The sequence below is a fragment of the Ischnura elegans genome, chromosome 3 (genome assembly GCF_921293095.1).
Source record: "Ischnura elegans chromosome 3, ioIscEleg1.1, whole genome shotgun sequence".
Taxonomy (NCBI): domain Eukaryota; kingdom Metazoa; phylum Arthropoda; class Insecta; order Odonata; family Coenagrionidae; genus Ischnura; species Ischnura elegans.
Window position 1 is genome coordinate 5,555,228 of NC_060248.1, and position 263,018 is coordinate 5,818,245.

At 39.4% G+C, this 263,018-nt stretch overlaps 2 protein-coding genes across 5 annotated transcripts; one reads left to right on the forward strand and one right to left on the reverse strand.

Annotated features, from left to right (window-relative positions):
- Positions 1–19,483: 19,483 nt before the first annotated feature.
- Positions 19,484–158,252, reverse strand: LOC124155369. Its single transcript, XM_046529126.1, has 23 exons — positions 158,029–158,252; positions 147,059–147,196; positions 141,864–142,018; positions 136,281–136,418; positions 119,878–120,065; positions 118,626–118,781; positions 110,757–110,865; positions 104,436–104,654; positions 97,745–98,011; positions 92,380–92,674; positions 91,571–91,719; positions 89,804–90,010; positions 80,518–80,668; positions 65,417–65,571; positions 63,448–63,755; positions 59,264–59,450; positions 55,645–55,918; positions 45,954–46,003; positions 45,140–45,310; positions 36,300–36,443; positions 32,797–33,097; positions 25,761–25,870; positions 19,484–19,848 (listed from the first exon to the last, which is right to left on the reverse strand). Exons 1-23 carry the CDS (start codon positions 158,078–158,080, stop codon positions 19,552–19,554), a joined length of 4,221 nt encoding a protein of 1,406 aa, XP_046385082.1. The 5' UTR covers positions 158,081–158,252; the 3' UTR covers positions 19,484–19,551.
- Positions 158,253–159,226: 974 nt separating this feature from the next.
- LOC124155370 (serendipity locus protein alpha-like) lies at positions 159,227–236,098 on the forward strand. Of its 4 annotated transcripts, XM_046529128.1 has the most exons (13): positions 159,227–159,303; positions 159,407–159,527; positions 161,016–161,225; positions 179,793–179,981; positions 182,621–182,794; positions 188,359–188,622; positions 193,723–193,863; positions 194,969–195,118; positions 200,201–200,381; positions 205,812–206,014; positions 208,008–208,197; positions 216,719–216,937; positions 234,690–236,098. In XM_046529128.1, exons 2-13 carry the CDS (start codon positions 159,462–159,464, stop codon positions 234,806–234,808), a joined length of 2,106 nt encoding a protein of 701 aa, XP_046385084.1. In that variant the 5' UTR covers positions 159,227–159,303; positions 159,407–159,461; the 3' UTR covers positions 234,809–236,098. The 4 variants fall into 4 exon arrangements, with proteins under 4 accessions (XP_046385084.1, XP_046385083.1, XP_046385086.1 ...); XM_046529127.1 differs by lacking the exon at positions 159,227–159,303 and having other exon boundaries at positions 159,310–159,527; XM_046529130.1 differs by lacking the exons at positions 159,227–159,303; positions 216,719–216,937 and having other exon boundaries at positions 159,310–159,527.
- Positions 236,099–263,018: the final 26,920 nt, after the last annotated feature.

The window sequence follows — 263,018 nt, forward strand, 5'->3', positions numbered from 1 at the left end:
CATGATTGACAGATCAAAAGAATAATCGATTTGTCGATCATGTATCAAGGTCAGACATGGGCAGACACTGTCCTCACATCTATCTGCACACTTATATTCGAATCGCAACCATTGGTCCGTGTCTCATTATGACACATTGATCTTAAACCTGCGATTGGAAGATCGGTAACCAAAGTGTTCATTAGGGTGCCTCGTTTTGCAACTTTTTTGTAGGAGTAAATTGTAATACCCTACAAAAGTTGCGTACCGGGGCGGGTATTACAGATATGATTCTTTTTTAAATCAGTCAATATCTTCTGTTAACCATTTTGTCTTGAAAATTTTTAATGAATAACGTTAAAAATGTTAATAATTTAAATTTGATTTCATCAAGCACTCATTTTTTCCAATGGAGTATAACATTGGTCTTTCCTTGATATTTAGGACCAAACACTTCAGCTCTATTGCTTTTAACTATCAAGAAAATGGCCTTTTATCATGCCCCCGAAAGCAGTTTAGTGTCTTTCATTTGCCAGGTCAGTGAGTACGTATATACATTTTAAAATAGTCTTTTTGGGTTGCTTTTACATACTTCATAATATTCATCATAAAATGGAAAAAATTTGTCCTGCCCAAAAAAGTAATGTACCTGGAGACAGGTAGAAAATGAAGAAATGGGGAGACAGGGAGAAAATTCATAGGAGATGGTGGCAGCCCTGAACAACCAGTGTGTAGAGGAGATTATCAGCTATATTGGTTTTCTTAGTGTATGCTTGGTTTTGTGAATGTTTTAATGCTGGTAGAAAAAGTTTAGTTTAATTTGTCAAAAGAGCCAAGATCATGAGTCATTTCCGTGGACAAGTAATATAAGGTACATAACTCTGCACCTTTTATAAATTACATCTGAGATTTCTTTTACGAATACGTTCAACAGATTCAGGCTTGAATAGGTGGAAGTTAGACATATTTAAATACATAAATAAAAGATCGTAGCACTTATCCTCAAGAATTTTTAATACGTACAACGCATTTCAGCTCAATGAGACACTTCAAAACATTTGAAAATCTCTTTTATAACCTTGAGAAGGGAATGGGGGGGGGTAGGGAAGGATGTGACACCTTTGAGGAAGGGGGTGGGAATGGGCGTAGATAGTAGAGACAGCGGGAAAAGATACAACTACGGGATGTGGAGAACCCACGTTGGAATGGAGGACTTTAGTCATAGCTGTAAAATGATGACACGTGGGGAAGAATGTTGAATGGGGGGTTGAGAAGAGCGAAAGAGGGGGGGGGTTAGGGTAAAAAGAGAGACAATGTTTTCCTTCTCTCCTTTATTGAACAGAGCTTTAATTTTTGCACCTTTAAATTTGGAGGGAAAGATTACATTTTTCAGTCAGTGGTTTAGCAATGAAGGTCGTCTATAATGTGGTAATATTAATAATAAGATGTGAATTTGGAAAACTTCTTTCTCCTTCATTGGTTTCTTTATTTTTTTCTCAATTGCAAGACATTTTTAAAAAGTTGATTGGGAAGCGTAGTATAAATTTCATAATTGTTTGAAAATCCCAAAAATGTGTCAATTTTTACTAGTTTTTTTTGTAACAATCATAAGTGCTGCAAGTTTAATTGATGGGTAGTTGTTGAATATTCTAATGGCAACGTTACTTTTTTAACTCCTATATGGTTGGCTTTGAATGTAGGTTTTCGCAGTGAGAGGCATCGTTACTAACGGCTTCCGGGTGCAGCTGCGTGTTGCGCTTTGTCGTGCAAGCTTTCGCGACCGTTGCAGGACGCATCATCAGGTGATGAATGAAATCACGGAAATTGGTGGTCAATTAATATACTCGTCCAACCTCCCCCATCCACCGGAGTAGTGGGGGAGGAGGGCGGAGCTTACGTCAGCAGAACTGTCACCCCTGTCCTTGAGCGACGAGCGGACTCTTCTTATATGGTTGGTTTTGATTAAAAATTATTTAGTGTGAAAATTTAGCATATTTAAGAGAGGAAACATCTCATTAAAGCCATTTTCAAAAACCAACAATATCAGCTGAAATATATGTAAGGTCTTAGCTTGTGGAGTCCTAAGTGGTTGTTGGCAATATTCTGGGCACCATTGTGGGTAAATTCCGCCCACACTCGAAAGGGGAGGGGTGCTAGGTTGTGGGTAGGAATAATTTAATTCTAGTTAACTGATTCTCTCAGCGTAGGAGGCGATGGACAGCTGCTCGCTGGCTTATACACCTGTTCATGACTGAGTTTCAGGGGAGGATACGGAAAAGGACAGCATGATGAAAGAAAAAAAATGTAGGAAGTAGAAAAAACTGAAAATACTCACAAGGAACATTCACGAAGTGTCCTCCGCCGATTTCGTTCAAATTTGGTAGGATGGTAGTGCTCCATAATTAATGGGAATTTGCAAAATTTCCCGTGCCCTCAAGCCCTGTGAGCCGAGATATCCGGATCCAAAGTTGCGCGCCGGCCACCCTTTTTGAGGCGAGGGGCCCCTCACTCACGGGCCGGCAGCGAGGCGTCCCTGCCGGCAAGCGCTAGGGGGAAGGCCTCGGGGCAGTCCGGGCGTCAGCAGTCTACCATCCTCTCGCTGACAAGAAGCGGAGGAAAGATAGAAATTATAGATTTTAAGGCATCCAAGAATGACAATTACCATAGCTCAGTTTCCCTAGAATTCATAAATGATAAATGCAGATAATTTTCCCGTGACCGATTGACAAATTTCCATAAAAAATAATAAAGTAGTTCCAAAGATACGTACTCTGTATACGCCAGCGGGGAATTTACCCCTGCCAGCAAATTACTATGTTTAACTACTCGTAATGTCATAAAGGGCAAAATTAATGTTACCCATAGCGAATATAACGCTATAGCATTTTAGCTGCATGCAGATTTGCGTATTAAGTAAATGATAAACTTAATCAATTAGTGCTGTAGGAAAAAAGAAACATTCCTCATGAATTTTGGGGGAAGGTGCCTCCAAGAATTTTCGGAGTAACAAATAATTAGATTACCGCATCCTATATTCCTTCACGTATTTAACATCAGGCAAGGAGTACCTTCATCGCTTGAAGACCAGAAAAACCAGGGTAAATTGAAGTCTTTGAGAGGGTAAGGTCTCCTTCTGCTATGAACCGACACCACAGGTCGTCTACGACATATTAATTTCCTCAAACCCTGCAGTGAATTCCGGTGCATTAAGAAATGTCTCAACTTTTTTCTCATTCTCTTTCGAGTCCATTGAACTTATTTACGCACAATGGCGAGGAACTACATACTCATGCGCCAGATTTTACACTCTAGGTGGATTGAAATCCGATTTCGTGACTGTGACAATGCCGATCAGTCGAAGACCATCGACACTCATTAGCTTGGGTCCGACCAGTAGCGACTGACCCAACGCCGCGGGGGCTCTCCCTTCGGTCTTTTTTGCAGTTTGGGACGGGAAACATAAAAACGCACAATGAGCAGGCGCCCGCTTCCTTTCAAATGTTTCCCTCACGTTCACAGTTTACCCCACCCTCAATAACTCCCACAAACAATATCTTGACCTTCGAATATCCCCAGGCCTATAGATAATATTCCTTTTAGCTTGAGGAAAAACCCAATCGTTTACCCTCACCCCGTGAAGGAATAGACACAAAACCCGACGTTTAGTGCAGGCCACTCTTTTTTTTCTCTTTCTGGAAAAATTTACCAACATTCCGTTATTGTAACGGTGCCATTAACCAAATAAAGTGAAGATACCCGAATTTCCCATGAGTGATTTGATTCAAAGACTTCCGATCACTTTCAAATAATGTATTCCGTCCCCCTCCGTCTTCATCTCTATCTGTTTATCGAGTCCTGAACTATGAACCTCGTGGAAGTCTCTCCGTTGCGCAACTCTTAAATGAACCCCAGCCATCAAAAATCCTCAAGTTTTCCGCTCTAATTTTAAATGCATACTATGCAAGGAAAAAAATTCACCCAAAAACTGTCCGCAATAAAAATAATTTAAACAATGAAATCCCATTCAGAAGTGGAATAGGGCACTAATTTTTCTAATTTTTTTCAGCGAAAAATGGTGAAAACATGATACTCAAAATAATTATGAATCAATCATCTATTCCATAGATAAAATAATAACAAAAAATGGTGCTCTATAGTATTTTATTTTTCACAGTTGTGATTTTCATTGAAAAAATGGTGAAAACAGCATTTGTTTGCACAGATAGCGCATCTGATGAATGTCAAAAAGTTGCACCCCTGTTCTTGAACTATAATATCACATCTATCCTTCATAATATTACTATCGAAACAGTAATCAACCGGTGTAATATGCACTTCTGGTCTTTCATTCGTGTATCCCGCTCGAAACCAGGAATAGCGAATGAAATTTTTGAACAAAGGAGCGGAGAATTGTGAGTGAGTCAGAGATTGAAGTTTCAAAATATTATTTCTTTGAAATAAATTTAAGTCTATTTGGTCCAGCAACACATGGTCAGAGAATTTTCTCACAAAATTCTTCCACATACGGAAAAAATACACATCCAACGGCTGTATGATGCCTGTAGTTTTGGGCGGTATTTGTTGTATTTCAAATTGCAATGATCCTGTCTTCATGGAAAGAATTCCTTCTCTATCATTAAACGCACTCCATGAGTCCACCAAGAGAATTGTGTCCTTTTTTAAATTTGGAAACAGCACTTTACCAAAATACTCTTCAAGCAAAATGGTTTTCATCAACAAACCGGAATTAGAAGCCACGACGTGAAGATTTGAAGCTTCTAACACAGAAACATTTTTTGGAAAAATTCCACCTTTCTCCTGCAGGCAAATAAATAAAGGAGAGAGAAGTTCACCATCCATCGAGATCGTCGACTGTATCGTATACGAATGGGTCGTCGCTCCGAGGGACTCTACCGTTGACTCCACCGTTTTCACTCCTCGGAAATGCAGGGTTCGTCCCGAGTGTAATTCTTTTTTAAACCCACTCTGGTCAGTATTTAAGAGAAAATAATTTGGCTTCTGGGCCAATAATAGCCGGACATTGTTTACAAAAGAATGTCCTTTTTCGGATGTCTTTTGCCAGTCAAAGTTCTGTTTCCGAGAAACAACTTTGGTAACTTTCCTAGACACTATATTATGTGATTTTTTAAACTTCCACAACCATCCTGTTGAAGCAGAAAAATTTCTAAGGGATTTGTCATTTTGCCATTATCTTCATACGCCCACCTTCGTAAGTCACTATCGTGCACTATCAGGAAATCTTCTTTCGCTCTTCTAAATCTCTCTATTAAACATGAAGAAATTGCGTTCAATTCCTCCCTCCGAGAGCCAGCCTGATTAATTTTCTCCTCAAACCGGACAAGCTGTGTTCTTGAGGTCACGAACCTAAAACGGTTACCTGACAGTATCTATCTTCAGTGGCCCAGTTTTTCTGGAACGGCAGTATTCCACTGCCATCTTCTTCTGTGAAATACTAATATCACCTTCTTTCTTCCTTTTCAATGGAGACGGCTCGTACGATGTTGAAGAAGAAGGAGAAACATCGTCTCCATTTCCATCTGCACTGTCGCATTCATCTTCGCTTACTACTTCCTCCTCTTCCGTCCTCCCGTCGAAGTCAAAAATTAGATCCTCCTTTACCACACAGGATGATTCTTCGCTTTCCACACAGGACTTCAAGGAATCTGATAATGGGAAAATATTATTTCAACAGGGAAAAATAAAGAATGGATGGGATGCGATTAGCTTCACCGTAGTTACAAAAAAAATGAAAAATAAATGAAACTTACCTGCTAAAATTTCCACCAACTCGATTTCGTAATCAGTTGGTTCTTCTGTGGAAATCCATGCAGTAAACCTGCTGTCCAATATTTTTATTACATTCCTAGGATTGATCACCATTTCGATGAAAATAAAAGGAACGGCTTTGCAGCTCACTCGTCAACAAAATCTCTTGCTTGTTCGTCCTTGTTCGGAGGTCACTTCGCAAATGGTGTAGAAAAAGCATTTTTGCTGATTTAAACAGAGGAACCGAAGACCCTAGCGTCATTCGCCAGACGGAGAAACCCTTTTGGTTTTCCTATTCAGCCAACAATTAGTTGAGGGTGGAAGGAGTGGGTTTTATGACTCCTCTAAAACCTTTCTGAAAATCTTGACTAGAAGCAGGAGCCGGCTATGTGTAGCAGGAGAAGGGTATGTGTACAAATTTAAGCTATTCAAAAATTCCTCGAAAACATTGGCCATCGTTTAGTCCTCGGATCACCCACCGCTTCTTTCGTCTGTAGGAAGATAGACCGCTGACGCCCGGACCGCCCGCAGGCCTTCCACCTAGCGCTTGCCGCTGCTGCTGGCCCGTGAGTGAGGGGCCCCTCGCCTTAAAAAGGGTGGCCGGGCTCGTATTGAAAATACAGTGCCGTCCTTGAATGCCACAATCCCAAACGACGGAGTCCTGACTCCCAAAAATTCTGACTCTGAGTGACTACCTGTGGTCTTGCATTGGCCTACCTACTTCAGGGGATGCAGAATTTCCATGAAAATGTCAACTTTTTCTCTCAAATTAAAATTCAGGCTGTAAATATTTTATCTTGATAAATCAAAATCTAAATGATTGAATGTAATGAAATCAGTATTTGAAACATCATTCAGAGCCTTATTATAACTCTTCAAAATATACTTCCATTCGCAGAGTTTTGAAGATGTATGAAGTCATTACACTTAGGAGGCTGAGGTGACAATATGTAATTCCTTCATCTGTTAATTTTGAGCATATTTAGAAGGTATTTCGATAATTTTGTTTCTGTACATGAGCCTCATCTTCACCAATGTTTTTTGATCATGCACTATCAGAAGTTTTGCAATATTTTTGTATTTTACAATTTTAACCATACGTATATCCTCTTGCATAGTTTTCTATGATGGTAATTCCATCACAAATGGGATCGCCCAGCTTCCTCCCCTCCCTTCCACCTGCAGCATCCTCCCTCCACGGCAATCTCCTAAAGTAATTAAAACTTGAAGAAACGGTGATCCCTCTCTAGTGTCAGCATAAGAACGTCGAAATAACAGAAAAGTGAACATTGAAGGCAAGTGGCGAGGGGCAACAATATCTTTTGCTTCCTGTATTTCTTGATTTTTTAAAGTTTCGTTGCCAGTTTCTCAACTGATAGATTGCAGTTACATTCCACCAATAAATTCTCATCCACCCCTAATTGAAACATTTGCCTTTAATGAAGTTGTCTGTTTTGGTGCCCAGGGGTGGTCTGCCCAGATCAGCTGGTTGGCAATCATTGAGGGCCGTTCGCTTAGTTGGGCCCCCCCAATGCTCACGTCTTTCGTATACGAGAGACGTTCAATGAAAAGGAATCAGATTTTTTGGATCAGTCTCTTTGCACTCATAAAATTTGCAATCATTTGTCGCTTTATTTATTTTGTTTAGTTGTATGCTTTTTATACATTGACGGCTGATGTCCTAACACTCCCTGGCACACACCTTTTTATGGTTGGCTTGCAGGGTTGTTTGTGGATGTGGTCTCGAGACCTCACTCAACTACAGGGTGCAACAGCATAACTGCCTTTTTTTAAATGTGCACCATTCAGTCGAGTGTTGTTGCTGAGGATCCCTGTAGTGGTCTTGCTTGAGAGGCGTAACTGTTAAGTTTTTTTTCCATCCAAGATTAGTTGCTGTCATACGTTTGAACAGTGAGGAGCATTGGTTTGCTGATGAGGCTTATTTTTTGAGTGGATTTTTTTTCAACAATAAATTTCGTTGGTATGAGAAAAATTTGTTCGGTTTGACCCCTTGTGATTGTTTTCAATGAGATTTCTTGAAATCGTGTTTTTTTCACCATCCAAAGACCCCACAAGCTTTGAAGTCCAACGTTTTTTAAATTATTTATTGTCAAATTTTAAGCAAAGTTCTAAGGTCAATATTAACAAATTTAATGCAGCAACAATTTCCATGTTGATATTTATAAAGAACTTGAGATATAAGTTAATATTTATCGTAGAATTTCGTTTAAAAATTGCAAACGCAGCTCAAAAGACAAAGAATTCAATTCTTAGTTTATATTTCTTGAGAATAGAACAAATATTTATTTCGAAAACTGACTGGATAAACAATTGCATGACCACTAAGAGGGGTAATAAAAGACGAGGGGTCAGTGTACCTGCTCCCGGATTCCTAGGGTAAAGCCTAAACCCCGCAGTGTTGAGTCCCGAAACAGAAACGTCGTACACCCGCAACCGTCGTAAAAGGGGGAGAGCTAGAAAACGTACATATTGTTCTATTGCAGGAAAACACAAGAGTCCATTAGGAAATAAACTTTTAATTCTGGGCTATGCACGATACAACGCATGGCGTAGTCCCGCCAACAACTGCCGGGCGTGCCCCGTCCTCACATGTCTTATCCTTGGGACAGGGCTACCACCCTGGATACAACAACTCCCCTCCACTAAAATAACCCTTTACAAACATGAAAATTAAATACATGAAAACATAAGATACATTACATAAGAAAATCATTCAAATATTTTGGTGGCTGCCTTTTTCGTGATGGGCGACTCAAGGGAGTAGAACAAGGCTTAGCCAATACAGGGCTTCTAGGCAAGGGTTCATGAGTATTCTCATGGGTAGCAGATCCTGGACTGTCTGACTCGGAAATATCATTTTGGGGAAGTGGGATTTTAGCAACCTCCTCGGTATTGACATTAGCAGGTGGGGTAAACTCATTTCTCTTATCTTCACAGGACACAATTCTTGGACGAAGGAATTGAAGGGAGACATTTTTTTTTAGTTTCCCATCACACAAGACATCAAAGGACTTGGCACTCACTTGCTTTACTATTGTCGCAGGTTTCCATTGTTTTACATTGTGTTTAACACCCTGTGTCCACACCGTATCACCCTCTTTCAATTCCGGTAATTTAGTGCTATGTTTGGAGGCCACCTTCTCATTACAGGAAGTCACCCGGTCTTCCACAATGCTCATTGGATTTAATAGGGACAACTTTGTTCTAAGCTTCCTCCCCAGGAATAACTCTGCAGGTTCTATCTTAGTTACAGTGTGTGGCGTCGTACGATAAGCCATTAGGAATTTGTTAATCCTACGCTGCAAGGACAATACTTCACATGATTTATCAAGCACCGATTTCTTTAGAGCCTGTTTTACATGCTGCACAGTTTTCTCTGCCTGACCATTTGCTCTTGGTAAGTATGGGGGAGAAAACAGATGTTTGGCACCCATACTAGTAAGAAACTCACTAATTTCTTGGGACTGAAAAGGTGGGCCATTATCGGAGACAAACACTTTAAACAACCCATATGCAGCTGTCATGGACTCAAGTTTTTCAATTACTGCAGAAGAACTTGTTTCCTTCATAATTGCAACAATCGGCCACTTAGAATAAGCATCTACCACAATAAGCAATGTCTTATTTTCTACATAACAAAAGTCGGCATGAACTCTCTCCCACTTAGATTTTGGCCATGCCCAAGGAGAAAATGGTATTTGAGGAAGTGAGTTTTGGACCTGTTGACATGGCTCACAAGAAGCTACCATAATTTCAATGTCCTGGTCAAGAGTGGGCCAATAGACATAACCACGAGCAAGTGCTTTCATTTTACTCATTCCTGGGTGTTGATCATGCAACAAATTTAAGACATCACGTTGTAGAGCTTTTGGGATACAAACTTTCGAACCATAGGTGACACACTGGTTATTAATAGAGAGTTCTAACTGTCTCTTAAAGTAAGGTTGTAACCGCAGATCATCACATTTAGAGGGCCAGCCATGCTGGATGTACATCCGTACTTTTAATAAATCAGGATCTTTTTCTGTGGCTAGCACAATCGACTGGGCATTCAAAGGTACACCTAATGTCTTAACTAAACATATTACATTTTCAGGAGACTCCACTGGTGTATCATCTGCCAATGGAAGTCTGCTTAAAACATCAGCATGAGGGATATTTATCCCTTTTTTATACACAATCTTAAATCTGTAGCCATGCAGTAATACTGCCCAACGCTGAAGACGTGCAGCAGCGAGGGGCTTGACACCAGTCTTTGACCCAAAAATTATTGTGAGAGAACTGTGGTCAGTGACCAGTTCAAATTCTCTCCCCCAAAGAAATTTGTTAAAATGGGTGACACCAAAAATTACTGCTGCAGCCTCTCTCTCCACTTGAGCATAATTGCGTTCGGTGGAGGTAAAAGTTTTTGAGGCAAAGCCCACTGGGCGCTCTTCCCCTGAAGGGAGAATGTGAGATAGAACTGCCCCAGCCCCAACTTGAGAGGCATCACAAGTTAGTCTAATAGGTAACTTAAGGGAATAAGGAATAAGTACCTGGCTACTACTAAGGGCTGTCTTACATTTTGCAAAGGCTTCCTTTTGTTCTTTACCCCAAGACCAAGGGAAATCTTTCTTCAATAGTTTATTTAAGGGTTCCATAAAAGTAGATGCATCTGGGAGGAATTTATAATAGAATTTGACAGCTCCTAGGAAACTACTCAACTCAGACACATTTGAAGGCGCACCCATATTCACAATAGCCTTAACCTTAGATTCTTCAACATGTAACCCATGAGAATCTAGCACATGACCTAAAAATATGACTCTGTTAACAAAAAATTCACACTTAGGTACGTTAATGACAATGTTATGTTGGGCCAATCGCCCTAATACCTGTTTTAAAACAGAGGAACAGTCACACCAATTTTCAGCATAAATAAGAATATCATCAAGATACACAAATAAGTTAGGAATACCCTGTAAGATTTTTTCAACGGTTTGCTGGAAAATAGCGGGCGCAGAAGCTATCCCATACAGCATTCTCTTTACTTTAAAACAACCTACATGGGTGCTCAAAGTTAATATAGATTGTGATTCTTTACCAACGGCTAACTGTAGATATGCCTGAGAAAGATCAATTTTACAGAAACACTCACCTTTTAGTAAAGACAAATCGTCTATCAGTGGTAGTGGGTAATGATCCATACTCAGACAACGGTTTACTGAACAACTGTAATCCCCACAGATTCTCACCTCGCCATTGGATTTCGGGACCACTACAATTGGAGTACCCCACTGTGTGTTGGTCGTGGGCTCCAAAATCCCTTGTTCAACCATTTTTTCCAACTCTTTTCTTACCTTGTCTCGCAATGGAATAGGCACTTGTCTATGAGATACAAAAACTGGTACAGAATCTGGTTTCAATACAATCTGGGCGACATAACCCTTGATTAGCCCAGGCTTTCCAGAGAATACAGAAGGGAACTCTTTCTTAAGATCCTCTAACACAGTTTTACCATTGGCAACCACATTTACAGCTTTCTTTGGGAAAAGACTGTACCAATTTATAGGAAGCACTTCTAGCCACGGAAGACCCATCAAGCAATGAAACTTCCCTTTGTGCACAACCAGAGGTAACACATATTCAATTCCTTCAAACATAACATTAACCTGACATTCGCCGAGTAATGATAAGGGGGCACTGGAACAATTGTATAACATAGAGGTGGGCGTCAACTTCAAGTGGCTTAAATGTTTCTTATAAATATCTTCTCCTACACAGGATGCATCTGCGGCCGAATCTATTTGCATAGTTACAGGTGCACCATTAATCTGAACAGTCAACGTGCGCCGATTTCGTTGGGTTCCCTGCACTTGATGCAACTGCAACAACCCCACATGCCTGTGGCAGTCTTCGTCACTAGATTCCTCTGGTGTCTGTTCTAGCACGGATTTTACCATCTTTTTCATTTTGAACTTATCTTTACTCTTTTGACGGCAGAATTTCACTGAATGCCCGTCCTTGCCACAATGGGTACACTTCAAAGGCTTGTCACATGAGTTAGCATAGTGAGGCCCTCCACAATTAAAACATTTCACAATGTTCTTTGGTGACAATGGCTTACAGTGAGGTTGAGATCTCTTATTAATTACCGAAACTGAGGCAGGACTATCCCCAGTGCTTTTGGCGTATTCCGCAGATCCTTCCATATAGCACGCTTTGGCCACGAATCTCTTAAAAGGAACATTTTCGCCAGCCAATTTAGTGGTTATTTCTTCACTATTAAGACCATACAGAAATTGGTCAATTAATCTATCTTCCATACTGTTCCCAAAATCACAGGTGGCAGCCAACTTCTTTAACGCCAGGGCATACTCCGAAAAACTTTCATTGGGTTCACGAACACGACGTTGAAAGATCAGCCTCTCAGCACGAAAGAAGCGCACCGGTGTAAATATGGTCTTAAGCTCCTCCACTAATTGTTCGTAAGTCAGCTGGTCCGGTGTGAGAGGGTGAAGATTCACAGCTAGCTTCTCCAATGCTGCCCCTCCTATGTGACCAATTAAGAAATCCTTCTTGCCGAGATCCTCAACAGGAGGACGTAATGTCCTCATATAGCTGTTTAGGCGCAGAAGGTAGGTCGAGATGCTCTCAACACTTTGATCAAAAACTCCTATACTCATATTTAGGCAATAGGTCCGTGAAGATACAGAATGGCACGTACCACAGGCGCGGTCGACCGATCAGTTTTTTTTTTCCCGAAACTCACGTAAAGCCTCAACCACACGACACATAACCCACGACAGTATCGGACTCCAAATATCCCGTCCTCGTCGCCAAATTGTTCTATTGCAGGAAAACACAAGAGTCCATTAGGAAATAAACTTTTAATTCTGGGCTATGCACGATACAACGCATGGCGTAGTCCCGCCAACAACTGCCGGGCGTGCCCCGTCCTCACATGTCTTATCCTTGGGACAGGGCTACCACCCTGGATACAACACATATAAGGCTTTCGTTCTCTTGGCTAGGAAAATCTCAGAGGGAAATATATGGCTTTCGTCTCCCAGGTCAGGAAACGTCCACATGTATCTTTACGTCTTTAGAATGGGAAAAGGTTAAAAATATCCATTCTCAATTGTTCAAGCAATCTAAGCCTAGCGCGAGGCCTCCGAGTCTCCAGCGGTTCCCAGCCTAATTCACTTATCATCTGAGTAACGCTGTCTGTATGCCCGTAGCAGTTTTTGACGAAATGCGCAGCCTTCCTTTGTATTTTATTCAGTTCGCGGATTAAGTCTTTCTGCACCGAATCCCATACGCTCGCTGCATATTTAAGGATGGGCCGGACGAGTGCAAAATAGAATGCGTGCGAATAGTATGCGTCTCATCCTAAAATCTTCCCACAATAGGCTTGACAAATCCTAATTTCTTCACGGCCATGCCAAAGATATTCCTCATATGTGTTCCCCACGGTAGGTTCGAGGTTATCCTAACTCCCAGGTACTTCACTTCGTCTGTTGCCTTTTTGTTAATACCATCCACAGAATAAACATGGTTATAGTTGGACGAATTGCTAAAGAAATGTACCGATATGCATTTGCTCACTAGCTAATTCTCACGTTTTTGCAGCTAACCCAAAGGGACTCCTCTTTTCCTGTGTTGCTACTCACTCCTCTCCCTTTCTAAAGACACATGGCCTCTCTTTTTACGCTAACCACCCCTCCCATTTTTCCATGGTTCTTCCCCACGTGTCGTCATTTTACAGTTATGACTAGAGTCCTCCATTCCAACGTGGGTTCTCCACATCCCGTAGTTGTATCTTTTCCCACTGTCTCTACTATCTACGCCCATTCCCACCCCCTTCCTCAAAGGCGTCAAATCCTTCCCTACCCCCCCCCCCCATTCCATTCTCAAGGTTATAAAATTTTATAAAAAAAAAAAAAAGATTTTCAAATGTTTTGAAGTGTCTAGTACCACATGATGGCTCAGTGGGCCGAAACGCGTTGTACGCATTAAAAATTCTTGTAGAAAAGTGCTATGATCTTTTATTGATTTAAATATTTCTTTTGAGGCTATAACATGCAAGTTTAATGTAGTAAGGATAGTGTCCTAATCCATTGTCAGTCCCAACTATAATTTAATTTACAGGAAATCATCATGTCCATGAACTCTGCAGTCCACAGACATGATACATCTAGACTGGTTACAGAATGTCCAATGACAAACTAATTTTTTCTCGTGAGTAAACACATAATAATCCCCTTTAGTCATGTCCGCGGACATTTACATCATGTACGTTGACAACACAAAAGTAACAATTAAAAAAATAGTATATACATATTAATAACGATCTCTGCCACTTGCATCATTTAATAGGGTGGTTTCCTATTATTTTTTTATTGCCTATATCGGAAGATTATTACTCCTGGAGTACGTATATCGCGCTTTTAGATTTTTAAATGACGATATCTATTTTTCGCGATTAAATGAAAAGTGAAAAATTTCAAGCGCGCAAAAACGCGACGCGTAAGTAGGAAAGTCCGTGCGACGCATTTATGGTTCCCCCTCTCTCCTTGTGAAGTGACCTTGATCGAGGCTCTGAGCGCTGATAGGACGCAGGATGCTAGCGGAAAGCTGAGTACCTTGCTGAATGGTAGCGCTTGGCTTAAAAAAGGTTTATTAATACCTTATCAAACGAAGAAAACTTTCCGACCTTAGCCAGTTTTAATAGGTGATTATTAAGACATGTTTCCCTGAGCTCTGTGCCTCATGCATGCATTGGTAACCTCAGACGATGTATAACTCCTATCTACTCGTATAGAAACTAGGTCCATGTGACGTCACGTGGAATGGCATCGCGTGGGCGCCAATCTGGCCTTTTTCAAATGAGGATAAAATTTGACCCTTGCCATTCGTCAAAACCGGTATTTCAAAAACCAAATAATTAGTGTATTATGAATACACTAATGGTGGGTAACGAATCGCAATCAATGCCTATCGTTTTCTTTGATGAAGGAAGCCTATTACCCTATTGTCTAAATGACACACTGTAATTACACAATTTTAGTTTGTAAATTTGCAAAAATTAATTAGTTTCAATTCTGCCAGAGGAAAATTTATTTTTTTGCCTGACGAAACTTGTGAGCTTTGGACAAACTCTAAGTGGCAAATTCTTATGACCAAAATAGTAAATACGTTTGCTGTAGGTCTATAATAAAAGGAGTTGCCTGCACTTCTTATTTGAATAAAGCACTCTTGCAGAAGCCAACCAATCAACCTTTTTGAGCATATGTGAATTTTTTCCTGTCTGCTGATTGCATCCGATGCTGGCAAGCAGCATTTGAGTGAGGTATTATTAACCAGTTTATTTCAAATACTGCCAGAAACTGGGAAACAGCCCGGTGGAAACCAAGTGAATTTTTTTTTGTAAAATTTCAAAGATGTTGGACCAAATGTGTTACTATTTACTCAAGCTAACATTACTGAATTATAATTTTTATACCAAGAGGCATTAAATGAAGTTTGTTGACTCAATTTGAGATAATTTAATATTACTGGATGTAATTACATTAACTGGAGATCTATCACAAGATATTTTTCATTAAATTTCCCTTGATCAGGTTAAAACGGAAGTAACTTATGAGTGCCATTCAAAGCTAAAAAAGCGAGTTCTTCAACCCATACTAATAGCCAACTACACTTTGATGATGCCTTCATCAGAACCCAATCAGCAGGTGATATCCATTTGATATCTAAATGAAGTTGATGTGTCCAAAACACGTCATTCCACAATGGATATTTTGGCAACCTTGCAAAAATATCCTAATTATAGCATCCACAAAAAGTTGTAAAGAAAACTCTTCATAAAAATCGAAGTTGAAATATCCGTATGTTCTGTATAGAATCGAAGACAGATGTTTTGTTTGTATGTCAGGGGATTACCAAAAACTACATACATAATATGTAATAATAATAAGCACACCCATTATCTTTATCTTTATTCATCCACGGCGAGGATTGGCCCTCGCGGATGCTGTATACAACACATTTATGAAAACATTCAATACAACGAAACATACAAAACATGTACATTGGATTAAAACATTAGTACATTACAAAGATTACATTTAAATTTACATTTAAAATAAAAGAGAAGAAAAGTCCAGCTCAAAATACTCATGAATTGAGTACAGTGGATAATTGCACAGCCACTTTTCCAGCACATTTTTCAGTCTAGTGATGCTCACTGATCTGGCTTTGCTGGGTAATTTATTAAATAATTTTACTCCCAAATTGTCAGACTGGTTGTTGGTCTTAAACAGCCTACAGTAATTAGTATTTAGGCTATTTTTAGCCCTAGTGTCATGAGAGTGGATGGTGGATCGAATGGGGTAGGTATCTAAGTTATCTTTAATGTGCATAATGCTGCGAAACACAAAGAGGCTGTAGATGGTGAGGATATGAAAGTTTTTAAAAATTGGCCTGCAGTGGTCACGGGGCCCAGCACCACTCAGAATCCTCACTGCTTTTTTTTGCAGTTTTAGAATTTCTTTGGTTTCTTTTGCATGTCCCCAGAGTCGAACACCATAGGCAAGAATACTATGAAAAAAAGCAAAATAGGCTAATCTCATGTACTTTACATTGATACAGGTTTTAAGTTTCCTCAATAAGTACAAAACCCTAGAGAGTTTTTTGCTGACTAGGAAAACATGTGAATTCCATGTCAATTTAGCGTCAATATTGAAGCCTAGAAGCCTGACAGGATCATTGTTTAGCTCAGTACTTTTAAGACAGCATGTAAGATGTTGTGTCTTACCATTGTTCAGAAAGAGATTATTGGCTGTAAACCAGAGTTGAGATTCTTCTATTGCCTTTTTTGTAAGAAGTCTGACTTGGCTAGGAGTATTGCATTTCTGCACCAGAGTGGTGTCATCTGCATATATCGTGCAGTCCATAGAAAGATTGTAAGGTAGGTCATTGATTAGAATAAGGAACAAGAGAGGACCAAGGACGGACCCCTGAGGAACTCCATGTTTCACTGGAAGAAAATCGGATTGGTTACAATTTACTTGTACCATCTGCTTTCGATCAGTGAGGTAAGAGGTCATGAATTTCAGCTCACTGTTATGAAAGCCGTAGTATTGGAGTTTTTGCAGGAGGGTAGCATGATTGACGCAGTCAAAGGCAGAGGTTAAATCACAAAGTGTGAGTGAGACACATTGCTTGTCTTCAAATGCCCTTGATAAATTTTTTACCACTGACTCAACTGCCAATTCAGTGGATTTCCCCGGGCGAAATCCAAACTGGGAAGGGGTGAAGAGATTGTGTTTCTCAAAGTGTACTAGAATTTGTGTATAGGCAATAGTTTCTATTATTTTAGCGATCACTGATATAATGGTGATGGGCCTATAGCTGTTGGGAAGAGTAGTGTCTCCTTTTTTGAAGACAGGTATGACCTTAGAATATTTTAAGGAGTCTGGGAAGTATCCAGTGGAAAAACAGGCATTAATAATAATAGATAGAGGATGAGCTATAATATGTATTATGGACTTAATCAGATCATTGGAAAGCCCATTGATGTCACGACTGGTGGAGTTTTTAAATTTTTTTACTACATTGAAAATATCCCTCGTACTAATCCATTGCCACTGAAATTTAGGAGGGGATATCAGGTGTTTATTGAGTAGTGCTAAGGCATCACACCTGTTATTTGTGATTTTTGATAATGTGGTGTCCACGGAATTGACAAAGTGATTGTTGAAGGTATCGGGATCAATTGTAATAGGAGATCTGTTTATAGAAGTGCCTTTTTCCCTATTGATCACATTCCAGGCAGCTTTGAATTTATTAGAGGCACCATTAATGAAATCCATGTTCGCATTTTGTTTCGCTTTTATTGCTGCGAAATGATACTCCTTATTCAATCTTTTATACACTTGTTTCAAATCCTCAGTGGGTAGTCGCTTGTACTCATGATAGGCATGTAGTACACTTTCCCTGCGTATTTGGACCTCGGGATTGTTTGAGTGGCCACGTGATTTAAAGAATTTTCGGACTGGGACAGCTTTTCTGGGAAAGGATTCATTAAAAAGGGAGATTAAGGTTTCAAAGAACAAAGAGAAATTTGAATGACTGTCGTTGAGTGAGAGTAAGCTAGTCCAATCCACACCACCAAGCAGGCCTTTATCTACTCATTAGATGTTGTAAAGACATCTAAGAGATGTAATATGGACTTCCCAGTATGTACACTGTTGGACATAGTAGAAAGACTTTTAAACAAGACTTACTTTAAGAATAGAGGTAGGTAAAAATGATTTTATTTTCATTTTTTATGATGGTGATAACTTTTTATTTTTGTTTACGTTCTTTTTTCCGTCAATGTCCTTTTTAATGTACAATGTTACCTGTGAGCTGCAGCAGTGAATAATACAATATGGAGGATAAATGCAATTAAAGGTATTTCTTATCAAATTATTTGTCTTGCGAAAATCAAGTTTCCTTGAGTGTCTAAGTTATTCAACTGAAAACATTATCGAAATCTTGATATTCACAATTTCTTATTCACCAAAGGCTGTCATCAGCTACTCACCAGATTTATTGCGCATTGCGTTTGATATTAAAGCTGTATATTTGTGAGCCGAGATATTTGTGTATCCCAATTCATTAAAACCTTAAATAGAGGTATTTCTGAAGTGAAATCATTCGCGATCATGATAAACAATATTTCGATAAAATTCATCATACTAGCCCCAATTCATGCTAAGGAACTCCATCTGGTGCATTTGCGCTAGATATATTGATATTCAGTTCCTACGTAATTCTATTGTGTGTACCATCTCTCTCTAAAGCTTACGAAGGGAAACATCTGTCACATCTTATTCATATACATATCAGGAATTTGGTTGAGTTATGTGAAAAATAATTAATAAAAGTGTTTTTCATTGTAATACATAAAGTCTTTATGTTATGATATTACGATGGGTGTTACAGTGGAACATGGTCTCAACGTTTTTTGTATTTGAATTGAATAAATTAGTGAGACTTTCAGGCTTGTAGAAATTTATTTTTTTTTAGCCCCTCAGAAAATGTTTCTCTTCTATAATTATTTTCGTATAGTAGCCAAAGTACCATGCGCTCGTTTTACGTGAAAGTGGAAATATTGCTTTACCTAAGCTAGCCAACTTAAAAGTAAACTATCCTTAAGTAACAAGTGGTAAACAAAAAGTGTATAACCTCCCATAGTGACCATAAAAGGCCGCAGACCTTTTCCGGGGTTTTGGGGGGGCTGAGCCCCCCCAGGTACCTAGAGTACATAGAGGTAATACCTTGAAGCATAGAGTAGAAGACAACTCAGAATATACTTCTCATGGTCAAAATTTCATGAGCCATTTCAATTTTTTCCATTTTATATTTGTATTATTTTTTTATATGCTGCACATGCAAAAAAATCCATCCACAATAATAATAAATTCCACTGATTGATCCTCCAATAAAAATAGATGATTATCCATCCTTGCAAACTCTCTGTTTCCCTCCATGCCACCTCCAACCCAAGGCATTAAATGGATTAAATCCGTCTGCATCCTGGTTACGTCAATTTAACTATTGATTTCTTAAAAATCCTTTTATTACATAAATAGTATACAGAAAAACCTGAAAATAATATATAAAAATTATGTAATACTATAACGATAGAGCATTTTTTGGATCACAGCCATTCCATCACGACACAAAAAAAAAACAGTTTTGGCACCAGTTAAATAAGAATTCATAACAACTGCTCTAGGAGTGAAAGAGCCTTAGCAACACCATGTGAACAACAGCTACCAGCACAGCACCACTCCTGCTCCTGCATCCGGTCGCAGGAGCATCTACGCTCTCTGTTTTCATCTCATTGTCCCCAGCCACCATCGCTGGCCCCTCCTCCCCCCGTGGATGCAACTCCATCTCGTCAAAGGGCGTCGTCTCCACGTTCCTCAGGGCCAGCCTCACATCCTCCGACAGCACTGCCGACCACTCCTCTGATAGGCGCATTGCAGCCAGTTGAGACAGTCGTGACACAAATGCACCACTCAAGTTCTGCGCACGGAAAAGTCGAAAAGGGATTCATTTTAATTCATTCAAGGAGATTTTCACAGGGATCATACAAGCACAGCAGAATATTTACAGTCCTGGGAATCTAAACCACGAAAGGATCTATTAAATGAAATGTATATATTAAGTGAGAATTTTTGGGTGGAGAGAGTGCATTGTCAAATGCACCCATTAAATGATTTTTGGAGCATGCCTCGCCATGAAGAGATTGAAAGCTGCCTGTGAGTTTGCAAATATAATGGAAGAAATTGTTGCAATGCCTTAATTATGACGACACCATCCTTTTGATGGCTAGTGGAGACATAGTATGGAAATCCAGACTACAGTAGTATGTAATAAATGGAAGGCTTCCTGTTATGGAAGCAGAACAGAAAGAGTCGTTTTATGGCACGATTAAACAATATGTACTCCCGAGTTGATAATGACAGTATTGATAATTTGTCTCAAGGCGTAATTTCATTTAAAATATGCAATCTCAGTGTTTGCAAAAATTACACATAAATTTGGATGATAGTGGTGTGGTAAAAAATAGCTAAATACAAAATGAATACTGGCGCAGATACTTGTGTGATTTCTGTTACTAAAGTTAAGATAGTAGGAAAAAACGTGAATCCAAAACATAAAAATAATTTAAGAGTGCATTCAATTAAATTTCTGGACATACAGCTAAACAAAGGGCAAAAAATATTTGGGCATCGATTTTAGCAAAAAGAATATATTTAGGAATGACCACTGGCATGACCTTTAACATATCAGTATCTAAAAATGACAATGCAGTGGAAGTTGAACAAACAACACCAAAATTATAAGGCTGAAGCAGCAGGTGTTGCTCAATATCCAATAGCAAAAGAGTTTCCTCAGCTCGTATAAATTAATGGTGTAGAATGTTTCTGAGAAGTATTCCATTTTTGTTGACCCTAATACAGTGATACCTCGAACTATTGTTCCCACATTTACCATCCAGTGTTCTTGGTCCAAAATAAAGTTCCATACAAACAATGTAATTTTTTCCTGTATCCATCGTTCTCCTAAGTACAGTAGAATCCTGATTTAAGGTTTTTCAGGGGGGACAAAATTTAAAACACTAAATGTGGAAAAACACTAAATGAGGACCTGCCATTTTTTTCAGGTTTTAGGGTCTGTAATGATTGGAATGGCTTTTTATGAATAAAAAATATTATTTTAAGTAACTAAAAGGTGCTGAATGCAGCAAAAAATTCTTTAATGAAATGTTCTCTGCCCTATGAAGGTTGGATAATACTTTTCAGGAATCAGCTAAAAAAATGGGTAGTAAAAATAAGTAATGAGAAGATGACAATTGTTTTAATGAAATATTGTAAGAAAATTCTAATAAACATCAACTTAAAAGCATTCCCACACAGATTATTATTATGGACATTAGTGATTCCATTTTTATGCATATTTCAGTGGTCTCGATGAAATTTAGAATTTTTTCTGTAAAAGTGACATGTAGGTGACAATAGCATTTCTAATATAATAAGAAAAGGTGTAAGTAGGTACTCGTAAAATCATGAGGAATGTGTGAAATAAAGGGACAGCAGAAGATCGCTAACCCCGAATTCTCAACTACTGAATATTTAGTAAAAGGGAGGTTTTCTGGAATTTTGCCAACTCAATGTTTTCTGTTGCCTCGGCGAAACAAGGGATTTATGAGCCTTTAAAAAGCCTCCTATGCGAACATTTTGGATTTCGAGGTCATCCAAGAAAGTAGAATCTTATTTTAGTATGCGTACCAGTCGATGGTGATTCAACTTGATGATAACACCAGATTCGTTGTCATATATCCACGGCCTTATGCAGGTCGAATGGAGCCGGGAGAAGTTGCTTACGCAGCGCGCTGATCACCTTGACTCCGACTCCCCTTGTTTCTCGGCAGCTTTTAATAAAATTTGGTTGGACCTTGAATAACGATTAGCTAAACTCTGTTAAGTGAAAAGGTTTAATCTTCAACAGAACTGGATTTCATCCGAAAAATTGTCAGTGCCTCTGGAGTTTGGCAATTTCGTCAGGGTTATGATGTCGAAGTCAACCACCAAGGGATACCTGCCAGATTTTCGTATTTTTCCGCGCTCATCTATTCTACCGTGAGTACGTGGTGATTTTTTTTCCAGCATGAGCGATTTATTTTGAGTCATGGACCGTGATAGTTCGTCAAAACTCCGATTGTCATTCTCTTTTGACATTAATTAGCACCGGATAAATATTTTCGAATTGACAGCGATATCAACCAGCCGCATGTCGATAAATTGGCTCCGGGATATCTAAATTACGATGTAAATTAATGTTGTTCTGTAGGGAAAGAATGCTCTCACTCACGGTCATGACAGGGGAAACACGTCCTCTGTTTCTTGATTGAAGCTTTCGCGGCTCATGATGATTGCAAATTAGTCACATACGGGTGTATGCTGCGTGTCGTGATGGAGATAGCCCCGACGTTTCGCGAACGACTGCTGGTCACTTTTTCAAGGGAATAATGTAAATAATTTCACATTATTCCCGTGAAAAAGTGACCAGCAGTCGGTCGCGAAACTTCGGGGCTATCTCCATCACGACACGCGGCATACACCAGTATGTGACTTATTTTTAAACGTGCTCTGTTCTTTCGCTGTTCCTCCGTGGAAACTGACCTTGGAATGGATTACAGAAAGAATCTTCTAGTGAACTGCGCAAATGATATTGGGCCTATTTTGAAAAGAGAAAGTTGCCGACTGGAAAAATATTGGGCTAATAATCGACTGCCCGTAGGTAGTAGAGTTGAAAGGGGCATGAGCCATCAATTGAAAACTAAACGAGAAAACCATTATTGTCGCGGCCCTCGGAGGATAACTCGTGTCATCAGTCGTCACGTAACATCGAAGTCAAGTTCAAGAAGTGAAGGATAAGGTAGTTCGAGCTTATTAAGGGATGACTTTGCTCCATTAGATCCGATCTGATACAAAAAGTGCCTGGTGTTTGGATCAGAAGGGGAGCGAAACGTTACGAGAAGACAAATCACCCAACTTGCGAGTTGAAGGTCGCAGCACTGCGCTCGCGGAAGAAAGCAGTTGAAGAAGCATTCCCCGGTAGATTCTATCGACTCTTGGTAAACTTTCATGAGACTGTTCTTGTTGATGAGCATAAATTCGAAGATTTGGATGAACCGTCATGAAAAAACGTTAAATCGGGCAAAAAAATCTTGAGCGGGACAAATTTTTACGACCATAAATGTGGAAAAACGCAAAATGCGGATAATTTTTACATTGTCCCAATGGGGAATGAATCGGGACCCATAAAAATAAACGCTAAATGCAGAAAAACGTTAAATGCGAAGACGTTAAATCCGGATCCGACTGTATCATTTTCCAACACTGTTTGTAGATCACGGTCCCAATACATTATTTACCAAAAATGACACCAAGTACATACTTACAAAGGGTCATTTAAGGCAAAATATGATGGAGACCTAACTTTTTGCAGAAACTATTTCCTCACAGTTGAGCTTCTCAGCAGTTGATTGGGCATATCTCACTTATCAGAGTCATTCACAAACGGATAACTCCTCAGGATATTTTTTACTGCCTACTATGCATAAGAAATGAGTGGGTCGTTTTCCTTCACTTTGCGACAAAACATTTTGCAGCCTAGTCATAAATGAAACGGTTAGAAGCCAAGGGATACAAGTGATTTCTTTCATTACACAGTGAGTTATGTGCAGAAATTAGGTATGGAAAGCAAACGAGATCAATTAGATACTTAGCAATGTATTTGATTTTCTACTCAATGTCAGCATAGAACAGAGACTCACTCATTTCCCTTGGCAACCAATTTTTGTGTATTTCCTCTAACAATTAACTTTACCTAACTCGGTTGAGAAAAAAATCACTTGTACCCCTTGTCTTCCAACCCATTCATATGTAGTCATGCCTCACCTTCGGAAGTCAACTCAGCATACACGATAGTGTCAGTTCCAAAATTCGCCTCGCACAAGTGGTCCGCTACTATCAAGTGTGGCTTGACTTCAAAACCGTGAGTGTTTTCCATCAGACATGATATGGTCATCGACTATGATCCAAAGAGAGGAAATTACTGTACCGATGACTTTAGCAATGGTAAGCTGCTTTGAACGACGTGCTGATTTTTTGTCTCTCTTGGGATAAAAAACAGAAGCACTGCTAGTGGTGACAATGTGAATTATTTAGTTAAATATAGACTTTGTAGATATTACCAGAAAAGAAAGGTGTCATAGTGTAACAAGATTGGTAGCAAAATTCTACCAGCGAACTATTCCCATATTTGTATTCTTGTGCCATAGCTTCTATACAAGTGTATGTTGTTTATATCTCTGTAATGTTCTGCCCTCTTGCATGTGCCTTAAAAAAGAATGAACGAACGTGCTCGAAAAAAATTTCAACAGACAGTGTTTGTTTTATCCCACCATTCCACTATAAATACTAAACGTAATTGTTTAGAGACTTAAAGAAAAATAAATTAAGTCATAAGGCATCTTTTTTTCACTCTAAATTATAACTATATGCACATCATAACTATCAAGGAAAGATATTTTTTTAAATTCGTCTGCCAATGATTCTTTTAAAGGATGTGCTACCTCATTTTCATCTTTTCGGCAAGAAAGACATTTTCAAAAACTTGTTCACCTGTTGTCTTTTATGTGTTCACGCTGAATGTCTCCAAGATATATACTCCATATGGAATTATTTATTTGGCAAAATTAAGTTTACAATGATAAACACGATGTATGTATATCCTCGAATTGGCCAACATCTGCACGTTAACCATATCTCCATGTTTATGCATATTATCTCTTCAGTGACGCATCTACTCTACATTGATGTTTTCAAGTCCTATTCTTCTTCATTAAATTGAACCATTAAAGTACTCATCCTTGTCAGAACATCTTACGTTGTAGTTCCCAGCCATTCCACACATGCTACTGTCTCATTCAGGCTCTTTATCTCTAAAATTTATTATGATAGTGAATGGATTTATTATCATTAAGGTCTTCGTGTTTGTTGTAATTTTCAAGTAAACTGTTGTCACTTCCAACATCCACAGGGCTGATGAATTGCAAGAGATTGCTAAACCTTTGAAGCAGTAAAGCGGCAGAACTGAATGTCGAAATCAACACTCTCATTACATTCGCGAAGGCCAAATGCAGCATTATAATCGCTGTTTACAGCCATGCGCTTCCTGATTGGCTGTAAGGCCACGTGAGCAATGTCAGTGATAGAGAAAGGGATGTGCTGAGCGATAGAATAATCAAGTCTTTAGCTGGAGCCATCCCTCAGTGCAATCGTGTCACATGACCATGCTGAAGGATGGATCGAGCAGGACGGAGAAAATGATTGAGTGATTCAGGTTTAAAGTAGGCCTTTCCCCAACAGAATGCAATAGAAAAGGGCAAAGGAAAGCAATAATCTGAAGTATAAATAAAAATGTTATCATTGCACAAGTACTTCTGAGAGCTTTGCATTGAGATTTCTTTGAGACAGGCCATTTTTAGAAATTTCCCAGAAGTTATGCAGTTCTCGTATACTTCCCCTATTTAACAGGGCCACTTTCATTTCCCATATTAATTGACACCCTGATTAGAGAAATGATAGAAATAAGGAAGCATACCCAAAATTTTGTTGGAGAGTACGGGCGTAACAACTAGAAGAGAGTAAATATTTCATCTCAACTCCCACGCACAATCCAATGCAACCAGAGAGTAGACACCACACCATGAGGCTGCCAATGTAATTGCATTCGAAACACATGGAGTACTTTGACCTGAGGACGTCGACTGCAATGCAGCAGAAACTGATGTTTTTTGCACAACTATGATGCAATGAAACCCTACAAATCCAGCCTGTGAGAGTAAAATATGTTTCTCACACCTTGAGAATCTCCTGAGGCATGCATGCCACGGCAGACAAGTCGAGGTCCTCCAAGGCATTTTCTGCACCATCGCTCTGTGCCAAAGATTCCAGAGTCCCACCATCCAGCCCTATGGTAAATGAGATAGAGAGGTAGAAAGTTATTGGTATGGAGTCCATTGAAAAATTAAAAACAAGGCTTCCATAAAACACAGCGTCATTTGTCCAACATACCCTGTAAGCGCATGTAAGAGGCACACCTTTTTTCCCAGAAATTGGAGCCGAAAATGGGGGTGTGTCTCTTACACAAACTTCTTATCATCCCCTCTCTCCTTCATGGGTCCAAGTCCAAGGGGAACTGAGTGTCCTTGGTTTTCAGCGTGAGTCAATCATCTGAAACCCTAGGTCAAAAACAAGCTACAGGCAGGGGAGTTTCTCCCTTAGTGACGTATTTTTAAAATGCTCCGGTTGGCTTTTCTTACTTGTAAGCATCGTGCCGTCACACCGGTACCTTAGAAGTGAATATGGAAAAGAATGTGTGGGGTTTTTTTGCTCTATAGGCCTCTCTAAATTTACTGCCGTGACGTCATTGCCTTCAAAGCGAAGGGGCGAAGGCACAGCAATGTGATATAAGCCGCTTGCATTGCCTGAAGTTTCCAGTCCGTCTCGTCTTGATTGAATGCACTAATGCTACACTTGTTTCTTTGGAAATGGTCCTGTTTGGACTATGTTGAATATTAGTGGCATTGTTGTGGCTATAAATCTTTTGATCAGTATATTAGAGCTAAAAAAACTTAAATGCTGTCAGATATGCATCGCATTAGGTCTCATTCTTTATTGAACCTCGTGGGTGTCATACAATCATACAATTGCTGAAAGCTATTGAGATATATTCGAGCTCATTTAGCATTTGGTCTCCAGAAACTGGGAGAACTGAAGCTGGTATACCGAAAGAGGTCAGTTGGTGAGATGGGGTAGGGATGAAACACATTTCCATTGTTCCCTTGTAACTAGATATTTTCCTCTGGGGTCTCGGAAAGGAAAAAAAATGGCTGAGGCATTGGCTGATGGAGGGCCGAGTGTGGTTCGGTTAAATCTACGACGTGGTTATTATCCTACGGCGCTGAGACTCCCCTGATCTCTTGGGAAGGTTCATGCTACATATGTGCCAGTCGTGTTTTGACTTAAAATTTTCCATGGCTGCAATTCTATTGCAATACCCCTACGAGAGCTTTTAAATAAAATTGTTCGTGAGTAGGACAAGCACTGTAGAGCAACAGCGTATGCAAAGAGAGGATGGGAACGCTTTCTACTCCATCTTATGGGACGTTGCATTCACTAAAGCATTGATTTGACATATCAGATTCAGATTCAATTTCATTGATTAATTTGGATCCGAAGTATATTAAGGTGAAGGGTATTATCTGTGGATATTTGGATCAGAGGTATCCGATCTGACCATTCCTTACATATCTGTGAATACTTACATATCTGCGAGCACCATGCATATCATGTAAATTTAGCTGAAAAAGTGCCGCGAAAATTTTTGTATTGAAAGAGGAAATTTTGATTACTGTAAAAAGTCCAGGCATACGTCAGCAACACCGCACGATAGGATAAAAAAATGCAACAAACTTTTTTCCTTAAGTTTAGATGCTCAAAATAGGTGTGTGGCTCTTACATGCGCTTACACAGTACATTTTCATCAACAAGGGGGTGGAAAAGTGGCTCATTTCCCTCAATATGACCATTGACCACCAGCTGTGTTTTCATACCATTTGCATACTACTGGTTCATGAAAAGCAGAAACAACATTGCAAAATATATCTACTATGAATATTCCGCTTTCAAAATTCTGAGGTCATGGAGACCACTTTGTTTATGATCCATGTGTAAACAATCTGTCCCGGGTCACAGTCAGTGGCACGCTTCAAGCACCTCAAGCCATTTGACACTTTGGAGTGCTCTGAAGCTCAGAAGTTGGGGCCTGGGAGCGAGAATGCATTACCATGGTTGATTGCTCCAAACGCCCCAGCATTTACAAAAAGTATTATGAGCGGATGCAATTATCGTTTGCTATCTTCCAAGAAACTGTGCCAATTACCTATGGTATTATCAAAGTACTATGTACAGGTGGGGTAAATAAAAAAATCTGGGGAATAGAAGACATTACCCTCGTAGCTGAGAAAGGTTTTTATTAATAATTGAAAGTAATGGAGAGAAAAATAGAATTAAATGTGCATGCCCATTGGTTAAAGGAAGACTTTCATTATTCCTTACAGAAGAGGAGTACAATCAAGCCTTGAAAAGTTAAATTTTCTAAATGAAATACAAAAAGGAAAAGCAGAAAGAATCTATTGTGAATAAGCATGGTGTTTAAATACCTTAACATTTTATTTTGCAAATCTAAACCAGTTCGTTCGTTGTAAAATGAATAAAGATTATCAATTGGCTTAATTTTTGTCAGACTCTGATTACCTACTAGACCTTGCCAATCAGGTGGTCCAAGCAAGGGAGAGACAAGCAGATTTAAATTCCTCAAAGAGAAGAGGAAGAAGGTAATTCAATGGAAAACATCTTTAGTAACTCTTAACGTGAGTTTTGAATCTAATGACACAACACTTACATAGCGTTTAATTCTACTCATACATTTCCTCCTGCAGAGATAAATGGCTATAAAGATTTTATTTGGCTGCACAATAGGGTGCTGCTATTTTCAGAGACATACAAGTCAGTGGGCTCAATAAACATATTTGGCTATAAAGGGAAAAGATGATAAAAGAAAAACAGGCAACAACACAATAGCATGGCCCTATTACGTGGTATTTATTCATTTTATGGTTGATATAAAAAAATGTAGTAATTGAGTCCCCAGATGATAGAAATATAAAAATTTTATTTCTAAATTTGTATATTATGGATGATATTTTTGGAAAAAAATTGTGGGTAAATTCACCGGCCATAGCCATGAACAATGACCCGCCATAGCCATGGCCCTGAGCTGCCATACCATGCCAGCGCAAGGCCATCACAATCTGCAGAAAGCAAGAGAATACAAATGATGAATTATATCAAGCAATGACAATGGTTTTAGCATTACAGTGATTCATGATTTTTCCTTTTAATAGTGCCTTTACTGTGGCGATACTTTGGATTATTTAGCGGCGTTTGTTGGATTAATTAGCTTAGACGTCCCTAAAGTTATATTATTTCCTGTGGTTATCTCTATTCATTCATTCTTCCCCAGCGATTCCAAATAAGAGGCGAGTCAAGGTAATAATCACTGAGGAGTTCATTTGAAGTATCAACCAGGAGAGGGAAAACAACAAGTGGGTGTGCGAAAAAGAGAGGGAAGGAAGTGAAAAGGTGAAGGAGGAGAGAGAAAACAATTAGATGATGAGATGCGGCATTGGCTCGAGGGGAAATGTAAATGCAAAAAACAGCCATAGATTTGAGCCGCCATTTCGAAATGCTGGTCCGTATCACAGAAGTGGTTCAAGTGCTTCAAAGCGAAAGAATGAAACGGACTGGCCTTCAGAGCGGTGACACTTCAAATCACTTGAAGCGTGGTAACTGGAGCACTAACAACATGGTATGCTGATGACACCAATGATTCAGCATCAGCCTCCTCTATAGGTAACCTGGTTACAAGAGCAAGCTGGGTTACAATAGGCTGGCACTTATTTTTTCAAAATGATCTTTAAAAAATTTGTTCTCAAAATGTGCAAAATGGTGAAAAAAAAATTATAAAAAAGTTTCAGGTTAATGCGACATTGGATAGCCATGCCTGAGGCGCATATTGGGCCTTCATAACGTTATTTGGAATGCTGAGTTTTTCGACCCGGATAAAACGTTTTCTTAGGTAAACGTGATATTTCAGAGGCCTTAGTGCAAAAATTTCAACTGTTCAATCGCATCTAGATTCCTTCGAGCCGAAACGCTGCCTCAAAGGTGCTCACCACACCCCCGCCTCCAGGCACGCCGTGTGTTTCTTGATTTGTGGACACAACCAAGTGCCGTGGATCTCATTCATCTCATTGCATGCTGGCAGAGTGGATCTAGAGAGAGTGATAATGACAAGTCGGGGGCCATATGATTCATTTGTCAATGCATTTTTATAAAAAGTAGACAATTTACGCGAAAAGAGGGAGGAAAACTAGGATTTTCACCAGGCAACCAGTGCCTTTGGAGAGTGACAAAAATACTGTGAATCATTCTGTTGATCGTAAAAAGATGAAACCGTGTTGAACATTTTTATGTCGTAAGCTAAGATTAAGATCTCACCTGTCTTTAGCTGCTAATGAACATCAATAATGGATAGAATGAAAATCAAGGGACCCAAATTAGACCCTTGGGGTACACCATCAATGTGCTGACAAACTGGGACGAAACATTGCCCTTGATTCTAAAGGCCTGCTTACACGGTGCATTAACCCATAACATGGGTTAATGTAAGAATGTGTGTCTGTTTGCATGTCTGAATTCATGGACGTTTGCGTGAATGAGAAGCATGAATGAGAGGTTACACAGTACATGCGCTCGCACAAGTTTTCACACATTTTCTTGTAACGCTAGGAGTTTAGTTTTTGTTTATTCCCTTTACAATGCACAAAATTTAAATGTGTAAACAGTATCATTAGGTAGGAAGCAGACGATACCTACCAGAAAATAATTCCCTTTTTGTTATTTTCTGTAGGACCACCTGGTGGTTTATTATGGAATCTACCTATCCACTTGTTTGGCTCGTGTGATTCGGTTTGTTTACTGTGTTCCTGTTTTTATTTTTCACCTCGCTTTCTTTGGACTCGTATTTATACTCTAGTGACACCGACCCTGGCACCTCTTGGATTACCTGCACTGATCGATAATCAACCTTGCACCTTCATTTGGCCCCACTCTCCCGTTATTGACCTTGGCATCACCTGGACTACGCACATGGAAACTGAAGTTTGGGGGTCAATTTGAACAAAATTCACTAATTCTTGATATACTTTGTGGTATTCCATTATAAGTTTTCCTGGATATCAGACATTTACTTATACCACTTATTTTTTATCAGAGCGCAACCCGGGTTTCAATGAATTATCATCATCTTAATTAGCGCCTGAAGATGATAATTCATTTAAGTCAATATGAATCCAATTCTGCGAAAAATATGGATTCAAACAAGGCAGCGACTGCAGACATAGCAGTCATATCAGTTATGCTTGCTGCTGCAGCAATTATGAGATGGCAAGGGAGGAGGAGAAGGAGATCACTTTGGCTATGGATTCGGAGGAGAGAAGGAGGTCGTGGGGTATTGGACATGAAGCATCGTGAGCTCGCAACGCTACACATTGTCTGTAGCAATTGCCCAGAACTCTCTTAACTTCCCACAAAAAAACAGCCCAATGGACGAGTGGAAGTACCATTCCTGTTTGTGGCCAATGATGCCTTCCTGCTCACTACTGCTATTTTAAAGTGCGTAGACACCTCAATGAAGAGAAGAGGATGTTTAATCACAGACTTTCAAGGGCCAGGAGGGTAGTGGAGAATGCATTTGGTATTCTGAGCAATAGGTTCAGAATTTTCCTGACCACAATCAATCTCAGCCCCGAAAAAGTCGATAAAATTGTACTTGCATCAGTTGCCCTACATAATTACCTCTGCGACAAAAATGGTGCAACATATAATGGAAATTCAGAGGATTGTCCATTGCTGGAATTATCACACAGGTTGGGAATAGACCAATGAATTCTGCAATGACCGTACGGGATGAATTCAAAATTATTTCAGTGCTAATTAACCGTATTGGTTTAATTAAAAGACCTGAATATAAATATGTAGATAAACAAATAAGGATTTAATTGTCATGGTCATAAAAGACCCTTTTTATTGCAAACATAATTTTCCTTTCCTTGGCCTCATTCACTATGATAGTGGAATTGCTCTAACGCACTGATTTTTCAGGTTCCATGGCCATGCCAAGAGTGAGAAGGTATTGCTGTAAAATTTGAAATGAAATGGAAATTGCCAATGTGCCTGGGTGCCATGGGTAAGGAACATGTAGAATTCAGTCCACCTTTAGTGCAGGATCACATTTTTTTTAACTACAATAGGACAAATTTCATAGTGCTGCTGGCCTTGGCTGATGTTGATTGAAAATTCATCTATGTTGGTGCAGGAGTGAATGGTACAGTCTGTTTTTTCCCACTCAATCGAAGACTTCCGAGGGAGCAAATTGAAACACAATGTGTTGATGGCTGATGATGCCTTTCAATTAACCCCCGCAGATTTAAAAATCCCTATCCAAGCAGAGATAAAAGGAATGTGGTGATCAAAGAAGTTTTTACTAGAGGCTCTTAAGGCAAAAATTTTTGGAGGAGAATGCCATTGGGATATTAAGCTACAGGTTTAGAGTATTCCTCACCACAATGAACCTGAGCCCTGAAAAAGAACACTTTCCAAATTTCAAACATTACTTTGTTTTTTTCCTTATTCTTTATTGTCCTCAGTTTGGAGGCAACTGTCACCCCAAAGCTTCCCTCCAGGTCATCAGTAATTTATGGAAGTTAGGTTTCCAAGTGTCTGCGTGAAGTACGTTAGGGCCAAACGAAGCAGAGGTCAAAATTACAAATTTAATCGAACGTAAACAAACACCACAACACAAGCTAGGTGACAACTAAACGTGTCGTTTCCTTCGTTTCCCACCAGGTGGCTCTGCTTTGAGTTCAACTTGTGCGAAATTAGAAAAGGTTCTATTTTCCGTTAACGTGTTCATGCATTTGTACATTTTGGGGTGGTTTCATTGTGAATTTTTCCATTCATTCTCGCATTCATACATTTAGGCATTAACCCATACAGGCTAATGCACCGTATAACCAGGCCTTAATACTTAACTTATGATTTGACGAGTATGATCAGCCAATGGTGAGTTCCACAATCACAACAAATGTGATTTTACACAATCCTCGTCACATATTTAGATGACTGAATACCTTCAAGGGGTGATTGCCCAAAATACCAACTTCGGGCTGCTTCAAACAAGACAAGAGCCACGGCAGCACACGTCTCTCACCTGCAGCCAGCACTCCTAAGAACGACACCTCCGTGGGCGTCCACGCCTCCTTGCCTTGTGGCTTGCCCAGCCAAGACGACGCCACCCTCGCCAGAGCACGCAGGCAGTGCAGAGGGGGGCAGCCCTTGCCAACGCCCATCAACAGTGACTGCGAGACCAGGGGTGCCACCCTAAACAGAACCTGTGGCTTGGGCAACTGGTCAGGCCTGAGGCCACACAGCAGAGCCCCCATCGCCCCTGCCGCCTCCACGCCCAACGCCTCCCCTCCCGACGGCAGCAGCTGCATCGCCAACTCATCCACCTGTGGGACAGCTCAGAGTATGTATGTGATTGCTTTTCATAATATGTAATAAGGGATGGGCAACTCACCAAGGATAATGGAGTACTTTCAACATTTGATGATCCAAAAAGGAAATTTATTTACTTCACCACAAAGGCCTTTACCGAATTTCTACGAATATAGTCCCCCCCCCCCCCCCCCCCCGTAAATTTGAGGCTTCAGTCTCGGGAAAAGTTAAAAAAATGCGTTTGAATATAGTCCCCCCCTTTACTTTTACCACAGGCATTTTTGGAAAAAAAGGGGGGACTATATTCAGACATATACGGTGATGACACCTTAAGGCTAAACACGACAGGCATATGGTGTGAATCTTCGCCAACCTCAGCAGAAGAGAACCTCAGCACCATAGAATAGTAACTACATCCCACATTTCCCAAAATCCACTATCCTCCACCCATTGGTAGAGGTCCGTGAAAATGGTTTTATTTTTTGCTAAAATTTGTTTTAAAAACATGTGATTTAGGTGTTATAGAAAATCTTGGCGGTATAACTATAATGCTACAATTTTCCCACGTTTATAGGCATTTTATTATTTAATGGTACACGTTTCATGAATACTTATACTTTTATTAAGCATTTTACGTAACATTAAACACAATTTCAACTGTACAAAATTTCTGATAAAACTAAATGAAAGAAATTGTTCAACTTATATTGGTTCAAGGTATATGAATGGTCCAAGTATGTAGTCTTGGTGAAAACGATCGGCAAACAGCAAATTCCCGCTACCATGTGTATACTTTGAGAGCTATTCCAGATTTTTGGATCGTCAAGTTTCTCTGCACTAAATAAAGCCTTTAAAAACGCTTCTGTAGTAGCAACAACAAGCTCCTCCTTTGCTTTCTTTGACTGAGTGACTGTGTGTTCAAATGATAGCTGTCGTTTTATGGGTCCCCTTTCTTTTACACGTTTATGTGTATAGCTACTGATGTGCTTTAACAAAGTGTCACATCTTTCAAATTAAAATCTTTTATCGCGTACTTTGCACAGTAACACTCTGTCTTTCACATAAAATCCTTCTCAGCTAAATTCACTTGCCCTGGTATGAACAGTATCAATAGCTTTTGGCATTTTAAAATTCCTATCCTTCATTCGATATTTACAGCTGGAATTACGATTAAAAAAATGGTCTAACCGCAAAACACAACCACTCATGATGGTGTTTTCAAACTGAGTGCTGGGTAGCTACGGCATAACCATAGTACTGTATAACTTACAACTTGGCCAAAATGTTTCATGTCGTGGGTTCCCTTTCGATGCCCCTCACCAAGGAGTTGAGGGAAGGTAGGGCAGCAGCCAGATACAAAAAAATCGCTTTTTGATTACAGCTGTTGCCAATCAGTCAGGAAAGGCAGTGAAAGAAGCACACACAACTAATAATCGGATTCAAAGACACTTGAAAAATTATTTCCCATTTATCGATCCTGAAACATCTAGAATGAGATGCTTTCTCTCCTACAGGATTTGATGTTAGATTTGACCAATGTCAAAATGATTTTTTTTGGATTGTAGCTCAGTGGAGAGCCGAACATCCGACGTCCGCTAATAGGGAGAACCCCCTCTCCTCCTATCCTTTCTGTTCCTTCCTTCTGTTCCCCAACTACTAGCGCTTCATGCTTTCAAATAATCATGTGTGTATATGGATGTCTTTAAACGAATCGAATCGTGCAGTTGACGGCTGCCGTGGTCACCACGGCACCCATTTCAATCCGGCCCGGCAGTGCGCCGTCTACGGTGTGAAATAGAGGCAGCGCTACATTGAGGCCACTTTCTGACGAATCGACTTTTCTCTGGCCACCGTTCACGTCACGATGCCATGAAATTCAGGCCACTTAAAGACGAGACGACTCTCTGCCACGCTGTGTGCCGTGCCGTGAACGGCGGCCGTGTTTAAGTCAACGAAATTGTTACATTATGCCCACACTCAAGGTTTTACTGCAACAAGTCATCCAATAACGCTGTCTAATGCGTCGCGGTGAGTCACCGGAGTTACTGCACAGCATTGACACGTACCGGGCGAGTAAGCTTGTATTTCCGCACTTCCGCGGCCGGGTTAAATTTCTTCCCGCACATTTTTAATTCATAATATCTAATTTTTCAGGTGAGAAAGCGCCTCATTCTAATATTTCAGGATTGATACGTGGGAATCGAAGAAAGACGCTGTGATAAATTTAACGGCAAATTCTGGCAGAGAAATCACTAGAGTGCGATATTACACGGATGCTTTATGCACGAGAGTAAACAAGCCAATTGACCTTGGAATCGTAATGAGATAGAGCAAATGAACGTCGGCAGCGTTAAACAATGAAGGCTTTGGCTTTAATAGATTATGACTCATTGGATGTGATTTTTTCAATAATCCACCTAAAATTGCAAAAAAATGCTATATTTTGTTTTTATCGAGAGTAAAAAATATTTACAAAAAGTTGAAATCTTGAGGCAACAAAAGTAATTGAATTTGGGCTAGCAAAGAGAACACCCAACTGCGCAACAAAATTTAATGTGCCCACTGAAGGGTTTAACTTTTAAGGGGTAAATTTCAACAAATTTGCTCAATCTATTATTTTTTCCTGGCATATATGCTCTTAGCACATACTGATAAACCTTTACTATCAAATAATATACTAATTTCACTTAAAGGTATTTTTTATAAGAGAAAATTTGGATACTGGGGTTGTTCATCACTGGCGATGATGATTACCATAGCATTGTCACTGGAACCCAACTAGCTAGTTTATGCACAATGTATGAAATGAATGCAAGTTGAAAATTTGGTGTTCACACAGCTCCTGCATAATTCCCATGATTGTTTAGCATTTACAAAGCAAGACCCTGTCACTAAATCAATTTTTTAGCCAAAAAAATCTGTTTCAAAACCCACACATTAATGACGGAATTCGGTTGGAAACAAAATCAGACCCACGAATGTATTTTTCACTAAAAGTGTAAAATACAACATAGCAACTTAAATTCCACTCTCAACTCCCAACACAACCCTAAATCCAATCAAGTATAAAATTTGGTGTTATCACAACAATAATTTATCTCTCTCTTTAACTCGAGAATTTTCACCCAACTGGACTTGAAAATGAGTTAAGTTGATAATTGCACAACTATTTTAATTAACTATGCTGTATTTGACCAACCAAAAATGATGGCTTACCATTTCCCAATTAGAGATTTCTTGGCCCAACACTGAGACCGAGTCCAGGTTAGAGACAATGGAGACATTGAATGCAAGCAGATCCTCCAGGATCATGACAGAAACCAATTTTCCAAGATCTGCCAACTCCACAGGTACATCACTCTGAAAACATTCCAAGACACCTCAGCATCCCAAGCATAAGAAACATAGTAAAGCTGCAAGATTTCACCCACACACAAAGACAAATTATGCTCTCTGAACAAGAGGGATGGACTTCCTCGCGGAAAGTTTGAATTACAAGGGTCTTCAATATTAACGTTATTAACTTTGCTGACACACAGTATGTTTTTGGTATTAAATTCAAATTGATATGTAGTGTTGATTCTCTTTATGATGAACCTCTATCAAACATGTCCTCCCATCAGCGAAAAAAATTAAGTTTCGATATTCCTCCCATTAGAACAGTGCATTTTCATCCTCCACGGAACAAACCCCTTCACAAAAAAAAAATTCTGTTGAACAAAATGATTTTTTATTCCAGAGTTGATTTTCTAGCTCTTAACAACAAAATGATGAAATATACAAATGGATTTCACTCCTCTCTCATTGGAGATGTTATTTGCAAAAGAACTACGTAGTAAAGCTAGCAGAATTAGTCTATAGAATCTTGAGGAGTTTAACGGCGTTTTTCATTTTACTGTCAACGCAAAGCCCAGATTTTTTCTTAAAATGGGATTGGCTCAAACAAATAATTATCCAAACCTTTCAATTTCATCTCACCCACAAGAAATATGAGAAAGAGTCAATTGAATCTATCACATAGCGCTCCTTCATCGGCATTCTTCCGTGAGAGCAGTGCCTAGACCTTCGACTAGCAAGCCAGGTGCTTTGTCTTCACATAATGTTTCTCTCCCTCATCCCCACATGGGATGCATTTCGATATAAATTCAATCCAATGGTTCTAAGCCACCCCTGAATCGCTAGGGACTTTCACTTCTTCAATTTGACTTCAAAGATAATGCGATAACTAACAACACAAGCTGTTCTCCAAGGGTAGTTAGAACTACCGTTTCTTAAAAATACTTTTCAACGATGGTTTACATCTCTTGACCGGAAAAGAACAGAAAAGGCATTTTCCCTGACATTTATTCAAATGGTAAGCTAGAACATTCTCTCCCTGAAGAACAACATCATGTGACAATGAAATGCAGATGTCACTGATTCCATGTAATGACATGAGGATGGCTATTAGAATCAATGTTCATCAAAGGTCGTTTATCTGCTACATACTATTTCATGTCAAAAGAGAATGACAACCACAGTTTTGATGACCAAACCTCCATCCATGACTTGAAGTTAACCTCTCATTATGGAAAAAATGCTGCATATTTACAGCAAATAGATAAGCACATAACAACATGAAAATCCAACACGAATTTTTTTACTCTGACAGCATTGCTAACTCCAAAGGCAATGACATATTTTCACATGAGCTCCATTTCTGATGAAAATAATACTTTTCATAGCCACCCGGAGAATAAAATTGAAAAAAAAAAAGAAGATACAGACCAATGAGACATGGAGACGTAAAAATGGAATTACTATTAACATTGACAACCATACACAATCATACAATGGCGCGGCCGGACGGGGAGGCTCGGGCCCTTTGCGATCTCCACCAGAGGTGCCAGATTCCTCGGAGTGGATTTTAAAAATGACACCAACAGCGAGAGAGAAGGACTAGAGAAAGACCTAGAGGAAAAAATTCAAAACGGACTGAGGAAGTGGGATGCAGTATCGGGGGCCCTGTCCCTGCGGGGCAGGACGAGGGTCCCAACCAGTTCGTGGCACTGACCATCTGGTACCGCCTACAGACCCAGCCCATCGGCCCTCGGTGCGCCCGGCGGGTGCAAGCCGCCCTCACGGATTTTGTGTGGGGAAGGGGACGAAAACACTGGGTCGCCGGAGCTGTGTTGACGGCCCCGCTCGGGTGCAGAGGACTGCACCTGACTGACGTGCAGGCAAAAATAACCGCCATGAGAATTAACTTCTTTCAACGATACGTCACGGGTGAAGACCAACCTTGGAAAATTCTCGTCTCCCACTTCCTCGAGACGAGACCTAGGAGGAACGGATTCTACTCCTCATTGAGAAACGCCCTCGACACCATGGACGTGAGGTCCGGGAAGAACGGAGGACCTCTCCCGACAGCGTGGCCCCCGACGGCGGAGTCCCTCCCCTTCGGTTTCCGGAGCGAGCTGTCGAGGCAATTGCGAACGTTTCCCGTACATAAAAGGGATATTTACAAAGAAATTGTTGCCCAAAAAAACAAAGGGAAGTGGCCTCACAAGGACGGCATATGGGGGGAGCCTACGCGCTGGAAAGCCTTCTGGACGGCGCCGACCCTGGGGAGGGAAGGCGAAGTGTCTTGGAGGCTGGCACACGATCGCCTGGCGGATGGCGTCTTCCTGTCGCGGTCAGGATTGCGGCGGGGCTCGGGGTGCAGAACGTGCCCCGGAAGAGAGACCGGAGAGAGAGGCGTGGAGGACAGCTAGAGAATGGATAACGAGAGTCACGGGGTGCAAAGCAATACGTGCCTTGGAGCTGCACAGAGGCATCCCCCCTCTGAGGGGTGGCTTTGCAAAACGGGACTTACTGGCAAACTTTATTATATCCGAAGCAAAGGCCAGTATCTACCATTGTTTTACGGCAACAGAAAAAGGAGAAAGAACGGCTCCAATATACGCCGAATACTTTAAAAAAAGAATTGAAAGAAGAATTAGGAGAGAATATCTATACCGTAACTTCAAGTGCGACATGAAATCCTTCATTGATATGTGGTGTCAGGGCGGCGTGCTTTGCGAAGTGGAAGAAGCGGAATCAGGGGACATGATATTAAAAATGAAGATAGAGCCATAGAAGAAAAAATGTAATAATAAAGGCTGAAACATACTGAGGCACAACCACTCGGAGGGGGGGCCACATACGCGGAGGGATGGGGTCCAAGGTTGCGGTAGCCAGCCCCTTCGGCGGACCTCCCCTGTGCGCGGCCCTCCCCCTCGGAGAATGAAAGGGCGATGGAAGAATCGTTCAACGAAAAAATTAATAAATGAAAATGGAAAAATGAAAGGAAAAAAATGATGAATAAAACTAGGTGGTGATGAAATTTTTTTAAACCTTTTAAAAAAACCGCCCATATAATAATAATAATAATAATAATAAATATAAAAATAATAATAATAATTTAAAAAAACACAATCATTCCGAGGGGAAAATTTTTAAGTTATTTGATATTAACTAGGGATGAGTCGATTCCACTTTTTTTCGATTCCGATTCCAATTTCGATTCCTTCAAATCGATTCCCGATTCCATCGATTCTTGTTCCTTCAAACAGGTGGGATTTTGATTTATCTGTAGTGTTGCTGTAATTAAAATTTAAGAATTGAATAGAATAAAATTACTAGGGATGGACGGATCCAGGATTTTTGGAGCCTGATCTTTCAAATCGGATATTTTCGATTCCAAATGCATTTTCAAATTCCTGCCATTAAACAAAGTCATTATTCAAGTTTATTCTGGGTACATACAATAAATGGAATGCTTTTTAGATTTTCATACACATTTTAATATTTTTATAAATTAAAAATCTTTTTTATAGGCTTTCAAGTTGTTTTTTTTAAACATCTTTACATGCTCAGGACCTAAACTGTTATGCTTGGGTTTGGAAATGAAAATAGGAAAAATCTTAGGATGAACCACTGACCAGTGGCATAGCAAGAGGAACCCCCCAAAATATAAAAACACAATAACTTTCCTTCATAAAAGGAAACAAAATATTTAAAAATCATGAATTTACAAAAATGAAAAAAATCGCTGAAAAATGAAGTTTTTTCTATTATGAAGGACGTTAAAATTAGTTTGAAACCCTCTCCTTTGTACCATGTTGTTTAAAAATTTTCCCCCCTGGTTTTGGACCCCTCCTTAACAAAATTCCTGGCTACCCCCCTGCTATCGACTGAATTCAAATTTTCCTCACACACGTTTCCCCCGAATTTTACTTTCTCATCGCATACGGGCTTGTGTTTCATCCGAAAATGCTTCAGTATGATGAGGTGGCACATCCTCGCAATAATTTACGCCACAGTGCACGCACACTGCATTCATTGGTTCTCCTTATCTCAATGGAAATATTTATACACAATGAAAGACATTTTTATCGGTGTATCATTAAATTAAATTGCAACTGTCCAATCAGCAACACAATTAACAGTACTTAAAACGGCATTAACGTCACGTGCTACAAGGTGCTCCACCGCTCAGCATGAGGAAGGGGTGGGCAGCAGAAGCGCGTAAAGGAGAGGTGGAGGGGAAGGAGCAGTGGCGTAGCCAGGTATTTTGTTCGGGGGGAGTGAGAGGGGGCCCAAAACCAGGGGGGAAAATTTTAGAAAAAACCGGGCACTTAATAATGGGTTTTAAACCAATTTTAACACTTTTTATCGCCGAAAAAAACTTACTTTGTTAAAGAAAAATTTTTGCAAATTCCTGATTTTTTAACATTTTGTTTTCTTTTGTGAAGGACAATAATTGTGTTTCTATATTTCGGGGAGAGGGGGTCCGGACCCTCCCCCTGGATACGCCACTGGGAAGGAGCGCGTAAAGGAGAGGTGGAGAGGAAGGAGCGCCCTCCCTCCGTATTTCAAACAACGAGGCTACAAATGAGGGACTCAAGGATGAAGAAGTCAGATCTTGCTTCAGTGACGTCGTTGCCTTCAAAGCGAAGTCGGGCTCGCTATGTGATGCATGTAGTTGGCGTTTCCAATCCGTCTCCAATTGTTTGAGGGGTTAATGCAGCGCTTGTTTCTTTGAAAATTGTGCTGTTTGGACAATGTTGCATATCAGTAAAGTCTAATTGTAGAATTGTAGATAGAATACTGAGTGGCAATCAATTAGAGCTGAAAAATAAACTGTAATATCGTCAGGAATGCGTCTCGTTTGGTCTAATTCTTTTTTAAATCTCGTGCTTTTCATTTAATTGTTGAAGCTATCGAGATATCTTCGGGCCCAGAAAGTCACTCTCCTATCATTTGTCGTCTAGAAACGGAGAACTGAAGCAGGTAGGCCAAAAAAGGTCAGTTGGTGAGACGAGGTAGAGATTAAACACGCTTCAGTTGTTTTCTTGTGACTTGATAACTTCCTTAGAAGACAATGATTTATGGTCCGTGTGATTTCGGAAACAAAAAAAAAACAAAAGAGGTACGAGCTGATGGACGGCCGAGGGTGATTTTCTGAAATCTGCGACGTAGTTACTTTTGACGTGGTTATTATCCAACGGCGCTGAGATTCCCCCGATGATTGTTCAATCTCTTGGGAAGAGTTACACTAAGTGCCAGTCTTATTTTTCCTTTTTTATTTTCTGGCTGAAAATCCTGGCCACGGCTGAAATTCTACTCGTAACCTCTGCGAGAGCTTTCAAATAAAACGGTTCATGAATAAGACAAGAATCGCATGCAACGGCGCATTCCAAGAGAGAATCGGAACTCTTTCCTCCATTTTGGGGCGTTTCATTCACTGAAGCTATTATTTAAAATTTCGGATCCAGATCCGATGTCTTCCGCGACTTTGGATCCGATGTATCCGATGAAGGACAATATTTGTGGATATTTGGATCCGAGGTATCCGATCCGACCATCCCTAAAAATAACAATAGCCGCGGTGGCTACATTCTCGTTTGGCCGCGGTGGCTAAACAATAATGTAGCGTTCATGGCATCGATACATACCAGAGCAGCCTGGCGGGTGCGCGGTGGCGGCCGAACGCAACCTGTCGAGTCCGCCCAGAGGCCGCAGCGGCTTATGCGAAGTAAGTATTAACTTCCTCAAGGGTTGCATTGATGAAACTGGGCTATACAAACGTGAATGTGTCTAATTTTTTTATTATTGACGCAGACGCGTGTTGGTCTAAAAAAGTTACTTATATAAAAAAACCGCTCTCAGCGCGTATTTATAAGAAACTTTTTTTCACAGGAAAATTCGCTCTCTGCACGTTTTTATTTTCATCAGACTTCAAATAACATTCTAAAATAAAAACATTACTATCGATATATTATACTTTAAAATTGGTGGTCCAGATGAATTCTCCGAATGTGATTCATAATCGCAATAATTTGATTTGCCATGACCAGCGGTTAATAAAAGAACGAAAAACACATGCAATGCTTTCCGAACCCGTGGTTTCCAATTTTTTTTCTCTGAGAGTTGCTCATAAACACGAAGCATTTCAGGGATCGTCGGTTTGAGGCTCTTGCTGACATTTTCATGCTTCCGAGGCCTCTTAGGCATGTTCGTAGCACACCCGCGTGCCAGGCGTATTCTCCGCGCCGGCAAGGCTGACACCGCGGCCGCTTAGGTGTGTGGCAGCCTTTATGCCCCAAACTTATAGTCTATGCTCATAACATATATCTTCCTGGAATCGATGGAATCGGAATCGACTTTAGGCGACCGATTCTCGATTCCGATTCCGTGCCCGAGAATCGGTGGAATCGAGAATCGACATTTAGAATCGACTCATGCATAATATTAACATCCTCTTAAAAATTACTTAATCACAAATCAATTATAATAATTCATTTTACCTCTCATTCCTCGGCTGTTTTCTCCTCCTTTGGGAGAGCTTATTATATCATTTTTGTATTCCTGCATTAGACACCTTTTAATGACTTAAAATTAATTTTTCATTGATTGTAAGCTGCTCTAATCATTACAGACCAAAAATTCAATGAAAATGAAATAAAAAAGATAAAAACAAGCTTTTTTCAAAAACAGCATTAGAAACACTAAAAAGTAAAAATCTTTTCATCATTTGTTAAATGAGTATGGGTACTGATAACGCTTTTCTAAGAAATTACCTAGTTAGGAAAGAGCCTCTTGACAGGTGAGTACACCATTACCATTTTGAGGTAATTCAACTACAGTACTAATGATGAAGTGGAGAGAGAGAGAGAGAGAGAGAGCACAAATAATCGGGAAACACGGACAACCCAAACTTTCACTTAAATGTCTTGTAATTTTCATAATTTACCTAAAACAAACAATACATTATTATTTATGCAGTTATTATGTTATTTAAGAGTGTTTTGCAGAGCTCTCTTCACCAGTACGCAATCTTTTTAGCAGCGATAGCATGGTTGTACTCGTATTATTAATGCTCCATGTAAGGCCTGGTTTCGAAAACCACACATTCGTGGTCGTGTGATCACGGATACAGATAAGTGATTTGCAGCTCCCGTGAATGCGGCTAGCATGCAATTGCTTCCGTTTTACGAAGGGGATTCTAACGGAAATAATAACCCCAGTGTATCCTGGCATTAATGCAGTAATTCCGATGATTTTGCGTCCGAATTTACTTTTTCATAAAGATTGCGGAAAAAATTGAGCGAGAGTGAAAATCATGCACGGATAAACCGCAACACGAATATACAGCAGCCGGATAATCGGGAGTCTGCTGTACATACATATTGGCAAATAGTTCTAAGAACTTCGGAGATGGTGCACAATATAGAGGTTTGTCTATAGTAAGATGGGTTTGAGGGATTTATAACCTTCTTTATCGGTGTTACCAATGAGGACTACCGTAGAGCACAAAACTTGCAGGATTGCAGTGAACGATTTAAAGAATCAAGAATAATTGGCATAGTGCTAGTAAAGGCTGCATGTAGAATAGTGAGAAACAAATTCCAGGAATCACAGGTAAGATGTAAATCCCTAAGGGACAAAAATGGAGAACTAATTCAATTGAAAATGAAGACAAAGTGAAGAGATGAAAAGAATACCTGGTGGAAGAAGTTGTTTATAATCTTTGAATGTGTTATTCATTCAGCATATGAGGAATTCTTGCGGTGGCCTTGCATGCAGTCAAAGAGTGGGAGCAGAGACAAAAGAAGTGGAGATTGCATGATTCGCAACCAGGCACTCACCCACATAGAAAGTTTTCTGGCGTATGTGGAGCACTAAGAATACAAGTACAAATACGAGATCGCCTCTGAAAAGATCACGGTCGGGTGAAGAAAGATCTCAATGAGCCAGGGAAGCAATCTAAAATAACAGATTATGAGCATAAATAAAATATTTTATTAAAGAGAAGGTTTAGATTACATATATGCACGTGTCTTCCGATTAATCTTGCACTCACCACTCACCATTATTATCCGAGACTTAGCTGTAGGTGCAAAATTAAAATTTTATCACTTGTTATTAAGTTTAAAAATTGTTTTCTAAGCAATACAATCCTACCCGAGGGAACTCCTGCAAATCATTACATATCAGTCAATAAATCAGTTCACCTAAATATCCCACAAATACTTGTACCACTTCTTTGGAAAAATATCACATAATTACTTACACCACTTCTTCAAAGAAGTGGTATCAGTAATTGTGTGATATTTAGGAATACTTATAATGGAATACCACAAGGTTAATCAAGAGTTAGTGATTTCTTTTGTCAACAAATCGCTTTGATAGCTTTTCCTACATTGGGAATGGTCACCCTCTAATTAGCAAATACCACTGTGCAACAAAATGTTTTCATTGTCCCAAGAAGTTGGTTATAAATAGAATAAACTGCATTTGAAACAACAGAAGAGAGCAAAATAATTTGGTTCTCAACTACAGAATTTAGCAAGTAAAGTTATTATGTCTCAAGGATTGTGATAAAAACTTAGCATGAAGCAGTACGATCCCTCCTATTCTAGACAGTGATAACAGCCGACAAGAATCAGTGGTACTGATAATTTTCACTGAGAATAGATGCAACCCCAGTTACCATAATTTCAAAGCAATACATAGGACTGTTGAATACTCACCAAATTAGCTTTTTGCCACACCATTCTCAAGGCGTTTCTTTTCAACGGAGCAGAGCCCAATGCATGGACACAAACTCCTATTTCTTGTGGGGACATCAGCTCAATGTCCTCAGGGTTCAGAGCCATGGCCACTATTTCAGGGTCTAAAGCTCTTATTGCATTGCAAGATACCTGGAATTAAGTTTTCAGGATAGAAAGTATGTGATTTTCAACACAAAAGGTCATAATTTGGCAGAAGGATAGCAATGTACTCATTCCATCAAACATGTAGATAAAGGATATTGAAGTAGATAAATACATTTATCAAAACTGCATTAAGTTTAATGTATGTATTCAAAATTTATACCCAAGAAGATATCAAACCAAACTTAGGGGATTGGACCAGTGATGGTGAAGTATAACTACGAGGTAAAGAAATACACCTCTGAGCAATTGGCTGTTCTTTTCTTAGACTCAATGCACAACATGGGAACTTAAAAGATACCGTCTTCCTTTGGTCATAAAAAAAATTTGGAATTTGAATAATGTCTACTTGACTGCCCAGAGCACAATTTGCACTGGTATACCCAAGGAAGGCAAAAAGTGCTTAGGTATTGAGGGCAAGGAAGGAGATGATAAGGGGGGGTGAGAATGGAGGTTGGGAGATGGAGAAAGAGAACGTGAGAGCGAAGCAGTCTGTGTCTACCCTTGTGGGCGGTGAAATGTGCACGCATAGCACAATACAGTGGCATGCAAAGCAAATCAGTGTGTCCTTCGTAGAAATTTTCACAGGGATTGAAAAAACTTAAAATACTGTCCAGTGAAATATTCTTACCTTAATTGTTGTTCCACTGACACTTAAGGGCTGCTCCTCAGTTTCCCTTCCTACAATGTATGTTTCAATTATTTTAAAGAATAAAATATCTCAAGCAGCTACACACAAGAAGTTACAAGGGCTATTATTAAGTTTGAAATAATATAATTGCATTAACATCACAATGAATAAAAACATACTTAACCTACTTGGATAATTAGGACCATATCTTCAACCTCAAAAAATTGTATCATTAGGAATACGTATGCATGGACAAGATAATTTTAATACACTCACTTGCATAAAACTACAGTTGAACCACAAATTTATATAGTTAAAGAGAAGCAAATTTCCTAACAACTACAGTAATACTAAGTAATCAGGATCAAAAAAATCAACACTTCATAACATCAAGTAACAAAATTTCAAGATTTTTTAATGAATACCACAAAACGTCAATTTATTTGCCAACCTCTTCATTACATAATTTGATCCGTTTGACTTGTACATAATTGACTCACTGCAAAAATATAGAGATAACTCTTCATGATATGAAGTCATGGGGACCAAGACATCTTACTCTGTTATACTATGAAGACGTGAATGAAAATAATTTCACTAAAGACTTAAATTAGCAGAAAAGCTCTGTAGAAAAAAAACTTAAAATTGTCTCCATAATTTTATTTGCCAAGCCAAAAAGTTTAAATAACATGTTGTTAAAGACTGCAGGATCAACCACTGAGTCGCATTACATCAGGAAGCCACTGGTTCTTTCTCCAGGTTTTGATTTTAAAAATTCAACATTTTTACCCTCTCTGGGTCTCATTTATTCTTTCATTGGCAGAAATATTGCTTGCAGTTCTGAAGAGGCAGTCCCCGAAAACTGTAGGGGTCGATGTTGATTTTGAAGGGCCCCACTAAATATGCTTGGAGCACAGTCTACATACTGCTTAGATAGATAGTATAGCATCAGGATAAAATAGTGAAACTTCTGGCGACATCACCTGCTGTAACTTGTGAGTCAGCTCAAAATATATTCTGTATTCTTCGATGTGACTTAAATTTTTATTTTAATTGACAATTTATTCACTTACTTCACTGTCATAGTTCTTAAACCTCAACAATAAACTGCTCACACACCAGTTCAGCAACACCATGGATAAACTGAGTGGCCGCAAGCTAACGAAAAATTGTTGTTCAGTGTTGCATTCTGCACAATAGCCACACTTTTCGATGCCTCTTGGAATGAATCTTGGTCGTTTGTCGAAGAATTACTGTACATGTACAGTGGCGGAAAAATTAACCCTAAGCTCATTTGCATCTGAAAGCGGCCAGTTCAGGAACTACTGGTCTTCCAAAGTATTTCCCTCGTAATGTTCTCATACAGCCGGGAATTATAATAGCTATAAGCCCCTTATACTGGGGAAATGATCATATCCATGGTATTATGACAACGAGCAAAAGATCTCGTCGGGACAACTGTGACACAGCCAACATATTGGGCATTGAGACTGCCTCAGAGCAAAACCGTTTCGGTGGTGTAGTGAGTAATGTACCATGCAACAAATCATAAGTTCCACCGATCATGTCTAAGTGACGAATGATTTGATGCTGCACACACAAATTGAAGACATTTTTCTGATCTTAAAACTTCGAAAAACCTATCACAAGGTCCAGAGGATGTTGGATGACTATTGAATTCTTACGTGCTTATTTATTTGTTGAAAATTGAACTCTTATATTCCGTAACCATTTGTTCAGTTGACCGTGCAGTGAATTTTGACTGCCTTTCCCACATCATCCAGCTCTGCTTTGAGGCTCCTATCATCAGCTGCATATGCAATCAGAGCTGAGCAAAGGCAGAATATTGAGTTACCCAAACTCACAAGGAACATTAACGGAGTGTAACGCCCACTTTTGCTTCTAACTTTGCACATTTGTAGATTAATGCAAAAAAATGAAATGTGTGAAATTTCCCGTGCCCTCGTGACCTGTGAGTCGAGATATCAGCGATCAAAGATGCCCGATTCGTCAATTCGCCGCCCGTCAGGGGGAAGGCATGCCGGCAATTGGCCCACTCCTCGCCGGGCTCGACCCAGCCGCCCGGTGAGCGGCCAGCGATGCGATGCGAGCTATATTTCGTCTACGGCGGAGTCTCACGCCCCGGCGAATCGCTCTTTTGTTTTCTGTTAGTCTTTCTGTATTTCCGATTTTACCTGATCCTTATGGAGCATCGGATTGATGGGAAAATTGCTCTGCATTTAGTTATAATATATAGCAACACTTTGAAACGCGGAAACTTCGGAATGATACTATAACCCGGAGTAATTCGCGATAAGAATTTATGCTTCATCTTTCTGCCCGTAAATGCGCAAAGGAAACGAGATAGGGGGCATGTTTCTTTCAAACTTTTAAGAGGAAACCCAAAATAAGCAACAAATGGAATACGTCAACAGCCTAGGCCTCTCGGAGACGAGACGGGAAAAACCCCATCCGTATGAATGGACGGGGTCCCTTGCCCTTTGGTGGGAGGTCGGCAAATCTATTGTATGGGGAATGGACAACCAAAACTCACCTAATTGACTGATAGGTTCAGACTAATGACTCTGCATTCCGGTGCACCGAGCTCCCCATGGAATATCCTCGGGACGGTCAAGGCCCAAGAGAGTTCCAATGGCCGTAACGTGAGAGGATTATAGATTTACGAATTTTTTTGATTGTTCAGTTCAGTTCAAACATGTTTATTTCCATACTGTTAATTTTCACAAAGATATATACATAGTAATAATTCATTCATAAATACATATAATTACATATTCATACATAAATTCATTACGTATTGCTGGGGAAAGAACCTGCCCGAAATACTCTTCCATCAAAATGTTTTTGGTTAACAATCCTGAAGTTGATGCAACGCAATAAACATTGGCGGCTTGAAAAATGTCCGCGCGTGCGGGGGATTTGCCATCCTTCTCTTGCAAGCAGATAAGTAGAGGGGAGAGGAGCTCACCATCCATTGAAATAGTCGGTTGAATAGTGTAAGAATGAGTGGTTGCATGTAAACTCTGGGCCACTGATTCCACCACTTTCACCCCTCGAAATTCCGGAGTGCGCCCGGAATGCATTTCCTTTTTAAAACCACTCTGGTCAGTATTTAAAACTTGCACACTACCATTTGCAATATTACTAATTAAATCCTTAACCTCCGTCACGAACTCTCTGGCCTTTTCTGAAACACACTGTTGTTCCAAGGAATGCTTCTTGGAAACAACTCGCGTAACCTTGCGAGAAACAATGTTGTTATGCTTCTTCCACTTCCAAAGCCACGGAGGAGTGCATTTAAAGTTTGTGATTGGGGTATCCAGTTGACTATTTTCCTCAATTGCCCACCTCCGCGATTCGCCGCGAACAAAAGAGCGATTCGCCGGGGCGTGAGACTCCGCCGTAGACGAAATATAGCTCGCATCGCATCGCTGGCCGCTCACCGGGCGGCTGGGTCGAGCCCGGCGAGGAGTGGGCCAATTGCCGGCATGCCTTCCCCCTGACGGGCGGCGAATTGACGAATCGGGCATCTTTGATCGCTGATATCTCGACTCACAGGTCACGAGGGCACGGGAAATTTCACACATTTCATTTTTTTGCATTAATCTACAAATGTGCAAAGATTGAAGCAAAAGTGGGCGTTACACTCCGTTAATGTTCCTTGTCAGTAGTTTTCAATCGGGAAATTTTGAGGGACTGTATGTATTTCGTCAAAAACATTTAGCAATTAATCGGTGTCAGAAAATGTTATGCTTGCCCTTAAAATTTCGGACAAAATGTGCACTACACATACATTAAAAAAATACTTCATCATCATCTTGGAACTAATTTTATTTCGAAGTCATAAAATCTTTTACTGTTTGCGTTTTCTGCTGTTTATTTAGCCCCTGCTTTCAGCTTGTGATCACTTTTGACACACAACATTTGTTTAGGAATAGCATAGTGCTTATTTATACATGGATATTTTGCTTCAGAAATGTGGCTGTAAGAGAGTTATTTTAATTTTCACACTAATTTATAATTCCCCTCATCTGGTATAGATTTTTGTAATAACATTTTCAAAAGACTTATTTTCGAAAAATATAGCAAATACAAACTGAGTTGCTAATCATCTTTACCTATCAATGAAGAAATTTTATTCATGCGGTAACATTTATGACAATTTATTGCGATATCTTAATTTTCTGGCCAAATTTCCAATATTCTCTTCTCAAAGAAGCGGTGCGATAGTTTCTTTTTGGCCCATCCTGTGAATTATAGTGTCGGATTGTCCTTAGAGGTCATCGCAGTCCAGAGCGTTTGTCTCAAGACCTCATTGATATCAGCTTGAGGGAGGGAAATGAGTGCATGGTTGAGTCGGCACTAGAATTGTCACAGTAATGGGTGGCTAGATGTGCTTGTAGGGTGAATGGGGAAAGAGGTGCTAAGATCCAAGTAAGTAACTTTGGAATGATAATGTAACTTTGAGTAAGGGTACAGTGATCGCAACAGAGTGTGATGTGGAGGATACAGTGAATAATGGGTGGGGCAAAAGTGCAGTGCGAGAGAATGGGAGTGATAGGGACTTATATATCACCATGTGTAAGGCTGGTGAGGATGATTTTAAGGATGAGATAGCAAGGAAGTTGCCCATCTACACATAGAGGAACAATGGATATTGTAGCCTTTAAAAATACTCAATCTGAATTTTTAAATCCTTCTTTAATGCATAGTAAATCTGATTAGCAAATCTAGATTTGATTTACAAACCATACTATAATGCAAATTGAATCTCTATTTCCAATTATACTTGTGAGCATTTCAAATCTAAACATCCTAATCCCTTCTTTTTTTTTATCAACTATAAAAATTTGAGGATATACTAGTTATAACAGTTATTCATCCATTAGCTTTTAATTATTATACTGTTGGCCCCCTAATTGCATTGGCCTGACCCTACCTCAATGCTTATGCAGGAAACATCAGAAGCCTTCATTAGTGCAAACATTCCACTTATGGTGGACAATCTGTAAATTAGAAGACGGTTAAGTATGATTAAAGTTTGTTTTAAATTAAAAAATTCAGTGGCCACATTAGACCAATACTAAGCAGAATTTTGAATAAATTTTATCATGTTTTTGAAAGCAAAACTATGCTAAGAGAGTTGATGCCTATGATGCAGCTGAAGTGGTAGAACATCCAGTGTGATTGATATTGAGTGATACGGCTCAACCCTCATCAGGGCAAATGATTCATCATTCTTCTGTAGAATTTTTGCACTAAATGTGCACTTGTGGATGACTCTGTGAAGGAATGCCATTGGCTAATCTCCAGTTATTTCTTTTCATTAAATTTTTATATTTTTCATAATAATAGCTATTTCATAACGGTTCCATTAATATTGATCAAAGAATACTACAGTAAAACCTCACCTTAACGAACTCCCGCTAAACGAAGAACTCCGTTCAACGAACAAATGCTATTGGTCCGGCCAATTGCCTATGTAAACACATTAGTGAAAAACCCCAATGAACGAACTCCTCTTTTACGAAAACTCCCGATCAATAAAATGAAATTTTGGCACGATCGAGTAAAATTCACCTCTCAAATAACCAATTTTTCCGGTTAAATTTTTATTTTCATATTTAATATTCGTAGCGTTAGAGGGCCAATCAGAGACTTCCACTGAATAAGCCAATCAGAATCGTAGTTATTAACCATAACCATAGCCTTCCGTGGTGTGTTTCCCCAGACCCCAACTCGTGGCGAATTGCGAAAAATGTTAATGCTGACTTTCGTAAATAATTCAATGTCCCAATATTTACACGCTCAAAGATATGATATCTAGAGCTATGTACTTCGGTCGCATTCTTTTGACGGTCGTTTAAAATGCTTTACAGAATTACAACGCATAAATTTTGAGAAGCATTTTTTTTCACTTGCCGCCATCTTGGATAACTTCTTTAAAATTTAACTAAATTACGGAAGATACAATGTGCGCGCTAGAAGATGAAAGCCAAAATTTGCATCTCTTAATTATCTTTAATATATGACTCAGTAGTTACTCTTGTTTCATTCACATTGTTTATTTCAACATCATCTAAAAAATAGGAGAAACTTTTGCATTTGCCGCAATCTTGGATAAAAAATATTCGCACTTAAGACACGAAAGCCAACATTTCCCATTGATCTAGATGTTACTTGAATTGAGTGCTTTATACTAACGGTCAGTTTTTGTCTGTCGGCGATTGTAGCGATGTCCTAACGTGATGTGAAGCGGTGTTGATTTTCTCCTGAGAAAAAGGTTTGCGACGGCCGTCAATTGTTGCATGAAGAAGACGACAGTCTAAACATGCCATGTTTAGACTGGGCCAATGGTGATGCCTCACCCCTGTGGTAGCAGCAAAAATTCATGAATGACAGCGGGATTAATTCAGCGGTGGTTGGCGGGAGTTGATGCACTCATGGGGAATGTAGATTTCTTCCTCGATCGCTGCACGGGCCCAAACATAGGACTAATAATAAAAAATGTGCGTGTTATTTTCTTCCCCCCAACTGCAATAGCTAAGTTGCGACCTCTCGACCGAGGGGTCATTTCTGCGGCAAAGCTGCATTACCGTACGATTTTAGTGGAGTTTTTGGTTTGTCGAATGGATGTAAGGGATCGGCGAAATTGAAGAGGACCATTTTGCAGGTAATGCAAGGGCTTTGCAAAGCTTGGAAGCGTGTCGCACCTGTCACCATACTTAGTTATTTTGCAAAAACCGGGTTTGCAGTCAACAGCATCATTATCGTGACTTATTTTACTTCAAGAACTCCTGCATGAGGCCTTCCAAGCTGTTTTCTTATCGGGAGTTGTCAATCCGGTTTGCAGTCAATCTGCGACCACACGATGGAGAGTGATGACGAAAGCCGTGAATCCTGGCAGGGTCTCTCAAAAGTCATGAATATTGAAGGGTCGTTTGATGAGTTCACTAGAATAGACTCAAATTTCATAATCGGCGAAGTCAGCGAACTGAGGGTTGCAGAATATAATTTCTCGAAAACTCATTTTTCAAAATCGTGACGTATTTTACTTCGAGAACTCCTGCATAGGGCCTTTCAAGATGTTTTCTTATCGGCAGTTGTCTATCCGGAATGCGATGGAAATGATGCGAGTACAATGAATTATTTATGAAGCCCGCGACCGCAAATATTGCTATGGAGTATTCTGGATTCGACTACTATATAGAAATGATGCCACCCACTGCGCTTTAATGGGTCGACGAAATTAAAAATTATTTTATAGGCTTTCAAGTTATTTTTTAAAAACATCTTTACATGCTCAGGACCTAAACTGTTATGCTTGGGTTTGGAAATGAAAATAGGAAAAATCTTAGGATGAACCACTGACCAGTGGCATAGCAAGAGGAACCCCCCAAAATATAAAAACACAATAACTTTCCTTCATAAAAGGAAACAAAATATTTAAAAATCATGAATTTACAAAAATGAAAAAAATCGCTGAAAAATGAAGTTTTTTCTATTATGAAGGACGTTAAAATTAGTTTGAAACCCTCTCCTTTGTACCCTGTTGTTTAAAAATTTTCCCCCCTGGTTTTGGACCCCTCCTTAACAAAATTCCTGGCTACCCCCCTGCTATCGACTGAATTCAAATTTTACTCACGCACGTTTCCCCCGAATTTTACTTTCTCATCGCATACGGGCTTGTGTTTCATCCGAAAATGCTTCAGTATGATGAGGTGGATTTAGCACATCCTCGCAATAATTTACGCCATAGTGCACGCACACTGCATTCATTGGTTCTCCTTATCTCAATGGAAATATTTATACACAATGAAAGACATTTTTATCGGTGTATCATTAAATTAAATTGCAACTGCCCAATCAGCAACACAATTAAAAGTATTTAAAACAGTATTAACGTCACGTGCGACGAGGTGCTCAACCGCTCAGCATGAGGAAGGAGTGGGCAGCAAAAGCGTGTAAAGGAGAGGTGGAGGGGAAGGAGCAGTGGCGTAGCCAGGAACTTCAATTGGGGGGGGGGATCCAAAACCAGGGGGGAAAATTGTTGAAAAAACCGGGCACTAAATAATGGGTTTTAAACTAATTTTAACACTTTCCCAGAAAGTCACTCTCCTAGCATTTGTCGTCTAGAAATGGAGAATTGAAGCAGGTAGGCCAAAAAAGGTCAGTTGGTGAGACGAGGTAGGGATGAAACACGCTTCAATTGTTTTCGGGTGATTTGATATTTTCCTTAGAAGACAATGATTTTTGGTCTGTGTGATTTCGGATGCGAAATTAAACAACAGAGGCACGGATGGACGGCCGAGGGTGGTTTTCTGAAATCTGCGACATATTTACTTTTGACGTGGTTATTATCCTACGGCGCTGAGATTCCTCCGATGATTGTTCAATCTCTTGGGAAGAGTTACACTAAGTGCCAGTCTTATTTTTCCTTTTTTATTTTCTGGCTGAAAATCCTGGCCACGGCTGAAATTCTACTCGTAACCTCTGCGAGAGCTTTCAAATAAAACGGTTCATGAATAGGACAAGAATCGCATGCAACGGCGCATTCCAAGAACTCTTTCCTCCATTTTGGGGCGTTTCATTCACTGAAGCTATTATTTAAAATTTCGGATCCAGATCCGATGTCTTCCGCGACTTTGGATCCGATGTATCCGATGAAGGACAATATTTGTGGATATTTGGATCCGAGGTATCCGATCCGACCATCCCTAAAAATAACAATACCCGCGGTGGCTACATTCTCGTTTGGCCGCGGTGGCTAAACAATAATGTAGCGTTCATGGCGTCGATACATACCAGAGCAGCCTGGCGGGTGCGCGGTGGCGGCCGAACACAACCTGTCGAGTCCGCCCGGAGGCCGCGGCGGCTTATGCCAAGCAAGTATTAACTTCATCAAGGGTTGCATTGATGAAACTGGGCTATACAAACGTGAATGTGTCTAATTTTTTTATTATTGACGCAGGCGCGTGTTAGTCTAAAAAAGTTTCATATATAAAAAAAAACCGCTCTCAGCGCGTATTTATAAGAAACTTTTTTCACAGGAAAATTCGCTCTCTGCACGTTTTTATTATCATCAGACTTCAAATATCATTCGAAAGTAAAAAAATATATTTCGATATATTATACGTTAAAATTGGTGGTCCAGATGAATTCTCCGAATGTGATTCATAATCGTAACAATTTGATTTGCCGTGACCAGCGGTTAATAAAAGAACGGAAAACGCATGCGTTGCTTCCCGATTCCGTGGTTTCCAATTTTTTTTCTCTGAGAGTTGCTCATGAACACGCTCCATTTCAGGGTTCGTCGGTTTGTCGCTCTTGACGACATTTTCATGTTTCCGAGGCCGCTTAGGTATGTTCGTCGTAGCACCAGCGCATTCTCCGCGCGGGCAAGGCTGACACCGCGGCCGCTTAAGTGTGTGGCAGCATTTATGCCCCAAACTTATAGTCTATGCTCAAAACATTTATCTTCCTGGAATCGATGGAATCGGAATCGACTTTAGGCGATCGATTCTCGATTCCGTGCCCGAGAATCGGTGGAATCGAGAATCGACGTTTGGAATCGACTCATCCCTAGTTATGAGCATGGTAGGCCTCATGAAATAAGGCCTAACCTTCTGAGTAGGCCTGAAGACTTATCACAAATAAACAAATTTCTCACCACTTGTGTGTGCTAGTTGAGTAGCTCTTTGAGACCTGATGAGAGATGAGTTAGGAGGAGCAACCGTTGTGATCAATGGTGGCCTCTGCAACCCAGGAACAGGAACCACCACCGCCTCGTGAACCCTGCCACTGCTCACCCTTGCAAGGATCTCCTCGTACGGCGTCACGCTCTCCACGTGCCTCTGCATGGCATCCAGCATGAGACGTGCCAGCCCCTTCACAGCGCGCACATACGCCCCCTCCTCTGCCTTGGCCAACATTTTGGCACACACCTGTCCAATGAGAAGTATTCCCAGAGAGTGAGGCCTGCAAGAAATGACAACTGCCTCCCTCTGCTACGATGATAAATACCCAATCAAATAACATGATGCTGAAATACATATTTGAGGAATCCAATATTGAGTAGAGAACAATGGGAATAAATGAATAGCTGATATATCTTGGGCCCAACATCTTTATCAGCCCTCGTTAAAATCTCCTCCCAATAAAATATTGCAAAGTATCGTAAGTCAAAAATATCGAGTCCGATTAAATATTATATTTTCTGATAAAAACCAGGTCCCATTTATTTAAGTTTTAATAGTTGCCACTTTTCACCAAGCAATTTTATTTATCCTATCTATATACAGCCCTCGTGGTGACTGACTCACTGATGGATACAAATTCCCGACCACTTCTAGAAGTGCTGGAGAGCTGAAATTTGGCACGCGTGCGGGGAACCCGAAATGATCCGGAGGAAAAATCCGAAAACCGGAAGTTTCCGCCACGTGTCGTCGCTAGGACGACAAAATGGCCGAAATCGCACTTTTTCCGGGGACCGTCTTTCGGTTTTTATTTTACTGCGCGCGAACTGTGCGTGCCACAGGGATTTTAAATGCTTTTTTTGAAAGCTGATGAACGTGGGCACGTAATAATATAATGTTATTAGTATCTTTTAAAGAATTTGACTGCCAAAATGGCGTCCAAAAATTGGTTTTTCGAAAATATTTTCATTCCTTCCGCTCCCGTCGACTTATTTTAAGGTGAATGATAACAAAAATGATTATTATATATGCTTACATAATTATCCATGTACCTTGGCAACAATTTGTCTTTGTCACCTTTGGTTGTCGAGAAAAAAATTAAAATATGCCAAAAATCACCAATAAGTACAATTTCCAAAGGATTAACACAAGATTTCGTCCAGTTTTGCACGACCGATTTCGTTTAGACTTACTATATACATGAAGCTATGCATTTTCTTTCAGAAAAAGTAAACATTTTTACAATATTGCCATCAATAAACCAGCAAAAAATTAAAAATGGCGGACACTTCCCATTTCTCCCGGGAGTTTGTTTACTATTTATCGTTACACAGGCGAAACATTTCCGTCACACGGAACGTTGTCATATATATTGAAAGCTTATAAATGTCGCCACCTACTTATGTAATTTTTGAAGTTAATTTCTAAGTAAAACGCTTTCAAAATGGCGTCCAAAAATAGATTTCTCGGAAAATATTTCATATTTTCCACTGCCGTTGGCCTTATTTTGTGAGTAGGACAACCAAAATGATTATTATATCTGATCTTAACATTGTCTACGAAATGTAGGTAATATTTTTCTTTCGTCGTCCTTGGTTACTCGGAAAAAAATTAAAATATTCCGAAAACCACCGAAAATTACGATTTCCAAAAGATTAACACAAGGTTTTGTCAATTTTAACCCGACCGATTTCTTTCAAACATCGTAGTTACATAGAACTATGCATTTTCTTTCAGAAAACATAAATATTTAATACATAATTTAATCGATATAACCGCGAAAAAATAAAAATGGCGGGAAGTACTAATTTTTCCGGGGAGAGATTTACTTTTTATTGTATTACTCTCGAAATTTCATGGATGTCTTAGGACTATGGATGTCATAGGGCCTACTTCTTTTAGATATGACAGTAAATGAATGTGACCATATAGTATCGTCATCTTTAAACCCCCCGAAACCCAAAAAAAATTAAAATTTGCATATAAGTAGCCTTTTCGGGTACTTTTCGTCACAATTCCGCCGCTTTTCCAATCCTTACCACTCATCGCTACGGAATTGATGCGGACGATTGATGACCGCTGGCAGTAAAAATCTATAAACCCCCGGTAAACCCACATACACCCCCCAAAAATAAAATTTTGCATATAAGTCTACTTTTTGGGTACTTTTCGTGCCTATTCCACCGCCCCCAACGACGCATCTCCACGGAATTTATGTGAATGGATGGTGACCGCCAGGAGTACACACATTTAAACCCCCGGTATCCCCTTGAAATCCCCCCAAACGTAAAATGTGTCATTTAGTCTCCTATTTGGGAACTTCTCGCAAACATTACGCCGCACTACCCGTCCCCTCTGAGCTCAAGATCCGGAATATTTTGTGAGGGCGAGCCACCATAAACCATACGGGAAAAATACCAGAAAACCCCCGATCACCTCCTGGAACATCGCCGAAAAAAAATAAAAAATTTTAAAGTCGCCTTTCCGAATAGTTTTCGTCACACTTAAACCGGTACCCCTACCACTCATTAAAAACCCCGATAACCCCGGGAAACCTCCCAAAAAATTCTAATAAATCGCCTCTCCAGGTAAAAGAATGGTTAGACCACTGTTCCGGACCCCTAGGACTTATCGGCACGGAATTTATGAGAACGATTGGTGACCACTGGTTTAACACAAGTACAAAACCCCCAGTATTCCGTTGGAACCCCCCGCAAAAAAATGAATAACTTGCCATTAAGTCTTCTTTCATGGGTACTTGTCGCCACTATTACTCCGCATTGCACTACCCTTTACAATCATCGCTACGTGATCACTGTGGACGATTGGTGACCGCATGCATAACATATTAAAACCCCCAAATCTCCCTGAGCACCCCTCTCGGTGGAGAAGAGCATTAATGAGGACTAGGTGGAGCAGCCGCGGGGGGCTCCTCGGCGAAGCCGTTCCGAGGAGTAACTGGCGTAGGCGAGGGGGAGCTTCACTACCCTCCGGCGGCGAAGCCGCCCCGAAGTTCAAGCGGCGCAGCCGCTGTAGACTCCCCCATCTCAACTCACCCTCAACCCCTGGGCGGCGAAGCCGCCCATTAGCGAGGTACGGCGAAGCCGTTTCGAGGAATGAGTGGGGCGCCTCCATACCCCCTGGCCGGCGAAGCCAGGCCCTAGCTGAGGTGAGATTATTCAAACTTTAAAAGTGTTCGAGCGACCACAAATGTAGACGGCGAAGCCAGAACCGGGGTTTTTAAGGGGCGGAGCCCCTTAACGAGCGCGCGGATCGTGCGAGTTATAACTTATATACACAGTACAAGATCGATGATTCTATATAATGGTAGATGCAAAGAATTTAAGATTTTCCAGAATTTATTTTGATAATCTGCACAGTTGCACATTGGAATTGTGGCAATGTAAGTGGAGGAAGAGTTACTTTGGATCCTAATAGACTATTTGTGTGACTGGGAAACATTTTCAGCACGTGAAGCTGAATGCTATTATTCAGCTAAAGTTATGTTTCCTGCAAAGCACGCCTCAGAAAACTAGTGTACCTACTATTGGAGGCTCGCACAATCCTTAGATGATCTCACTTATTCTCACTCACCTCATGGTAGCTTAGAAACCCTGAGGAAGTTTGTATATTTCTGGCAAAGTATCTCGTATTTTCAACCAATGCATCTACTGCTTCAGTCCACGAATCCTTGGCAATGAGATCAAGAGACTCAGCGGGCACCACCACTAAAAAGTCTCCAATGGTACTCAGGGTAGAGCCCGTCCACTGCTCCGGACGCCTGCAAGACAACACCAACCAATGAAGGTCTCAGACATGTTTCAACATCATACCAAACACATCAAACTTCTCATTGACCTCTCTGAGAAGATTCCTGATATAAAATTAATGCCTACATAGATAAAGTAGACTCTAGCTTGTATTACCAACTTTTCAATAGAGATGGGTCAGTTCCGGTTCTCGGCACTGCCGGTTCTTGACCTGTGGAACCAGTATCGAGAACCGGTCGCATGAAGTCGGTAATTTTGAACTGGCTCAGAATGATGGCAAGGATTTGAATTTGGCTCCCAAAGCCGACATGGTCTGCAGCATACTCAAAGCCAACGAGTGAAAAATAAAAGAAAAAGATTTTAAAACTCATTCATTACTTTCCGATCGCATGGTGTCCACGTAGTTTTCCTTTTGAGAATTGCTGGCTGACGCACATTTAAGGGTTTGTCAGTTTGTCGCTCTTGCCAAAATTGTAACATTTCCATAGCCACGGCTGCTGAGGCCACTTTCAAACGAGCTGACTTTTTGCCTGCCACCGTCCACAGCACGGTGCCATTCTTTCAACTTTCCATTGGCCTCCATGGATATCTTCAAATGAGTCGAATCACACCATTGACGGCATAGCGCCCAATTCAATCGGGCCGTCGGTGATGGGCCGTCTACATGTTGTTAAAGAATGCATGATCGACCAATACGTCACATTACATCAGGCAGCCACTGGTTCTTTCCCCAGGTGTCCATTTAAAACATTCAACATTTTTACCATATCTGGGTCTCATCTATTCTTTATTTGGCAGAAATATTTCCTGCAGTACTACTACAGGCATTCACTGAAAACAGCAGAGGTCGATGTCGATTTTGAAGGCCCCCATGAAATGTGCTTGGAGTACAGTTTACACACTGCATAGCATCACAATCAATAGTGAAACTACACCAACTTCTGATGACATCATCTGTTAATTTGTTGTAGCTTCTAAGTCAGATCAAAATACATTCTGTGATGCAGCTTAAAGTGTTACTTTAATTGACAACTTATTCGCATGCTTCACTGTCACAGTTCTTATAACCGCAACAATAAACTGTTCAACACGCCAGTACAGCGACACCACGGATAAATTGGGCGGCCATGAGTTAACACAGAATTGTAATGCAGTGTTGCATTCTGTAGGATAACCACACCTTTTGATGCCTTGCATAGTTTTATCAACTTACGAACAAGCTCTTGGTATGCATCTTGCTTGTACACCCATGTCTCGTATAGCGCAATTTCGCGCAATTTCGATATAGCGCAAATTCGTTCCTCGGGGAAACATTGCAACGCAGTGTAGCCTAATCAAAAATCTTAAACACTCTCGTGATAAAACGTGAAATTGCGCTAAGTACACACGAAATTTCTATCATTTTACGCATATTCATATTATTGCTTGCCTCAAATCTTCTTTTTTGTTTATATATTATTCGAAATCCATTGCTGTGCAATGGCCAAAAGTATTACTCGTCATTGGGTCAAGATAGCCGGCCTACTGAAGTAATTTATCTCGTCTCCATAACAGAATAATAATGAATAATTTAGATCGTTAATTAAGCTTGGGGCTAGTAGAAATGAGTTTTTTTCAGCAATACGGTTTGAGACGTATTTTTGCCGTCATAGGTAATCGGGCGATTGACTTCCAAGTAGAGAGTCTACGCTAAAGCCTTCAAGGTCATCGGTATTCACGGGTGAGAATGGAGTGGTGGCCGAGTGGCGCATGAATAGCATCAACACATAAAAGGTTCCGCTATAGAGTCTCAAACACAATGGCTTCGTTCCCTCCCCGCAGTCGTATGCCTTCTACGTCTCAGGAATATAGTTCAGCAGTGGAAGGTGATATAGAAAGAGCCATACAGAGTAAAAACCAAGAGAATATGACAAAAAAATAGGAATGCGTGTAGAAAATCAAGAATTTATCAAGAAAAACTATAAACCTAGAAGAGGAATTGAAAGAGGTCAATTGCTTTGAAAATGGAGAACGTCAAAGCGATATTGCTCGGAAGTTTAAACGCACGATGCCTTATTCTGAATAAAGACGAAGTTAAAACATCAGTGACCTCAGCCGCACCAACTTCAGCCAAGCGGTCTACACATACGGAAAGTTCATAGTGAATCAGTACAAAAAGACGAGAGTGGTAATCGCTCCGAGACATTTAGTGAAAGCTCCGGTTGGTTCCAGAATTTAAACGGCAAGCAGGTATTTTCAGTGCGGCGATATCAGGTGAATCTGCAAGTGTTGATAGCGCAGTCACCGCAACATTTTCTGATGAACTCCAAGCTGTGATTGAAAGTGGCTCCTTTCCCCCTCAACCAGTTTTTAGTGTTGACGAGACGATATTGTTTTGGAAAAGAATGCAATCTCGTTCATTCATTTTCAGGGAAGGAAAACCTGGGTCAGGTTTCAAGGCATTTAAAGACTGTTTCACGTAGCTGCTATAATGACTCGGAGGACTTCAAATTAAAATGATTTATCATTCTTTAACTCCGCTAGCTATGAAATGGCATTCAAAGTAGCATTTTCCTGTCATTTCGATGAGCGACAAAAGGGCCTGGACGACACAATAGTTGTTTTTAGATAAGTTTGAAAAATCGTCAACTGCCGGCAACGCATTACGATCCCCTGAGATAGCAGATGTTAGCCCACCCGCACGACAGGAGGGAATTTAAAAAGCACGTAAGAATTTTTTTTAACGTGAATAAAAGTCTTCAAATGCGTGCATACCATCTTTAAAGATGTTTTAAACTATAAATATTTATATAAATATTGTTTTCTAAGGCTATTTATGGGAATATATATGTTTTAGAGGAAATTCAATACCCAATACCTATGCTACCAGGAACGCATCCCTATCTTCCCAATGTTAAAACGCTCTCGTATAACGCAAATTCGTATAGCGCAAAGACCCCAAGGAACGCATCCCTTGCGCTATACGAGACATGGGTGTATATCGAAAAATTACTGTATACGTACACGATTCAATCCTAAGACCACTTTCAGATGAAACAATTGTCCGCCAACTGCCGTTCATGGCACGGCACACGGCGTTGCAGAGAGTCATCTCGTCTGAAAGCCGCTTGAATTTCACATGAATGGCTGCCGATGAAAAGATGTTTTGTCTGCAATCGGACTGACTGTAGCATTGTCTGTATTTCATGGCACATAGCCGAGCCTAGCGGGCGCTGTGCTGTCAACGGCTGAGTTCGAATCGTATGAAGATGTCCATAGAGACCAAAGGTAATTTAAAAGAACAGCTCCGTGACGTGGACGGCGGCAGGCAAAAAGTCAGCTCGTGTGAGAGCAGCCAAGGCTATGGAAATGTTACAATCTTGGTGAGCAAACTGACAAACCCTTAAATGTGCTAGTTAGCGAGCAACTCTCAAAAGAAAAAACGCGTGGAAGCCATGCAATAGGAAAATAATGTATGTATTTTTTAATCTCTTTTCACTTTTTGGCTTTGAATATGCTGCTGACCATTTCGACTTCGGGCGCCTAATTCAAATCCTCGCCACCATTCCAATCCAGTTCCAAAGTATCGACTTAATGCGGCCGGTTCTCGATACCGGTTCCACAGCCAAGAACCAGCAGTACCAAGAACCAGGTTCCGGAACCAACCCATCTGTAATTGCAATGAATATGTCAGAGGTCTGAGATTGGCAAATTATTCAATAGAAATGAAGATGGGAGAAATAAGAATGTGAAGCTGGGAAAAGGCTTATTTAACCACCCCACCACAGTCCACTCTTACATGCAATTTTTCTCTCTCTCACCTGTGTCGGAGTCTGTGTTTGTTAAATCAATACTGAATGCTGATCGAACTTTAATAGAAAGATTGTTTCCTCAATTCAGCCATTTTTTTAACCAATTATTGACTGGGCTACTGAAAACAATTGATGTTCAGGCAAACACAGCAGAGGTGTAACTGCAGGGCTAACTATGATGCAGGCACCATTTAAATAAGAAAAAATGAATACCAACCCAAATGCTTGCACCAGAGTTGAGTACCACCTCTGTCGCTCCGCCATGCCCAAGCAGACGAGCGCTCCTCCATGGCTAGCCGTCTCCAGGGTCCACTTCAAGGATGCAGCATCCACAAGGTCAGGAGGCAAGAACTGGAGCAGGGAGCCAAAGAGGAGTGGCATGAGGGAGGCAGCACCGCCCCCCTTCCTCCCATCGCGCCACTCGGACCACTTGGAGCCCAGACGACCCAACGAGTACTTGGGCACGCCCCTCACCTGCTGATGCGACACAGGCCTCGCCACCATCTCCATGTCTGATGCCATCCCCTGCCAATACAATTCACACGTTTGTTGCTCTCACTTTTCACAAAAGTTGATGGAAAAAGTAGACGAAGACAATAAGACAATGGTAAATGAAGAGCAAACTTAGTGCATGTCCACAGTAATTTTATTTGGTACGACGCGTTTCAGCGACCTTACTTCGCTATCATCAGGTACAAAAGGTGTGGGACCAGCTATAATACATGTTTTTATTTTCTTAAACGCTGACGTAAGACATATTTAGCTCATGAGATTATGCGATTATACTTTCGCAGCTAATTATTCCAGTTAATTAGTATTAGACTACAAGCGAGGCATATTTTAAAATGAGTGACATTGTGCAAAGGACTGAAAAGGGGCAAACCTGGCTTAAAATTTTCTTTGAGTTTGAGGAGGTAATTACTGAATGATCGGCAACAAGGCATGGATTAAAACATAACCTGTGTTATTTTAGTATATTCATATGTTGATCATATGGTGCTAATAATTGTATCCAAGGTAATACAGTAGACTCTCGAGTTCATGGGACCGAAAAACCAGACGTTCGTAATGACAAAGTTCGTATGAACGTTTTTTTTTTTAGAAATCGCAATAAAAAAACATAGTTTGTCAAAATGTCTTGTCTCTTCTATCACCACGTGCTGCGAAATAGCTTGTATAATATACACAATAAAATTACGTGCAAATATAAAGGCAAGCACATACATTTAATTTTTTCAATAGATGAATGTGGCATGATGCAATCGAGGGTTGATAACTTCTCGAATACAGTAAGTGCTCGATATACGAACATGTGCTCCTTGAGACCTGGCTCGTAAGTTGATAAACCTATGCAAGGCATCGAGGAGTGCTGTTATCCTGCAGAATGCAACGCTGCATCACAATTTTGCGTTAACTCGCGATTGTAACGAATTGATCGAGCTGGGTGTGCGACGCAGCCGGAACCAATAAAAAATCGCTGTCCGCAGGAAGGAAGAGCGGGCAGAATGCTGAACAGTTCCCCACTTCACATCGGAATCAATGATACTCTGTTCAGATTAAGTGCTAGTTCCTCCATGCGTGCTCACTGCGTCGCATCGACCAACTCGAAAAGCACATTCGTATTAACAAGAGTCTGCTGTCATTTTATTTATGCTTTGGCTATTGTTTCCCTCTCTTGTTGATCTCATGTTATGTATCTAGAGGTCTAGTCACCAATGAAGTTATACAGTAAAACATCGTTACGTTGTTCTTGTACCTATGAAATTACAACCTAGCATACTCAAGGATTATGCTGTGTTTTGGTGCAGAAGAATGGGTATTCGTGCAGAATACTGATCGTCTTCAGCTTCTATGAAGTCACCATCACCTGCAATAGCCATTGTGACCTCAGTGCATTGTCAAATACCCAAGGAAAAACTAATACTTCAGGAAGATACACCTTAAATAGACAAAGGATAATTCTTTCCCAGTCAAATATTTTACCAAGGTGGAGAGTAATGCAGCAGAGCAGCTGGGAAAGAAGGCAGTCACCATTATTGCCATCAAATCTCCACTGACGCTTTGACAAATGCCGAGCACATATCCCATTTTTCCCATAGAATTCAGTTGCCATGGTTAGCATCGTGTGCCTCATCATGACTTCACTGTGATTCTATCTGCACTGCCAGACACTCGAGACAACTCACCAGCTGTTTGAGCAGGATCAGGGCTACGTCTGCAGGATGATGCATTGGGTGGAGGGCCACGAGGAGTTCTGGTGGGCTCAACTGCCCCACCAAGCGCAGCGCATCTGCCCCCAAGTACACCAGCACGTGCTCTGGTAGACCACCAAGCACAAACCCTGCAATAGCAAACCAATCAATTTGAATCATGCCAAAATTTGGCACAGATGGACATATGTTTCTTACAGACCTAGTCAAAAAGCAACTATTGAGAGCTTCCAAAGTAACAAAAACTAAAAAACTAAATAGAAAAAATATGGCAATGTGAATACTCTTCAATTTGAGCACAGCCTTTCACTATGTAGACTATGAAATTTACTTCGAAAATTTATATAAAAAGGTATTATGAGTATGTAATTTAATTGCCTAAGTCATATCTCGACAATACAGACTGTCCCAAGGGTTGTGTGTCATTTTTGACCTGTAATATTAGTAACTTTCCACAGAGCAGTGTTCATGAAAATTGGCACACTTATGGGGAAAGGTCCTAAGTTTTGTTGAGTGTAAGCAAAAGTTTACAATTTTGACCTTTTGACCTCACAATGTGGGTCCAAACCAAAAATTTGAATTTGCCTTATGGGGTTTCAATGTTAAAAAAAATCGAGATAGAAAAATGTCTGAATTTCATTGACCAAGATGTCAATTCTTATGGTTTCGGACCCGAGAAACCCGAAAATAACACTTTTATTTACGAAAATTCAACAGTTGACCTAGTAAGGTCACCGTCAAGGTCATAAGGGTGGCAAAAAGAATAGCATAATCATAATCATAATTTATTCAACATTAAACATAATACAATGTAATAGTCTTCGTCAAAGAAAAACTAAATCTAGAATATACAATTTAGAGTATTGCTCTCCAGAAATTCATTGAGTGAATAAAAAGCTTGAGTCACCATCCACGAGTGAAGAACACCTTTAAACTTTCTTAAAGTACAATTTCTTGCCTCTTGAGGTAAGTGGTTGAACATGCAAAGTTTAACATGGTCAAAAGAATTTTTTGTAGTTGACAGCCTACAGTGGGGCTGTAACAGATTATTTTTGAGCCTTGTGTTGTAATGGTGGACATCAGCACCAGTTTTATGGCTGTCAATATTCACTTTTACATTTATTAAACATTTAAAAATATATAGACCGTACAATGTCATAATCCCTTGCTGCCTGAATAGTGGTTTGCTGTGTTCCCTTACGTTAGAATTGGTAATAATTCTAATGGCTCTTTTCTGAACTGCCTAACCAACTTTGGCACCCTTCAAAACCTATGGTTGGACACGTTGGTTGCCATGATAGCCCGACGTTTAACTCTATGACCTTTGACCCCCATTGTGACCCTCGGAGGTCAAAAAACCAACAATAAGGATCTATGAACTGCCTAACCGACTTTGGCACCCTTCAAAACCTATGGTTTGACACGTTGGTTGCCATGATGGCCCGACGTTTAACGCTATGACCTTTGACCCCCATTGTGACTCTCGGAGATCAATTAGTGAATAATACGGGTATTTGGACAATACCAATGACTTGGGCACCCTATAAAACCCATAGATTGACACCTTTGTCGGTATGCTATTCTTTTTGCCACCCTTATGACCTTAACGGTGACCTTACTAGGTCAACTGTTGAATTTTCGTAAATAAAAGTGTTATTTTCGGGTTTCTCGGGTCCGAAACCATAAGAATTGACATCTTGGTCAATGAAATTCAGAAATTTTTCTATCTCGATTTTTTTAACATTGAAACTCCATAAGGCTAATTCAAATTTTTGGTTTGGACCCACATTGTGAGGTCAAAAGGTCAAAATTGTAAACTTTTGCTTACACTCAACAAAACTTAGGACCTTTCCCCATAAGTGTGCCAATTTTCATGAACACTGCTCTATGGAAAGTTACTAAAATTACAGGTCAAAAATGACACACGACCCTTGGGACAGTCTGTAGAATAGAGAGGATAGCCTACAAGAAAATGGCAACATTCACTTCAAAAGATGTTAGAAAAGGAGTCCCTCAGGGATCAGTGTTGGGCCTTCCGCTCTTCTTAATATGAATTAATGATGTTCCAAAGAGCATTGTAACAGGTGGCATGAAATGTGATCTGCATTCAGATGATGTAAATATTTTAACAAAAAATAAGACATTACTTGTCACTGGCCTATCTCAAATACAAGTCATGGAGACACACCGTCCCAGTCTATCCATTGTATGACATACCGCAACTGCATTCTATTTCATAAAATCCTTAGTAGGTGTGAGGTGAGATACGGTCCTTAGGAGTCGAAAGAAGTTCTCCAGTCTTCTTAACACAGTTGAAGTGTGTTGTAACGTCGAATTTTCTGAGGAGTCTCCCGATTTTTTCCTGGTGCCTGCCACAAAGGGGATTGTAGCATAACCCGCTGCCTTGGGTTTCTCCATTTTCGGACTTGGTGTCTCATTTTTCAGTTCTCTTTTCTATCCTTTTAAGGACCATGTCACTGTGGTACCCATTGCTGGCCAGGGCTGTCACCAAATGTCATTTTTCTGAGGGAAGTGAGACTCAGTCAGAGATGGAGTATGCTCTGTGCACAAATGTCGAGATTAGAGCTGCCTTCTGAGTAGGGTGTTAGTGCGAGGAGGCGTGCAAGTATCGGTCCGTATGTGTCGCCTTTCGGTAAGACTCCGTGGCCGAGTTTTCCATTAGGTTTCTTCATCACTAGTACGTCTAGAAAGGGTAGGCAGGCGTCCTTTTCGACTTCCTTGTTGAACTTGATTGAATCATGTTGGTTGTTGAAGTGTCGTAGAAAATTCTCCAGTTCTTGCTCTCCATGTGGCCAGATGAAAAATGTATCGTCCACGTATCGGATCCAGAGGGTAGGTTTCTTTCTGTAAGAAGTCATCACCGAATTCTCAAATTCCTCCATACCTAGATTGGCGATCACAGGAGACAGTGGAGATCTCATAGCAGCGCCATCACTCTGTTCATGTTCGAGAAATGGTTAACGTGAAAATTACAACATATTAAAGGTGTAAATGAAAAAAAATAAGGGTGAAACATTTATTGCTGACAAGGTCATTCCATGTACGTAATCACGGCTGCATTAATGGTCTCCAGTTGTCTCAGTATGATCTACGGAGGTAGTTAGGCCATCTTGGATGTGTCTCCTTGGTATGATAAGTACAGGTTTAACGAGATAAAGAGGTTCACTACAGAGGTTCATAAAGAGGTTTGCCAATAAATTTACATGTAAATCTGACCGGACCGTAGGGGTGGTATGAAGTATGGAGGTTTATGATGTAAAGAGGTTCACTACATAGAGGTTTTACTGTCATAGTATTTCTTGCCTCAAATCTTATTCTTTGTTTATATATTCGTCGAAAACCATTTCCGTGCAATGGCCAAAAACATTACTCCTCATTCAGTCCAAGTAGCCAACCTAAAGAAGTAATTTATCTCATCTCCTTTACTAAATGATATTAGTTAATTTAGATTGTTAATTAAGTTTGGAGCTAGTGGAAATGAGTTTATTCTTAAAAAATACAGTTTGAGATGTATTTTTTGCCGCCATAGGTTATCGGACAGATTGACTTCTAAATTAAGGCTGCCGGGTACATCGGGCACTTTCGAGATTTGGATCCTTCCCCCCACCCCTCAAAAACTCGGCCTAGTGGCTAGCGAGCCTAGCCAACTAGCGAGTGGCCTTGGACTCGAGGGAGGGTACATAGGGGGCAGTGTTTAGGGAAGGGAGGGGAGGCGATGTGGAGGGGATGGGGTTTAGATGACTGAAATTTTGGGAACCCTCTCGCCAACCTGGGACTTGGGTTTGTGACTGTTGAACATGTAGGTAGCCTAGTGTCACCGCGCTTAGATTCTCCGCCGCATGGAAGTAGACGTATCTCAAGGCAACACGGCGGTCTTCAAGATTGGGAAATGGATATTATTTACGGAAGTGTAGAGCACAGAGATTAGTGAGATTTCGCCTCCAAAAACCCGGAAGTATTCAAATATTAAAAAAAAAATTGATTTGGTTACTAACTAAAGCAATCTCCTGTAGTAGCGATATAATCCAGCAAGTAAGAATTGAAAGGTACAATTTCATTATTCCTTGACATTTTTGAGAATATCGTTTGTTCTTCATGGTGTTTCAACCCACCAAAATATCTTAGAGATTTCATTTTCAATGAATTTCCCACTTTTTCCAATTTAAATATTTCTGGAAGAAGGTAAAATGTTTTTAACCTATCCGCCATGAGGTTTTCCCATAAAGCCTTGTCCCTCTAATTTTTTTCTTAAATAAATCCACGTGGAGAACAAAAGAAAAATATACGATGCCCCTTTCGTGAAATATTCTGTTTCCCCTGGATTTCTTAAAAAAAACTTGTGATCTTCGCTTCAGATAAATATTTCCTTCCCGGATTTCACAGTAATCATCAAGAGGAGAATCTCGGGAGGAAACTTCTTCTACGTGGAGGCTGCAACTGGACGATAGGGATGAGGAAGACGCGTGTTATGGTATTTTAGACACTTTTACAATTTTTATAAAAATAATTCGTACAAAAATACGTGTCAAAATTTATATATTATCACTAAAGTAACCTACCGATTAAGGTAGGTTTGTAATGAGTATTTATGAAACATTCTGGCTGGACTTCCTCCTTTCATGGATTTCCTCTTCAATTCACTATGAAATTCCTTTCCATCAAATCTCTTATTTCCTTCCTATCTCTCGTTTACCAAAAATTCCCTCCTGAAACACAAATTTCTCTCCTCTCGTACTATGTCCTACACTTCGTCGTTCCTCCTCGTCTCAGTCCGCTTCACTTTCTCCGTTCTTGTCCACCTACTTTTATCTTGTGTCTCAATCGTAGCTCGTGAATCTTTACGAACCGCATAAATAATTAACCAATTTATTTTTATTTATCCGTGGAATCATCATTAAAAGCACATTTTACATTTCAAATAAATTAGGATAAAGTAGGAATCCCATTTAGGCCTTGCCTGTAGGATATCTCAACACAAATGACTATACGAATTGAAAAAATTAGTAAGAGACCAGATACGAAACAATAAATGCTTGAAAAAATAGCAATTTTTTATTAAGTTTCAACCTGTCGTGCAAAAAAATACATTGAGCATTAAACGCACTATTAACAAATGATTTTATTTGGATTTTCTTCATTAAGTTACCATTTATTTAATCTTAAAAAAAGATGTTAAACTATTTGATTTTCATATACTTTCTGACCATCAAGAAATAATTTTGTCTTACATAGACAAATGAGCGTTTGAACGGTAAAATTTGGCGTCGGCAAAATATAAATTTTTGTTGGTCTTAAGTTTAATACATTGGTTTCAGCTTCTTCTTAAGGTTTATATCCACTTATGGGGTAGGAAATTTTTGATACTTTGAAAAGTTAATGGTGACGTAAAGGGAGAACTGCAAATCTACAAATTTAAAGGGAAGAACGGTTCAAATTTTATTTTGTAGCAATCAATCTATTGCTTTTTGGAGAATCAGCATCCAACTGCTCGAATTTTAATACCCCTCACCAGCAGGTTATCAAGTAGTTTAATTATGATTGCACTAACACATTATTAATAGTTTTAATAAATTGTGGGTAACATTTATTGCGAAGGGAGTAAAACGTCGCGTGGATACATTTAAATTTCCTATAAATTTTGTTAACTTAATTATGACTTTAGTCTTCTTGTGAGTAATCCTCATGCCATATTCATCGCATCTCTTGTCTAATGCATCCACTATAGCCTTCAGCCCTCTCGCTGACTGACTTATCAACGCCTGATCGTCCGTGAACCTTACTGATTTTACATCATTCCTCCCACTTTTACTCCAGTTCCCAACTCATCCCACGCTTCTCTTGCCATCACCTCAGCATATACTCTAGAAAGAAATGGAGATAGTGAACAGTCTTGCCTTACTACTCGGCCAAAGCTTGCCCTTCCAGTTTCTCCGTCCGCCACCTTCACTTGCGCAGTCTGGGCCATATGAAGATTACAAATGAGTCGCCTATCCCTCCAATTGATGCCTATTTTCTTGAGAATATCCATAATTTTGTCCAGTCCACTCTATGAAATACTTTTTCAAAATCCACGAAGAAGACAGACACAACCTGATTATAGTCTAGGTTCCTCTTCAACAGCGACCTCATTACCGCAATAGCATATTCACTACCTTTTCTGGATCAAAACTGATCTTCACCCAAGTAATTGATAGTCCCTTTCTCTATTCTTCTCTCAAATATCCTCATTACCACTTTATCCTTATTGTCCACTGTCGCGAAATCCTCCCGCCAAGACCTTTCCTCATATATCTTGCGTACTAGTTCGAATAACCTTCTCTTACCATTCTAACCTAGATTATTCTGCAGCTTACATGGGATATTATCCACCCACACCTTTCCTAGGTTTCATATCAGGGAGAGCTCCCTCCATTTCCATGTCTTAGGAGCGGCCTCTTCCTTGGCTCAAGATTATGCTACACCACTGCCCCTTCTACATGTTAAATATTTCCTGCCTGTTTACGCTGTCATGCAGATCCTCCTCTTTCCCCATCCATTTACTCTGAACCTCGATTTGCTCAGCTAGCATCCTTCCATTTTTTATCATTAATTTTTGACATGGCTTGTCCTCTTTTGCCGCCAGATAGCAACTTCACCTTGACGTACAACTCGTCTACCTCTCGTTACTTCTGAATCTTTTCCATTTCCTCGCAGTGTATCTCCTTGTTTTCCACCAATTCTTTCTCTCTTCTTGGTTTCTCACCGTAATACATGATTAATTTTACTTAGAATTTTCCCTGCACTGTGTCTACATTCTTCCACTCCCTTATCACCGCAATTTCGTTTTAGTTTCCTTCGTTATCCAAGTTTTCTTTGCTATACGAATCTCCAGAAGTTTCTAGTAATCTCTCCTGATATTCCCATTAAAGTTTCAACGTTCTATTTCCTCACCTCTATTTTTTCACAAGTCTTTTGAATATTACGTTTCGTTTCGTTCACCTTAGGGAGAATGCGCTAGATTTGTCGCCATTCCTAAACTTCTGTTTTACTATTATGTGGTCTTTCTGGTGTATCTCCGTATCCCTTGAACTCTTCCTGGTGGACTTTCGCACTTTAGGATAATTGGACCAGGCCTTTGTGATGAATAACTTGTTTCTCCTGCAATATTTTATTGATTTCTCTCCCCGATCGTTTCGAGTTCCCTAATCCAAAATCTCCTATTTCGTAGCCCTTCCTCCCTCCCCAACTGAGGCGTTATAGTTCCCCATAATTACTTGATTTTTTTTAAACCAGGGATTTCACTTATTATTACTATTACCTCGTCTACTTTTTTCTCCATATGAATGTTAGCGGACTTGTAGACTTCAGCTGCTACTAGGTTGGTAGGTCGTGCCGCACGCTCTATAACCAGAATCCACATCGCTTACCGGATTTATTAATACAGTAAACTCTTGATTTTACGAAGCAGGATTTTACGAAGTTTTCGATTATACGAAGTGATATTGCGGTCCCGGTGAAAAGCCTATGCTAAATACATGGCGCTATTCGATTATACGAAATTTTTTGAATTTACGAACCTCGGCTCGGTCCCTAGGAGCAAATGGCATTCGTTTATACGAACTACAGCGAAAAATTTGTCAACAAAACTAGTTACGCCGGCGTAAGTAGCTAAAAAAATCAGCGCTTCCAACTGTGGTCCATCAAAAGTGCGAAATCGTAAATGATAATGCAACTTTGGAGAGAAATGGGTCGCCAAAAACCTCACTGTGGGAATTTAGGGGGAGTAAGAGTTAAGTTAAAATATCGCGGCTGGCATGATGCCCCTATTTACGTGCCTATTCGTAAACATAGCATCGACAATAATTCGTGGTTTAAAATGTCAGGAAGGTCGCGCGGAGTATTTCGTACACCCCTAATTAACCCTTTGCACTGCTGTGAACGTACTTCGAAGACTACTTGACTACTTTTCGCCGAAGCACTTCGAAGGGTCCCTAATCCGGGACCCTTTCCTCGACGAGCTCACCCTCGCTGGCCCCTGAAACTGGGCTATTTTTTAATGCATTACCTGACGCAACCCTGGGTTTCAAAGGGCAAAGGTGCCATGGGGGGAAAAAGAGTAAAGTGCGTGTTACTGTGGGGCTGTGCGTCAACCAAACGGGCTTGGACCAAATAAGCCCGTTGTCATTGGGAAATTTGAAAGGCCACGGTGCTTAAAACATGTAAAATTGGAAGCCCTCCCCGTTTTTTACCATGCAAATAAAAACAGCTGGATGACCCGAGAAATTTTCCAGCAAACGGTTATACGTCTACGGAGAAAAATTGCTGGAGAGAACAGCAAAATTGTTTTAATAATGGATAATGCCACCGTCCATAAATACGTGGAAGATCTCAAACTGGCTAATGTTCGAGTCCTCTTTTTACCCCCGAACTCGACTAGAAAGTCCCAGCCCTTGGACCAAGGCATTATCCAGAATTTTAAAGTCCTATACCGGAAGAAGCTTGAGCGGTATTACTTGCGATGGATCGGTATGTATACATTCATCTATTTTGCTCATGTGCGTTTGGATATCGATTTAGATATTTTTATTCATGCTTATCATTCTTTCAAATCTATTTGCTACTTTTATAAATGGGAACAGAAATTAATAACATCCCGAAATGGACGTTGATACATGCAATCCGCGCCATAATATCTTTTCGTGTATATTTTGGCCTTTGTGAATGAACAACTTAAATATCTTAAGTACTGGGCTCTATTTACCGCCAATTTATATTTCAGGCTTCTCGTAATGAAGACGCACTTCCAAGTCTAACCATGAACTTTCTTCTCACGCGCTTCCCCGTTCTCCCATGCTGGGGTTCTGTCTTTCCAAAGCCGTCCCTTCCCTCCTGCCGCCTTTGGCTGATCTTGCTGACACCTACCTTACGCATCCCAAACCCCTCCTTCCCCAGCATTTCCCATTCACTCCCTCCCTAAGGAGACTGAGCTTGTGTGCGTCGCAAAAAAATACGGCCCCCAAAAGTAGACTGAGGCAGAGCTGAAGGCCATTTCCCCACCCTTCTTTGTCCTGCCCCCTTCACCAGTCCTTGTGCTGACCATACTTCTTCCCTCAGGCAATCCCCATCCCAATCTTATTCACCCCACCCACTGGGAACGTTCCCCGATTGTGGAGAAGGGCATGGTTCATCTTTACCTGCAACGGGGGGAAGTTATTAACCGGAGAGAGGCGGAAGAAGTATCTTCCACTATCGGGAAAATGGTGCCGCGCTTATAATTGTCTCTCTTCTTCTCAGCTGACTTTTCAATTGAAATTAATTTCTTTTCTCTTTCCACACTATATTTATTTACGATTATGGCGCGACTATTTTTTAGTGCTAAAACTAAGAAAATCTTTTCTCTATGTCAATGATCCTTTGCCTAACTTTCAATACGGCGGAGAAAGGAACACGAAAACTAAATGAGGTGACGGTACTGGTTTTTGCGTGTCATTTTTTGGGAATTCAAGCTAGCGAACCAATACTTAACCACGATGAGAAATGATAAAACGTCTCTTGTAGGAAAACAATCAATGTGGATAATAACGTTTCTATCTATATTTCTCCCGATACTGTAAGATGTTTCTCCTGTCGTTTTCCGGTTGGAACCTTGCTCCTATCGGCATAAAAGGAGAGAAACATACTATATGAACAGGTCACCTCACACCCGGTATGAAGAATACAGTCCTGATGAAGAATTGAGTCTTTTATGGCAACGTCTGCGAAGATGATGGAACACAGTAGTCGGACGGAGAACTCAAACAGAATTTACTTCAAATACTCGCCAGAAGATAATCACATCCTACGTTATTTATGATCGTAATTGAATCTCAGTGAAAATAGAGCACATTCTGCTGAAAATACGAAGTAACTCGAAATATTAACTTACGAAGGTTATTTTGGAAACGGGCTAAGACCCTTGTTTTTCTTTTTTTTCTCGTCACTGAGCGATAGAGGGTGACGTAAATGGCGGTTAGGCCGGCTGCTGCTGAAATTCCGTGGGTGTCAGAAACAAATATCTATCTTTTGCATACTTAATAGTAGCTATTGGCTCATAACCACAAATTTATTACTGTTAATTCTTATAATAAACATTGCAATTCATTATTTGATTACGTTTTCTAAACTGGTCGGGAATTTCTTTAGCGATCGTTGATGTTGAAGTATGAACAAGAAATGGGAATTTTATGGTGGTATAATTATTTAACGATTTTTCACATCATAAATCGATAGCAAAAAGCCTTTTCTATGAATTATACCGAGAATAACCACCGAAAACATCTAAATAAGACCACTAAAGACAAAAAACGGCGGAATAAACAAAAGCGAACATTTTTTTCGTGACTTATGAAAAAGGTTTGAATTTACGAAACTCGATTTTACGAAGTGCCAATTTTCCGGTCCCACTGACTTCGTAAAACCAAGAGTTTACTGTACCGTTGTCTTACTCAGCTTCCCAATTAATACTGAAGCTACTTTTGAAGTTAACTTTCCTCTCTACCATAACATATAGCCACCATATACATGTGAGATGGGAGAGGTGGAATAAATTCTACCAGCATTATATGTGCTGTTTCTGCGTCAGATTTTGTTTTGTTGGTCTGCGGAGTATCTTCTAGATCTGTATTTGTAGCATCTCCGGAGTCACCATAAATATTATCAATTTGTTCATTACCATGTATTACAATAATACTGCGTTAAAAGTAATGTAGAAAGTATCCAAATCATGTCGATTAATTACCATTAATATTTGATCAGCAATATGAGGCATTATATACTCCGGTCAGGGTAGCCTTTTTTTAGTCGAAATTAAAATGACGTTGATGCACTTAGCGGCATGAAACTATCACATTTGTATGGAGCGAAATATTTAAGTATGAGATGTTGCGGATATTGCGTGAACGCGAGCATCCTGTTGGCTTTATCAAAAGTATGCAGCCGTGAATCCTTGACAAATGTATGTGTTAATGATGTGATGTTATAATTAAAAAAATAATTAGAGATACAAGCTGAGTCCTGAAATCGTTCAGTAATTTTGAAGTCTCCTAAGAAACAACACTGGTTCCATTTAAAATAAGGCATCCGCATCACCATGAATTTGAGTAAATTTGGTGCAAAGACACTTCCCTCTAAATTATGTAACAGCGAATTTCGTCTTGTATTTACAAAGGGAAAAGGAAAAAAAGTCCGTGGAACGATGCACATCAGTGTTCGGATTTATGGTTTTCCGTATGCTTCATTCCAATATATGCAGGAGTTACGAATAATGCTGTCATATCTTTTGAACTATAACTTTGTTATTGTTTTCGTCGTCAATATTTTGCATAGACAAAAAAGGACGTAAGGTTCATGAAAATGCTATTGTCGGGCTCGAAGTGTGGAAGTGAGTTTTTAAAAAAGCCGGATTCCTAGATATTTTGCTTAGAATTGAAACATGCAAGTTTATTCTAATTCGCATTAAATTTTTAACAAACATATTGCAAAACATCATGCGTAGTACACATTGTCCATGGGTTCTTGATATACCTCACCACAAAATTTAAATCACTTAGAGAAACTATATACGGTTCTATAACAAAGATGTAAATCCGCACGCTGGTCCGTGAAGCGTAATCGATGACGTGCAATGAACTTTCAAGAATTACTATGATTTTCGCAGAACTTTAGGCACGGTAATTTCCCGAGCTAACCTTCTCCATAAAACATGGTCGGAGTTTGATATTGAACTGTATATCACTGATAACTTTTTAGGAAGAGAGAATACACCGATATAAGGAAAATATTATCTTACCACATTGGCAGTAATAACGCGATACAATTTTATACTGAAGTTTATATAAACCAAACGGTATAATACGTAGGATTTTTTCCCCGTTAGCGGCGTTTCCGATACTATATGTACAAAATTCATTACCACGAATATACTGTGCGTGCGCAAATGCGTCTTGCTTGCATTGAAAAATATCACTTTTTTATAACACGGGAACGAAATACTCATAGAAAAAGATCATCATATTGAGGAAGTAATCTAGCCATGAAGTCATGTAATGTTAAAAAGTGCGCCACGTTCTGCTCGTCTAACGTGAATCAGTTCCTATTTCTCAGCGTGTTATTGACCCAGAATAAAATTCGGCTCAGAAGAATGGAGTACACATCACACACGAAACGCCCCTCACAAAGTGAACATCCTCCACAAGATGAAGACTACACGGCCGCTGCCGGCGTACTGATGGCGACAGACCCTATGCTAGCGCTCTGTCATTCCTCTGCCCATCCTCCAGCGCGCTGAGACTCGCTCAGAGGCTGAAGGCGATGTGAACGGGAGAATGTCGCCGAGGTGGAGAGCGCAAAAGTAGCGTGCAAAGGTTCGCATAGATTGACTTAGTGCCGCTACTATGAGGACTACATTAAAATGGTATGGCTTAATATGAAGATAAAGGATTATCGTTTAAAAAGACTGTAAAAAATTTTGGGTTCCGTCATTATACACGCCGTAGCCGGCAGCCAATTTGACCGAATTTCGCGTTTTTCCGTGGTCAATATTGCAGCGTGAAAAACGAGAAATGAAAAATTACGATGATCTTTTTAAATATCGATCTTTCTTCTTCGTAAATATGCATTCAAATTTTATGTGCATAGAATAACAGAGGCGTCAGACGAATCTGCCCAGACGTCTGCAGTGTAGTTTTTGGTCGAAGTATCCGGGAACCTTAAGGATCCACCTTAAAGCCTTCATGGTTATAGGTATTCATAGGGGAGAAATAGAGAGGTGGCCAAGTTGCGTATGAATATCATCAACAGGTAAAAGGGTCCGAGAGAGATTCTCAAACAATTTGGCTTCTATCCCTTCCAGCAGTCGTAAGCCCTCTACATCTCAGAAACATGGTGCGGCAGTTTTTCAGCAGTGATTTTGATAGAGCCATACGGAGTAAAAACCAAGTGAACAATGGCAAAAAATAGAAATGCAGATAGAAAAATAAAGCATAAACCTCTAAGAGAAATTGAAGGTGATCTATTGCTTTGAAAACTGAGAGCGTCAAAGCAATATTGCGTGTACGTGCTCATGATGTTGACAGTCCGCACTATTTTTCTGAATCGAGACAAAGTATAAACGTAGTGACATCAGCCACACCTACTGCAGCCACGCAGTCGACACATACGTCAAGTTCTTTGCTGGATAAAAAACCAAAGACTTCTCATTACCTGAATTTATCATGAACAGTCAAATAATGTTCCTCTATCACAAGCAGTTATTTGCGCGAAATCTGTGGCTTTATTTGAATCTATAATAGAAGATGAGGCTGGTGATTGCTCCGAGACATCAAGTGGAAGCTTCAAGACAAAAGGGCCTGGATAACATAAGAATATTTAAGACTGGTTTGAAAATACGTCACCTGCCAACAATGCATTGTAAACCCCTGAGCTAGCATGTTTTTTCCTAGATGTTAGCCCACCCACACATAAGGAGGGAATTTCAAAAGCTTGTATGAATATTTTCTTAGTGAAAAAAAAAATCTTTTAATGCATACCTACTATCTTAAGAGATATTTTACACTATAAATGCTTATATAAATAAGATTTTCTAATGCTATTAGAAGGAATAAATATATATGGTTTATAGGAAACTCAATATCCTACACTTACGCTACCAGGCTACGTATCCCTATCTTCCCCATGTTAAAATGGTCTCTAATAACACAAATTCGATTAGCCCTAAAGATCCCAAAGGAGAGGAATCCTATACGATAAGCGAGGCATGGGAGTACTTTAAAAATACGTAATACTCATGCATCAATTTTGGCTTTCCTTTAATTTCAGGCTGCAACTAAAGTAAGCGATGAGGCGTTAAGCAGAATGGATGAGAAAAACAATCATTTCAACAATAAATACACAGATTGAACAAAATCACGCGTCTTCCACATACACACCCAGTTTTTGATGGCAAATAATAAAAATTGTCTATTTCCGCTATAGGTTTTAAAGGTGAATAAAGAAAGATTGAAAAATTTACTCAACTTGTAACTCAAAGCACACAGAACACTTTGGTGTCCCTGTGAAGATGCAACCCGCACACATCCAACCAACGAAACCCCATACTATGGCAAAGTCATGCATTTTATGGTCCCAACAAATTTGTCCTACAAAGGTTTTTCTATACAGTGAGTCCTCGTTCAACGTCATCCCGTTTAACGTCATTTCGCGATAACGTCACGAAAATTTTGAGATCGTCGTTCGTTTATTGCACCTTCGCTTCGCGATAACGTCAAGCCTTTTAAATTTCGCGCAAGAAAAAACGCGAAGCGACGGGCGTTGCAGGTTGTTCGTTTTGTGGGTGGTAGTACAGTCCGTCTAAACGATGTGTTTATTGTTAATTGCAATTACTGTTTAAGCAAATTTTCAGCTAAATTAATTCTTAGGTAGGTGCGCAAGGTTTTACTTGACAATAGTTTTCAGGACCGTAAAAAGTGATTTCAAGGAATTTTTCCATGTAGAACTTGGAGTTTTTGTCATCACTTTTTTCGCCGTGTTCACAATAATTTTGGTTCCTGTAACTGCGACGATGTTTCAGTGATGATGATGCCCAGGCGACGCTCGCCCGGGCGACCACCATAGCGAGGCCGAAAAGTAAATACGGGAAGATACAGAAATGGAGAAGGATTTACGTCGCTGCTGCTATTGTCGTCGATGAAGACAGGAACTTGTATTTATGCCATAGTTTGCATTCCCATCGTAAAAAATGCCCCAGATACGATACGCTAAAATTTTTTCGCGTAGGAATTGTGAGTTCTAGGAGCCGATATTCAATTTTTACATAGTTTCTTATGGGATATTATGTTTCGATTAACGTCATTTCGTTTATCGTCACATTTTTCAGGAACGGTAAGTGACGTTAAACGAGGACTCACTCTGCATACATACCTTCTTGCACGGGCTTCTTAAAGATTTTATCACAGGTATTTGCAAGACTGAATGAAACTAAACTCTCACAAGTGTTGGTCAAAGCCAACAAATGGAGAAGGGGAAGAGACACTCATACTCACCTCCGACAGATTCCAGGTCAGAGGCCTCCAGGGCTTGGATGACATTCAACGACGTCATGTTCTCCCCTCTCCACAGGCCAGCCTTCAACTCCAAGTGAGATGCTAAAGCTCTAACTGCACACCTCTGAAGGTTCTTGGGAAATGGTAGGTACTGGAAATAAATAGGGTGGTTTCCTATTATTTTTTTATTGCCTAAATCGAAAGATTATTACTCATGGAGTACGTATTTCACCCTTTCAAATTTTTAAATGACGTTATCTATTTTTTGCGATTAAATGAAAAGTGGAAATTTTCAAGCATGCGAAAACACGACGGCTAAGTATGAATGCTGGGAAAACTCAGTGTGATGTCATTCTGCTTTCCGCTGCCACCGTGTGACCTTGGGGCGAGGATATGTGTGCCACTGCAATGCAGGCTGTTAGCTGGTAGCGGAGTACCTTGTCAGCAGGTAGCGCTTGGCTTAAATAAGAATTATTAATACCTTATCAATCAAAGGAAACTTTCCGACCATCAGCAGTTTTAATAGGTGATTATAAAGAAATGTTTCCCTGAGCTCTGTGCCTCATGCATGCATTGGTAAACATGCAATGCATCTAAGACGATGTAAAACTTTTATCTTCTCGTACAGAAACTAGATCCCTGTGACGTCACGTGGAGTGGCATCGCATGGGCGCCAATCTGGCCCTTTTCAAATGAGGATAAAAATGGACCATTGCCATTCGTCTAAACCGGTATTTCTAAAACCAAATAATTTGTATATTATGAATACACTAATGGTGGGTAATGAATCACAATCAATACCTTTCATTTTCTTTGATGAAGGAAACTACCCAATTGACATTCATCAAATATCACGAACACTCAAATCTCAAATGACTTTTGAAACCTTTAAGAGTGAAATCTGGAGACATTAAGTTCTGGATTTTGAAAACCACAAATCAGTGAGCAATATGACAGTCACGAAATAATGATCATAAATCCAAGAAATGGGTTTGAAAGGGCGCAATACTGCTTGCTGTCTGTCTATATATGTCCCTCCACATGTCCCAATGCGGCATGCAGTCTTCTCCAAGGAAAATGCTGATTTCAAGTGACTCGTGCAATCACTATTCCCTTCTCTTCCACCACTTCCACGACAATATCTCCGGTTCTCTTGGGCTGTATTCCACGGCATGCAAGGTGTTCTGTAATATCCACACGCTTCTATCCCGAATTCCTAACTACTTCTTCAATAATTTTCAGTCAAAGTCTTTCAAAGTTCTCACTTGCTTTTTCAGAAGGGCTACGGTCTGGAGACAAATTAAATAAAAATAAAACTAATAAAAATGAAGCCAGACTTCACTAAGCCACACTGAAAACTCTCACTGGTTTGAAGTCAACCTGCAATGGTAAGTACAGAACCACATATGAGGTTCATTTCGGAACTGATGCCATCATGTACGCTGAACCAACTCTTGACAGTGAAGCACTAATATAAGACTCCACTACAAATTTTTTAGTCCTATCGCAAAGACAACTAACCCACGGATTTTTAACTAGTGCAATACCAAATAAGGAGATGAATTTGAATGGCTAGTAGGGATTAAAATATTATCCTGAGAAGATATCCTCTTGTCTGTGATCAGATGAGAAAGAAATCATCAGCAGAGTAGCCCAAGTATATAGGGGATTCTACCAAATGAAATAACTACAGCGGTAAATTTAAACGTAGAAGTAAAGAAACAATTTATCAGAACTTATACTTGGAGTATGCTTCTCTGTGGGAGAGAGGCATGAAAAATGATAGCCATAGAAAAATCAAGGATAGAGGCCTTCGAAATGTGGTGCTACAGAAGAATGATGAAAATCAAATGGATGAACCGTGTTAGTAACGAAGAAGTCCTAAGAAGAGTAGGAGAAGCCTCATGAAAACTTTAACTAGGAGGAGGAACAACCTAATAGGCAACATCCTGAGACACGATGGCCTGACGAAGACAATCGTCGAGGGACAAATAGACGACAAGAACGGAAAAGGAAGGGATCGCATCAAATATATGGGACGGGCAAAGAAGAAATACGTAGGAGTGAAAAGATTAACTGAAGGGAGAATTGAGTGGAGAGCCGAGTAAAACCAATCCTACGATTGTTGACCAGAGGTGATGATGATGATGATGATGATGTCCATGATGTAAAATCTCTCTAAAGATACTGTAACGGAGGACTTTATTTTATGTACACCAAACCACCTGGTCTCCTCCGATTTGTCTGTGGTGGCTCAGGCTGAACTGAAGGGGTACCGACTTGCTACCCATTCTCACGGTTACTGACAGAAAATGAACATCTGAACGTATTAGAAATAAGCACCTAATGAGTTGATTGATTAATACTAATATTCAAGAAATTATCAGTTGATGTTAAAGTATTCAGCAATTATGCTTGAATGTGTTATTACCTGACACGCAATAATCTCTACAGTCTCAAGATCAACTTACCCGAAACGAGTTGGTACCCGAAACATCGGTGCTCTTACATAATCTTACCCGCACGGTATCTCGAGAAGAGTTTATACACGTTGTTCACCGGGAAAGTGTAAAATCTTACATAAGTTATTTCACTTTATTGATATTTTTATTTTAAGTTTTACAAAATTTTTCTGAAAAATTTGCTTAACACTAGAAGGACGGCAGGGGTCATTTGACCCATTTTCAGAATTCAAATTTATTTTTCTCTTATTAAAATATTTTTTTAAATTTTGAAACTTTTTGACTTTGTTCATTTTGGTCTATATTTTGATAAATTAGTGAAAATTAAACAATAGTGTTTTGTTTTAAATTTTTATGACGTGTTATACCTAGAAGGACGGCTAGGGGTCATTTGACCCACAACTGGTTTTCGTGCAATTTTCTTGCCCGTGGGCACTTTAGTGCCATGTATATCATATAATCAGCAAGAGGCTAGTGTGGTAGATGATTTGCTTCATTTTGAATCTGGAAGTACCCGGTTCAATGCCAGTTTCGTCCCAAGGGCTCCTATCTGTATTCGAAAACCTAGGCATAGAGACTTGTTGTGCACAATCTTTCGATATTTTATGGGCAGCAAAGGGAAATAAAACCTTTTCAATCCTTGATTTGCGTAAATTCATGTATTTATGATATTTTAATTTTGTTTTATTTATTGTTCAATGATTATTGTATTACCCACACCGGAAAATCGTCACGTATCCCAAGAATTGTTTTCCGTCGTCCAAGATTGATTCCGTCTCTTAGAGACATTATTTTCAATATCGACTCATCAGGTTTACGAATAACTTTCATTTTTCTGGCCTCACGGCACTGTCACTTGACCTAGCCCCTTTGCCGTGTGTCCAGCACTAGTGTCGCCTGACCCCGTCGGGGTTTGGGGCAGGTTGACTGCACGCTGCGTCCTGGGGAAAAATCCTGTCTCTTTTTGAGAGAGCGGAGGAATTGGGTGGACTGTAAAATTCTACTGTAAATCCTACCCTTGGAATCCGCACGTAGGTCGAAGAAGAAGCATTACTGCAAGTTCCTGAAAGATACGAATCAGGATATGGTTGGCGGTTGAGTCCCTGCCTTTCGAACGGTAATTAGCATTACTTCTAAAAATTTTGTCCTTTTGTATGAATTTCTAATGCTCTCCAGCTCTCTATACCTCCAATGCAACTAGAGAAGATTCTACCATAATGCGCTTTGGTTTGTAGATTTTTTTGTATGCATATCAGTAGCGAGTTGAGGAAGAAAGTAAGAAGTCGAGAAATATATCAAGAGAAGAGAATTGTCGCGAATCAAATAGCTGTAGGGAATATTGAAGATCAGTCTGGAAGTGAATCGTAAAAACATCAGTTCAAGGACATTCTGAACAATCCATCAACATCTGCGTGTGATGGAAGCGACGAAGTCCAAGATAGTGAATCCGATGGCGACTTTGGCGTGATAGCAAATGCACAGCTCTATCCAACAAAATGCAGCTGTTCTTTTATGAGGTAAATTCCAAATAAACCAGACAAATTTGGAATCAAGTACTGGGCTTTCTGTAACGTGAATGCAGATGTGAAATGAAAATACAGCCTAAATGAATTTCCATATTGTGGTTAAGATGATGATTGGCCATCAAATAAAGCGTTGGGGAAATAAATAGTTACTAAAGTGACCGTAACATACAAGAATTCAGGAATAAATGTGACTTGTAACAATTATTTTCCATCCATCAAGATAGCAGTAAATTAGAAAAAAATGGAAAACCTCTCTTGCATGGACGATCTGAAAAAAACAGGCGTGACGCACAAATATCCATGACCCCTAAAATAGCCATGTAATCCGTTCAACGCGAGTGTTCAAAAGTACCTTAGGCCATACTCTTACGTAAAATCAGGGAAACTAGAACAATAATGTACTTTCACTCAGCAGCATGATCTCAGACGACACTATTTCCGAAACGAATAAAAGAATACCAGAGACCATCCTATTTCATAATAAAAACAAAGCGGGAGTAGATATGATGGATAGCATCGTATAGCAAAGGACCATCGTACGTTTCACGGATTCAAGTTTTATTACCATTTACCTGCTGATATTGGGTTCAAGGCAATACAGTAGAACCTCACTTATGAAACTTTCAGCGGAAAACCAAAAAAAGTTTCAAAAGTGAGGAAGTTTCATAAGTGAGGTTTTTCGGTATTTAGCATGAAATCCTTTCCTATAGGGGCTGGTTTGTTTCCAGGATGCAATTACTCACTTCGAGGCAAGAAATTGAAGCCTAATAATCTTATTTACTCACAAGCAACACCACAGATGATGTGTTACTTAAAGAGAAACATAATTTTACATTCCTGAACAACATTACCCATGGTTGAACGTTTAGCATTCCTGGTACTATGCTGCAAGGCTATCATACTGGAGAGATTTCGGAATGATGACACTAAATTTTCACAGAGAAGCAAATTTTTGAAAAAGGTTGACTCATTAAAAGCAGTTTTCAGAAAATTCATTTCACCGCCTATAGGCAAACCCAATAGATGGAGATTGAAGAATTTATATACCTGAGGAAAATCATCCAAATTAACCCCGTAATTAGGGAGCAAAATTTCACTAATGCATAACGAAAGCTTCACACCCTGTGGACCCGAGTTCATGTCCTTACTACTTGAACATATTTACAGGCATGCCTTTTTTTTAACTTTCCGGAAATTCCCATTGCCTCAGGGGGGGTGTGTGTCAAAGGGGGGATAGTCGCCCCCCAGGTACAACCATCCCCCAAAGCATATTCCTAGTCGCTTATTTTTTTTCTTCTTATCTTAATACCTCGTTTAATACATGTTAAAATATTTCATGGAGTTTAAGTCAACGTATGTTATGCAAACAAGTTATAGCCAACGTTTCTGTTTATATAAAACCAAAAAACTTATGATTCCTAGTTACGCCACTGCTTCCCGGGATATTCCGTGACAAAGATTTTTCCGGCGCTTAGATCACGGTGAGCATTTGAAATAACCGCGTAACTGCCGTCAGTGATAAACACGAACAAAAATAGATAAAGAGCCCGGAAAAATCTCTTCTCTCAAAAATGTTTACGCACTAAAAAAGAATTTTCCCATCAAACTTCAGCATTAGTAAATTGAATCTACCGGGTATAGTTTCTCCGTCGGCATTCTTCCTCGAATTCAGCGCCGGGAACTTCGACTCGCAAGCCGTGTGACTCATCTTCACGAAATATTTTGCTTCCCCATATCTGATAACAACACCGGACACTTTTTGTACTTCGTTATAAGTAGAGGTCCGTGAATTTCGCGAGACGCGATATCGCGAAATAACGCTAAATCGGTAGATAAAAACGAAATTTTGCGTATTTTTGCGATTTTAGGTGTATTTGCGAAATAATCGCATCTAATGAGTCATAATCTATTAAAGCCTAAGCCTTCGTTGTTTAACGCTGCCGACGTTCATTTGCTCTATCTCATTACGATTCCAAGGTCAATTGGCTCGTTTAGTCTCGCGCATAACGCATCTGCGTAATATAGCGCACTGAAGTGATTTCTCCCCCAGAATTTGCCGTTAAATTTATCACAGCCTTTCTCTTCGATTCCCATGTATCAATCCTGAAATATTTAGAATGAGGCCCTTCATCACCTGAAGAATTAGATATTATGAATTAAAAATGTGCGGAGAGAGACTTAACGCGGCCGCGGAAGAGCGGAAATAAAAGCTCACGCGTCCGTTACGCGTCAATGCCGAGCAGTAATTCCGGTGACTCACCGCGACGCATAAGACAGCGTTATTGGCTAACTTTTTGCTGGAAAACCCTGAGTGTGGGTCTAATGCAACAATTTCGTTGACTTAAACACGGCCGCTGGCTGGGACCGGGCCGCCGTTCACGGCACGGCCCACAGCGTGACAGAGAGTCGTCTCGTCTGAAAGCGGCCTGAATTTCGCGGCATCGTGACGTGAACGATTGCCGGCGAAAAGTCGTTTCGTCAGCAAGCAATGTAGCACTGCCTGTATTTCACGCCATAGATGGCGCACCGCCAGACCGAATTGAAATGGGCGCTGTGGTGATCACGGCGGCCGTCAACGACGCCGTGTCGTCAAATGCGCGATTTGATTCGCTTAAAGACATCCATAGACACGTATGGTTATTTGAAAGAACGAAGCGCTATCAGTTGGGGGAAGGGAAGGAAGGAACAGAAAGGATAGGAGGAGAGGGGGTTCCCCTCATTAGCGGACGGATCGTCGGGTATTCGGCTATCCACTAAGCTACAATGCAAAAAAATCATTTCAACACTGGCCAAATCTAATATCTAATTCTTCAGGTGAGAAAGCGTCTCATTCTAGATGTTTCAGGATCGATAAATGGGAAATAATTTTTCAAGTTTCTTTGAATCTGATTATGTTTTGTTAAGTGTGCTTCTTTCACTGCCTTTCCTGACCAATTGGCAACAGCTGTAATCAAAACTAAGCGATTTTGTTGTATCTAGCTGCTGCCCTACCTTAACTGGGTTAGGGGTATCGAAAGGGAACCCATGACATGAAATATTTCGGCCAATTTGTAAGTTATACAGTACTATGGTTATAATGTAGCTAACCAGCACTGAGTTTGAAAACACCATTGTGGCAGGTTGTGTTTTGCGGTTGGACTGTTTTTTTTTAATCGTAGTTCCAGCTTTAATTATCAAACGAAGGATAGGAATTTTAAAATGCCAAAAGCTAGTGACATTGTTCATACCAGGGCAAGTGAATTCAGCTGAGAAGGATTTTATGTGAAAGACAGAGTAATACTGTGCAATTTTTTCAATAAAAGATTTTAATTTGAAAGATGTGACACTTTGTTAAAGCTCATCAGTAGCGATACACATAAACGTGCGAAAGAAAAGGGACCTGCAAAGCGACAGCTATCATTTGAACTCACAACCACTCAGTCAAAGAAAGCGAAGGAGGAGCTTGTTGTTGCTACTACAGAAGCATTTTTAAAGGCTTTCTTTAGAGTAGAGAAACTTGACAATCCAAAAATTCTGGAATGGCTCTCAAAATGCACGTATGAGGTAGTGGGAATTTGCTTTCTGCCGATCGTATTCACCAGGACTACATACTTGAACCATTCATATACCTTGAACCAATAAGTTGAACCATTTCTTTCATTTGTTTTTATCAGAAATTTTGTACAATCGAAATTGTGTTAAACGCTATGTAAAATGCTTATTAAAGTATAAGTATTCATGAAACGTGTACCATAAAATAATATAACGTCTGTAAACGTGGGAAAATTGTAGCATTATAATAACACCGCCAAGACTTTATATAACACCGAAATCACATGGTTTTAAAACGAATTTTAGCAAAAATAAAACCACTTTCACGGACCCCTAGTTATAAGTCATTCTTGAGTCGAAAGGTTCTGCCTTATCTTTCGCGTTTTGAATTTGACTTTAATGATTACATTACTACTGACGATGCGAGTTATTCTCCGAGGGCATTCGTACTAACTCTGGTTCAGTTAAAAAAAAAAAAAACGCTTGCCACCAGGCAGACTCAAGCTAATAGCTACTCAAGGTCCAACTATGTTTCATTTAAACCCACTGAGATACAAGTTGGGTCAGTTTTGATCTACGCGCCGCGTAAGCAACTTTCCCCCAGCTCAATTCGACCCGCGGATGAGGGATTAGCCCGCGGAATGAGACCACGCATGCTGTTTTTACTATCCTGTTGAATCACCATCGACTTACGTCCATACTGCAAATACGATAATCTTTTTTGGATGACCTTGGAAGCCAAAATTTTGGTCCGCGAGGATTTTTAACGGCTCATTCAGGAGTTATTTTGTTGGGGCGACGGAAAACATAACCTTGGAAAATTCTAGACAATCTTCCGTTAGGGATAGATATTCCGGATTAACGATTATCTATTGCAGTTAAAATTAATATCTAATAAACAGCATCGCTCATTATTAAAACTTATTATTCTTCATTGACATATCTATGTAATGAGGACATACTACCCCCGCTCCTGTGACTAAAATCTGTGCATACCGCAATCTTCTCGTAAAGCAGCTCCTCTGACAAGTCATATAAGTGAGGTATTTTATCTCATTGGACTGGAAAAATGCGTTTCGAAACCGAGGTCGTCGTATAAGCGAAGAGTTTCAAAACTGAGGTTGGAAATACATGGGTTCATATGGGGTTATTCACCGGACAAAAAAAAAAAAAAAAAAAAAAAAAATCGGCGTATAAGTGAGGTCATCGTATAACTGAGAGTCGTATAACCGAGGTACTACTGTATTTAAAAAAAAATATGAATGCCTAATGCCTTTCACTCTGCTAATGAGTTTTTACTATCTTAATGTAATGTATAATGTACTTTTTAGATATTTTGCACATCATTATTACCATCAGTGAAGCTTGAAAACCTGTAGCACACATCTTCTGTAAAGGCAATTATCATCTAATCATGTCATCGTGCATCAAGGAGTCAGAGATGCATAGTTCTCCTAATGCAAGGGTATTAGGCAGTTTGTTAGCACTCAAAGGGCTTATAAATAAATTCAGAATGCTTGAGCCTCAACATGAAATGCATTGTCACATGACAAATTACTTGTAGCTCCAAGACAAATAAAAATTTCAGTTTTCATGAAAAGTCTCTCTCAAAATAAAAATTATGGACACCTAGCTTTTCAGATTGTCAACCACTGAGCCAAGAGCCATTGCTGACCTAAACATGACTCTTGTAGAAGAAATCTCTCATCACGATTTCAGAGTTCATTTGTCCTTGGGCTCACTGAGTACACTTCTACTACTTCCTACCTCTACTCTGCCCTTCTCCTGTCTCTGCTTGTTGTATTCTGCGAGCACCACCACAACGTCAAGAGGGTCGAGGAGGGCAAGGTGCCTGCAGGCCAGACCCCTGAGCAGAGGCATGGCCCTCGGAGTGAGCGCTTCCAGGGACCATCTCCCACCACCAGGCCCACGCATCAACAGCTCGGGCATCACCACATCCAGAAGAGTAGTCAGCTGCAAAAGTACACAAACTCAGCACAATTAAATCCATAGAATGCATCACCAATTTCATTCTCTTCTCCAGATACAGAAATTCTTCTTTTCCAGCAAAAATATTGACTTTTTTTAATCATTTACTATGAGGAAATGATCTTAATGTTTATTGAATGATTTAAGGTAATTAAGATTAGATGATATAAGTTAAGATTACTTTTGCACAAGCATATTTGGTGGAAAATAACAAACTGGATGAGACAAAACCTTGAGAGAAATATCATACAACCACCCTTCCATTCACAGTGCATTTGCCAAGTTGTGAATACAATGAAAGTGGCTCGCCAAGATTTACATATTATGGTCTTGGCAAATAGAGGGGGGGGGGTCCAAGAAGCAGATTAAATCATTCGTATTAGAGTTTTTACACAAAAACGTTCACTGGAAGGAGGTGAGAAATAAAAGATATTTGTTCGTGGCCTTCATTCGAAAAGTGTTTTTTCATCAATATTTTCGAAATTGGGATGAGTGCTCTTCAGTGAATATTTATTAAGTTAAATAAAATTTGGTTAAAGCAGCCAATAACATGGCTTTATGGCCAAGCCATGAAGCTTCCTGACTCAGTGTTAAAATATCTTTGAGTTGGTAAATAATTATTAATCGACAATCCTAATAGAGTTAAAAATCATTTTCTAGGAATTCCAGATGACCTAATAACCCGGCTCTCAGTAATTCTGAGAGCTGTATCCCCTGAACTTAAAGTAATTGGTACGGTTTTCTCAGCTTAGTGCCTAAAAACAGCAAAACTCTACGTAAAAATGTATCCATGGTATCAAATTTACTGTATTTATGCCATAAATTTTTCAGATACAAGAAAATGAGGAAGTGGAGATGGACTTTCAGTGAATTTTAGAATAAGTGCCAGAGTAGGTGGTGCGAAGGAGGAAAGGAAAGGGAGGTCAGTGGGAGATAACAGAAGAAGGAAGGCACAACAGCTACGATATTCAATGTGCCAACATTCTGGTGAGCAGTATGAAATACATTCCAGCCTCGGTGCAAGACAGGCAAGTTTACCGTTACAACCTTGGTGGCTGAAAAAAAGACTGTTTTTGAATTTCTCTTGTCTCGTTCCAAGGATTATATACCGTTAGAAAGGGAATTCATTCTCCAGCAAAGCGATGGTGGCGACACTGACTCTGTTGAGATATTTTTTCCCCCATAGTACCAACATTGATAACTTTCCTTAACTCCCATTGAAAAACACACAGAACACTTGGATCAAATGCGCAACCCACATATCACCTCAATACAACGAAAAACACTATAGTGAAGTCATGATTTTTACTGTCCCATCATACTTGGAGTGCAGAGGTTTTACTGTTTAAAGATTTGGTGATTTTTCTACAGATTTTTATACTACTTAGATTGGTCTTGTCTTCTGATCACGTTTCCTTGTCATAAAACAGGTTGACATGGAATAAAAATCAGAGGAAAAGAGTGCCCAATCTTTTGAATTCCCAAGAAAGGCTTTCCACAAAACACAGTCAAAAACCATCGAGCTATTCAAAAGACATAACTCACGGTCGAGTGGTGCAAGCCAGAGAGGGTGATGAGGTTCGAGTTGGCCACTATGTCTTTGGAGAGTTCCGTGAGCTGGTGGGGGGAGAGGTGGCGGAAGATGTGCACAGGAGGCTCTCGGCCAAGAATGTGCTTCAGCACCCATGGCTGGCCTGCGCACAGAGAACACAATAGTGCATCAAGAGAATATCTGAACGTGGCACAATCTGGAAAAGAAGGCCAAACAAACTGCAGCAAAAATTACGACATGATCATAGATATGCCGCCAGCCATGAATACATATTAGATACATTAAAGTTATTATATCGATAGCAGGAGAAATTGTCTCAACTCAGCTAACTCTCCACAAAATGCCTTACCAAATGCAAAAATACTCCATTGTATACCTGTTCCATGAATTTTATGAAAGGAAACGCCAAGAATGATGAACAAAGAGATAAATTTGGAGAAACAAAGACTGGAACAGAACCAGAACCAGGACCAACAAGAGGAGGAATATTATGTAACATCAGCATAAAAAATACAGCTAACTCAAGGAAAAATTAACAGTTGTTTTTAAATGACTTAATTCATAAAAATAATGACTATCTATATTAAAAAATTTATTTTGGAATAATAATGTGGTGGTTTCCCCTCCAATCAATAATGTGGGTCATTCCTAGTAATCATAAATGATGAGCTTAACTTATTTTCCTCTCATAATTTCCACAATGGTAAGGTTTCAAAGAGTAAAGCCTAAATTGATTATCAAAAACAAACAGACGTATCTTAAAAAAAAATACCAAATTCCACGTGCAATGAGACTCACTCACTCAGTTCATTTTCCAACTTGTGCACAATGGCCAGAGATCTCAAAGACAGGAGTTTCAATTCGCCACGAGCCGATGGTCGATCAACATCCAACAGGTGTTGGATTACTTTCTGGGGCACCTGGCTGACATTCAAGGAAACAATGGACGAAGTTGGAAGGAGCCCACGAACGAGGCCCGCTCCATAGGCCAGGAAATCATCAGCTCCCAAGAGAAAGGAGCCATTAACGCTCTGATTCAGAGGTTGGTCTTGGTCATCACCAAAATGAAACGTCAGATGCTTTGCTAGCAGGCGGCCCTTAATGAAGGAAAAGAGGAAGAAACAAATTAGTAAAAAAAATTCTTATCTCCTACAAAATATTAGGCCCATCGTAATTATAAACATCAATCATCTCTTTACATGGATCAAACACAACAGATTTAATATTTTTCCAACACACAAATTATACAACAAGGGATAACTTCTTAAGCATCTCTATTATATACAGTGCTTGGGGTAACTGACTCACTCATGGATACAAATTCCCGACCACTTCCATAAGTGCTGGAGAGCTGAGATTTGGCACGCGTGCGGGGAACCCGAAATGATCCGGAGGAAAAATCCGAAAACCAGAAGTTTCCGCCATGTGTCGTCGCTAGGACGACAAAATGGCCGAAATCGCACTTTTTCCGGGGATCCTCTTTCAGTTTTAATTTTACTGCGCACGAACTGTGCGTGCCACACGGATCGTTAATGCTTTTTTTGAAAGCTGATAAACGTGTGCACGTAATTAAGTAAATTTACTAGTTTCCATTTGAGAAAATTGCAGCCAAAATGGCGTCCAAAAATTTATTTTTCGAAAACAATTTCATAACTTCCCCTCCCCTCGACTTAATTTAAGGTGTTAGATAACGAAAAGATTATTATATATGCTCATAACATCGTCTACGAAATATAGGTAACATTTTTCTTTCATCCTGCTTGGTTACTCAGAAAAAAATTAAAATATTCCGAAAATCACCGAAAATGACGATTTCCAAAAGATTAACACAGGATTTTGTCAATTTTAACCTGACCGATTTCTTTCAAACTTTGTAGTTATACACAGCTATACATTATCTTTTAGAAAACATAAACATGTAATAAATGATTTCATGTATTTAACCGCGAAAAAATAAAAATGGCTGGCACTACCAACTTTTTTCGGGTATTGGTTTGCTTTTTATTGTACTACTTTCGAAATATGGATGTCATAGGGCACACTTCTGTTAGATATGACAGTAAATGAATATGACCATATAATCTCGTCATTTTGAAACCTCCCGAAACCCCCTAAAAATTTGCATATAAGTAGCCTTTTCGGGTATTTTTCGTCACAATTTCGCCGCTTTCCCAAGCTTTACCACTCATCGCTACAGAATTGATGTGGTCGATTGATGACCCCTGGCAGTACAAACCTATAAACCCGCGGTAAACCCACATACACCCCCCAAAAAATAAATTTTTTCACATAAGTCTACCTTTATGGATCTTTTCCTGACTATTCCACCGCCCCTACGGAATATATGTCAATGGATGGTGACCGCAGGGAGTACACACATATAAACCCCCGGTATCCCCCTGAAATTCCCCCCAAATGTAAAATCTGCCATTAAGTCTCCTATTTGGGAACTTCTCGCAAACATTACGCCGCACTACCCGTCCCCTCTGAGCTCTAGATCCAGAATATTTTGTGAGGGCGAGCCACCGTAAACCATACGGGAAAAAATACCAGAAAACCCCCGATCACCTCCTGGAACATCGCCGAAAAAAAATAAAAAAATTTGAAAGTCGCCTTTCCGAATAGTTTTCGTCACAATTTAACCGGGGTACCCTACCACTTATTAAAACCCTCGATAACCCCGTGAAACCTCCCAAAAAATTTGTAATAAATAGCCTCTCCAGGTAAAAGAATCGACATACCACGGACCCCTAGGACTTATCGGCACGGAATTTATGAGAACGATTTATGTCCACTGGTTTAACAAAAGTATAAAACCCCCGGTATTCCATTGGAACCCCCAGAAAAATAATGAAAAACTTGCCATTAAGACTTCTTTTATGGGTACTTGTCGCCACTATTACTCCATATTGCACTACCCTTTACAATCATCGCTACATGATCACTCTGGACGATTGGTGACCGCATGTATAACACATTAAAACCCCCTAATCCCCCTGGGCACCCCTCTCGGCGGAGGAGAGCATTAATGAGGACTAAGCGGAGCAGCCGCGGGGTGCTCATCAACTCCAAGGCGGCGAAGCCGCCCCAAAACGAGGAACGGCGAAGCCGTTCCGAGGAATGAGTGGGGCGCCTCCCTACCCCCTGGCCGGCGAAGCCGGCCAATAGCTGAGGTGAGATTATTCGAACTACAAAAGCCTCCGAACGACCACAAATGTTGATGGCGTAGCCGGAACCGGGGTTTTTAAGGGGCGGAGCCCCTTAACGAGCACGCGGAGCGCAGCGAGTTAATACATATAAGATGCACTTTACATGTTCCTCTCAGTCACTCAGAGTTAGCCAACGCTTTTTAACTTTTTATTATACATAATATGTACCTATTTTGACTCACTCGCCTTCTGATCATTTCTAGGCTGCTTTCTCACAAAATAATCCACTCACTAATCCATACCGATCTTTCAACTTCAATGAACCTCAATGTCCATGACAGATATAATTGTCAGGCTATGATACTTCTCAATTCTATGCTTCTTGGTGGGAGAAAAACTGACATCACCTCCATCTTGCCTAAAGCATTATGTAATACAGCCAGTGCTGCACAGAAAATGTTAATTAACAAACTAAATAATTACAATATAAATATTAAATTCAACAAAAAATATTTAACGGCCCTATTAACTTCTACTAATTAAAGTCAGTTACTTTTGTAAATTGCCATTTGGAAATTCACATAATCACTTGAAGGAGAATTATTGTTGAGAACTAGTACTTCATATTTATCAAAACAAGTTCACACATATCTAGTGTCAAACTTGGAGTGTTTCATTCAATGTGTATCTCAAGTGGGGATTTCGTTTGCAAATTGACTCGTGAGCCACAGAATGGAGAGCACTCAATGCACTTAAAGAGGAGCCAGCATTTCCAATGCGATTGACTCAGAGTGTCTACACAGAGGCCCACAGTCTCATACAGTGGAACCACATTAAAGCGAGTACAGGCTATTGCGAGACCCCCCCCCACTTAGACAGAGAGCAGATGCACTATCAATTGACCCTATGATTAGCATGAAAAAAAAAATTTGTTTTTACAAGGCCCTTTTTTGTTAGCACTAACCATAGCGAGAGTTTCCAGTTCCAGAAAACCTTCACCTAGAGTCCCTAATCTCGGTAATTGCTGGTGATCTGTTAGAAATGAAGGTAACATGGAGTGCTCAGTCTCAAATTCAAGTGATAATCCATAATTCGATAAATAAGTACAGTGGAACCCCAATCTATCGTTGCCGCATTGATCATTTTCCCACATTCATCGCTCGCTATTCCTGGTCCCACATAAAGTTCCATGAAGACAATGTCATTTTTTCCTGCATCTATCATTCCCTTAAGTATAGTTTTCCCGCATTGATCGCTTGAAGATTGTAGTCGCAGCATATAATTTTGCATAAGCACCCATTTGCATAATAAGCATCCATTGTTTGATGAAAATGAGATGATGTGTTATATGTGGCTAATGACAACAGATAAATAGTTTGAATCTTCCCCAGGAGATAGAACCATAGGGAGAAGCCCATTGCCGTGGGATAGTTACATTAGCGTATTTTCCAAGAACCATCGTCCCCCTCCATTGCTCTCGCCTCCCCCCTCTGACGCTTTCCTCATCTCCAAAATCAAACAAAAGATTCCAGCTCATGCATGGATGGTATTACGAAGACCTTAGCTTCGAAAGAAAATATCAAGTTACACGAGAACAAAAGAAACCTTTTTTTCACGCCTTCCCCTTTCTCACCCACTTACCTTTTTCAGCTTACCCACTTCAAAGTTCCCAGTTTCTGGAGATCAACTGCTGCACATAAATCACCTATTAGCCCATAAGGTGTCTAGCAATAAATTTCGGCAATTGGTATCAACTTTTATTAGATTGATATAATATTAATGTGCATGTAATTCAATAAAGAACGAGACCAAGTACGACATTTTTCTAATGTTATTTAAACATTTTAAGCAAGGAAATTGTTGGAAAAATACGATGGTGATTTCTGGCAAAACTCGATAGCCTCATAGCTGAGCCTATCGGCAGTTGATCCAACATTTTTTCCGAAAACAGGATATCAGGTTATTATCAGTTATCAATTAACGAGTTATACTATAAGTCTCACTTGTCAGAGCTACTAACGATGGATTCCTAATGATTTCCTGTTTTAGATGTTGAAGTAACGAAGTTGATGGGCCACGATCTGATAAATTCAACAGGGGAGTAAGATCATAGAACCACAACAACTATGGAATCTCCCACTGAATACATACGCCCCTGCATAGTAGCTCAGTCATTTCTAAATACTCTTTTAAGCTGCTAGTTGGTAGAGCACTCCTCACTGATTGGCAGAAACTCAAATTTCAGTTCTCAGTGGACAATGGTGAGTTGTTAAGAGGATTCAAAAGCTTCACCATTGGATTAAAATGACTTTTACCATTCAAGGACACTAAGGCACATTGAGCAACAAGGTATGTATCCATGATAAAAAGAAGAACACAATGGTAATTTCCACACTTTTAATATCACAACTCAGCAACCGACCATGGTTTCAACAAGTGTCATTTTCAAGGTATGTATGTTATAATACTGTGGAAAGGAAGTCCTTTGTCACATGCATATGACAGGCTTTTTGATGGTACATAGCCAATCACTCACTACATACAATAAAACTCCTGCAACATTCTGTAATCTCTATCACAGGCTTCCAATGAATATGAGAGGGACTTGCGACCAGGATATGTAATAGCCTATGATCACGTGTTCATAATATTTATTTTGCTACATTGAGGTTCATTGTGCAGAGGTTTTATTCCATAAAGCTGTCAGTGGTGATGTCATTGATTAGCTAAAAAAGTCATATCATTTCTCCTCAATACCTATAATGGCAACAAACTTTTTTCACCCCAAAAGCTCTAATCAACATTAAATCAAAATAAATGGGAAATTTTTAACACCCCAGGCACTGAAAACACTAACTTGGGAAAAAATTCACTTAATTGTTCAAAATTTGAGCACCATACTTAGCACATTATTTTTTCCATAATTTCATTGTTTACATTAAATTTCTTATGAAAGTGAATCTTGATATAATGGAGGAGGGGGACGTAGTAATGGAACCAGTAAAAAGCGACACTTACCTGGATTATGGACAATTGATCTGAATCAATATCCTTCAATAATTCAGGATGTACTCTGGAAATGTTTCTGCTCCTGAAGAATGGTAATGGAAGGGAATAGGCAAATCGACCGGCATTAAGGAAACACTCCAATGACAGAGTGGGGCCCTCGTCAGAGAAAAACCCTATCGAGAGACCTGCGGCCATTTCACGTGATCTTCCACTCTGCTTGTCACTCGAGTTGGAGGTCTTGGTAGACAAGCACTGCGACATCAGACAGTGAGACAGCTGAAACAAGAGAGCACCTCAGCATCACAAATGATTTCAAAGCATGTGGTTAGCATGAAATAAAATCCATGATAAGAACCGTCAAATGTCCATTTCTGTTTTTTGACATAAAAGGAGTGGTGCTGTGCCCTTCACTTCTGTCATTTGTTGGTTTATTTTAGAGATGTGCGAATAGTATCCGCGAATACTCAAATACCTCGAATACTAGAACGTATTCGATATTTGAGGTCTCGAATAGTTATGCGAAAAGTACCGCCTCGAATACTTTGAATTTCGCGCCGTACACTGTCGCACGCACATCATTGGTAGTTGTCTCGGAAAAAAGTAGGTAACTCTAGTCCTTTAGTGCATGCAGCGCAGTTTTAGGCAAGTTAACGAACTACATCAAATTCGCGGGTTAGAGCAGTGAAAAGAGTTCAAGGTTGCCAGGTAAGAAAGGGATATGCCCATGTTACATGTAAACAAAATGCTTCTGTGAAGAAAGGATCCAGAAAGGATGACGACCTTGACGAGCCCAAGGAACAATCCCTTATTTTTTGTGATTCGAAGAAACGGCATGTTTTGGTGTTTCAGGCTTGTTTCTTGGCTCCACATGCATGTGACAACGTTGAATGACTAGGTGGCGGTGTGAGATGCATTTTGGGGGCAGTGGTTGGCTGCAAACCGTATTGGTGCACGATTCTCCACTCCTCGTTTTGAGCTAATATCAGACCACTATCTGTGCATCGAACAACTCTCGCCAGCCCAACTGTAGTCTAAGGGTTTTTTGGATAGCGATTGCGATGATGTAAATATGTTACATGATGTACAAAATCTTCAGTTCCTCTGAAAAAATAACCCTGGGCGGTTTGCATACCTACGATAAAAGCCTGGCATGGGAACGGTTTAGCAAAGAAGCGTACACTGCATCGTAAAATTAGGAGCGGAATATATTTTTGACATAGGAGTCTGTCTATAAGAGCTTTGAATCACCGCCAAGAGATTCAAAGGATCTGGTGTAGTAAATAGCATTTTATAATTCTGATCACAGAGTACATTTCCCTTGAGGGTAACCTGCATCTAAGTTAAGCCATTCGTTTAAACAAATTTTAGGGATTGCGCAGAAATGCGTCACAGTTCTGCTGATATGATGTGAAACTTTGAATTATAATGAATTCTGGAGAGTACTGTAACACAACGCATGCCACAATTTTCCTCCTCTCCTTGTGGCCAGCAGTAAACAATAGGACCTCCACCATATAGGGTTCTGAAAGCGAACGACAATAGGAGTATAGGTGGGGAGGTGACAGTCGACAATAGGAGAGAGAGGGAGAGAAGGCGGAGGGAAGCGAAACCGAGGGGACTCCGACAATAGTAACGCTACAAGATAGATGTGTCCCGGAGATGCTCTGAGATTGCCTGGAGGGGTATTGCAATTTAGCCCGGAAAAGGAAGCAGCCTCATTTAGGATTGGCCTGCGTTGACCTGGAGAAAAGGGGAATGCTGCCCAGGAATAAGGAAACCCAGATACCCAAGGAGTGCGAGTGCAGTGATTGGAGAAACCGGAGTGCCCATAGAACCAACCAACCTGCATGGTCATCTGTCCGTAATTATAAACCACCTATTTATTTCATGTATATGCCACACATGGGTGTAATCTGATAAAATGGACCCAAGGACAACCTTTGTACAGAGATTCCCCATTGGAGGAATTAAGATCAAAAGAAAACGAGGTGTGATTAAATTTTGTGAAGGTTTTTCATAATTAAATTTTATAAATTCAGAGTTGTCGTACATATATTTTAAAAATGTCCAAAATTGGTTTATTGATGGGTCATGACCATTAAGAAAAGATAAAGAGCTCATTTATTGCATTGTATATCTGAAGAATTTGGTAAATTTTTTCTATTTAATGAATTAAATAGTGTTCTGTTCCGTATCCATTGAAATTTCTGTGCAATGAGTTTTCTTTTGCCGCTGAGCAGCTGGTGCAAATTACAACGGGCAAGTAACAAGTAATAATTCACGTTTCATTTTGAAGCGTACAAGAGTGCATAGGTATAAATTTAATTAGGTGAATAATACTCGTACGTTTATCTTATTTGTTACATTTTTTGGCTCACATTGTTGGTGCTAGTTGAGAATAAATACCTAGGTCTATGCACTTCACCTAGGTTATTAAATAACACTTTACGGTATGAAGAAGAGGTAATGAAGATTCACTATGATTGGTCGCTAAGAAGAGGATTTCTATCAGCAGAGTAATTCTGCTTTCACAAATTTTTTACAATTAATTACTCAACGGTGCTGAGTCCTCGCTTGCTAACCTACGGTTGATTGTTATTTTACCATCTTGGTAATAATTAGAGATGGGTCGAATAGCAGATTTCTCGAATTCGAATATCGAATTCGAATATTAAATCATTGCTCGAATATTCGAATACCTCGAATTTCGAATACCTCGAATTTCGAATACCTCGAATACTAAATGATGAAATCTGGTATGTTTGACTCGGTTGCCTATGCAGCAGGCAACACAAGATTTTGGGGAGTAATTTTGATTTCCTTTAAATGATTCAAACAGGAATTTAGCTGATTAATGGAATATTTTAATTTTATGGAAACAATTGGGCATATAATTAATTCAACTAACATCGCTTTACCCCCACTCCTGCTGCCAAGTGCTAGCTGACAATCTGAGGCATTTTGCAAAATACAAGCTCTTTTCCACCGGATTTTCTTCAATTATTTTCAGTCCATCTTTGGGAGTTCTCACGAGATAAGAAGATGAATTGGAATTGCTATCAGGGAGAAACCAAATATTCTGAGAAAATATCCCTTTGTCTAGGACTGTAACAATAAACATTTATAGCACCACTCATTAATTGTAACTTGATATATATTTTCGGAAAAAAATACCGCATCAACTTCCGAGAAGCTCTGCTGCTCATATCGAGTTTCGCCAGAATGCTAAGTCTCAGTCGTATTTTGACATTTATTTCTTTGCGTAAAATGCTTAAATAAACTCAGAAATACGTCGTGTTTGGTCTTATTCTTTTCGAAATTACGCTAACATTACTAATATTTCAATTCAATAAAGGTGTAACATCAATTGACGAAAGTCATTCTTAGACACCTTTTGTGCTAATAGATGACTCATGCAGCGGTTGACCTCTACAGAAATGGGGAACTTCGAAGCTGGTAGGAAAAAAATGTCAGTGGGGGAGAAAAGGGAGGGCCCGAAACACGTTTCTATTGTTCTCGTGTAACCCAGTATTTTTTCGAAGCTAAGGTCTTCGTAATATGATCCCTGCGCGAGCTGTGACCTTTTTTTTTATTTCGAAGAAGAGGAAAGCCTCAGAAGGGGGGCTAGTGCTGAATGGAGAGCGATACCGGATCTTGGGAAATGCGCTAATGTAAGTATCCCACGCTACTCACACAGCTGTTGACCTCCAGAAATGGGGAACTTCGAAGCAGGTAGCCAGAAAAAGGTCAGTGGGTGAAAAAAGGGGGGAGGGCGTGAAACACGTTTTTATTGTTCTCGTAACTCGATATTTTTTTCGAAGCAGGGGTCTTCGTAATGCGATCCGTGCGAGAGCTGGGACCTTTTGTTTGATTTCGGAGAAGAGGAAAGCCTCAGAGTGGGTGAGGCAAGTGCTGAATGGAGGGGGATAGCGGATCGTGGGAAATGCCCTAAGGTTGCTATCCCACGGCACTGAGGTTCGGATTTTTTCACCTGACCATTTTCGGTTCCCCTCGTCGAACTCTTTTCACCGCTAAAATCCACGAATTTGATGTAATTCGTCAACTTGCGTAAAACGGCGCTGCGAGCACTAAATGACTACAGTTCTCTACATTTTTCCGAGTCAACTACCAACGATGTGCGTGCGACAGTGTATGACGCGAAATTCAAAGTATTCGAGGTATTCGAGGCGGTACTTTTCGCATAACTATTCGAAACCTCGAATATCGAATACTTTCTAATATTCGAGGTATTCGAGTATTCGCGGATACAATTCGCACATCTCTAGTAATAATAGTGATTTTCCTACGTGGCAATAGCTGACGATTGATCGAACTGCATTCTTATCTGTGAATGAAACATCGAAATATTCATTGCCGGATAGCATGCAGCTACAAGTAACGTTGCTGTAGCTTTCCATAAGTCGAAAGTCAATGTAAGGGCGCTGATCTAACTACACCAATGCACTGTTAGGTGGTTTGCACGAGTGCATCATATCGGGGAAGCGTAAATATTTGGAGATTAAAATCATAGACGAGTGCAAAAGTAGTTGGACTCTAAAGACTGATTTCCGGAGGCAGTTTGGTATCTTGCCATTTACGTAGTTTACAATATAATGAAAGATACAATTCATGCAGTAGTGAACGAACTAGAAACACCTAGCAGCCAAAAATATTTGTGGCAAGAGGAACATCCACAAATGGAATCTGCACTATTCAAGTGGTTTGGTCAACAAAGGTCTGCCATAAATGGCGTGATGTTTAAGAAGAAAGCTGACTACATTTCCAATGGGGAAAAATGTCTTTGCAAGAAATATCTTCAATCACCAAATCACGCCATATTTCAGTGAATCTTTCAGCTGATTTTCTCAACTGACTGATGTACTGGTTAAACATTCAAAAACTCGGCAGAACTGATATTGTCGGCATGATGTATTCGCAAAATTATCCAAAAACTTCCACCACATACCAAACGTATTGATTCAGTCTAGTTACGCTGTTTTTACAGCTTTATTCAGCGATCAAAAAATGCAAGAACTGGAATAAAATCACCGAAACTGGGGGAATTATTATTTTATAAAAATTAAAATGCCCCGTTTCCTTCTTTAAATAAGTAGATAATTATATTGTGCCTGATAATGATTTTCTACCAGTTTAACTGCGTTAATTACTGAGGAAACAAAAGAAAAACTGTAAATACGAACGATTATGAGACATGGGTGGGTTTATTCAACTCCTTTGGATACAACGAGCACTCGGTTTTGCTAGTAATTTCAGAGGGATTATGAGCACTCGTAAAACCGGGCTTCTACTGTAACTCCTTCATAAGGTTCACCTTGAATGCTACAACGTGAGATATTCACATGGGTGCACTTATTTGTGATTCACTGCTTACAATGTAGATAATGGTATCCTGAATATTCACAGAGAGAACTGAGAAGTTTATTTGTTGTGCTATTACGAAATACTTTAAAGACAGACCTCAATACTAACAAGAGATATTACCATGGTAACAGGCCTATCAGTCACACTAACATGAGTTACTTTATCTGAAATTCAACCTAAATATCACTATGGCAGCACCATATGAATAAGGAATTTATTAACTTCACTTAGACTGAAATTGGAGAAAACTTTCTGATGGCTCTCCTCTGGCATTAAAATTTATATCATACTATTCAGTTAACCATTACCCATGGAAGAGGTAGCTTAGTAGGAATAGTAGGTGAAGTACGTTAGTTAACAGTATGTGAGGGCATACACTCAGATGACTGCCTATGTGTTTCCTACTCTACTGGTAAATGCTTATTTCTCCTCAACATCATGCAATTTCCATGTGCCTTGAAAAAGATGCCATTTTTTTCCCTGTGACCAAGAATAAGTATTTTTTTACTAAAAGGAATGCCAGACTCATGGTTTTTTTCTTAGGATCTTTGCTCATTCATTAATGATAACTTAAAAATGAACCATGAGTCTGTATTCCCATGGCTTTTCCCTGTGGATGCTGACAATGAAAAATGGTACAAGCGAGATTTTTTTGTAAACTATTTTTTTGCAGCTGAAGTACTTCATGCAGTGAATATTAAATGATAAACGTGGTATCATTATGGACTACTTAGCTCTAGAAAAAAAATCATGCCTTCTCATCTCACAGGAATGAAGTTATGGAAGAAAATAAAAATCGCCATGTGTTGCACGTTGCGGCACTTCAGGGGCCGCGACCAAATTTCAATTGCTCATATTTCATCAACAATTGAAAATTGGAGGCTAAATTTGCACACAATCCCTGATCATACCAGAATGTACGACCATGGCAAGTTTCATGAAAATCCGAGTCGGTGGGTTTCATTTGGTCAAAATATTGGTTGATTTGACATGGAATGAATGACCCATTTGATTAATAAGCACGACCTCTGTCTCCCGCTCCACAATGTGGTTTCAGCATCTTTGTTGGGTAAACCATTTTAAAATTTTTCTCGCAAGAAGATGGCTAGGTGGTGCAAAGGCTAGCACACCTGACCGAGAATACGGAGATCCAGATTGAAATAACGGACAATCCAAATGATCTCTTCATGACAAAATTAGTCTTGGTGAAAATACTCAAATACTGACCACTACTGTCGCAGGCTTTAAAGAATTTCAGTTCAAAGATTGGAGCACATTAGAACTGCTGCAACGGAGGACGTTGTCATCCAGTGCATACCTGCAAGGCAGTGGCAAAAGAGGGTTCCTGATTGAATCTCCCCCTCGGAAGATGATTGAGGGCTCCAAAGTCGGCGGCCGAGTGGTTGAAGCTGTTGGCCAGCTGGCGGGGGGAGAGCAGGGGCAAGAGGGGCATCGAGTACAGCGGGATCCCATTCTTCAGGTCTCCCTCCTTCAGAGCCGACCCATTCCCCACTATCGCCCCAAACACTGCTCTCGCCTGCATGAGGGAGAGAGAGAGAGAAAAAACAATGCACAAATAAACCATCACCCATTTGGAGGCAGCACAGGCCATCTGCAAACCTTCATTCCTTGACTTAATGCGCATCAACAGTATGTCCCACTTAAGTATCTCTGTTGGCAAATTTCTGATCCCACCACCTGACTCCCATGATGACATGATGATAAGGTGCTAAATGCAAACCTTAGAAAAGCATTGGGTAACAATAGTTCAGAAGCAAAGGACAACTAAACCCAATGTTCTTGGAATGAAAAATGCTTCAAGAAAAGAGGAAAGAAACTTGTTATAACCTGTTTAGATCCTCTGCCTAAGGGCACATGTTCTACAGTGTCATAGAAGAGAGAAATTCTAGATTTTTAGGTAATGAAAAAATACATGTTTAAAATAAAAATAAGTTGAAAAATTATAAATCCAAATTCCCTCAGTCATAAACAGTTATTTAAGAGCCAAATGAATGCATGGTCCCCAACAAAAGGGTGGCAGTGAAATAGGGATGTGCGAGCAGTGCTTGATCTCAAGTAAAATCAAGTTTAACTACTCGCGAGTACCAAGTCTAGTTGAGTTGAGTATAGTAATTTCTGGACCGGCAATATGACAATGCATGCACCAAAATATTCTCATAATTTCAATCCAAGGAGGTAGGCCAATCAAAAAGAAGCTGGTATCTTTGGTGTGCGTAGAGAAGGTCTAGGATCTAGACTTACAATTCCCTCAGAGTTTGAAGCTCTTGGCATGTGACTAGGTCCAGCAGCACATTGTTCATCTCTAGATATAATAGACATAGGCTCGCAATCACATTCACCATCTAATTTATAGTCCGCATTTTTGTTCACTTTGTTCCAACTCCCTAAAAAACTGACACATACTTTATGCAAATTTAAGCATGGTCTCGACAAAAGAAATGCAACTATTTATGAATATAAAGAAGTCACTATAGTGGAACCACATTAAAGCGAGTATGTACTGGCTAATCGAGACCCCCGCCATTACGAGAGACCTTGCAGGTTTACCTTCAATTGACCCCTTGGTTAGCATGTGAAAAAATTTCGTCTACGCGAGGCTCTTTTGGAGTTGGCACTCGCCATAGCAAGAGTTTCCATCACCGGAAAACAGTCAAACAAAAGTTCCCAATCTCTGCAATAGCTAGCAAGCTGTTAGAAATGAATTTAGCATGGACTGCTCAGTCTCAAATCCAAGTGGTAAAAAATTGTTCGGTAAGCATGTAGTTCATTATGGTAAAAATACTGTGGGATTAAAATGTCCAAAAACTCTATCTTCTTTTGTTCCTCGGGCAACAGAAAGCAGTCGACATCATACCCACACGTCCGTGAGTTGAGTGAATAGAGAGCATTTGAAGGTAGACATCATGGCCAAAAATTGCAAAACAAGTCTAAGCGATATAATGAAGCAATAGAATAATGAATAAGAATGAAGGAATAGAGCAGTATGAGAGTGGGGTAAATAATTTTTCTTCCCATTTGCTCTTCATAGATTGAGCGTGCTTTTGACAGTTTTGTCGAATTCCCTCTCTCCAAACTATACAATGCACATAGAGATCTGAAGAAAAACTCTGCTGAGGGCACACAAAAACATTGGGTCTGCTAAACGACGTGATTTACCAGCAAGAATGCTGGGCAAACTGCACGACAAAATATTTCATTGCCCAACCGCTTATCAGCAACTTAGTTGTATCCCACACTTAACATTGTCCCGCGTGATTCTCAGCAGTGCTACAAAATGATGTCCTGGGCTCATAGGCGGATCCAGGGGGGGGGGGGGGGGGGCACGGGGGCACGTGCCCCCCCCCAGACCCTCAAAAATATGCAAGATTTTTAATACGCTCCCATTATCATTGCATTCCTTTTGTATTACGAGGTATCCTTGTGCCCCACCCAGAACAAAATCCTTGATACGGCCTTGCTTGTGCCCCTCCCAGAAAAAAATCCTGGATCCGCCCCTGCCTGGGCTCCTGATGGAAGAGTCGAAATTCACGGTATGAATAAGCAGGCCAGACATATGGCTGTCAATAAGCTCAATAAATTGTATACAAAAATCGTTCTCACAAACACCAAAAAAATTACGAAGGCGGTATTTAGAATGTGATTCACAGGGAAATATGGGAATAAATGATTGCAAAACTGGATGTTTTATTTTGAATCCCAGGAAATTCATGAAATATTTTCCTTTTAGATGCGAAGGTAACAATGGGGTCGAGTCATTCTGTCTCCATGGATAGGAGTGACGTTATTCAAAATATTTCCGCTGGCAAGGGATTATAGGCTGCATTAGTCATCTCTTTTATTTATTGAACATACTATGTGAGCACTTACAGGAAAATAAGAGCCATAAATAACAGAAAGCGAGTGCTATCGAGTGATATCTACCATAGTTAGAGAGCAAACTGAACTCTTTTACAACCTAATCCCCAACAAAGCCCTTTCAGTATGGATGATTTCTTGTAATGATGCTTCTAGAGGCAGGTAGTGCATTGTTAGCTATGACATCTGTGAAAAGCTGATGCTGAGCTATTAGTTCATTTAATTTTTTTTTTAATTCAATTAAGATAAAAAATTGAATATTTATCGGTCATTATTGAGTATGTTAAATCAACAAATTCATACTTGTAAGTTTTGATGGCCTTAGTGTGCGCAAGATACATGTGCTTATTCATTTCTTTGTTGCATATTACCCATATTACCCAAGCATGTTATATAACGAACAGTTTCTTGCAGCTTTCTTTTGTTTTACTCCTGCAGAAACAAATGCGACTCGTTATTTCACATAACTACCCCGAAACAAAGAAATATTACATATACACCGATTGAAGGATGGAGGCATTAAATAACCATGATACATTTTATCACTAATTGTTAGAATGTTTTCAGCAGAAAATACCTTAACAATGGATTGATCACGTAAATGCTCTTAGTACTTAGAAAAAAGGCTTGGCTGGTTGGGCATTGGGATAATGATTGACAAAGCAATGCTTATAAATTGAATATATTGGTTATTAATTGCTCCACCTGCGGTAAAGTGACAATTTGCTATAGCAAGAGTTTATGTGGACACCGTGGGGTTCTCGTTTTATCGAGGTTGCACTGTAATTCTGGACAGACACTTAAAGCAAAGCAAGTCCTGCTCTCCTTGCCAATTACAGGAGCTGCCTCTCAGCAAACTAGATTTAGGTACCAAAGCACCATGCTAATGTTCAAGAATTTTGCACAATTGCGATCATTGTAGTCAAATGGGTTACAAATATTAGCGGATGAGGAGACGGAGCTAAGACAAGTGAGAGAAGGTGCAATTCGGTCGAGCCCAGATAATGTCCGTGGGTTTCACTGATAGGGGAGGGATAGTAGGAGGAGTGAGAGACGTCACCCAACGCATACATAGGCACTGCTTTTAATTTAATTATGGGAAAAAAATGCACCACAAGCATTTCAGCCCCGGCACCAATATAAATTTCGAGGTTATTTAAAGATTCATTTAGAGAGGATAATCCTGAATGTCTTTCATTGTTTTCATAGACTCTGCTTTTGAGTGAAGAATATAAGGTAGGTTATACAATAGGGTAGTATCCTTCATCAAAGAAAACGAAAGACATTGATTGCGATTCGTTGCCCACCATTATTGTATTCATAATATACAAACTATTTGGTTTCAAGTCACAACTGGGACCTAGTTTCTATACGAGTAGATATAGGAGTTTTACACCGTCTGAGATTACCAATGCATGCATGAGGCACAGAGCTCAGGGAAACACCTCTTAACAATCACCTATTAAAACTGCCCATGGTTGGAAAGTTTCCTTCGTTTGATAGGGAAATAATAATCCTTATTTAAGCCAAGCGCTACCTGCTAGCAGGGTACTCAGCTACCTGCTAGCAGCCTGCATCGCAGTGGCGCACATATCCTCACCCCAAGGTCACCTCACTTTGTGGCAGCGGGAACCAGAATGATGTCACACAGGCTTTTCCCATCATTTCTACTTAGCCGTCGAATTTTCGCGCACTTGAAAATTTTCACTTTTCATTTAATCGCGAAAAATAGATGTCGTCATTTAAAAATCTAAAAGTATGAAATGCATCTCCAGGAGTTATAATCTTTCGATTTAGGCAATAAAAAAATAATAGGAAACCACCCTATTATGATATACATGAGAAAGTCATGTAGCGGTCCACTCTGATTACTCAGAATACGCCTACAGGTCGCCTGCCACCAGTGATGAGAATGTATTTGCTGCCCAAATCAACTGTTAAAGTAGTTGACTACTACATGTAAAGCTAGCTGCAACTCCCACGCCAGAGCAATTAAATGATTTATCAACTTTAAAAATTATATTCTTACTTGAGTTTGATGATAGCACTTCTTGTCAGCAGATTTCTGAACTTACTGGCCTCGACACCTCTGCAACTGAAATGACTGGATACAGTACTCTCGTTAATATGAAGCTGACGGGACCGAAAAACTGGAAGTTAGTAATAACGAAGTTCGTATGAACGTTTCTATTAGGAATCGTCAAAAAAAAACCGTATGTGATAAACACGATTAAATTACGCGGAAATATATATAATCAAGAAAATTCGTTTCAGTTTCAGCATGCGGCATGACGTAATTGAGGGTTGAAATCCTCCTGAGTACAGTAAGTCCGATTTACGAACTAGACGCGTTCCAAGACCTTGTTCCTAAGTTGATAAACCTATGGTTTGGCCGCCGAGAGTTGTCCGATGACAGGCAGAATAGTCTAGGTCGGGGCAGCGTTGCCAGGTAAGAAAGTGAAACGCCTCTAAAGGGCTCCGTGAAGAAAGGAGACTGAAAGGACGACTAGCGTGAAGGACCCAGTGGAAGAATTACTTGTTTTGGGGATTCGAAGAAAGGGCATGTTTTAGTGGATCAGGTTTATTTCGCTGCTCTTTATTCAATTGACAACGTTGTATGACTAGGCGATGGTGTTTGGTGCGTTTGGGGAACAGCAATTGGCTGCAAACCGTGCTGGCGAATGGCGTGCTGGCTGACTGGTGCATCTCCTATTGTGTCGTCATCGGACAACTCTCGCTGGCCGGAATGTATGCAAGCCATCAAGGAGTACGGTTATCCTGCAGAATGCAACACATCATATTAACAATTGTGCGCTAACTCACGATTGTGAGGAACTAATCTAGCTGGACGTGCAACGCAGCCGGAGCTGAAAAAAATCAATCTCCGCGGCAAGGAACAACGGGCGAAACGCTGAACAGTTCCTAACTTCACACCAGATTCAATGATACTTTGTTCAGATTATGCCCAGAGTACGATTTCCTCTACGCCACACCGCGTAGCAACGGCCAAATCAAAAGGCGCCAAATTCGAAATTTGAAATATTTGAATGCTGGCATCTCTGAAAATTCGTAAATCGAATGTGTGTAGGAAGAGAAGTAACTGTACATCAAATTCACGAGCTGTAATGAGTCTGTCACCATGGTTCCCCAGGATTGAAGATTATTATATGACGTTGCGTTTATGGTGAAGAAAGAACCATAAATGATGCTCTTGGCCACAGTACACGAGGAGAACTTAAATGTGGCGTGATTATTAAAACTTAACGTAGTGAATATCCATTTAAATGCCATAGCTTATGCTTGGAACTTCGTAATAAAGTTCATATTGTAACCGTCGGGACCAGGACTGAGGTTCGTAATTTCATAAAAACGAAAATTTCGTAATAACGTTTCTTTTCCTATAGCTTGGATGGGCCTTTTCGTCGGGACCAACGATTTGCTTCGTAAAAACAAGAACTTCGTAATAATGTTGTTCGTATTAACGAGAGTCTACTGTATTCATAATGGCACTCAAAGCACTCGAGTAGCAACTATTCAACTCAACTCAAATTTTCGAGTACTTGCACATACTCAAGAGTGACATATCCAATCATCAGCATGTTTAAGTGACCAAGACCAAAATATGAAGGCATCAGGAGTGATTGACAATCTCTGTTAAGCCTTTGATACAATGGGTTACAATACTAGCTTCCAACCAAGATGAGCTCCCATTGATCTCTCATCAAAAGCTTATTTGAATACTAAAAAACCTAAATAAACTCACCTGGAGCCGGTCAAACTTCAGCTGGAATATATTGGACCAAACGTCATGGCCTGGATTTGACATTGTCAGCAACTCATCAGGTGTGAAGCCAAGCAATAGGAAACTGTACCTGACAAGAGAAGACAGAGAATATACAGCCAAATCCCATAGTAATTACTTAGTGCAGTATACAGCAAAAATCTAGATATTAAGAGTGATTGGCAATAGACGTATAAAAATATTGGACGTTTTATTGGTGAACTAATGCAATGAAACTTTCTTGGGCAGCTCAACCTCTCCCTTTCTGACAGTGGAATATTTTCCCATCTTCCTTAGCCTTACCCCAATCATCCAATGGAAGATTCATTGCCAATCATAAGCCTATAATTCAAATGGAAAATTATATGCAGACAGCAATTTAAGTCTCACAAGGGGAGACCACGAAACTTGCTCCACCTTTTTCAATGCCATATTTTTTATGGCCTTCGGAATGGTGAACACATCCCTAAACTAGTAGTGGTTCCGTTGAATGGGCCTTAGTTTGGCTGTAATTAATTAATTTTCATGCGGTACTTTTCACAAGCCGCTTATAGTTCCATGATATCGCACCACACAGCAGACAGGTCAGGTGGGGTAGTGGTAACATTTAGGACTACCATGCGGGGGACCAGGGTTCGGGGCTTCGTGATGGCTGTATATTTTGTTGTCTTCATTGTGATCATACGGCATCAACTTTTTCATTAATTTTAATTGAGACAAGCATAGACATGAGACTTTTTTTTAATCATCATAATGGCGTTTAGGTATTTAAGCAGTGTCATTTCCAACGCGGAGAAGTGAAGGCTCCACTCCCTACTCTCCTCAAAAACATACCGAAAGATTAACAGGGGGCTAAAACAGTGGCTATTTTTTTCAAAGAAATGACATTTTTTGGTGGACCTCTTGTTATTATGCTGGAAGGGCTACGGAAGATTTTGGGAAGCCGCAAGCACAAGACACATTTGGTGTAATTGTTGCTTTTAACCCTCTAGTGGGCACGACTGTTATTTCTACACAACCGGGCGAATGGCATACTTTCCCCATGTTATGTGCATACATAATAACACTGGATTTAAAAAAAAATTAATCTTTATTTGTAGAAATTAGTAAATTCTTGTACATTTATAGGTGATATAGATATAAAGGTACACAGGTGGCACACGACCAGTCGCGCGGTGTAATTTATACGCCACGTGTAACAGGTTCCTCTTGCTGATCTAAAAAAATTAGCTACCATACCTCGAGCTTTGAAAACTCGCAATATAGACAGCCAAAGTACATTGTAGGAATACACGTGACCATTCTAGCCCAGAATGTACGTACTATGTTGAAATCCTTGGTTTTCGAAGATTGACGTACTTTATACGCTAGCATGCCCGGTCCAGGGTCATCAACTTTTATTTCATCCTATTTATTGATGGAAATTATATTTCGGAATGGTTATTTTAGCACATAGGTAATGTGTAAGTAAACTCCATTTGGAGTAAAGTGAATGAGTGTTCACTTTACTCCAAATAAAGTGTGTAAAGTGTTCGAGAAATATAGCATTTTATAATTGTTTTGTGTTCCTATTAATTATGTCTGTACGCATGTTGTTGATTGCCGCGATCCTTTAATGGCGTGTGCCCTTGCAAGAGTGGTTTTCATTTTTAATGTGGAAGTTGATCATTATAAGCAATGAAAAAATTAACATTTTGGTGCACACCAACCCTTGCTAGTGAAGTCGTCGTATCTCTGTGTTTGAAATGACACTGCTTAAATACCTAAACGCCATTATGATGATTTGACTATTTTGCTTTGACAAGCATGTCCCGGATTTTTTTTGGTGGTTTTTGGATGGCCTTTATGTTGAATCTCTTCAGAATTCTCGCCACTTTCCCCAACACTTAAGAGATATATGGTAGACATGCCTTTGCAGCTGGTTTGTCCCCTTCTCCATCTTCTCTCCTTGAGTTGGTCTTGGATAAGGACCTTTAAGGGCCTTGGAAATTTGTATCTCGTCATATGCATTCTGCTGGAAGGTTTTTCTAAGGCGCTTTAGTTCTGGTGCCAGGCTATCTTTGCCCCAGATGGATACTGTAGTGGTACGGTCCGCAGCCGGCCCGACGCGTAAGATTAAAACATCGCCGCTGGGGTTACGTCTGCTCGCACGCTCACATTTTTTGGCATTTTTGGAACAGAGTTCGGCACAAAATACCGTATAAGCGTGTGTAAGAGGCGCACCCCTATTTTGAGCATCGAAGCTATGAAGAAAAAAATTTTGCGGCATTTTTTTACACTATCGCGCGGTGCTGCAGACGCACGCCTGGAATTTCGACAGTTATCGAACTTTCCTCTTTCAATACTGACTGAAGGAGGAAATTTTGATAACTGCGGCGGTAATAGAGGCATAAGAGGGAGTAGAAAGAGTTCCAATCCTCTCTTCGCATACGCCGTTGCTCTACGATGCTTGTCCTATTCACGAACAATATTGTTAAAATGCTCTCGCAGGAGTATTGCAATAGAATTGCAGCCGTGGAAAATTTTAAGGCAAAACACGACAGGCACATAGCATGAACCTTCCCAAGAGCTTGGACAACAATCGAGGTAATCTCAGCGCCGTAGGATAATAACCACGTCGTATATTTAATGGTGCCACACTCGGCCCTCCATCAGCAAATGCCTTTGCCGTTTTTTTCCTTTCCGAGACCCCACAGGAAAATAGGAAAACATCAAGTTACAGGGGAACAATCGAAACGTGTTTCATCCCTACCCCGTCTCACCAACTGACCTTGATCGATCTCCCAGTTTCTGGAGGCCAAATGCTAGGTGAGTCATCTACTGAGCCCGAAGATATCTTGATAGCTTTCGATAATTGCACGACTCGCACGAGGTTCAAAAAAAGAAAGAGATCTAACGCGACGCATATCTGACAGAATTTAAGTTTTTTAAGCTCTAATTGTTTGACACAAAGATTTATAGTTACAACAAGGCTACTAATATTCAAAATAGTCCAAACAGCACAATTTTGGAAGAAACAAGCGTAGCAGAAGCGCATTCAAACAAGGCGAGACGGACTGGAAACTTCAGGCAAAGCAAACTGCGTATATAATATTGCTGCACCTTCGCCCCTTCGCTTTCAAGGCAACGACATCACATGCAAGATCGGACGTGTTCTTCCCTTGCTCCTTCGCTCATAGCCTCGTAGCTTGAAATACGGAGGGGAGGGAGCGCGCTCCTTCCCCTAGACCTACCCTTCAGCGCTCTTCACTTATAAGCATTTCCGATTTCTTCTGTCCACCATTTAGTCCAGCAATGAACACACTCGTTCGAATTTTTTAAAGCGCAGGTTTTAAAACCAATATAATTTTCAGTTGCAATAATCCTCATATTAGCGTCTGAAGATGATTTTTGGAAAATCAGGTCCTCAGCGTAATGGAAATTACTCGGCAAGACAGATATTGACTTAACCAGGTATGTCCTTCAAAACTACGCGTTTCTCTACGTTTGATAGGAGATTACTATATGCAGTACACCCATGTCTCGTATAGCACAATTTCGATTAGAGCAATTTCGATATAGCGCAAATACGTTCCTCGGGGAAACATTGCAATGCAGTGTAGCCTAATCAAAACTCTTAAACGCTCTCGTGATAAAACGTGAACTTGCGCGAAGTACAAACGAAATTTCTATCATTTTACGCATATTAATGTTATTGCTTGCCTCAAAGCTTCTTTTTTGTTTATGTATTAATCGAAATCTATTGCTGAGCAATGGCCAAAAGTATTACTCGTCATTGGGTCCAGATAGCCGGCTTACCGAAGTAATTTATCTTGTCTCCTTAACAGAATGATAATAAATAATTAAGATCGTTAATTAAGCGTGGGGCTAGTGGGAATGATTTTTTTTTCAGCAATACGGTTTGAGACGTATTTTTGCCGTCATAGGTTATCGGGCGATCGACTTCCAGGTAGAGCGGCTACGCTAAAGCCTTCAAGGTCATCGGTATTCACAGGGGAGAAATGGAGCGGTGGCCGAGTTGCGCATGAATAGCATCAACACATAAAAGGGATCCGCTATAGAGTCTCAAACACAATGGCTTCGTTCCCTCACTGCAGTCTTAGGCCTTCTGCGTCTCAGGAATACAGTTCAGCAGTGGAAGGTGATTTAGATAGAGCCATACAGAGTAAAAACCAAGAGAATAGCAAAAAATAGGAATGCGTGTAGAAAAATCAAGAATTTATCAATAAAAACTATAAACCTAGAAGAGGAATTGAAAGAGGTCAATTGCTTTGAAAATGGAGAGCGTCAAAGCGATATTGCGCGGAAGTTTAAACTTACGATGCCTTATTCTGAATAAAGACGAAGTTAAAACATCAGTGACCTGAGCCGCACCAACTTCAACCAAGCGATCTACACATACGGAAAGTTCATAGAGAATCAGTACAAAAATACGAGAGTGGTAATCACTCTGAGACATTTAGTGAAAGCTCCGGTTGGTTCCAGCATTTAAACGGCAAGCAGGTATTTTCAGTGCGGCGATATCAGGTGAATGTAAGTGAAATGCAAGTGTTGATAGCGCAGTCACCGCAACATTTTCTGATGAACTACAAGCTGTGATTGAAAGTGGCTCCTTTCCCCCTCAACCAGTTTTTAGTGTTGACGAGACGATATTGTTTTGGAAAAGAATGCAATCTCGTTCATTCATTTTCAGGGAAGGAAAACCTGGGTCAGGTTTCAAGGCATTTAAAGACTGTTTCACGTAGCTGCTAATGACTCGGGGGACTTCAAATTAAAATGATTTATCATTCATAAACTCCGCTAGCTATGAAATGGCATTCGAAGTAGCATTTTCCTGTCATTTCGATGAGCGAGAAAAGGGCCTGGGTGACACAATACATAGTTGTTTTTAGACTAGTTTGAAAAATCGTCAACTGCCGGCAACGCATTACGATCCCCTGAGATAGCAGATGTTAGCCCACCCGCACGACAGGAGGGAATATCAAAAGCACGTAAGAATTTTTATTAACGTGAATAAAAGTCTTTGAATGCGTGCATACTATCTTTAAAGATGTTTTAAACTATAAATATTTATATAAATAATGTTTTCTAAGGCTTTTTATGGGAATATAGATGTTTTAGAGGAAATTCAATACCCAAGACCTATCCTACCAGGAACGCATCCCTATCTTCCCAATGATAAAATGCTCTCGTATAACGCAAATTCGTATAGCGCAAAGACCCCGAGGAACGCATCCCTTGCGCTATACGAGACATGGGTGTATAAATGCCGCAGAATGCCCACTCGCGGCAGTAAAATTAGCGCGCCCTCTGGAGCGAAAAACCCCGCACGATCTTCCATGTTCACCTCTTGGGAACCGACATGACGACGCTATGCTTACAAGAAAAGCAAACAGGAGCATTTTAAAAATACAACACTAAGGGAGAAACTCCCCTGCCTGCCGCTTGTTTTTGACCCAGGGTTTCAGATGACTGACTCACGCTGAAAACCAAGGCCACTCAGTTCCCCTTGGACTTGCGGCCGGTGAAGGGGAGGGGGGGAAGATAAGAAGTTTGTGTAAGAGGCGCAACCCCATTTTTGGCTGCAATTTCTGGGAAAAAAGGTGCGCCTCTTACACGCGCTTATATGGTATGTGTGAAGGGTTTATTTTATGTTTTAAATGTAGAATATGTTTTGTATGTGTATGTGAATTGCAGTGAAATAGTGTGGAATTGGATTTCCGGGAGAGGCGACGTTGTGGTTCTCTCCCGGAAGGTATTTGAAAACCCGCCTCTAGATTGGGAAAAAGAGGGCGTTAGTGTGCATCGGAGAAGGTTATGGGAAAGAAAGAGGTGATATAAGGGAGAGACGCGAGGTCTCGCTCTCTCTCTCCTACGCTCTGTCACGAAAGAAGTCTAATTGTGAGTGTGCAGTGATAAGCGGTGGCAGCACGGGTACGGCAAGTGGAGGTTGCATGCATGTGGACAGCTGGCGAGGGGTGGCGTGGACATCTAAGAAGGACGTAAGCTTGGAATTTCCCAAAGCCCTAAAAGGTCCTTTGAATCCAGATTGTTCCCCCCTCCGAAAGTCCCTAGTGAACTCTCCATTAAAGGCCCTAGTGAATTTGCTGTTGACTGGTCTTAGTCACGGCCCTGCAAGACTTAAGTGCTAGCGTTGAGGAGATTGAGCAATACTTCTGAATGTTAGTAGTTACTTGGCGTATCATTGAGCCCTAATTCAAGACTGGTGGCCATTTGAACTGACTAACGCATAATTTCATAATTGCCTTGCACGTATTTTTTGTGAGTCTTACTTCACACTATTCACGTTGGTCATGAACCAAGGCGCATTGATGTATTTTGTTATTGGGAAAGATCAACATCTTTGAATAATATTCATTGATAAAGTGAGATTGTGATTTTGAAGGAGATGACGGATGTTCAAATTTCATGTTGGAGGTGACGCCGTTGTATTATGGAAAGGGATTTATCATTTGTGTTTGGGGTATATTTTGGTTTCTGTGTAAACTTTTGAATCAATGTCATTTAATTTATTAAAATCAGTTGTGAAAAGGATTTCATTGAATTTACTATTCTTTGCTATTGCCACAAGTGCCTTCAATCCTTTTGTAAGTGAGTGTGCGCGTGGGCGCGTTCAATTGGGGGACTTGATTTGGAGCCCTGAAAAGGTAAGTCTAAGTAGGGGCATTCTTATATTTTGGGGAAGTGGAGAATTAATTATCACATATTCGGGGAGAGATCGAACGGGAGACGAGCGGGCGGCTCTCTCGGTTCGAACCGTTACAATACGGCTCGATGAATCAGGCTTTTCATTACTGCCGTTCTCTGCGAAGGGTGGTGGTGACTACGTCAATGTAAGTAAAGGTCCGTGTGGGTGAGTTTTCAGTAAACGCTGTGACCGAGAGTTCCGTCCGTCCTCCTGAAAACGAAAATGTCGAGATACGGAAGTCTATTTTCTTTTTCTATTTCCATGGTGAACTTGATGCTGCTGTGTTGACAGTTCATGTGATGGAGGAAGTGATCCAGGCTGCTTCTCCCATGGGGCCATACCACAAAAGTATCGTCCACGTATCGAAGAAAAAGCAAAGGTTTCAATGGAGCCAAACTCAGAGCCTTTCCCTCAAGGTCCTCCATAAAAAAGCCTACCAAAAATTCACAAGGACGGAATTCCTCAACAACCAATCTTAAGCGCCATCGGCTCACCAACTTACAACCTGGCAAAATACCTCACATGTGTTTTAGCACCGTATGTTGGCCACTATGAGCACCAGATTAAAAACTCAGCTGAGTTTGTGAAAATACTCGCTGACATCCATCTTAAAGAGACAGATTTGCTGGTGAGCCTAGACGTGGTGTCTCTTTTTACACGCGTACCTCTAGATGACACCCTGCGACTGCTAGCTGAGGTTTCGACAATGTTTTGCGGTTTACCAGTAAAGTTGGTATGAATTTCTGGAAAAAGAACTATTTTCACTTTTGACACAATTCTTGATGTATAAATCAGTTTGCTTTGGAGATGACAAGTCTGTCTAAACAAAGTCACCCAAGAAAAAAGACACCTTAGGAAAAGTGCAACCGAGAATAGCTGATGTATAGCAACATCAATCAATGTGATGAATTTATTCAAAATAAAAAAGTTTATTTTTAAAATGCATTTGATGTATACCTTTTTCTTTATACATTCATCAAGTGAAATAGAAGAAAAAACATACTTGTAATAAGCTTTGTGCAGATCTAGTATTTGAGGTATTCGAAATTCAAGGTATTCGAATATTCGAGCAATGATTTAATATTCGAATTCTCTCTAATTCTAACACATAAAATTATCAAAAGGACATAGGTTACACATACCTGTGGTAGCTGAGACTTTTCCAGTGTGACGGTTGATGGGGGTGTTGTGACTTCATTATCATGAGGGACCATGTCCTGGTCACAGCCTTCCCCTTGCTGAGCCACTGATCAGCCCTTGAACTGCCCACTGCCTCCCACTGCGACACAAGATACAGGCTGCAATCACAAGAGAGAGAGAGGAAATCACCGCTTTGTGCTGTGAAGGCGCCCTGTGAATGAATGAAGAAGTGTATTGGCCATAGTGGCTTGTTTGGCTTGGGCTCTGCGTGCCCCGAAACACATGTTCCCGTCTCTTTCCTGCTATCGTGTGAGTGAGTATCTTTCCTTTCATCCTTGTGTCCTTGTCCATTTCTTCTATTGGTGAGTGGGGAGCTGCCCCAGTGCCATCTATTGGTTACTCTTACAGGCCAAAGCAAAGGGAGTTTTCTGTGCATAAACCCACGCCGAAATCATGGTAAATCTAAGTGTCCTGGTAGCAAAACTTGAAGAGCACCCGGCTGGCAACCGGGAGGTTCTGGGTTTGTGTCCTAGTCAGGCCCCATTTTACCCTCTCATTTCTGGCTTTTTCCATCTACTGAAGTCTGTTCAAGCAATTACAAATTATTCCCCTATCTTGTGAGTACATGTACAAGGCAATTATGCTCATAAAAAATTCTGAAAGAAAATTAAACCTTAAAACAAATCAAGATATAGATAATTATCATACACCAAATGAATTTCAATATGCTATCAATCAACATCATCTTGCTATGTAAAACAAACGGCCAATCTATATGGGTTTTCAATTTTTAATACGTTGCAATTAGAAATAAAATGTGAACCAAGACCTGTTTGTTTTAAATCAAAATTGAAAAAATGTTTGATGGATAACTGTTTCTACACCCACAGTGTGCAAGTACAGTGACCTGAATGCCACTAAAAAGATCTGCAATAGAGTGAACATAGATCACATCGAGTCCTTGAAGCAATCTAAATTAACAGATTATGCACATAAATAGGTAAAAATATTTTATTTTATAAATGTAAACTATGAGCATTGAAAGAAATAAAAAGAGTTTCAAGTTTCAAAGCTTTCCGTGTTTTCCAATTATCAATGCCGCCTTTCCTCGTAATTGGCCAAGACAATTGGGAGTTTACTGTATAATAAAAACTAAGCACAGAAGAAAAGCAAATAAATAAGAAAACAGATTTATAAGTATAAACCTTTAAGAAGAAAACTAATTTCCATGCATGTAATTGCATGATTACTCACAATCTCTCGATGGCAATCGCTGGCAGGGAGGTGAGGAAGGGGGGAGGGAGGGAAGCCACCAGAGGATTTCCAGCCTTGAGCGCCTTTGCAAATCGCTCAAATTTCCAGTCGTCTGTCCCAGGGAACCACTCTGCCAGGTGCTCACCCAGCAACGACTGTGACCGCTCGGGCAAATTGACTCCTGCCAACTAACAAGTACAATGCAGGGATAAAAATACAAGCTTGCAAGTCAAGACTGACATTGGAACATTAAGCACTAACATTTCAGAGCATGAGCATGGCAAAAATTAGAGCCTTGAGGAGTAATATTCATTCATTCTGCAGCACAATCTACAGCTGCTTTTTATGCATCTTACATTTCTACAACATGTCTGTGCTGAATTACAGCATCACTGTGGACATTTTCTCCACTTTCATAAGCCTTAAAAACCTATTCTTCAGTTTATCCATGGTGTTGCTGTACCGGCATGTCGAGCATTTTATAGTTGAGGCTATATTAAGAACTGTGACAGTGAAGCATGGGAATAAGTTGTCAATTTCAGTAACAATTAAAGCTTTAACGCAGTATACAGAATATATATTGAACTCACTCATAAGTTACAACAAATTAACGGATGATGTCGACAGAAGTTGGGGAAGTTTCCCCTATTGATCCTGATGATATGCCGTATGTATACTGTGCTCCAAGAATATTCTGTGTGACCCTTCAAAATCAACATCAACCACTACTGTTTTCAGTGAACGTCTGTTCATGGCAATATTTCTGCCAGTGAAAAAATAGATAATACCCAGATAGGGTAAAAATGTTGTATCGAAACCTGGAAAATGAACCCGTGGCTGCTCGATGTAATGTAACATATTGGTCAATCATGCATTCTTCGAAGGCCGTTTTACACGGGGCACGGAATTGTGCAGGTTAGAGCTGCATTAATTTCTAAAATGGCGTGGAATTGCGCGAATGCATGAACGAAATTACAACAGGGGCTATTTATCCGTCTCGCATCCACGCATTCTCGCATGTGTTCTAGCAATTCACCGCTTTCCACAACGCAATTTTGATTGCGCCTTTGCACGTACGTCAGATTGCGCAATTCCGTGTACCGTGTAAAACAGCCTTCACAACGTGTTATTTAAACTTTTTTGCTTAGTAAATAAAATTATGGAGACGATCTAAGTTTTTTTTTTACAGAGCTTCCTTGTTACTTTACATCTTTAGAGAAATTATTTTCTTTCATTTATTGCAGTTGTTCATTTAAATTTGCCCATAATTCAGATAATAAGAGTTCATCCTTGGATCCGAGTATCAAGAACCGAGAACTGGACCAGTACCGAGAACCGATAAAATTTAAGAACCGACTCATCCTTCGTAATTTTATACGTTTGTTAGAGCCTACAAATAACCTTAGAAGGTGACAAGAGAGGTACTTTTTATATGTTTTAGTTAAAAACATGTTCTCAATTGCTGGCACCACTTTCATATGATGAGGTCTCTTTAAGGCAAGTGGTAAATTATGCACAACGCTTAAGCTAATTAGAGACTATCATCTATAGATGACACGCCAGACTCTATCCAGGTCCGAAGGTCATCACATTGTATACATGCACATCGGCCGTCATTCACAGATGATTGACCAACCTTGAAAGTTCCGTTCTTCCCTTTCTCTTTGCTTTGCAGTCTCGGATCTTCAAGAGCATCAGCAGTAGCTTCTCAGACAATGACACACATGCTTAGGTTCTCGTTTCAAGCTTTTCTGTGACACTGGCTCCTTCAGAAAGTTTGCACACTATTCGTTTTTGATATCTGAAATATTCTTCTAAAACGTATTTTACTATAGCATCAGTCAGATTTGAAATGTTCAATAATTTAAGGGGCCGTTGACAATTATTTTCTTCTTTTTAACAAAATGTTGTTTTTAGAAAAATGTTATTTTAATACTTTAATATTATTTTAGACTTTTTAGTTTTATCAGAGAAGAATTCTGAAATCGATTAAGAGTTTTAGTACAACCACCAGATGTATGTCTCCAATATTGTCTTTTATATCTAACAGTAATATTGATTGCTTTAATTTCAAGCAGCAAGAAAAGTTTTCTAATCTACTTAAAACAAAATGCGAGCCTATTTGGCAAGAAAGGATGATGTTCAAATGGTACAAGCATGTTAAATTAAGTAGGATAATTATTATTGCCATAATTGCTCTATTTACTTTCGTTAACATCATTTTTTTAATCACAGAAGAAATTTTGTTTCCATTTACCTTCAAAAATTAATAATTTCATTCATCATCTATCCAACTGTAAAATTAGATGTAAATCGACAACAGAAATAAATTCTAAATAAAAGAGCTTATGTAACAGTTTCATCAAGAGCGATCGTCTCATCAAGAGCTATAGAGTATCGTAATAGATATTCCATTTTAAAAAATCATCAAATAAAATCAAAATATCATGCACTGTATCTGTTATGTTGAAATCAGTTGAAGCATATTGGCCACAGAGCGCTAATCTGATAAAATATACTAACTAATACTAATACGACCATGAAAGGAAGGCTACAGGGTTCTCTGCTGGGGCACCGAGAAGGTGCTTCCAAATGAAGATAATCCATGCTGAACCTAGTTTTCGGAAACCAGTCCGCTTTGGGAGTCATTGTTTTGGTCAGTTCTTACGAAACTTTTTAATGAGCTTTCTGGGCCTTCAAAAGACTAGCTATGGCTAAACCATTGCAGGAGTCAGTCCATTGAAACCTTCGGAGCAAATCTTGTCTTCAGAGGTGTTATTCTCTAATGTTAACTAGCCTAGGGAATATTCTGCATAGCTAAGGGAATGCATCATTAGCATTTACCAATACATCTGCAAGGAAATAGTGAAGGCAAATCATCCTGATACTCCTGTGAGTGACAATCCTGTCCTAGAGCGTGAAACATTAAGAGGAAGTGTAGAGTATCTGGCATTAGAAAATTCTTTAAATCAATTTATATCCCCTTGCCGAGGCTGCTATTCCCCTACGTGATTAATCAAGTGATACATTAAGTGACAACGACTGAAAACTAGTGAAATGAGTGTCAGAAAATATCTGCGAAAACCTGCCTTCCACAAACAATAATGCTGACTAAATTAAGATCTGAGCCACCAAAAATTGAGAGGTATGTAGTGGGATTTACGCGATAAAAAATTAAGCTTCAATATAATTTTTCTGCAACTAACCATATTACTTTCACCAAGAAGTTCAGAAGAATTTTTGGGTCAAGAGAGGTTTTGAGTTTTGTTTTCCTGTGTTTGCCTAATCATGGAGGTGTGACATTGGGGATAACCTTCTCAACCCCCCAACAATGAATCACTAAGTTTTTACTCGATATACACTGTAGTTACTTGTCCACAGAATTTCTGTTTCAAAGGCCTGCACATCAGTGAGGCATTGCATTCGCTTTCGACAATTCTTCCCACACAGCACACTCAAAATTTATACCGTATAAAAGTTGCATAAATGGATAGGTATAATATGCAACTAATATTCCGTCGATTATGCACATAATATGCGAATAATATGCACATAATATTTAAATATTATGCCGCCGTAAACTATTACTATAATATTGACATAATATGTATATTATTACATTGTTAGTAACATTTCATCGTTAATTATGATTCATATAAGAATCATAAATCAGCAGCCACCCAGCAAACTCAAAAATCCTATTCAGTATAAAAGTTGCATAAATGGATAGGCATAATACGCAAATAATATTCCGTCGATTATGCACATAGTATGCGAATAATATTGGGGGCGAGGGATAAGTGATCCTAGGGTAGGCTAGCAGGCCTTTGGACTTGCTGCCTGCCAAGACCGTCATGCGTGGTGTAGAGCCACATCCTCCACGAGGTGCCCCTGGTTTTCGCAGAACATGACGGATCTAGACCTGGCTGGTCGATAAACTGCTCCCTTCACTACGGTGGGCCCCTGCGCCAAGGTGACCACGTGAGGTGGGGCGGAGGGTGAGAAGTCTCTAGCAGGGGTGACTCCGGAAACCAGGCGACCTCCGGTTTTATTTAGCCTTACTCATACATGCGGGGCTCTGTATGGGCAGGACCTTTATTTCCCTAGCTACTCGTGGGATTTTCATGGACATCAAACAAAAATCTAAAACCTCATCGGAGGCTGCCGCAAGGCGGTCTCTGTCTCTATCTGGGCAGGAGGAGGAGGCCCTGTTGATGAGCCCCTGTGGGGATCGAGACGGGAGCAACTCAACCGCCCTGACAAAAGGGGGCCCTTCGGGGATCCCCACCAAAGTTGGCCCTACTTCCAACCCCTCGGGGGAGGAGGAGGGCTTATTATCAGACTCCTCGGAGTCAACACTGAAAGAGATGCCTCATACTCCCATGACAGTGGAGTCCGACTCCGGTGCTTCCACCTTAGGGAGTGTGGCCTCTGACATGAGAAGGCTCTTCACAGAGAGCAAGATTTCCGCCAAGAGGAATAAGAGGTTGCGGAAGAGGGAGAGGCAAAGGGCTGCTAAGGCTGCCGGAGGATCTGCGCCCCCCCCTGCGAAAGGGTGTACTGCTGGGGACAATGTACCCAGCAGGGGCCCCGAGCGGGGTGTGGTTGGTGCGGAGACCCCGAAGGCCGCGGCAAAACGGAGCCGAACCCCTGGCGACACTCCTTCCGGTGAGGCGAGAGACAATAAGAGGGTTAAACCCTCATATGCTGAGGTCACCAAGGACCTTAAGAGGATGGCCATCGTTCCTCATAACTACCCGACAGGGGTGGTGACGGAGGAATGGATTGCGGAGATCGAGGGGCGACTGGAAAAACTCTGGGACGCTGTCCCAGAGGGCCAGGAGCTCCCGATTTTTATGGGCACCAGGCTCATCAATGGTGCCATGGAGGTTGCCTGCTGCAACGATCTATCAGCGTCGTGGCTGGTGACCGCCACGGAACAGATGGGACCTGTAGAAGGCATCGTCTGTAAATGTGTTGAGGCGGACACCCTCATAAAGAGGAGGAGACTGATGGTCTGGGTCCCAGGACACAGCAGGCCAGAGGTCAAGCCTCTTCAAGAGCGACTTAAACGCGTCAATCCTGGGCTTAACATCAGCCTTTGGAGGACGTATGACAGGCAGGTGCTTGCAAAGGGCACCCGTTTCATTTTGGGTGTCGATGAGCCATCTGCCGACATCATATCGGGCCCCAACTTTCAAAGGCATATCGGCCTTAGCAAAGTTGAGGTTGCTTTCCTGGGGACTGCAGGGGGGACGGATAAACCGAAACCCCCTGATGAAGAAGCTGCCACAACCAGCAAGGAGGGAGTGGAGAAATAGTCATGGCAGGCATCACTATGCTCCAGGCCAATCTCCAACACTCCAAGGCCGCCTCAGGGGTCCTGCAAAGGATCCTTTATGAAGGTAAGGTCAATGTTGCTCTGATCCAAGAACCATGGGCTTTCCAAGGTAGGGTCAGAGGCTTGAGTACAACATCTGGTAAAATGTTTCATTGTACCAATGCTGATAGACCAAGGACATGTGTCTTTGTTAATGGGTTAAGAGCCATGCTCTTACCACAATTTACCTCCAGGGACCAGACGGCAGTCCTGCTGACTCTGGGGACTGGTGCCAACATGAGGAGGATTGTTACCTGTTCCTCCTACCTACCATATGACTCTCCGGAGCTGCCGCCGACTGCGGAGTTGGAGAGGTTGGTAAGTTATTGCATTTCTAATGGTCTAGAATTACTAGTGGGGTGTGATGCTAACTCACATCATTTTGTGTGGGGGAGCAGTGACTCCAACGATAGAGGCAGAGCCCTAGTGGAATACCTCATGACAACTAACCTCCAGGTGCTCAACAGGGGCTCCTTACCCACATTCTCAAACAGTTTGAGGGAGGAGGTGCTAGACATTACTTTTTGCACCAATACACTGGTAAGCTCAGTGGGTGAATGGAGAGTATCCAACGAGGTCTCACTGTCAGACCACAGGCATATTCTCTTCACACTTATGCTCGCCGCTGAAAAGCGAACCACATACCGGAATCCTAGGAGCACGAACTGGGTAATGTACCGAGACTATTTAAGGGATAGCCTGTCACAGACTATTCCTAACAAATTCAACAAAGTGGAGGAGATTGATGCTGCTGCGGAACATCTGCAGAAGTGCATCATCACCTCTTACGAGGTCAGCTGCCCGTTAAGAACCAGGAAAGAGAGTGGTAATCCACCCTGGTGGGGAGCAGAGTTAGAAAGTCTCCGAAAGGAGACAAGAAAACTCTTTAATAAAGCAAAGAGAGCCAGGTTGCCGCAAGATTGGGAAACCTTTAAGGACACCCAACGTAGGTACAAATCAGCGATCAAAAGCTCAAAAAAGAAGTCTTGGAGGCGCTTTTGCGAAAATGTGGAGTCAGTTCCACAACTCTCAAGATTTCATAAAATCATTGCAAAAGACCCGGAAGCCGGAGTAGGGTCTCTTTTGCTTCCCTCGGGAGAATATACGTCTTCTGACAAGGAAGCATTAAAACTTCTGTTGGAGACTCACTTTCCAGGCTCCAAAGAGTCGGAGGAGATGCAACAATGGAAGCCTCCCACCCGTCCGGCTGTGACGGACTGGAGACTGGCCTCCAGCATCATTAAATATGAAGTAACTAGATGGGCTATAATGAGTTTTAGCCCTTACAAATCGGCCGGCGAAGATGGAATTTTCCCGGCACTTTTACAAGAGGGACAGGAGCTGGTATTACTCCCCATGGTAAGGATATTCCGCTCCTGTCTTGCATATGGGTATATCCCAAAGAAGTGGAGAGCTACCAAAGTTGTCTTTATCCCAAAACCAGGGAAGACGGACTACACTTTGGCCAGCTCATTTAGGGGCATTAGCCTAATGTCTTTCCTGCTGAAAACGCTGGAGAAGATAGTTGACAGATATATCAGAGATGGCCCCCTTAGGGACCATCCTCTGCATCCACATCAGCACGCCTACCAGAAGGGCAGGTCTGTGGAAACTGCACTCCACAACCTAGTCTGTAGGATAGAGAACGTACTGGAACATGGTTTGTATGGGTTTGGAGCGTTTCTAGATATAGAAGGAGCCTTCAACAATACATCCTTTGAACAAATCTGCCTGGCAGCGGACAGGCATGGAATCCATACACACATTGTGAGATGGATCAGATACATGCTTGAGCAAAGAACTGTTACCGCCCGTCTTGGAGGGAGCTCGCTGACGGTGACTGTGACAAGAGGGTGTCCACAGGGTGGGGTGTTGTCCCCATTACTATGGAATATGGTAGTCGACAGTCTGCTGTCAAACCTCCACAATACCGGTGTTTTCACACAAGGATACGCTGATGATATCGTGATCTTGGTTTCAGGCAGATTCCTAGACACAGTATGTGAGCTTTTGCAGAAAGCCCTGGACAAAACAGCCCAGTGGTGTTCCGAAACAGGACTCTCTGTTAATCCAGAGAAGACCAATCTTGTTCTCTTCACTAAGAAAAGGAAGAGAGAGGGATTCACTTCCCCCTACCTCTTGGGAAAGAGACTAACACCGTCCTCATCGGTCAAATATCTTGGAGTCACTCTAGATTCCAAGCTCAACTGGAGAGAGCACATGGATAGCAAACTCAAAAAAGCATGTGCCTCATTATGGACATGTAGAAGAGCCCTTGGTAAATCATGGGGCCTTCAACCCAGAGCCATTAGCTGGCTATACAATGTAGTGGTGAAACCTAGTTTCCTCCACTGCTCAATTGTATGGTGGAAAAAGACCAAACAAATTACTGTTAGGAACAAGCTTAACCACCTACAAAGAATGGCCTGTATGGGCATTACAGGAGCAATGAGGACGACTCCAACCTTGGCGATGGAAACTCTGCTGAACCTTCCCCCACTTTATGTGGAAGTAGAGGTTCATGCAAGAGCCACGTTATACAGATTGAGAAATCTAGGTATGTGGTACGACAGAGGAAATTTCTCTGGACACAGACAACTGTGGACGGGACTGAGGGAGTCTAGCACCATTTTTGAGATGGGGTCGGATTCCATGATGGCGACGTTCAATTCTTCACCGCCTCTTTTTAAAACCCATTTCCCAAACATGGAATGCTGGGCAAAAGAAGAGGGGAAAACCCTTCATAATGGAGCCCAAGTGTGGTTCACCGATGGCTCCATGAAAGAAGGGAAAGCAGGGGCAGGCGTTTACAGCCAGTCCCCCCCTAGGAGCATACATGTTCCCCTAGGAAGATATGCCACAGTGTTTCAGGCAGAAATTTTTGCTATCCTAACCTGTGTGCACGCTATTGAGGAGACAGGTCTCTACAAGAGACCAATCCATATATGCACTGACAGTCAGGCTGCTCTAAAAGCCCTGAACTCACCTAGGTGCAGATCTAAACTATTGGCTGAATGCTACAAGGCTCTCAATATTCTGGGCAGCCGCTGCAAAATAGAACTTTTCTGGGTACCGGGACATTCAGGTATCACCGGAAACGAGAAGGCAGATGAACTGGCAAATGCCGGCGCTGAACAGAATCCAATTGGCCCAGAAACAATTGTGCCAGTTGCCCCATCAATTGGGATGGCTGCAATTAAAGTGTGGGGAGCAACCCAACACCTAAAGATCTGGCGGGAAACACCGGGTTTACGTCAGGCAAAAACCCTTATAGGAGAGATCTCTCCTAGACTCGAGAGAAGACTTCTTCTTATGAACAGAAGTCAAGTGCGGACGGTAGTAGGCCTGCTTACGGGTCACTATCACGTAATGAGACATATGCACCTGCTGGGGATAACAGACTCAGATAGGTGTAGATGGTGTGAGATGGAAGAAGAAACAACAACTCATCTAATATGCGAGTGTCCCGCAATCATGAGGACTCGATATAGACACCTGGGCTCACCTTTTATAGAGCCCAAGGAAGTAAGAGATCTTCCCATTGGGGACCTTTTGTCCTTCGTTAAGGACATTGGCCTCTATGGATGATCCATTATCGGTGGTTAGCACAATGGACCTATAGGTCTAAGTGCCCTGGGAGCTGATCCCCCACCGCATAAACTAATCTAAAAAAAATCTAAATGCGAATAATATGCACATTATATTTAAATATTATGCCGCCGTAAACTATTAATAATATTGACATTGTATGCATATTATTTCGTTGTTAGTAACATTTTATCATTAATTATGATTCTTATAAGAATCATTAATTAACGGCCACCCAGCAAACTCAAAATCTATTCAGTATAAAAGTTGCATAAATGGATACGCATAAAATGCAAATAATATTCCGTCGATTATGCACATAATATGCGAATAATATGCACATCATATTTAAATATTATACCGCCGTAAACTATTAATAATATTGACATAATATGTATATTATTTCGTTGTTAGTAACATTTCATCGTTAATTATGATTCTTATAAGAATCATTAATTAACGGCCACCCAGCAAACTCAAAATTCTTTTCAGTATAAAAGTTGCATAAATGGATACGCATAAAATGCAAATAATATTCCGTCGATCTTGTTCATAAAATTCGAATAATATGCACATAATATTTAAATATTATGCCGTCGTAAACTGTGATTGTATCCGTAAAAATCGATGATCATACATCCTCTGTACAAAAAAATGTGAAAAATTATGTTTTAATATATCACTAACAATTTCGTATCGTTCGCAAAATACTCCGCAATTATTATTATTGTTTTATTTTCCACACCGGCATACTCCGGTCTGGCGAGGTAGGCAGCTTGGTAGCCATATTGCCGTTGCGTCACGTTGCGTCGTTGTTAGCATTGTTAGCAGTTGTTAGTCATTGTTAGTTGTTGCCGTAGCCATATTGCCGTAGTTGGGTGAATTGAACGTATATTGAAAAATCTAAGATTAATGAGGAAAAGATGGGTTTACGGAGCTATTTTATATCACAGTACTATTCTGGTAACGCATATACGATAAGGAATAATAAACTTCATGGTATGAAGAACAGGACTTTATTTAAAATCAAAGTAAGTACACGTGAGTCGGGTTCGTTTGTCGTAGGGTTTGCAAGCAAATCTGAAATTATTACGCTCCTAATTTTGAGAGTTATTCCCAGTTTTTAATTACCTAAATGTATATATTATGACGGTACTTTTTCAATCAGACTCCCAGCTTGAAAAGTGAAGGAAGGATATTCCAAGGAAAGACGAAGTTTTGGCACTTAGGTACTGATCCAGGTTGTGAGCTGCACTTTCGCCCTGAAGATATGACATACTTGATGATATATGCATATAATTATTTTAATTTGTGATTATTAGTGACAATATGATCTTTATTGTTTCTGAGTGTATTTTCAAGAACGGCTTGCTTACATCGTTTGCGTGATTGCTCGCCACAACTCTATGACTTACAGAGACAATTATGCGATTAGAAGACCTTTTTGTGGTTTGGAATCACATTTTGGACCATTTATAATACATTCGTTAAGAAAAGACCGTAGATGTTCAACCATGCGGATGTCATGGAAGGAATCATCGCGAGTGTTGTGATTGTGAATTCGTGTGACATACTTTGTGCTTTTTAATCTCAATTTCATGAGTAACGATTATGGAAGGGTGAATGTTTGCCTTTAGATGTCATTTACATGTTATTTCAACCAAATTTGCGATGATATAGGACTCCTAACTGAATGTTTGAAAATTTGTGATACAACGCTGAAGGTAGGAGGATTGTGCCCTGTTTTAGTGCAATGTACCTATGGTGTCTCTAGATGAATGATTTATTAAATTTCTCTCGTTTCCAGAAATCACTTTTTATTTATGTAATTTTCGAATATAATGTAACTGCATATTATCACACATCAACGGTATAAATCATGCATAAAATGTACATAAAAGGAGCATAGAAATGGTATATATGGGCATAATATGCGCATATATTTTAGGCCACATCCATGGTATAAATTTTGCATAATATGTACATAAAAGGTGCATATAAATGGTATATATGGGTATAATATGCGCATATATATAGCCACATCAATGGTATAAATTAGTGATGGGTCGGTTCGATTCCTCGATTCTTCGATTCCTCGATTCTCGACCAAGAACCGGAATTGAAAACGAGTACTTGCCAAAGTGAAAAATCGATTCCGATTCCAGTAGTACTTCAAACCACAAATTTATATACGACCGCGCTTCCAACAGTCATTCGAATTTTCGCGCCACGTAATCGTAATAACAAAACACTTATCTTGGGATGCGCAGTACTCGAAAAATCGAGTCGTCGAGTTTTTGGTACTCGACTCGAGCGTTTCGAGTAGCATTACGAATGTCGAGTCGAGTAGTTAAGGTTACAGAGCTTTCGAGGCTAGTAGGTCCAGCAATCTGCCGACAGGAAGCGCTATCATGAAACTCATGTAATAATGCAGTTTTTAAAGCCGATAAGTCATTCTAATGCCTTGGCCTGGTAGTTTCAGCTTGCCGAATACACGCTGTCGACGTGGGTGCCGAATACCTTTACGCCAGCCGCGGCGGCCGATCGTCCTCCTACCCGGCGCACACTGGTCCGATATCGGAAAAAAACTGGAATAAAGTCCAAAATGACCTTTTTGGGGATAGAGACTTGAAACTTAGCGTTAATACTCATAAATCATTACCAGATATAGATATATATGCCATTTTACATAAATACGACCCTTTAGTGAGATACAGTGGCCCAAACATAACCAATTTTTCAATATTTCCACGCGAGATATCGTCTTTCCTCAAAAAATCTTTTAATTTATCCAGGTGGTTTTGAGTTGGTTTGAGTTTTAAGGAATGAAAAACGCTATATTCCTTTGACCTGGTGCTTTGCCTATACTTTCAATGACTTTTGGAGATTTTGGCTCTCATCTGTCTGCCTGTGCTACGCAAAATGGCCGACCCGTTTTTCACGTGAAATTTGACATTAAGTAGACATTATCTTTCGTTTACGAAAAATATAACTCGGAAAATTTGAATCGCAATGTAAAGTAAAGATTGTTAAAGAGTACTTATTAGAAATCTTGGGAAAAAAAAAGGTTTGGCCACGAAGGAAATAAGAGCGATTTTTCAATCGCGCGTCAAGGCTGAGCTGCACGCCGCGGAACGCTGAGGCTCGGTAACTGACGCCGATTTTTCAAGTTTTTAAAAACATCAGTCTTGAAAATCGTCATTAAAAGCATGGATAATCGTCTTCATTGACTTAAAACACTAAACTGAGGATGTTATAAGGATTATGTAGAGATCGACTAGACCATTTAGCGCATTACTCGAGTGAAAATACTAAGGATTGGATATTTTTCGGAACCATCCCACGCACAAGAAATATGGCTCGGGTATTGAAGTAAAGTGAAGATATTAAGTCAGCATTCGTAAGAGAGAGGAAAATGAACTGTTTTCGTGAAAGGCAACAACCGATACCCTTTTTCCCTTTCCACCTTTGCCGAGGTGAGTCGCGCGGGCCGAGGGGAGTCGGGGGAGTTTTCACACCACAAGGCTCTTTTAGCCTTTTTTATTACTGCGAGGTGATATTCATTTGTACCGCTTAGTTTCTTTCTTGAACTTAAAAAAGCAAGAGATTTTAAGGTTGATTAAATGACGTGAGAAGTACAAAATTTTTTTGGCTCTACAAAACTAAAGTTTAGATCTATAGTTTGTTCGCTTCGTACACTTGAATTCCATGAAGATCCAAAAAAAATCGTTGATATAATTTTTAATAAAAATTCCAAAGTCTCCGAAATCTTGCAATTTTGGTAGCAAAGTACTTGCCCAGTCACACACGTGTGTAGCAAAAGGCAATTTACTGCAGGCAGCAGTACTGTAACATGGAGACGTCAAAACCTGCTGGCTGAGCATGTAGAATAATTGGTTTTTCAGCTTGAGAACTTGAAAGGGCCAAATATTACATGATTCATATACGTAGTATGTAATCTTTATTGTAGCTGTGAAAATTACTATACTCAGGGCTCTTCCTTTGTAGTTTGGATACATATATATGGTTGACAAATTACTTGGGGTTAATTAATTTCAATTGTCCCTATGGAACTGTTGAAGACACATTAATTTTCATTCATCTCCTACTTCTGACAATAACCATCAACGATCCTCATTATATTTTCCTCCTTACATTAGGCTAGACATTCATCATAGAAAATTGGAGTATAATATATTGTAGTATGCAATGCTGTATTGCCTGGCTCAGGAATTATCATTCTCGACTCGACTTGATTCTCGCGAGTCATTTTCAACTCGACTCGAGATCAAAATTTTGTGATCAAATCAAAAGATCAAATTTAAAGTGCTACTTGTAAATCTGTATTATATTCCAAAGGAGCAAATGCAGACTAGGGAGCCTGTGACAGGCATATTGTCAAGATACAGGGATGCATTTGGAAAAGTACCCAAAGTCACTATAGCAAACACTGTTGAAGCTGAAGTGGAAGCTTATTTATCAGAGAATAATGCACCACCAAATTCCTTCCCTGGGAAATACTGGAAGACTTGTATCTCCTACCCAAGGCTGAAAGTATTAGCAAAGAGGTTTCTTGCCATACCGCCATCCACTGTATTCAGTGAGAGACATTTAGTTCTGCAAGAAAAATATGTGAAGGAAAATGCAACAGGCTTTATCATGACAGAGTGAAGATGCTTTGCTTTCTGAGCAAATATTTAGTCTGTAAAAGGAAACTAAATTTGTGAGACATTATTGATAATGATAAGATATTATCAATAAAAGATAGATATTAAAGGAGATACTTTTATTTTAACTTCAAACATGATTGCTAATATTCTAAAGTAATACCTATCGTGTAACAACACTTCAGGTATGTTCTGTTTTGAAATTTAGCTATTATATTTTAATTACATAGTGATGATACGAAAGATGCTTTTGTCAACTGACTCTTTCACAGAGTAATATTTTTTTAAGTGGTTTTCTTGTTGCCTGGAATTAAGTGTTGTTTTTCTTGGAGCCTATGGCATCAGAATCGATGGAATCGGTATCGGTAGAATCGGAATCGAAATGTCAGAATCGGAATCGGGATCGGAATCGATAAAATTTTGGAATCAACCCATCACTAGTATAAATCGTGCATAATATGTACATAAAAGGAGCATATAAATGGTATAATGTCCTCATAAATTGCGATATATGCGCATAAGGTATGGTATTTGGAGGAGGCGACCGACAGCTGATGTCATTTGCGCCATGAGGGAAGGGTGTGGAAGGAAAGGTGGAGAGAAACCCAGCGTCGACGTTAGCCTGCTCTTAACGAAAGGCGCAAAGGGGACCGCGGCTTAACGTCCCATCCGACGGACGGAGTGCTGCGCTTGAAATGTCCTCCAAACAATATTCAAGCAGGGATCGGGCAGTCTCTGAAAATTCTCTGCCACTGCCGGGATTTGAACCCGAGCCCGCCGGGTGGGAAGCCAACACTCTAGCCACCACACCAACCCGATCCCCCTATATGCGCATAATATGCGGAATATATGCACTGATGGAATGGCATTATGTTTGCATATATACGGAATATATGCACCTTTTATGTACATAAAAGGTGCATATAAATGGTATAATGTCTTCATATATTCCGTATATATGCAAACATTATGCCATTCCATCAGTGCATATATTCCGCATATTATGCGCATAATATCGCAATTTATGAGGACATTATGCCATTTATATGCACATATTATGTACATAATATGCGCGTTTTATACCATTGTGGTGGTATAATATTCGCATAATATTTGAATATTATGTGCATATTATTCACTTTGTGCTGTGTGGGTTGTACATCACCACTATCGAAGGTTCGTCCCCGGCATGTACCGAGTCAAGAATCGGTCAATGGGATTGGTCGTCATTTGCCAATCGAAATGTCTCCACGATTGGCAGTTGGACTCTGGGAAACTGTCTAGTGCACAGAAACTCTGCAAGCACTATGGTGGGACATTAAAACACTCTGGCCTTTATGATCATTGGCGATCATGGGGGAGGCATGGGGTAGTGGCGGAGTTGCCAACAAGAAAATGGCGATCTTCCCTCAGAATCAAGTCCAGCATTAAGACAAGGAGACATTCTCTCTATGTGGGATACTTTCTGGTGCAGACTTTGTTCTACTAATTATGGCAAAAGTTTTTCTTTCTAATAACTATTCAAGAGTTTTAAGGTCTATGCATTCAGTACATTCATACAATGTAATGTCTATAGCTTGAATCTACACCAAAATGCAGTGTTAACCACCCAAATTGTACAAATACATGAATCAAATTAGAACAGGTTCTATTGTCTATTCATGCATTCGTATAAGTTGAGTGGTTAAACAGTGCATTTTGGCATTCATTCTTGCATTCATGCGATCAGACATTAACTGGAACGAGTTGGATACACCACTTAAACAGACCTTTAGAACTGATGTAAGGTTAAGTAAAGTGTCATTAAAAATTTTATAGGAATCCTCTAAATGAGATTTCAACACTAAATGCTAACATAAATTATTTATTTACCAGTTGCAATTCATGAAATTGAGATTTAAAAAATATATATTACCTTAGGAATTTGCAAAATACATGAGTATGCATGCATATTTTTAATTGAAAGACTGAAAATTCAATTGAAAAACTATTTTTAGCAAAGGTATTCCAACAATTGCACTGCCCGATAGCCACTATTTCAGCATCCCCTACCAAATTGAAATGATGCTTTTCATGCAACGAAAATTTTTCCCGAAAGAAAATGCTCCAATGAAAAGAGGGGAAGTGAAAACCAGCTATAATAACCACAGGGGACTCCACCGAAGCATTTCATCCCGATTACCACTATCACATCCCAAGTTTCCTCACATTTAACAATAAGAATGCACACATCCAGATAATGTCAGCTACAGGTTGTACACAAAAATTAAAATTGCAATTGCTACAAAAATGTCAAACAGAACGTTCTCCACAGTTTCATTTTAATCAAGTTTCACTACTTATGTGTACTTCAACCTTTCATTGTTTCAGTATGAAGATGATCTTTAAAAGGTATGACAACCAATGGGTAACAAATACACATGAAAATATTTGGGATTCCCCAAAAAAATAGCATGGATGAATTCTTCCATCACTTTCACATGGGGTTGGTCATTGGTGGTCAATATCTTTTTCTAGGATTCCAACAAAGCATCGGCCACTACATAGTACTGATGACATTGTATTTTGATGTAACCTATATATTTGATTGTATGCCATTTCTCCTGTATATTTTTGTACTACTTTTTCCTGATGAGGTCTCTGTATTTCTGAGTACTATTGACCAATATAATTATTATTATTATTATAATAATAGATTGCACACTAACCCAGTGTGAAATGAGCAGTCCAAGACTTGAACACTCGAAGTTATCCAGGCTTTGCCTTACCTTGGAAATGAAAAGATCACGATCATCAACGTCAGCTAGCAGGGCAGCCGCTGCTGTAATGGCCGCAGTCTCTCCGCCTCGCACTCTTACATATCTTGCCAGCGCCTCACCTCCAGCCCTGAGCCGTGCATCCCCAGGCTGAAATCATCATAATAGACACACATAAGCAGCAGATATTTATGCTGTGAGCTCAGCACAAGAGTTTACATTTAGCAGAGGAGGGGTTTGCTTGATTAAATATTTATATACCGACACACATGATACACATTCAAAATACTGCAGCACAAGGTAGTCTTCATAATCTTCATGGTATGTCACATAGAAATATATTTTTTCATTTATTTGACATGAAAAATCATGAAGAATGCCACTACTACCTACTTCGTAAAATGCTCTCGGGATAGCCGTGTCAGGAACTGCACATATGTGGTAATCATATCATACGTAGTAACAGTTATCGAGGGAAAAGTTAGAACCTGGAGTAACAATTGCTTTCAGAAATCTAACACACTTGGACGACCTCATTTCTAAAAAGAGAGATAGCCAAAATGTAACAGGGTAGAATGTTGTCTGAGCCACTCTGCTGGCACGTAGCCATAGTTTGCAAACAAAATATTGAGTGCATAAAGTCAGAAATTGCAACAAAATGTACTACGATGCACACCATAACCATAGTAAATGATGAGGTAGAGTAATATTATTGCAAAACTGTGACAAAATGTTGAATCACGGAAGGAGCAACAATTTTGCTTTAACAAGTCTTCAGGGCCGCAGTGGAAATACATACTTCAAATCAGAAATGGAAGAATTCACTTTGGAATTGCGCATGGTACAAGATTTATTGATAAGACTGGTTTCATCACTGAATAGCATCCATACGTGCACTTGCAATATTTATAAATACCATATGTGTCTGAATATAGTTTCCCCTGTTTTTCCAAAAATCTAGGGAAGGAAGGTAAGAAAAGGTTTTTCGAACTAGTACACAGGATCTATGAGGAGGGATGTTGGCCGGAGGGTTTCGTGAAGACTGTTTTAATTCTGATACCGAAAAAGAAGAAAGCTGTGGAATGCGGAGATTACAGGACTATTAGCCTAATATCGCACGCGGCGAAAGTGGTACTAAGGATATTGAACAGGCGAATGGAGGCGAGGGCAAACGAGTATTTGGGCGAAGATCAGTTTGGTTTAAGAAAAGGGAAGTTAACTCCTGAAGCAATAGCAGTAATGAGGTCCCTCGTCGAGAGGAACCTAGAATATGAGCAGGACGTGTATGCCTGCTTTGTGGATTTTGAAAAAGCTTTTGATAGAGTGAACTGGGTAAAGTTATTGGATATTCTCAAGAAAAAAGGCGTAGATTGGAGGGATAGGTGACTGATTCGTAATCTGTATATAGCCCAGACTGAGAAAGTGAGGGTAGCAGACGGAGAATCTGGGTGGGCAAGAATGGGACGAGGAGTGGGCTGTCCTCTATCGCCGATGCTCTTTGACATGTACGCTGAGGAGATGGTTAGGGAAGCGTGGGATGAGTTAGAAGCTGGAATAAAAGTGGGAGGAATGATGTTCAAATCGGTGAGATTTGCGGATGATCAGGTGTTGATTAGCCATTCAGCGAGGGAGCTGCAGGCTCTAGTGGATGCACTATGCGAGCAGTATGGGATGAGGATTATTCACAAGAAAACTAAGGTTACGCGGTTTTGTAAAGCATCACGAGCGAGGAACGTGAGACTTAAGATAAAAGTGGGTGGTAAAAAACTTGAGCAGTTCAACTTTTTAGGCAGTACGTTAGAGGAAAACGGATACAGTAGTAAGGACATTAGGAAGAGAATTGCATTAGCAAAGGAGGCGTTCATGAACAGGAAGGAGCTTTTGAGAGGATCGTTATGTAAGAGTTTAAAGAAAAGGTTAGTGAAGAGTTTGATATGGAATGTAGCGCTCTACGGTGCGGAAACGTGGACATTGAGGAGAGAAGATTGGAGGCATTCGAGATGTGGGTATGGAGAAGAATGGAGAGGGTGAAATGGACCGAGAGGAAAAGGAACGACGAAGTGCTGGATATGGTTGGCGAGGGGAGGCAGCTTTTAGATAAGGTACAGAGGAGACAATGTATGGATGGATCGAGTTCTTAGCAGGGAGGGGATGTTGAAAATGGTGTTATAGGGTAGAATTTTAGGGAAACGAGGGAGGGGAAGGGAAAGAATAGGATTTTTAGATAGATTGAAAGGGAGTAGACCTTACAGTGAATTGAAGAAGGTAGCACTGGAAGGAAAGGGAGGCTCCCAGATCACTTCTTGTACTCCATGGAAACCTACCTAAAACGGTAGAATACTGTAATAATGATGGTAGCCCATGATAAAAGTTAAGGGGGGACTATATTAAAACCCATTTTTTAAATTTTTTCCCGAAACTCAAGCCTTAAAATTAGGGGGGGGGAATATATTCAGAGGGGGAATATATTCAGAGGGGGAATATATTCAGAGGGGGACTATATTCGGAGGAATACGGTACTCCAAATACGCATAGTTTTGTGAGTTGAGATGAAAGATTGAAGCAATTGGTTTAGGTTGACTCAGAAAGGAAAATAGAAGGGATTACACTACCAAATATTATGCTTGATTTATAATGAAATGGGTGTAAGAAAGACTCTCACCAAATTTTACCACTGAGCGCTGAATAATTTTGCCCCTAGAACAGTTTGAAGTTTCAACTTGAATTCCGCACCAAAAATGTATTCCTCGGGCGACACCATGTTGATGGCCTGTTGACCTCATGATATCTGCATTGCTTGCACAAGGAGTGCATTGCCGTAGGTGTTATTTTGAGTAAAAATAAATAGTAGATAAAACAGAGAATTTTAAATGAGTGGGAGGAAACTTTACGTATATTGTGTGCCTAGATGTGAATTTACCTCTTGGTAAACACCAGAAAAGTTATTTTTTGTTGTGTCAAACGCCCCAGACCGAATAAATCAGAGGTACGACGCAAACGGAGACTGCATATTCCTTCAGATATAGGCTGTTATAGAATTTGTGGGAGTCACTTTAATGTAAATCACTTCTGCTTCTCAAAGGAATTTAATTTAATTTAATCCATTATTCCTTTTGTTGTCTTTAGCCACACATCACAAAAATTTGTATGTGCTTAAATATATAAGCACACAACGGGAAAATTTCCTTTATAATTGCAAATATATCAATAGAAGCACAAATAGTAAAAAATAAATGCTGATAACTTTTCAAGTCTTACAACAAAACACCAAAACTGGAGGAAAGGGTGCACTGAATAAATACTTGCAAATAGTTTTAACTATCATTAATCGAAACAGAATAAGTGTCAAAAAATTAAATGTAATGTGTGACTCCTTTTGCCAGACTTCAAACTGCACGTTAATGACAATGCCAGGATTTTATCCACCATAATTTTCCTAATTGCAAAAAGCTGCATTACCATTAATAAAAGTATAATAGTAATAACAGCAAAATTACGATTATAAAAAAAACTATAAATAAGTAATACAACGAGCTGATAAAAAGTTATGAGAAACAGCCCAGAACCCTATCAACCTTCACTAGTACCTCAACTCAAAGCGTTGGCCACTACAAGCCACCGTTCACATATAAGGAACTACATAATATTATATATTATAACAACTAAGGGTGAAAACCGGAGCGAGTATGCAGTAAATTCACACGAAATAACAATTACATCCTACATAAATAGGAGTGGAATGATAAATTTACCGTTATAGAATAATTTATCCCTTAGTGTGCATATTTATTCACTCACATGCGGAATATTTGCAGAGTGCAGCAAAAACTACGATTGGGGTAAAGGATACTGAATTTCCATGATATGCAGAAATGGTGCCACAAACTTTCTCCTAAAACTTTAGATAGTGACTTCACGTGTAACTCTGATGTAAATATAAGTGAGCTTATGGATATTTTCATGTATATGTCTCTGAGTTACTCTTTCATTTTGATGACACTTGTTTACCATTTTTTACTGTACGAAACTGACTTGAAGAATTACCAGGAAAATTGGTTGACCAAAGCGAGATATCTGCTTAAAAAATGCTATTCCAAAGAAATTTGAATGCTAATCATTAAAGAAACTGAGAGAGCCCCGAATTTCCCCCCTTCAGACGGCAAGAAAACAGCTAGTGGGGGAAAGATATTGATTGTAATGATTTGTTTTTTATTTTATAATTTACATCTGGAAGATAAAAAGCAGTGATAAGTAAAGGTACGATGGTTTGTCCACGAATTAAAGCATCTATGAGGATTCCCGTGATTACTGTCTCACTCAAAACTGTTAACATTTCATCTTAAATAAATTTCATGTCAATGAAATGATTCGTTTTGTGATTTAAAAACATTGTTCAGAGTCTCTGTTGATAACGTCAGTACATTTCGGGAATCAGCCAGAACAAAATTAATGTTTTGCTTCACCATGATGATAAGCTTTTGGCCACTATTTCCACGAACCAATGTGTTTACAGCTTCTTCAGGTGTTACTCCGGCGACATTCATGAGGTTCACAGTGCCAGCCGATAGAAATGAATTTGGTGTCGTGGGAGTAGCCGGAGCTCCTAGCAGACTTTTAAAGCTACTTGTCCCGGTTAAAAATCAAATTTGAGCTCTGAAAATTGGCCTGGGTGTTTTACATTCATATCTTTTTGCTTTAAAATAACGAAATCCATTTATAATTTCCAGTGTTCCCTCCTATTGCTGCTGTTGAGTCTCTTAATTCAAGAATGAAAGCTGTTGACTCAACAGTATATGGGGGAGATCACAATACTTCATGATAAGCTTGAATTACAATTTTTGACAGTTGATATGTAACATCACTCACTACATTTTACTTCCAAAAACAAAATATTTTCACTCCTACAGCAGTTACAAATTTTTATTTGAACTCCACATAGATCATTTTGTACCACCACTGCAGGAATTATGAGTGGCAGGATCCTGCTCTTGAAAACCCAAGAAAAATTGTTTGCCTTCAGCAGGATTTGAGCCTGGATCTTCTGAATACGTGCAAACTGTCCTCGCACTTAAACTACCAAGGCCTTCTTACTTCCTGTCGAGTTTTGTAATGAATGCTCGGCAGCATAAACCATCTTGCCTCCTAGAGCAAACATATCTGATACGTAAGAGAAGATGCCTAGGTATTTTAATTGATAGAATACCGGTCACTTATTTGGGAGATGCAGGCTGATACAAGTATTTTCATAGTTTATATAGCCCTTGTTCCTTGCAACTTTGTTATGATTGGCCAGATTCTCTCGCTTCTATGAAATGTAGTTATGATGCCGGCTGTTTCCCTAAACCTACAGACTCAACAATTGACCTCCCAAGTGTAACATTTGTCAGCCCGTTTATCTCAATTAGCATTCATGGTGACCACTTTGTTGCCCTGTCTATCTAAATGGACACCCATTTCTGCTGCCCTTCACGTTGTATAATATAATTTTTTGAAATGTCGACCTTGAATATAAGATTTAAATACAAGACAAAATTGAGAGATAGCCTACACAGAGCACTGTCTCAAGAGAGAATACGAAAGAGGAAGTACACCCACCGGCATTAGGTAGAAGATCACAGGGTGCAGCTCGGAGAACAACTGAGGAGCAGCAGTGGCCAATGAGCCTTGACCAATCAACTCCCTTAGACTTGAACTCATTTTAGAGTAGAGACCGTATATGCGACGATGGATGCCCGAGGAATTGGTTGCCACTGAAATTGAAGAGAGGGTCACATTTCATGACAAAAAAAGATAACAACAGGAAAATGGCATTTCATCCTGGACCACCTTAAAATTTGATAAACCCTGGTTTACACAATGCTTAGTTGCTACTCAGTCCATCCATTTTATTATCATCATTCTTCGGTAGCACCACATTTCAAATGCTTCCACTCTTAACTTCTCTGCTGCTGTCAATGTCCAAGCCTTGCTTCCATAGAGACACATACAGTATTGAAGTATATTTACTAGAGATGTGCAAATAGTATCCACGAATACTCGAATACCTCGAATATTAGAAAGTATTCGATATTCGAGGTTTCGAATAGTTATGCGAAAAGTACCGCCTCGAATACCTCGAATACTTTGAATTTCGCGTCATACACTGTCGCACGCACGTCGTTGGTAGTTGACTCGGAAAAATGTAGAGAACTGTAGTCATTTAGTGCTCGCAGCCCCGTTTTACGCAAGTTGACGAATTACATCAAATTCGTGGATATTAGCGGTGAAAAGAGTTCGACGAGGGGAACCGAAAATGGTCAGGTGAAAAAATCCGAAAATCCCCGATTCCCCCCACCAGGAGAACCTCAGTGCCGTGGGATAGCAACCTTAGGGCATTTCCCACGATCCACTATCCCCCTCCATTCAGCACTCGCCTCACCCACTCTGACGCTTTCCTCTTCTCCGAAATCAAACAAAAGGTCCCAGCTCGCGCAGGGATGGCATTACGAAGACCCCTGCTTCGAAAAAAATATCGAGTTACGAGAACAATAAAAACGTGTTTCACGCCCTCCACCCTTTTCTCACCCACTGACCTTTTTCTGGCTACCTGCTTCGAAGTTTCCCATTTCTGGGGGTCAACTGCTGTGTGAGTACCGTGGGATACTTACATTAGCGCATTTCCCAAGATCCGGTATCCCTCTCCATTCAGCACTAGCCCCCCCCCCCCTCTGAGGCTTTCCTCTCCTTCGAAATAAAAAAAAGGTCACAGCTCGCGCAGGGATCATATTACGAAGACCTTAGCTTCGAAAAAATACCAAGTTACACGAGAACAATAGAAACGTGTTTCCGGCCCTCCCTTTCCTCCCCCACTGACCTTTTTTTTTCCTACCAGCTTCGAAGTTCCCCATTTCTGTGGAGGTCAACCGCTGCATGAGTCATCTATGTATTAGCACAAAAGGTGTCTAAGAATGACTTTCGTCAATTGATGTTACACCTTTATTGAATTGAAATATTAGTAATGTGCGCGTAATTTCAAAAAGAATAAGACCAAACACGACGTATTTCTGAGTTTATATAAGCATTTTAAGCAAAGAAATAAATGTCAAAATACGACGGAGACTTAGCATTCTGGCGCAACTCGATATGAGCAGCAGAGCTTCTCGGAAGTTGATGCGGTATTTTTTTCCGAAAGCATATATCAAGTTACAATTAATGAGTGGTGCTATAAATCTTTATTGTTACAGTCCCAGACAAAGGGATATTTTCTCAGAATATTTGGTTTCTCCCTGATAGCAATTCCAATTCATCTTCTTATCTCGTGAGAACTCCCAAAGATGGACTGAAAATAATTGAAGAAAATACGGTGGAATAGAGCTTGTATTTTGCAAAATGCCTCAGATTGTCAGCTAGCACTTGGCAGCAGAAGTGGGGGTAAAGCGATGTTAGTTGAATTAATGATATGCCCAATTGTTTCCATAAAATTAAAATATTCATTAATCAGCTAAATTCCTGTTCGAATCATTTAAAGGAAATCAAAATTACTCCCCAAAATCTTGTGTTGCCTGCTGCATAGGCAACCGAGTCAAACATTCCAGCATTCATCATTTAGTATTCGAGGTATTTGAAATTCGAGGTATTCGAATATTCGAGCAATGATTTAATATTCGAATTCGAGAAATCTGCTATTCGACCCATCTCTAATATTTACCATTGCAAGTTGAACGTAAGGTGGTGCCTGCAATCGATATCAGGATTATCCCTCGGCCCCGTTCTGCTAGCATTTTCACTCGATAGTCTTATCATATTACCTTTCTGTATTGGGTTACATTTGCAGAGGTGCAGTTGGCTAGGATGGAGTTCAATTGTCCCTTATTAAATCTTATCAGATTACTTTCTGCATTGGTTAACATTAGAAGAGGCATTGATGGATTGAATGCAACTAAATTTTCTCTTTGAAATGCGTATCATAACTTTCCATACCAGGTTACATTCCCCTAGGCCCTGGGAATGGTGAAGCCCCATGTTTTCCTCTAAAATGGTTTCAAATTACCAATTCCTGTTGGATTTTTTTTTAGGATAGGCAGGTGGACTGTTATCGAAAGCTTGGCAGGGCTAAGTGTGAGCACTAGGTAAGATTTCTTGCAGAGTCTACATTCCAAATTGTTAGCATGAAATATTACTGGTGCACCTAGAGTTTTCAGAACAGCGATCAATGCTCGTCTACTTGGTTTAGACACAAGTCCTTCTAGAGTCATAAAAAATGCAAAAAGGTGTGGGACCAGCTCTTAAACATATTTTTACTATCTTAAATGCTGACATAAGACATATTTAGCTCATGTGATTATGCAATTATACTTTCGCAGCTAATTATTCCAGTTAATTAGTATTAGACTGCAAGCGAGGCATATTTTAAAATGAGTGACATTGTGCAAAGGACTGAAAAGGGGCAAACCTGGCTTAAAATTTTCTTTGAGTTTGAGGAGGTAATTACTGAATGATCGGCAACAAGGCATGGATTCAAATATAAAATCAACTGAGATGCCTTCCCTTGCCTTCCTTATCCATGCATTTCCTTGGAACTTGGGATTTCCTTGAGATCAGGGTTCAAATCCCACATCACGCATTCAAGGCAAATTTCATCCTTGGTGTAAATAACTTTGGATCAGAGTGGGTGGCTGCATACAAAGCCACTTGTTACATGAAACACTTTAAATTTTAGGTCATAAATGTTACACAGTAAAAAAGGCACATATGGATGTATGCATGGGCATCATCAAATGCGTCACTCAACATTGTACTTCAAGCCATTTTCATACACTGATCAACTTATTCATAACTTAAATTTATGATTTCATTTACCGTATATCTCCGAATATAGTCCCCCCCCCGAATATAGTCCCCCCCCCCAATTTTGAGACCTCAGTTATGGGAAAAAATTTAAAATGTAAAGGAAGGCAATTTTTCTGTGGTTAGCAAGTTAAGATTCTAGATTCGATAAAAACTATTATTTTCTGTGAAGATTAAGAACAAATCTGCTCACATATTTTCCATCACAACAAAATAACTATACCTGACACATGTTGTGATCCATTGCATGTATCAGTAATTTATAGTTCCTTAACCAGATGTAATGAAGAAATGAGAAATTTTTTTAAGTATCCAAGGCTATTGTATTTTTTAAACCTTCACAAATGATTAATATTTTTGATTTCCAAATGACTACAGACAATGTCAATATATAAGCTTTAACTTAAAGCCCATAAACAGTATTGCATTTGGCCCTGAAACTTCCTTAGATCCAGTGTAACACACCCATCAAGTCATCACAAATCCAAGTGACCTGAAGAATTTAGGAAATCTAAATAAAATTGTGTTAAATAAATTATAAATATTATAAAAATATTGCTATCAAATGCCTGCTAAGCAAAACAATTAAACTACAGGACTTACAAATATCAAAGTAATAAAATTAAGAAATAAACTTTTTCCAACAAACATTAAAACTGAAAAAAAATTATATCAATTTTCAATGCCTCGTCGCGAATCATTGCATAAGTTACACAAAGAGCTTCTGCTCTGCATTTGCGCACAAATTCGACGATATTTTCCTCTAATTCTTTGAATCTGCCGCATCGAGACCCCCGAAATGACTTCCGCGATGTATTAGCGCTTTGCTAGCGCTGTAAATACTATGATTTACGGCGTATTCTGCAACGGCTATTTTTAAATTGGCATCGAAACTCCGTCTTTGAAGGCCTCTAATCAGCGGCAGGATTGATCCTCATCTTTTTACTTGATCCATCACCTCACTGTTGAACGTAAAATTATTTTTAATAAAGAAAATATCGCGGAAATAATTGCGAAACATTATGCGAAGTAATTTATCGATCCTATTTACCCTGACGAATTGAAGATATTCCTCAATAAATTGATTACACTTTCGATGCTGAGTCGCTGTATTTCGATCAAATGCAGTAATGCCGGCGCTTCTGGTTTAAAGTCGTCGATTATTGCGCCTTTTCAGAAACAAATGCATCACCTATTGCGCATTCTTGTTCTGTGAAGGCGGTGAAGGCAGTGGTTGTAAACACGATCCGCACGGACGTATACAAGAACCCTATATATGTAGGGTTCTTGGACGTATAGTAGCTACGGACGCAATGGAATGCTAAATCGTCACGAAAGGTTCACTTTATCTGTTTATTTTTCGCAATTATTTAAATCGTGTAGTTATTAAATGAGCGATGGGTACATATACTATTGATTCAATTCTAGTGTTCGATTAATGTAATGATAGTGTGTGTTTAGTTTTCATTTTAATTATTTACTGTTTTGCGTCATTAAGTGATCAGTGTCGATTGAATTATTCTAACAATACTTTTCCAAGAAAAATTAGCGGCTACCCGATGGATTCCGTGAAAACGCATATTCGATATGCTATTTGAATCGGAATAATCGTATCTGTACAACATTTGTGGTAAAAATTGTCTTAATTTCCGGTAAAACGTGGCAGTATTTACTAATATCTCCGATTATAATCCTCATAAATATACTCAAATAGAAAGACTACGAGAACATTAGCCATTATGCCGTTATTTATTACTTTATGGTCACCTTTAGTATGCTAAATTGGATTACACTCGATTATAGTCCCCCCCCCCTTACTTTTCCGCGGCCATTTTTGGAAAAAAAGGGGGGACTATATTCGGAGATATACGGTACTCCTAATTACACACGCCCCCTTCCCAATGTGTCCCACCTCGACAAATAATAGCTGACGATGCCCATGCATGCATACACGTACTACACACCAGCATGTTCGTTGCCGATACAAGCATCTGTTGTTGGTCTCCTGATGAAGCAGATGAGGTCTCCAGGGCCGTGTACCATCACTCCGTCTGTAGGAGGTGGTAATGTCACCTCATCACCTTCAACCACCAACTGGGAGCCTGAGAAACAATTTCAATGGTCATTTAGCCACGGCTCAAAGCTCTCCCCAATTATAAACATGATGCATAGCAATCCAGGCCAATGGCCTTCTCTCAAAATTCATGAAAATCCATCAAAAATTACACTTTTTAGAGGCATTCTGCGATGCATAAATTTCTGAGGGAGAAAAAACCCCAACAGAAGAAGGCTTTCCCTACCTATGGGCATTCACACCCATCAAAAATACACACTTAAAACTGTTCGAATGCATCTACCAGGTAGTATATCTTCCCCATTCAGCATGGGATATTCCAGGAATACCAATTTTGATCCCAAATATGTATACCTATTTTGTCCCAGGGACATTGTGAACCATTATGGGATATACCTGGAATATTCTCTGGTAACGGGCTTGTGCGTATGTTATACCAGAGTCACAGGCATGAAAGATGGTATTAAAAATAATAAGAATACCAACTTTAAATACATAGATATTTTAAATTTAGTAATTCCCATGATTGATATATTTCGTGCAAATTCAAAGTAAAGTTTTTTGCATGGAGGGCAAGTGAAATGAAACAAAAATGTTTTTTTTCTACCAGGAGGGAAACAAGTATACGAGGCCTACGTTTAGTTTTGTTCCTGCACAGTTTGGAATATTGAATTATGTGCAATTACCATGCAGAGGAAACGTACGATGTTGCAAGAGTTACCTTCATAAGACAGTTGAGGAGAATTGCAAGCGCTGCTTCCAAAAGGAAATTTAAGAATTTTAACAAGTCAACTGAACTATCACTACAGAATAGTATTTTACATGAAAATCAATACATACTATTTTGTTAGAGTAGGTTATTAACAAAATAAGCAGCGCCTGGGTGGAATTCAGAAAGGCGTTGCCAAGGTTATCTTTATGTTTAGATGTAACTGTTTCTCTTGTTCGCAGTGGATGTGTACGTTATAACCTCTTATAAATAAAAGGCTTTTCCTGCGTGTGCTCACAGGTTATGGGCCCAGGGTGTATTAAGAGCCTATAAAAGAGGTTACGGAGTTTATAAAACATACGTAGGTGCTGTCGGGTGAAATGGCATCGTTATACAATCAAGACGAAACAACTACGAAAGTTCCAGTGCTGAACTCAAACAATCATTTCGCATGGTCATTACGAGTAAAGGCGGAGTTACTTTTACGTGATGCATGGGAGGCTATCGTCGGTTACGAAGACGCATTGGACGCATCACTCACTCAAGGCGAAGTTCGGAGGCGAGCCAAAAGCAATACCATCGCACTATCCATTCTTTATAAAACGGTAGGTGATGAATTTTTGGGAGATATTGCTGACTGTACGACCGCAAGAGAAGCAAGGAGGATTTTAGATGATTTGTGCAATAGTGAAGGGCTGGTTAATGGCGCAATGGTACTGAAGGAGCTTACACACTGCACCAAAACACCGGAGATGCCCATTCAGGAATACTTTGCAAAAATGCACAATTTGCAGAAGAGAGCAGCAAAAGGTGGATTTGAATTGTCCGATAAACAAGTCGTGGGAATTATTCTCGGAAATTTACTGGAAGAATACCAAGTCTTTTTTCAGTCCTGGGAGATAGATTCAAGTAAGTTGTCCACAACTTTACTGAAATCAAAGCTTATTACGGCAGAGAAGAAATTGCAGTTGATGGGAGAAATCGGGGAAAATAATCATCACGCATTCCGAACTGTTCAGAAGCCTGCAATGAAAGTTAAATCGAGAATACAATCAATAGGCGAGGGAAGTAAGGTGAAGAATGGAAAGGGAGATGAAACAAACATATTCAGAAGTTACTCGAACGATAAAAGGTTTTGGTGCTTTGCCTGTGGGAAGAAGGGACATATTTCAAAGAATTGCCCCAGGAAGAAGAAACATGAAGGGGAAAGAATCATAGTTGAACAGAAGAAGGCGTCAACAGCCATCGTGTCCAGGGAATATGTGTCGCTCTGCGCGAAGAGGAAAGTACCTGATGGCCAGGGAGTGTGGTTATTGGACTGTGGTGCTTCAGATCACATGTGCCCCCGAAGAAAACTATTTCACCACCTTGAACCAATGGAAGGAGAAGTAGAGGTAGGTGACGGCACCCCTTTAAGAATTGAAGGCAAGGGAAGTGTGATGCTGAACATATCAGACGAATGCGGAGGTAAAGATGTGGAACTTAAGAAAGTTCTCTACATACCAGCACTACAAGATAGCCTAATTTCGCTAGGGCAAATCGAGGAGAAAGGTTGCAAGATAGAGACCTTCAACGGCGTAGCAAATATCTATCTTAGGGAGATACTAATTCTCAGAGCAGTAAGAGTCGCTCGACTTTACTATGTGTCGACTGTGGGAGGCATCAGTATACAGGAGATTAGTGAAGAATTTACCAATATGGGGAAGAAGGCTTCCAGAGTTACCTTTGCACAGAGGCACACACACCTTGAACCAATGGACTGGGAGAAGAGGTTGGCTGAAGTAGAAAAGCTGGAGACATCGCTTCAGGAGGCAGAGAAACAGGCCAGCGATTGGAAAAGGAAAGCAGAAGTTAGTAGGGCAATAAAAGCGGCTAAGCAGGCTGAAATGGATGCCTTTAAAAGTCGTTTGTCCACAGTAATGGCCAAGGGAGAGCATAGTGACCAGCTAATACTATTCCTCAATGAGTGTTTGAAGAGCAAAGATAGTACTATTAAGGAGAAAGAATTAGAAATGAAGGCAATGGCAGAAGAACATAGGAAAGAAAAGAAAAATTTAACGATGCAGCTGATGAAAGAGCAGGCAAAAGTCAATAATTTGGAAGATGCACTGGAGAAGAAAAATATGATGGTAGAAAAGTTACAAGAAGCCCTCCATAGCATGAATGTTTCTCCAAGCTCAAATGATAACTCACTGGTAATTCCCGCAATGAGATCCGGAAATTTCAAGTCCTCGGAGTATGCTTTAAGAGCCATGATGCAGGCTGCTGAGGTTGAAAAGCTCAGATTAATGGAATTGGTGGCTGTATTGAATAAACACCTGAAGGAAGAGCAATCACAGACAGACCACGCCTTGAAACAACTGGAGATGGAAAAACGAAAGCAGGAGAAGACGATGACTAGGGAGGAGCTCGAAGCGAGAGGTGGAGAGCCAGAGGAGGTAACACCCATCCAGGGGCCATGGGAGGTAATCATCGCCTGTGAAAATGAGCCTGCCTGTGAAGGAGTAGCGGAAGGTGGTCTACCACATAGGTCTCAGAGACAGAGGAATCCCAAGACCTGTCCTTGCTGCAGAAGGTCCAGATAGCAACATCCCGGAGGATGCAGAGGCACTGAGTGGACCAGATGCGGAGAAGTGTCATTATATCATGTATCAAGAAGTATCATTATATATGATTATATGTCATACACCAAGAAGTATCATTATATCAGGGAGATGGTAAAAACAGGGGAGGTTTCATTCCAGTTTGTCAGATAAAAAGATAATGTCGCTGATATGTTGACAAAGCCACTGTCAGGAACTAAGACGAAAGAATTTTGTAAGATGTTAAATCTTAAGGTGTGCTAAGAGATTTATATTTCAAATTATTATTTTGTCAATCCCGAGGGGAGGTGTTAGAGTACGTTATTAACAAAATAAGCAGCGCCTGGGTGGAATTCAGAAAGGCGTTGCCAAGGTTATGTTTATATTTAGATGTAACTGTTTCTCTTGTTCGCAGTGGATGTGTACGTTATAACCTCTTATAAATAAAAGGCTTTTCCTGCGTGTGCTAACATATTTAATACTGAATACTTTGCATCTACATTAATTATTATTTCTACATTTCCCTTAGGAAGGTCAACAGTCTAAAAACACAGTTGCTAAAAATGAAGAAATGGATTAATGCCTCCTATTTGCAAGAATTTGGTTATGATAAATGGTAAATTAAAATGTAACTTAATGAAGAAATTTTATTTAATTTGGAAATATCTCTACATTTTCTTTACATATTACTCAGCAATACTTTTGACCCAGGCAACTACCGTCCGATTTCATTAACATCGATTATAGGCAAGATACTTGAGCATATCGTCATTAGCAATATCATGACTTTCTTGGACAGACATAACTTCCTCCATAACAGCCAACACGGATTCCGAAAAGGTAGATCATGTGAAACACAGATCGTGCTCTTTCTTCATGATGTTATAAAATCTGGTGAATCGAAAAGACAAGTTGACACACTATTTCTAGATTTTAAGAAAGCTTTCAACCCTGTACCGCACAACAAACTTTTATGTAATACAGTCATGTGGATTAAACGAAACAGTTGTAAACTGGGTACGCGATTTTCTCAGTGATCGTAAACGAAAAGTAGTTCTTGAAGTAATTAGCTCTGATGTTATAAAAGTTACATCAGGTGTTCCACAAGGCGTAATCGGCCCCCTGTTATTCATTATATACATTAATGATCTCTGCTCCTGCATTAGCAGTAAAATAAGTTTATTTGCTGACGATGCTGTCATCTATCACAAAATTATAGTGACCACTGACTATAGAATGCTATTATCGGACTTAACAACGTTCATTTGTGGAGCCAAGAATGGGGACTCGAACTTAATCTGAGCAAATGCATTATGGTACATTTCTTGCGGAATTCGTCCAACTCTAACCATGTTTATGCAGTGGTTGGTGTTAACATAAAGAGAACAGACGAAGTGAAATACCTGGGAGTTAGGATAACCTCGAACCTCACATGAGGGACACACAAAGAATATTTGCGGCATAGCACTGAAGAAATTAGGATTCGGCAAGCATATTATGGGAAGATTTTCGGATGAGAAAGTAAAAGAAAGGTGCTATTTAGCACTCATCCCACCGCACTTTGAATATGCAGCAAGCATATGTGACCCAGTGCAGAAAGACTTAATCCGCAAACTGAATTAAACACAAAGGAAGGCTGCGCGTTTCGTCAAAATCTGCTACGGGCATAAAGACAGTGTTAGGCAAATTAGGCTAGGAGCCGCTGGAGACTCGGAGGCTGCGTGCTAGGTTTAGATTGCTTGAACAATTGAGAATGGATATCTTTATGAGACAGAGAACATAATATTAGTCACACTATATATCCAGGTCCGATAGAAGCGATAAATTAAGAGATGTTTTGCCGAACGCATAGATATGGGAATTCGTTTTTGCCCTGAACCAAATAGGACTTTAATAAACGCGAGTCCCAACTTTGTTAAAGCACTTCATTTTTTTTTAGCTGTGAACAGCTGGTGTCCAAACATCCCCTGCCACATGCCTTTTAGGTGGCTTGCGGGGTATTATGTAGATGTAGATGAATACTAAAATATCGAATGCAGAAGGCGGTTGTAATTAAGGGATTTTTGTATCCCCCTTGAATAAGCTCAATGCCTGCAAAATATCCTTGCTATACACCAATGAATATTCCAAGTGCAATATTCCAGGAATATTCTTCTTGAAATATATTTCTAGAATAAATTTCTAAAGCACATCCCAGTAATATTTCTAGAAGAATATTCCTGGCATATGCTTTAAGGTGGACGTATGTACCAGAAATATCCCTAAGATATTCAGAGAACATTGAGAATATTCTAGGAATATTTCTGAGAGGATCATTATGTAAGAGTTTAAAGAAAAAGTAGGTGAAGAGTTTGATCTGGAGTAAAACTATTTACGGTGCGGAAACGTGGACACTGAGGAAAGAAGATGAGAGAAGATTGGAGGCATTCAAGATGTGGGTATGGAGAAGAATGGAGAGTGTGAAATGGGCGGAGAGGAAAAGGGACGACAAAGTGCTGGACATGGTGGGTGAGGAGAGGAGCTTTTAGATGATACACGGAGGAGACAATGTATGGATGGAGCGAATCCTTAGCGGGTAGGGGATGTTGAAAATGGTGTTGGAGGGTAGAAAGTTAGGGAAAGGGAGGGGAAGGAAAAGAATAGTATTTTTAGATAGATTGAAAGGGAGTAGACCTTACAGTGAATTGAAGAAGGCAGCGCTAGAAGGAAAGGGAGGCTCCCAGACCACTTCTTTAGTACTCCATGTAAACCTACCTTAACCCATTTATGCCCAGTGGGTCGTTTTCGACCCACTTCGTAGAAAAATTCTTTCATGGTGTTGTGAAAGAATATACTGCTACAATGTTTTCGTCCGAGTTTTGTGAGCTCAGAGCAACATTGTAGAGGAGCCGTGGTGTTCAACACTCCCGTCTTCACATTGAAATCGGCAGTTACATCCAAGATGGCTGAGAAGCACGCGGACGCTCCTGGCCGAAGGCGAGTATTTTACACGTTCTATTATTTACTTATTATTGGTTCGCTTAGTGTAGCGTGCGAAGTATGCCTGCACATTTTTCTTAACTTTTCTCTACAATAATAGCATTATCGTTTGAGTGGCATGCGACTAAGTGTAAGGTGGGTCGAAAACGACCCACTGGGCACGGAGCCGCAAATGAGCATATCCCTGGCACACTTTTTTGCATTTTTTATTTTTTTATTTTATTTAATTTAACATCCATAATATTAATAATCTTGATTATAAATAATAATTATTATACATATATGCCATCAATTTTAACAAATTTATACCTATATAGGCACACAAATTAAGCATTAGACGGTGATTTTCCTATGTTTTTCTCAATCGCAGACGATTGACACTGACTGTGGCCGAAATCTTAGATGCTCTTGAGTGTTATGACGGCCAGTATCTCGACGGCGTTCACGGTGGGACAATTTATATCACCCCACCAAGTGACGAAGGTGATGTAACCGATGGGGATTCCGGAAATGAAGAGTGTGCGGATCCTGACCGGCTCTCGAGGCGCCAGCTCCAAGCTGAAGCAGAGCTGGTCATTCCAAATAGTAAAGACGAAGATGATAAAAGAGAGACTACATCATCTATAGTAGCTAATCGTATTGCGGAGCAAGTCGACGAATCAAATGTAGCAAATAATATGAGAGAATCACGCAGTATTCGTGTGAGAAGAGCAGCAGCATGTCATGCGGTAAGTAGTAAATCCCTCCGCACTTATTGGCACAAACTTGTGACATCATTCATATTAATGTTGAGTATTTTTATTTACCCACAGAGTGTACCGCATGAACCTCATTCGCAAGACACATCATTCGCGAATCCTACCATGACTGCTGTCATGGAAGAGAGAAATGCGTTAGAAAACAGGTTTACTTGGGTCGAACAAGGAGACATAGCTCCTCCCCCGGAGAGCCAGTGTTATCTGAAGCATTCATCCGCAGCATCTGTAAGTGAAGACGCGCATCCTCTAGAATTTTTAAACATATTTCTATCGGAAGATATTGTAAGATTGATAACTGAGCACACTAATAGATATGCTATTCGTGCAAACAAGCCAAACATCCAAGTCAGTATTGACGAAATGTATACATTTATTGGCATTTTGTTTTTGAGTGGGTATGTTCCCTTGCCTAGGCGACGGATGTTTTGGGAATTAAGTGATGATGTTCACAATAGCTTAGTTAGTAACTCGATGCGTCGCAACAGATTTGAAGAAATTCTATCGGTGCTTCATGTTTGTGATAACGATACGATAAACCCAGCCGACAGGATGGCAAAGGTTAGGCCTTTGATCGATTCCTTAAATTCCATATGCATTGCAAATATTATTCCCAACGAGAACAAAATTTCAATCGATGAGGCAATGGTGCGGTACTTCGGGAAGCACGGTTGCAAGCAGTTTTTAAAAGGAAAGCCGATTAGATTTGGGTACAAGGCTTGGGTGATGGCTCAAAGAAATGGGTATTGCATCTGTTTCGATCTGTATCAAGGTAAAAATGGTCTTAAATCCAGAGCACAAGATTTAGGTCTAGGTGAATCAGTAGTTATTGACTTTTGCGATACATTACTCACTGAATTCCCCAATGATAAATTTGATGTATTTTTTGATAATTTCTTTACCTCAGCTAAGCTAATAGCACATCTCACCAACAAAGGAATAGGTGCGACAGGAACAACCCGTACAGACCGTACTGGGCGATGTCCTCTTCCAAATAAGAAAACTATGCAGAAACGAAAAAGGGGAGATTACGAATCAAAATTTGACTCAAACAATAAAACTATTGCCATAATGTGGAAGGATAACAGTGTTGTTACCATGTTATCAAACACGTATGGAGTAGAACCTTTACAGGAGGCTAAACGTTACTCGGCTGCAGAGAAAAAAAAGATTATGGTCCCACAGCCGTATGTAGTAGCACAGTATAACAAAAGCATGGGTGGTGTAGACTTAATGGATAATAATAACTACTCCATCAATATCCGCGGGAAAAAGTGGTACACACCAATTATATTTTGGATTTTAGATATTGCAATGAATAATGCGTGGATATTATGTAGGTACCACGGTCTTGCATTGGACAACCTCACCTTCCGTAGGCAGGTAGTCCAAGCCATGCTTCAGAAATATGGGACAGCAGCAAAGCGAGCGGGATACACCAAGGATACTGCAAGTAAACCTCTAAGACAAGATCACGGTGGACACCTGCTAATGTCAACAGGTGCACGACGTAGATGTGCTGTGTGCCACAGTAAGACGGTAAAAGCCTGCCAAAGGTGCCATGTGAACTTGCACGATAAATGCTTTGAACGATTTCACCGAGTTTAGGAGCCATCTCATATGATATTTTATTTGTTTAAGTTAAAATAGTTCATTTTATTGTTCCAAGGTTCCTTTAGCTAATTCCTTTCAACTTTTGTTTTGACTTGAAGAGCTCTTATCCTTCTATCTTAGATCTTCCAATAATCCGGTATAGTTCAATAAAAAAACTTTTTTTGGTTTTGTTGCATTTGCTATTGTAAAAACCATAGCTAATGCTTTATACTAAACTATAATTGACAAAGTGTATTTATTTATATTTTAATGTGTTAGTTTTTAATTTTTTTAACATTTTAATGTGTTATTGAGTTGTAGCATGATATTAAAAGAACGTTTATTGCTGAATGAACAAAAATGTACTTGCGAAAAAAAATGTATTTTTTAATTGTTTAAACATTTACAATACAGTATGTAGCCAAAGAAACGTAAAAAAAGTTGTAAATATTGTTTTTTTAACGATTTAAATAAAATTATAAATAATCAAAATATCTCTCTCAAATTTCACCTTATTTGCCACTTCGTGCCCAGTGGGTCGTTTTCGACCCAGGGTATTACTACGATCTGGAGTACTAAGGAATTTTTTAAGCATTTTTCTAGTGTTCCTGAAACCATTTGCAACAACTTTTGTGAAAAATTCAATACCTTATGCGAAAAAAAAATTCTGGGCATAAATGGGTTAATCGGTAGAATACTATAATAATAATTCCAATCCCCCTTTGAGAATATTCCAAGCATATTCATGGGATATTCCTCTGCTGTATGGGTCATAGCATAAAATTCTTCACTACATCCTCTAATGAAGGACCAACAGAAGACTTGTGATCACGTCCACTACATACCTAAAAGTAGAAATCTCCCAAACCCCTCTTCATGCACACCCACCATACTAGGATGATCAAATTACAAAATCACTTATCAAAATGATATAGAGCATTTCATGATTTGTTTCTATTCCAATCCAACATAATGCACAAAAAATTTTGTGCAAAGACAGAACTTTTAGAATGCTGCTTCCGCTAGCTACATTAGAGACATGTAAAAACAAATACCTATTTTTTGTTAACATGGGTGCTATAAAATTGAAAAAAAAAAAATTGAATGACTTTGAGAAAAGCAAAACCAAGTGAAGCAACCTGGATCATCTGTGACATGTGGTCTCAAAACACTTGCAAAATTTCCAAATCAAAAAAGAATAGGATTATTGCATGTAAATTGTAAGAGGGAACAGGGTAATGGGGAACAAAGAAAATGATAATGAACGGTGCATGGGTATCAGTTAAAATATTTCATATCTCTGGAAAAATCTCTAATATAAATTGATCATTTTCAAAAGAAGTACCACCGGTGAGAGAACTGATTTTCATAAAAGACTAATATAATATATATCTCCCCTCGTAAATGACATTTTATGAATTATAATGTGAAATCAAGAGTATTTTGAGCTTTTACATATAATTTCTATTTACTATTCTTCTCAGTGAAAATATTTATTTTCATAATTGTAACAACAAATACATGAGGATTTACATTGTAAAGTCAACCTCCATAAATCCGTTGTTTGAATCTCTATAAATATATCATTATAGTATCGGGAAAATCTGGATGTTTTAATAAAATCAGGTAAGTACTTGAAATAATTTAAAAAATGAATCTTGATAATGCCGGAAAATAGCCTAGGCAGTCTTCGCAAATCCCACCCGAAATGGGCTGGCAGTAAATGGGATAATCAATTCTACTCTTTCTTTTTCTACTTTATTACATGAACGTGGCGCTACGTTGCGAAGACACTCACCAAATGAGTCACTTGCGCCATTTGACTTCACAGAACAAACGGCGTTAGCTTCAGCATGCGAAAACTAATAAGTCTCAAAAACATATTAGTACTTCCGAATCGAATAGAATACAAAGTGAAATCCTAAATATCTACAACTTTACTCGCCAACGTAAACGATGAAAATTTAGACTCTTGTCATTTAGACTAAAAGGAATATACAGAACATGGGCAAAACGTATTAATGTTATATGCTGAAACAAACGAGGATTAGTTATCAAAACCTGTGAATCAGGAACACGACAGAGCTAATTATGAATCGGAACTTCCATCAACCAAGCATTGACTATTGTCATTCATATTTCCAATAAAGTTGCACCCAATATCTGAACAACACAGTAAACTGCAGTGATATCAGTTAAATAATAAATTTGACAATAAAGAAATAAAAACACAGGAACTAACCGGTGTTGAGAATAGTGACCATAACCCAAATCATGAGCAGCCAAGGAGCCATTTCACCGCAGCAACAGCGAAAAAATCACTTGTCTTCCTCGAAAACACCTCTAACCCAGCGAACATGGAGTAAAATGAAGGGCAGTTTGAAGAGTCTGCATAAGCTGACTAAACGCAAAAATTGCAGCATCAGTCATTTTCCGGAGAGATCACCGAATCGAGCGCTCGCTGCGTTCGCCCAATCCGTGATAACACATGATAAACTCAGGCAGTATCACTACGCGATAATATTAGTATCGGAAAACGAAGTTTAAAATGGTTGAAAATATAAATCAAGTACTTAATAATGGCTTTTATATATGAAATAACTATTTTAAAATTTTAATTGACTCAAATATTTCTATGCACAGTAGAACTATTTTATGTTGCCCGCCATAGTTTTCTGAAAACCGGCGGAAACTTTCGAATGGTATGAAAAAAACTATCGTTTCTCGAAAATTTAATTGCGTGTTTTCATTATTTTAAATCATTCAATTTTGAAACGTAAATATAAGTGATTAAAAATATATCTTATTATTATCATTATCCCCGATGCAAGTCTCTCTCCTGACATGCAAGATTGTCATTTAAATAGAAAAAATATTACCACACTTATTAATAGCCACCTGTTGCTCACATATTTATCAATTTTCCTTTTGATACTCATGGAAAGTGAGGAATTGTTCGTTCATGTAATAAAGGAATCGATAAGGCGACGTATCTCCGATTTACTACTCGTCTTATTTGGACGAAAATGTCGTTTCGTGTGTGTTCCTCAAAAGTATGAATTTAAATTCGAATGCTGTTTTCAGTTTATCAGTTCAATTGAGAACCGTCGTAAACTAATATTTCCCCGCTGGTATTCAATATAATGCGGTTCTTCCTTTCCATAATTACAGAAGAATTAAATATTTTCCACTTTAAAAAAAGGTAAGAACTGTAATGAATGAAACATGAAAATATTTTTCTCTCTTCACCATGGTATTAATATTTACAACCTCCTTGATGTATTTAGTATGTGTCGGTATATGTAGGGATGTAGGTAAAGGTTCTTGGAGGAGGTTGTAAATATTTACAACCACCTACTTAGTTTTTGGCTATTAGCAATCCTTCCTCTGAGATTTTTGACAGTGAGGCAGTGAGCAAGAAGTAGTGTTGAGAGTGCTCTCCAGAGGGCCAGAGGACGTAAATCGCTCAAATACGTTCTTCCATTTTTATTTCAAATGGCGGCGGGTTCGGCGGGAAGTGCGTTGGGATTTTATGTCGTTTGCATTAACGGAAAATATCGGTTCTCTAAGATTAATTTTTGATGCGAAATATTTAGCTTACGCTCTTTTTATGTTCATAGGTTTTAGCTGAAAGAACTTCAACTTTATACGGAAATAATTATTGTCCTTGAGAATATGGATAACGGCGAGAACTGCAAAATTAAAACATTAATGGAAATTGCCAGACCCTTAACTGAACAGGTGAGAACTACATACTGCATTGAAGCAAATATCAATCTAAAATACTTATAATATAAATTCGACTTATTCCTCCTATTCAATGGTAATTATGGTCACGGTGAATATTATCAGTGGCCAACTTTGTCATAAGTACGGTAATAAATCTATTTCCATTATAATATTCTATTCATAACTTATCACGGGCTGAAACTGTCTATTTTAATAATGTAACAATTTGCTGCTTACATTACTTGGTCTATTTGATTTGTTAATGAGTGGCCATTCATGAAAACTAAATTCCATTTGTACGCCCTTGGTGACATTAATTTACGCCTCTACTCATATTTTGTATTGTAGGTAAAGTGCTTAAGATTTAATCGTGAGATAGCGACAGCATATTTGCGTATGAGCTAGTTGCTAGACCAACTTTTCTTGTTAAGTTCAACTGTTGAAACCCCTGCTGAAGAATATTGAATAATAATAATATATTTATTTGCCTGGAGATCTTAGTACATACATGTTCCATGATATACGGCACGTCAATGTTAAGTTACAAAAAAAAGACATTTAAGGAAATAATAATAAACATTACCTATACAGAACATATTTACATAGTTAAATATTCGTCAATAGAATAAAATAAATGCATAAAAAAGAACTCCTTCACCTTATATAGTGTATAGAATATAGTGTAGTTAAGTTATTATCAAGGGAATAGTAGATTACAATACTGAACTATAAGAATTTTTTAATTGGAAGCACAAAGTATTTTACACTCATATTTGTCATGATACTCTGCATATCAATTATGAAGTGAATAGTGCTTTCCACCATCATCACACAAGGACAAAAAACTGTATTCATCGCAACTATTTACACACCAGAGCTGCCAAAATTGAACCCAAAGAAATGAACATTAAATTGTGCAATAATTTGCCATCATGTATAAAAGAATTAATAAAACCCATCAATGCTAAGTCTGGTCTGAGATAATACTAACAAAAATAAGCTGTTCTCTTGGATCGATGAGTACCTCATTGACTCTTCATGTTAAACATTCTTCTCTCTTCACGTTTATAATACGTGAATATATGTGTTTGAATATGAATTGCCTTATATCCTTGCATAGGTATACATTTATGAGATATCCGGACAAATGAAGATTTATTGTTCTTATGTGTTGGCCTTTGAAAATATAGATAACATGAGAGATCATGAGGAAATGTCATCTTTTATTTATGGTTTATATTCTGATTCAAGGCATGCTTGAATATATATGATTTCTTTACACGGTTAGATTGAAATCTTAAATGATACCTATGCAAAAAGTATTTTTATCTATATATTATTTTATATTTTTAGATCTTTTTGAGTGTATAATTCATTTTCCTGTGCCATATTTTAGCTTATTTTTTTTTTTTTTCCTGTTCACATTAATTTATAAATTTTCTTATCCACTTTGTATTCTTAATATTATTTTCCTAAGTGTTGAATTTTTTATGTTCCCAGGTGGCCCTTATCAATGGATTTAATCTTTGCACTGAAGATAAACAAGTCATAGAGAAACTTGTTGACCTACCACTGGCTGAGGTATGTTCCAACTTATTTCAAGAGGAAATTTTAGACCATTCCTCAGATTCCAAAACTGCAGCATTTGAAGCTTTGGAGACAATCACAACTGCCATGGATAATTTAGCTGAAGTTTTAAACCAGAAGCAGGCAAGTTTTGTTTTACGAATGGGTATGACATATGTCCAATACTTTTTACCTCAATATTGAGGTAAAAAGTATTGGACCTGTGTCGATGCTTAAGGAAGAATCCAAGTGGGTATTTTATCCCATAGCCCTCTTAAAATTGAACCTTTATAGAGAATCGAACTTGATATTCATGTGCATAGTGGCCTGCAAGCCGCCTCCATAGGCCTGTGGGATAGGAGGGACGAGGTATCAGGAAACCTATTAATAATAATATATAATAATAATAATATATTTATTAACTCCGTCGGGATACAATTATCCATGGGTTTCGTCAAGATACAGAGAGACATAAAAGAATCACAAAACACAGCTTACAAAATATCAAAAAAATTCTTGAACACTAATAACATTTATAAAATATCATTAAAAAATTCTTGGACACTATAATAACCTTTGTTACATAGCAAGTTTCTCAATCTATTCTTAAAAACCTTTTTTGAGGAAAGGATTTCATATCAGAGGGAAGCCTATTGTAGATTGCAGCAATAGAGTGATATGGTCCCTTCTGGCATTGTCTAAATGAATACAGATAACTGTGAATGTCACTTTTTGATCTAGTGTTGTGACTGTGAAAATCAGAGTTAACACGGAAGTAATACGGATAGCACTTCACAAACATGGCACATGAGAGAATGTAAACACATGGAAGTGTGAGGATCTTGAGGGACACAAACAGTGGCCGACCACTTGTTCGTATTGGAACTTTACAGATGGCCTTAATGGCTTGTTTCTGTAAAGAGAAGGCTTTAGCTGCAGTAGGGGAGTTACCCCAAAACATGATACCATATGACAATAGTGAGTGTACTTTGGCAAAGTACACAGCTTTTAGAACATATATAGAAACAAGAGGAGAGAGTTTCCTTATCATATAAATACCTACTGAAAGTTTCTTATTAATTTCAAAAACATGAGTTGACCAGTCAAGAGTGTCATCAAGCTGTAGACCTAATAATTTCACGGTGGACGAGGTGGAGAAATCCGAATGAGGAGGCAGAGTAGGAATCTCATGAGAGAACTTGTTGCGAAAGAGAATACAAGTGGTTTTAGCCTCATTCAGAACCATTCTGTTAAGGTGGCACCACTGCAACATCTCATCTTTTGTAGTCGAGGCCAAATGATCCAAGAGAGGTAAAGTACTAGCGGATAAGAGATTAGAAGTATCGTCAGCATACATAACAGTGGAGCAATATGAGAAGTGTTTAGGAAGATCATTAATGAAGAGGAGAAACAGTAGAGGACCAAGGATAGAACCTTGAGGTACTCCAACCGGTACTTTCAAGGGACTGGATTTAATTTCCACAACTCCTGCAAGTGATTGATGAGTGTAACTCACAAACTGCGATCTGTCACTAAGGAATGATGATATCCAATTATAAGAGTTATTAGTGATTCCCAAGCACTGAAGTTTGGACTTGAGAACTTCATGATCCACACTGTTAAAAGCGTTTTTGAAGTCAAAAGAGATGCCTAAAATGTGATGTTTATTGTTCAGTCCAAGAATAACATTATTTAGGAACTCGAAAATAGCAGAATTAGTGGACCGGCCAGCTCTAAAACCATGCTGAGAGTCAGAAATTAAATTAAATCTCTGGAGGTACTTAATTAATAATATGATGGAAGAGTTTTTCAAAGATCTTTGAAAATGTTGATAGAATGGAAATAGGTCTGTAATTAATAGACTCTGAAGGGCAGCCTTTCTTGGGAATTGGAATTACCCTGGCCAGCTTTAGGGCAGAGGGAAAGACACCAGAGCTGAATGAGAGATTGATGATATCAATCAATGGAGGAGCAATTAAGTTTGATGAAGCTATTATAATACTAGGAGGAATGCCATCAGGCCCGGGTGAGGAATTACCCAGGGAGATGATGGTTCTTTGAACCTCATGAGGGTCAGTGGGATTTAGAAAAAAAGAGTGAGGAGAAGTCCTCCACTGCAAAATAGGTCGAGTAGACCGATTGGAAAGAGGCAAATAACAAAATTGCTGGTTAAATTTATCAGCAATATTTTCAGGGATATCTTCCAATATACCTCCAAAATCAATGCTAGTGCTGCCAGGGCAGTTAGGGGAGTTAGTATTCTCCTTAATTACTTTCCAAGTATCTCTGATAATGTTAGTTGATTTACTTAGAAAGTTATTAATGGCAGCCTTCTTCTCGCCAATAACACGGGACTTGAGTTGCTTTAGAGCATCAAGATATGCACTGCGAAATGCGTTGTCAACAAATTTACTCCTGTAATGAAGTTCACGTACATGAGCAGATAGGGCTTTCAGCTCAGGGGAATTGAGCTTGAATCCACCGTGAGGGTGTTTTTTTCTAACTTTTCTAATGGGAAAACAAGCTTCAAAATATGACATGAATATATTTAAAAAGGCCTTAAATTTAGCATCAACATCTGAAGTCTGTAATACATCCTCCCAAGACTCACTTGATAACTCACAAACAAACTCCTGGATGGCATCAGCAGAGAAAAATCGTCTGGGGAAGAATTGAGCAGGCTTATTACAGGTTGAGGTATACCTCAGCAAAACATTAATACCTAGGTGATCTGAGAAACCTGGACATATGGTATCACAGGAGATACATGAAGAGGCATTCGTAATAAAATAGTCAATCAAAGTACTTGATTTGGTAGTTACTCTGGTTGGCTGTGAATTAGCTACATATAAACCAAAAGAGGATAACAAATTCACAAAATCAGTTTTGATGGAGGATTCTCCCAAAAAATCAATATTCATATCACCAAACAAGAGTATTCCATCTGCATTTACACCACATGCATGCAGCAAAGCATCAATTAAAGCATTAAAAAAATCCTGAATATTACTGCACGGAGAACGATAAACAGCAATCAGAGCAAAAACAGAGAGGTTAACTTTAACCAATGAGGCAACACATTCAAAAGTCTTTTCACTACAATTATTAATTTTCAGTTTTTTAATATTAATATCAGCTTTAGCATAGATAGCTACCCCTCCACATTTATAAACATGGCGACAAAAGGAGGTTATGAGATTAAAGCCATCAATACAAAACACACTAATGTTGTTTTCAGACAGCCAGTGTTCACTGAGGATGAGTACATCCACACCGCGGTCATGAGCAAATTGCTCAAGCAACAGCACTTTATTTTGAACACCTTGAGCATTAATATAAAAAATGCTCAAAGAAGAAGCGATTTTGACCGCAGAAAATTGTTGATTCGGTTCCATCAACGAAACAAGATATGAGCCTGTTAGTCAGGACAATTTAGCCTTACTCATGCTGTTGTCACCGAAAAACTGTTGTTTCACTGAGTTATCATCCGAATGTTCACATGAATCTTCGGTGACGACGCCGAGAGAAGGATGGCCTACGGCTGAATGTATCACATTATTCGCATCTGCAGCTGAAGCACGACTTTTTGGGGGGAAATATCTACCCACATACACGTCCGAGGGCCAAATGCTCGCCTTTTAAGAGTTCGTCGCGCAGATTCCAAGGCACGTCAACCTTAAACGAGCGGTGTTGCTCACCGACATAAATATCCTCGCACAGAAAGTTACACTGAGGAAATTTTTTGCTTAGGTAACCAGTGATTACCGAAGGCAAAGCCTCACGTTGAACTCGCCCCACATACAGCAATGCGCGGCAAGGGAAACCGGAGAACTTATTGCAGAGGTTGTCTGCCTGAGTAATAGAGCCAAACACGCCATTTCTTCTGTTTTTTTGTTTCTTAATACTTTTCTTAGAACGCACTGTCCGGAAACCATCACGATCAACTTCAGAATGACTTACATCGCTCTCAGAACATGTTTCCTGTTTTCGGTCATTAACAGGAGATGAGATAACACCACTTAATTTCACACTAGAACTTATTTCTCGAATTACATTTGAGATAACGGGATGGTGCGACAATATTAACGGTTTCGCTTGAGGATGACGCAACACCATTCGTGTTCACATGAGAAATTACTACAGGCTTACCGGTGTCATTGCAAGCGTTATCGGAAGTAACTTTCGCAAATGTAACACTTTTCTTTGGCTTAATGGTGTTCACAGCGAGATTCTCCCTAAATTTCACAATCTCGGCTTTGAGATATTCAATATCGTCAGCCATATTGGCGATAGAGAAGTTGTTCACTCGGCAGCGAAAACACTTCCAAAACAGAAAATTGGTCTCATTTAAGGCCTTCAAATGAATTTCACCCATTCCAGAGCACTTTGAGTGAACAATAGTGGAGCAAAAACCACAGTAAATCAACTTTTCACTTGATAGAAAAGGATTTTGGCAGGAGCCACAATTCGGCAGCATGGTTGATGACGCCATTTTGGGAAAAAAAAAAAAAGGAAATTGCAAGGAAAAGAAGGTGCCCCAAGAAAATACTGACTGAAGGGAATATTTCCAAAATATCCCCCTCTGATTTTGATCAAATTTCATCGAATGGTTGGGTTTCATGAAAGTTGAGAAGAACAGCGTAAACAAGAAATGTTACTTAGCCTATAATTGAATATACAGATGCGTGGCATTCGTGGTACTTGATCATAGTATGCATGCTGGGTTTTGGAGTATTACTACGAGTTATTTCTTGTTCCTAGCCACTTCACATCTTTCTCAGTTGACACGATTCTAATTATTTCCCCAACCCTAACTTTCCTGGCTTATTGGATGGCTGAAAATTCCTTGATAGTTATTACAAATTTGATCGACCTTCCTTCTGTCTGCATCCCCTCCTCTGGCACTCCCATACTCACGCCAACATCTTTTTAGTATCTAGGCATTAAATAATACATTGACATTGTCATGCCCTTCATATATTTCTGTATGACACATTCTAATTTTTTCTTAAGTAAGATAGCTAACTCTCGCCCATTCTCAAGACGTGCTCCCCCTTCTTTCTCAAATTAGGGGTTTTAGGGAATATATGTAGAGACTTAGCTTTTGTCTCACACTGGTTGGACTTCTCCATTCTCTTCTCTGTGAGCAGCCTAAGAGCCAAAATTGCTTTTATTGTGGCCTTGCTTTTCCTGAAATCAAATCGGTCCTCATTCATCTTCTGCTCTTCGCTCCTCTGCTCCCTTCTTTTTGAATATGAGAATGATGATGTTCTTCTCAAAGTCACTAGGTAAATCTCCTGTTGAGTACATGTTGCGAATAGTTTTATCCAGTTGAGTCAAGACCTTTTCTCCTGCATTTTTGATTAGCTCTGCTGCAATGTCATCTATTCCTGCAGGGCTATTCTGCCAAACACAAAAAAAAGGGCCATGTGTATGGCCGGCCGTAAGTTTCTTATGGCCCGACCCTAAATTACGGCCTATACCAATTCTACTCTCGAGGGACCATATCGTATGGCCCGGCCAAAAGTCTTGACGCCCTTTCTGCAGGCGAGTATGAGAATTATAATTGGTACTATAAGTTGGGTTCACTTTTTTTTAACACTAGTCATTTTTTGATAAGGAAATTTGTTCCAACATGGCTAAAAAATTAATTCTGTGTTCCTTAACTGAAATGGACTCTTATTAAAGGATAAATTTGGATTTTCTTTTAACTCTGATCTGGTGGCAGACGCTGGAGATCTTAAAAAAAAAGTGAAGAACGCAAATCACGGACGAGAAGAAGCAGAAGAAATTTGTACACGATTTGTACCCTACAGTATTATAATATTCGTGAATTGTACATGTAATGGATACAGTTAGAACATGACATCCTATTGTAGTTCTGACACCCTTTCTCTCCTTCCAATGGTGTTACTATTGTCTCATGAAGAATCTGAGCTTTTCCCGGTGAATAGCGTGGATGAAAGCTTCTAAAAACGTCGGCCTACACCATGCAGACCCTGACCCGGTTGGAAACCCGAGAAGCTTTCATCCACACTATTGTCTCATGGCTGCAATAATTTGCCCTCAAAAGCTGTAAAAATCCAGCCAATGTACGAAATCTAAAGATGAAATTGAAACTTTAAGTTTCATTAATTTTATTATCAGAAGCTTATGTTTAGGTAGCTGTATAAAATTAAAACATCAGTATGAGACTATCATTCTTTCCTTGATTTGTGGACGACATTTGTCCTTAACGCATTGACTTACTGAAGATTGCCTTACTGCCAAAAAATGTTGCCCTATGTTTCTTAGATATCCTCCCTCATGAACCGTAATTTTAGGAGAATCTTAAAATATAAAACATTTAATAGTGGATATTTCAAGCTACCTACAGCTTTTCGAAACAAATAAGTAAGAAATCCGCTAGCAAATGTAGCACAGAAAGCAAATAAAAGCCCTTTCCTCCGTTCACTTTAACAGAGCATCCATTAAAAAAGTATATTTAACTTTTTAACTACAAGCGAACTTTTAGTTCATCCACTATATCTACTTACGAATTAAGTAACAACTTCTTTTGACGACTGGAAAGATTTAATGAAAATATCCATCGTATGCTAACGGATTACACATATCCCGTATACTCCTTTCCAGATGAAAAGGCTTCTTTATTTTGTATATCTAGCCAATACCCGTTGAATTCGTGTATGTGCTCCTCCGCAATATTAATATATTTCTTGAAATAATAGCTATATAATCGACGACACTCCGTAAATTTCTTCTATAACTCCGTAGGCGAGCAATGTTATTTTGTATGGCCCGAGTTATGACCGCCTCCTTGGCAGGCCATAGTATTACGGCCTTTAGGCCGTAGCTACCGCCCGACTTATATGGCCTTTCGCTCAGAGTAGAATCGCTTGAAGCCATACGTATGTCTCGAGGCCGTAGATATGGTCGATTTCAACTTATGGCCCGGCCATACGATTAGTGGAATAACCCTGCTGGGGCCTTATCCCTTCGTAGGTCTCTTACTGCAGCATCAAATTCCAATCTTAAGTTGTATTCAACGGTGTTCGGCGATATGTTGTGGAACATAATGATACAATGGTAAATGAAGAGCAAACTTAGTGCATGTCCACAGTAATTTTATTTGGTACGACGCGTTTCAGCGACCTTACTTCGCTATCATCAGGTACAAAATGCCATATTTTCGTCAAGAAGTCATATATATATATACAATCATGCAAATGGGAGGGGTATATTTATGAGTCGGCGGAAGTGGGAGAGGGTTTGGGGGGGGTAAAGGATGGGGGAAGGGGGTGGGCAGGTGGTTGGGATACGTAAGGATTTGGAGTTCGGTTGAAGGTTTTGAGAGGGGGGAGGGCTAACAACGGGGAATGACTCAGGAACTCAATGTCATTCAAAAGATTTTCCTTGCGTTTTCTCCTCCTGGTAATTTCCCATTGCTCGAGTGCGTCGAGCCGACGTCCTTTTCCTTCGAAGGCCAGTATTTTAGGCTGGAAACTGCATGAATGGTTCTCGTTGATAAGGTGAGTGGCTAGCTGGGATTTGGTGTCTTTCTTATCAAAACATATTTTGTGCTCTGCTGTCCTTACTTTGAAATTCCGACCAGTTTGTCCTACATATGTTGAATCACATGAGTCGCAGCTGATTTTATGTTGTTGGACCGGAAGCTTACGGCAAGCCAATAATTTCTTAAACCTTTTAAACTCATGCCATAAAAACATTAATTTCACGATGGAGAAAGATACAGATGGAAGTTTAAGTTTTTTAGATTTGCAAATATCTATATTCGGGGATAAACATACATTTGACATCTTTAGAAAGCCGACATCTACAGATATGGTCATTCCATCTGATTCGTGCCATGCCTTCAGTCACAAAATGGCAGCATTCCACTCTATGATTAATAGACTCATGAATATTCCACTTTCACGGGAGTCCTTTGCCAAAGAACTAAACCACATTCATCACATTGCTACTGTTAACGGCTACGATGGGTATCTAATTGAAAGGATATTGCAGAATTCACGAAAGAAAAAAGCCATTAAAGAAATCACAGACCTTAAGCAGACCTCAAACACAAAGAAGTGGGTGAAGCTACCATACGTAGGTAAAGAGTCATACAAAGTTTCCAAGTGCTTCCCGAGAGACCGTTTTAAATTCTGTTTTTATTCCCTAGTGACGCTTAAAAAATTATTTGACAAATCATTAGATAAATTGGACCCTCTTTTAAGATCCGGCATTTATGCAATCAGCTGCGACTCATGTGATTCAACATATGTAGGACAAACTGGTCGGAATTTCAAAGTAAGGACAGCAGAGCACAAAATATGTTTTGATAAGAAAGACACCAAATCCCAGCTAGCCACTCACCTTATCAACGAGAACCATTCATGCAGTTTCCAGCCTAAAATACTGGCCTTCGAAGGAAAAGGACGTCGGCTCGACGCACTCGAGCAATGGGAAATTACCAGGAGGAGAAAACGCAAGGAAAATCTTTTGAATGACATTGAGTTCCTGAGTCATTCCCCGTTGTTAGCCCTCCCCCCTCTCAAAACCTTCAACCGAACTCCAAATCCTTACGTATCCCAACCACCTGCCCACCCCCTTCCCCCATCCTTTACCCCCCCCAAACCCTCTCCCACTTCCGCCGACTCATAAATATACCCCTCCCATTTGCATGATTGTATATATATATATGACTTCTTGACGAAAATATGGCATTTTGTACCTGATGATAGCGAAGTAAGGTCGCTGAAACGCGTCGTACCAAATAAAATTACTGTGGACATGCACTAAGTTTGCTCTTCATTTACCATTCCAATCTTAAGATGATCGCTCTCATTTCCTGTTCTGAGTCTCGTTGTGAGCTGACGTGTCTTTGTAGAGCTCCTCTCCTCGTGTGAGTTTGTTTCGCGAGTTTATGTGAGTGCGAGTGACGCAATGTCCAACTGCCCGAAGTGTCTTTTGGCCGTAAAACAGGATAAAAGATCCCTAAATTGTGCCACTTGTAGTGGATTGTACCATCTAGATTGCGTTTCAATGTCTGCTGAAGACGTGCAAGTGCTTGAGGAGCTACAGCAGTCCTGGATTTGTGGGTCGTGTCTCGCCAGCCAACGTTCTGTGCGAGGAGAGAATACCCCGTTGAAACCTCCAGCTGTCCCAAGTGATCCTTCCGCAGCGATGCTGTCCGAGATACTGGAACTAGTGATGAGCGGAACTGTGATTTTCGGATCACTTCGTTACCTGTGACTGCTACTCATCAGTAACGGTGATTCTTAACTGTGATTGCGATCACCGAGGTGAATCACTCTTTAAAGTCATCGGTGATTTGTGGCGCTGCTATTCCTGCTACTTTGTCCAATTCCAAGGAATGAGCTCTTCTCAATAGGAACAAATAAACTTATAGAAAGTTTTAAAATTAGACAAAATATTTTTTTGAGGGAATAGTTCTGATTCCGAGTTTATATTACAACAATAAAGTAAATTTGATGTGGTAGAAGAATTGATAAGGGGCAATCATTTTTTGTACGTATTTATAATCAAACCATCATAATTCAAAGCTTCAGCTGTATATTTCGCACAGAATGTCTTATTTATCATTAAATATGAATAAGACGTCGTTATTTTACTGTTGGTAGCATCATGGTAGCTGCCGAAGCTAACTTCACCGTATTCACAGTCACAGTGATTTCGAGTATTTGGTGATTTAGTCACCGGCAGTGATTTCGAGCATTCGGTGATTCAATCACCGGCAGTGACGGGCAGTGATTTCGAGCATTCGGTGATTTTGTCACCGGCAGTGATCGGCTACTTCTATTCAATCACAGGTGGCGATATATCGCATATCACTTGTTAGTAGCCAGCGCTATCATCACCGAATCCAGTGATTGAATCACCGATCACGGTGATTTCGAATATTGAATCACCGACAGTGACTGCTACTTTTCAGTAACGGTGATTCAATCACAGTTAGCGATATATCGCTCATCACTAACTGGAACGCATGAAAACTATGCAAAGTGAGCAAGGTGAACTTAAGAAATTGGTTTCTCAAACGCAGGTTACTCTAGGTGAACATGTTTCAATTCTTACCAACATGAGTGAATCTGTGTCTCAGCTTAGCATAGAATTGAAATCTGCAGTTAGCGAAACCGGCACCCACAAGAAACTCGTGTGTGACCTTGAGGCCCGGGTTAACCGTGTCGAACAAGATTCCCTCAAAAACTCTGTGGAAATTCTTGGGGTTCCGGTAGAAGATGGTGCTAATGTTGAAACATTAGTATGTAAAATTGGCCAGGCTATGGGTTTGGAATTAACTGTAGAAGATATTGACCACGCCTACCCAATTAATACTCGTAGAGGGTCTCAGAATACTGGTGAGGCCCGACCTATTATCTTTGTCCGTTTTCTCTGTTCACGCACTGCTGAGGCCTTTATTTGTGCTCAACGTGCTAAAGGTAAAATGTGCCTATCCCATATCGGGATGTTGGGATATTCAGCCAGTTCACCAATATACATTAATGAATCTCTCACCCCTGCCCATCGAAAACTTTACGCTGCTGCCAGAAGTCTTAAAAGGGAATGAAAGTTCAAATTCCTCTGGGTGCGTGGCGGCCGAATTTTCGCCCGTATAGCTGAAGGTGGTGAAAGACTTACCATAAGCAACAATGGTGATCTTGATTCCCTAGCATAGCATCAGGATCTGAGTTCATGTGTTGCAACTTCTGTAAATCTTAAGTCAAAAATCTAAGCAGCATGAACTCCCTTTTGTAAAAATTTGCCACGTAAACTGTCAATCCCTCCTATGTCACATTGATGAATTTCGGGATTATTTTCTTACTGAATCTTTTGATATAATATTGTAACCCCACCGTGCGGGGCACATTCGGGGAAGGGGAGATTGGAGGGCAAAAGGGGAGGGCAGAGGTGTAGCGAGGATATTCCGTGCACCTGGGGCGAGGGAATGGGATTTTGGGAAAGGGTAAGAGAGGGAAGTTTAGGGGTGATGAGACCTGAGACAGTAGCGTTCGGATAAAGAAAGCCGTTCGACTGCGTAGTTCGCTCAACATAAATTTAATGAGTTTCAATATGATCATTTACAAATACAAGCAAATCAATGGCAAAAGTAACAATTAACTTCTTCTCCTTGGATTCAATGAAATACAACGCATAATTCACTATGCTGCACAACAGAAAAATTTCAGTCCTTAATCTAAACCCAAAAAAAGTCACGCTACACGTTTTCACATTCATAACCCATACAAAAACCACAAGAAAAGGGGACCAATAAAAAAAAGAAACAAAAAGAAACGGGGGGAATGGAAATATGAAACAACGAAATAGATATTGCACTGAAATTCACACGGTAATAGGGGAAGTACTGTCCTCTTCTCTATTTGTGCGGGGGGAAATTTTATAAACGTTTTTAATGAATTCTCTTCTTGACTTGGTGAAAAGGGAATTTTCTTCTGTTCCTTGAGGGGGGGGGGGGGGGGGGAATGGGATTTCAAGGCTTTTTCTCTTACAGTTTGTTGAATCTTCGTGGCTCTCGATCTGCTGATCGTGGCGATTCCGTTCCGCGGCGTATGCTGCTCTGCGTCAACTCCGGCAGGTTCACGAGTGGGAGATGGCCTCTCTGCGACAGTTGGGAGATCCTTTCATCTGCACCACGAGTCTACCTTCCAACTCCTACTCGTATTGGGCACCCTGTCTCTCTCTCTCTCGGGATCTCTCCACCAACTTTTTTCTCTGCCTCCTCAAACTCCGCCTACTCTTGGGAGCGTTTTTTGTTGCTTGGAATCGCCAAAAAAGAAAATCATCTAAGCCCCTTTTCCTCCGGTGCACCATGTTATATAGCCATTGAGGGGAGGAAACACCGGGGAGGGGGGGGGGGGTCAGGGGAAAGAAAGGGATGATGCACTTGGGGCTGGACGGTCACTTCACCAAGGACACGGGGGGGGGGAACCACGTTCTTCTTCGTCTTACGAATTCGACTTGCACACATTAGGAGGGGGGGGGGGAAGGGAGAGCATTACACATTGTGGGGAGGAAAATAGGGAAACATCAAATGGGGACTCAATGATTCATGACACTCACGCACACATTCACACGAACACATATCAAAAGAAAAAAAAACTGCCTTCCTTTACCTTGCACTCCCGTCTCATGCGCCACTATGTAAGCGGGCAGAATGCACCGGTTACATATGTATGTGTGAAACTTGGCTTCACCCTGATGTTTCGGATGATATGGTAAATCTATCTGGTTTTCACTTAATCAGGCATGATAGAATTGGGAAAAAAGGTGGTGGCGTTGGAATATATGTTCGTTCAAATCTGTCCGTGACTCTCCTTTCCCACTCCCCTCCTGCCTACTGCTCAAGGCCTGAATACCTCATCGCTAGTGTTTCTGACGTCAACTCTGCCAATTTACTATTATGTGTTGTTTACCGACCACCCAAGATCGGGTTCATTTCTGATTTTGAAAACGATCTCCTAAGATTTCTCCCTACTTTTAAAAATGTTGTTATTATGGGAGACTTTAATTCTGACATGTGTGTTGACAGCTATGATAGTCGCTACCTTATGAATCTAGCCTACTGTAATAATCTCTACATGGTTCCTTACGATCCCACCCATCACACTGCAAGTAGTCATACTTTATTGGATCTTTGCTTCGTAGATAACTCCGAAAAAATTATCTTTAGCTCTCAGTTCCCTGTTCCTTTTCTTTCCTCTCATGACCTCATTCTTATACATTATAAAATCAAAACCCTTCGTCCTTCCCCTGAACCGTACACTTTCGTGACTTTAAAAACTTCGACGCCGAAAAATTTCTTGTTGATCTTCAGACTCGTAATTGGAGTGATCCTTTTAAGTTTGATTCTATTGAACAAAAAATGCAGCTATTTAACGCAAACCTCCTGGCAAGCATAAATTCACAAACCACTGTAAAGACTGTCTACCCCAAATCCCGTCCAACACCATGGTTTACTAACGATATTCGGAATAATATCAAGGAAAGAAATCGTCTTAGGATAGCCTTTCTTCGCACCTGGAATGTTGACTATCAAAATAAATTTAAAACTATGAGGAACAAAGTTAAAACTTTGATAGTAAAGGCAAAGCGTTGCTATTATTCTTCTCGTTTATCCCATGTTAATGAGCCAAATCAAGTATGGAAGCAGCTACGCCAGCTTGGACTTATCTCCAATAAGCAGCATTCATTGCCATTAAACCTCTCACTAGACCAACTAAACGATTATTTTACCTCTGCTTCTTCATTATTGTCGGGTAATGCCTCAGTAACTGACCCACATGTTCCATTCAGTGACTCCAACTTTTTCTTTGAACACGTTACCCAAGAAGTTCTGCAGAAATTCCTTGCTTTTTCTAAATCCAATGCTACAGGTACTGATGGTATTCCCATTGATGTTATTAAAAAATCATTACCATTAACCATACCTGTCATTCTTGATATTTTTTATTACTCACTCTCTTCCTCTATATATCCCTCATGCTGGAAAACTGCTTTAGTTCGACCGATCAACAAAGTTAAGAAACCAACTTCTCCTTTGGATTTCCGTCCAATATCCATTTTATGTGCAATATCTAAGGTTCTCGAGCGAATTGTGCATCAACAAACTACAAATTACCTGACTGCGAATAAAAGATTTGACCCATTTCAATCTGGTTTTCGTCAAGGTTTCAGTACTCAATCCGCTCTTTTAAAAGTCACTGATGATGTACGAGGTGCAATCGATAATAAAATGGTCACTGTTTTAGTGCTATTTGATCTTAGCAAAGCTTTTTACCGGGTCAACCACTCTAAGCTTCTACAAAAAATGAAGTGCCTGAATTTTTCCTGCTCAGTACTAAATTGGTTCCACAATTACCTCATTGGGCGCCGCCAAGCAGTCAAAGACTCTAGTGGGAATATATCCAAATGGAATGATGTAACTTGCGGTGTTCCTCAAGGCTCTGTATTGGGACCTTTGCTTTTTTCCATTTATCTTCTTGATCTTCCTCACAACCTAAAGTATTGTAAATATATGCTTTATGCTGATGATTTGCAAATTTATCGACATTGTCTTCCTCATGACCTTGAAAATACTATTGAAAAAGTGAATGAGGATATTACCTCAATATCAAACTGGGTTTTAAATAATTATCTAGTTTTAAACTGTTCTAAAACCAAAGCCATTATCTTAGGCTCCACAAAACTTATAAATAAAATAGACCTTGATTTAATCCCAAATGTCAAAGTGAGTAATGTTAAAGTTCCCTTCTCTAACGCTGTCAAAAATCTCGGAGTAGCCATGTCGAATAATCTCTCTTGGTTGAATCATGTTCAAGATATCTCTAAGAAAGTAAACCAAATTTTTTATCTATTAAAATTAAATAAAGAGGTCTTACCTATCGAAACGAGGAAACTATTAATATCCTCCATTGTTTTCCCGCATTTCGATAACTGCTGTTTGGTTTACAACAATATCCCAGATGATCTAGATTTAAAACTCCAACGCCTTCTTAACTCCTGCGTAAGGTTTGTGTTCAACATCCGAAGAGATACCCATATTTCACCCTACCTTAAAAATATTGGTTGGCTTCATACTAAAAAACGCCGGAAATATTTCCTAGCAGCTTTTCTCTACTCACTGTTTCGTCACGAACAGCCCGATTACTTATATACGCTATTTAAAATTAAGCAACAAACTACTTCGATTACCACGAGATCAGATATAAATTTTATATATTATCCCGCCCATCGCACAACTTCTTTCCAGAAATCTTTCCAGGTTGTTGGGTCAAATTTCTGGAACGAGTTGCCTAAAAATGTGAAAGAAATTCGGTCTCTGAAATTATTTAAGTCAAAGGTCTATAGCTTATTGCTTACCGCCACGCTGTAATTTTGATTGTACATTGTATGTCTTACCGTTGTATACATTGTTTAAAACTTGTATCATTGATTGGATATTGTATAATATTTTTTTTTTCTTTTTCTCTATTACTGCTCACAATGAGTAATTGAGCAAATACATTGAAGTATGTATATATGCTTTGTAAATTGTTTTGTTCTTAGAGGACATCAGTCCTAGAATAATAAATAATCTTTCTAATGTCACCCTTTTCTCCTTCACTTTTCTCTTCGGTAAGTTTTGAGCTAAGTTTGCATCCATTGTATAATTCCTCCAGGTATTCCTTCCATTTCTCTACTTTGTCTTCGTTTACAATTGGAATATTTCTATATTTTTCCTTATGGTATTGCATCTTGTGCTTCTTTCCTTGAAATGGTTCCTCCCTATTCTATAGGCCGCTTCCACTTTCCCTTGTACAAGGTTATTTTTCATGTCCTTGCATATGTTCCTCATCCACGCTTCTCTGGCTTTCCTCGCTTTGTGCCAAATCTCGTTCTTTATTCTCTTTTAGCAAGCCTGTCGTTCTTCAGTATTCATATTCTTATACTTAATCCGTTCTTCCATGAGGTATAGGACTAGCATTCATAAATATCCATCTAATAGCTTTTCACACGCATTCCGGCTCCCTTTCTGAGCATTATCTCAACCCCAGCATTACTGTTTAGAGATCCCATGTGTATAATCCTATAGCTTCCGTTCCAAAAGTCTGCTTCCTCAGGCCTTGCTGCACAGAAAGAAATCTGCTCATATAATTGAAGGTACGCCACGTGTCCACCTGAAGAATAGTGTCTTTCTTGAAGCTAGGAAAAAACACTTCCAACACAATGTTTTCAGTCTGTTGGAGACCGCAGTGAGTAGATTTGGTGCATCAAAAACGCTTGCAGATTTCGGAAACACTACAACTTTCTCCTGCAGACAGGTGAGCAAAGGATAAAAAAGCTCACCATCCATAGAAATGGTTGGCTGTATTGCATAAAAATGGGCATTTGCACTTATAGATTGAACAGCCGACTCTACAGTTTTGACATTTTGAAAATTAAAAGTTTTTTCCAAGTAAAGCTTTTTTTTAACTCACTCTAATCGGTTTTCAACAAGAATAAAGTCATAAAGACTAAAAGAATAAAGACTTTTTGACCAGCAATTTCCTAGCATAATCAGCATATGTAAATTTGCCAATCAATTCTGTTTTCTGTAAAGTGCTTTAGTCAATTTTCTCAAAACTGTACAATTTTGTTATTGATAAATGTCCACTGCCATCCTGTCAATGCACAAAAAACTTTCCTATGGATTATTCATGTATCTTTTATGCCCATCTTTCCTGGTCACTGTTGTGCGGAGGTCCCTACAGCCCCCACAAAGGATCTTGTTGTGTATGTTTGTGTGAGTGTGTGTGTTTTGGGCTTTCCGGTTGAGAGGCTGGTGTTAGGTCCCTGCAGGGAATTTCTCCCCCTTCCCGCACACCAACGCAGTAAATTTTTTCGACTTGCAAGTTGGATGAGCAGGGAGAATTATACGGCCAATTGAGAAATTCCTTTTCTTTTCTTTAATCTTTCGAGGCCGTAGAAGCTCAATCCCCATTTTTTACAATGTTATGCACTGTTAGAAAATTTTCTTTTGCCCTCTTCAATCTTTACTTCCAATAACTTAGTGCCATGTTTATATTTTCCTCCTTTTTTTGTCTTTGGAAATGACTCGTACATCTATCCTGCAGGCTGCCTCAATTGAGGGTGTTAAGGCCCCAGCCATTTACAAATAGAAGGAAATGCTCTAACCAAGTTCTAGCATTTATTTAAGTCTTACACTGTTTTCCTGAAAAATGAGTTCATGTATCTATCCATTCGGTAAAATATCTCTCCTAATTTATCGCTTCTATAGGATCTGGAAATATAGTGGGGCTCTAATGATGTTCTCCATGTTGCTCTGCAGTTGCATGGGAATTTTTTCTCTAATGTGTATTATAATTCCTAACAATATTTCCACTCTAGAATGCCTCTTTACTCTTGCTGTTCTCTTTCCATCTCCATATCTTTTCTCTTTTCATATTTGAATTTTTCTCAGTTAATTGTGCATGCCTTATTATTAGAGATGTGTGAATAGTATCCACGAATACTCGAATACCTCGAATACTGGAAAGTATTCAAGATCTCGAATAATTATACTGAAGGTACAATCTCGAATACTTTAAATTTTGTGCCAAACACTGTCGCATGCAAGTCGTTGGTAGTTGACTCGGAAAAATGTAGAAAACTCTAGTCGTTTAGTGCATGCAGCACCGTTTTAGGCAAGTTGACGAACTAAATCAAATTTGCGGATTAGAGCGGTGAAAAGAGTTCGACGTGGGGAACCGAAAATGATTGGGTGAAAAAATCTGAAAATCCCTGGTTTCCCCCACCAGGAGAACCTCGGTGCCCTGGGATGGTAATCCATCCATCCATCAGCCCTCGGCCCCTCCTCCTACGACGCTTCCCTCCTCTCCGAAATCAAACAAAAGGCCTCAGCTCAAGCAGGGTTCGTTCGTATTACGTAGACCATATATCAAAAGCTTCAGAAGAAAATATGAAGTTACAGGAGAATAATAGAATCGTGTTTCACCCTTCCCTCTTTCTCCCCCACTGACCTTTTCTGCCTACCTGCTTTGAAGTTCCCCATTTCTGGAGGTCAACTGCTGCATGAGTCATCTGTTAGCCCAAAAGGTGTCTAACAATGATTTTTGGCAATTGATATTACACCTTTATTAGATTGAAATATTAGTAATGTGCGCATAGTTTAAAAAAGAATAAGACCAAACATGACATATTTCTGACTTTATTTAAGCATTTTACACAAAGAAATAAATGTGAAAGTACAACGGAGATTTACCATTCTGGCGAAACTCAATATCCTCGCAGCTGAGCTTCTCGGAAGTTGATGCGGTATTTTTTTCTGAAAACATGTATCAAGTTACAATTTACGAGTTATGCTACAAATCTCTATTGTCACAGTCACAGACGAAGGGATATTTTCTCAGGATATTTGGTTTCTCACTGCTAGAAAGTCGAATTCATCTGCTTATCTTGTGAGAACTTCCAAAGATGGACTGAAAATAATTGAAGAAGAAGAAAATCCGGCGGAGAAGCACGTGTATTTTGCAATAAGCCTCAGATTGTCCGCCAGCACTTGACAGTAGGAGAGGGGGTAAAGCGAGCTACTTGTTGAAAGTAAGAAGTTGGATGAAGCCATGATGGGCGTGAAGTATCAGATGGGTGTGCCGCTGAAATGGCGTTTGGTAGATAAGAATGTATACGTCACACAGAAATCCATAGTAGCAGTGTATATGCCAAGACGCCATGCAATAATTTTTTCACGAGGTGGTGTGTCCCCTTAGGATATTTGAAAGAGATGTTAGTTGAATCAACTATATGCCCACATTGTTTCCATAAAATTAAAATATTCCATTAATCAGCTAAATTTCTGTTTGAATCCTTAAAAGGAAATCACAATTACTCACCAAAATCTTGGGTTTCCTGCTGCTTAGGCAACCTAGTCAAACATTCTTGCATTCATTGTTTTTTTCGTCCATCCCCTTGAAAAAGGACAGATCAAGATCCACTGCTTACCTTTTTAATTATACATTCATCAAGGGAAATAGAAGAAGAAACGTACGTTTAATATGCTTTGCTCAATTCTAGTATTCAAGGTATTCAAAATTTGAGGTATTCGAATATTCGAGAAATGATTTAATATTCGAATTTGATATTAGAGTCTGGAGAAATCTGCTATTCGACCCATGTCTACTTATTTACTTGCAGGTGGAATCAATTGATGCAGTAAATGTTAAGAGCCATGTGGTGTCTTTTCTCTCTGCTCTTTGTGATGCACTCACATTGTCACAGAACCTGGAGAAGGAGAATTGTGATTCCTTGTTTGTGAAATGCCTAGCCCACCTTGCCACTTTAGAAGATTCGGCTAGCCATCATGAAGCATTAACTGACTTTAAGGTTTGATTCAATGGTCAAGTGATTGTGTTGATGTGTATCTATGTAATGGGTCTTCTTCAAATGTGTACTATTATAGCACTGCACATAAAAAGTGGCTTTACACGTAGTTACTCACGCGACTGTCATTTTTTATTAACACCAAGGGTGAAATTACCCGCAAAAACGCATTTGGCTTTGCTAGGTTTCAAACCCAAATCTCCTGATTGCCTTGGGGTTGGGCCTGCTGTATTGGCCTGCCGGGAAAGCACAAAATCTTTCTAAACTTCGATGCTCAAAATTATATTGACTTGGTTGACTGTGAACCAATTGAGGTAAATCAACCACCAATAGTAGCTGGGATGACAAAGAAAAACTTGGAAGACCTTGCTACGGAAAGATCTGTATTAGAAGTACCTTTTCCCTGCCATACACAAGCAGTTGAAAGGATGGTACAAATGATAATGTTAGCATCAAAATCCGTGTGTAGTATAGGACGCAGGCATGGATGGGCATTATCGTGCATAAGAGACGGATAATAATAATAATAGAATAGAATAATTTTCTCAGAGTAATTGATGTGCTTTCACAATCGTGTCCTTCGGAACGTTGGCTGGGGGGACACGGGTGGAATTCGATGGTAGCCTCTTCCTCGTGGTGAGTTCTGGGTAGTTTCTTTACGAAACTAGCAGAGAGCTACTTAGTGAAATGCTTGGTGTTAAGGTTCTGTTTTTTCTCAACCTTGGCTGAATTTCTTGTTGAAAATAGCTCCACAGGTACGTTATTCGTCATTATGATTGATGTTAATTTCAAATAATTTACCTTATTATTACTTTTTGTGGGATTATTTACTACCATATGATGACTTATTTGATAAGAAATGAAATTCAATCGAAATAAATATTATTTTACCTGCAATTTAGCCCCCAAAATGGAGTTTTAGAAATGTAGGCAAAAATGAGTTGTGTTGTGCGGGTGGTCTATACTCTAATTTTGTTGTTAATTCGTAGAAATTTTTTCAACCATAGATTTAGTCAAAAAAACTTCAAATTTCATTTTCATAAACTATAAACATGTATCCACCCTTTGATATTATCAATTATCCCATATTTTCATAAAATTCGCCTTCATAGCCGTTTGATTCTGAAATCAGCCTGATTTTTCGCAAAATTTTAAACTTTAGAGCTCGGGCAGCAGTGGTTAATATTATCCGATTTGAAAAAAATTTTGTGTGCGAGATCCTTAAATCACTTCGCAACTTTCCCGCGTAGGGCAAATTTGATCAGGAAAAAAAACCTTTTTTCAGCCCACTCTAATCCCAGCTAGCACATTATAAGTCATTGAGATAAGGTGAAAGGAAGAAATAAGGAAGTCGCTTCTCAAGTAAGCTTGTTATGGGTTTCTTACGGCCAGGGCGACAAACATCCAGAGTAATGGCAAAATGGATGCCAAACTTTCAGCACTTCCGTAGATGCTGTTATTATCCCATCGTTACAGAGTGTTAATTAAGGCCTTTATGCATTAAAACAATGTTTTTATTATTGGCGCTTCTATATTATGAGGAGAAATAACATCATACCGCCATAATTTGAAAATCATTCACATTTATGAACTGATAGCTTAACGAAGGTCGTAAGAAAAACACAATTTCACAAGAATACCAATGTAGAATAATATAAAAATGCCGGAAGGAACATCTAATATACGTATTGTAGTCATCGGGTTATCAAACCATAATTTAAAATTCATAAATGTTAAAATGTATGGACCTTGAATAAATTCAGTTTTTCATGCACATGTCAAACAAGTTTTTTTTACATAATTGGATATTTAATTAGTAACTACGCCAACTTTCCTCGACAACTGCCGTGGTGTAGTGGTTAGCGTGTAGTACTTTGATTCCGAGGGTCGCACGTTCGGACCCACCCTCATGTTACTTTTTTTCTTTCCGCCGCATGGATAGAGTACTTGTACTATGCTTTATATCTTCACTAGCCGGTTGCTTGCAGTTATTAATTTTTTTCTATTTACGGGAAAATCTGTTATCAGTTGTTCAGCCCTTATAAAAACTCGCTAAATTTCCCCTATAGCCTTTAAATTCATGTCAAGATGAGCCGCGTAGCATGTGTAGTACGCTGTTCAGCCGCCTTTGGCGCTCCAACAGAAGTGACTTACATTGCCTGAGGATATTTGACGGCATTCCTTACCTAAACGTCCCTAACGTCTTACCCTTGCCTTATATAAGTCCCTTAGCTTACGATAAGCTGCTTATCAATTTTTTCCGTAAGAAAACCATAAGAAACGGTTAACTCACTTACTTTGTGCTATCTGGGAATGTATAGGGTTTCCTCTCTGGCAGTGGCTTAGTGAGCACTGCCTCCATCTTTGGTGCTTGTAAGTGGACCTAAGACGCTAACACATAGGTAGATGAACCTGTAAATTCTGATTGCCTGTCACATAGCATGGTAGCATACCAGCTATACCGTCTTCCTCTAATGGGAATTTGGACTGGTGCAAAGTGCATTGCAAGTCCACACTGTGGCATAGGAGACGATGATCAAGCCGATCAAGACGAATAGAAAAAAAAATTGTCCTATACAGAAAGTTTTCTCGTGGTGAATTACAACATTGATTTATACAATATTCCATTTCCTCACTTTTAGGATCTTTTAAGTAACCTCACCAACTGTTTTGCTGCGATGAAGTGCAAGATTCCTTATCTTGAAGGTAGCAGCAGGAAGAATGCTGTGCAGTTATACATTCTACAAATTAGGATGTGTCTCCCACTGTTCCTGCAAATTCTCAAAGCAAAGCAGGCCGACAAAGGCACACGGAATGTAAGTTGGCATAATAGAGTGGTTTCCCATTTTTTTATTGCCTAAGAACACAACAAGAAAATGACTATGACCTCTTTAAGTTGACTTAAAAGTTCTTCTCAGGAAAGAAGACTTCTTAGGATAATATCAATAGGTTTGGTTTCCTCGGTGAATTTGAAACAAAAAAGTTCACTCCACGCGGCAGTAAACCTGAAAATTGATGACACTAGTGCTTCATTTTTCCCTCTTCCTGCAGACGTGACTATTGGATGCTCATTGGATTTTCAGAAATGAAATTTTAAAGACTTAAATGATGTCCACAATAAATGTTTAACTGATCGATGACTAGGGGAGACTTGGGAGGACTGGCACACATTTTGGAATACAATTTTTTGTGAAAATATTGGTGGCTTAAATAAACATTTTTTGCAATCCTTAGTTGCATTTACCCTTCTAAATTCCATAGAAAATTCCTAGAGAAATTGGAATGGGTAAGTACTGTGGAATTTAGCATTTTCTGAACATAAGACATTTGTCCCAGTCCTCCCTCATTCCGGGAGGAATGAGACGATTAAGTGGAAGGAATGGGACACTAATGTAAATGTGCAAAACAATCTAGAAAAAATTAGTGATTGGTTCAACATACATAAATGATAGATGTTTTAGTTATCCTGTTCATTTTTATATGATTTACGGTATCAATAATATAATCATAATAATAATAGAAGATCAATAATAGAGTATCAGAAGTAAATGTAAACAAGGATTTCAATCTTTCAGTATCTTTAAACAAAATTGGAAGAATTCAGTTAAAATTAAATTTGAGTATTCAGTTTCAGAACAATATCCTTTTTTCTCTGTGAAGCTAATGTCCTCTTGTTGAGGGAGGAAATTTTGAAATTGCTCCCCTTTTATGCATGAATTTATCATTATATCCATCATCACACTCACTACTAAAATCTTTCCCTGTGTAGTACAAAAGAAGAAAACCATTCCACATATCAGATTACTTTGAAAAATTACACTGATCTTGTCCTTGGAAACAAATGCTTTCATTGCATGTCTTGGTAATGCAGATTTTTCTTTACTCTTGCTAATTCTCTCACACTTTTGTCTTCATCTCAAGCCATCTTCACATCTTCCAGAATGGCACAATTTGGCACTGGTATATATATATATATATTATTAAAATGCCTTATAAATTGAAATTAAAAAAAAAAAATATATATATATATACCGTATAAGTGCGTGTAAGAGGCGCACCTTTTTTCCCAGACATTGCAGCCGAAAATGGGCGTGCGCCTCTTACACAAACTTCTAATCTCCCCCCACCCTCCCCTTCCCCGGTCGCAAGTCCAAGGGGAACTGAGTGGCCTTGATTTTCAGCGTGAGTCAGTCATCTGAAACCCTGGGTCAAAATCAAGCGGCAGGCAGGGGAGTTTCTCCCTTAGTGACGTATTTTTAAAATGCTCCTGTTTGAATTTCTTGCAAGCATCGCGCCGTCACGTCGGTACCCCAGAGGTGAACATAGAAAAGATGGACGCGGGCTGATTCGCTCCGGAGCGCGCGCTAAATTTACTGCCGCGAGTGGGCGTCCCGCGGCATTTGTACTGCATATAGTAATTGGTTATCAAAAGTAGAGAAACGCGTATTTTTGAAGGACATACCTAGTTAATAGTCAATATCTGTCTTGCCGAGTAATTTCCATTACGCTGAGGACCTGATTTTCCAAAAATCATCTTCGGACGCTAATATGAGGATTTTTGCAACTGAAAATTATATTGGAGTCAAAACCTGCGCTTTCAAAACTTCTAACGAGTGTGTTCATTGTTGGACTAAATTGTGGATGGAAGAAATCAGAAATGCTTATAAGTGAAGAGCGCGGAAGGAGAGGTCCAGGGGAAAGAGCGTGATCCCACCGTCTTCGAAGCAAGCAACGAAATACGGAGGGGAAGGAGCGCACTCCCTCCCCTCCGTATCTCAAGCTACGAGGCTATGAGCGAAGGAGCACGGGAAGAACACGTCCGATCTTGCATGTGACGTAGTTGCCTTCACAGCGAAGGGGCGAAGGCGCAGCAATGTGTTAAACGCAGTTAGGGTTGCCTAAAGTTTCCAGTCCGTCTCGTCTTGTTTGAATGCGCTTATGCTATGCTTGTTTCTTCCGAAATTGACCTGTTTGGACTATTTTGAATATTAGTAGCCTTGTTGTAACTATAAATCTTTGTGTCAAACAATTAGAGCTTAAAAAACTTAAATTCTGTCAGATATGCGTCGCGTTACATCTCTTTCTTTTTTTGAACCTCGTGCGTGTCATACAATTATTGAAAGCTATCGAGATATCCTCGGGCTCAGTAGATGACTCCCCTTGCATTTGGCCTCCATAAACCGGGAGATCGATCAAGGTCAGTTGTGAGACGGGGTAGGGATGAAACACGTTTTCATTGTTCCCCTGTAACTTGCTGTTTTCCTATTTTCCTGTGGGGTCTCGGAAAGGAAAAATAAACGGCAGAGGCATTGGCTGATGGAGGGTCGAGTGTGGTTCCGTTAAATCTACAACGTGGTTATTATCCTACGGCGCTGAGATTGCCCCGATTGTAGTCCAAGCTCTGGGGAAGGTTCATGCTAAATGCCTGTCGTGTTTTCCCTTAAAATTTTCCACGGCTGCAATTCTATTGCAATACTCCCGCGAGAGCATTTAAACAAAATTGTTCGAGAATAGGACAAGCGTCGTAGAGCAACGGCGTATGCGAAGAGAGGATCGGAACTCTCTCTACTCCCTCTTATACCGCTATTACCGCCGCAGTTATCAAAATTTTCTCTTTCAATTAATATTGAAAGAGGAAAATTCGATAGCTGTCGAAATTCCAGGCGTACGTCTGCAACACCGCGCGATAGTATAAAAAAATGCCGCAAAATTTTTTCTTCATAGCTCCGATGCTCAAAATAGGGGTGCGCCTCTTACACGTGTGCGCCTCATACACAAGCTTATACGGTATATACACCAGTCTTTTACCTAACTCCGAGGAAGGTGGTAATGCCACCGAAAATTTAGTGAGTGTGAGTTTATAATCTTTTTCGTGTGTGTTCTGATACTGCCCATCCTAGGGTTTATATATATATACTACTACATTCATTCAGAGGTAAGGAAAGAAAGGGATAGGAACATGGAATAGAAAAAGGACGAGGACAATGGTGCTGTGGTAGATGGAAAAAGCCAGAAATCAGAGGGTAAAAATGCAGCCTGACTGGGACTCGAACCCAGAACCTCCTGGTTGCCGGCCAGGTGCTCTACCAGTTGCGCTACCAGGACGCTTAGATTTACCATGATTTCGGCGGGGGTTTATACACAGAAAACTTTTTCTATTCCATGTTCCTATCCCTTTCTTTCCTTACCTCTGAATTTATATATATTGTGACGGGTGGTCACGATATTTTTTTCTTTTCGTCCCATGTCAGCGCGCCTCACGCGGCTACGATCTTCCCCGTGGAAGATTACGTGGATCGGGCGAAGTAACTCTGACCTTCATGTAGTATAAGACGGTAAAATACCATGGTTTTAGTTCCCATTCAATTGTATCCATAGGATGTAAGGCGATCACGCCACTTGTGCAGTGACGTGATTGGCTAAAATTCAAAGTGAGTGACGTGTGTCAGCTTTCCGTAACGGAAAAATCGGGAATAGCGAGGTTACGTGGTAGGAGGAGAAGTGGGGATGAAGTCAGTTGGTGAACGGACACGGTACTGGTCTGTTGGTCGAGAGGGAGACAAGCCTGTCTCGAGGTACCAGCAGAGAGAGAGCACATAATTGGGAGCTGGCAGTCAATGCTCAGCTGTGAGAGGGAAGGAGACCCAAGAAAGGCAACGGCTGTGATTGCAGAGGTGTGTGACGGAGAGCGACCGGGGGAAGTGGAGCAGTTTCTGATTCCGGAGCACGGATAAAGGTGCTGGCCCAGGCGTTTGAGAAGGCGACATCTGTGCCGAAAGTGAGGCCGTCGCTGCGCTTGTGGGCCGTTTTCATCCGGAGCAGCCAAAAAGCTCCCCGAATCGCTGGCGACGGAGTCGTCGGGAACCACAGACTGCCATGCCCATAAGTATCAATCTCCAGTAATTATTCCCGTATTATCACATTCCCAAGTGCTTCAAGCAGTACCAAGAGGGTAAAGATTACCACTCTAAAGTCCGTCTACTTCATCCAAATACCGGTGATTCATGTAAAGACCAATCAAGTCACTTTCGCAAGAGTTCATGCGAGACTGCAAAAAGTCAATAACTGCACCGAGTTTTTAAATAGTTAATTGAACAGAAAAGGACTATTGATTGCACGTCTTACGCCCGTAAATAAGGGCAATTTAATGTATCATAATTTCCCGTCTTTCCAGGAGGCAGACGAGGAACATGTAATGGCTTTTCAATTCTTATTTGTTTGTGTCATCAAGGGTATTTTATCTTTTTGCTTGTGTTCATTCATCCATCATTAGTTTGTAGATTAGGCTTAGTATTGTTCAAGGGTGATTTTTCATCAGTGCGTTGATGGTTTTTCGTTGTTTTCGCCAAAGTCTCAATAATAAATGGTGATTTTTGTGCATAATGTAAAAGGTCAGTGTTCATTCGTCGGATCCTCAAACCCTTGTCCGTGCGTGAGTCAAACAACCAGTGTCCGCATTGTCATATTGTCCACCCGTATTAACAATTATTTAATCCTGGGAGTTTGGAACGTCCTTGCTTCTACCGGCAAAGCTAGTTCGTGGGCCGCGGTTTTGGGTGGTGCCCTAATAAACGATCTAAGATCGTATTCTTCTGCAATATTTTTCCCAAAATCTCATTCTACCGAAACCAGATTTCGGAGTGGCGAGCTGTCGGGGAAGGAAAGAAGGAGGGGGTAACACTCGGGGGCGTGAGGGCTGAGACGGGTCGACGGGCTGGCAGGGAAACGGGCCTGTTCCGTCACAATATATATATATCTGGATTTTTTCACTATTACCATTCTGGATTACTTATTAGGAATAATTACCAAATAGTAAAAATAAAAATGCCTTATAAATTGAAATTTAAAAAAATAATAGTGCTTGGAAGGAGTCGGACACTGTCCAATTCCTCCCACATACCTATCTGATGTCCCAGACCTCCCTTAAAGGCCATTTTGTGTTTCAGATGCATTATTAGGTTTTAAAAAAACAGCTAAATGCTATTAAAATTATCAATTATAAACCAAAAGGACATGCATTTCCATCATTCCTTCCTGCTAGAGAAAGTCATAATTAAAATAATAGAAATTTAAAGTTAAAGCATCTCGTGAAAGTTTCCAAAATTGCTGTGAAAACCAATATCCTCTTCTTTATTCACATTCAGGGAAGCGAGCAAGGAGCCATTTTAGGAGGAAATGTAGCTATATACTGCTTCTCATGCATGCGAGAAAAGCAAGAGCTAAAAAAGTAAAATCAAGAGAGAGAAATTTGAAGTGTCCCATACATATTCCCACCGTCCCATTCCTCCCTTGTTTCCCCTACCTCGTAGTACGTGTTATTGTGCGCTCTCTCTCCCGTTATGGGATTGCCTTTGATGTTGTGCTGCCCCCTCTCTTACAGCACTCGTTGAGTGAGTCAGAGCAGTACGTTTTGCGTCGCATCAACCATTGCTTGTTGGAGCTGAGGGCGAACGTGGAGGAGAGTGGGGGAGGGAGTGAGGAGGAGGAGGAGGCGTGTGGCCAGGGGAGGAGGCGCCACCACCACCGCGAGTTGGTCGAGACGGCCTGTGGGCAGTTTGTGGTGCTGGTGGACGAGGCACTGAGCACCCTGGCCACCCCGATGACCACCCAATGCGACAAAAGCACCATGCAAAGCAGTGCGATGGTATGCAGTAGTACATAATTATCTTTACAACGCATCAAACAAATGCATTTTGCATTGGTTGTGATCAAAATAACAATGCCATTTGATGTGCATGAGCATGAAGATTACGATGTACCTCAGAATGAAGGTAAGATGTAGTTGAAAATAACGACTCGCTGTTGCTGCACTAGAAATATTTATTGATGGAATGAAAGGATTAGTTGTCGTGAGGCACTGTTAACAGTTTTGAATTTTGACTTATTTAAGTGTCTGGCTCCAGAAGGCAATTTGTTGAAGAGATGTATTTTTATTATATTAACCCTTTGAGTATCAACCAATTTTCTACGTACGTACTATGCTAAAAGTTCCAAGACATTTTTGCTGATTTTGCAGTAGGTTAGGAAAATATCGTCTCAAAAACTACTAAAGGTATATATTAAAAAACTGTATGAAATCTTTATTATATGTGGTCTCACCTTTCAAATTTATTATTTGATGAATTTTTGGTAATATGAGTTAATTTATATAATTTAAAGTCATGAGTTAAATTGCGAACGTTTTGTGGATAGACTCCGTATTTTCCTTTGACTTTTAGTCTCAGTGCATTTATTAATAGTGACTTAGTAGTAATTAACTATGTTGTAGTAATAGTGATAGTAATTAACTCTAGTGGTGTTTTCCATCAAGCTCATGATTACTACTTGAAGACAGAAAATCTTTTTCAGTACCTAGTGTGTCATATGTCTTCAGTGTGAACTTGAATGTCTCAGCAACAAATCTAGAGTCACAGGAGCTGACACCCATGAAATCTGTGTGGTGTAGCATATCCCTCATGTTCATAAATAAATAAATAAATAAACTTTATTGGCTCTAGGAATCCTTTCCTTTGGAGCCTAAATAAATACATAATAATAAACACTCAGACTGAGAAGGTTAACATAAAAAAAGAAGAAATCATCAAACACTAAACCAACCAACTCAAACAACCACCTTTATACAGATTTCCAATAACATGAAACAAAATCAAAAACCATACAAAAAACATACAAACCAAAAATTGCAAGTTGCAGACGCTTATATAAATTCAGTTATCATAAAAATAAAAAGAAAACAAAGACTTTTTGAAATTATTGAATCCTGAGATATTTTTTAATTCTTGGGGAATCGAATTCCATACATGGCATGAATTAATATAAAATGAATTTTGGTACATCGTTGTTTTATGAATAGGTACAATTAATTTATTTTTATTTCTTGTTAATCTTGTTTTTTTCATTAAGTTATCTATGTAAGGCTGGAAAATGTAACAAGGAGTTTCAGTTTTTAAAAGTTTATACATAAAGAGACCCATTTGAAATTTTCTTCTTTTTTCAATTTTTAAAATTTTTAATTCCTTATAATATGGAGTGACATGCTCATAATATCCAATGTTACACACATAACGCAAGATACAATTTTGTATTTTCTGTAATTTAGATATCTGACATTTGTTAATGTTCGACATCACCAAAGAACAGTAATCAATATGAGGAATCAACAAAGCATTCGCTAGTTTGAGTCTCAATGGTATTGGCATTAGGTTACGGAAGCATTTTAACTGGTGCAAAGATTTAATTACCTTATTAGAGATGCATGCTATGTGTTCGTCCCAAGTTAGTGTTTTATTTAGAATAACGCCTAAATTTTTAACCTTTTCAGAATAATCTATTTCTACGTCATTAACTTGAATTTTAGGCAGTGAGCCGATGTTTATGGAAGACAAGACCTTGGCGCTGCCTATTATAATGCTCTTTGTTTTCTGTGAGTTTAGTTTCAGACAATTTTTAGACGCCCATTCACATATAATTGAGATATCTTCGTTAACTTGAGCAATGGCGCTAGAGATCGCATTGCGATCGCAGTCAATATAGATCTGCAAGTCATCAGCGTATAAATGGTACTTACAATGACGTATCTTATTTGGGAGGTCCTGAATGTAAATGACAAAGAGCAATGGCCCCAGTATTGACCCTTGGGGGACCCCATGTTCGACAGGGAGTAATTCAGAATGTACATTGTTTTTCCGATCATTCACCGCCTGGAAACGTTGACTCAAGTAAGAACGGAACCATTGTAAAACAGAAGTAGATATTTTCAAATTAGATAATCTTTTTAAAAGTATACTATGGTTAACACAATCAAAAGCTTTACTAAAGTCGAAGAGTACCAATATTGTTATTTTCTGCTTATCCATTGAAAGTCTAATGTCATCTGTTATTTTAATCAATGCTGTTTGAGTACTATAACCTTTACGAAACCCAGATTGAAAATTATTTAAAAAATTATTTTTAGACAGATGTTCAGTAACACAATTAAACACGAATCTTTCAAGAGGTTTTGATAAGGCACACAGTATTGCAATAGGGCGGTAGTCAGACATTTCTACAGGATTTGGCTTCTTTTTAATTGGTTGAATAAGAGCAGATTTCCACAAGGAGGGGAAGTTAGAGTAATCTAACGAGCAATTATAAATTGAAAGCAAAATTGGAAGAGCTAGATGAAGAATCTTTTTAATTACCTTAATACTGATTTCATCTACCCCCGAAGAGTTTGAATTTACCATTGAAATGTATTTTAATAGTAGATCGGGGGTAAAATGAGGGAAATAAAGATTTTCATCGCTAAATTCACGCTCAATGCAAGTATTGACATCGAGACGCTCTTCCTCGTCTATACAATCAGACGATGTGGAACCATTTAGAAAATAGGTATTAAGCTCATTGAGGGGGAAATTAATATTGGTGGGTTCATTTCTGGAATTTCCCAGACCCAATCTTTTAATTTCTTGCCACAGAGAACGAGCATCATTTTTATCTGATAAGCAAGAAAAGAAGTAGTTAACTTTTGCATTATGCTGCATTTGCTTCACTTTATTTCGGGAGACTTTATATTCATTGTATTTTTGAGCAGACCGAGTTCTTCGAAAGTGCCTACGTAAAGAATCTCTGTGACTCATGGCGTTTTGTATTTCTTGAGAGAGCCAGGGACATGGGTTACGTCTTAATTTTATTTTTTTAATGGGGGCGTGTCTATCTAAAAGACAAGTAAGGTGGGAATTGAATATTGCCACTTTTTCATTGACATCACGCGTTAAAAAGAAATCCTCCCATGATAGACCGTTCCAGTCCATTTCAAACATAACGTAATCAAGTTTAGCCAAATCCCGGAAACAGATTTCAGGAGGTTTATATGGTGTCGGGTTGAAAATATAGTTCACATACACTAAGTCATGCTCTGATAGAAAGTTCACAGATTCTTGACCAAAGTCATCCACTTTTCTGGCATCGTCAACAATGATTAGGTCAAGCAAAGTCTGACTTGATTCCAGAATATGTGTGGCTTGAAAAGAAGGCAGATGAAGATTATAACTAAACAATAAATTCTTAAGATAAGCACTCTTACGTGTATCTTTAAGCACATCAATGTTGAAATCCCCACAAATAATGACATTTTTATACATAGGTATGTACTTACATATTAAGGTTTCAAAATCATCACATACATAGCAACTATTTGGTGGTCTATACATGACTACAAACAATAACTTGCCATTAGCATTAGAGACATCAATAAACATAAATTCAGGTTTTCGAGGAGTACCATCATACTGTGCTGAAGTCCAACCAGTGTTGTCCATGAACTGATCTCTGGAGGAAGAGCCCTCGAACAGGCTGATAATAGATGCTGCCTGGTGATGGATGGTCCTCAACTTCCCTCTGGTAGTAAATGGAAGCAACAGCAACACCTTAAAACTGCTGGCCCCTCTCACACAGTCTCAGAGTGCCTTTCTCTCCAGGATTTGTGATGAGGATTGTTTTATTGTTGTTGTTCCTTTGTAAATTCTGTGTGCCTATTTCACTCATTTGGCCAGGTGAATACTTTGACGGAAGATGGAGGTAAATCAACAGGATGTGAGAACAAGATCAACACGGACTTCTTTCAGCATGTTTCAAAAGTTGGGGACGAGTAAGGGAGGGGAAAAGAGGGGAATTGGCGAGAGGGGGAGGGGCGAGAGACTCTTCCAAAGAAATCACTTCCCGTGGCTCTCTCTCCTGTAGCTTGAAAATTGTACTCGGCCTCAGTGAACTCCTCTCCAGTTGCAGAACTTTGAGCTCTATCCCTTCCAACTCCCTATTCCTCTTCCATTTTTAATTTTGCACGGGGAAACTATTTCCATGCTTAAAAATGTCAAAAATACACCATGTTTGGACTCATTTTCTTCTGAATTTTGTGCATAATATGAATGTTTCAATCCAATCAAGATACCTTATCATTAGGCTAAAGTCCTTGTTAGACACTTTAGGGCCCAATAAGTGACTTATAACTTGATATTTTATTTCAAAGTATTTATGGTCTTCATGATATGAACCCTGCGCAAGCCATGGTCTGGCGTGTCAGAGGCTTGCTGGGTTGTGGCAGAGAGGAAGGAAACGTTAGAGGGGTGGACTGAGGACTGATGGAAGGGGAATAGTGGATTTTGGGAAATGTAGGACATAGTTACTATTCTATGGCACTGAGGTTCTCCCGATGGTACTTCCATGTCTTGGCAAAGATTCTCACGACCTGTTTGTCATGTTTAGGCTTAAAAATGTGTTGATGTTGTAGTGTCCACAATTCATTTATGTCTTGACTGCACATGTTTCTGAGATTTCGCTTCATCATCTCTTCATCATCATCTTATACATGTGTAGTCAGAACACTAATGAACTGTGGGCAGTATAAAATCAGAAAATTTAGCTTTTCTGTATTCACCCTGCTGTTCCTCCGTATCTCATCAAATGCAGTTGAATGTGTTCAAAGTTTTATGTCAATGTTATTTTGCCTGTATGCTGTGTGCTATGCCATTTAAAACACGCATTGCACACGGTAAGAATGTGTATTACACTAAGTGCTGTGCACTACGCATCATGTTTATGATCACCCATTGCTTGCACACACATTTATGCTGCTTGTTATCATCATGACATTATTTATCTTAATTGTCTAAGGGGTGAGGTGGAAGAGGGGACTTCTTAGTCTCAACCAAAGCCCAAATAAAGGCAACTATTGTTGTTATTATTATAATTATTATTATTATTACAGGAAGATAAGAAGTTGGTTGATAGTGAACTCATTGATGTGCTCAGTCCAAAGGTGGAGAAAATATTATGCCTGTCCATGTCTGTGTCCCATGTTGCTGTGTCTTCCAAAGATGCTGAGGCTATTGTGTCGTGTGGCCAAGAGGTAACCGTTGACTTCTGCCAATACATGTCCTGCTAATCTTCACCCACCTTGGAAGGAGGAGGGCGAGGAAAAGTGTTTGAAATGAAGATTTCTATCACGCTGGTGAATTTGGCGTTTGAATTTGGAGATCTTGTGACAATCCTGTTAACTACTTGATTGATTTTTTAAATTGTATTTCTCCAGTTTGTTCTTGTCGAGGTTGTCACCTCTTATGAGTGCAAAAACAGCTTTGAATTTTGCCAACGTTTACTAATGATAATGCCCCCATTTCTCAGCTCACCCCTGCCCTACCCAACTTCTCTGCGTCTATTTACTCCCAACATTCTCCAATTCCAGCCGTGCATTATCCAACCCGTCCCGTACCTTTTCCTAAGAACGTCCCCCTTGTCACTCATTCACTTATTTGTTGATGCAACCCAAATGTTGCTTTGCTGTAGGTTTGGGTTGTATCACTAAATTTCACTCAGTGTAAGGGACCAGTTCCTTTTCCTGGGTTCTTCAGCAGTTTGTTTGAGGGTGTTCTAAGGCTTCCCTCTGCATTTGAATGTGGGACCATTAGATTAGACCCATTCCAACGCTTAACCCACCGCGCTCTCAATGTGACTAATAATTATTCAACAAAGTGAGTGTTGCTATCATTGCTTTTCATTAATCCAGTAAAATTTTCGATTTGGGATGGATTGGCTCAGTTCTGGGTTCTAGCAGTTCTTTAAGTTGGAGACAGTATTGCAGCCAAAGCCAAAAAGAGCTATTGAAATGTGTACATAATTTGCACTTTGCCCAATTTTCAAACTATTCTTGACCATAATTTCCTTTATGTGCATTGCATAGTGTTCCACCTTTTGGAACCAATCACTCATGTGATTAATCATTCCTTATTGTCAGAAAGTTTCCTATATCTATTATGGATAGTATTAATTATGTAATTAGGGAAATAAATCGATGAAAATGAAACACTTGACTTAAAAGTGTTGCTAGAAATCCAACTCAAATTGGAATGGTCGGTCACAGAAGTTGAACCATCCTATTATTCCATTTTTTTTACCATCAATGAATGAACTCTCTGCATCTTGTGTTTGATTATGGAATGTTATTATGTTTCAAGGTATTGAGAGAGCTGCAGTCTCTGAAGGATGCTTTTGATACGCCCGATGGAAAATCATACGAGATCAATTTGCATGCAAGCAATCTGTCCGAGTGTCTCTTTTGTTTGGAGCAGAAAGTGAACACAGCCCTCCTGCGATTAGTTGTTGAGGTGAGGCTCCATTCTGAAATCCTTTCCTGTCATTCCAGTTTTCATCAAGTTAGTGTTTAAATAATTGAGTTAAGCTGCTGCTAATTGGGTTAAGTTAATATGTCCAAAGGCAGGAAATCCAAGAGCCAAAATGTTTGAAGGAATATATTTCCTTAACCAGTTTTCTTATTGCCTAAGACTATCTTAAAATCTGTTTAGGAGATATTACCCTCTCCAGCTTTAATTGGTGCATGGATTTCCTGCCTTTCAACATATTCAAGTTTGTGAGAAAAATAATAAATAAATGGAAGAGAGTGTGACATGGAGGGCAAAACAAAACAAAGGAATATGTACCTAGTTTTTTTGCAATAACTTTTGCATCAGTTTTAAGAAGGCAAAAGCAGAAGTTGGTTTATATTCTCATGACATGCTCTTCTTGGAATTTCTTTTCAATTGCTTACCTAATTTATATTTTGGAATTTTTGACACACTATGTTTGCACACTCCCTATTATACAATAACAGACCAATACGTTGTGGAGTTCAACTGGAATATGTAGTTCTACCAATGATATGTTGAAGGTTACCACACATCCTTGTTTTTTTAGTTATGCTTATGCTCACTGCCATTAGTGGCAGAGTCATTAGTATTAATGTTTTTATAAAAAATCACACAAGATATATTTACTCAAGGAAGTGGGGCAATGTAGGTTATTTATTTTTTATTTTTTTGAGAGAACGTGGAGCCTTGAGGGATTCATGACTGCACCTGAGTCTTTCAGATACAGTAAACTCCCTACTAGCCATGCATGGATTGTCTGTGTTGCAGATTACTCATGCATGAGTTTCATCCTCCTTCAATGTTTTCTGAGATCTTTATAAAAAATAATGCTGCTTTATGTGGTGACCAGTTGAGAAACGGGAGAGGAAGGCACGGCACACTCCCGTCACTGACGCGTACTGGGCGCGTGAGCTTGTATTTTCGCTCTTCCGCGGCTGCGTTAAATTTCTTTCAGCCCTTTTTATTCATAATATCTAATTCTTCAAGCGAGAAAGCTCCTAATTCTAAATATTTCAGGATTGATTCATGGAAATCGAAGAGAGAGGCTGTGATAAATTTAACGGCAAATTCTGGCGGAGAAATCACTACAGTGCACGGTAATATGCCAATGCATTATGGGCGAGACTAAATAAGCCAATTGACCTTGGAATCATCATGAGATATAGCAAATGAACGTCGGCAGCGTTAAACAATGGATTATGACTCATTAGATGTGACATTTTTGCTAATTCACATTAAATCACAAAAAACGCGAAATTTCGTTATTATTATTTACCGATTTTGCGTTATTTCGTGATATCGCGTCTTATGAATTTTACGGACCTCTACCTATTAGTAGGGGCACCGAATTTTCGTGAACTGCGAAACGCGAATTATAACGCGAAATTTCCAAGGTTGCGCGAAATTCACTTGGTTCCACAAAATTTCGCGTTTAAGCACTTTTCTTGCGAATTTGGCGCGATATTTTCTACCATTGCCGATAAAAAATACCCCGTCACTTCGTCTATTTTAAAACCGGTATCAAGGGCCGATCGCGTAAAGTCGGTGCTTTGTAACCGGCGAGGCGAACTGTGGCGAGGATTTGAATTTGGTGCCCAAAGCCGAAATGGTCTGCAGCGTATTCATGACCAAAAAGTTTAAAAAAAAGCATACATTACTTTAATCGCATTTAAGGTTCGTCAGTTTGTCGCTCTCGCCAACATTGTAACATTCTGTAGCCGCGGCCACGTAGGCTGCTTTCAAACTGACTCCCTGACGCTCGTATTTCAAGCTGACTTTTCGCCTGCCGCCGTCCACAGCACAGTGACGTTCTCTCAATTGACTATAGGTCTCTATGAATGTCTTCAACGAGCCCACGGGGCACGGCGCCCATTTCAGTATGGCCCGGCGATGCGCCGTCTATGGCGTGAAATATAGACTATGCTACATTGAGGCCGCTTTCAGACGAAACGACGTTTCGCCAGTCGCCGTTCACGTGAAATTCAGGCGGCTTTCTGACGAGACGACTCCCTGCAATGCCGTGTGCCGTGCCGTGGACGGCGCCCGCGGAAAATCGTTTCGTCTGAAGGTGGTGTTAAAATTGATTCATGTATATATACAGTAATTCTTCGACATACGAGCAAGATGCGTTTCGAGAGCCTATTTGTAAGTTGATAAACCTATGCAAGGCGTCGGAAAGTGTGGTTATCCTTCAGAACGCAACACCGCATTACAATTGTGCGTTAATCCATGGCCGCTCAGTGGTCCATGTTGTCGCCGTGCCGGCGTATTGATCAGTTTATTGTTGAGGTTATAAGAACTGTGACAGTGAAGCATGCAAATAAGTTGCCAATTAAAGTAACAAGTTAAGCTACCAACATCACAGAAAGAAGTTACAAAAAAAAACTTGGTGAAAGAACCAGTGGCTGCCTGATGTAATGAGACATATTGGTCGATCATGCATTCTTAACAACGTGTTATTTAACTTTTTTACTTGGTAAAGAAAATTATGGAGGCATTTTTTTACAGAGCTTTCCTGCTGATTAACATCTTTGGTGAAATTATTTTCATTCGCTTCTTGTGGTTGTTCATTTAAATTTGCCATTAATTCAGATAGTTAGAGTTCATCCTTGGAACTAAGTATCGAGAACCAGTGGGGGAGAACCAGACCGGAATCGAAAACCGAAAAAATTTAAGAACCGACTCAACCTTGATTTATTGAATTCCTTCACCCTAGTCCGCAATGCACAGTTTGGAAAAGAAAATGAATATCTTCTCTTAATAGTCTCAACAAAATCTGTGCAACTTTCCATGGGTGAGGTCCTGAAGGAAATTGGCATATAGACTAATATGAAGTTGTTATTCCTTGTATACAGTGACCCAGGGAGGAACATTATTACCACCTTGGGAAGATTATTCAACGCATGGTGTATATCAACAACTGATGTGATGGACTTAAGCACACTTGTTGCTAATGTCCTCATATTATCATTAACAGAAACTCAAGAACTTCTTGGCTATTCTGCTGTGAAGGATTCTGTTAGAACAGTTCAGGAAGAAGGAAAAGAATTTTCAGTACTTCCACTAATAGGGTGGTTTCCTATTATTTTTTTATTGCCTAAATCGAAAGATTATTACTCCTGGAGTACGTATTTCACGCTTTTAGATTTTTAAATGACGATATCTATTTTTCGCGATCAAATGAAAAGTGAAAATTTTCAAGCGCGCGAAAACGCGATGCGTAAGTAGGAATGAAGGGAAAAAGTCCGTGCGACGCATTTCTGGTTCCCCCTCCCGCCTGGTAGGTGACCTTGATCGAGGCTCTGAGCGCTGATAGGACGCAGGATGCTAACGGGTAGCTGAGTACCTTCCTGTCTGGTAGCGCATGGCTTAAAAAAGGTTTATTAATACCTTATCAAGCGAAGAAAACTTTCCGACCTTAGCCAGTTTTAATAGGTGATTATTAAGACATGTTTCCCTGAGCTCTGTGCCTCATGCATGCATTGGTAGCCTCTGACGATGCATAACTCCTATCCTCTCGTGTAGAAACTAGGTCCCTGTGATGTCACGTGGAGTGGAATCGCATGGGCGCCAATCTGGCCTTTTTCAAATGAGGTTAAAATTTGACCCTTGCCATTCGTCTAAACCGGTATTTCAAAAACCAAATAATTTGTGTATTATGAATACACTAATGGTGGGTAACGAATCGCCATCAATGCCTTTTGTTTTCTTTGATGAAGGAAACTACCCTATTCTTGCCCTTTAAAATGATTTTCCCCATTTTGTAGAAAATTGTGTGAAAACCCTGTGGATACCTGTGGCAATTGTAGATGCAGAAAGAGGTTTTTCCATGCATGGAAATATAAATGAAAGAACCACTGAACTTCTAAAAAATGCAGAATTAAAGTCAAGTTTGACCAATGGATCTCAATATCAGTAAAAGAAGGAATCAGCCAATTTTAAATTCCAGAGTGTAAATAATTTCAGATGGCATATTCCAAAAAAAACTTTTATAGATTGAAACAACCCATTAGTAGATAAATACATATTTCTGAGTGTTGATATTATATTTTTGTGTAAGACCTTAAAGACTTTGGTAATCGATGTATTAAGTGAAAACTATACATTTTTTATATCATGCAGACCAATGAGACAGTGAAATTTAGACCAATCAAAAATATTCCCCATCTGTACAACTCCCACATTTTCTCTAGCGCTTTGAGGATGAAATATGTACTTACATAGCAAAGAGTGTTTATGGTATGTGTATCCATCAAATGCTTAACTTATTCCTTTAGCATTTGCTTTGACCCTTCTTTATCAAGGTTTTTACCATTAAAATAAATATTTAATATGGTAATAAGCAATTTTATTGTTGAAATTATTGTTCTTAATATAAAAAGAATATTTATGACGAGTGAATTTTGTGACGAAACTGTATTTTTTGTGACGAAATTCACAGTTTTTATTCACCGATAATCTTTGCCTCTACCTATTAGACATAGAATATTGAGAATAGCATTGCATTACTAAATTGAAAAGAGACATCTGATTTCTCTGGTGTTTCAAGGTGGCTCTAAAAAAACTTTATTTCAGCTTTGAGGAACTGTAAGAAGTTTTCCCTTGAACGGGGAAGAAGTGTGTGCCGTGACATATTGCACATGCAGCTTATGTTAGAGACCTTGAAGAAGGGAGGACGACTCGGAAAAGGTAGTCATAATTCACTCCACAGTCAACTGCCCTAATGGCTGTGCAAGATAGCAGTTGAATTTCAACAAATAGATAAGTTCGCAAGAATTCAGTAACCATGCAAGTGTGAGAGCATTACAAGGGCCAAATTTCGGAAGACAAGTTGTTCCTGAACTGGCCACTTTCATATGCCAAAGAGCTGTGCATTAATTTTACTGCCACTGTTCCTAGGAGGGATTCTGGGGGGTACACCTGAGTGGCTACACTAGAGATCTGGAGTAAAAATTGTCGTCTCTCTATTCTCTGATCCCCTGAGGAACCACAATGATATTGATGAATCCTCACAGAAAATTGCTTTCCTTCTGTCCTCTTAAGGTGTTTGGTGACCCCTTTGCCAGTCTTCTCCAGCTGATGGAAGCCAGTTGTCGGTCAGAAGGTCCTCGAGAAACAAGGTGTCCCGAGGACTTGGAAGACCTGATTGCCACTTACGATCTGCACATGGACCGAATGGTTCAGATTGGAATGTTTGCCATCTCATGCTCTAATGACCGTAAGAGTGAGTGAATCTCTTCCTCTGCAGTCACTGCACAATATTTTGTGTTGCATGCAATTATGGACCAAGTACAGAGCTTTAATCGTTCTAACTAACAGTTACTGTGGCCAAAATGTAAGTGGTTTTTAGTAAATATTATTTGAAATGAAATACTTTGCACTTGTAGGAATGATTGGGAACCACAAAGAACAACCTCTTCTTTATTCATTTTCATTTTGATTGCACACTTTGAATTGATACTTGACCACTTGAGGTCCGTCCAATGTTGCGGTCTTTCACACGCACGTTGCTGCTGCGCCCTGCTGCACGTCATTACCCCATTACTCTGGATGGAAGGTGTTTTTGAGAAGTGCCTTGGTTGCTCTCAGCCCCAGGATGATCTGGCGGTGCTCGGCTGCTTTTCTGGTCCTCCTTGTCTCTCATCACTGACCTCTGAGAAGTCAAGGACGTCAAGAGCAATGACAGCTTTATCTTACTGAGAGTGGGCAAAGGCAACGCAATTGTCCTCATGACCAAAAAGGACTACAACAAGACAACTTCTTGACGATTCTGAAGCCGTCTTTCGCGCCGTCGCCGAAGAAGAAGAAAAACTTGTTGCCGAATGATTAAAATGAAATCTACAAAACATACTATCGTGACGAAAAACCGAACCCGGGCACCCCAAGTGAGAGCCGGATGCACTCACCACTAGACCAACGGGCGCTGTGGAAAAAATGGCACTATTTTGGGAATATATATCGCTTGTTAAAGATACCGCTCGGAAATTAATTAATTACAGCCAAACTAAGGCCCATTCAATGGAACCACTATCAGTTCAGATATTTGTTCGCCATTCTGAATGCCATAAAAAATATGGCATTGGAAAAGGCAAAGCAAGATACGTGGTCTCCCCTTGTAAGTGTTTTTAGAAGACTTCTATTTTCTCCCACTCTCCTAAGCACTTTCTCATTACTTACTTTGTCAATCTATTTTATTTTTATTATTCTACTGTTGCACCATTTTTGAATCCTTCCAATCTCAACTCTTCTTCTATCAACATCCATGGTAAGCTGCCATAAAGCAGCATGATTTGTATTTAGCATTTGATGTTATCTGCCTTACTTCAATGCTTGTTATCAGTATTTCCAAGTATAGTAGAAGCTCAGTTTAACAAGTGCCCATGATCCCTCAGAAATTACTTGCACTAGCGCTCGTTAGATCCAAAGGTATTGAATAAACCCACCGAAGTCTCTAATTCGTTCATATTTACTGTTTTTCTTTTGTTTCTGCAGTATTTAAAGATGTTAAACAGCTTAAGAGCCATTATCAGGCACAATCTAATTGAGTATCAACATATTTAAAGAAAGAATGGTAGATTTTCAATTTTATAAAATATTTCATAATTCCCCAGTTTTGGTGATTTTATTCCCATTCTTAAATTTTTTGACTGCCGAAGAAAGCTGTATAAGGCCCAGCGCACACGGAGCGACTATTTTGTGACCACAGTTGGGAATCAGTTGCGTCTGCAACCAGTTTGCAACTGAAACAAAACTTCTGTCCGCACACGGGTGTAATGACAAAGGGCTGGTTGTAAATCAGTTTTGTCCATTGTGCAATCAGTGGAGTGTTTATTTAGTGCGGTCCGTGTTGTTTTTTAGCCCTTGCCTTGGCCGTCAGCGCTTACTATCACTGAGTCAGGCGAAGAAGACGCTGTGAACTATTATCAACACCAAAGACGTTAGATAGTTTGTATTTGTTCATGACATCATGCTTCTCTACTGCTCCAACGAGCTTCATGTTGACTTCTTGATCATTCATTTTGAGATCGACACTATACAGCCGTCAAAATACCACCAAAACACCACGTGGTCTCGTGCAACTGAAGTCTGCAACGCAACTGCAACCGCGGGCCCACGGTTGCATGTGACTGGTTTCAGACTGTTTTGAGATCGTCAAAAACCAGTCGCGTCATGTGCGCCTCCCCACTCAAATACATTATCGAGGTCACAAAACAGTTGCGTGCGCAACTGGTTTGCAACGGTAGTGGTAAAACAGTCACACCGTGTGCGCTGAGCCTAAGCAGCGTAACTAGTCTGAATCAATATGTTTGGTATGCGGTGGAAGTTTTTGGATAATTTTGTGAATATATCATGCTGTTATCAGTTTTGTAGAGTTTTTGAATGTTTAACCAGCATGTCAGTCGGTTTGGAAAATTGGCCGAAAGGTTCACTGAAATACGGCATGATTCAATGGTCGAAGATATTTTGCCCCATTTCATATGTAGTCAGCTTTCATCTTTAACATCACACCGTTTATGGGCAGTCCTGTAGACCTTAGTTGACAAAACCACTTAAATAGTGCAGATTCCATCTGCGGATGTTCCCCTTGCCGCAAATATTTTTGGCTGCTAGGTGTTCCTAGTTTGGCCACTTCTGCACAAATTTTATCTTTGGTCTTTAATACTGAGAACAACGTAAATGACGAGACACCAAACCGCCTCCCGATATCAGTCTTTTAAGTCCAACTACTTTCGCACTCGACTGCAATTTTAATTTTGGTATTAAGGCCCAAATACTGTATAAGCATGTGTAAGAGGCGCACCCCTATTTTGAGCATTTCTATGAAGAAAAAAATTTGGCGGCATTTTTTTTATACTATCGCGCGGTGTTGCAGACGTACACCTGGAATTTCGACAGTTATCGAACTTTCCTCTTTCAATATTAATTGAAAGAGGAAATTTTGATAACTGCGGCGGTAATAGCGGCATAAGAGGGAGTAGAAAGAGTTCCGATCCTCTCTTCGCATACGCCGTTGCTCTACGATGCTTGTCCTATTCACGAAGAATTTTGTGTAAATGCTCTCGCAGGAGTATTGCAATAGAATTGCAGCCGTGGAAAATTTTAAGGCAAAACACGACAGGCACATAGCATGAACCTTCCCAAGAGCTTGGACAACAATCGGGGAAATCTCAGCGCCGTAGGATAATAACCACGTTGTAGATTTAATGGAACCACACTCGGCCCTCCATCAGCCAATGCCTCTGCCGTTTTTTTTCCTTTCCGAGACCCCACAGGAAAATATGAAAACATCAAGTTACAGGGGAAAATGGAAACGTGTTTCATCCCTACCCCGTCTCACCAACTGACCTCGATCGGTCTCCCAGTTTCTGGAGGCCAAATGCTAGGTGAGTCATCTACTGAGCCCGAAGATATCTCGGTAGCTTTCAATAATTGTATGACACGCACGGTGTTCAAAAAAAGAAAGAGATCTAACGCGATGCATATATGACAGAATTTAAGTTTTTTAAGCTCTAATTGTTTGACACAAAGATTTATAGTTACAACAAGGCCACTAATATTCAAAATAGTCCAAACAGGACAATTTCGGAAGAAACAAGCATAGCATAAGCGCATTCAAACAAGACGAGACGGACTGGAAACTTTAGGCAACCCTAACTGCGTTTATCACATTGCTGCGCCTTCGCCCCTTTGCTTTGAAGGCAGCGACGTCACATTCAAGATCGAACGTGTTCTTCCCGTGCTCCTTCGCTCATAGCCTCGTAGCTTGAAATACGGAGGGGAGGGAGCGCGCTCCTTCACCTCCGTATTTCGTTGCTTGCTTCGAAGACGGAGGGATCGCACTCCTTCCCCTGGACCTCTCCTTCCGCGCTCTTCACTTATAAGCATTTCTGATTTCTTCCATCCACAATTTAGTCCAACAGTGAACACACTCGTTCGAATTTTTTAAAGTGCAGGTTTTGACACCAATATAATTTTCAGTTGCAATAATCCTCATATTAGCGTCTGAAGATGATTTTTGGAAAATCAGGTCCTCAGCGTAATGGAAATTACTCGGCAAGACAGATATTGACTATTGACCAGGTATGTCATTCAAAAATACGCATTTCTCTACGTTTGATAACCGATTACTATATGCAGTATAAATCCCGCGGGATGCCCACTCGCGACAGTAAATTTAGCGCGCCCTCCGGAGCGAAAAACCCATCGTGATCTTTTCCATGTTCACCTCTGGGGTACCGACGTGATGGCGCGATGCTTACAAGAAAAGCAAACAGGAGCATTTTAAAAATACGTCACTGAGGGAGAAACTCCCTTACCTGCCGCTTTTTTTTGACCTAGGATTACAGATGACTGACTCACACTGAAAACCAAGGCCACTCAGTTCCCCTTAGACTTGCGACCAGTGAAGGGGAGGGGGGAAGATAAGAAGTTTGTGTAAGAGGCGCACCCTCATTTTCGGCTGCAATTTCTGGGAAAAAAGGTGCGCCTCTTACACGCGCTTATACAGTATTTACGTTTCCTGGACATAATGCAGTCGCACAAACCACCTGACACTACTACTGTAATGAATGTGTGTCATATTGTGTGTTTGTTTTTTGTAATGTGTGTGACGAGGGATTGGATGTTTCCACTGTGCATTGTATATCTTTGTCGCGGGGTTGCGAGACGATCCTTTGAGCACGGTGCTGTCATCTCGTCACCGGATTGTCGAAGGCAAGGGTTCCCGCTCATAAATTTGAGTCGTCGGTCGTCGAGGCCTTTGGGGCCAGCGTCTCCTCGACCAGTCATAAACGTCTGGATTTTCTGGACATAAGGTTATTGTCTTGCTGACGGGGATGGGTTGCTCATTTCCTGGGGTGGGTTGAGTGAAGCCACCCTTCCCCTGGTCTTGGAGGCGTTGACCTGTGCCCTGACGACACGAGAGCGGGAATTCGGGGCAGTCTGTGGGAAGACACGAGAGCCATGGGGTGTGCTGCCCGTCGCAGACAATTGTAAACTTATAACCAACCTCAGTAATTAAACTCTCTGTGATTGATTCGAGTGAATTTCAATTCTTTGGTGCCCTAAACCCGATTTCTGGAGACGCAGCCTCTCGAGTCTCCCTCCTTGATCGTGTCGATCACGACAACACCTGATTGGGTGCATCCAGTCGACGGGATGGTAGAAGTTTATCGATTGCTCTCTTCTGCAGAATGCTGAGGCCCCATAAATCATCCCTCTGCCTTGGATCGTGCTCAAAGGGTCGGGGGCATTGAGTTCACCCCTCTATATAGCCCGGGCACCGAGAATTGTCTGATGACAGCCAGAAGGGTCTAGTTAGGGGTAGAGGGTAAAGTCGCTAGGTAAGAAAGGGAAATGCCCACGTTACATGTAAACAAAACGCTTGCGTGAAGAAAGGAGCTGGAGGGGATGGCGACCTTGAAGGACCCATAGGAACAATCCCTTGTTTTGGTGATTCGAAGAAAGGGCTTGTTTTGGTACCTTTCACGAAAGTGGCTCCTACTCTGTGTTAGGTTGATGAAGTTAATGTTCTATACATATTTAGTTGCTTATGATTTGTGGCTGCATCTATGGATGGTGGATGTCAGCATTGAGCCGCATGGTTCTCCATTGGTGCTCTCAGCATTGCCAATGCTTCCTCTTTTCTTTCCAGGAATCCCTCGGGTGCGCAGTTGCCTTGCCAGCCTCGAGTCGCTGGAGCCCGAGTTGGTGCCCACTGCCGTTTCCCTCTACCTCAATCCTTCGAGTGCATCCAAAGCTTCGCACATGCGATTCCTCGCAGCTCACTGGAGGCAAGAGGTCAGCCAGCTGCAATACTTGCTCGACGGCATAGTGGACCCCGTGGCTTTCTGCAGGGTGAGAGCGCTTGGGGGCTGGGGGAAATTACCTACTCTCTCGCCATTTGAACTGACCTGGTGAAACCAAAAAGTCTTTTTCAGTATTCTCTCCCACCATTTTTCATTGCTGTAGTGTTTGTAAAATAGTAAATTAGACCCAAACTTTTCCATTTTTTTATCCATCCCCTCTTTTTAAAATATTTTGTGGCAAAAAATCGACTTGGCCATTCATCATCGTTCGCTCGATCATTTTTTAGTTTAGTCGATGATGTGTGACTGAGTGGATGATATTCATGGGGCCATTTGTGCTTTGATCTCATGTGGTTTGTTTTTGTTTACACTCTTGTGAGCTTTCCCTCCGTCAAAGAAAGGTTAAAGGTTCTCCATGAAGGAGTTTGTGAGCCACAGCTCTAATGACATAAAACTCTTGAAAAGTAGGATGCTATGTTTTTTTCATGCAGGGGAATTTAGTTTTTAATTTTAGTAATTAAACTTTTGAGAGAGTGACTAAACAAGGAATTAGTTTTATATTATTATCATCATCCTGACTTATCTTTCCTTTCCATCTACTCAGAATTCTTTTATTGTTTCTGTAAGAACTGAATCTTCTTCAAAAACCTTCCAGGTCTCCACTAGAAATTTTTGATGGAAATGTGCTACATCACAAGATATCTGTGGTATTGTAAAAAAATGATAAGTCCAAAAAGTAGAGATATATATTTGGCCTCTCAAATGATAAGTTGATGGAAATAATAATGAACATAGCTTAACCACTGTCTATTGTTTTCAATATCTCTTTCCGATCTGGCATTTTCTCCAGTTCTTTAAAAATTGCTGAAACCATGCCAATCTATTGAAAGAGTGACTGAGGAGCATCCAATATCCATTATTCCCATTTTTTTGAGCTTTTTGAATTGATTATCAAAAAACAACTTCTCATGCTTTTTACCTAAATTGTTTTTTCTTGAGTAATTTGATTTTAGGCCAAGCAAAACAACTGTTCAAGCAGTCAACCACGTTGTTAGATAATTCTAGATGCTTTTGATGGAAAACTGGCTTGACGACAAATCGAAATGAGTTTTCATGAAATAAATACAAACAATGATTTGTGTGCCACGAAATTTCCTTTACCAACTTCTATTCACAAAATAGGTTTTTAGTGGCTCATGTCATGAGTATGGCAAGAGGTGATTGAAGCAATACCTCTGCTTCTATTACTGGAATAATTTTAGAATGATCTAAGAAGACTGAACTTTGAATGTCGTAGTTGGCAGTGTTTGCCTCTAGGGAATGAGTTCTAACATTTTTGTGACCATGACAAGCTTAAGGGTGTGAGGAAGATCGTTCTTACCTAATGAGACATCTGTACACAGCAAAACCTTAAAGTTCCTTCATTCAAGTAGAATCACTTGGTTATGCAATAGGTACCCACTTGACTGGCTAGACTATACCTGGTGTTCTTACTCCCTAATTTCCCTCAACAATCAACCACTTCTCCATCCCATCCGTGCTTCCTAATTCTCCTCTCCCTGCATCTGCTCCCGAAAGCATTGCCAACTGAAGGTGAGGAATTTAAAGTGGTTTGCTCTAGCGCACAGTGGTGCCGTGTTTGCTTGTTAGAGGTGCTCACTTTCTTTTGTGACCCACTGCACCTACTTGTGCTTACATTTAGCCTCAAAAGAGATCATTTGTCATGACATTTGTCAATATATGCTGTGAAAGCCTGGTTGTGCTCATTGTACATAAATAGTAAACCTTACAAGGTGTAGCATTCTTTTATTTTCTATGAAAGGTTTCACAGAAGCCTGAAGGTATTCATAGCCGTTGTAATATTTTGCATATATTTTCTGGCCAGTTGACACAGTTGAAACTCAAACACCTGGGCGTGTGAGTTTCTGCTTCAGTAATGATCTGGATCACTTAATAAACACATAATTTGGCATTATTTGCCACTTACTGAAAAAAAAAATATTTCCTCAAAGTCTATATTGACTTTTTTTTATGTTCCCCAGGTGACATATGATGAGGTGCGAAAGTTGATCATTAGGCTCAGGAAGTGTACATGGAAGCAGTCAAATGAAGATGAAGCTGCTTTGGTGGCAAGAATCATCTCTAGGGCTCACCGCACAATGTGTGTTCTCCGCCAAGAGGGATCAGATTTCCTCAAGAAACACAGCATCCTCATCAGTGACTTGGAATTCAGTGAGTGATAATTAAATCTATAGTTTCCTGTGAAACCTGGTCTTTTGCATCAAACTACCTAATTCACCAAATGTTTTATATTTTTGGTCATGATAGAGTTTAAAAAATAAAGAGGAAAAGTAAGAGGACATAAAATTTCTGCGAGCACTTCCGCATGAAATTGTGCCTTTTCGCAACTCTTGGAAACATAACACATAGAGCTCTCTTGAAGGCAACTGATGTGCAAACATGCCATCTCATATCATCCATCCACGAATGCCCAGGTCTAAGCACTTACAAACCACAAGTACAGTAAAACCTCTTGTGTAGTGAACCTCTTTACATCGTAAACCGCCATACTTCATACCACCCCTACGTTCCAGTCAGATTTACTTGTAAATTTATAGGCAAATCTCATTCATACCTCATTATCTTGTAAAACCTCCGCTTATCATGGCAAGGAGACACATCGAGATGGCCTAACCACCAAATTGCAAATCGTAACAGGAGAATGAGAGACCATTAATGCGGCCGCCATTATGTACATGGAATAACATTTTCAGCGATAAATGTTTCATGCTTATTTTTTTGTATTAACTAGTGACGGGTCGATTCCAAAATTTTATCGACTCCGATTCCGGTTCTGACATTTCCATTCCGATTCTACCGATACCGATTCCATCGATTCTGATGCCATAGGCTCCAAGAAAAATATCACTTAATTCCAGGCAACAAGAAAACCACTTTAAAAAATATTACTCTGTGAAAGAGTCAGTTGACAAAAGCATCTTTCGTATCATCACTATGTAATTAAAATATAGTAGCTAAATTTCAAAACAGAACATACCTGAAAAGTGGTATTATATGATAGGTATTACTTTAGAATATTGGCACTCTTATATATGTCGACCATATCTATGTATCCAAACTACAAGGGAGAGCCCTAAGTACAGAAATTTTCATAGCTGTAATAAAGATTACATGTTACGTATATGAATCATGAAATACTTTCCCTTTCAAATTCTCAAGCAGAAAAACCAATTATTCTACATGCTCAGCCAGCAGGTTTTGACGTCTCCATGTTACAGTATTACTGCCTGCAGAAAATTGCCTTTTGCTACACACTTGTGTGATTGGGCAAGTACTTTCCTACCAAAATTGCAAGATTTCGGAGACTTTGGAATTTTTATTAAAAATTATATCAACGATTTTTTTTGGATCTTGAGTCCTCATGGAATTCAAGTGGACGAAGCGAACGAACTATAGAACTAAACTTTAGTTTGGTAGAGCCAAAAAAATTCTATACTTCTTATATCATTTAATCAACCTTAAAATCTCTTGCTTTTTTTAAGTTCAAGAAAGAAACTAAACGCTACGAATGAATATCACATCGGACGGACGCAGTAATAAAAAGGCTAAAAGAGCCTTGTGGTGTGAAAACTCCACCTTCCTCGCAACTCACCGCGGCGAATGTGGAAAGGGAAAAAGGGTATCGGTTGTTGCCTTTCACGGAAACAGTTCATTTTTCTCTCTCTTAAGCATGCTGACTCAATCTCTTCACTTTACTTCAATACCCGAGGCATATTTCTTACCCGTGGGATGGTTCCGAAAAATATCCAATCATTAGTATTTTCACTCGAGTAATGCGCTAAATGGTCCAGTCGATATATACATAATCCTTTTTAATATTCTCAGTTTAGTGTTTTAAGTCAATGAAGACGATTATCCATGCTTTAAATGACGATTTTCAAGACAAATGTTTTTAAAAACTTGACAAATCGGCCTCAGTTACCGAGCCTTAGAGTTCCGCGGCGTGTAGCTCAGCCTTGACGCGCGATTGAAAAATCGCTCTTATTTCCTTCGTCGCAAACTTTTTTTTTCCAAGATTTCTAATTAGTACTCTTTATAAATCTCTACTTTATATTGTGATTCAAAGTTTCCGAGTTATATTTTTCGTAAACGAAAGATAATATCTACTTTATGTCAAATTTCACGTGAAAAACGGGTTGGCCATTTTGCTTTGTAAAACCAGACAGATGAGAGCCAAAATCTTCAAAAGTCATTGAAAGTATAGGCTAAGCACCAGATCAAAGGAATATTGCATTTTTTATTCCATAAAACTCATACTAACGCAAAACCACTTGGATAAATTCAAAGATTTTTTGAGGAAAAACGATATCTCGCGTGGCATTGAAAAATTGGTCTCTGTATCTGTTAATATGTTTGGGCCTCTGTATCTCAATTAAGGTTCGAATTTATGTAAAATGGCATATATATCTATATATGGTAATGATTTATGAGTATTTACGCTAAGTTTCAAGTCTCTATCCCCAAAAAGGTCATTTTGGACTTTATTCCAGCTTTTTCCGATTTCGGACCAGTGTGCGCCGGGTAGGAAGACGATCGGCCGCCGCGGCTGGCGTAAAGGTATATGGTGCCCACGTCGACAACTACACCCATGTCTCGTATAGCGCAAGGGATGCGTTCCTTGGGGTCTTTGCGCTATACGAATTTGCGTTATACGAGAGCGTTTTAACATAGGGAAGATAGGGATGCGTTCCTGGTAGCATAGGTCTTGGGTATTGAATTTCCTCTAAAACGTCTATATTCCCATAAAAAGCCTTAGAAAACATTATTTCTATAAATATTTATAGTTTAAAACATCTTTAAAGATAGTATTCACGCATTCAAAGACTTTTATTCACGTTTAAAAAAAATTCTTACGTGCTTTCGAAATTCCATCCTGTCGTGCGGGTGGGCTAACATCTGCTATCTCAGGGGATCGTAATGCGTTGCCGGAAGTTGATGATTTTTCAAACTAGTCTAAAAACAACTATGTGTCACCCAGGCCCTTTTGTCGCTCATCGAAATGACAGGAAAATACTACTTTAAATGCCATTTCATAGCTAGCGGAGTTTATGAATGATAAATCATTTTAATTTGAAGTCCTCCGAGTCATTAGCAGCTACGTGAAACAGTCTTTAAATGCCTTGAAACCTGACCCAGGTTTTCCTTCCCTGAAAGTGAATGAACGAGAATGCATTCTTTTCCAAAAGAATATCGTCTCATCAACACTAAAAACTAGTTGAGGGGGAAAGGAGCCACTTTCAATAACAGCTTGGAGTTCATCAGAAAATGTTGTGGTGGCTGCGCTATCAACACTTGCAGATTCACCTGATATCGCCGCACTGAAAATACCTGCTTGCCGTTTCAATTCTGGAACCAACCGGAGCTTTCACTTAATGTCTCGGAGCGATTACCACTCTCGTCTTTTTGTACTGATTCACCATGAACTTTCCGTATGTGTAGACCGCTTGGTTGAAGTTGGTGCGGCTGAGGTCACTGATATTTTAGCTTCGTCTTTATTCAGAATAAGGCATCGTGAGTTTAAACTTCCGCGTAATATCGCTTTGACGCTCTCCATTTTCAAAGCAATTAACCTCTCTCAAGTCCTCTTCTAGGTTAATGGTTTTTCTTGATAAATTCTTGACTTTTCTACACGCATCCCTATTTTTTGCCATATTCTCTTGGTTTTTACTCTGTATGGCTCTATCTAAATCACCTTCTTCTGCTGAACTGTATTCCTGAGACGCAGAAGGGCTATGACTGCGGGGAGGGAACGAAGCCATTGTGTTTAAGACTCTATAGCGGACCCTTTTATGTGTTGATGCTATTCATGCGCAACTCCGTCACCGCTTCATTTCTCCCCCGTGAATACCGATGACCTTGAAGGCTTCAGCGTAGACTCTCTACCTGGAAGTCAATCGCCCGGTAACCTACGACGGCAAAAATACGTCTCAAACCGTATTGCTGAAAAAAAAACTCATTTCCACTAGCCCCACGCTTAATTAACGATCTAAATTATTTATTATCATTCTGTTAAGGAGACGAGATAAATCTTCGGTAGGCCGGCTATCTAGACCCAATGACGAGTAATACTTTTGGCAATTGCGCAGCAATGAATTTCGATTAATATATAAACAAAAAAGAAGATTTGAGGCAAGAAATAATATTAATATGCGTATATTGATAGAAATTTCGTGTGTACTTAGCGCAAGTTCACGTTTTATCACGAGAGCGTTTAAGATTTTTGATTAGCCTACACTGCGTTGCAATGTTTCCCCGAGGAACGAATTTGCGCTATATCGAAATTGCGCTATACGAGACATGGGTGTATAGTGTATACAGCAAGCTGAAACTACCAGGCCAAGGCATTAGAATGACTTATCGGCTTTAAAAAACTGCATTATTACATGAGTTTCATGATAGCGCTTCCTGTCGGCAGATTGCTGGACCTACTAGCCTCGAAAGCTCTGTAACCTTAACTACTCGACTCGACATTTGTAATGCTACTCGAAACGCTCGAGGCGAGTACCAACTACTCGATCGACTTGAATTTTCGAGTACTCGCACATCCCTAGAAGATATGTGTTTTGTTATTACGATTACGTGGCGCGAAAATTCAAATGACTGTTGGAAACGCAGTCGTATATTTTGTTGTATGAAGTACTACTGGAATCGGAATCGATTTTTCACCTTGGCAAATACTCGTTTTCGAATCCGGTTCTTGGTCGAGAATCGAGGAATCGAAGAATCAAGGAATCGAACCGACCCATCACTAGTATTAACCTTTAAAATGCTGTAATTTTCATGTTAACCATTAGTTATGGGCATTTTTTTCCATATGAGAGCAAACCAAACAGTAAATAAGAAAAAGGTATCCAACTACCCCATTCATTTTAAGTGACTGTAGAATTATGAGAGAACAGATCGTTTCCCCTCAAATCATGATAAAAATCACAGGATAGCGCTCACTTTCTGTTATTTATAGCTCTATTTTCTTATAAGTGCTGAAATACTTGCACAGGCTATAATCCCTTGCCGGCAGAAATATTTCAACTAACTTTGTTCCCATCCATGGAGACAGAAATACTCGACTGCATTGCTACTTCCGCTTCAAAAATGCAAATATTTCATGAATTTACTGTGACTCAAAATATGTAAAACACATTCAGTTTTGCAATCATTTCATTCCCATATTTCCCTGTGTATCAATTTCTTACTGCTGCCTTGGTAATTTTTTCAATGCTTATGTGAATGATCGTAGTTCACAATGTAATGCACTTAGTGACAGTCATATGTCTGGCCTGCATATTCATGCCGCAAAATCTGACTGTCCCGTCGGGAGCCTGGGAAGTCAAATTGTAGCAATTCTGAACATCACTCCACGTGCGATAATGTTTGGTGTGGTAGACAACTAAGTAGCTGATATCAAATTTTTTACTGGTTTCGCACAGTTTGCCCAGCAGTCTTGCTGGTGAGTCACGTCGTTTAGAAGACCCAGCGTTTCTGTGTGTTTTTTACACTCAGTGTGTTTTTTTCCTCTACAATTTTTTCGGATCCCTACCTGCATTGTAGTTTGGAGAGAGGGAATTCGACGAAAGTGTCAAAAGCACGCTCAATTCATCTCCTAATTTTTACTGTAGTCACATGTTCATTAATTTTTTATAATCTTTAACATATCATATGTTATAAAAATGATAAATCAACTTTCTAAAGGGTATTTCAAGTATTTTCAATGATGTATGTGCCATAAAATATGAAAACATACGAAAATTGGAATTACAATTCTCCCTTTGCATGTGCTGATGCTCGGTGATACTTGTCCTACTCATGAACCATTTTGCCATGGAAACTTTTAGGGAAAAATATGAGCGGCACATAGTGTAATCTTCCCAAGAGTTTGAACAACCACTGGGTAGGATAGTAACTTCATGGTAGATTTCACTCCCTCGGCCATCCTCCTCACCTAGGTGGTTACTGAAGTGATATGTATTGATGACTTCCTGTACTCTACAATGGAGAATAATGGTTTTCAAAGTACAATCACACATTTGGAGCCTTGTAGCACAGTACCTGTACATAAAGTGTTTTCAAATAAAGTTATTCCTGATATTTAGGAGAAAGTGCCCAAATGCAGCAGGCATTTTTATAGCAGGCAATTAAAAGTGCATTTGGATCCAAGAATATCCAAACATCAGACACCTGAAATCAAGGATTTAATTTGGATTTGAAAAAAATCCTGGATATGTCCATCCCTAATAAAAAGTTTGAGAAATGTATAAAATTTGGGCTGGAAATGAGGGAGAAGTGAGTGAGGGTTGTTGGAAATCAAAAGTGATGTGAACCCTGAATTTAGTGATTAATGACTAAGAATTTTGCTGCAACAAATAAGAAGTGGAAGGATGAACTTGTGTTCAGGTGATTTTGTTAGCTTTGCGGTCTGCATTTGAATGTTCTAATGCGGAGGCAGTTACGCCAACAACCGAGTTATTAAAAGGTTATACAGTGGAACCTCGATCTGTCGTTTTTCAGGGGGATGGATGAAAAGAACGATGAATGCGGGAATGGTTGTCCGGGTTGCCTATGTCCCAGGATCAGCTGGATTTTTGCGAATTATGACATTCATTGATGGATTCAAACGAGATTTCAGCTGATTACAGGAATATTATTACACTATCGAAACACTTAGGTCATATTGTTGATTCGACTTATCTCTCTTTCTAACATCCTAAAGGAACAAGCCGCCTTGCTAAAAAAAATGTTTGCACTCCACTCGGAATTTTCACGGCTATTATGCATTTCTGTCTGATGTAAAAATTATTACCCATCAAATGCCATTTCAAGTACACGTATTTACTAGAGAAATGTTCGTGTTATGCCTCAAACAACTGATTTTGCCGTCGCAGTGATTGGTTATGAAATGGATCAAGAATAAGAATAAAACTAATAAAAATGAAACCGGACTCCATTGAACCCACGCGGAAAACACTCGCTAGTTTTAAGTCAACCCACCCCGGAAAGTAAGGAACCACTCGTGCGAGGTGAAGTTCGGCACTAATGCTATCGCGTACGGCGTAGGCAGAACTTACTGCAGAGGGTGAAGCATGACCATATGACTGCGCGATGAAATTTTTTATCCTATAGAGAAGGCAACTTACCCACTCATTTCTAACAATAAGTAGCGTAGCTCTAGATGAGCAGATGAATTCAGATTGCTAGTCGAGAGAAACAAAATATCCAGGGAAGACATCGCTTCGTTAGCAACTCAGACAAGTGAAACTTGTAGCATAACTCGTAAATTGTAACCAGACGCCCTGTTTTCGTAAAAAATCGCATCAACTGCCGTGAAGCTCTCTATCAGCTGCGAGGATATCGTTATTCGCCAGAAATCACCGCATCGTATTATTCCAACTCTTTCCTTGCTTAAAATGTTTAAATAACGTTAAAAATACGTCATGTTTGGTATCAATCTTTACTGAATTACGTGTACATCACTAATATCTCAATATAATAAAAGTATAATACCAATTACCGAAATTCATTTCTACACACCTTTTGAGCTAATCGGTGATTCATGCAGCAGTTGACCTCCAGAGGTGGGGATATTTGTAGTGAGTCAGCTAAAAAAAAGTCAGTGGTCGAGAAAGGGGGAAGCGTGAAAAAGGTTTCTTTTGTTCTCGAGTAACTTGATATTTTCTTTCCAAGCTAAGGTCTTCGTAATACGATCCCTGCTCGAGCTGGGACCTTTTTTTTTATTTCGGAGAAGAGGAAAGCTTCAGACGGGGAGAGGCGAGTGCTGAATGGAGGGGGATACCGGATCTTGGGAAATGCGATAATGTAACTATCCCACGGCACTCAGCTTCTCCCTATCGTATTTCAATCTCCTGGGGAAGATTCAAACTTTGTGTCTGTCGTTATTAGCCGTAAACATCACGTTGTAAACACTTCGTCTCATTTTCGTCAAACGATAGATGCGGGAAAATTATACGACGGGACCGCGATCGTCAAACGATAAATGCAGGAAAACGATACTTCGGGGAACGATAGATGCGGGAAAAAATTACATTGTCTTTATGGAACTTAATTCGGGACCAGGAGCGGCGAACGATGAATGCGGGAAAACGATGAATGCGGGAACGATAAATCGGGGTTCCACTGTATTAAGTTATAAGGTATAAAGAGTGGTTTTAGAGTAAGTCAACCGATTAAGGAGGTCATTGGTGGAGGGAGAGTAGGGAAGGCGGAGGAGGCATCCTTAGCACTTGTTGCCCACTACTGAGATAAGACATGATCGAAGTCTGGCCTGCACAAGTGATGCCTTGAGCTGTTATCTCATTTTTTAAGCTGAAGGCCTCGTTAGCCCAATTTAAGAAGATCCCAACAGTGCCATAGGAATAGTCTCCTCATTAACCACATAAAATCAATGTCTGTTCTGCTTCATTCACCTCTGTGCTCCCTTCTGCAGTCTGTATCTCAAAATTTAGAACCTCTCCCTTGGAAGAGCTTTAGCTACAAAATTTCTTGTTTTTTTTTATCAGCATGGCCACTCTTCTGGAAAACAATCTAGGAATTTCATTGTTCAACTGATTCAGGCATTATATAGTGGAAGTTCATTGGAGACAAAAAGGATAAGAAAAATTGTAATCTCTGGAGACATGTTTGGATGCAAAGAGTCCAGATTTTTATTTAATTATTGCAGGCATTTCAGAGTGCAGGGCAGCACAGAAGATAGCTTTCCATTGTGGAAGCAGTGTGTCTAGGTCGGAAGAGGAGAGCGCCAAGGACAGGGAGAGGGTGTACCAGCGGTGCTTGCTCATAGCATCCATGGTCAGGAAACTCGAAGGACTCATGAGTGAGCAGTCGGCCGTCCTATCCGTTTGCTCCCTACCAAGGCTCGAGCCATCACACAAGCCTCATGGTGAGTTATTGCCTTTGTCTCCACCTTGAAAAGATTTTCCCAGCGTATACATAATTATCATTGCCGTCAGTGATTGGCAATCGGCAGATGGGTTTGCTGCAGCTCTCCAATCAATTCTCCCTTCGTCAGTCGCTCTTTCGACACCATTGTAATTTTTCTTCTTTTCATCCTTCATGACATGCTCATTGTATCTCAACCGAGGCCTCCCTCTGCCTTCCTTCCCTTCCACATGTCCCTCGACAGTTATTTCCATCATTATTTCATCGTCTCTCATGGTGTGGCCGTTAAAATCGTCCCCTCTTCTACCTAAGGTTTACACAAGATTATTTTTTCTCTCCTATTCTTCTTTGAACTTGAACATTACTTACACGATTGATCAATTTGATCTTCATATCACTCTTTTGTAGCACCACATCTCCAACCTTGATTTCTCTGCTGCTATCATAATAATAAAAAAAATAATGATACTTAATCAACATTAAACACAATACTGTGTGATAGTCTTTGTCAATAAATGCTAAACCAAAAAAAAAATACAATTCAGAGTATTGCTCTCCAAAAATTCATTCTGTGGATAGAATGCTTGACTCAATATCCAGAAGCTGAGAGTATGTTTAAACTTTGGTTATTGGAAAGCCCATAATGTATTATTATCCTAGAATACTTATTTTAGTGACTTGTTATGCATTGTTTGCAGCATATCTATGTATTGTAGTTTATGTCTCCAGTGTGTCACAATGTGTGAGGTGTATGATAGTTTAATCTGGTTTTCCTATAACATTTTGGTCTGTAACTATATATTATGTGTATGTATGGTGTTATCTATCAAGGTCAATTTAATTCCAAATTCCTTTGCCGTTGTGGAAAGGTAGAGAGTGAACAGCTCATTATCATGAACTTTGCTGAGGCCTTTTGGATGTGAAGGTGCAATGCATGTAGAGGATACAAACAAATTCACTCCAAGAGCAGTTACATTCATGTGTATTTGCGTGGGCATACAAAGGGATTCAAAGTATGGACTCCATCTCTGAGGAAATTTTCCACAGCCCATTATGTGGAATTAAAAGAAACTTGTTTTCGTATTTTGAAAAGTTGATAAACACTTCAAGTGAATTTGTGCCTAATATTGATGCAAAAAGTTTGACGGAAATTGAAGGTAAAAGAATTACTGGCAAACAATTTTTGTAAATGATATATTTACTAAAAAACAATTCAGACCCTGAAAGTATCAAATGTTTTCAAGAAAATTTACTAGAGCCCAAAGTTTGTGTGGAATCAACAATGCGGCTCTTGAATCTTCGTGCTAATTCTAATGAAAATGTAGATGTAGAACAATGAGTGTAGGGTTTAGTAGGAGTGCTAGGTTGTATAAGTAATGTTTGTGTAAAATATGTAGTGACCCTCTGATTGCTATGTTTATTGAAGAGTGCAATTGTATGGAGTTCCATAGGTAAGGAAAGAAAGGGATATGTGGGAAGGTATAGTTGAAAAAGGACTAGGAAAACGGTGCTGTGTAAGATGGAAGAAGCCAGAAATCAGAGGAACCTATTCCTATCAAAAGATAAATTACCTGCCTCAATCTTGTCATCATTATTAACTAACAAGGGTGCTGATCTTACATTAGAATTGTCATATACAGCAGACTCCCGATTATGTATACGGCTGCTGGTCATCCATGTTGCGTGATGATTATCTGTGTGCATGAGTTTCACCCTTTTCGATGTCTTTCTTGATATTTAAAAAAAAAAGATCGGATTGTCAACCACTATCACTATTCTATCACTATTGCATTTTAATGTATGGCTACACTGTGCTTATTATTTCCATCATAATTCCCTTCATAAAACGGAATTATTTTAGTTACTTGATAGCAAGGAATGTTTCAAATTTACTTGAACATGTGCTCTAGCGCATTGCGGAAGACGATGAGTGGCGGGAGAAGGCTCCTGACTAAATTTCTGCAATCTTTAAATATATTACTGCAAATACACATTTATTGCTGTGGCCTCGCGTGTAGTTGAAAACAGCCCAAGGAAACCGGAGATTTCATCACACTCTGGCTTGTTTACACTGCGACCAGTCAAAGTCAACCTGGAGAGGAAGGGAATAGTAGAAGTGAGGGAAGTGGAAGCAGAGATGAAGGAAATAGTGATTGCACGAGTCACAGCCAGGCACTCGTCTGCATAGACATTTTGTTAGAGAGTATGGATCACTAGAAATAAGAGTACAATCACGTTATTGCTGCTAAAAAGAACACGGTTGGGTGAAGAAAGATCTTAATGAGTCTATGAAGGAATCTTAAATAGCAGACTATGTGCAAGAAAAATTATATGTTGTTTGTTTTACGTAAATTATGAACTTTACCAGAAATTGAAGTGAAAGTTCGTACAATTATCTGTGTTTTCTGATTATTTGTGTCGCCTCTTCCCATCATTAACATAGATAGTCAGGACTTGAAAGTGGGGCATGAAATAGGGCTGTATTTGAATGATACCATCAAGTCTTGAATTGCTTTGTTTTGACCCAACACAATTTTATTGATATCAAATACCAAACCAAATAACCAATATTGGTAATGTACTATCTATGACATCTTGGCGTCATGGTTAAAAACGCTAAGTTTAATATATGTAGTCAAGAAACTTTTTTGCTAATGACAGCCTAAATATAGGCCATATGAAATTATTTTAAAACCACGTACATATTATGATGTTAGACATGAGCACCTGTTTTATGGTGTCAGTTAGAAGAGTCAGCCAGTGGTTCACTTTTACATTAATTAGACATTTAAATACATAATGGCTGTATAATTTCCTAAATCCTTCGGGATATAATATAATTATAATACAGTCGGATCCGGATTTAACGTCTTCGCATTTAACGTTTTTCCGCATTTAGCGTTTATTTTTTTGGGTTCCGATTCATTCCCTAATAGGACAATGTAAAAATTATCCGTATTTAGTGTTTCCGCATTTTGCGTTTTTCCGCATTTATGGTCGTAAAAATTTGTCCCGCTCAAGATTTTTTTGCTCGATTTAACGTTTTTTCATGACGGTTCATCCAAATCTTCGAATTTATGCTCATCAACCAGAACAGTCTCATGAAAGTTTACCTAGAGTCGATAGAATCTACCGGGGAACGCTTCTTCAACTGCTTTCTTCCGCGAGCGCAGCGCTGCGACATTCAACTCGCAAGCTGGGTGATTTGTCTTCTCGTAATGTTTCGCTCCCCTTCTGATCCAAAGACCAGGCACTTTTTGTATCAGATCCGATCTAATGGAGCAAAGTCATCCTTTAATAACCTCGAACTAGCTTATCCTTTACTTCTTGAACTTGACTTCGATGATACGTGACGACTGATGACACGAATTATCCTCCGAGGGCCGCTACAATAATGTTTTCTCGTACCTAATGTTTTCAATTGATGGCTTATGCCCCTTTCAACTCTACTCCCTACGGGCAGTCCATTATTAGCCCAATATTTTTCCAGTCGGCTACTTTCTCTTTTCAAAAGAGGAGGCCCAATATCAATTGCGCAGTTCACTAGAAGATTCTTTCTGTAATCCATTCCAAGGTCAGTTTCCACGGAGGAACAGCGAAAGAGCAGAGAAAGCGTTTCCCCTGTCTTGACCGTGAGTTAGAGCATTCTTTCCATGCGGAACAACATTATTTTACATCGTAATTTACATATCCCGGAGCCAATTTACCGACATGCGGCTGATTGATATCGATGTCGATTCAAAAATATCTATCTGGTGCTAATTAATGTCAAAAGAGAATGACAATCGGAGTTTTGACGAACTATCACGGTCCATGACTCAAAATAAATCGCTCATACTGGAAAAAAAATCACCGCATACTCACGGTAGAATAGATGAGCGCGGAAAAATACGAAAATCCGGCAGGTATCCCTTGGTGGTTGACTTCGACATCATAACCCTGACGAAATTGCCAAACTCCAGAGGCACTGACAATTTTTCTGATGAAATCCAGTTTTGTTGAAGATTAAACCTTTTCACTTAACTTAAAGTTTAGCTAATCGTTATTCAAGGTCCAACCAAATTTCATTAAAAGCTGCAGAGAAACAAGGTGAGTCGGAGTCAAGGTGATCAGCGCGCCGCGTAAACAACTTCTCCTGGCTCCATTCGACCTGCATGAGGCCGCGGATATATGACAACGAGTCTGGTGCCATCATCGAGTTGAATCACCATCGACTTGTACGCATACTAGAAATAAGATTCTCCTTTTTTGGATGACCTCGAAATCCAAAATGTGCGCACGGGAGGCTTTTTAAAGGCTCATAAATCCCTCGTTTCGCCGAGGCAACAGAAAACGCTAAGTTGGTATAATTCCAGAAAATCTCCCTTTTACTAGATATTCGGTAGTTTAGATTTCGGGATTAGCGATCTTCTGCTGTCCCTTTATTTCACTCATCTTTATAGATGGAATGACGATTTTTCGAGTACCTACTTACACCTTTTCTTATTATATTAGAAATGCTATAGTCACCTACATGTCACTTTTACAGAAAAAAATTTAAAATTTCATCGAGACCACTGAAATGTACGTAAAAATGGAATCACTAATGTCCATAATAATATTCCGTGTGGGAATGCTTTTCAGTTGATGCATATTAAAATTTTCTTAAAATATTTCTTTAAAACAATAGGGTGGTTTCCTATTATTTTTTTTTGCCTAAATCGAAAGATTATTACACCTGGAGTACGTATTTCACGCATTTAGATTTTTAAATGACGATATCTATTTTTCGCGATTAAATGAAAAGTGAAAATTTTCAAGCGCGCGAAAACGCGACGCGTAAGTATGAATGCCGGGAAATCTCTCCGTGAGACTTATTTCTGGTTCCCCCCTGTGAGGTGACCTTGAGGCGAGGCTTAGCGCTGATACGACGCAGGCTGCTAGCTGTACCCTGCTGGCTGGTAGCGCTTGTCTTAAATAAGGATCATTAATACCTTATCAAATGAAGAAAACTTTCCGACCTTAACCAGTTTTAATAAGTGATTATTAAGACATGTTTCCCTGAGCTCTACGCCTCATGCATGCATTGGTAACCTAAGACTATGTATAATTCCCATCTTCTCGTATAGAAACTAAGTCCCTGTGACGTCACGTGGAGTGGCATCGCATAGGCGCCAAATAGGCGCCAATTTCAAATGAGGATAAAAATGGACCATTGCCATTCGTCTGAACCGCTATTTCTAAAACGAAATAATTTGTATATTTTGAATACACTAATGGTGGGTAACGAATCGCAATCAATGCTTTTCGTTTTCTTTGATGAAGGAAACTACCCTTTTGTCATCCTCTCATTACTTATTTTTACTACCCATTTTTTTTAGCTGATTCCTGAAAAGTATTATCCAACCTTCATAGGGCTGAAAACACTTAATCAATGAATTTTTTGCTGCATGCAGCACCTTTTAGTTATGTAAAATAATACTTTTTATTCATAAAAAGCCATTTCAATCATTACAGACCCTAAAACCTGAAAAAAATGGCAGGTCCGCATTTAGTGTTTTTCCGCATTTAGTGTTTTAAAGTTTGTCCCCCCTGAAAAACCTTAAATCAGGATTCTACTGTAATGGCAAAAATAGATCCTTAAGGAACACCTTGGGTCAGAAATTTCGGAAGAGAATTGAACTTATGACCATTCGACACCACTGAGACAATTTGAGATCTAATGGAGAGATATGATTCTACCCATTGATAGGGAATACCTCTTATGCCAAAAGAGGGTAACTTATTCAGCAAGATACGGTGGTTGACACTGTCGAAAGCCTTGGAGAAGTCATAAAATATGCCATGTACTTCCGTTTTGCAGTCGAGTGCTGTTAAAATTTTGTCGACTACCTGGGCAATAGCAAGGCTGGTAGATCTGTACTTGCGGAAGCCATATTGAAAAGGTGATAGGAAGTTGTTTGACTCTAAATAAGAGGTCAGTCTTCCATAATAAGTTAATTCAAAAACCTTGCCAAACTGATTTATAAGTGAAATGGGTCGATAGGAGCTGAAATCGTGGATAGACCCCTTCTTCTTATAGAGTGGAGTGTATACTTTAGACTCCTTTAGAGAATCAGGAAAGGCTCCTTGTTGTAATGAGGCATTAACAAGGAAAAGAAGAGGGGATTTAATATAATCATAAGACAGGCGTATTAAGTGATATGGAATTTCGTCAGTACCTGCACAAAATTTAGAGCAAGACTTGCGGATAATAGAGGTTAACTCAGTTTCAGAGCAGGGGTAAAGGAATAATGAATCTGTTGAACAGTTGGGTTGGTGAGATGGACGTCCAGGGGTGGGAGTTGAACCATTGGGTTGAGAGAAATGATCGTTAAATGCTGCAGCTAATTTAGATGGATCATTAATTAAATTACCAGATTCATCTTTTAACTGGAGGTGGGTGGGTTTCTGCTTCATTTTAGAACTATTTATAATTTTCCAGATGACTTTGGACTTATTATCAGCAGAAGAAATTTGTTGGTCATTAAAGTTATGTTTGTTTATTTATTTTATTTATTTATTTTAGTGATGGGTCGATTCCAAAAGTTTATCGATCCCGATTCCGATTCTGACATTTCGATTCCGATTCTACCGATACCGATTCCATCGATTCTGATGCCATAGGCTCCAAGAAAAATATCACTTAATTCCAGGCAACAAGAAAACCACTTTTAAAAATATTACTCTGTGAAAGAGTCAGTTGACAAAAGCATCTTTCGTATCATCACTATGTAATAAAAATATAATATCTAAATTTCAAAACAGAATATACCTGAAAAGTGGTGTTACATGATAGGTATTACTTTAGAATATTAGCACTCATGTTTAAATTTAAAATAAAAGTATCTTCTTTAATATCTATCATTTATTGATAATATCTTATCATTATCAATAATGTCTCTCAAATTTAGTCTCCTTTTGCAGACTTTAAATTTTTGCTCAGAAAACAAAGCATCTTCACTCTGTCAGGATAAAGCCTGTTGCATTTTACATCAAATATTTTTGCTGCAGAACTAAATGTCTTTCACTGAACACAGTGGATGGTGGTACGGCAAGAAACTTCTTCGCTAATACTTTCAGCCTTGGGTAGCAGATACAAGTCTTTCAGTATTTCCCAGGGAAGGAATTTGGTGGTGCATTCATCTATGATAAATAAGCTTCCTCCTCAACAGTGTTTGCTATGGTGACTTGGGGTACTTTTCCAAATGCATCACTGTATCTTGACCATATACCTGTCACAGGCTCCCTAGTCTGCATTTTCTCCTTCGGAAGATAATATGGAAGTCTGAGTAGCACTTTTTGATCTTGAGTCGAGTTAAAAATTACTTGCGAGTAACGAGTCGAGTATGATAATTTCTGAACCAAGCAATACAGCAATGCATACTACAATATATTTTACTCCAATTTTCTATGATGAATGTCTAGCCTAATGTAAGAATGAAAATATAATGAGGATCGTTGATGGTTATTGTCAGAAGTAGGAGATGAATGAAAATTAATTTGTCTTCAATAGTTTCATCGGCACAGTTTAAATTAATTAACCCCAAGTAATATGATGACCACTTAAGTCATATATGTATCCAAACTACAAGAGAGCGCCCTGAATATAGTAATTTTCACAGCTATAATAAAGATTACATACTAAGTATATGAGTCATGTAATATTTGGTCCTTTCAAATTCTCAAGCAGAAAATCAATTATTCTACATGCTCGGCCAGCAAGTTTTGACATCTCCATGTTACAGTATTACTGACTGCAGAAAATTGGGTTTCCCTACACACTTGTGTGACTGGGCAAGTACTTTCCTACCAAAATTACAAGATTTTGGAGACTTTGGAATTTTTATTAAAAATTATATCAACGATTTATTTGGACCTTGAATCTTCATGGAATTCAAGTGGACGAAGCGAACGAACTATAGAACTAAACTTATGTTTTGTAGAGCCAAAAAAATTCTATACTTCTGACGTCATTTAATCAGCGTTAAAATCTCTTGATTTTTTTTAAGTTCAAGAAAGAAACTAAACGCTACAAATGAATATTACATCGGACGGACGCAGTAATAAAAAAGGCTAAAAGATGCCATTGGATATGAAAACTCCCCCTTCCTAGCGACTCACCTCGGCGAATGTGGAAAGGGAAAAAGGGTGTCAGATGTTGCCTTGCATGGAAGCAGTTCATTTTTCTCTCTCTTAAGCATGCTGACTTAATATCTTCACTTTACTTCAATACCCGAGCCATATTTCTCATGCATGGGATGGTTCCGAAAAATATCCAATCCTTAATATTTTCTTTCGAGTAATGCGCTAAATGGCCTAGTCGATCTATACATAATCCTTTTTAACATCCTCAGTTTAGTGTTTTAAGTCAATTAAGACGATTATCCATGCTTTACATGACGATTTTCAAGACTAATGTTTTAAAAAACTTGAAAAATCGGCCTCAGTTACCGAGCCTCAGAGGTCCGCGGCGTCTAGGTCAGCCTTGACGCGCGATTGAAAAATCGCTCTTATTTCCTCCGTCGCGAACTTTTTTCCAAGATTTCTACTTAGTAATCTTTAGAAATCTCTACTTTATATTGTGGGTCCGAATTCTCAGAGTTATATTTTTCGTAAACGAAAGATAATGTCTACTTTATGTCAAATTTCACGTGAAAAACGGGTCGGACATTTTGCGTTGTAAAACCAGACAGATGAGAGCCAAAATCTTCAAAAGTCATTGAAAATATAGGAAAAGCACCAGGTCAAAGGAATATTGCATTTTTTATTCCATAAATCTCATACCAACGCAAAACCACCTGGATAAATTCAAAGATTTTTTGAGGAAAAACGACATCTCGCGTGGCATTGAAAAATTGATCATGTTTGGGCCACTGTATCTCACTAAAGGTTCGAATTTATGTAAAATGGCATATAAATCTATATCCGGTAATAATTTATGAGTATTTACGCTATCCCCAAAAAGGTCATTTTGGACTTCATTCCAGCTTTTTCCGATTTCGGACCAGTGTGCGCCGGGTAGGAAGACGATCGGCCGCCGCGGCTGCCGTAAAGGTATTCGGCGCCCATGTCGACAACTATGGTGTATTCGGCAAGCTGAAACTACCAGGCCAAGGCGTTAGAAAGACGTATCGGCTTTAAAAACTGCATTATTACATGAGTTTCATGATAGCGCTTCCTGTCGGCAGATCACTGAACCTCGAAAGCTCTGTAACCTTAACTACTCGACTCGACATTCGTAACGCTACTCGAAACGCTCGAGTCGAGTACCAACTACTCGACTCGACTTGAATTTTCGAGTACTCGCACATTCCAAGATATGTGTTTTGTTATCACGATTACGTGGCGCAAAAATTCAAATGACTGTTGGAAACGCGGGCGTATATTTTGTGGTTTGAAGTACTACTGGAATCGGAATCGATTTTTCACCTTGGCAAGTACTCGTTTTCGAATCCGGTTCTTGGTTGAGAATCGAGGAATCGAACCGACCCAACACTAATTTATTTATTTGCCCAGAGATTGATAACAGCATTGTGTATCAATATAAGGTACGTCAATGAATTACACAAAGTGCTTGTACAAGTTAATATAAAATACATGGTAAAATACATATTAAAAAAATAGTATATATAACTAAAATTAATCACTCATTCCACTCCTTTAAAAATTTGAATAAAAAAATTCTTTTAAGAGTAAAACATTTTGGAGCGGAAAAAGTTCAACGCTTTTTTCCTAAATACTGCAGTACCTATCGTAATTTTGAGGTCCTGGGGTAAATGATTGTAAATATTTAACCCCATGGACATTGGTCCATGCTTTGCAATAGTAGTCCTAACAAAATTTGGGTGAAAATCCTTATGCTTTCTGGTATTATAGTTATGAATCCTATCATTTGTCACATAGTCCACTAGATTTTTTTGGACAGACACGCAAACAGCATACATATAAACAATAGGAATTGGCAGTAACCGAAGTCTCTTAAACAGCGGGAGACATGGTGTATGCACTGGAACGTGGCACATAAGTCTTATTACACGTTTTTGTATCTTGAAGATAATGTCTGCATGGGGAGAGGAACCCCAAAACAGGATGCTAAACATCACTTGCGAATAAAATTCACCATAGTAAATGTTTAGCAGTACTTCAGGACTCTAAGATCATTTTTCTGTATTGTTTTTTCAGCTCAATGTACTGAGATTTGAGTTCAGGGTTGTCGGAGTTTTTGCAGGTGTATGCAGTGTCTCTGAGGGGGCGAGAGAAATAACGAATTTCATTGGTGATCCAAGGATTACAAGGAGTGGGTTTAATTTTCCTTCTAGTTTCAGGGAAAGAGAAATCAAAGAAAGCTAAGAATTTTTTGTAGAAGCAATCAAAGCTGGAGTTGAGATCATTAAAATATCATATTAATGTGCACGCAATTAAAAAAAGAATCAGACCAATCACGACATATTTCTAACCTTATTTAAGCATATTAAGCAAGGAAATAATTGAATAAATGTGATGGTGATTTCTGGCAAAACTCAATATACTCACTACTGAGCCTCTCGGCAATTGATGTGGCATTTTTTTTCCGAAAACAGGGCATCAGGTTACAATTTATGTGTTATACTACAAGTCTTACTTGTCAGAGTTACTCACGAAAGGATATCTTCTCAGGATATTTTGATTTTCCCTACAAACAATCCGAATTTATCTGCTCATCTGGCACTACGCTAATTAGAAAAGAATGGGTATGTTGCCTTCTATGTAGGACAAAAAAAGTTCGTGGTGCAGTAATATGATCATGCTTCACCCTCTGCAGTATACCCTGCATACGCCGAACACGATATCATCAGTTCCGAACTTCACCTCGTATGCGTGGTTCCGTACTTTTCAGGGTGGGTTGACTTCAAACTAGCGAGTGTTTGATAAAGTCAGGCTTCATTTTTATTAGTTTTATTTTTATCCATCTTCAGACCTTGGCCTTTCCGAATAAATGAGTGAGAACTTTAAAAAATGTGTTAAAAATAATTGAAGATGAAGAAAAGAATCCGGGCTAGGAGCAGGTGAGTATTGCAGAACGCCTCGGGTTGTCCACCGGCACATTATGGCAGGGGTAGGGGTAGAGCGAGCTACCTGGTGAAAACAATAAGTGGGATGAAGCCGAGGATCAGGTGGGCATGCCTCCGACGATTAATGCAACATTGTTCACGCTTTACACATTGCCTCAATTTAATTAAAAATTTAATTGTTAGAAAGGAACATTTCAAATAATAAACTATTTTTGGCCTTGGTGATCCATCTCACAACCAATCACTGCGCCGGCGAAAGCGGTTGTTTTAGGCATAACATTCACATTGCTCTCATAAATACGTGTATTTGAAATGGCATTTAATGGATAAGAATTTTTACATCAGACAGAAATCCGTAATAGCAGTGCAAATGCCGAGTGGAGTGCAAACATTTTTTATCAAGGTGGTGTGTTCCTTAAGGATATTTGAAGGAGGTATTAGTCGAATCAACAATATGACCTAAGTGTTTTGATTAAGTACATACTAATATTCCTGTAATCAGCTAAAATCTTGCTTGAATCCTTTGATGTACGTATATCACAATTATGTGCAAAAATCCTGTGTTTCCTGGGACATAGGCAACCTTGCCAAACATTCCTGCATTGATTGTTTTCCCGCATTCATCGTTTTTTTCATCCATCCCCCTGAAAAACGATAAATCGAGGTTCCACTGTAATCCTTATTGCTCTTTTCTGTGAAATAAATAACTCATTTGCAGAGGAGGAATGACTCAAAACCTCAATGCTATAGTTTAGAAAAATGATAAATGTAGAAAAATGCTAAAGTAAACAGCTCTAAAGGCCTGGTCACACGATACAATAACACGTACGGGTTAATGTCTAAATGTATGAACACGAGAATGAACGCCAAAATGCACCGTGTAACCACCAAACTTGTGCGAATGCATGCACAGAAAATAGAACCTGTTCTAATTTGGTTCATGCATTCGTAAATCGTTCGCGTAAATTCATAAAAATCATTCACGCAAACGAACATTAACTTGTACGTGTTAATGTACCATGTGACCAGACCTTAAGATAGTCAGTGGGAATGAATGCTTTCAGTTTTCTTGGCATGTATATGGCTTTTGACAATTTAACAATAGAAGAGGATATATGACGATCCCATAGCAGTCTACTATCAAGGTCAAAGCCTAGTAACTTTAAATTTCCAGTGTGGTACAAAGTAGCTTTTAGGCCCTTTGCACAAGAGGCCACCAAAGTGGCGCCACCATGGAAGCGCCACCACGAAAGTCATTGAGTTATATGTACAACAGCACACTGGGCCACTCTGGTGGCTTGGTCGCACTCCTGGAAGCGCGGCCAAAATTGTGGTGGCCAGAGCCCCCGACTTTGCTTGCCACCACGGACGCGCCACCAGCCGAAAAGTATTGAATCATATGGAGCACTGCACACTAGAGCTACTTTGTGGTGACACCAGTAGTTTTGTATGTTTTGTTTTCTCCAGTGTAACTTGTGATCATGGCGAGGCTTGACGTGGAACGTTTTATCCTAAAAGTGCAACCCAGGCCAGCGTTGTGGGACATTAGTAGTGAAGTGTACTCGGACAGAGATGAAAAGCGAAAGGGTTGGTTGGAGTTCGTAGAATTATTTATAGAGAAGGAGAATTCTACGGAGGAAGAAAAAAATGAATTTGTTAAGTGCATTCTAAATTACATGAATTAATAAAACACGTGGCACTTTCAATACAATAATAGTTTATTCAGGACTGCAAACATTTTTAAAATGCATTACTTATGTGTGCTATTTTGTGCCATTTATCTTGACCACCCGAAATAACTTTTTTCCAGATGCAAATTCAAAAATGTGTCATCTACTCTACTGTACAGTACTGTAGTACAGTACTGTAGTACAGGAGAGTCCACGTGACTTTTGTGTTATGTTTTGACTTGGTTGTCATTTGTTCACTGCTAACTCCAGTAAGTGGACGCGGTTGTGGTCTCGGGCTCAAAGTGACTTTTGTGTTATGTTTTGACTTGGTTGTTTTTTCTTTACAGCTAACTCCAGTAAGTGGACGAGTTTCTTATGTTTTCCTAACGTTGTGTTTATGTCAATGGTCCACTTTGCTACATTTTTTAATAAGTCTTTAGGAGAGGAAATGAATTGCCGAATAAAAATAATAGGGTGCCATTTAAAAAAGAAATACCGCTGTTCATATCTTTGTAAATAACAAAGCTACAAGGAAGGCAATCATGCTTATTAATGTCCCCCTGACAGCTAATGAACATTTGCTTGACACATTTTTGAATTTGCATCTAGACAAAAAGTTATTTCGGTTGGTCAAGATATGCAGCAAGCTTTCGCAATATTTTCTGCAAGCAATACATCTACATTCAGTGCGCGATGAAATATTTACCACTTATTGCTTAGCAGCCCAAAAGAATGTTCTATGAGTTTACGCGCTCGTGAATGGCGGTAATTGTAAACTTTTTTTTTCGAATTGTGAGTGATTTCTTTGGGTAAGGACGTATTACATGACTTGACAGGGCAAATGCCTCATCGGCAACAATCAGGTATGGTAACGTTGAAGTAGTATCACCAATGTGGTTTCCTATTATTTTTTTATTGCCTAAATCGAAAGATTATTACTCCTGGAGTACGTATTTCACACTTTTAGATGTCATAATAGGCAATCATAAAAACCAAGGGGTCAAACCATAGGTTTTGAAGGGTGCCAAAGTCGGTTAGGCTGTTCGTAGATCCGTATTGTTGATTTTTTGACCTCCGAAGGTCACAATTGGGGTCAAAGGTCATAGAGTCAAACGTCGAGCCATCATGACAACCAAGGTGTCAAACCATAGGTTTTGAAGGGTGCCAAAGTCGGTTAGGCTGTTCATACATCCGTATTGTTGATATTTTGACCTCCGAAGGTCATAATGGGGGTCAAGGGTCATAGAGTTAAATCGGCCCACCATGACAGCAAAAGAGTGTAACAATGTGTTTTAAAGGTGCCCAAGTCAGTTTTGCTGTTTTTAAATCCATATTGTCGATTTTTATTACCAGCGAGGGTCACAATGGGGTCAGAGGTCATAGAGGTATGTTTTGAAATAATAGGAAAACTAATGTCCCCAACCAAAGGTTTTGAAGAGTGACGAAGTGAGAGGCTTAGTACACATATCCACTGTCTTTTTCGACAAACCTACCTTGCCCTCTTAGTTTCACGCCGTTGTTGATTATTTATTTCCCTAGAATTCCTTTTGCCCGACTCTGTGTCCACATTATTCCAGTAATTCTCTCTACAGAAAAGGTCCTCAGGAGGTCAAATACCACATAGGATTTTCTCTTTAACTACGCTGAAGTCCCATTAGTTTTAAAGATTAGTAAGCGAATAGAAATTCCCGTTTATCCTCCTTTTCAGTTACTAGACCTTCATTGGTAACGCTCAAGTTAATGGTTGTGATTTTCTCCTATGAAAGTCCTAAAAATAGGTTAATTAAGTAGTTTAAAAAAATTCCCAGTTCGACTATAAAGACCGCAGTTCCCCTGTCCCTCGTTATGCAAGCATTACCGGCAGCAATTTTATCAGGACCTCACGTCACATTCAAACTTGCAAATTGGTTCGGTATGTCTCTGCTTTGATGAGATTGTTTAACACCCAACAATATCATCAAAGCAGAGACATGCAGTTGTGGCTTCGTCTTGGCATCTCCATTAAGATGCATTTGCCGCTGCGCATTATTGTCCGCGCAGCGTGGACTGGACAATTCTAGGTGTGCGTTATAACGAACTTTAAACATTTTAAACTTGAAGCCCTAGAAAGTGTAATGGTGCAAGATATTCAAGAAAAAAATCATGGCATCCGAAACCATTTCTGCAATTGGATGGTTGACTAGCACAATGAAAAATCCATGTTCACATTTCAGTTTATTATCCTATTAATTTTGTTGTTTTATGATATCTCTCTTTAATCGTCAAATTTTTATCACATTGCTTTGAATAAAAGCTAGATTCATTTCAATCATCCATTTCTTTTATGTTTTACATAATGGTTTCTAACATAGCCAATATCTTTTTTAACGGAGTTTTTTCTTTAACTTTGGCAAATCACAAAATGTGTAGAGAAATAAATAATCGACTGCGGCGTGAAAATAAAAGGACATGGGAGGCCTGTTGGAAAAGAATGCGAGGGAATGGAAAGTTTTCGGAAGGGACCCTTGACCCCCATTGTGACCTTCGGAGGTCAAAATATCAACAATACGGATGTACGAACAGCCTAACCGACTTTGGCACCCTTCAAAACCTATGGTTTGACACCTTGGTTGTCATGATGGCTCGACGTTTGACTCTATGACCTTTGACCCCAATTGTGACCTTCGGAGGTCAAAAAATCAACAATACGGATCTACGAACAGCCTAACCGACTTTGGCACCCTTCAAAACCTATGGTTTGACCCCTTGGTTTTTATGATTGCCCGACTTTTAACTCTATGACCTTTGACCCCCGTGGTGACCCTCGGAGGTCAATTAGTGAATAATACGGGTATTTGGACAATACCAATGACTTGGGCACCCTACAAAACCCATGGATCGACACCTTTGTTGGTATGCTATTCCTTTTGCCACCCTTATGACCTTGACGGTGACCTTACTGGGTCAACGGTTGAATATTCGTAAATAAAAGTGTTATTTTCGGGTTTCTCGTGTCCGAAAACCTAAGAATTGACATATTGGTCAATGAAATTCACACTTTAGTCTATCTCGATTTTTTTAACATTGAAACCCCATAAGGCAAATTCAAATTTTTGGTTTGGACCCACTTTGTGAGGTCAAAAGGTCAAAATTGTAAAATTTTGCTTACACTCAACAAAACTTAGGACCTTTCCCCATAAGTGTGCCAATTTTCATGAATATTGCTCCATGCAAAGTTACTAAAATTACAGGTCAAAAATGACACACGACCCTTGGGACAGTCTGTATGATAAAAATTCTTGCTATGGTCCTAATACCGGATCTGACCCTTCCCCAAGTGTGCCTAGGTGGTCTGGTAATGATGTCAACGAGTGCTTTTCTTTATGAGCTGCGCAGGAATAATTCTTAATTCTCTAAAACATAGGTGCCGGAAGTTTAAAGACATGGTTGATATCTATGGGCCCTCAAACTTAATTCAGGCTAGGGAAAGTTAACAGCGTTTCCTTACCCACTTATTCTTCCCTTCTCTCAACGTGAATTAGCGTACCGATTTTGTGATTACGTACATTTTCACCACCAGGAAACTACATAAACTCACGGTGATAGTTATATTTTCGTGGGCAGTTGACACGAACTTTATTTTTTAGCAATGAACGATTGAGACATGGATTCAAATTCGCCGCAAAGCGTGCCTCTCGCGGCCATATTAGGGTGCCTTCACAGCTCCGCGTTGCGTCGACGCCACGAGAGCTCCCGCTCTGCCAGCAAATTTTGCCCTTCACAGCTCTGCGTTGCGAAACGTGGATTCAAATTCGTCGCGTAGCGTGCCTCTTGTGGGCGTGTATTGCTTGGGAACAATCGGGGCTCGCTACATCAGCGCCGCTATTTGATGCGATCGGTGGGAATCACAGGAACCAAGGGAGTGGAGAATCCTGTGTAGAGTATTTATGAATACACTAATGGTGGGTAACGAATCGCAATCAATGCCTTTCGTTTTCTTTGATGAAGGAAACTACCCTATTGGTCTTGCTACAGGTAAATTTAACGTATTCCTGTTCAAAGCTGCGTTCAAGGTACTATCTTTGAAAATGGTGCTGTCGCTTTCTTTTCCAAACCCCCGACATCGATGAAAGTAAACTATTTGAATCAAAGAATTCAAATTTAAATTATTTAACGTATATACATAATTTAACCGTCGAGTGGGCGCGCGTGATATTTTTACACAGCCGGGCGCGTGGCGTACTTTGCCCACAATATATGCATTTATATGATAACACTCGATTTTTGTTGAAATTGATCTTTATTTGTGGAAATTAGTCCAAGCTTGTACATTTATAGGCGATACAGATGTAAAGGTACACAGGTGGATCATGACCAGTCGCGTGGCGTAATTTATACGCCATGGGTCTCTGGCTCCTCTTGCCGATCTAGAAAAATTTGCTACCATACTTTGTGCTTTAAAAATCACGCTATAAACCAGTGGCGGCTCGTGAGTCAAATGCTAGGGGGGGGGCACTCCACCGGGGGGTCATAATTTTTTAATATTTCGTGTATTTTATTAAGTTTTTACGGCAATCTAGGAATTAAATTTTGTGATGCCACATGTTCCGTTTTTTTCAACAAAAATACCTAGTTTTCCTAATAAAGCTTGATTAATAAATACTTAATGCAGAATAAATACTTAATGCAGGGTTCCTTTTATTCCGCAAGTAAAAAAGCATAAAAGCGAACCCTCAAGCTTCTTCCACATCCATCACGGTCAATAGAAAACCATGAACTGAGTGGTGGCTGATGAAGTGGCTCGCCACTCGAGGTTACTCGCCACCAAACGCGCTTCCAAAGTAGCGCTTCCATGGTGGCCTAGTGTGCAAAGGCCCTTAGGGTCAGTTTTTTTTACTTTACTTTAATTGCAAAAATGCACATAAATGTGTTTTTATCATTTTCTTTCGAGTGAAAGAGATTTTATGAAAAAATTCCAGAATAGTTTTTTTTTAGGTCTTGGGTAGAACTGATTGAGTGCATTTTTTTGCAGGAATTAATGAGAGGTCTGCGTACCGAATTGGAGAAAGATCAGTGGTGTTGGCAAATTTGATTGGTGAAGGTGGAGACACAGAGGAAGCAACTGAGGGTGAAGGACCACCTGTGGGCTAGTTATAAGTGTACGTGTTGGGTATGATTGGAAATTGTGCCTTTCCACATAAACAGTAGGTACCTTTTGTTCACGTGTGAACAGGTTGGTCCCTTAGTTCAAAGGCAGGGTTGTGGAATAATTATAATATTTAATTGGTTAGAGATTGTTGTACGTACAAGTTGCATGCTGAATATAAGGCCTTCCTAGTGCACAATAAAACTTTAATACACCGCAGCAAATACTAATGAAAAAACTTGTAAATTAATGAAGTAAATGGATTATGAAGAATGCCCTCAGTTTACGGTTAAATGTGGATATTTTTTTTAGAATTTACCAATGTATTATTGATTAAATCATGGGCTTCAGGTAGAAACAGGATTTATTCACCGGACAAATTACATTCGCATACCTTACACCCGATGACGCTAAGCGAAAAATGCCAAAAAAGAATAAAAAAGGCACCAAACTAAAAGGCAATACACAAATGCCATCTGGCAAGTAAAATATGTACAAACAAAAGAACACAAAAAAACACAAGCACCAATATTCAAAACACAGTGCCAACATGTATGGGAGTTTATTAAACAATAATATGTTGTGGAGTGTAATTAGAATTGTGACTGTAACAATCTTTTTGTTAAGGTCATTACATATTCTTGTCTCTTGGTTATATACTGTGGTTGGTGGCATGATTTGAAATATTAATATTCATGTGAAAAATTGCACAGAATGTATGGGCAGCATGAAATGGAAGAATACAGATTTTTTTGAGGAGAGAGAGACATCCCAGACAACACAGCATTTGAGTTACGTGAATAGAACACGAAAAATATTTGACCTAATTAGAGATGGGTCAGTACCTGGTTCTCGGCACTGCCGGGTCTTGACGTGTGGAACCGGCATCGAGAACCGATGGCATAAAGTCGGTTCTTAGGAATTTGGAACTACCCATAGGCTCGCAGCTGATTTAAAACTTATTTATAGCATTCTCAATGCCACCATTGACTGCCCTGCAATGCAATAATTGCTCTTCCCTTCCTAATCTAGGCATTAGGTTATTTAACCACCTACCCATTACAGCCAGAATGACCAGTTTGTCTACATTTAAGAGGGTAACTCACAATTGGCTTGTCTCTCATTCTTTATATTCTGTCGATGAATTTTTTACACACAGTACTGATGACATTGTGTTTTGATGTAACCTATATATTTGATTGTGTGTCATTTCTCTTGTATATTTTTGTACTACTTTTTTCTGACGAGGTCTCTGTATTTCTGAATACTATTGACCAATAAAATTATTATTATTACATGCATGGTTCACATTACTATCAACCCTATCAATCATTTCACCCTCAGAAAAAGAGAAATATGTATGCCTTACCTTGATTATCCAGTAATACGTAACAGGAAACTGTTGGAGCTTGCTCCCACTTAAGCAGGAATCTCAATAAAATGCGGGATGGAAATGGAAGCATATTTCCAGCAAAACCAGAGCACAGTGTCTGGTTGAGTACACAATGCACTCATACCAGTCATCGGTAATTATGTACAATGCTATATCAAATGTGCCAATATGTAAAATAACTGTAAATCAGAAGCTAGTTAAGTACGGATGGTACAGATTTTCTTTTGGTTACAAGGATAGGTGCCGGAGTTCCTCCAATCACTCTTCCTTGTAGGCGCAATTCAGATGCCAGATGAACTGAGCATACCATAATGAATAAAACTGTATCACTCACTCGCTATTTAAAACAACAATTGTTTCTTTAACTCAGCAATCACTAAATGACAGATATAATAAGAAGCTCCAAATGTAAGTGGAATATGAAAAATACCACTTGCTGGACACACATGGCTTTACTATTACAGTAACCCACATTTGGCTGGCATTGTGACTTCTTTCCAAATTATGAGTTATCAAAGTAGGTGGTAGCTCAATCACCCTTAAAAACCGGTACATACTTTTTTGTTTTAAATAATGACATTAGATGTGTTACTGTGAAAGCATCATTTAAGAGCAAAATTTAAAAAATGTTGGTGGCTTCAAAGATTGGGTCATTTTTTAAAATATCCTTTGTATAGCAATGGATGGCATTGTGTGTTGTTCCCTCAATAATGCTGTTGTAGCATATTCACCTTCAAAGGAGTTGGTTGCCTTATATGATATACCTGAAATTTCCCAAAAAAAACTTCCATTCATCTGCAAATTGGAGATGTCTTTAATATTAAAAGATCTATTTAGATCTAAATATTTCCATTAAAGACGGCGAGCATAAGTTCTCCATTTACCGAAAGTCAACTTATACAGACCAAGTCATCCACGCAACTTCCAAGCATGCCATAACCCAAAAATTGTCAGCCTTTCATTGCATGCTGCATAGAGCTTTGTCGATCCCTTTAGAGCCCTCAGATCTCCTTTCAGAAATTACCACCATCAAAAAAATTGCGATAGCCAATGGTTACACCGAAAAATTGATCAACGATTTGTTTGAAAGCAAAAAGAGAAAATTCTTACTCAGAGGTATTTACTCTACCACCCCCACGGATCAACAGTCATGGCGACGCATAAAATATTTAGGCCAACCTTCTATTAAATTGGAAAAATTACTCAAAGTAATCGACATAAAACTGGCCTTTTACAATAATTCTAACCTGAAGAGCATGCTACCTTCAGTCAAGGACCCCACTGACTCAGCCCTCAAGAGTGGGGTCTACCAATTAAGGTGTGGTGATTGTGACTCCAAATACATAGGACAAACAGGAAGGAGTCTCACCGTGCGAGCAGAGGAACACCGGCGCGATTACTACAACAACACTGGGATGTCCCAATTCGCTACCCATCTTCGGAAGGAAGGCCACCAAGCGGATTTTACCCCGGAATTGCTGCACCGAGTCAAAAAAGGAACACAGCTGGACATCAGAGAACAGTTGGAAATTTTTAAAAATTGTAAAGAGGAAAGAACCCATTGCTAATGACCACCTTTTCCCTTTCCACTCCCCCCCCTCCTAGACATTCCACTATTACACCCCAAAAAATCCTTGTGACGCCAACCCACGCTCTTCTTTGTAACTACCTCTGGTTTTTCCCCTATCCCTTCCCTCCTTCACCATTCCCGTCACTTACCTCTCCCCTTCCCCTCCAATCACCCGACCACAGAGTATATATACCGGCAAATTCTGATGTGTATCACTAGTCTTGAAAATGGTACAGTGTAACCGAAACTAGTCGGCAATAAAGTGTGTTTTTGTAGAAAAGCTAAGAAATTTCCTTCCAAACATTATTAAAAGATCATTTTAAATAATGCAGAATTAAAATTCTAATTATTATGAAATCAGTAATTGCGTATCCTTGATTAATATTCAGTCGTTGGTATCTAAGGTTGAACCTTAATTATATTTTAAACCTATTAAGAATAGTTAAGTATATATGGTATCATTTGTGTTTGTTGGTCACATTAGTGAAGTTATGGCTTAAGTGAAGATTTTTTCAACACTTACAGTCCAGTGGTTAACAGGACTGCACTTAGATGCATGCTTGCTACTACTATGTACTATTTCCCAATACAACTTAATACTATTTCTGTTGACATTTGTAATTTTCAGTTGTGTTTTGTCTCTGTTGGTTGGTTACCAAGATTGTTTATTGATCTGTATTGGTTAACAATCCTTTTGTGTGTGAAGTTAAAATACGGTACTACTAAAACTTTTAAAATATGAAGAGTTATTGCATTTAATTCATTTACAACTACCAGTGCTTTCCAATAAAATACCAACAGAGGTTATGGGCCCAGCACTGGTAAATTATAAGAAGTAAGTGAAGTCTTCATAATGTCGTCTGACGCATCCGGTATATCGTCTCACATTAAGCCGTTGTGTGGGCGTGAAGGATATCCAACTTGGAAATTTAAGCTGAAGGCGTATTTAATAGATCAAAACTTGTGGCATGCTGTTGATGGATACCCAAATGATGATCATACTGATGCTGCTTCAAAGTCCAGGAAGGATGAGCGTGCCCTAGCTAAGATTTGTTTGTGCGTGGACGATTCCGCTATCATACATGTAAGAAGATGCAAAACAGCTGCTGAAGCATGGAAAGTTCTTGCCGATGCATATGAAGATAAGGGTTTTGCCCGGAGACTTAACCTTCAAAAGACTTTGTACCGGTTATCCCTCGGAGATTATACGCCCATTGAAGAGTACCTAACTGCCGTAATGGATACCGCTCAGAAGCTTGCTGATATTGGGAAGGAGATTCCTGATGAGGATTTAGTTGCTATTTTGCTTGGAGGTCTTCCTTCACATTACGACCCCCTAGTAATGGCACTCGAGAATTCAGGAGTTGAAGTAACGGTGAACATGGTGAAAACTAAACTCTTAAATGAAATGTCCAAAAATGATGGTGCAACTGAGACTGCATTTGCATCCAATGCGTCTCGAACTATTCCGAAGAAAAAGAAGTTCCCGAAACGCAACAACTCTCAAGATGGTATCGTCTGCTATGGATGCAACCAACCCGGCCATAAAAAACCAGACTGTCCAAACAAGACCAAGAAAACGGCACAGACATCGAGTTCAACCCACAAGCAGCTACACAAGAAACAATACACTTTATTCTCGGATTTAGGTGTTGGTGGTTGTGCTCAAAGCAATAAAAATGATTGGTTTGTGGATTCCGGGGCAACTGCCCATATGACTCCTCATAAAGATATTCTGTTCAATGTTAAAAGTAACTCTGGTTTGGAGATTGTGTGTGCTGATAAACGTAAGTTGCAGAGTGACAGTATAGGTGATGTCATGATTCACAAAAGTAATAACAACAACAGTATTAGTAGTATTTCTGAAGTTGTTCATGTGCCTAATCTTGCTACAAATCTTATATCTGTGTCAAAATGTGTTTCAAAAGGTTTTATTGTAGTATTTACGAAAGAAGGTGCTAAATTTTTTCATGATAATGATTGTAGTATTTCAGGGAATGTTTTAATGACTGCTCTTCCCAGTAACGGGTTATATAAGATAGAGTCACAGGTATCAGAAAAGTCCCTGGCTGCTACAACTAACCCTTCTCAGCAAACTCTTTGGCATTGGAGGTTGGGACATCTCTGCCGCTATGGTATGAATCTACTGAGAAATGGATTAGCTGATGGAGTTGATTACGCCCCTGAGGAAAATAGAACTGTATGTACTGCATGTCTAGAAGGGAAACAGAGTCGAGAACCTTTTCTTAAAATCAAAAGTAAAAGGGCGACTAAATGCCTAGAGTTGATTCATTCTGACCTCTGTGGACCATTCAGTGTAAAATCATTAGAAGGAAATAAGTATTTACTTGTATTTATAGACGATTACTCTAGAATGATATTTACCTATTTCATTAAAACAAAAGATCAAGTTAGAGTAAAGTTTCAAGAGTTTAAAAACCTCATGGAAAAGCAAACTGGCCAGAAAATTAAAATTTTACGATCAGATAATGGTTCTGAGTATGTTAATAGGGAATTCTCAGATTATCTTAAGTCAGAAGGAATTATTCACCAGACTTCCATACCCCGTACTCCTCAGCAAAATGGTGTTGCTGAAAGGGGAAACAGAAGCATTGTGGAGAAGGCTCGTTCCATGTTGCATAGTGCCAGACTACCTAAGTCATTTTGGGAAGAAGCTGTGAGAACTGCTACGTATCTCAAGAATAAATCACCTCATAGATCCGTTACAGGAATGACTCCAGAAGAAAAATGGACAGGTGAGCGTCCCAACTTGACACACTTAAGAGTATTTGGCTGCCGAGCTTTTGTACATATTCCAAAGGAGGAACGCAAGAAGTGGGATAGCAAAAGCAAGGAACATATATTTGTAGGATATAGTGAGAATAAGAAAGCTTACAAATTTAGGGATCTTTCTAATTATATGAAGGTAGTCCATGCTAGAGATGTTGTGTTTTTAGAAAATAATTTTTCCGGTGAGAGCAGTACTGATGCTCAAATTCCTTTGGATTCTTACAATGAAAATGCAGATTCAACAAAAGATGAAGCTGCGGCTGCTGTTAAAATTCTTTTGGATTCTCCTTGTGAAAATGCAGACTCAACAGAAGATAAAGCTGGGACTAATGTTCAAGAAACTGCTAAGAGTCCTAGATATCCTCAAAGGGTATGTAACAAGAAACAATTTCCTGATCATGTTGTTTTACAAGCAAAAAATTTCTTTGACAAAGAACCTACCACATTTGAAGAGGCTATGCAAAGTGAAGACAAAGAGCATTGGATGAAAGCAATGATGGAGGAATTAGAGTGTCTTAGAAAAAATGAAACTTGGAAGCTAGTGCGAGTTGCAAATAAAAGTGTAATACCATGTAAATGGGTTTACAAATTGAAAAGAGACAATGGTGGTAAGATCATCAAGTACAAAGCTCGTTTAGTTGCTAAAGGTTTTGCTCAAACTCATGGTATAGACTTTGAAGAAACTTTTTCTCCGGTAGTCAGAGGTTCAACTATCCGTTTGCTGTTGGCTATGGCAGCAGAACTGAATCTTGATGTTGAACATCTGGATGTCGAAACTGCTTTTTTAAATGCCACTTTAGATGAAACCATCTATATGACACAACCAGAAGGTTTCATAGCTGTAGGTGAAGAGAAGAAGGTTTGTCTATTACAGAAGTCTATTTATGGACTCAAGCAGGCTAGTCGTGCTTGGAACAAAACAGTTCACAAGTTATTGTATGAGATAGGGTATATTAAATCAAAACATGAACCCTGTGTCTACTTTAAACATATTGGAACTAAAATAGTTATTATTACATTATATGTTGATGATTTCTTTATATTCTCCAATGATGAGAAAGAAAAGAAGAAATTGAAGGAAGAATTGAAGAAGAGATTTGTCATTAAGGATCTTGGCAAGATCAAACATGCCCTGGGAATGAATTTTACAAGAGATGAGAAGAGGGGAGTATTCAAGATAGACCAGAAACAATACATTAAAGATGCTTTAAAGAGTTTTGGCATGGAAGATTGTAAGATTGTTTCGACCCCAGTTGACGTTAGTCAAATGAAAGAGAAGGGTAAGGATATCATAGATGTCCCGTACCAGTCATTAATTGGAACTCTCATGTATCTCTCCGTCAACACGCGGCCAGATATTTCCTTCATTACTAGCTATCTCTCCCAGTTTAATAAGAAGCATACAGATATACACTGGAAGATGGCCAAGCGGGTACTTCGTTATCTAAAAGGTACTATGGAAATGGGACTCACATACAAATGCACTGGGAAGCCTATTTTTGGTTTTTCTGATGCAGATTTTGCAAATGATCTAAATGATAGGCATTCATACTCTGGATATGTTTTCACTTGTGCAGGTGGACCAGTCTCCTGGAGTAGTAGAAAACAAAAATGTGTTGCCCAATCGTCTTGTGAGGCAGAATATATTGCTCTTTCCGAGGCTACTAGAGAGGCTATTCATCTAAAACATCTTATTTCCGAATTATTTCAGGAACAAGAAATAGGGAAATTGCATACTTTTTATAAACAGTATTCTGATATACTACAGTAAACACTTAGTACCGCAATATACTTTTTTCTGCTTAAAATTCAGTTTTTACACTAGAAAATAACTCCCAAAAGTCTCCCGAGTTTCGCGGGCTAAAAAATACCGCCCCCACTAATCTTTGGCCGTGACGTCATAGTTCAGTAGGAGTCCAGATCCAAGCCCAGTAACTGCAGGTTTGGAAGAGCCACGTTGCGTTTAAAGGAGAACATGGCTGAAATAAGGAAAAATTACAAGTGGTGCATTGTTCCTCTATGCAATAACACCCCAGAAAAAATTTACGTCTGCATTCCCACGGAGGAAATTAGAAGAAAAGCCTCGATGCATGCCGTCTGTCGGGATGAGCGTTACGGAAAAATAAGAGTATAATAAACGGAATGATAAACCCGTGTGCTATGTGTGCGAAGATAACTTTAATATAAATAATATTTCCATATTTCATTGACTGAATAACTTGAAACTGAGATTTTTCGATAATTCGGCCGCCGTAGAATAAAAACTCAACTTCACAACAAAAATCGAGATAGGTGTTTCTCGATGGTTACGATGGACTCAATTTATTTATGGCACTTGTTCAATTTCAGTTACGGAAGGACATAGAAAATTCCATGATGCTTAAAATCAAGGGAGGAAATATGAAAATATAGAGCAGCGTTGATCCTCATGCATTCGAGTGCCAGCCAAGAAGACCGCGTTTTCTTCTACTGTCGGCGTCAAAATGATGTGCCGCTGTACTTTGCAAATTTATATCCTGGCATCACTGCATGCTATAATAATGAACTATACGTCATTTTAAAGGAAATTTTATCCTAAATTCTGATTTATTTTATTACAAAAAAATTGAAAAATGTAGACACGGCCAATGCAATAAATGACTCCGCGCACCGAAAAATTAGCCGTTTTGTCAACTTCATGAACTTGCAAATTTGCAACTTAACCTAAGGAATACTACTACGTCTACAGCATTCATCTTCCACATTAATTTACACTCATCAGTGCGAATTGATAAAATGGCTTTTGGGTATTTTTAGAACTTATATTTTGTTATAAATTAATGAAAATATTTAAACATTATCTTGTCCCATAGTTTACCCCGAAAGATAAAGGAAGTTGTAGATGGAAAAAGAATGGAATCCAGAGGTGGTCACAAAAAATTAATCGCAGCATTCTTTGATTTTATTCTACGCCGGCTTGCTTTTCAGAAAAAGTTGAGTCACAGGAGGAATGTTCCGCGGCCCTTGATTTGGAAACTGTGGAGATAGAGGAAGATGTGTGGATCAGCAATTTCCATTTAGTTGGTTGTCAGGATAAACCAAGGGTCCATTTAAAGGTTGTCAGGCCATCGTATAAAGATAGGACTGATGTGCACCACAGGGGAAATGGGGTGTTTGAGGGAAAGTCAAACCCAAAGTTGCCCAAAGAATGTGCAGTTCTATCTTTCCCCAGTGAAAACCAAATAGAAATTGGATTGGGATGATATTTTCACCACGGGTTCCAGTGATAGTGAGAGTGCAGGTAGTCATGGTCATCGTCGAAGGTCATCCCTCTAGGATTTCCGATACGGAATTTTCAAGTGACAACCGATCGCAACATAGGCGGATCCAGGGGGGGGGCACGCCCCAACAGCACACATTTGGATATACATAATGTATTTATATTGTATTTTCATGGGTCACATACATATGTATTTTTGTTATGTATAACATGTGTAATACATATGTATTATTGGATGTATTTCCTTCGTATTCATACATATGTAAAAGTGGTACGTGTTTACACGATAAATACATTTGTATTTTTGAAATTTGAATACTTATGTAAATGTGGTCAAAAATACAAATGTAAATATCGTGTAACACTTGTTACTTTTACATATGTATGAATACAGAGGAAATACATATGTAAATGTGGTCAAAAATACACAAAATATACATTATGTATATTTCCTGTAATTTTTGAGAGGTGGATTTTCGTGGCGTCTAGTGAAATGTTCAGAAACATTTTTGCAGAAATAATATGTTCACTGCAAACGCCAGATTTCCTCATTTCAATGATCATTCATCCATTCGAATTTATACCCAGGAAGCTTAAAAATAAATCATATACTGATCGATGTGAGCAAGGGTAGTATGGCGACCATATTTATGTTAATTTGTAAATGCACGCGAAATACAGACGTATTACATATGTAAAATTCAGTTTCCATCCGCGAAATATACACATGGAAAATGGTTCACAATACATGAAAAATACAAAAAATAGTTCTTGCACAGCGCAAAAGTAAAAGCGAAGTTTAATTTTTTAAACGATGTTTAAAATTAACTGTTTAAACAAAAAAATTAAATTCTCAATTCTGTCGCAACAAGCTAGGGAAGTGAGTGGGAGTGATAATCTCGTTAACAGTTAGCTCGGCATTTCGTTCGAGACTACGAGAACGTCAAGAACGTGCTGTAGGAGGAACTCCGGCTACTGATGTATAGTTAATTTTATATTTGTTTGTATTATTATACGTATTGGAAGAATTGACATAGTGTTTTAATCCTCGATAACCGGTGCGTGTGGATGGTGTGCTCAAACCGAAGCTATGTTTTGCTGGAAATGTGCTTCAATCCCGCACGTTATTGCGATTCGTGCAAGCCAGCTCCAACAGTTTCCTGTCACTGGATAATTAAGGTAAGGTATGATTTATCTTTTATTATATTGTACGCATACATAGACTACATTAATTATGTTATTTGAGTATATTTGGATACAACTATTGGCGCAATGTGTTGACCACATTGCGCCAATAGAGGTAATTATTTTGTTTATGTTTGGCTATTGTTTTCCTTTTTTGTTGAGTTATGTATCGAGGAGACTGGTGTCCATTGAAGTTATATGGTAAAACATAGTAGGGTGCCTCGTTTTACCACTTTTTTTTAGGAGCGAATCGTAATACCCGGCAAAAGTTGCGTACCCGGGTGGGTATTACAGATACGATTTTTTTTCAAAATCGGTTAATATCTTCTGTTCGCCATTTTGTCTTGAAATTTCGAAATTTTCAACGAAAAACGTTAAAAATGTAAATAATTTAAATTTGGTTTCAGCAAGCACTCATTTTTTCCAATGGTGTATAACATTGGTCTTTCCTTGATATTTTAGACCAAACACGTCAGCTCTATTCCTTTTAATTATCGAGAAAATGACATTTTATCGTGTCCCCGAAAGCAGTTTTGTGGGTAGGCAACCCGCAACACGCATTGTCATTCTACGCTATGCATGCGATAAATGACGCGAAATAGGGATTTTTTTCAGTCAAAAACGTGTGAATGATGTCTGAAGCTGTCAAGGGTAGTCACTAGGGTGAGTATATGCTCTTTTATGCCATCATCGACTATATTGACTTTATTTTCGTGTAAGAAGATATCACTGAAGTTTCTGTCAAGGTATGTGCCGTTCAGAAAAAAGCGTCTATTTTAGTAGTTACGTAAACCAGAGTACTTCAACTTATCTCACGCTACATGATGAAAAATTTGGCAAATTAAATCCTATAGAGTAAAACGGTATTTCAGAAAACATAGGAAGACTTATAAAAGTCTTTTACTAAGGAGGCGACGAAACTATTTGATATAGGTAGCCTTCTGCAAATGTGCCAACTTTCCCAATTGTGTCTGTCACAAGAAAAAAATGTTTCTATCCTAGAGTACCAGTTCCTAATGGAACAGCGAGGTCCAAGAATAATCCGAATTGGAACTATTGACATCCCTACGTCAAAAAATGCAAGAAAGGGCTGAACGTAATAATATAAATGAGCGGCTTAAACTCAAATCATCTGAATCAACGGTTGTCGTATTTGAATGGTTGTAAAATACTTTGAGGATACTCAAGTTGATGAGGAAAACCATGACGAGTGGTGCGCTAAGGATGTGTCATTTATCAAACCAAGAGAAAGAAAGTCCATAGTCGAATTAGACTTGACTAACAATAAGACTGCCATAATTCACCAGAGATATAGCGTAAGTGGGGGGGGGGGGGGCTGCAGCACACATTACATCCACTGTACTTAACGCAGCTTTAAAAGCTGGAATTATAGTTCAAGACCAATATAGCGACATAACGTTTAGCAATATAGTTCTTGGGTATGACGGGACGAACACCAATGCGGGTTGGAAGGGTGGTTTCCTGCGAAAATTGGAAGAAATGTCGGGAAAACCTATGCACTGGGCTATTTCCCATCTGCTTTTCATTGAGTTGCCGTTTCAACCTCTCTCCGCCCACATTGACCGCGCTTTTTCCACCCCGTATTAATACACAGCTAACATACCTAGTTTCAAAACTGCCTGAATGTGAAAAGCTCCTAGTGGTGTCATTTCATCTCATAAGTTGTGACTTGGCAAACGACAGCCCAGAAGGAATCTGAAACCTTAATAAGGAACTGAAGTACTTAGTCAAGATACCCCAAGCCATTGCGTCTGGAATATGTCCAGAAGGGCTAGTAACTATGATTCCTGGGAAACTAAATAGTGGTTGACCACAGCTAACACAGTTCTTAGGCTATACATTTAGACTAAGAAACCTACCAATAAATTCTTCGAAATAGTAACATTTATATAAAAGGTCTACGTAGTGATGCAATGTAGGATCAGGACTCCATCTCCGTTCACCGATGATGATCGTCACGTCTGTGAGACCATTCATAGATATAGATACTTGCCAAGGAAGTACCAAGCAGTAGTTTATTCATCCATCCAAACAAAAGTGTTTCCCGCACTCCCAGAAAATATTCTTCTCGTAGTAATAAGTGATCGTCGACTGACTGTCCAACAGAAGGCACAAAATAAAATTCTTAGAGCTATAGATCACGAAGTTGGTAATTTAAACCATGGCATCAGATGCAAAAGTGTTCTCCATTTGAATTTTGAAGCCATGGATGATGGAGAAATGATTCATTGGGAAAGCACCGATGTTTCTACTATCGTGCTACCAGTTGTGAGGAATATATCAAATGAAGAAATCGTTGAAAAACTGTCACTTCCTGAAAACACTTCGCGAGAATAGTCATTCGCCGTATATCTCCACCACACAGTGGCAGTGGAACGGACAGTGAAGCTATTCTCCGAAGCTGCTTCCCATGCATGCGGCAATAACGCCAAGGATGACGTTATCAGATCCACTTTGATTTCACGGCAAGTTCTGCCAAAATTTCAATCGAAATCTCAATTTTTCACAATATTTCCGGACGGTGACGAGTCAGAACAAACAAACTGGTCTGCATAACGTTGGTTGGTTGGGTAGAGGAGGTGGAGGAGCCCAAGGTGCAGCCACCTCCACGTGATGGGCTCTGGGTCGCATGGCTAGATTCTCTGGATAGGTGAGCGAGGAGCTCTACATTTGCTAGATGATACTAAAATACATCTCTTTTCTGAATGCAGGGGAGGTGCATTTGACCCTTGAGGGACATAAAACCGTCACAGTGAATCCCGAATGATAATTTCCATCTTCAGTGACATCTTCTTACACGAAAATATGGTCAATATAGTCGGCGATGGCATAAAAGAGCATACATTCATCCCAGTGACTACCCTTGACAACTTCAGACATCATTTACACGTTTTTGACTGAAAAACATCCCTATTTCGGGTCATTTATCGCATACATAACGTAGAATGACAATGCGTGTTGCGGGTTGCCTACCCACAAAAACAGCTTTCGGGGACACGATAAAATGTCATTTTCTCGATAATTAAAAGGAATAGAGCTGACGTATTTGGTCTAAAATATCAAGGAAAGACTAATGTTATACACCATTGGAAAAAATGAGTGCTTGCTGAAACCAAATTTAAATTATTTACATTTTTAACGTTTTTCGTTGAAAATTTCGAAATTTCAAGACAAAATGGCGAACAGAAGATATTAACCGATTTTGAAAAAAAATCGTATCTGTAATACACACCCGGGTACGCAACTTTTGCCGGGTATTACGATTCGCTCCTAAAAAAAAGTGGCAAAACGAGGCACCCTAAAACATAGTAATGTCAATCTTGTACGTATAAATTAATAGATTATGCGTCGTATAGTAATTCCGTGCTTCGCGGCTGAAGTTACATTTTTTCTTCTCTTAATTGAGAGCAGAAAAAATTGTTTAAAGGAATGTTTTCGTTCACGTGTAAGTTGTTTTATCGCTGTTTATTACCACAACCTACTGTATTGTAGTTCTTGCATTCCTAGTTATCCTATGCTTTAGTCATAACATCTTTGACCTTAGACTTATCAGCGTAGCCTTGTCACTAATAGATTCCTCGAGGTTCCGAGCGGTTTTGCCCTCTACTTCTAATTATTTAACGAACAAGAAGTATTGGTCGTGTAATATCGGTTCCCTTAAAGCAAAATGTAATATTTTTTTCATCTTGAAATGCAGTCAATCAAGGTGCATTTCGTCATTATTATTAACACAAGATAAATACGTAATTTTCATGCGAAAGTTTGTCATTATATGTAAGAAAAAGGTGCGTACGGGCCAAATTAATTAGGTAATTGTAATTTTCTTTTCATGCTCTTTCGCGCATACCCAGCAGGCGACGATGTAAATAGCTTGGCCTGGACAAGAGGAGAATGGATTACGGAAAAGACAACGAAGCAAAGCCAGAAGACCAGGTGGAATTGTTAATACCGAGGTAAGGTATGAGGGAAATTTTTTTTTACCATAATCGAGAGGTTTCTTAAAGTTAAGCCTGAAATTATCTATTATGTATGAAATTTATTTGTTTGAAAATTTGATATCACAAGTTTATATTTTTTCTGTGTGAGTCATCCGCTACTTAATCATGGTACTAATATATTAGTATCATGTACTAAATAAGCATACCAATGGATACACTTTTTCCTAGTTAATTTATATTTAAAAGTAGTCATATGATCTTTTCTCATATTTCTCATTCTTCTTAAGAGAAAGGCTATTAATTTTTTTAAATGAAAGCATATCCCCAAAATATATGATTTCTCAAAGGACAAGGTCAAATTTGCGCTAGCTGGGACCTCGGCATAATTGGTAAATAAAAAAAATTTAAAACTTATGTCTGGAATCTAGCAGAGAAACCAAACTTTCATTTGCATTCAGAATACAGAATTAGTACTAAAATAACAGACTTCACAGAATACTGACTGCCTATATGAATTGAAAAAAAAAAAATTGAAAGGCCTTGAGCTCCTATTCAGATCTTACAAAAAGATATATTTTTCATGACTTTTAAACTTGACTTCTTCTTTTCTCCTTTCAGGAAGTGGCTAATGGTGCAGAGTTGGTTTCCTGAATTCAGGTTTCTTCTTGTGCAGTGGGTTACAACGCTTGTTCCGTGCTAATATTTTTTTCTACTTTCCAACTCAAACCATTGTTTGTACTTGATTTATCTTTGTGCCATTTTTTAAATCTAAGTTTCACCTACTGTTTGCTGGCCCTTAATGCTTGTTAGCAATATTCATGGCCACACTTGTTCTTTGTGTGTATTATTTTATTTTTCTCTTTGAATAAATGTTTTATTATCTGTATGTTCTGGTTTCCTTATATTTATTCATCCGTTTGATCCATATTGATATTAAGTGGATGTGGGTCAGAAAATCAATATGTATAATTCGTGTACGAGGGCCTGCAGATACATATGTATATTACATGTAGGGATATTCAGATTTCCAATTTATAATACGCATGTATACATACATCCTGAGGGACTTTTGAACCACTTTTACGTGAAATATACAGGCGTAATATGATTGTATTCCATCGTATACATATGTATAATTCATGTATGGGTATTCAGATTTCCAATTTGTAATACGCACGTATACATACATCCATAGGGACTTTTGAACCACTTCTACGTGAAATATACCGATGTAATACGATCGTATTCCATCTTATACATATGTATTTGGTCATGTACTTTTTGTGTATTATTGATGTAATACAGATGTTATACAAATGCCGTGTTATCTGGGCGGGGGCACGTGCCCCCCCCAGACCCTTAAAAATATGCTACATTTTTAATACGGTCCCATTATCATTTCGTTCGTTTCGTATGACGAGGTATCCTTGTGCCCCCCCCTGACCAAAATCCTGGATACGGCCTTGCTTGTGCCCCTCCCAGAAAGAAATCCTGGATCCGCCCCTGGATCGCAATGACGATGAGCTCGCCTTTGGAGTAGGTTTCAGATATATGGTGAGAAAAGCTCCTAAAATGTATTAGAAACTCTGTTTGGAAAATATTCACATTTTAATGCTACTTTAGGAAGGATTTCATTACAAAAGTAACTTATTAACACCTAAAGACGTTGTGTTTATTATATTGATCGAAGTGCGATTGACCGATTCTTTCTGCAGAAAAGGAAGTGGCTTCGGGGTTTTTGAGTCACAAGATGGTAGATTGTGTTGGAAGTTCGTCTATATTATCGCTACTAAATTGAAACATTAATAGTCTGGCTTCCTCAGAGCTTCCTGTCGCCCTCCAGGCAAGGTATTTTTAAGTTGAAAGTATCATCGACAGCTTCGAGGTGGAAATAAGTTCACCATAAGACTCTACCGGACTGCCAAAAGAATACCATTTCACATGAGTATACGCTTTCGCCAATATTACACGCAAGTTTCACTTTGTTATGAACTATAAAACATTTCAGATGCACATCAGCTACCTTTCCATTTCTCGGCATCGACTTTCGGCGCCGACGAAGTCTACAGTTTCACTAAAATACCGTGTTATCATGATGGAATCAGTAACAGGAAGCTTGCTAGGATCAGCCTAAGAATAACCATATTCCTTCATCTTTACGCAATCTATCGCTTTCAATGGAGGAGAAATAGATCAAATAATAGCCCTGAAGTCACAATGAACAACTCCGATACGTCTGCACTTCAATAAATGAATCATAACCACGCCGTCGCATGTATTCAAGTATGCAACCTCTACGGCCGTGCCGCCGTGCCTCTGCGTACTGAACTATGACGTCACTTTTCTATCAGCCAATCATCGGGCGTTTTCGCTTCTCACTTGTATTTGAAAATTCTCGTGAACTTTGATGCATTAAATATCGCAAACCGCGTCATAAAATAATAAAAAAACTTTCACCGAGGTATGCAAACATATATTTTTATAAAATTTTGGGGCTATTGATTACATCTGAAATATATGCAAGTTCCCTATTATTACTATTTTTGAGGACAATCAGAGCGCTCTCAAGTTAGCAGAAAATCCTGTTTTCCATGATAGAATGAAGCATGTAGATGTGAAATACCATTTTGTTAGAGAACAAGTAGAAAACGGTAATATAAACGTAGATTTTCTCTCCACTGAGGAAATGACAGCTGACATACTTACCAAGGGCTTAAATCGTATAAAACATGAAAAATGTATGAGAGGTTTAGGCATGGTTTAAAAATAATAAAAAAAAAAAAAAATTTGTAATTCATTTGATGGAAATGCTAAAGAGCTGTTTCAGCACATCTTCAATTACGGGGGGGTGTTGACATTTGTAATTTTCAGTTGTGTTTTGTCTCTGTTGGTTGGTTACCAAGATTGTTTATTGATCTGTATTGGTTAACAATCCTTTTGTGTGTGAAGTTAAAATACGGTACTACTAAAACTTTTAAAATATGAAGAGTTATTGCATTTAATTCATTTACAACTACCAGTGCTTTCCAATAAAATACCAACAATTTCCCATTTCAATACAACTTCGTAGAATAGTAAACTTAAAGAAGAGGTGTTCATGAAAGAACCCCCTCATTTTGAATTGAAGAATTCTTACCCATGCAAACTAAAAAGGAGCATGTATGGTCAATATCAATTTGGCAAAAATTGGAATGAGAACCTTAACAAGACTATGGAATTCATGAACTTAAGAAGATCAGGGCATGATCCCTGCTTGCATACATCAACAGATAAAACTCATAGTAGGAGTCTACATGGATGAATGTTATCTTAATGGAACAAAAGTGGCCATCAGAAGCTTTAAGAAGGGGTTTGGTTGAGCATACTTGGGTTTGGTGAAGAATATTCTTTCCATGCCCCAGTGAAAATTTTGTATACAATTTCTATACAGGATGTATACAATGTACACATTTTGTATACAATTGTATACAGCTGTATAGAATGTATAAAATGTGTAAATTGTACACAATGTATACAATTTTATACAGAATGTGTACAATGTGCACATTTAGTATACAATTGTATACAGCTGTATAGAATGCATAAAATGTGTAAATTGTATACTATGTATACAATTTTATACAGAATGTGTACAATGTGCAAATTTTGTATGAATTTGTATAAAGCTGTATAAAATGTTTACTTTGTATAAATTTTATACATTTTATGAAAATTCATACAGTTGTGTAGGCTGTATAAAATTTGTACATTTTATACAATGTAAAGGTATGCGTACATCAATGTGTAAATATCTGGGTTTGGGAGTTAAAGCACCACAACTATGCTCATTTTCTATTCTTTACACCGTAACGCATTTTTACTTTAAAAAATGGTGTTAAAATTGTTGCTAATTATTTTTAAACTTAAGAAATTATTATAAACACCAAAGAGTTCCAATAAACCATTCCTTTATTGTTGGTTAACCGAATTAAATTAAAGAAATTGTAATATTTTGAAAATGTTTCTAAAATTGTTGCTAACTTGGTTTAAACATTAGTAATCGTTATAAACATAATAGAATAAGAGTATCACTCATTCCACGTTTCTCAACCGTATAAAATGTGGGAATTCTTAATTTTTGTAAAAGTTGCTAAATTTGTTTACATTTAAGTAATTGTTATAATCAACAAAAAGGCTCAGCCAACTCTTCTCAACCATACAACATGCGGAAATTGTTACATTTTTAAAAGTTGCTAGCTTTATTTAAACTTTACATTTTCTTATGAACAATGTAGATTAATAAGTTATTAATTTGCTGTTTTGTAACCCGTAAGGTATGTAGAAATCGTTAATGCTGGTAAATGTTATTAGCATTGTTGATAACTTTGTTTAAACTTAGTTAATTGTTATAAACAATAGTAAACTTCAAAATAGCATTCATTTGTTGTTCTGAAACTATAGAAGGGGTGAAAATGTAAAAAAATAATTTCTCGCATAAAATCTCGCAAGTGAGCACGCTTCTTATTCCCGCCGATTATATTCAAATAATCGATTATGCAAAATAATCGGATGTCCATAATCGATTCAATAATCGCAATAATCGAAAGCAAATAATCGATTATTACGTACAATCGATTTCTTTGCCCATCTTTTGTTACCGTTATTTTGTGATGGCGAATTTAGCTGTGATGAAAAATATTGATTAGTAGCAAATATACGTTGAAGTATGCTATGGAAGAAGAAAATAATCCGTGCTTCGTAGTGAATACTGACAAAAAGGGATTGAAAGAATACTGTTTCATGCACAATTGAATCAACGCCTGAATAAGTTTTTGAATTCCCGGAAACAGTGGCTTTTAGCGTCACGAAGAGATTTAAGAAGTTGCCATTGTCAGCATCAACCCATCTCTGCTGTGCTGCATGTTAATGTAAGTAAATGGAACATTTTTTTTCCATTCGATACTTCCCAAGTAACATTTTTGGTTGGCCCTCTGTTGGCAGATGGTGGGACACAGCGGTTGGCCCATGGTATGATTTGGCCACCTCGCCAACCGTATCCCAACCAACGATTCCCCAACGATGGGCCAACAGAGCATTACAGTCGGGCCTTCGTATTCCCAACCCAAGGCCAACAAATCTCCAACCGTTGGCCCTTTTAAATTCTGCCATCCGTTTCCCAACAAAAGCTATATTTTACTGGCATTTCTCATTTTTATAGAATGAGAGTTAAATTAATTTACCTTCTCACTTGATACAATACCGGTAGATAGAATCTTTACCTTTAACTCCCTATAAATCAAAATGAAATTAAATACATTAACAATCAATGCTATAGGACAAAGTAAGGTTACAGTGGTTAAAAGTGGAAAACAAAAAATCATTATCAGTTCAGAAGGTCCCCAACTTTTATTTTCGCAAATTAGGACAATTTTTATTAGGACAAAATTAGGAAAATTTCAACAGCACCTTTCCATATTACAATATGGCACACACAAAAACTGTCCATCTTCTTTGTAGGGCAACAAAACACACTTAGATAAAATCTGGGTGGACTGCAATTTGCATCCAGGTACTAATTTTTTCACTACAAATATACCAATGGTACCACTTCGAAGAGGTAAATAAAAGAAATCCTCCTTAATTTCAAACATGTCACACTGCAAGATGTACACCCCTGAGTTATTTATTCCTATTCTCTGGTCTTCGGTAACGAAATCTTTAAGTTTAGTCCATTTTACTCAATTGGATTAATAAGTGCGAGATTTAGGGATATTAATAGGAATCACAGAAACACTGATTGAGTATAATAGTTGATGCATTTTCCATAAAATAATAGTAGTGCAGATGTTATTTAGGTTTACTCATACAAATTCAATCTCATTCTCTTCAAAGGGGACTAAATCACTCACTTTGTCCATTGAAACACTGTTTTCATTAAAACTTCCACGTATACTAGATATGCCACAATCTGAAAAAAATATACATATCGATCTATCTAAATTAATGATGAAAAGTTTAAAATTCCACGAAACTATCTGTTTAAGGTAACATGATTTTAGGAATGCCAGTTTTGTAAGACTTACCAAATGAGGTCAATGACTTATTTTTGTTAGAAGCACTCGACTTATTGTATTTAACTGCTATCACAAAGACATAGTGAATGATTAACATATAAAAGCAATCCCTAACAACCAAAACTTGTTTGGTTGTTAGGTTGCTAGGGAACCATGTGAACCGTATCCTGCAACGTATGCAATCGTAGTATACATCGTGCTTATTTTCGGCCCATATCGAACTTCCATCGGTTAAGTTAGACTCGAAACAGACAGATCTTATAAGTCTACACTTTTTCATGTGTCCTCCGGGATATATATACTAACAAGTTGCATTAAAGAAGCCTCCACTTCTTGGAACCATTTATGTCAAATACGTTGAAGATCTTGTCGGAATTTTGTTTGCAGCGCTCATGGCGGAAATTGAGGAAATGGTATGATGTCCCAACGGTGGCCCAACGATAATCCATTTCGTAGGGCCATTGTTGGGGATTTCCGTTGGGCCAACAGCATAAACCGTTTTGTTGGGCCAACGAACAATATCTGCGTTGGGCCAACAGCGGAATTTGGTTGGCATATCCACCCACAATGAGCCAACCGTGACTACGGTTCCCCAACAGAGGCCCAACGGTCAATGTTACTTGGGTTATGTATGATTAATGAACCGCCAATTACTATCCATTAATTATTTAAGATTACTCATTATTTTATTCTCAGGGTAATTACAATTTAGCATGGTCTTTACTTTCGCTGGCATAGTGAAAAGAATCCATTCAGACGGTTAAAGTTGAAATATCAGGGTTCTCGCAGTAGAATCCACTTTGTTAACAGTTCTTTATGACATTAGTCTCAACCTCAATTAACTCATTTATGAATGATTTATCTTGAAAATGAGTAACTATTTGGAATATGTCGAGGAATAATAGCAATTAATAAGCTGTTCTAAACATAGCCATCAGTTGAACTCTCTCCGATCGTTATAATTTAGGCATTGATTTGTGCTTTAGTACATTTTAACAGACAACTTGGCTTATTGTGTAGTTTTATGGGGAAACACAAGTGCTGCTGCTAGAGCATTCTCTATGCAAAAAAGAGCCTTGAAAGTTATGGCAAATGTGTCCATCAGGTCTCCTGGAAAGCCATTATTTCTAAAATATAATATAATGACACTACCAAGTATGTACATTTTTTACTGTGCATTATTTGTAAAAAAGAACCCTACCTTATTTTTACCAAACTCCTCGGTTCATGCCTATCTGACCCGTGGGAGTGAAAATATACATATTTTACAACAATTATGTGCCAAAAGAGGTCCACATCACTCTGCCTCGCTTATTTTTAACAAATTGCCTACGAGTATAAAACATATTTCAAATATTAATGTTTTTAAGACAGAATTTAAAAATTTTTTACAGCCTAAGGGTTATTATAATGTAAATGAATTCTTGTCTGATAGTGTATGACAACATGTATGTTTTGATGTTCTATGTCACATGTTCTATGTCTGTTCTATGTCTCCCTGACAATGTTCTATGTCACATGTTTGACCCATGGAACAATAAAGATATTATTATTATTACATATTGCACTCAAGGGCATAAGTAACACGTTTCTAAGTTGTTTCTGTACAATAAGATTGCAATCCTTAAAATTTTTGTTATGTAATCAATTACTCGTGTTTGTTGATAGAAAAATTAGTGGTATATTAAAATCTATGGTTATCACCTGTTTGATAAGCATGTAGGCAGGATTTATGATGATTAAGTACCAAGTCTGCTAAGGAAGTATAATGTAAGCAAATCAATTGGTATTAGTGTATTTATAACAATTTTATATTTACAGGCTGCAGTAAATTAAAACAACATAATAGCCAGTGCCTCATGTGGATGGGAGGAATGGCACCTGGGTTTTCTCACTTGGAGAGGAAAGTAGGTGCGTTATTGGCTTGTGACCCAAAGCAAAAGGGTGCTGCTGTGGAGGAGATGAAATTCAGCCAATTGCCATTGACATCAGATGAGGATTTCATCAAACTCTGCCGTAGGATAAGTGAAGATCCCTCATTTGAGCCAAAGGTGGTAAGTGAATAATGATAATTTGTGTGCTGCCATCCTGATTCAAATAATGTATGATTTTTTAAATGAAAGAACAATTAAGTTTTTGTAAGAAAGTTTCATAAGAGTTTCATTTGTAAGAAAGTTTCAGAAGTATATCTTGAGCTCGCCAGACATTCGTAGGTGCTTGGAATTCCAACTGCTATAAAAATACTCAAGTACAACATAATTTTGAAGTGGGTATGGATTAATGTCCAATGAAATATTAAAAATTTATGGTATGATTGGATTTTTGTTATTTCATATGCACTTGTGCACACATACTACATGTGCATACTAACCATGACAACTGTGTTAATTTCATTGGTGAATTTTTCTTCTGGCTGAAAACATGATTTTTATTATTCTTGTATTAGCTGTTAACTCTTCATTGATTTGGTCTTTTTTATCTCTAGATGCAATGTTTGGTAGCAGTTGAATGAGCACTTCTACAAAATATGTTGCGTCGTCTTAGAATGACAATGTAGCAGAGCTGTAAGCCCTTACAGGCAAACTTCAGAAGAATTCGGTTAAGAAATCATTTTATAGCACTCCAGTGTGTCCTGTTATTTTTTGTGAGTGCATCCAACAAGATATTCTAAGATTATTATAATAATTGATCATTGAAATGAACTTTTAACTTATTACATTAAGTGATATTAACAATGTTTTTTATAATTTTATAGGTGTATGCAGAAGGGTCGACCGTGATGCATCAGATGTGGAGCTGAAAGGGTGTCTGAGTAATTGGCTCAACCAGGCTAAAGTCGGGAAAATAAGATAGTAAGTAGTTGCTTCTCATTTCTCTGCCACACTAATTCGATCATCCCAGACATTTTCTTCATATTTTCCATTCCCTCTTACAATAGGTATACACTATAATGTTCCATGATATATCATTTCACATGGAGTAATTACTATTTTCTCTTCAGGGATTGGCAGGATAAACAGACTGAGGATCAGGCTGATGAAGACAATAATTTTGCTTAATAAGTTCATCAGTAACGATCTATAAGTATGTAACCATGTAAGTTCCATGCGCAACCTTGTACTCCCATAAGTAAACAAGAATTCAAAAGAATGAAGTTTTAATTTTACATTCTCACAGCCAATCAGCATACTTGTGAATGTTTTGATGAAATTCGAGCAATATGTTTTTACCTTTTGAAGATTTCTGTATTTTAGTTATTACCATGTGTGGCCTAGGGGGTCATAAATTTTTTAAAGTGTTTCTGTCTTTGATGTTTCCTATTCAGTTTGTAAGTATTTCACTCACTTCATTAATAATGATTAACTATCGATGACTAGATATCTACTTTCGGTATGTCCACCGCTGCCTCAGCATGTACATAATTAATGAGAAAAATAAATTCTTCAGCATTTATTTGTTGCCCATTTTATTAAATAAATTTAGCTCCCAAATTCTGTGCATGTGAAATGACTAACAATTGATAGAGTGGAAAATTTTAAATTTTGTTGTTCTAAATTAATCATTATTTAGGAGAGCATTTTAAAAGCAGAAATTTTAAGTCAGTTTTTCCTCAGCAAGTGTCACTACAGAAATGGTAGGTGTGGAACTAGTTTTCCTAGTATGTAGCAATGTGACACTACACATTTTCAGCAGGTGTGATGTGACAAGTTTGCTGCAAGTTTGATGCGACAAGTGTGCTGCATGTTTGAAAAAGCATAACAAGGCGGTTTGATTCAAGCTTGCAGGCTTGTCATGACAAGCTTTCTGCAAACTTACAACTATGTCGTGACAAGCTTGCAGCAAGTTTAGCATGCTATCTGGGATCAATGTTAACACACATAAAGAACTCAGAACAATATTTCAATTGCCAGCTCACTGAAGAGTCGATGAACTAATATTGTCCACCAACAAGAAGATAAAGGTATCACCAATTATCAATGGGAACACAAATTAAGAACTCAAAAGAGTAATCTAATTGCCAGCTCACTGAAGAGTCCATCAGCTAACATTGTTCATCACAGGAAGCTAAAGTTCTAAATACAAATGTATACAATTTTATACAGGATTTCCTGTATAAAACTGTACACAATTGTATACAAAATGTGTACATTGTATACAAATTTGGCTTCATACAATTGTATACAGTGTATACAATTTACACATTTTCATACACTGTATACAATTGTATACATTTCATACAATTGTATACGTTTCATACATTTGTATACATTTCATACAATTGTATACATTTCATACAGTTGTATACATTTCATACAATTGTATACATTTCATACAATTGTATACATTTCATACAATTGTATACAGTGTATGAAAATGTGTAAATTGTATACACTGTATACAATTGTATGAAGCCAAATTTGTATACAATGTACACATTTTGTATACAATTGTGTACAGGTTTATACAGGAAATCCTGTATGAAATTGTATACAAAATTTTCACTGGGGTGAGGACTGCAAGGGATTATAATGGAGCTGAGTACTTGGATCAAGAAATGTACATTTAGAAAAGATAGAAACATTTCCACTTGGAAAATGCAACACAAGTTTCAGTCCAACTTTAATCGCCACAGGATCAAGAAAAGCAACATGCTGTCTTCCCTTTCAACCCATTATCATACAGAGAAGGAACTGGCTTTGTTAAAAGAACCAAAACCTATAAAGAAAGGACTGGAATAAAGTAAAACACCTTCGCGTTCCTTCTGGAAGGCACCAAATATTTGAAATTAGTCTTAAAAAAATGGTGAAGCTGTTAGCTTAGTTAGGAGTAAGAAGCAGACCTCCGTGAGTCTTGACTAGTCTCCGTGGAAGCATAGTGGAGAAGCTTAAGTGATGTGCCAAGGGAGGTCACTTGAAGACGTTGGACACAAACATCTGGTAGCGAAATCTACGACCATTCACGTGAACAACCAGGGAGGCACTGCCATAGCAGAGTGTTGCGTTGCATCCAAGAGACCCCAACACACAGACATCATCATGTTAGAGAACTGATCAAAAATAATTTCATTATTCTAATGCATGTAAAGTGCAAATCAAATTGCTTACATTTTTATGAAAGATTTTAACTATAAGTTGAACTAATATTGGTGCCAAATTCTAGGGCTTAAGTGAACTCTGACAATGATTATTAATTTGTATTATTTATCTAGTCTTTGTGACCAACAAGTTGAGTACATGGGTTCATTTGTGTGTGTTAGTCACATTAGTGATGTTGATTCGCAGTCACGCAACTTTTTTTTTTATTGTCGTGGAGTTTTTGCGTCTAGTGAGAAATAGTAGAAGGAATGGATTACCCAGCCCCCTCCAACTCGGCTGTTACGCTGCTGGTTGGCTGGTCCCAAAATCCTCCCACGTTATTCAATTTTTTTAGTTCATTACAGAGTGGCGCTGCGAGCCTGTCGCGCGCCCAGTATCGCGTTGCTGTTACATTCATTTCAATGGTGAACCAGCGAAGCTCATCACTTGGAAGATGTGTTATATTGCTGAAAAGCTATTAAATTTGAAGATGGTTCGTGCATCGCGCTTTTGATATGTGTCTAATAATTCTACAAGATACAGGAAAACCAGGAAGGAATGCTGAGCTGAAAATAAAAGTTTTTTCAAAGCAGTGGTAAGTACTCAAAATGCGGTGGGTTACCGATGTTAGTTTTATGGCTCTGTTATCATTAATTTGGTAATTTTTTCGTGGTTTTAGATCTAAGTGACCTCGTTTTTTAGTTGAAAATATGTGTTATTCGCTAAGAATAAATTAGCGGTGCAAATAGATAGCGGAAATACTGCGGTATCTGCAATGGCGGCTTTGTTTACTCTTCTATGCATGTCCTTTCTCTTGTTTTTAAAGAGGATATGGCAAAGCATCCGATATTTATTTACGGAAATTTTTATTTTTATCTTCGCGGGAAATCATTGGTTCATGTTTTTCACATAATACCGAAATAATATCATGCCATGTTGCCGTGGAGGCATAGTTCAATCAGTTTTTACTAATTGTGTTATTGTACTTAATTACAATTGTATAACCTAGGTGGTTTCGTAGCTCGCTCTGCAATTAATTGATGGCTTTAGATATTTAGTGAAGAATTTTGTGTCAGTACAGAAAGAGGAGGAAAAATATCGCTCCACCACGAATTGAAAACTTGTATTATTTCATTCCTATTAGATACAGTTGTGCAGTGAATTTATGTTTTTATGATCATGGTGAAAGTGTTAATGTGCATCCTACTCTAGTTTTAGGACTTAATGACAGTGAAATTATAATGGTAGCTTCTGTTATTTGGTGGGATAAGATTTATGGCGCCCTAGCGATAGTTATACTTGCATCCATGCTCATTTTATGCAAGTATTGATGTTGTTTAGCGGACAATAATATACACGGACTAACGGTGATCCGCCTACGGATGTTGAGATATAAATAATTTCATATTTTTTTTACTTCTGTGGATTTGCTGCCATTGCAGTTTAGAAATTGTTGTAGTTGTAAACAAAGTGCAACAACAGTAATGTGGTCAGGATATTTTTTGCTGAGAAGGGGCAGGGGTTACTATCTGTAATAAAAAAGGAAGTCATGAGAATAGAGTAAATGGTGGTTATATTAAGAATTGAAAGGATGAATTTAGCTCTTGATATTTGCAATCGAAAATTTGGCCCCACCCTTTCATTATGATATTTTTCTCGTGCCTCAAAGCCTCACATTTTTGGTGTGACATAACCTCTTGTAACACCATTATTAGCTAACTGTGGAGATTTTTCGTGGTAAAAGTACTGTCATTCCACATTTATAACTGATACGACCTAGGATTGCTACTCATTTTTTAAATACATTTTTTTAAATTTTGCCTAATTTTGAAAAATTTCTATTTCTAGGCGGTCATTCATCTCCTGGAGGGCAAGTCTGTAACTCTGTTCTCTCCCGAAAATGGGAGAAAGGAGATTCGTGAAGCGCCTGCGCGAGAGTTGTCGCCCGCCCCAAGTCTCTAGGGCGCCCCGCCGGAGAAAGGAGACTATTTGTCGCCTGGGAGAGTACTAGTCTCTCGACCCAAGTCCGTAAGCCCCCTCAAGCGCCTTTGGCGCCCCAGACGGGCGCTTCAGTTACGTCCCCCTCAAGAGCCCGACGTATCTCTTTCTCCCATGGAGAAAGTGCGTATCTCGACAGTGTTTTGTTGTATTTTCTCAATATGGCGCGTTTTCTTTCAAACCATAGAATATTATTGCTCGTATATGAGGTGCATTTAAGAGAAGTGAGGCAGTTAACACCAGTGAGAAATTGTTGCGGGATATTAATAAACCGTTTGAGGCGAGGGAGGAAGATTTCCGGCCGCATTAGCGGAGAAGGTTGTCCTATCCGTCCTTCGATGGTCCGATTCTCTTCCTGCTGAAAATCCATCACCCTCAATAGCAGACAAAAACACCGCAATCCTATGAAATAACAATTATCTGTAGCTCTGAATTCTTTTCGTGTAAGTAGCGGGGTTTAGAAAGCTAATGCTAATTCAGAGAGCGCAAGAAAAGCACTTTAAATAATGGAAAATAACTTCTAAACAGTTACCTATGAAAAGCAACAGATAGTTAATGAAACACAAGACATGCCCTTATTTTTAAAAGAACTTATTCCACGACAATGTAATAGAGTTTCACCATTTCATTGGTTTCACGAATACGACTGCTCAGCATAACCGTGTGCACACAACATGAGATCGCGAATCGGTTCCGCTGTCAACACATACAGAAGCTATAAATGTACTTCAATAATAAATGAATATCCACAAACTAAGTACTAGCACACACCGTAAATATAAAGTGAGACATAGGCAAATAAAATATAAAAAAACTGGAAATCACTTCCACTCTTTTATTCATCACGAACAACTTACAATCACTAAGCTCGTTATGATAAAAACAACTATTAATTCACTGATTTAAAGCCAGAAATTAGCCCACGAAAGAGGC

Excerpts from the sequence above, each read along its gene's own strand:
- LOC124155369 (XM_046529126.1), bottom strand. The coding sequence starts at position 158,080 with ATGGCTCCTTGGCTGCTCATGATTTGGGTTATGGTCACTATTCTCAAC. Across the intron at positions 118,782-119,877 it reads GCGATTGCCATCGAGAGATT|CCTGTATCTTGTGTCGCAGT; the intron begins GTGAGTAATCAT and ends TTGTGATTGCAG. Across the intron at positions 45,311-45,953 it reads TCAGTGGAACAACAATTAAG|GTATCTTGCAATGCAATAAG; the intron begins GTAAGAATATTT and ends ACTTAATTCCAG.
- LOC124155370 (XM_046529128.1), top strand. The coding sequence starts at position 159,462 with ATGGATAACGGCGAGAACTGCAAAATTAAAACATTAATGGAAATTGCC. Across the intron at positions 179,982-182,620 it reads AAGCATTAACTGACTTTAAG|GATCTTTTAAGTAACCTCAC; the intron begins GTTTGATTCAAT and ends CCTCACTTTTAG. Across the intron at positions 216,938-234,689 it reads GCCATCACACAAGCCTCATG|GAATTAATGAGAGGTCTGCG; the intron begins GTGAGTTATTGC and ends ATTTTTTTGCAG.